Source organism: Schistocerca gregaria, chromosome 7 (genome assembly GCF_023897955.1).
Source record: "Schistocerca gregaria isolate iqSchGreg1 chromosome 7, iqSchGreg1.2, whole genome shotgun sequence".
NCBI classification, from domain to species: domain Eukaryota; kingdom Metazoa; phylum Arthropoda; class Insecta; order Orthoptera; family Acrididae; genus Schistocerca; species Schistocerca gregaria.
The window spans coordinates 44,902,881-45,191,238 of NC_064926.1; the positions used below are offsets into that span (position 1 = coordinate 44,902,881).

The 288,358-nt window shown below is 41.7% G+C and overlaps 1 protein-coding gene across 1 annotated transcript; it reads left to right on the forward strand.

The window, feature by feature from the left end:
• The first annotated feature begins 59,242 nt into the window (after nt 1-59,242).
• Nucleotides 59,243-241,467, forward strand: LOC126281798 (modular serine protease-like). The gene is made up of 10 exons (XM_049981012.1): nt 59,243-59,324; nt 62,391-62,442; nt 62,523-62,639; nt 118,699-119,075; nt 119,194-119,406; nt 144,390-144,551; nt 168,292-168,398; nt 193,606-193,779; nt 240,721-240,877; nt 240,962-241,467. Exons 1-10 carry the CDS (start codon nt 59,273-59,275, stop codon nt 241,165-241,167), a joined length of 1,617 nt encoding a protein of 538 aa, XP_049836969.1. The 5' UTR covers nt 59,243-59,272; the 3' UTR covers nt 241,168-241,467.
• The last annotated feature ends 46,891 nt before the right edge of the window (nt 241,468-288,358 follow it).

The following is a 288,358-nucleotide window of genomic DNA, read 5'->3' on the forward strand; positions in this document are numbered from 1 at the left end:
TACCATGGACACATTGTATGAGTGGGGTCTCTGAGGCCCGCTCCCGATTTTTATCTAAAGCTTGCTGTTGCTCTGTACTTTCCTTGTCAAAGTTGGTGCCACCCATAGTACCATCCACATCCAGGAGAATGGACTCCCACAGGGCTCTTGAATTGTCTCTTTTTAGTGGCCATTAATGGTCTAGCAGCAGCTGCCGGGCACTCCATCTCACGTTCCTCTGTATGCAGACGACTTCTGCATTTCGTACTGCTTCTCCATTATTGGTGTTTGAGCGTTGCCTACAAGGAGCCCTCCACAAGGCGCAGTCATGGGCTGTAGCCCACGGCTTCCAGATTTCAGCTGAAAAGTTGTGTTTTATGCACTTTTGTCATACTGTTCATCCGGATCCAGAACTTTACCTTCATGATGATCCACTCACTGTAGTGGAGGCACAGTGATTCTTAGGACCGGTTTTCGACGCTCGATTGACTTGGATTCCTCATCTTCGTCAGCTTACGCTGAAAGGCTGGCAGCACCCCAATGCACTCCATTGCCTGGTCAACACCAATTAGGGTGCAGATCACTCTACGCTGCTGCGGCTCTACAGAGCTCTTGTCCAATCCCGAACTGACTATGGGAGTGTGGGTTTCGACTAGCGACAGGAGCTTTCAGTGCGATTTAGGCGACCAGTGTACTGGCAGAGGCTGGGTTCCCTCCATTGCAGATCAGACGTTCACAGCTGCTCGCCAGTTACGCAGCACACATTCGTAGTTCTCCTGAGCATCCAAATTATAGTATCCTTTTCCCACCCACAGCAGTCCATCTCCCACATCGGCAGCTCAGGTTGGGGCTAATGATTGCGGTTCACGTGTGGTCGCTTCTATCGGAACTTCAGTCCTTCCCTTTACCCACTCTACTTGAGATCTGTTCACATATGCCTCCATTGTGTATGCCTCAGCCGCAACTTCATCTGGACCTTTCACATGGCCCTAAGGACTCCATTAACCCTGCGGCTCTCCACTGCCACTTCCTCTCGATTCTTTTCGTGTTCTGGGGCTCTGAAGTGGTTTACCCTGATGGAGCCATGGCTGATGGTTGTGGTGGCTTCGCCTACGTTCACGGTGGCCATATTGAACAGCATTCCTTACCCGATGGCTGCAGTGTATTCACTGCAGAGCTAGTGATCGTTTCTCATGCACTTCAGTATCTCCTTTCATGCCCTGGGGAGTCTATTCTTTTATGTACTGACTCCTTGAGCAGCCTGAAAACTATCGACGAGTGCTACCCTCGTCGTCCTTTGGTAGCGTCCATCCAGGAGTCCATCTATGCCCTGGAACGGCCCAGTCGTTCAGTGGTGTTCGTCTGGACCCCAGGTCACGTCGGAATCCCAGGAAATGAACTTGCTGACAGGCTGGCCAAACAGGCTACACGGAAACCATTTCTGGAGATAGGCATCCCCGCAACTGACCTGCATTCATTATTACGCCACAAGGTTTTTCAGCTTTGGGAGACGGAATGGCAAAATCTTAGTACGCACAACAGAATGCGAGCCATTAAGGGGACCACAAATTTTTGGAAGTCCTCAATGAGGGCCTCTCACAGGAACTCCGTGGTTATTTGCTGGCTCTGCGTTGGGCATGCATGGGCTACCTCCTGTGCCATGAAGACCCACCTCAGTGTCGGTGGAGCACCTGGTTGACAGTGGCCCATATTCTTCTGTTCTTCTGATCTGTCCTTCTTTGCCTGCCCTGCAACATCATCTCCGGTTTCTGGACTCGTTATCATTGATTTTAGCACACAACACCTTGTTTTATAATTCGATCTGAGTTTTGACGCATGTCCTTTATCCCTCTGTGTTCTCCACCCTAGTGCATTTAGGGTGGATGTTTTAATGTGTTGAAGGGTGGCTGGCTTTTCCTTTTTATTTTAGTGGTTGGCCAGCCACTGTAATCTGCTTCCTTGTTTTACTCTTCCGTTTCTTGCATCTCTCTATTTTCTGGTCCTCTTTTGTTCCTTTAAGTGTTAGTTGCCTTTTCTTCGTTCTTGTGGTCTTTCCTTACTTCCTGTTTTGTGTTATATGTCTCGTCTGCTTTATTCTCACACTCGTGGCATTGTTCTATTAGGAACAAGGGACCGATGACCTCGTAGTTTGGTCCCTTTCCCACTCTTTTAAACGAACCAACCAACTAACCCACCACCTGGTTATGCTGCCCTGCCCAGTACAGTTCTGAAACATTTTAGACATGATGTCTCTTGACAGGTAATTGAAACCGTGTGGTCAGGGAAGGCAGGATTTGGTTAAGACAGTGGACAGGGCTGTAATCGGTTACTGTTGCTTCCCTTTTACAATTAACCACATTTATTTTAAAATGGTAATTCCAGACTCAGCAATAAGTAACGATATCACATGTTATTAATGAAGCAATAACCAACCTTGTAATTAATAGTGCTTTCAGTGCGTTACAATTTACCAAAAGAGCATAAAATACAGACACAGCAAATAATGGTTTAGAAACAAGCCAATGTGATCCCAATTAGTATTTTAAGGCAAGTAATCAGTCACAGCTGAAGGCCTTATAATGCCAAGAAGGGCCATTATAAAAAAAATTAACAAACATACTGTAAAACAGCAATGCAGTAGCAAGATTAATTTAAAAAGACAGGCAAGTGATCACTAAATGGGTGAGACAAAATGATGGTAAACTTGGTAGCACAATCATTTAAGGGGACCACACCCTGGCTGTCTAACTCATGTTAATTTAGGTAAAAAACTATTTGATGCAGGACCTTAATATTTTTTCTGTATGTTACATGATGCTAATAGTAAACTGTACTGAAATCTACTTTATCGATTTTATAGTTTTTAAGAAATACTTCTTAAAATTTATTAACAAAAAATATTAAGGTTTTTCTGCAGAAAATATTTTTTTGTGGGGGAATATTAATGAATGTTGTACATGAGGTGGCTTTTTATGCCATGCAGAGTCTCTGAAAATTTCATTCATTTATCTATGATAGTTTCTGATATAATGGGGCATGGGGCATATGTACTGAAAATTTTAGTTTGCGGAAAATTGACTTTAAAGAAAAATTTTTTGAAATTTGTTACTTACAGTTAATTAAAACTGTTCTGCATATGATGGCCCTACTTTGGCCTCTAGCAGGTCTTCCAGCTTCCTTTACACCTTCCTGGATGTTTGTCTTGCTTTCGTGGCCATATTAGATGCAGACCTGTCTGCATCGGCTATCCTCATTTTACCGTAATGTTAAGCCAAGTGATCATATTTTCACCAGAATTAATTCGCAGCTTTTTCAGTGCCCAACAGTTTCCAATATTACCACAGTTGTATGTAATAACAGCACCATGAACTCCTAGTTTCACTGTGTGCATGCCTAGAAATACAGTTTTAGAAAGGCAGTTCCAAATTATGCCATTTAAACATTTATTTGGATTCTGTGTCTGCCCATGCCGACATTTCCGTAGGAGGTCAGGATGAGCCAAGTCTATGATAATAGGTTTAATTGCTGTAACAGCAGCAGCAGGAATAGAATGCTGGCGAGAATAAGATTCTCCAGTTGCCTGAGCCCTATTGTGTGTGCACCACGAATTTTCTCCTGATGGACACAATCCATGACATTGCTTATCAGTAGAGGCTTATGGAAGAATATGGCCCAAACATCTCTCTTCATTGCCTCCAGATTTTCTTTGTCTCCTAACTGCCTGCCTATACTATACCTGTAATTTTTTTCCTCTCATATCAACAGCTACTTTTCTCAGCCTTGTTCCCAAATGTTTTTGAACATGGCCTATATGTTCCATTTTGCTAATAATGGCATCTCCATATGGCTTAGATTTCGCCACATTGCTGTATGCCTTACTGTCACCATCGCCCAAATATTTGGTGTACCGTACGCCTCTTGTTTGTACGGAGTGATGAAATATTTGCTGTTCTCCATGAACTTCCATACCACCACTTGTTCCTCTAAAATTAGCCACACAGTTGTGTTCTTTATGTTCATTGACTTTATTACATTTGCAATATTTAGACATTATCTCCACATCTAACACTTCACTGGTGTCTACACTCATGGCACTCACTACTCAGTTCAGAGAAGTATGCCCTCTTTTGTGCCAACTTCCATCAAGTGCCACTGCAATATCTGAACATACATCATTGTCTTCCAATGCTTCCCCAGCAGCCAATTTCATGCTTTCCTCACTGACCTCACATACAGCATTCTCCCCCCCTGCGGGTTCGGGGGTACGAATAGGCCCGCGGTATTCCTGCCTGTCGTAAGAGGCGACTAAAAGGAGTCTTCAAAGTTTCGGCCTTATGTGATGGTCCCCACTTGGGTTTGACCTGCCATTTTCAAAATTTCCGTTGTTAGTGCGTGCCATTTGGGGAAGGACGCCTTACGTGGTGTTTTTCTATTGGTCCGTCGTGCACCTCCATCTTGCATGCTATCTATTGTCGTGTAGAGGGATTTACACCCCATGTCTTCTGGGTTGCCTCCTCGTCTTGTGCGCAATCCCCTTCTTAGCGCCCACGGCAACTGTGGACCCTTTCAACACCTAAAATCCAGCACGGTAGCCAGTCCGTTGTGGTGGGGTCGTCATGTACCCTCTTGGTGGTAGCCCCCTGACCACGAAGGGATCGCACTACAGATGCCAGACCTGTTTCCTCCCCATGCATGCCAAGGAGTATGTGCCCATCTTGTCTGGGGCACGGGGACTCCGGGCAATGGGATATCGGCCAGGTACCCGTTGCTTTGGCTGGGTGGCGCCCTTGGGGAGAGCCCTCGTTCGGAGTAGGTGGCATCTGGGCGGATTTGGCGCAATGAAGCGCAATAAATCTCACCAAGGTGGTGGTCGCACTGCCACCAGCGTCTCTAAGCGAGGCAAAATTGAATTCGATGCTGCACAATATGATCCTCAGTCGTTCCCCTCGTTGGCTGCGCCATGGGAGGGACGCAGATCTAGTGCCAAGCAGGAGCCTTATGTACCACAATACCTTGTCTGCAGCAGGACTGATGGTGACTCCTTTCTTTCGACAAAGCCTATGTTTTTTGTGGAACACCTGGAGGATAAGTTTGGGGAAGTGGCGGGTTTGTCTAAAATGAGGAATGGGTCCATCCTCCTCAAGACGTCCTCCCCAGCCCAGTCACGGGCGTTGCTCTTGTGTGATAAGCTGGGAGACGTCCCTGTTACCATCACTCCCCACAGTAGCTTAAATATGGTCCAGGGGATTATTTACCATCGCGACCTCTTGTTACAGTCCGATGACGAGCTGAGAGCTGACTTGGAACGACGTGGTGTGCATTTTGTCCGTCGTGTGCACAGAGGACCCAAGACCAACAGGGTGGCCACCGGTGCCTTTATCTTGGCCTTCGAGGGTGCTGTATTGCCTGAGAAGGTCAAGGTAATGGTTTACCGTTGTGACGTCAAGCCATACGTCCCTCCGCCGATGCGGTGCTTCCAGTGCTGGAAGTTTGGGCATATGTCCTCCCGTTGCCCATCCAGCGCCACATGTCGAGATTGCGGACGCCCCTCTCATCCCGATTCTCCATGTGCGCCTCCACCTGTCTGTGTCAACTGTGGGGAACACCATTCTCCATGCTCGCCGGACTGCCCCGTTCTTCATAAGGAGCGGAAGATTATGGAATTTAAGACCCTGGACCGGCTTACTTATCGCGAGGCAAAACTGAAATTTGAAAGGTTGCATCCTGTCCCTCTTCAAACTTCTTATGCTGCAGCTACGTTATCGTCGCCCTCGCGGGCGGCAGTTGTCGCCTCCTCTGTGCCGCCTTCAGTTGGCCCTCGGGGCCGTCCATCTCTGTCTGCCTCCCTCGTGTCTACATCTACATCTACATGACTACTCTGCAATTCACATTTAAGTGCTGGGCAGAGGGTTCATCGAACCACAATCATACTATCTCTCTACTATTCCACTCCCGAACAGCGAGCGGGAAAAACGAACACCTAAACCTTTCTGTTCGAGCTCTGATTTCTCTTATTTTATTTTGATGATCATTCCTACCTATGTAGGTTGGGCTCAACAAAATATTTTCGCATTCGGAAGAGAAAGTTGGTGACTGAAATTTCGTAAAAAGCTCTCGCCGCGATGAAAAACGTCAATGCTGTAATGACTTCCATCCCAACTCGTGTATCATATCTGCCACACTCTCTCCCCTATAACGCGATAATACAAAACGAGCTGCCCTTCTTTGCACCCTCTCGATGTCCTCCGTCAATCCCACCTGGTAAGGATCCCACACCGCGCAGCAATATTCTAACAGAGGACGAACGAGTGTAGTGTAAGCTGTCTCTTTAGTGGACTTGTTGCATCTTCTAAGTGTCCTGCCAATGAAACGCAACCTTTGGCTCGCCTTCCCGACAATATTATCTATGTGGTCCTTCCAACTGAAGTTGTTCGTAATTTTAACACCCAGGTACTTCGTTGAATTGACAGCCTTGAGAATTGTACTATTTATCGAGTAATCGAATTCCAACGGATTTCTTTTCGAACTCATGTGGATCATCTCACACTTTTCGTTATTTAGCGTCAACTGCCACCTGCCACACCATACAGCAATCGTTTCTAAATCGCTTTGCAGCTGATACTGGTCTTCGGATGACCTTACTAGACGGTAAATTACAGCATCATCTGCGAACAACCTAAGAGAACTGCTCAGATTGTCACCCAGGTCATTTATATAGATCAGGAACAGTAGAGGTCCCAGGACGCTTCCCTGGGGAACACCTGGTATCACTTCAGTTTTACTCGATGATTTGCCGTCTATTACTACGAACTGCGACCTTCCTGACAGGAAATCACGAATCCAGTCGCACAACTGAGACGATACCCCATAGCTCCGCAGCTTGATTAGAAGTCGCTTGTGAGGAACGGTGTCAAAAGCTTTCCGGAAATCTAGAAATACGGAATCAACTTGAGATCCCCTGTCGATAGCGGCCATTACTTCGTGCGAATAAAGAGCTAGCTGCGTTGCACAAGAGCGATGTTTTCTGAAGCCATGCTGATTACGTGTCAATAGATCGTTCCCTTCGAGGTGATTCATAATGTTTGAATACAGTATATGCTCCAAAACCCTACTGCAACCCGACGACAATGATATAGGTCTGTAGTTAAATGGATTACTCCTACTACCCTTCTTGAACACTGGTGCGACCTGCGCAATTTTCCAATCTGTAGGTACAGATCTATCGGTGAGCGAGCGGTTGTATATGAGTGCTAAGCAGGGAGTTATAGTATCAGCGTAATCTGAAAGGAACCTAATCGGTATACAATCTGGACCTGAAGACTTGCCCGTATCAAGCGATTTGAGTTGCTTCGCAACCCCTAAGGTATCTACTTCTAAGAAACTCATGCTAGCAGATGTTCGTGTTTCAAATTCTGGAATATTCCATTCGTCTTCCCTGGTGAAGGAATTTCGGAAAACTGCGTTCAATAACGCCGCTTTAGCGGCACAGTCGTCGATAACAGTACCATCGGCACTGCGCAGCGAAGGTATTGACTGCGTCTTGCCGCTTGTGTACTTTACATACGACCAGAATTTCTTCGGATTTTCTACCAAATTTCGAGACAATGTTTCGTTGTGGAACCTATTAAAGGCATCTCGCATCGAAGTACGTGCCAAATTTCGCGCGTCTGTAAATTTTAGCCCATCTTCAGGATTTCGCGTTCTTCTGAACTTCGCATGCTTTTTCCGTTGCCTCTGCAACAGCGTTCGGACCTTTTTTGTGTACCACGGGGGATCCGTTCCATCTCTTACCAATTTATGAGGTATGAATATCTCAATTGCTGTTGCTACTATATCTTTGAATTTGAGCCACATCTCGTCTACATTCGCATAGTCAGTTCGGAAGGAATGGAAATTGTCTTTTAGGAAGGCTTCTAGTGGCACTTTATCCGCTTTTTTAAATAAAATTATTTTGCGTTTGTTTGTGATGGATTTGGAAGAAATGGTATTGAGCCTAGCTACAATGACCTTGTGATCACTAATCCCGGTATCAGTCATGATGCTCTCTATCAGCTCTGGATTGTTTGTGGCCAAGAGGTCAAGTGTGTTTTCGCAACCATCCACAATTCGCGTGGGTTCGTGGACTAACTGCTCTAAATAATTTTCGGAGAATGCATTTAGGACAATCTCGGAAGACGTTTTCTGCCTACCACCGGTTTTGAACAAGTATTTTTGCCAACATACCGAGGGTAGGTTGAAGTCCCCACCAACTATAACCGTATGAGTGGGGTATTTATTTGTTACGAGACCCAAACTTTCTCTGAACTGTTCCGCAATTGTATCATCGGAGTCTGGGGGTCGGTAGAAGGAGCCAATTATTAACTTAATTCGGCTGTTAAGTATAACCTCCACCCACACCAATTCGCACGGAGTATCTACTTCGACTTCACTACAAGATAAACCACTACTGACAGACACCAACACTCCACCACCAATTCTGCCTAATCTATCTTTCCTGAACACCGTCTGAGACTTCGTAAAAATTTCTGCAGAACTTATTTCAGGCTTTAGCCAGCTTTCTGTACCTATAACGATATCAGCTTCTGTGCTTTCTATTAGCGCTTGAAGCTCAGGGACTTTTCCAGCGCAACTACAACAGTTTACAACTATAATTCCGACTGGGGGCAAGCCTTCCTCTGTTGCCCCCTTAGCAGTTGGGGGCAAACCCCCTTCTGTCACTCCCCCCGCACATGCTTCAGGAGTGACATCTGCTCCAAAACCAGGGAGCTCGATCCCTCCCCCTCCCCCTCCCCTTTCTCTGCCGGCGTCGTCTCCGCCGGCGTCGTTCTGCCGGCTCCTCTCTCGCGGAAGGGGTCCCTCGGGGCCCTCCCTTCTTCCGTTTCTTCTGCTACCCCGCCGGATGTCAGCCAGTGGCTGAAGGTTCATCCACCTGCTGGTCGTAGGGCTTCTGCGTCGTCGTCAGCCTCCGATGCTCCTTCAGAGAAACTCTCCCAGCCCTCTAAGCCAAAGGACAGACGCGAGAAGAAGGACCAGAACGTGTCCAAGAAGAAGGACGCTCCGGCAGTTTCAGTACCGCCTGCTGTCAATAGCTCTGGCTCTGGGGATGCGGTGGAGATCCTCGCCTCTGCCGCGGATCTCGCCCTCACGGAACCCTCGGGGACCTCTCCTATGGACACAGCTGACTCTCGCTCAGTGGCGGCCGTTGACTCTGCGGCGACGTCTGCCTCTTAGTCGCCTTCACGCCCTCCCAGTCCCTTCCTGCTTCCATTCTCCAGTGGAATTGCGGCGGTTATTTCCGCCACCTGCCTGAGCTCCGGATGCTTCTGAGTGTTTCCCCTGTTCTGTGCATTACTCTACAGGAAACTTGGTTTCCAGCAATGCTGACCCCTGCCCTTCGCGGTTATCGGGGATACTATAAGAACCGCGCTGACTGTCAACGAGCTTCAGGTGGAGTTTGCCTCTTTGTTCACCACTCTGTCTGTAGCTCACCAGTACCCCTTCTGACGCCTTTAGAGGCAGTCGCTGTCAGGATTGAGCTCTCGCCAGCTATTACTGTTTGCTCTGTTTACGTTCCTCCGTATGGGCAACTCCCCCGACATGTCTTGGCTGCGCTGCTGGCTCAACTCCCGCCGCCATTGCTGCTTCTGGGCGATTTCAATGCCCACATCCCTCTATGGGGTGGGACTGTCTCCGATGACCGCGGTCGCGCTGTGGAGCATGTCTTGGCTCAGCTCGACCTTAGCCTCTTGAACACTGGTGCTCCCACGCATTTCAGTGTGGCCCATGGCTCGTTCTCGGCCATCGATCTCTCTCTTTGCAGCCCCGGACTTGTCCCATCCCTTCACTGGAGAGTGCATCCTGATCTGTGTGGTAGTGACCATTTTCCCATCTATTTGTCACTGCCCCAGTGTCATTCTTCTGGGCGCCTGCCCCGCTGGGCTCTCAACAGGGCTGACTGGCCGGCTTTTACTTCCGCTGCCACCATTGCTTCTCTCCCACAGGGTGACATTGACGAGGTGGTCCGTGTCTTGACCTCGTCAATTATTTCTGCGGCCGAGACTGCCATCCCTCGCTCTTCTGGACTCCCTCGGAGGAAGTCTGTCCCCTGGTGGTCGCCGGAGATTGCTGAGGCTATTCGCGACCGTAGGCGGGCTCTCCAGCGTCATAAGCGGCACCCGTCTCTGGAGACCCTCATCGCCTTTAAGAAGCTCCGTGCCTTGGCCCGTCGTCTTATTGCACGGCGTAAGCAGGAATGCTGGGAGAGGTACATTTCATCCTTGGGCTCCCGTGTCTCCCCGTCGCTCGTGTGGTCCCGCATCCGGCGGATTTATGGATACCAGACCCCTATGGGTGTCCCTGGAATCTCCCTGGACGGCGCTGTCTGCACGGACGCTGCCACCATTGCTGACCACCTTGCCATGCACTTTGCTACGAGCTCTGCGACTGCAACTTACCCTCCTGCCTTTCGCTCTCTAAAGGAGCGCGCCGAGCGGACGCCGTTATCGTTCCACACACGTCGTTCTGAAAAATACAATGCTCCTTTCAGCGAGAGGGAATTCCTCGCTGCCCTCGCCAATTGCCCTGATACAGCGCCAGGACCGGACTGCATCCACGCGCAGATGCTGAAGCATCTCTCCAGGGACTGCCAGAGACACATCCTTACCATCTTTAACCGCATTTGGAGCGAGGGCGTGTTCCCGTCGCAATGGCGAGAGGGTGTTATCGTTCCCATCTTGAAGCCCAGTGCGGACCCTCTGGCGGTGGACGGCTATCGTCCCATTACACTAACCAACGTTTTGTGCAAATTGCTCGAACGTATGGTGGGGCGGCGTTTGTGTTGGGTCCTTGAGTCGCGCGGTCTCCTCGCTCCATCCCAGGGTGGCTTCCGTCAGGGCCGGTCTGCTGCGGACAATTTGGTGCGGCTGGAATCTGCTATCCGTACGGCCTTTTCCCGCCGTCAGCATCTCGTTGCTGTATTTTTTGATCTGCAGAAGGCATATGACACAACATGGAGGCATCACATCCTTGCTACGTTGCGCGAGTGGGGTCTTCGTGGTCAGCTCCCAGCTTTTCTTCAAAACTTTTTATTGCGCCGCTCTTTCCGGGTGCAAGTCTGTGCCGCCTCTAGTTCATCTTATATACAGGAAAATGGGGTCCCGCAGGGCTCGGTGTTGAGCGTTTCCTTATTTCTAGTGGCCATTAATGGTCTGGCTGCAGCCGTGGGGTCGTCGGTGTCTCCTTCTTTGTATGCCGACGACTTCTGCATCTCATTTAGCTCAACGACTACGGGAGTCGCCGAACGCAGTTCGCAAGGCGGCATCATGGGCTCTGACTCATGGATTTCAGTTCTCTGCGGCCAAGACTCGAGTTATGCACTTCTACAGGCGTCGGACGGTCCACCCTCATCCGGAACTTTACCTCGACGGTCACCTACTTGAAGTGGTGGACACTATCCGCTTCTTAGGACTCGTCTTTGATGCCCGGCTCACGTGGGTTCCTCATATTACTCAGCTGAAGCAAAAGTGCTGGCAGCACCTCAACGCCCTCCGCTGCCTGAGCCATGCGTCTTGGGGTGCAGATCGCAGCACGCTGTTGCGATTGTACAGAGCCCTTGTGCAGTCCAGGCTTGATTATGGAAGCCTGGCCTATGGGTCTGCATCGCCCTCAGTGTTGACGTTGTTGGACCCCATACACCACTGTGGGGTTCGGCTTGCAACTGGCGCTTTCCGTACGAGCCCCGTGGATAGTCTGCTGGCGGAGGCCGGGGTTCCCCCGCTGCGGATTCGCCGCCACCGACTGCTCGCCGACTATGCTGTCCACGTGCATTGCTCACCGGGCCATCCCAATCATCGCCTGCTTTTCCCTGCCAGGGTTCTCCCTCTGCCCGACCGGCGACCTAGGTCTGGGCTTTCCATTGCTGTCCGCGTCCAGTCCCTGCTGTCTGAACTGGGGTCGTTCCCTCTTCTGCCGCCCTTCCGGGCCTGTACACCCATGCCTCCCTGGTGTATGACCCGTCCGTCCGTCCGCCTGGACTTGGCACGGGAACCCAAGGACTCGGTTCCGCATGTGGCCCTCCGTCACCGTTTTCTTGCACTCGTCGCCTCATTTTCAGGCTGTGAGCCTGTCTACACTGATGGTTCCCTGGTGGATGGTCGTCCTGCCTACGCTTTTGCTCACGCTGCCCATGTTGAACAGCGCTCCTTGCCGGCTGGCTGCAGTATTTTTACTGCAGAGCTGGTGGCCATATTGCGCGCTCTTGAGCATATGCGTTCCTGCTCAGGTACGTCCATCGTCATCTGCAGTGACTCCCTGAGCAGCCTCCAGGCTATAGACCGCTGCTATACCTCTTCTCCTCTGGTATCCTTTATTCAGGAGTCTGTTTTTGCCATTACCCGCTCTGGTCGTTCGGTGGTCTTTGTTTGGACGCCAGGTCACGTTGGCATCCCGGGGAATGAACGTGTCGACAGGCTGGCCAAAGGGGCGGTCGACGCCCCCACTTTGGCGATCGGCCTCCCGGCTCGTGATTTGCAGCTGGCGTTGCGCCGTAAGGTGCTTCAGATGTGGCCTGACGAGTGGCGTAGCCTGACTTCTCCGAATAATCTGCGGGCTGTTAAGGAGACGACCAATGTGTGGCAGTCCTCCCTGCGGGCTTCTCGCAGGGACTCTGTCATCCTGTGTCGGCTCCGCATCGGCCATACCTACCTGACGCACGGACATCTTTTGCGTCAGGAGGATCCCCCCCTGTGTCAGTGTGGGTCCCGGTTGACGGTCGCCCATATTTTGTTGGAGTGTCCCCGCCTGCGCACCCTCCGGCAGACTTTTAATCTCCCGGGCACGTTGCCTTTGGTTTTATTCGACGATGCCTCCATGGCTGACGACGTTTTAAATTTTATCCGTGGTAGTCCTTTTTATGGTTCCATTTAGGGGGGACCTGTCCCTTTCCCTTTCTGTGTATCTTGTCCTCGAGTGTCCCATTGGTCGCAGATTTTAATGTGTGTATTCGGGTGGTTGACTCTCTCCCAATTTTTGTTCCCATGGTCAGTCAACCAGTCTCCGGCCCTCTTTTCTTCCGTTTCTTTCTGTCCAGTGTTCGTCTGTACTCTTCTTGTCTCTAGTGTTCGCTGCCACATTGGTGTTCTTTCAGTGACTGGGGAGAGGGGCGTCTCCTCCCCCCTTGGGGTTTTACCTGTTCCGTAAATTTTGTTTCGCCGGTTTTTTGGAATGGGGGACTGATGACCTTAGCTGTTTAGTCCCCCTTAAACATCCCAACAACAACAACAGCATTCTCTAATATTGCAGTCAGTTTTTCAAACTTATTCGTGGTTGATGTAAGTTAATTACTGAACAGAATGTTCTCCCTGGAGCCTTGCCCTTGCCAGTGGATTGTAAGGCATAAACTGGTATTAATTTCACAAGGGCCACTTGCATCTGGTTTTGAAGAACTCATAAGTGAAATCACAGCTGAGCATTTAGTGCAAATTAAATCCAAAGCCATTGCTATGTGTTTTGTCCCATTGGAACTCTCACAAATTTTCACACTATGTGAGTCACCACACTGTCTACATTGTAGTTTCGGGCCGAGACCCATTTTCAAACCTTCGTCTCATAGTCAAAAATGGTGTTTCCCAAGACATAACGAGCAGTTACAGCGGATACAGTTGCTGACCCACAGCTATTCCAACATGCTGGAAGTTCGTAAAGCGTTACTTTGGTTTTTGTATACGGGGACGAATAGCAAAGGAAATCGACTGGGTTGTTTTCAAAGAAACCATCCTAATATTGGCCTTAAATGAAATAGGGAAATCACGCTAAATCTAAACCTGGATGGCCGGATGGAGGTTTGAAGTGACGTCCTCCTGAATTCGAGTCCAGTGTGCCGCCATGCCACCTCGCTCGGTTATGAAGTCGAGGATGCATGATAGTGAAATTGATTTGAATCTTAAACTTTCGCGTGGTGTAGTAGTTGTGTCAATTTGAGGTGGGCTATGCTCTGTCCATCATAAGAATAAACCTGATGCAAATGAACACAAACGCTATGCTTCATTAACAGCCGTAGTATACGCACACTGGTATTGTTACGCTGTTGGAAGTAGGTCCTACTCTTATGTATTAGATACCTCATTAATAAGTTACGGCAAATGAAAATTTAAACTATTCTAATGTATTAAGAGGCATGAACGTTTTTCTTAATCATGCTTCAGCTACGTAGTTTTTATTTCAAAAATTATATCGTTGTGCTCTGATTGTCGCACTGTTAATACGCTCTGTGAAAATGGCTGCCGCTGCTTCCTGCTCCGTAGTGAAACAACCGCGTGGAAAACAGTTAAAAAGTGGTGACAAACAGGTAGTTCTTAATGTTTTTCAATAATCTGCTTTGAAGTTTTCCTAGGAACTGTATGTTCTAAAATCAAGCAGTTTTTAAAATGGAATGTGAAGCTAAATGCCGACAAAAAAAATAAGAAAACACAACCTGAGTATTTAACGATGAACTTGAGGGGGTGTCATGTGGCGTTCATCAAGACCAAATGCCGAGAAAGAAAACGTATCGGTAGTGTTGTGGAATGTTAACGTGTTGCTGGTCGTGGATTGATAGTTCGAATCTCGCTTTCGTCTTTTTTTTCAGTTTGTAATACCTACATATCTTACATGTAAAATTCATCAGCGTACCGCTGTGATACGAACCGATCAGATCTGATCTTGAGCCAAGTTACACGATTTGTCGCGAGGAACAATAAGTTATTTAAGCTGCCAGACATGGTGAAACTAATGCACGAAGCTTTGTCACACATCACTGCCGAACGCTAGTGGGATACAGAACAGCACATCAGAAGAGGAGAAAATGTGGCGGTTGATGGCTTCGTTTATTCTGTTACTAATCGACTAAGCTATCAGATGACAGTTCCACTACTAAAACGTATTCTCGGTTTTGGATATGAAAGGAGTTCAGAGATTACCAGACGACTCACTGTAAACCTTCAATGGTTTCAGTATTCAACTATAGAGTGAAATCCCTGCAATACTCTCTTGCGTCGCTCATAGCTCGCTCAGTAATATTACCCTGTATTTAAGTTAGGAATTGTCATCTCTCTTGTTTTTAATTACAATACTACGTTAGCCAAGAACGAGAGTAGGCGTATCTTATGCTTTCCGTCCGGTGCCATAAGGCATGTGGTATTGAGTTTTGCCCAATATTTCTTCATTCTGTTTAAATATTATATGACATTCGAAGGTCTCGAATGAAAAACATCCCAAAGTTGCACTAAATTATGTTTATTTTAAGCCTTGACCATGGTTTCTGCTATAATTGTATAGCCTTCTTCAGGAGTCATACACACTAATAAATGAAAAATGTCTCAGCCCAGTGGTTACGTCAAGACCAATAAAGTAACTTTAACAGACATAAGCCTGTTTCGATCATAAGTAAAATTACATATGGCACCGTATGTCCTCTACCACTACCACTGTTATACAGTCTTGACGCAGCCACTGGGCTGAGACATTTTTCTTTTATTAGTGTGTATGATTTCTGAAGAAGGCTATGTTATTATAGTAGAAACCGTGGTCAAGGCTTAAAATAAACATAACTTAGAGCAACTGTGGGCTGTTTTTCATCCGAGACAATTTCGTAACGGTTGCTGTTGTCGCTGTCGTGATGAAAATAATGACATTTGAAAGTGTATTTTTTGTCTGCTCGTCCCTTTTTACGTCGTGACTGCAACTATTCACATCGCTGCAAGTTAGCTGAACCAGCTGGCTGCCAAATGCTGTCCAAGTTTAATGAGGCGTTACCGCTCAGTTGATGTGCGCGTAACAGTGTTACATGTACTCTTATTATCGTACTTGACTGTACTCGAAACAGCTAGGTTTCTGCTCCACGTGAAACGAAATGCAGCGAGATTCCAGAAAACGCAGGAGAATACACGGCGTAATTTTTACATCAGGTTTATTCTTATTATGAACATAATATAGTAACAGAGGGGAGATGTTGGTCCACATCGACAGGGCACGCTTGTTTTCGCGCCCGTACTGGTTTGCGACAGTACTGTTGTTTTTTTGTTCCATATCAAGTACCGTTTAAAACCTCTTGCGTTTAAGTGCTAGACGGAAATGCCTCTGGAAAAAACGAATGCACAGTTTTACTGCCCGTCACATACCTGTACCAGAGAACTAAGCATACTGTCCTACACACTGCAACATACGCGAAGTTCAAGTGTTTTAACGCTAAAATCACTGACATATGGTGGAAACAGCTCTCTGGAGTCTTTGTTCAGACTCGGCCAAAAGACCTGGACGCTGAATAGAGGTTATAGTGTCACTGTTCCATTTATTTTATGCCTCGCACGACGACGAAAACCTAATCACTTGAATTGTGAACAACACCGGCCAGCGAGTAGAAATTCAAAGGGAGATAATAGACTGTGACGACGCACACTATACTGTGTGGCAATCAGGCTTGTCACACACTAATCAGCGTCATTCAAGAACACCTGCAAGGCAAGAAACGGACAGAATTACTCTGGAAACTCCACTGGAGATGACGAAGCTGATGAAGTAGTCTTCCGTGTAGCTACAGGGAAGTCGTCAGGGCCTGATAGCCTCGGAGCATAATTCTACCAGTGCTGTTGTGACATTCGTGGAGACTCCCTTGAAGCTGTTGCTAATGATATGTGGGGTGGCGCAACGGCACCCAACGCTCTGAAAGATGAGGTAGCAGTTCTTTCGAAAACTGGCAGGAGCATGCGTGGGTGCCTACCACGCTGCATAACGCAGATTTCAAAATAATTACGCGTATTCGTGTGGAATTACTCTTAGATAGTTACTAACATTCCACCGTTCTCGTAGAAGCATCCTTTCTGCAGCGTGTGGACTATCATTCAGTCAACAAAGGAAATTTATGGAAAAAAGTTCGTATAGTCGCGAATTTTTTTATAGTTGTTGGAGGGGTGGGGGAATGTCTTGAACAACATACTAAAAATCCTGACCGGTGGGACGGGAGCTTGTGGGTGCTAGGGTGCGCGTAAAGGTATTTTTTTAAGGTTTTTGTCCAATATCTCATAAACAGCGGCTTCTAGCAAATATGTTTCACCATACAGAAATAAACTAAATTAAATTTACTTCAAAATGGTCGTATTCACTTTTTCTTTATGACCAACAGTTTCTGTGTTGCAGGTGATGGCACTATCGCAAATTATTAAAAATAGTACTACAAATAACCTTACATGTCGGGCAACCTCAGCTAAAAACTTTTACATACCACAGTGTAACAGACACTCACTGCTGTAAAAGTTGCCGTTGGACAGATGGAGCGACACTAGCGCTCCAAGCGGCAGGTAGGGTGAACGTCAGACGCGTCGTAAGCATAATGTTTGTTTGGATCCACTTCCTACGTAATTTCCGAATTATTCGAGTTAGTTTCTTGCCTCCAAGAGTTTTTGTAGTATCAGAAGGCATATATGTTTCTAAAAATGATTCTAAATTAAGCGCAAGTATGGACAAAAACCATGAATAGAGTGGCAAGCTACAACACATTCGTGAAGAAACACTTGTGACATTGGACAGAATTGCAGCTTCCACGATGATATCAAAAGAATATAAACACACAGATTCACATGTAAGAAGCACAGACATGTACCTCTACATGCAAAAGCGATGGACAGCTCGTTTATCGTTGTCTAGGCCTACTGTGTTTGTCATTGTTGCCTGTTGCCACAAGTACGACTTTCATCTTTATAATATTCTAAGTGCGACAAGCAACTGACAAATAGTGGGAGAAATATGCTGCAAAAAATTATAATGAAATGATTACATTTCACGAGAAACGAAATATTTGAATAATTTTCAAACAATCTGTCTGTAGGCACTTCTTGTCCCATAATAGTTTCGGTCGAAGTCTAGTGATCTGCACATTCTGACGCTTCACACGCTTTTGTAAGACACGAACAGCTGCACTTAATCTAACCACATCATCGTCGAAGCAGGACTGTGTTAATGATTCTCACGAACCTGGCACTAATACATGGAGAGTTGAACTGGCTCCTTCTGTGTCATAGGACTGTTTTACTGTCGAATCTTTGTGGTAGTCTCCTCTTCATCGTCAGTTGAGGTGGCTTATTTGGAATGTCAAACAGTGTGGGTACTGCATTCCACACGAGTTTGTTATTGTCTGCGTTCATGAAATGTAGTGAACAAAACCTAATATTATTGCACAGGTAAACCGGGTCTTTCTTAATAAGATCTTCTCGTTTGCTATTCACTAGCCATTTTTTGCTCCTAAAACGAAACATTCATCATTTATACACATACAGTTTGCAAGTGAATCCTGACGATACAGTTTAGTAACATGATGGTATATACCTCTCAGGATCCTTGGGATGTGGTGTCACCGCCAGACACCACACTTGCTAGGTGGTAGCCTTTAAATCGGCCGCGGTCCGGTAGTATACGTCGGACCCGCGTATCGACACTATCAGTGATTGCAGACCGAGCGCCGCCACGCGACAGGTCTAAAGAGACTTCGTAGAACTCGCCCCAGTTGTACAGCCGACTTTGCTAGCGATGGTTCACTGACTTCTACTCTCTCATTTGCCGAGACGATAGTTAGCATAGCCTTCAGCTACGTTACTTGCTGCGACCTAGCAAGGCGCCATTATCAGTTACTATTGATACTGTGAATCATGTAATGTCAAGAGCGACGTTCGTCATTAATGGATTAAATTTAAGTATTCCACCAGCTACGTCCGTTTTTCTCAATTCTAATTCCCTTGTCATGTTCCAGACCTCACGCCAGCTTGCGTGAGCTAAAACGCGTGCATTTCGGCCTCCTTTAGTATCACGGTGTTGGCTCTCCTGCCAACCACATTGGCGACAAGAGTAAAAGTGTTCTTATCTAAATTGCCCTGATTTACTCGTGTAATGGCTTCGCCACAATCTCCAGATTTACTGTCCGAATTTTATAGCTTACAGAATCAGCAGACGCAGGCCTTACTGGATGCCCTTGGACAGCTCGTCCAGGGTCAACGTGCGATGCAAAACAATGCGACAGCCACTTCACCGCTAACGCAGCCACAACACGCTGTTGCACCCACTTTTCGACCGTGTGATACTGCACTGGAAAGCTGGACGGAGTGGTCACGCCAATTTGGATTCCATCTCGCCGCCTACAGAATTCAAGGTAACGAGCGGCAGCCTTTTTTGTTATCGTCGGTCGGCGTGACTACGTACCGTGTGATCGTCAAATTATTTCCCCGACGCGACGTAGCAACTCTGTTCTACGAAGAAATTTTTTCTGCATTAGATGCATATTTCAAAGAATCAGTCAATGTAGTTGCCAAACGGTATACCTTCCTTCGCACAAAACGTACCGCAGGTCAAACTATTCGGGAGTGGGTTGCAACCTTGCAAGGCCTTACGAGGGATTGTGCTTTTGAGTGTCAATGTGGACTCCCTTATTCAGATACTATGGTACGTGATGCAATTGCACAGAACGTTTCTGATGTTCGCATAAGGGAACAGATTTTGAAATTAGTAAATCGCTCCCTTCAACAAGTGATGGACATATTGGATCGGCAGGACACACTTGACTTTGCTCAGGAATCATTTGAAACTTCGCCAGCAGTGTGTCAGGTTAACCGGCCCGCCGGGCGAGCTGCACGGAGCAGTAAACAGCCCTCGCACCCGGCCGCGCCGCTGCCGCCAGGCTCTCAGCCACGTGTGCCGCGCAGGCAAGCAAATTGAGTTCTCAAATCATGCCCACAGTGTGCTACTAAACATTCGCGTGAGAATTGCCTGTCACGCCAAGGTATTTGCTTTTATTGTAATAAACAAGGACATGTTCATAGTGTTTGCCAGAAAAAGCTCAGATCGGAAGCTCAAAACCGTTCCAGGCCATTTGCTTCGCTCCGGAATCAGAATCGAACCAAGGATACTCAGGCTCGCGAAACTTCGCCCATGGAAATTCATGTAGTTCATTCCACTCCGCCCAGTGCCACTCTCTCTAACAGTGACTGTGTTCGTCCCAAAAATAGTGTGCGTCGACATCGCCGGAACTCCTGTCAAGTCGCAAGTGATTATGTACCAGTGTCAGTTCACGTTGCACGAGACAGTCGCTCTTGTCGTCAGCAGGACAATAAACTTTTTGTGGACTTGGACATTAATGGCAAAGTGATACCATTCCAGCTCAATACCGGAGCTGCAGTTTCACTGATCAACCAAGACACAAACTGCTGGGCACACCTCCGTTGCGTGCCGCAAATGTTAAATCAAGTAGTTACTCAGGACAAAAGATCCCTGTGTTAGGACAGTGCAGCCTTCTTGCAACATACAAAGGACAAACAAAACTTGTGTCATTTTACGTCCTTCGTTCTTCTTCTGCAGTGAACTTGTTTGGTTTCGATTTATTTCAGTTGTTTAACTTGTCTATAGTAAATCAGGTCCTATCAGTGAACCAGACTGTGCCTTCAGATAGTGTTTCTCGTCTATGTGACGAATTTGCAGACATTTTTGCACCGGGCCTCGGTTGCGCTAAGAACTATAAAGGACATTTGGAACTGAAAGTAAACGCGCAACCGAAATTTTTCAGAGCGTGCAATGTTCCCCACGCATTGCGTGATGAGGTCGCAAAAACATTACACGATTTGGAATCACAAGGTGTAATCGAACGTGTGCAGGCTTCTCTCTGGGCATCACCCTTAGTAATTTTGCCAAAACCTTCCGGAAAGTTGAGACTTTGTGTGGAGTTCAAGGTAACAGTGAATCCACAACTAGTGATTGCAACTTTTACTTTACCCCGCCTGGAAGGTCTTTTTGACAAACTGTGACCGGGTAAATATTTTTCAAAGTTGGACTTCGCAGATGCGTACTTGCAAATACAGGTGGACGAAGAATCCCAGCGCGTTTTGGTGGTTAACACGCATCTTGGGTTGTATCGATTCAAACGACTGCCATTCGGGTGTGCATCCACCCCTGCGTTGTTTCAGCAATATCTACAAACTGTTTGTGTGTCGGTCCCTACTGCAGCAAATTATCTGGACGATATTATGATCTCTGGAAAGACGGAAGAAGAACATTTGGCCAATCTCAGATCATTATTTCAGGTCTTGCCACAAAGTGGTCTTCGCTTGCGGAAGGACAAATGTGTGTTTCTTGCTCGGGACTTACCATACTTAGGACATATACTCAATGCCCAAGGCATACACCCCAGTCCCACACACCTTCGTGCCATACAAGACTTGCCGTCGCCGCAGAATTTGAAGCAGCTCCAGAGTGTGCTGGGAAAAATAACTTACTACCATCACTATATTCCGCATGCCTCTTCCATTTCAGCTCCGCTTCATCGCTTACGCCGTAAGGGTGTTCCGTTCGTCTGCACGACGGAATGCGAACGCGCCTTTCGCCAGTTGAAATTGGCATTGCTTTCCAATACTTGCCTTACGTCATTCGATCCCCAGAAGCCCCTTTTGTTGATGGTGGATGCATCGGATTTCGGGATCGATGCTGTGCTTGCGCACAAACATGGCTCGCACGATCGCCCTATTGCCTTTGCGTACAAATTGCTCTCGTCTGCGCAAAGAAATTATTCACAGATCGAGAAAGAAGCATTGGCTCTCGTATTTAGTGTTACAAAGTTTCATGATTTCTTGTGTGGTCGTCACTTCACCATAATTACGGACCACAAACCTTTGACATCGCTTTTTCAACCGACCAAGCCTGTACCTCCACGTACAGGGCAGAAATTCATTCGCTGGTCTATTTTCCTTTCACAGTATCGCTAAGATATCTTGTATCGGTCCACTGCTAATCACGGAAACGCCAATGCGTTGTCCCGCTTACCTGTTGCTGAGGATAGGGCATTCGACTCCTCCAAACTTGCTTGCATGTTCATTGATGCGGAAACCGATGACGTGGTCGAATCGTTTCCGACTGATTTTCGTCGTGTAGCTACAGCCACAGTTGCCGACCCAGTCCTTGCTCCCGTTCTGCGTTTTGTTGCTACGCAATGGCCCTTGTCAAAGTCACGGATCGGGGACCCGTTGGTTCGGCGCTTTTTTGCTCACAAGGAGAGCCTTTTTGTACGACGTGGTGTTTTGCTGTTGCGTTCTGATAATGATCAGTCCAGGGTCGTGGTACCACGTTCGTTATAGTCCTCTGTCTTACAGCTTCTCCACCAAGGACATTGGAGTATAGTGAGAACGAAACAACTTGCTCGTCAGCACAGTACTTGGTTCAGAATCGATGCCGCGATTACGAATATGTGCTCTTCTTGCATGGTGTGTGCTGAACAACAATCAGCACCACTGCGGAAATTCTTTGCATGGCCGAAAGCCACTTCCCCTTGGCAACGCTTACACCTCGATTTTTCTGGTCCATTCTGGAATGCTCGATGGTTGGTTGTGGTTGATACATTCAGTAATTTTCCTTTTGTTGTCTGGATGTCTTCGACGACGTCATCTGCCACCATCCAAGCGTTATTCGCTAGGTTTTGCATTGAAGGTCTTCCACAGAGTACTGGCCGGCCGCGGTGGTCTCGCGGTTCTAGGCACGCAGTCCGGAACCGCGCGACTGCTACGGTCGCAGGTTCGAATCCTGCCTCGGGCATGGATGTGTGTGATGTCCTTAGGTTAGTTTGGTTTAAGTAGTTCTAAGTTCTAGGGGACTGATGACCACAGCAGTTGAGTCCCATAGTGCTCAGAGCCATTTGAACCACAGACTATTGTTTCCGAAAATGGCCCACAATTCATGTCCTCAGAATTTCAGTCATTCTGCAAGGCCAATGGTATTCAACATCTGACTTCCGCGCCGTTTTCGCCGCAGTCAAACGGTGCCGCTGAACGATTGGTCAGGACTTTCAAGTCACTCATGTTGAAGTTGAAAGAGTCGCATTCTCGGGAGGACGCGTTATTGCTCTTTTTGTCCTCGTATCGTTCTCAGCCCCGAGATGGTCGCTCGCCGGCTGAGTTGCTCCATGGTCGCCTTGATGTCTTTGCTACTTCCGCCGCATCAGGTTCCGGTGCAGCGGCACTCACCTGCTTTTGTTCCAGGCAACGTTGTCTACTATCGCCACTACCGAGGTTCACGGCGTTGGCTCGAAGGGCACATTCTTTGCTGCCTCCACAGCGCTATGTATCTGGTTTTGGGGGCCTCTGGTGAGGTGCGTCGGCATCTCAATCAGCTGCGCCTCTGTTGTCGCACGGGATCTGCCGCTCGCCGTCTGCTTTCAGCGACGGTGCCGTCCGGTCAGCGCCCCGGGGACCCATCTACTGGCTCGCCTCAGCCCCAGGTGTTACCGACGCTGCCTTCCATTTTGCCCCATGGCGACGCGCCGCCGCCGCCGCCGGCGCCGCCTGTTCTCCCGCCGGCGACGCCCGCAGTGGACGCGTCGCTGCAACCGCCGGGCGCCTCCCTGGGTCACGCGCCGCCGATCACTTCCCGTGACCAGTTGTCTTCCGACATGGAACTCTTGCCCGCTCCGGACCATATGTCGTCTTCGCCCGTCGGGTGCCCCGGCCCGATGGAGGTCGACCCTTCGGCCCCTCCTGTCTCTCTACGGGCGCATACACCGCATGTTGGCGTGCACGCCTGAGCACGTTTTGAGGCGTTTCCTAGCTCCCCGCGGTCCGAATGGCAGGGTGCGGGTGGCACAGCCTCGCCTGCTGTTAGGCTCCCCACCTCGTCGCATACGTTAACATGCGGTCCTCCCCACGGCGGGCGGAAGCCTTATGCCACAACCGTACGCCGATTTGCGGGGGAGGAATGTGGTGTCACCTCGAGACACCACACTTGCTAGGTGGTAGCTTTTAAATCGGCCGCGGTCCGTTAGTATACGTCGGAACCGCGTGTCGTCACTATCAGTCATTGCAGACCGAGCGCCGCCACACGGCAGGTCTAGAGAGACTTCCTAGCACTCGCCCCAGTTGTACAGCCGACTTTGCTAACGATGGTTCACTGACTTCTACGCTCTCATTTGCCGAGACGATAGTTAGCATAGCCTTCAGCTACGTTATTTGCTACGACCTAGCAAGGCGCCATTATCAGTTACTATTGATACTGTGAATCATGTAATGTCAAGAGCGACGTTCGTCATTAATGGATTAAACGTAAGTATTCCACCAGCTATGTCCGTTTTCCTCAATTCTAATTCCCTTGTCATGTTCCAGACCTCACGCCAGCCTGCGTGAGCTAAAACGCGTGCATTTCGGGCTCCTTTAGTAACACGGTGTTGGCTCTCCTGCCAACCACAGCATAGGAAACCTAAAAAAAGACAGCTGTGGTGTCGTCTTCCTATTGCTTCACGAGGGACATTCGCTAACGATATAGTGCACAGGATTGATGACGGCGATATGCATGTGGGCAGCATTTGGTTTACTAACGAAGCTTATTTTTACCTGGACGGCTTCGTCAATAAACAGAACTGGCGCATATGGGGAACCGAAAAGCCCCATGTTGCAGTCCCATCGTCCCTGCATCCTCAAAAAGTACTGGTCTGGGCCGCCATTTCTTCCAAAGGAATCATTGGCCCATTTTTCAGATCCGAAACGATTACTGCATCACGCTATCTGGACATTCTTCGTGAATTTGTGGCGGTACAAACTGCCTTAGACGACACGCGAACACCTCGTGGTTTATGCAAGATGGTGCCCGGCCACGTCGCACGGCCGACGTCTTTAATTTCCTGAATGAATATTTCGATGATCGTGTGATTGCTTTGGGCTATCCGAAACATACAGGAGGCGGCGTGGATTGGCCTCCCTATTCGTCAGACATGAACCCCTGTGACTTCTTTCTGTGGGGACACTTGAAAGACAAGGTGTACCGCCAGAATCCAGAAACAATTGAACAGAAGAAGCAGTACATCTCATCTGCATGTGAAGGCATTCCGCCAGACACGTTGTCAAAGGTTTCGGGTAATTTCATTCAGAGACTACGCCATATTATTGCTACGCATGGTGGAAATGTGGAAAATATCGTACTATAGAGTTTCCCAGACCTCAGCGCCATCTGTTGTTGATAATTGTAACTACTGTAATTTCGAAAGTTTGTCTGCCTGAAAATGTACTGTTGTTCCAAACAACAAACGGTGTATTTTTATCGCTGCTCGTTTAGTTTGTATTGCCGTTTCAAATATACCGGTCATTTTTGAAACACCCTGTATATCTTCATATCGTATCTGCATATAGAATAAAACTACATAAATGAAAGGACTAGTAGTCAACATATCCTATCCAACAAAATACACTCCTGGAAATGGAAAAAATAACACATTGACACCGGTGTGTCAGACCCACCATACTTGCTCCGGACACTGCGGGGCTGTACAAGCAATGATCACACGCACGGAACAGCGGACACACCAGGAACCGCGGTGTTGGCCATCGGATGGCGCTAGCTGCGCAGCATTTGTGCACCGCCGCCGTCAGTGTCAGCCAGTTTGCCGTGGCATACGGAGCTCCATCGCAGTCTTTAACACTGGTGGCATGCCGCGACAGCGTGGACGTGAACCGTATGTGCAGTTGACGGACGTTGAGCGAGGGCGTATAGTGGGCATGCGGGAGGCCGGGTGGACGTACTGCCGAATTGCTCAACACGTGGGGCGTGAGGTCTCCACAGTACATCGATGTTGTCGCCAGTGGTCGGCGGAAGGTGCACGTGCCCGTCGACCTGGGACCGGACCGCAGCGACGCACGGATGCACGCCAAGACCGTAGGATCCTATGCAGTGCCATAGGGGACCGCACCGCCACTTCCCAGCAAATTAGGGACACTGTTGCTCCTGGGGTATCGGCGAGGACCATTCGCAACCGTCTCCATGAAGCTGGGCTACGGTCCCGCACACCGTTAGGCCGTCATCCGCTCACGCCCCAACATCGTGCAGCCCGCCTCCAGTGGTGTCGCGACAGGCGTGAATGGAGGGACGAATGGAGACGTGTCGTCTTCAGCGATGAGAGTCGCTTCTGCCTTGGTGCCAATGATGGTCGTATGCGTGTTTGGTGCCGTGAAGGTGAGCTCCACAATCAGGACTGCATACGACCGAGGCACACAGGGCCAACACCCGGCATCATGGTGTGGGGAGCGATCTCCTACACTGGCCGTACACCTCTGGTGATCGTCGAGGGGACACTGAATAGTGCACGGTACATCCAAACCGTCATCGAACCCATCGTTCTACCATTCCTAGACCGGCAAGGGAACTTGCTGTTCCAACAGGACAATGCACGTCCGAATGTATCCCATGCCACCCAACGTGCTCTAGAAGGTGTAAGTCAACTACCCTGGCCAGCAAGATCTCCGGATCTGTCCCCCATTGAGCATGTTTGGGACTGGATGATGCGTCGTCTCACGCGGTCTGCACGTCCAGCACGAACGCTGGTCCAACTGAGGCGCCAGGTGGAAATGGCATGGCAAGCCGGTCCACAGGACTACATCCAGCATCTCTACGATCGTCTCCATGGGAGAATAGCAGCCTGCATTGCTGCGAAAGGTGGATATACACTGTACTAGTGCCGACATTGTGCATGCTCTGTTGCCTGTGTCTATGTGCCTGTGGTTCTGTCAGTGTGATCATGTGATGCATCTGACGCCAGGAATGTGTCAATAAAGTTTCCCCTTCCTGGGACAATGAATTCACGGTGTTCTTATTTCAATTTCTAGGAGTGTAGATAGTAAAACGATGTACTTACAAAGCCAATATTTCATGTGTCACGAATTCCAAGGTGCAAGTGCGCGTAAAAACATGTCAGTCCTCGCTAAAGCTTTCGATGAAACAGCAGATGGGCATCCTATCTGAATCATACTTGTCCAAAACGCAGTCAAAAGACGATCCTGGACAGTACATGACAATCCATGCATGACGGGATATAAACTTTGAGCACAAAACATTGCAGAATGGACGTTACGTCAGCGCGCAGTGTCGGTAGAGTATAAAAGAGAAGATACAACTTTGTCATATGATGACACGTTTGGAGACCGTGGCTGTTATTTGAGGACAAATGTTGGTGGTGTTGAGACAGTAACCAGCCGCAGATTTATTTTCAGTTCCATCATTCAAAGTGTACCGTTACCAGTTTCGAATCGTTACGATTAATCTTCAGACGGTTTACGTGCTTTCATGACATGTGGTGCGTTTCTTTGCAGATTAACTGTCGTGAAATGTCGGTTTGGAATGTTTGTTTCCATAACACTCGTCCAACAGATGTGAATACATTCCCACTGTATTCTTATCGTTGAACACGTAAATTTTTCTCACTGAACACTTTAGATTTGTCACAGAATAGATTTCTAACACGCACCACATGTTTTGATACAAACAAAGAGCTTACAAAAAAAAATTTAAAAAATCGCACCACATGTTGTAATGAAAGCATGAAAATCGTTTGAAGATCAATCGTAACGATTCGAAACCGGTAACGGTACATTTTGATTGAAGAAACTGAAAATAAATTTGGTTGCTGTCTCAACGCCTGGAGCGGTGGCCGAGCGGTTCTAGGCGCTTCAGTCCGAAACCGCGCGACTGCTACGGTTATAGTTTGGAATCCTGCCTCGGGCATGGATGTGTGTGATGTCCTTAGGTTAGTTAGGTTTAAATAGTTCTAAGCTCCAGGGGACTGATGATCTCAGATGCTCAGAGCCATTTTGCTGTCTCAACACCATCAACACTTGTCTTAAAAGAGAAGAAACCTACCATCGTGAAAATCCGCAGGAGAAATAAAGAGTTAAAGGACACACAAGCGTTGGAAGTCGTCAACATACTAAAATATACTGGTACGTGTCAAATTGAACTGCACGTTACTGCGCTATCTACACACTGAATACTGTGAAGCCAAGCGACATGTAGCTGTAGAACCCAAATTAAAAGAACACGCAGTTTGGACCTTGAGACTCGCAGTAACAAAATGGACCTCAGTGTTAAATAACAATCCAGTACAAGAGACAGAAATAAGAAATATAAAAGATATAAAAACCAAATATCTAAAATGGTGCGAAGTAATAGATATTTGGTTTTTATATTCCTTATATACTTTAATATATTTTTTTATATTTTTATTGGTTTAATATATTTTTCCATCAATAACTAGAACTTCAGTCAAGTTCTGTTATTTTGTTGTGGATGGAACCAGGTAGTTTAGTTTGCTTAGCTTAAAGTAATTTTAATTGTATCTTACTTCTCTTAAGTGCAGTGGTTAATTTTTCTGTCTCTTGTACTGGGCTGTTATCTAACACTGAGATCCATTTTGTTACTGAGATTCCCAACGTCTAACCGGCGTGTCCTTTTAATTCGGTTTCTACCGCTGGATTTCGCGATCTTCAACTCGCAACGGGGTGGCGCGCAGGTACTTGTCTTCACAGTACTCAGCGCGTGGCTAGCGCTGTAACGTGGAGTTCAGTTTGCCACATGCCAGTATATTTTAGTACACTACTGGCCATTAAAATTGCGACACCACGAAGATGACGTGCTACAGACGCTAAATTTAACAGACAGGAAGATGATTCTGCGATATGCAAATGATTAGCTTTTCAGAGCATTCACTCAAGGTTGGCGCCGGTTGCGGCACCTACAACGTGCTGACATGAAGAAAGTATCCAACCGATTTCTCATACACATACAGCAATTCATCGGCGTTGTCGGTGAAACGTTGTTGTGATGCCTCGTGTAAGGAGGAGAAATGCGTACCATCACGTTTCCGACTTTGATAAAGGTAGCCTATCGCGATTGCGGTTTATCGTATCGCGACATTGCTGCTCGCGTTGGTCGAGATCCAATGACTGTTAGCAGAATATGGAATCGGTGGGTTCAGGAGGGTAATTCGGAACGCCGTGCTGGATCCCATCAGCCTCTTATCACTAGCAGTTGAGATGACAGACATGACTGCGGTTACCCTTGACGCTGCATCACAGACAGGAGCGACTGCGATGGTGTACTCGACGACGAACCTGGGTGCACCAATGGCAAAACGTCATTTTTTCGGATGAATCCTGGTTCTGTTTACAGCAGGATGATGGTCGCATCCGCGTTTGGCGACATCCCGGTGAACGCACATTGGAAGTGTGTATTCGTCATCGCCATTCTGGAGCATCACCCGGCGTGATGGTATGGGGTGCCATTGGTTACACGTCTCGGTCACCACTGACGGCACTTTGAACAGTGGACGTTACATTTCAGATGTGTTACGACCTGTGGCTCTATCCTCCATTCGATCCCTACATTTCTGCAGGATAATGCACGACCGCATGTTGGAGGTCTTGTACGGGCCTTTCTGGATACAGAAAATGTTCGACTGTTGCCCTGGCCAGCACATTCTCCAGATCTCTCACCAATTGAAAAGTCTGGTCAATGGTGGCCGAGCATCTGGCTCGTCACAATACGCCAGTCCCAACTTTTGATGAACTGTGGTATGGTGTTGAAGTTGCATAGGCAGCTGTACCTGTACACGCCATCCAAGCTCTGTTTGACTCAATGTCCAGGCGTATCAAGGCCGCTATTACGGCCAGAGGTGGTTGTTCTGGGTGCTGATTTCTCAGGATCTATGCACCCAAATTGCGTGAAAATGTAATCACATGTCATTTCTGGTATAATATATTTGTCCAATGAATACCCGTTTATCCTCTGCATTTCTTCTTGGTGTAGCAATTTTAAAGGCCCGTAGTGTACATTTCTGACTCCCACGGATTATGTGTCTTTTAATTTTTTGTATCTCCCGTGGATTTTGATGATGGTATGCACCGCGAGCTGTGGTTTAATTTAAACTACGTTCATTCTGACATGTTTTGTGCTCATAGGTTTTATTTTATCATATGTAAATTTTCATGTGCTGTCCGGGCTCGTCTTTTGACTGTTTTTTGGAGATGTCTTATTGATCATGCATGGTTCAGTTCCGGTTGCCATCTGTCATTTCATCCAAGGTTTTACCAAGGAATGACATGTTTTTACGTGCACTTGTACCTTGGAATTCGTGAATTATTAGTTTTGTGAGTACATTGGTTCACTGCCTACTTTGCTCTGTAGGTTATATTGACTACTAGTGCTTTTAATTGTGTGGTTTTATTCTATATGTAGATATGACCTGAAGATATACCTCATGGATATGAAACCGATCGTGTTACAGTGAAAACACAATAAACAGCTATTGCGAATTCCGGCTTTCCCTCAATTTTAATATAGGCTATTTTACCATCTCTGATATTAAATTGTTTGACTTGTTCCTCACATTATATTAAAAATAGTGCTTTAATGATATAAAATTCATGTTTATTATTAAATGAAGTGAGTTAAGAACAACCATTAAATGTGAGTGCAACATCTAACTGCAGTAGAACCGTATTAAGAAATAAATTGTGGTCAGTTGTTATAACAGAGTGGAAAGCAGGGGCGGTGGGTTAGAAGTGTGAGGGTAGGTAAGTCGCTAGATTGCGATCGTGCACTTCCCTTTTTCATATGACTAGAAAATTAAGAGTGAGCAGGCACTTCTCCATTCACTTTGCCACACTACGTCACCAAAACCAGTTGAAAGGTATTTCGTAAAGTTATACTAACGCTTTCACAGCTTGCATTATAAATCCCTGGTGATTCATGATACAGACACGTCCGGGGTGTTTATATTTGACATAGTGTGTTAATACAGATAGGAATTGGTAATAATGTAAATGCAAGAAACACATCTGAGCAGAATCTACGTAAATCTCTGCAACCTTCTTTACAATGATAGAGGAAAATTGATTCTTTGTCATGCTGTACGGTAGCTGTAGTGTTCTTCACGGGAAGGCAACTTTCGCCACCATGACTTGTCCACATTTTCAGTTTGCAGTTAAGACTGTAACTCCCCAGGATTTTGGATGGTTGATTTGGGGGGAGGAGACCAAACAGCGAGGTCATCGGTCCCATCGGATTAGGGAGGGATGGGGAAGGAAATCAGCCGTGCCCTTTCCAAGGAACCATCTCGGCATTTGCCTGAAGCGATTTAGGGAAATCACTGAAAACCTAAATCAGGATGGCCGGACACGCGCTTGAACCGTCGTCCTCCCGAATACGAGTCCAGTGTGCTAACCACTGCGCCACCTCGGTCGGTCCCAGCATCTTCTGCCCATCTCTGTCATGTAAGTAAAGAAAATGACTTCACTGAGCTCGTGCTTGTGTAGTGGTGTTCTTTCCAGTTTATTAACTCAATATTTGTTTGCCGTTGTTAAACGATCTGTTATGCAAAAAAACTCTGCAGTGGGAGCTGTCACCTGTGTATCACATTGTAGAGGCTGCATCAGCTGCAAAATGCTGTCAGTATGTATCGATAGTGTCGATTTCGTTGTCCGTTATCCAGTTGAGTCTCTTTCCCTCCAACACTACATGAGTCACTGACAACGTCACACTTGCAGATTGTTCTCAGAAATGTTTTTACATCTAGGTTCACTTAACAACTGCAAATAAGTACTCACTTAAAAACTAGAGTTATCCACTATATAAACACAAGCTCAATGAAGCCATTTTTGCCAACTCACATGAGAGAACTGGATGAACTGGGGAAGAATTATGGCCTGCCTGCAAAATGCAAAGCGAGCAGCACTCGTGATGAGAGAAGTCGCCCTTCCCGGAAGAATACTACAGCTGCCGTATAGAATGACTAATAATCAATTTTCCCACCAGCCGAGTACAACAGTGTGAAGAGATTTACGTGGATTCTGTCCATACGCTTTTCTTCCGTCAGTACAAGGTGATTCTAAAGTCACTATACATTTCAGTGATATAGTAACGGAGTATTTGTTTCTTGCAGATACTACGACAGAATGGTAACCAAAGAAGAACGAATCACTGTTGTTTCTGCTCGTCTTCGTGGAATGACGTATGAACAGGTGCGGACAGACTTTGCCTGTCGATTCCGGAAAATAGGCCCCAACAGGCTTGCTATCAAGACCCTAGTCAATAAATTCCAGCGTACTTGTAGTGTTGTAGATGAAGAACGTCCAGAGAGGCCGGCCATAACGCCAGACGCTGTGCAAAGTGTGCAGGATGCGACCACAGGTAGTCCTTCCGCATCTACCAGGAGACTTAGTAGGGAGCTTGGCATTCCTCAAACCACTGTATGGAGAGTTCTCCGTTACAAGATGCACAAACGTGCGTACCATATCCAGGTCGTACATAAGCTTGAAGCGGAGGACTACGCAGCCAGACAAGCTATGTGTCTTGACCTGCTACAAGCTGTGGAAAGTGATAATTTGATGCAAAATGCCTTGTTCAGTGATGAAGCTACATTTCATACATGTGGACATGTGAACAGACACAACTGAAGGATCTGGGCAGACGAACAACCAAGAGTGCTGCAGGATTGGGAATGGGACACAGCAAAAGGGAACGTGTGGTTGGGGATAACGAGGTCAGCAGGGTGCGGGCCCTTCTTCTTCGCAGAACAAACCGTTGCTGGAACCACATACTTAGATATGTTGGAACAGTTTTTTGAGCCCCAGTTGATACAGGTATCTGATGGGATTATGGATACTGTTGTTTTTCAACAGGATGGTGCACTACCCCATTTTGCCCTCGTTTTTCGGGATTATCTCAATCGAGAATTTCGCGGCAGTTGTGCCTCTCCAGGGATGTGGGCACCCCGCTCTCCTGACATGACACCCTTAGACTTTTTGCATGGGGGTTTATCAAGTCTAAGGCATACCAGGTGAAGATCCGCAGTACTGAACACTTAACAAAGCGGATTCGAGCCGCAGCTGCTGAGATTACACCAAATATGCTTGGGCAGGTTTTTCGGTCTACAGTGGAGCGCTGGGGGGGGGGGGGGGGGGGTGCATAGACATGCAAGGTGGCCCCATTGAAATGTACTGAAATTATGTCCTATTGTAACATGAGTTGCAGTGCCATTACATATTGGTTAATAAAATTTGTTTAAGTACAAAATGTGTAGTGACTTTAGAACCACCCTGTATTATTATTATTATTATTATTATTATGAGGAGCGACCAAAAAATTTCCTTTCGAGGGAACTACTAAAGCGTATATGTAATGTAGCGCAACTCCGATGAGGGTATATTAGCACCCACATGTAGGGAAGGTAATTAGTGTAGCATAGAGCGTGCGGTAAATGCGGAAACGTGCTATGGCGACGTCATTACCGAACGCGTCCAAACAGAACAAACGTGTTGTTATTCTTTTATTGTCTCCCGAAGGACAAACACAGGTAGACATCCATCGGAGAATGAATTTATGGAGGTGCATGTCTTTCGAAAACCATCATTGTAGAGCAGAAACGCGACAAGGAATGCTACTGCTTCATGATAACGGACTTCTCCATATCGCGAAGGTCGTAACGCGAACTCAAGAGGGAGACATTAGAGTACCCGCACTACAGTCCTGATCTTCCCTAGTGCGATTATCACGTCTTCCGTCCCTTAAAAAAGACTTTGAAGGGTCAACGACTACTGACAAACGAGGATGTGTAACAGACAGTTAAGTCGTGTAGAGACGGAGACATTACTTGCTTCGTGACTGGCGTAGGGAGTAAACTGCTTCGCGTGAACGCTTACGTTGCGTGCCATCTGGTGGCATGGCATCACATTGCGAGTACATGGCATGCAACCGATTCAAGCTATATTCCACGCCATATGGCTGCCCTTTGAGTGCATACATCTTTGTGTTTCTGCTACCAGTAATGCACTGTGTGATAATGGAGTGGTCTAAGGAAGCTACAGGAATTCTTATTGAGGCCTACTGAGACTAAACATGTCTTTATCACACAAAATCATTCACATACTATAAGAAACACGCCAGGAAATACTCACTAGACAAAATAGTTGATTTTCGTCTCATGCTGAAATCATAGCGAAGATGGAAAGTTCACGCACGACATTTGTGTCGGAACTAAATAAAATAAAGGCTTTGCCAGAGTGGTATGGGATCTGCTCATGTGTATGAAGCCACGGTGTGGTATTTTAAGAAATTTATGTTTTTGCGAGACCACGTTCAGGCAAGGAAAGGGAATTGCAAGGCACTACGTTATGACACTAATGTCGAAGTAACTAATTTTTTACCCTTCAATTTTCTCTGTAGTTAGTACAGTAAGTGGAAAAAACTATACTGGTAATTGGTTTGCCTTAGCAAACTTTACACACTACATTATACAGACAAACAGGCTATGTGTATGAACAACTCATTTGTCTGTTGCGTGCAGTAAATAATTCGAAGAATGTGGGTTTGCACCCTACTAGTATCGTAATTTTTGTCCTTTGTAACTTAAAATTAAATTCCTTGTGAAGCCGAGTTCCTGACCCATGATCTTGCACAGTGTCTCATATGGACCATAAATATACAATGGTATAGGCAACAAATATCCAATCACAAAAAGCATAAAGTACAGACTGCAGCTGCGTGCAAATGTTATCATTATATTTCAGGACGACTATCTTGTCAGTGAGACCCCAAAGTCTCCTAATGACGTTTGTGAGGATTTTTGAATTATAGAATAATGTGAAGTTGCACAGGATGGCCAGCCATTTGACACAGCCTCACCGTCATCATACAGCAGCCCACGTGGATGTGGTATGATCAAGGGGACATTCCTCACGCAGCAGGATACGGTGTTCCAAGAAACGACTATCTTCAACCTGATGTTTCAAAGGGTTGATTGCCTCAGTGCTCAAGGCGATTAGTGGCGTGCCGATACTTGACTGTTGGGCCTTCGAACGAAAACTTTTTGATCGCCCCTTTTAGAAACTCACACTTATATTCCATGCAGTGTTAACGCAATTTATGGAAAATAAAGATTCCGTGCGTGTTTGCACGGTGCGCCGCCAGTGATTTCATAAGGCGAGCTGCAGAAGGATGGGATAACTTCGTGAAGCACACTGCAGTTGCTGTTTGTAACGTAGTGAGGTAGAGAGGATGGGGAGTTGCCAATTCGCTCTTCGTTTCTTAGACCTATGAAGGACAGAAGTGCATGACCACAATTCGGCGGCTTACTTCCCCCACCTAATCTTCAGACCTGCTTTTCCACCCTGTAACAACCCCAAGAAGGCAGTTTATTCCGTAATATGATTCTAATCCAGTTAGATGTGGTATATACAGTACTGGCCATTAAAATTGATGCACTAAGAAGATGACGTACTACAGACGCGAAATTTAACCGACGGGAAGAAGATACTATGATATGCAAATGATTAGCTTTTCAGAGCTTTCACACAAGGTTCGCGCCGGCGGCGACACCTATAACGTGCTAACACGAGGAAAGTTTCCAACCGATTTCTCATACACAAACAGCAGTTGACTGGCGTTGTCTGGTGAAACGTTGCTATGATGCCTCGTGTAAGGAGGAGAAATGCATAACATCACGTTTCCGACTTTGATAAAGGTCGGATTGTAGCCTATCACGATTGCGGTTTATCGTATCGCGACATTGCTGCTCGCGTTGGTCGAGATCCAAAGACTGTTAGCAGAATGTGGAATCGGTGGGTTCAGGAGGGTAAAACAGAACGCTGTGCTGGATCCCAACGGCCTCGTATCGCTAGCAGTCGAGATGACAGACATCTTATCCGCATGGCTGTAACGGATCGTGCAGCCACGTCTCTATCCCTGAGTCAACAGATGGGGACGTTTGCAAGATAACAACCATCTGCACGAACAGTTCGACGACGTTTGCAGCAGCGTGGTCTATCAGCTCGGAGACTATGGCTGCGGTTACCCTTGACGCTGCATCACAGACAGGAGCGCCTGCGATGGTGTACTCAACGACGAACCTGGGTGCACGAATGTCAAAACGTCATTTTCTCGGATGAATCCAGGTTCTGTTTACAGCATCATGATGGTCTCATCCGTGTTTGGCGACATCGCAGTGAACGCACATTGGAAGCATGTATTCGTCATCGCCATACTGTTGTATCACGCGGCGTGATGGTATGGGATGCCATTGGTTACACGTCTCGGTTACCTCTTGTTCGAATTGGCGGCACTTTGAACAGTGGACGTTACATTTCAGATGTGTTACGACCCGTGGCTCTACCCTTAATTCGATCCCTGCGAAACCCTACATTTCAGCAGGATAATGCACGATCGCATTGTGCAGGTCCTGTGCGGGCCTTTCTGGATACAGAATATGTTCGACTGCTGCCCGGCCAGCACATTCTCCAGATCTCTCACCAATTGAAAACGTCTGGTCAATGGTGGCCAAGCAACTGGCTCATCACAATACGCCAGTCACAACTCTGGATGAACTGTGGTATCGCATTGAAGCTGCACGGGAAGCTGTACCTGCACACACCATCCAAGCTCTGTTTGACTCAATGCCCAGGCGTATGAAGGCCGTTATTACGGCCAGAGGTGGTTGTTCTGGGTACTGATTTCTCAGGATCGATGCATCCAAATTGCGTGAAAATTTAATCACATGTCAGTTCTAGTCTAATATATTTGTCCAGTGAATACCCGTTTATCATCAGCATTTCTTCTTGGTGCAGAAATTTTAATGGCCAGTAGTGTCCATTTAATGTTTATTCTTAAACTATATCATTTCACAGTAGACATCAATTTTCTAATACTACAACTAACTACACTCTGTCCGAACAGACTATGAGGGCCCAACGGTACCGACTGGCCGCCTTGTCATTCTCAGTCCACATGCGTCACTGGATGCGGATATGGAGGGACATGAGGTCAGCACTCCGCTCTTCCGGCAGTAAGTAAATTTACGAGACCGGAGCCGCTACTTGTCAATGATGTAGCTCCTCAATGTGACTCACAAGGGCTCGGTTCACCCCACTTGCCAACACCTCTGGGCAGTCCCATCCAAGTGCTAGCCCGGCCCGACAGCGCTTAACGTGCACCCCACTTGCCAACACCTCTGGGCAGACCCATCCAAGTGCTAGCCCAGCCCGACAGCGCTTAACGTGTACCCCACTTGCCAACAGCTCTGGGCAGACCCATCCAAGTGCTAGCCCGGCCCGACAGCGCTTAACGTGCACCCCACTTGCCAACACCTCTGGACAGACCCATCCAAGTGCTAGCCAGGCCCGACAGCGCTTAACGTGCACCCCACTTGCCAACACCTCTGGGCAGACCCATCCAAGTGCTAGCCAGGCCCGACAGCGCTTAACGTGCACCCCACTTGCCAACACCTCTGGACAGACCCATCCAAGTGCTAGCCAGGCCCGACAGCGCTTAACATGCACCCCACTTGCCAACACCTCTGGGCAGACCCATCCAAGTGCTAGCCAGGCCCGACAGCGCTTAACGTGCACCCCACTTGCCAACACCTCTGGGCAGACCCATCCAAGTGCTAGCCAGGCCCGACAGCGCTTAACGTGCACCCCACTTGCCAACACCTCTGGGCAGACCCATCCAAGTGCTAGCCAGGCCCGACAGCGCTTAACGTGCACCCCACTTGCCAACACCTCTGGACAGACCCCTCCAAGTGCTAGCCCAGCCCGACAGCGCTTAACGTGTACCCCACTTGCCAACAGCTCTGGGCAGACCCATCCAAGTGCTAGCCCGGCCCGACAGCGCTTAACATGCACTCCACTTGCCAACACCTCTGGGCAGACCCATCCAAGTGCTAGCCAGACCCGACAGCGCTTAACATGCACCCCACTTGCCAACACCTCTGGGCAGACCCATTCAAGTGCTAGCCCGGCCCAACAGCGCTTAACGTGCACCCCACTTGCCAACACCTCTGGGCAGACCCATCCAAGTTCTAGCCAGGCCCGACAGCGCTTAACGTGCACCCCACTTGCCAACACCTCTGGGCAGTCCCATCCAAGTGCTAGCACGGCCCGACAGCGCTTAACGTGCACCCCACTTGCCAACACCTCTGGGCAGACCCATCCAAGTGCTAGCCCGGCCCGACAGCGCTTAACATGCACTCCACTTGCCAACACCTCTGGGCAGACCCATCCAAGTTCTAGCCAGGCCCGACAGCGCTTAACATGCACCCCACTTGCCAACACCTCTGGGCAGACCCATTCAAGTGCTAGCCCGGCCCGACAGCGCTTAACGTGCACCCCACTTGCCAACACCTCTGGGCAGACCCATCCAAGTGCTAGCCCGGCCCGACAGCGCTTAACATGCACTCCACTTGCCAACACCTCTGGGCAGACCCATCCAAGTTCTAGCCAGGCCCGACAGCGCTTAACATGCACCCCACTTGCCAACACCTCTGGGCAGACCCATCCAAGTTCTAGCCAGGCCCGACAGTGCTTAACGTGCACCCCACTTGCCAACACCTCTGGGCAGTCCCATCCAAGTGCTAGCCTGGCCCGACAGCGCTTAACGTGCACCCCACTTGCCAACACCTCTGGGCAGTCCCATCCAAGTGCTAGCCTGGCCCGACAGCGCTTTACGTGCACCCCACTTGCCAACACCTCTGGGCAGACCCATCCAAGTGCTAGCCCGGCCCGACAGCGCTTAACATGCACTCCACTTGCCAACACCTCTGGGCAGACCCATCCAAGTTCTAGCCAGGCCCGACAGCGCTTAACGTGCACCCCACTTGCCAACACCTCTGGGCAGACCCATCCAAGTTCTAGCCAGGCCCGACAGCGCTTAACATGCACCCCACTTGCCAACACCTCTGGGCAGACCCATTCAAGTGCTAGCCCGGCCCGACAGCGCTTAACGTGCACCCCACTTGCCAACACCTCTGGGCAGACCCATCCAAGTGCTAGCCCGGCCCGACAGCGCTTAACATGCACTCCACTTGCCAACACCTCTGGGCAGACCCATCCAAGTTCTAGCCAGGCCCGACAGCGCTTAACATGCACCCCACTTGCCAACACCTCTGGGCAGACCCATCCAAGTTCTAGCCAGGCCCGACAGTGCTTAACGTGCACCCCACTTGCCAACACCTCTGGGCAGTCCCATCCAAGTGCTAGCCCGGCCCGACAGCGCTTAACGTGCACCCCACTTGCCAACACCTCTGGGCAGTCCCATCCAAGTGCTAGCCCGGCCCGACAGCGCTTTACGTGCACCCCACTTGCCAACACCTCTGGGCAGACCCATCCAAGTGCTAGTCTGGCCTGACAGCGCTTAACGTCGGCGATCTGATGGGAACCGGTGTCACCACTGCGGCAAGGCTGTTGGCTAAACTACTAAAACAGTATTTTTCAATAATGTGCGGTTTTTAAAATCCCCTGCAACACGGATATCTTTAGCTCTATAAAAACCTAAGTGGCTTTACACGCTCTCCGACGCCCTCCCCCCCCTCTCCCAAACACCCCGACACCCTCATGTAAACAACACGCAGCAGGTGGGTATTTTTAGTATTTCGTCGTAATACTGCCGCCTACAACTGTGCAAAAATGTTGCGACTGCACGATTATCTTCTCCAATTAGAACTCTTACTCAGTTATTTGCTTGTTCTACAGATCATTTGATGTGGGACGAGTTAGTTTACAGGATATGTATACGTGATTACACTGAGGTGACGAAAGTCATGGGATAGCGACATGTACGTATACAGATGGCGGTAGTATCGCTTACACAAGGTATAAAAGGTCATTGCACTGGTGGAGCTGTCACTTGTACTCAGGTGATTCGTGTGATAAGTATCAGACGTGATTAAGCGCTCACGAAATGAATTAACGAACTTTGGACACAGAATGGTAGCTAGATCCACACATAGGACATTTCATATCGGAAATAGTTATGAATTCAGTATTCCGAGTTCCACGCCGTCAAGAGCGGGCCGATAATACCTAATTACAGGCATTACCTCCCACCAGCGACAACGCACTGGCCGACAGCCTTCACTTAACGACTGAAAGCAGCGGCGTTTGCGAAGAGTTGTCAGTGCTAATAAACAAGCAACACTGCACGAAATAACTGCAGAAACCGAATGTGGCGTAGACTCCAAGAAGCCATGTACCCAAGTCCTGTGCAAACTGGTGGTGGAGGCATAATGGTGTAGTCTATGTTTACATGGAATGAACTGGGTCCTCTGGTCGAACAGAATCGATAATTGACTTGAAATGGTTATATCGGCTACTTGAAGACCATTTGCAGCCATTCATGGATTTCATGCTTCATCGAAGGTCACGAGCTCGGCCAGAGAGAGTCTATGCTTAGCTTTATGTAGACATCTGTGCAATGGCACTGCAGTGCTGAGAGAAAGGATGTGTCTTCAGAAGCGCGTCCCATTGTTCAATGCAGATTGCAGCGAGCTATCACTGATGCCTGTGCATTGCCGATGTGCGTTGCCGATTCTGCAACTGATATACGACGACGATATTGAGAAACTATCTTGCTCACTACATGTGTATGCATAGCATCTAATTGGGCACATCACGTAGTAAGAGGTAAATTAATGTCTGAGCACTGCTGTACCAGTTCCTCAGCAATGTGAGTTTTGCTTATTTCTATAGGTATTGTTATTAGAAAAGCACTGATCACTTTTCTAATATTTTATAATAACGCAATATTTCTAAACAATGCAAATTTTACAAATAAAAATTTCTCGTTCTTTAAAAAAGGTTTACGTAAAACCGAAATTTTTTAGCATTGCTGCTGTGGGTAATTGATACACTACTGGTCATTATAATTGCTGCTACACCAAGAATAAATGCAGATGATAAACGGGTATTAACTGGACAAATATATTATACTAGAATTGACGTGTGATTACATTTACACGCAGTTTAGGTGCATAGATCCTGAGAAATCAGTACCCAGAACAACCACCTCTGGCCTTAATAACGACCTTGATACGCCTGGGCATTTAGTCAAACAGAGCTTGGATGGCGTGTACAGGTACAGCTGCCCATGCACCTTCAACACCATACCACAGTTCATCATGAGTAGTGACTGGCGTATTGTGACAAGCCAGTTGCTCGGCCACCATTGACCAGACTTTTGCAATTGATGAGAGATCTGGAGAATGTTCTGGCCAGGGCAACAGTCGAACATTTTCTGTATCCAAAAAGGCTCGTGCAGGACCTGCAACATATGGTCGTGCATTATCCTGCAGAAATGTAGGGATCGAATGGAGGATAGAGCCACAGGTCGTAACACATCTGAAATGTAACGTCCACTGTTCAAAGTGCCGTCAATGCGAACAAGAGGTGACCGAGACGTGTAACCAATGGCACCCCATACCATCACGCCGGGTGATACAACAGTATGCCGATGACGAATACACGCTTCCAATGTGCGTTCACCGCGATGTCGCCAAACACGGATGTGACCATCACGATGCTGTAAACAGAACCTGGATTCATCCGAAAAAATGACGTTTTGCCATTGGTGCACCCAGGTTCGTCGTTGAGTACACCATCGCAGGCGCTCCTGTCTGCGATGCAGCGTCAAAGGTAATCGCAGCCATGGTCTCCGAGCTGATAGTCCATGCAGCTGCAAACGTCGTCGAACTGTTCGTGTAGATGGTTGTTGTCTTTCAAGGATCGAGACGTGGCTGCACGATCCGTTACAGCCATGCGGGTAAGATGCCTGTCATCTCGCCTGCTAGTGATATGAGGCCGCGCTGGGATCCAGCACGGCGTTCCGTATTACCCTCCTGAACCCACCTAGCGATTCCACATTCTGCTAACAGTCATTGGATCTCGACCAACGCGAGCAGCAATGTCGCGATACGATACACCGCAATCGCGATAGGCTACAATCCTTACAGACAATATTAATAGTAATCTCAGACTGACCACAGACGATGCAGTTATCTATAATGAAATACTATCTGAAAGAAGCTGCATAAATATTCAGTCACATTTTCATAAGGTTTCAAAGTAGTGCAGAGATTGGCAACTTGCTTTAAATGTTCAGAAATGTAAAACTGTGCACTTTACAAAAAGAAAAAATCGTAGTAACCAATGACTGTAATATCAATGAGTCACAGTTGTAAACGGCCAACTCATACAAGGCACAGCTTACAAATCACTCATGTGACCCATCCTAGAATATCGCTCAAGTGTGTGGGACCTGTACCAAACAGACTAATGGGGATATATTGAATGTATACAGAGAGGGGCAGCACGCATAATCACAGGTTTGTTTGATCCATGAGAAAGTTTTGCAGAGGTGCTGAAGAAACTGAACTGGATGACGAAGATAGAGCGTAGACTATCACACGCAAGCCTGCTTACAAAATTTCAAGAACCAGCTTTAAATGATGACTCTAGGAATGTATAACAGCTCCCTAATATTCACTAACCTAGGGATTGTAAGGATCATATTAGATTAGTTACAGCACACACAGTCATTTAAGCAATTATTCTTCACACACTGCATACACGAATGGAAAAGAAAAGGCCCTAATAACTGATACAATTGGATGAAACCTCTGCCATAGAGTTCAGTGGTTCATTGAGTATTGATATAGATGTAGATGTAGGCAGAGAATGAATTGTTTCCAGTTAGCTCTTTCGGTGGCAGTTGCAACAGGAGCAGCAGGGATGGGTTGTAATTGTTTAAACATAATGTAAAGACGTTGCACATTAAGAGTGTCGAAATACGTGGATAACAGATGAATTAATAAAGTTAAAACTATTGGATTCTAATGTAAAACATTCTGCCCCCACTGACCGGGACAAGTGACTGGACGTAAAAGCAAGTGTCACGTCAGGTCATGGCTGCGCTCCTTCGCTCCGAAACATTCTACTCATGAACGAGCACAGAAAGACACAATGGTATGAACCAGTATTTCAATTGCTTTTCTCCCTATGATTGTCTCATATTCTGCCTCACTCTGTCCCCCTGTAGACGCTTTGTATCCGGGTCACATATGTGAGATTACCACACAGTCACTACCCTCTGCAAGGAAAATTATGCCTCAATCTATTGCCTGCTGTTACTGAAAACAACAAGCAAAAGTGTCAATGGTCCACACATTAGTAATGAATGTAGTCAGAATCAGAGTCGATTAGTGACTCTGAAGTCCTTACGTATCAATATGCACCACGGTAGTGGCTGCAAGCAGATACATGCAGCTCTTCTAGGGTTGCTAGATTTGGGGGGGGGGGGAATGGAGCATTTTTGGAGTTACACGGTTTTTTTGAGGAAAAAACTGGAGTATTTTCGAATTTTCTAGATTTTTTGAGAGATAAAAATGACTATGTACTAAATCTTTCCACATATTACAATTATTTACAAATGCAAAAACGATTTATACAAAGTGATCTACCTTTTACTAATTTTTGTAAATGTTTCCCCATCTTTCAATAATTCAAGATCTTGTTTTACATATTCAAAAATTTCTTTACTTGATTGATTAAAATTTACCTTAATTTGGAGTTCCACCTTGATCAGTTCTGTGCTACATCCAAGTCTTGTCTCATTCCATTTGATATTCATTAATGAGAATACTCTCTCTACGAAAGCATTAGGTTCTGCAATACTGAACGAAAATCCCACTATCTTATAAACATTTGGCACTTTATGCTCCGGTACAGCTGAAAAGAAATATAACAACTTTGATACATTACTGTTGTCCTTGCTCACACTTTCAAGTAAGTTAGTCCTGAATTCAGAGAATTCTTCATTCAAGCTAATTAGTAGGGAAACATGGGTGCAGAAGTATTTTGTTTGTCCAGGTTGCCTATATCAGGGACAAGCATACATTGAGGGGCAAATCTATTGATCACTTTTATTGACAGGCCCTTAGCCTATGGTTCTGCAAAGTGAATTATGAGCCCCTGGGGATAATTCGTGCTCCTGGGAAACCCTACCACCCCCAGTTCCCCTTCCCCTCCTCCTCCTCCCACCCCTCTGGAAATCTCCAACCCTCCCCTGTCCCCCTCAGTGATTCATTGATACAAGTACACTTTCAGACCTGAGTTATTCGAAGAGCCCCTCCCCCTCTATCAATTTGATTGTCCTACTAATTAAATAGTCAATTAAGTAATCCTCTTCCCCCTCTGAGAAACCACCTAGAACTCCTCTCCCCTGCGGCCATCTGGAAATTGACAGCTCTGTGCTGGAGAGAAGAATTTCATGACAAGAAATTCAATTACACAGCAGGGGCTATATTGTTTATTTATGAAATTCAATTTGCAGGGGTTGTATCTCTCTTGCTCGATCAAAATCAATAAACGTTACTTTGACGCTAAGAATTTTGTACATGCTCATTAATTTTTTTCGGTCAAGTATCCTGTGTATGTAGTTTCTTTGAAAACAAATTCCAATATTTACATACTACATAGTTGTAGATGATTTTGATGACCAAAATCGATGAAACGTTAACCCTTTTCTTTTCGCTAAGAATTTCGTTTTGTTTGAGTACATGTCCAGTGGATAACTGACGACCTGCCTGCTGAAAGCCAGCAACAGCAACAACAGCATTATAAGTAGTATATACAATTTTATTCTTCTTCATGGTACAGTGTACATGTAATATGTTGCTTTTGACAAAAAAATTCATCATATACATCAAATATGTCACGTATTCCTTGTTGTAGATGCTTTCTTGGCAGAATAATATGAATTGGGAGGGGTATGCATCAAGGATAAGCTGCAGTCACCATAGATCTCCTGTGAGTGTATGTATTTCTTCTTGTAGTTTTATTACATGTGTATCACTTTATTATCAGATTATTATGTTGCACATTACGTAGGGGAGCTGGGCAGATGGCTGAATACCTCAGTGAGTGGAGGAAATTGGAGAATACCTTCGTTGTTACGAGGAGACAAAGGAGATGCCAAAGAGCCAGACTGAAATAGGTAATACGTACTCATTGTGCTTACTAATAATCTGTGTTCTTTCTTTACTTACAGCAGCAGACGAGTCTGGAACGCTGTACTTAACTTTTTTTCGTTACTCTTTCTCTCTTCTATGCACAGTATTGTGTGGTGCGCATACTGGGGAGAGCGAAGCCTGCTTCGCCAAAGTGGTGTCCGGTAAGTCTCACCTCACCTCACCCATAAGGACGCCTCTGGTCGCTGCGTGGGAAGCCGCTGGCGCACTGCAGCCGCCGTCACTGTCGCCCCCACTGCCACCCCAACACCGCTCTGGCGTCCACAGGCCACCCTCCCTCTGGCAAGCTGGTCTGGGCTGCGGCAGCAGCAGCTGCAGCCTGCTGCTCGCACTGGCACAATACCGTAGTCTCACCCACTCATCCTCCTCTTCCTCCACCACCCCGTCATCACTATCACCAGAGCGTATGTCCACCATGGTGCATTTCCCTCAATGCCCCAATGCAATCACCTTCGCCAATGAGGTGGAGAGAGTCTATTAGTAATAGAGATGATTCTGTGGCCAGTGGCAGTTCCCTCTTCCGTCCTTTCAGTGAAGGATGTCAGATCAGTGACACCACATTCCAGTTAGTATACTTGGTGATTGTGGATACCTTTGAGGAGCGAATCTCGTTCACGAGAATCGAGAACCTGGCAGGAGGGTACCTCAACCCTGTTGAGTTTCTAAGTGCATGCCTTCCTGTCATGGAAATGGAGTTCCTCGAGGGCGCCAATGATCCGCAGTCTCCCGCCATTAAATGTGGTCACCCGCTCTGCCATCACACCCCTCTCCCCGCCGATCCCTCTCCAGTTACCTCTGGCAGAGGCAAGTCTTCATTATGTTTTTGGGGGGAAAACGGCGTTATAATGTGGCCCACATCAATTACCGAGTCCACCTCGAAAGGTATACTGCCTTGGTTTTCCGAGACGGAAGTTATGGGGTGAGCTAATTCACTGTGCTGAATACTACATCTGGACATCCACACATGTCTACAATCCAGTAAATGGAGGGTCTAGCAGTATAGAGCTTCCTAAGGATATAGCAGCCAAGCGGGCGTGACTGAATGTGTAAAATGAAAAGGGACAGGCTTGTTTTGCATGGTCAATCCTGGCTTGCGAAAGAAATATTAAACAGAGTCCAAAGCGCAAGTCTCGATACGGTAGATATCTTGACTTTCATAAGTGTTATAAATTTGATGGTATCAAGTTCCCTGTTAAATTCCAGAACATACCTAAATTTTAGGTGCAGAATACTGGAATATCGGTTCATTCCTATGGCCTGAAAAAGCAAAACAAGTCAGATGAGCAGAACAAGCATATAGTCGCAGGCCCCTCCTTTCCTCAAAATTTGACAGTGAGTGTAAGATGCATGTAGACATGCTCTTATTCTGTGATGAGAAAAATAAGGAGACAGGCAAGTATCATTACTAGTATGTTTGGATTATAAGACATGTGCCGATTTCTGTTCTCTCAAGTGTGTAAGTACAAGTGTAGAAAGCACATTTATTTAAAGTACCTCACTTATTTTTCCTCAGACAAGCTATTAGCAAAGCATTTAGTAGATTGGCCTTCCAAGCACCCAGTATATGTTGTTATGCCTACTGAGAAAAACAAATTCATAAAGTTTAAAAATGTCCAAAATCTGCAGCAATACCCATTTGTGGCATACATGAACTTTGAATGCCTCGTCGCTCCTGTGACCCGCTGTGAAGGTGACCCTATGGCCTCACACAGTACCTTTACAGAAAAACACGTACCAAATGCAGCAGTGTACCAAACTGTATCGTCCTATGATTCGAGTCTTAACCGCTACAAATCTTATGTCTGGAATAATTCCACAGTTTAGTTGCTCACTGAGCAACTGGCTAATTTTGGCTGGGAGAAAGATCAAGTCAGTGTCCTGTCTCAGAGTGTTGAGAAATACATGACATTCTCCAAACGCATGACGCCAAGAATGACGCTCCACTTCCTTGACGCGAGACTTTTTAAGCAATCACCACTCCAGAAACTTGTTGAAACTCGACCTCGGAAGGACATGCATATAACTCGAGCTACATTTCCTAAGGAGGTAAAGTTTCAACTTGTGACTAGGAAGAGGGTTTTCCCATATGAGTATCTGGATAGTGTGGCAAAAGTCAACCAGGCTACACGACATAACTACATTCTCCAGCAACCTTACAGGTGATGCCATAATGCATGCAGAGTAGGAGCATGCTTTAATGTCAGTCTCTCCACTTTAGGAGAGTACTCATGGTTTTATATGGACACAGATGGGCGCTTGCTTGTGGATGTTTTCGAGAAATTCCAGAGTATACGCATGACCACATATACTCTGGATCTCACCTTTTATCACACAGCACCTGGGCTGTCTTGAGATGCAGTGCTCAAGACAACGAAGTGCAGCATTCAGTTATTGGCTGCTGCTGACATGCTTTTTTTATGAAGACTGGTTCAAGGCGTTACATTGATTCACGTTACATCATGTAACTGGATGTAAATAAAGTATATGGGAACGCCATGCAACTATAACTGTCGATTGGTGAGTTTCAATGGTTGCCCGAAGGTATGGAAAGATCTTGGGGGGTATGGCAGCTGATTCTGATGTAGGATATGTAGTGGAGGTAGAGCTCACAAGCCCTATTAGTTTGTATGGTACACATGCTGATTTGCCATTATGTCCAGAGCAACTAGTTCCGTGAGAAGGCGCCACCCTAGAACTGATGACAGTGCCCTGGTGTAATCAATTCACACTAATAAAATACACTCACACCACTGTTTCCCTACAACTGAATTCAGAGAATTCTTCATACAAGCTATCAATACAAATGTGATCTCTCAGGAAATTCATTCTCCAAGGAAAAGCCGGCTAAGTTTGCATATCGATTATTGGCGGTAGTATCATATCTTTTTTTTCCAGATACTGAACTAAAATACAGTAAAAGCTATTGACATCATCTGAAACTTTGTTTGTAACTAAGGGGGTAAGCCACCCAATAGTTGCTTTGCCTTGCAGCCATAAACAAACATCTTTCTGCCTCTGTTTACGCTTTTCCGTAGAAGACTCATATGTTTAAAGGTCTCCAAGAAAGTCAAATCACAACCTTCTAATGTTCTGTTAATTCTATCCAACATATTTCCAACTTCGCTCCCGAAATACACGTATATTTGCGGCATGACTTCTTGTACAGGGTTTTCATTAAGAAAAGTTGACCTCAGTAATTTTGGAGATTCATAGGTACTCTGGAAATAGCTGTAGTCAAAGAAGCCCATCTTGTGAGAACATGTCTCAGTATCTCTAACCATTTCAGTTCCATGAACAGGATAAGAGAACTCAGTTCCCCTCTTCTTTTTGTAGAAACCATTTAATGTTTACACATATTTAGATCTATGCTTTCCACATCGATGTGTTTGTTGTTGTAGTCTTCAGTCCAGAGACTGGTTTGACGCAGCTCTCCATGCTACTCTATACTGTGCAAGCTTCCTCATCTCCCACTACTTACTCCAACCTACACCCTTCTGAATCTGCTTAGTGTATTCATCTCTTGGTCTCTCTCTACGATTTTTACCCTCCACGCTGCCCTCCAATGCTAAATTTGTGATCCCTTGATGCCTCAGAACATGTCCCCCAACCGGTCCCTTCTTCTTGTCAACTTGTGCCACAAACTCCTCACCAATTCTATTCAATACCTCTTCATTAGTTATATGATCTACACATTTAATCTTTAGCATTCTTCTGTAGCACTACATTTCGAAAGCTTCTATTCTCTTCTTGTCTAAACTATTTATCGTCCACATTTCACTTCCATACATGGCTACACTCCATACAAATACTTTCAGAAATGACTTCCTGACACTTAAATCTATACTCGATGTTAACAAATTTCTCTTCTTCAGAAACACTTTCCTTGCCATTGCCAGTCTACATTTTATATCCTCTCTACTTCGACCATCATCAGTTATTTTGATCCCCAAATAGCAAAACTCCTTTACTACTTTAAGTGTCTCATTTTCTAATCTAATTCCCTCAGCATCACTCGATTTAATTCGACTACATTACATTATCCTCGTTTTCCTGTTCTTGATGTTCATCTTATACCCTCCTTTCAAGATAATGTCCATTCCGTTCCACTGCTCTTCCAAGTCCTTTGCTGTCTCTGACAGAATTACAATGTCATCGGCAAACCTCAAAGTTTTTATTTCTTCCCCATGGGTTTTAATACCTACTCCGAATTTTTCTTTTGTTTCCTTCACTGCTTGCTCAATATACAGATAGAATAACATTGGGGATAGGCTACGGCCCAGTCTCATTCAATTCCCAACCACTGCTTCACTTCCATGCCCCTCAACTCTTATAACTGCCATCTGGTTTCTATACAAATTGTAAATAGTCTTTCGCTCCCTGTATTTTACCCCTGCCACCTTTAGAATTTGGAAGATAGAATTCCAGTCAACATTGTCAAAAGCTTTCTCTAAGACCACAAATGCTAGGAATGTATGTTTGCCTTTGCTTAATCTATTTTCTAAGATAAGTGGTAGGTTCAGTATTGCCTCACGTGTTCCAACATTTCTGCGGAATCCAAACTGATCTTCGCTGAGGTCGGCTTCTACCAGTTTTCCATCCGTCTGTAAAGAATTCGCATTAGTATTTTGCAGTTGTGACTTATTAAAGTGATACACAACACAGCCAGCGCCGGCCTCTGCCCTGCTTCTACCTTGGCTGCCTGAATTGTGCAGTGCTCCATTGGATTTTGTGTTTCACATATGCCGTGCCGTCTCTGTGGTTCCTCTGCCGCGTGCAGTGTCTGGCGCAGCTTAACTTAGCATCGCACTCCGTCGGCGATCGTTTCAGCCGCACGTCCTGCCCTCTGGGCAGTTGATGCGAGCAACAGGACAGAGAGCCTCCTAGCGGAGAACATTAGAACTCCTTGCAACAACCTGCTCGCAAGAGAGCGGACGATTTGTCTCGGAGCGGATGACTGGTAGCCGGTGACCCCTCCCCCACCATGGGAACTTGCCCGCTCAACGCTCGTCCCACCGTTCTCGACTCTAGCCAGAGCGTTGAGCAAAGCAACTCAGGTGTCACTCTGGTCTCTGCGGTCTCAGCTCACGCAGTAATACAGCTCGCGGCTAGACCTGCTTTGAGTCAGCCCCTCTGCATCGGAGTTCGTCTCTACTGGATATTGTTCTTCGTAGTAATACCGCTATGTATATTACATTATTATGTTATGTGTACATCATTTGTTTTTATTTTATTTTTATTTGTTTAAACTGATCAGATTAGGTTCCTGACGACTCCTCTTACTATAGGATTTTTATTATGGACACTCGCATTTTCGCTTTAATTACGAGCGAACCGATAAACGTATCGCAAAACGTGACACACCAATATTTTCCTTGTTTTATTCTGCATAAGGCTATATGCAGCACTTTAGTCTTACAGTCAAATTCATATTTTTTTCTTATTCTGGTACGGATTTTGCTATTTTAGGCGTCTTCGGAAGGAAACGTTCACTTTAAAAATATATGGCTTGCGATGTATTTGTACGAGGTTAATGAAATTTTAATACATTATAGCCAAATATATTGTTAATGTAAATCTCAAGTTACAACATTTTCCGATCACCCAAAAAACCACGATAGTGCAAAATAAATCAATAATCAAAAGCTTTGTCATATCGTGGAAATTTCAATAAACAATACAAAATTCTTACTCATTATCTGTGTTGCTTCAAAATAGCATCAAATAAGACCAAAATACAGGTATAGTACTGGAATAAACCAAGTTTAAAGGGCAATGTGCCTTCCGTTTATTTTCTATTGTGAATGAGTGGTGAGTCATAAAAGAGAGCTAGTTCATTTCAGGGAGTGAACAGTTCTGACCCGATCTCTGAAAAGAACAGTTTTGCCCATCTCTAGTTAAAGGTGGTGAGATGAGACCTACTGGAATGCGTGAATGCATAATATAGATTAAGAACTATGATATAATTTTATTTCACTCTTGGCACTAACAAGGCTTCACAAAAGCACATTGTACATTGAGGTAAAATGAGATGAACATTAATAAACAATTTCACAACATTATATAACAATTAGGTGATAATTATGAGTCCATAAAATTACGCAGCTACATGATATATTATTACTATTATTTTGACGATCTTTAAGGCACTTTAGTTAACTGTATTGTTAGCTGACTGGAATATAGTCCTCTCTCATTGTCAAATGTTTGGTGACGTTGAAGCGTTTTTCGTTCCTGGTTTGCCATTAGAGGTTCAGCTTAGGCCACGACACAACCACATATCATTCAACTATGGCGCCATCTAACCTAATTGCATACAGCTATGAAATTTTTAGTGGTATTTTGTAGTCTAGTCTATGTTACGTCTCCAAATATCAGGTAAACTCTCAGCCTCAGAGACAGCGTTCTTATTTAAGTTGCTGTATAATTTTTCTCTAGTCATACGGCTGGACATGTGTTTTTTCGGTTAAAAATTGACGCAATTTCCGGTACGTGTTGGTCTCTTTGCAACACTTTCCACAGTTAGCCGGTTTTTTATGCCAGTTTTTATCAACTTTAGGCTCGATTCACATGGTGGGCAACGTCACGTCAACTTCAACATGGGTCACGTGACGTCAAAATATTCGTCCATTGCTTTCAAATTGCGAGGTTCACACGGTGGACAATGTCACGTCAACGGCAGTTTGCCTGTCTGCCGGTATACTTCGGAAGAATAGTCTGACGCTGACGGTGTTGGTCACGTGGTTGGCGAACTGCTTACGATTGGCTGCTACTTTTCTCTCTGTTCTGCGGCTGCTCACATGATACAAGTTTGATTCTGCTAGCAGTGTTCTCCACATCGAAAATATCTACTGAGTTTTTAGTTATAAAATGTTTTTATATAAACATGAACGACGAGAAGTTAATCGAACTTGTTCGCCAAAATGTGGAGTTGTATGACATGAGCTGCAAAAAATACAGCGACACTTTGTTTAAAGAAGTAATATGGAAGAAAATTGGATTGGTTATCGGTCGCCCAGGTAAATAAGTGTATGAATATTGTAGGCCTACTGCAGATTATATTTATTTTGTATGTAATGTATTTAGATGTATAACATCGCACCTGCATCTATTTATGTATGTATGTACTCACGATTAGGAGGTGAAAACGCTTAGCAGAGGTTAGAGCCTTCCTGCTTTCCAATTTCACAATTATTCGCGAGTCGTGAAAGTTTATTTCGACCATGTTTATATGTAATACTGAGTACACCACATAGCCATTTTGGCTAGTGATTTACTTATGTATAGTATTTATTTACATACTTACTAGTACTGAGTCTCACTCAACATTTCGTATGGATACAGCTTATTTAAGTACAACTGCAATAAAAAGTTCGATGTTCCACATTCATATACAGTGTGCAGTTGGTTCTCTGCAGTGCCAAAGTTTATGCAGGACGAACTGTAGTAGATTTACATCTATATAACAAGGGGCCATAAATTGTGAATGTTTAGCCTATAGATCAATTTGTTGATAGTGTGCAGTATTACATTAAATATACTGTTCTATAAAATACGTAAAGGTACAGAACAGGAACGCTCAAAGGAATTGGTAAAGGTGAAGCCTCAGACTCACCTCAAACAAACCATTAGTTTTTCTCTTGGAGAAATTGCACGGCGCTTATTTGTGTCTGCTTTCTTGATGCTGCTGCTTATCAGAGACAGCAAATTAAAAAATTGCTGTCTCGACATTTGTAAATATTTATAAAAGGAAGTCTCTTCTTCCAGCTCCCTATACAATGTGTGATATTAGCCTTCACATATTCTCTTCAAAATCATTTTCTTCACCCACGTTCGATTTGATTACCTTGCCAATTTCACTCTTTTTTCTCATCATCTAAAGCAATTGCAATCGTAGCAAGTTCATCAAGACTAAATATAATGTCCGTCATCCTCTCTTGTGAACACTTCTGCTAGTTTCCAATAACGCGCCAAAACGTGGTTGAAGTTTTGCCGTCGCTTGGCGTTCCGTCCAGTGTAAATGCAAGTGGATTTTTGACGGTGTGTGACGTCACTGACGTTAACGTGACGTTGCCCAACGTGTGAATCGAGCGTTAATCTTAGTGAAAACTCGCTCACAGTCAGCATTTGCTTGAGGTAGGGACAAAACGAACCAGCTCAGAAAAATCTTCAGTTTTCAGTAAAAGATCCCAAGACATATCTGGCTCACTGATTTCATTCAATCCTTCAGGATACTGAGCATGTGCGTTTTGCAACCGTCTCGATTGATCGTCTATTATCTGTTTCTTATGTGATCGTCTGGTGCAATTATAAGCGGAACCACTTAAATAAGAAGCATTGGTGTTGGGCAACAGCTCCTGAAATTGTGAGACAACGCTGATTCTGGTTTGAAAACTTGTAGCTCTGACAAGACAGGGTACTCCATGTTGTATCTTTTTTTTTAATTCTGTAGCATCAACTGTGTAGAAATTTTTGCAACATGAGAAGAATTGTTCAATATCTGCAGGATGCCTGACCACATCTGGATGTTTTAAGAGCTCGTACACTTTGATAAAAAGATATAGTTCAGTGTTATGGAGTTGATGTTGCTGACTTTCAGGGTCTATTTCACCTAGGTTTGGCCTCATGACATATTCGCGTTGTAAATAATGCAATAGGATTTCCTGGTAGAGTTCATATATTTTCTCATGTAGATTGTGAATAACTACTTTCTCTCTTTGAAATTCCAGACTGAATTTATTAAATAAAGGGAGGACTAATAAAGGAAACAAAAATAAAGTTTGTAGAATGGATTGCTGAGTTTTACAGAAATAAATACTGCCCGATTTCGCACATCGGCTTTGGCTTTATGTGCACGATTTGTCATGAAACCGATAAAAAATAAACATAGGGCTTCCCACTGTTGTAACATTCTTTGAGCCACAGTTGACAATGAAAGGCGTCTAGTCTGAGATGGCTTAAGAATTTTGAGAGGCTCCACATCAACAAATGACTGGGAGTTACGAAAATCAAATTGACGTTTATCACTGTTTAAAAAAGTTATAAATATTACGAGCTGGTTGCTCTATACTTTCACGTAACTGTTTACATGCGTCGCTGACACACATTTCACTACTGTGATTCCCTTAAAATCACGTTGTAATCTAGTTTTTACAGAGCTGCTTTCACCCGTCATGGCGTTACATCCATCTGAGCCAAAGCCTATAACATTTTTGAGTGGGACATTATAGCTGATAAATGAATCGACAAGAGATCTGTATAAAATGTCGGCGCTGGCTGTGGGAACATCATCAGCATCGGTTCTATCCTTAAAAACTTTGTGCAACTTCCAAAATGTGCTACATATTTTTTCAGCTTCTTCATCAAAATAGGCAAGCAGTTTGACCGTTAAATGTCGATTGTCTCGTCAGTCATGAACGATTTTTTTTGCTCTTGGGCTAATTCTATATTACGACCTTCTCTAAGAAAGTTCTTTGCTCCTGCTGTTCGTTTGAGCTCTATGTCCTTAATCAATTTAGAATCCATCACAACTTATTTTTATCAAACTGATCAAAAACCGAAAATGCGATGTTTTACTATGCAAAAAAAATCCAAGTTTAATCTCTGCACGTGCTTTTTCTTTATTTTGTGGAGTTAAAATTTTTTTCGTACCAATCGATGTTAATGACTGCGTTTTTACACTAAAACCAGTTTTATTATTTATATGTTTTTTGGTAGTGGCGTGAGTTTTCAACTTAGATATTTCAGCTGCCATCGATGTTCCCGAGCAAAATGCACACTTAGCTTTAGTTGAATAATTGGTGTATGGCAAAAGCCATTCATTCAAAGCCGGATCCTTTAACCACTGATGTCTAAAATTTTGTGAGCGGTGCTGCGATGAAGTGTTATCTTCCATTTTTCTTGTCCAGTCGCCTTTTTTGGGTATTTTACTTGGTGAAGTAAGAGTACACATACGATCACTCTCTTCCTCACAATCACTCATAAATATAGGTAAATAAGTAACAGAAACAACTATACAAGGAACACAATGCTACACGTATGGAACAGAGAAAATTAGATACTCCATACGGCGAGGCGGGCTATTGTCAGTGCCGGAAACACATCTGCGCTGAACTACTGATGCACTGTGAGCTCAGAGCGCTGTAACGATCGCCTGAGTTCGTTAAAGAGCGTTGCGTATGTGTTCAAGTTCAAATGTGTGGCTACTTCATTATGAAATACCTATTGAAGTAATTGAAATAATACCGCACCACGCATTGTTAGACTGCATATTTTGGCAGCACGATTTCAGTTCGGTAATTGTCGGTAAGCGTCGGAAGAAGGGGCCATCTGTTCTTGGCTGCGTAGTACTTTCGCTTTTGTGATAGACAGAGATGACAAATAGGAAGAACGGAATTTGTTCGCCGCGGACTCCCGGCTCACTAACCATAGAGAGCTTTTTCTTTTAAATGATGACATGTTTATTTAGGGATAGCTTAGACTAGACTTTCAGTATACGATTACAAGTGTTAACGTCAATTTTAGTGTGACTGAAGGCCACTGAAACGAAAGTTAATATCAATGAGAAAAAAAATTATTTAATTTCCATTAGACTTTCTCGTGCTCATTGTCACGTACTCAAGTATGCAAAATTCGAAACTTAGTTTAAATGAATTCCAGAGATAGACTTTATCAACTAATTATTTTTTTATGAAATGAAATAAACATTGACTAATGTCATTATTACAATAAAACATTTAATTTCTTTAATAATAGGAAAGTCATAGCCACTATGCGTTTACATAAAAATTTTCAAAATTTAAATTGTAACTAAAAAGTACAAAAATCTACCGATAGAAGTGCTAATTTTAGATAACATTGAGCTATATTTAGGAAATGACTGAGTCTAATATATTACCATGGAGAATAGATCATTCTCCTTGAGTATTTCATTTAACAGTTCTTGAATTGCTGAGTGACAACCTGTTGTGGATATGTCATTTCCAAGCAAATTAGAACTTATAACACGTGTGGGTATGGGTCACTATTCCTTGTAAAGTGTTTCTAGTTTTCTGGGGTGTAGGGGAAGTGCGGCAAGGGGGAACGAAAGCAAAAGCCAAACAGCGGAATGGCTTCTTCGCAGTATTGCTAGCGGACACGCAGCCCTCGCTTATTGTGGTATAAACAGCACGAAAGTAAACACATTTACTGAAAGAGCGTAGTTGTGCAAGTTTATATTAAATTATAGTACATTTTTATGTCAATGAATATGAAATATAGAAAGAAGTAAATCATGATGTGACACAGTTATTCAGTGAGTGAGACATGAATTACATTTAAAACCGTGTAAAAATTTATTTTAATACTCAGAACGGATATAATCATTAACAAGTCACTCGCAGGCACTGTATTCTTATGGACTCAAGATTTCAGTGTCATCATCATCATCATCATCATCACTATCATCATCATTAACACCATCGTGTCTACTGCTCACTGAATTTCTGTCCATTGTAATGCCGCACATTTCAAATCGCATTCGTTGGCAGAAGTGCGTAAAACTACGGAAGGTTCCGGACTCTGCCGACGAGCTCCGAGGCAAACTGAGGGAGGTAATGGAACTAGGAAAACTTTAAAAGATAAATTGAAATGAAAAAAAAAAAAAAAATCCGCGAACATACCCAATGCGTCTACTTTTCATGTAACACACACAATGTAGCCAAAGTGTAAAGACCCATTTACTCTATAAATTGTTGCCCACAATAAAAGAAATCATGTTATAAAATTTCCTATGTGGGAATCTCGGACATAGCTGTATGAGCTTAACCATGCCCTCGTACCTCGTACAGCAGACCACAAATCTCGTATTTGTACGAGGAACCACGTATGTTTAGCAACCATGTCCCAGATATGACTTTTTGATTAGTATGAACTATACTTCGTTTATCATAATAATAAACATGATGTAAAGAAACACAAATGCGACGATTAGTGAGCAGCCTTAGAGCAAGTATGCTGGTGTTGCTGCGCTCTTGGAAGTAGACCCTACTAATGTAGTAGATACCTTCACTATGTTACTGCAAATTAAGATATTCTAACGCATTAAGAGCCATCAACAACGTTCGTAATCGTAGTTTAGCTGGGTAGTTCTCATTTCAAAAATCATGTGCAGTCGCAATCTCTGGAACCTCTAGTAGTGAAGTGGTTGTCGCACTGTTAGTATATGCTGCCAATGTGGCTTACTGCTCCGTAGCGCATTCCAACCGTAGAGCATCTTTAAAAATGGAGAGAAACGGGATGTTCTTAATGTTTTCACAGATTTACATAGAAAACTGGCTTTGAAATTTTGCGAAGATCTTTATTATATAAAGTATTTCTAGTCGAGGTTCTTAATTCGTAGCATTGGTGAATAATAACTGGGTATTCTGTGCATCGCTGTTTGGAATACAGTCTGGTGTTTTATTTTTTTCGGATTTTTTGTTCTATTCAAATACCTACGTCATTTTAATATATCTAATCATCATCTTTCTGTTTTTGCTTGTACTTGTTTCTGATGGTATATCACATGTGACATTCCAGATTTTATTGTAAATATAAATTGTTAGTGATATTTTATAAAAGATTGTTGATAAGGATAGCTTAAATTAAGAATATATTACCAACTAAATTTTTGGAACAAGAATGAAAAATAAAGTACTCATTCTTTGGACTATGTCGACTGCCTTATACCAAAAATGGGTTTCATATGATCCAGAGTGATAAACATCGTAGTAACTTGGAATTTAATAATTTTCACGGCGTCGAGCACACCGTACAAATGCTGCATTTTTACAGTAGCTGCCGTACCACTGCGATGTGAACCCAACAGAATTGATATGGACTCTTAGTTATGCGATTTGTCACCAGAAATAAGACAGTTGTCAAACTTACTAGAACTAATGCAGGAAGCTTCGCACATATTAGTCGCTAAGGTTAGCGGCATACAGAACGGCACGTCATAAAGGAAGAGGAGAAAATGCAGAGCATGTATGGGTTCGTGGAATCTGTTAGTCGCCTCGTTATCAACGTAGCAGATGACAGTCCCAAAACTGAAATAGATTCCTCGGAGTCGGTTATGGAAGAACTTCAGAGATTAACAGATGACTGACTGCCCTCTAAGAAACATATTGCTGAAGTCCTGACGCATATTTTTTTTTTTTTCATTGTTTGCAAATTGTCCGCAGCTCGTGGTCGTGCGGTAGCGTTCTCGCTTTCCGCGCCCGGGTTCGATTCCCGGCGGGGTCAGGGATTTTCTCTGCCTCGTGATGACTGTGTTGTGTGATGTCCTTAGGTTAGTTAGGTTTAAGTAGTTCTAAGTTCTAGGGGACTGATGACCATAGATGTTTAGTCCCATAGTGCTCAGAGCCATTTGAACCATTTTTGTTTGCAAATTAAATGACTATATTGTTTCTTCACTAGTCTCTGATTACGTCTCAACTGCAACTACTTACATTCCTGTAGGTTAATATTGGACCGGACAGTTGCAGGGCCGTTGCTAGGAGTTTGGGCGCCCTAGGCGAGAAATGAAAAATGACGCCCTCTCTTATTTGCTACCATCGGTCTGCCCGACATCCACCTCCGTCCCCCCCCCCCCCCCCAAACCCCGCCCCACCACCAAACCCCGCCCCCCACCACCAACACAACAGTGCAGATCTTGTTACAGGAGGCCTATGGAGAGTCTGTTCTTCCCTACAGCACAGCTCGAAGGTGGTTTAAAATGTTTAAAGAGGGGAGACAATCAATTTCAAAGGTATGTGGACCCAGTGCTCTAGTTACTCCTCTTATGGAAGGATACATCAACACTGCTGCTGTGATTGTGTGAAAGGATCGACGAATTACCTTAAGATCGCTTTCTGAAATACTAAACATTTCTTTGGATGTCGCCTACACGTTGGTGTCAGAAAAATTACATACGACACGTGTCTGTGCGCGATGGTTCCATGACTTGAATCCCGAACAAAAGGACACCCGCGCGCAGGTCTGCATGCAGTTAAAGTTGGTATTAGGGGAAGATCCGAAGTTTCTTTCAAATTTAGTTACTGCTGATGAAACGTGGCCGCATCATTTTGATCCTGAGAGCAAACAGCAAAGCTCAGTGCAGAAATCTCCTTAATCACCAACCCCCAAAAAAGCGAAAGTGGTTGCTTCTGCTGGGAAAGTTATGGTCGTCTTATTCTTTGATATTCATAGAATGGTTTATCAGCATGTTGTACCTGCACACACAGCAGTACCTGGACAAGCCGACAGGGATGTCCTAAAAAAATTGCCACCCACAGGGGCATTATAACAATCATTTTTCTCGCGCTCCGTACGTGAATGGAAGGGGAAAAATCCCTAATAACCGATATAGTGGGACTACCCTATGCCATTCACATCACAGTATTTCGCAGAGCATAGCTGCAGTTGTGGGTACAGGGTGTGGCAGAAACAGTTGTCTGTTTTAAATTGCGCGCTATTGTTGAACCCGATGAAGGTGGTCCTCAGTTCTCCGGAAAACCCAGTTGTCGACATATCTCCGTGTTCTCATTTCTCTGGCATTCCCTGTCACTAACGGTATTGTCTCCCCAGCGAAGCTTTCGGTTCGCTGTGCAGGATCTGCGTGCTGTCCGACAGTGCACGATGGGCCTCCGTCGAGGGCAGTTGGTGGTTGTATCGCTGCTTCTCAGTGCATGTAAGTTACTGCTTGTAAACATTGCATACGTTACAGCCTTCAATGATATTGATCTTAATGTAAATTGTATCCGTGTACAGACTCAGTTCTTGCAGTATGCCTTCAAGGACATTACAGCAACATTTCGAATTATCGGTACAATTTGTTCAGATGATGTATGCAGTTTGTATTGAGACGTGTCCTACAGCAGTCGGCCTGCCAACTACAGACCTTTACCTCGTTCGTAGACACTGGGTGTTACTGCATTTGCCGTTAGCTTAAACCTTTGTATTTTGTAAATACTGTTCAATGAAACGGTAACTTGTAAATACTGTTTCATGAAACTGTAACCGTCTCCGGTACAGAAAAAGCGCCATTTTTGTTTGTATCAATTATACGCGTCTCACTTTTGGTATTCACGCTATTAAGACAGTATTGCGCGGTTAGTGAGGGGCCATTGACGTCTTAATGTTCCTCAACGATAATACAGTAATCGTGATGCATTTCCAGGACGCGAAACAAATCTGTTCTGCAGTCAATGCCGCTTCGAGGACTGTCGCACAATTCTTGTACTGTAGTTTCAAATTCCAAAGTTAAATTTCAGATACCAACACCTTAATAAATGGGGACGAAATGTGCAATGGAAGGCAAAACCCTCAGTGCATTACATCACCCACACTCACCTTTTAGAAATAATCCATTAAGACGTCAGATGTTCCAAGCCCGTGGAACGTCAAAGTTTCAGGATGACAACTCAACTCTGCATCTATAAAATGCAAAATACATTAAGCTGTGTGGTACGGACAGGAGTGGCATTTACGGTTTGTGTAGTGAGGTTTCTTCCTCGTTCAATTCACGGGTGCACTTTAGATAGAATGGATCTTTGCAAACTATTGTTAGTTTACGGTCATCTAGATTTGCGAAATCTAGAGCTGACACGTATAATTTTCTCGATTCCGTTCTGATACTGTCTCTTGTAGTTTTCGAAGTAAAGTGTAACGAGGTGTTTTCTTGTCTCAGTTGAGATGCTTATGCATTTCTACATCACACTCAGGCGTGACAAAAAAATAAAATCTGCAATTTCATGCTCACCCGTTAACACGACCTGATACAGACACTGTACTCTCCAAAATTATTAATTAATCCCATTGTCAACGTATAACCATTGAAACGGCGCTGCACCAACGAATAGTTAAACAAAGAGAAAAACATCCAAACCTAGGGCGCAAATAAGAACATACACTACCAGAAAATCTTTTTTCAACGAAAATCCTTACATGTAGGAAAATTAACTACAGTAACTGATATCGAGGCAAGAAGGTTTTTTGAAGTTATTTGATAGCAAAGACACAAATAAAAAATCAGGGTATTGCCTTCTAAACACTGTTTTTCTATTTCTATGTAGTCTGTGTGTTTCTTTTCTCAAGGTTTGGCAGACATTTTTCTATTATTTTAATACCATGCTGTGTGTAGAAAACAGTATTAGGTTTCGCTTCTGTCATTAATTAAATGAACAAGTTAAAGTTGTAATTTCTTAGCGCTGGCAGATTCTGACTTTTTGTTAGATGGATGACCCATCATAGCCTCACTTGTACCGTTCAGTAACGAGCAGTGTGGCGAGAAATGAACATTCTGTCAACTTTCTGTGAGACTCAAATTCAGACTCGTACAATGTCTTTCCATCGAATTGCAGTACCCCTGTATCCCTCCGTGCTTCTGATGAATCGCAATGAATCGACCTACATAACTCTTAATGTAAACTTCCTCATAGATGACTGCAGTTAATTTGCAACCTTCTTGGAGATACAGTAAGAACAATTTTTCTTTAGCCAGCATGTAGGCCTAGTGGTGTTTAACATAAAACTAGTCGAAAGCCTATATACATTTAATTCACCTGATAACATATATCTATAGCTGTTATATCATGTATGCAGAGCATGAATTGTTTTTCAGATTAATGGTATTTTAAAATTCTGTATAGAGAAGGTTTTTCCTTTGTTTTTCCCCCTGCCCATGTGGTTCATCTGGCTTGAACTCAGTTTATAACTTAACATATTTCAGTAGTGAATAGTCTACCACTGAAATTGCCAACATTGTCCCAGAAGCAACCACAGAAGATACTACACAGTTTGTCACATGGGTGACAACTTAAATTGCACACTTCAGGAATCAACATGTTCTGATGTGTGTCTGTGTGTTGAATTTCTAGTTGCTGTGGTGAATGGCAACTTGCTCTGAATGTAGAAAAATGCAAGTTGATGCAGATCGCTAGGAAAAGGAGTCCTACAATTTTAGAATACAGCATTAGTAGTGTGTGACTTGAGACAGTCACATCAATTAAATATTTATGTGTAACTGTGAAAAGCAATGTGAAATGGAATGACACCATAAGGATGGACGTAGGAAAAGCTGATGGTAGACTTCAGTTTATTTGGAGATTCCTAGTAAAATGTAATTCCTCCATGAAGGAGACTGAGTGTAGAACACTAGTGGAACTCATTCTTGAGGAATGCACTAGTTTTCAGGACCTGCACGAAGTTGGATTAAAGGAAAACTTCAAAGCAATTCATTCCCAAATGGTGCTGCCAGTTTTGTTACCAGTAAGTTGGATGAACTCGTGAATGTTACTGTAATGCTTTGTGAACTTAAATGGGCATCCCTGGAAGGAAGGAAACTTTCTTTTTGAAAAACCGTTGAGAAAGTTTAGAGAACCAGAAATTGCAGTTGATTGGAGAAAGATTCTGCTGTCACCAATGTAAATTTTGCATAAAAGACATCAAGACAAGTCATGTGGAGGTAATTTTCGCCTTGCTCCATTTGTAAGTAGAACAGGAAGGGGAGTCAGTAATGGTGGTAAATGGTACCCTCTGGCATGCACTGTATTTTGACTTGTGGAATATATACATAGATGTAGGTTTACCTTTGTTACCAGTGGAACAACCTATAAATTTTCCCACTGACACAATCTGAAACACGCAGATTGCACTTATGTGTTTGTAAAATCTTTATTCTATGTACATTTGGCATCTGGTGACTTCACAATATTTTGACTTCCAATATTTCTGAAAATGTTTATTTCTGTTATAGTTTCTTCTATAGCAGAAAATTCCGTGTCCAGAGTAAAAAGACAGGACTGTGGGTAAGTGATTCTCATTTTCTGGTGTCTTTAATTGCAGATCAATCAATATCATGATTCTCTTTAACAAAAACAAATTACAGACCACAATACTTCCGGTGCCAGAATGGAAAATGCATAAGAAACTTCAAGGTTTGTGATGGAACTGCCGACTGTTCAGATAAATCTGATGAAAGTAAAGTGACTTGCAAATCAAGACTGTGAGTATCTTGCAATTTATTATGTTTTCACATTTTATTGAAAGTTATCATTCACCAAAGAAGCTAATGCTTTGGACTAGTCAGCTACTACATATATGTGCTGTATGCATCAAATGGTACACACAGAGATAGGCACATGGTTTAACCTTATTGAAGATTTAATTTCTAAAGTTCATAGTAAAAAAGGATAAATGATTGACCACTTCCTTTATTTTCTCTTCGTCATCCTTACTACACTATTATCTGGTTACCTGATTGTTATTCTTGATACCCTCCTATGCACTAATGTGCCCTTCATCCATGTCACTATAAACAATACCTCTCCCAGTGTCCTTCTGGCTGCAAACACACCACCTCATTCTTTGTATAGGTAACGGTCCACATAGTTCCCCACTCCTGTTTCGAGGGGACATTATTCAAACTGGTGACATATCTGTAGGCATCTGCATGGCACCCTCACAAGCCAATCTGTTTTGTCACATATATGAATCCTCCTTAGCTGCTCAGAAATCAAAATTAATTGTATAGGCCACATTAATTGGTGATATCATCATCATCATCATCATCTGAATGCAGGATCATTGTATTCTATTCTCATTCCTTTTACCTGTAACATCCTTGGTCTGGCATGTTTTGTCTGGTCCTCTTCAGCTCAGCTAACCACCTCATTTGACATTGAGCTCAACCTCTCCATTGGCCCCATAAAAGCCACTGTCCATATAAAATCTACCAACCACCAATGATACCTCCTTTCCTCACCAAACACTCACTGCCATACAGTAGAACCACAGGTGGAGAAAACATGTAGAACAGAGAAATCTATTACACATTATGTTGATACTCTACCTAAGTCCTTCACTGGCAGGTGCTGTCCACTAAATCTTCTCAACCATCAGATCTACATTATAGTCCCAAAGCCCGTAATAGATTAAATTGGATTACATTAAATTAGGTATACTTTTTGTAATCTAGATCCCTAGTGTGGAGATACTCTCTAGGATGCAGAACCTACTGCAAAACAAGGTTACATAATACATATTTGAAAAAAAGAGATATGCTAATTTTCCTTCTGCAAATACTTGATATTATTAATTGATTCTACTTCAAAGTTTGTCTTGGAGGCACATTCTATCAGAAATGTTACATATTTTTTGTATTTCTGGATTTAGATTACTGTATGCTTTGTATGCGTTAAACAAAGCAGGTTTCATTAGAAACAAAACTATTTTCTTTGTCCATCTATTGGTTTTCCACATTATCTCCCAGTACAAAAGATATTGATCATAACTTGATTGTACATCACAATACATTTTTGATTCTGTATGGTTTTCCTTGTAGAGCTTTTTCCTGGAGCAACCATGGATGCATTGTGAATTGTTATCTTTCTCACCTCCCTTTTGTCTTTCCATACCTGCAGCAAAATGTCACCTTCTCTTTGAAATGTAGTGTCACCTTTCTTTAGAGGTTTACTTTATGTCTGTAGACATTGAGGGAGGCAGATCTCTACTTGTTTGTATTGTACCACAAATTTTATTTTCCTTTATAAAAGTGTTTTGGCAATTGCTGTATTGTTATAGTAATTGTCTTGATAAACGTGGTGCCACATGCCAAGGTGAGGTGAAAGAACAGAGAGAATAGTGTCTTCAAACTTTTCTCCTTCCCCAGTGCATATTTCTAGTTGTTGTTGTTGTTGTTGTTGTTGTTGTTGTTGTTGTCTTCAGTCCTGAGACTGGTTTGATGCAGCTCTCCATGCTACTCTATCCTGTGCAAGCTGCTTCATCTCCCAGTACCTACTGCAACCTACATCCTTCTGAATCTGCTTAGTGTACTCATCTCTCGGTCTCCCTCTACGATTTTTACCCTCCACGCTGCCCTCCAATGCTAAATTGGTGATCCCTTGATGCCTCAAAACATGTCCTACCAACCGATCCCTTCTTCTAGTCAAGTTGTGCCACAAACTTCTCTTCTCCCCAATCCTATTCAATACCTCCTCGTTAGTTATGTGATCTACCCATCTAATCTTCAGCATTCTTCTGTAGCACCACATTTCGAAAGCTTCTGTTCTCTTCTTATCCAAACTACTTACCGTCCAAGTTTCACTACCATACATGGCTACACTCCAAACAAATACTTTCAGAAACGACTTCCTGATACATAAATCTATATTCGATGTTAACAAATTTCTCTTCTTCAGAAACGCTTTCCTTGCCATTGCCAGTCTACATTTTATATCCTCTCTACTTCGACCATCATCAGTTATTTTACTTCCTAAATAGCAAAACTCCTTTACTACTTTAAGTGTCTCATTTCCTAATCTAATTCCCTCAGCATCACCCGATTTCATTTGACTACACTCCATTATCCTCGTTTTGCTTTTGTTAATGTTCATCTTATATCCTCCTTTCAAGACACTGTCCATTCCGTTCAACTGCTCTTCCAAGTCCTTTGCCGTCTCTGACAGAATTACAATGTCATCGGCGAACCTCAAAGTTTTTACTTCGTCTCCATGAATTTTAATACCTACTCCAAATTTTTCTTTTGTTTCCTTTACTGCTTGCTCAATATACAGATTGAATAACATCGGGGAGAGGCTACAACCCTGTCTCACTCCTTTCCCAACCGCTGCTTCCCTTTCATGCCCCTCGACTCTTATGACTGCCATCTGGTTTCTGTACAAATTATAAATAGCCTTTCGCTCCCTGTATTTTACCCCTGCCACCTTTAGAATTTGAAAGAGAGTATTCCAGTCAAATTGTCAAAAGCTTTCTCTAAGTCTACAAATGCTAGAAACGTAGGTTTGCCTTTTCTTAATCTTTCTTCTAAGATAAGTCGTAAGGTCAGTATTGCCTCACGTGTTCCAACATTTCGACGGAATCCAAACTGATCCTCCCCGAGGTCTGCATCTACCAGTTTTTCCATTCGTCTGTAAAGAATTCGCGTTAGTATTTTGCAGCCGTGGCTTATTAAACTGATAGTTCGGTAATTTTCACATCTGTCAGCACCTGCTTTCTTTGGGATTGGAATTATTATATTCTTCCTGAAGTCTGAGGGTATTTCGCCTGTCTCATACATCTTGCTTACCATCTGGTAGAGTTTTCTCAGGACTGGTTGTCCCAAGGCCGTCAGTAGTTCTAATGGAATGTTGTCTACTCCGGGGGCCTTGTTTCGACTTAGGTCTTTCAGTGCTCTGTCAAACTCTTCACGCAGTATCGTATCTCCCATTTCGTCTTCATCTACATCCTCTTCCATTTCCATAATATTGTCCTCAAGTACATCGCCCTTGTATAAACCTTCTATATACTCCTTCCACCTTTCTGCCTTCCCTTCTTTGCTTAAAACTGGGCTGCCATCTGAGCTCTTGATATTCATACACTTGGTTCTCTTCTCTCCAAAGGTCTCTTTAATTTTCCTGTAGGCAGTATCTATCTTACCCCTAGTGAGATAAGCTTCTACATCCTTACATTTGTCCTCTAGCCATCCCTGTTTAGCCATTTTGCACTTCCTGTCGATCTCATTTTTGAGACGTTTGTATTCCTTTTTGCCTGCTTCATTTACTGCATTTTTATATTTTCTCCTTTCATCAATTAAATTCAATATTTCTTCTGTTACCCAAGGATTTCTAGCAGCCCTCGTCTTTGTACCTACTGTATCCTCTGCTGCCTTCACTACTATATCCCTCAGAGCTACCCATTCTTCTTCTACTGTATTTCTTTCCCCTATTCCTGTCAATTGTTCCCTTATGCTCTCCCTGAAACTCTGTACAATCTCAGGTTCTTTCAGTTTATCCAGGTCCCATCTCCTTAATTTCCCACATTTTTGCAGTTTCTTCAGTTTTAATCTACAGGTCATAACCAATAGATTGTGGTCAGAGTCCACATCTGCCCCTGGAAATGTCTTACAACTTAAAACCTGGTTCCTAAATCTCTGTCTTACCATTATATAATCTATCTGATATCTTTTAGTATCTCCAGGGTTCTTCCACGTATACAACCTTCTTTCATGATTCTTAAACCAAGTGTTAGCTATGATTAAGTTGTGCTCTGTGCAAAATTCTACTAGGCGGCTTCCTCTTTCATTTCTTAGCCCCAATCCATATTCACCTACTATGTTTCCTTCTCTCCCTTTTCCTACACTCGAATTCCAGTCACCCATTACTATTAAATTTTCGTCTCCCTTCACTATCTGAATAATTTCTTTTATTTCATCGTACATTTCTTCAATTTCTTCATCATCTGCAGAGCTAGTTGGCATATAAACTTGTACTACTGTAGTAGGTGTGGGCTTCGTATCTATCTTGGCCACAATAATGCGTTCACTATGCTGTTTGTAGTAGCTTACCCGCATTCCTATTTTCCTATTCATTATTAAACCTACTCCTGCATTACCCCTATTTGATTTTGTGTTTATAACCCTGTAGTCACCTGACCAGAAGTCTTGTTCCTCCTGCCACCGAACTTCACTAATTCCCACTATATCTAACTTTAACCTATACATTTCCCTTTTTAAATTTTCTAACCTACCTGCCCGATTAAGGGATCTGACATTCCACGCTCCGATCCGTAGAACGCCAGTTTTCTTTCTCCTGATAACGACATCCTCCTGAGTAGTCCCCGCCCGGAGATCCGAATGGGGGACTATTTTACCTCCGGAATATTTTACCCAAGAGGATGCCATCATCATTTAATCATACAGTAAAGCTGCATGTCCTCGGGAAAAATTACGGCTGTAGTTTCCCCTTGCTTTCAGCCGTTCGCAGTACCAGCACAGCAAGGCCGTTTTGGTTAATGTTGCAAGGCCAGATCAGTCAATCATCCAGACTGTTGCCCCTGCAACTACTGAAAAGGCTGCTGCCCCTCTTCAGGAACCACACGTTTGTCTGGCCTCTCAACAGATACCCCTCCGTTGTGGTTGCACCTACGGTACGGCCATCTGTATCGCTGAGGCACGCAAGCCTCCCCACCACCGGCAAGGTCCATGGTTCATGGGGGGGCATATTTTTAGATTGTAGATATATACACTTATACTTTTTCAAACCCATACAAACAAGCAAACCATACCTGGAAACAAAGCTGTCTTCTCAATGGTATCATTGCTTCATCAAGAGAAATCCCCTGTTTGGGTTTTGTATATGGTCTGAAATTTATCTAGGTGGTACTTTAGTACAGGTTCAGTTTTGCGAAATCTGTTTTCCCGATTACTCTGTAAGGAATTGTCACTGAAATGCCACAATTTCCATATCTGTTCAAATCAATTTGTGCTCATTAGCTTGCCAAACATTTATGTCTCTGTTAGAGGATCTGTTGTCAAATAATCTTTCAAATAATCTTTTTTTTATTTACTCCATCAAGACAATAATGCCCAGATATTTTTCAGTGCCAACAGCAGTGATATTCAAAAAATTGGGAGACTTGGAAGATGCTTTATAATGGTTTATCTTTAGTTTGTAACAAAAGTTCAATTGTGTTGACATCTGATCAAACAATTCATTCTCTAGAAATAATTCCACAGTGCTTATAATGCTATTGACCTCACTGGGAAGGGTTTTACTCCCGTAATTCCTCTAAATACTTCTAAAATAATGATCTTGTCCTTCTTCAGCCAACTTTCACTGTCAGAAGCTCCATCATCTAAATCATTCATAATTATCTCACTGTGGTTTACTACAGCCGTATTATTTTCTTCTTCACTTCCCCTACCACTGTCAGTAATATCATATGTCTGAATCATTTGAGACATCAAAACAATTGTTTGCTAACAGTTCAACGAGAATCTCACTTTTTGTCAACTGTTTTTATGCCATATCACACAAGGCAACAACTGCAGTACTGAATATTTTGCAGTACTAATTGTGGTTGGTAAAATGAAAGATAAAAATAAGTTCATAATGTTGTTCAATGCACTGTATGTATAACCATTTGTTAGACTGAAGTAGTTATTGGCATGAGCAACAGGTATTAGAAAATGCACGCAGAACAAAAAACGTAAATTTACATGATCCGCCCACAATAGTTGGATGTGGAAGCATGGAAATCTACAGGAGCCACATGCAGTGTGTTAACAAACTCCAAGTTTGGTAACAACAGCCTTCACCTGAAAGATAAATGTCATTGCCATTCCTATTATGGCCAGCAATAGTGTTTTACATCAATTGGCCCTGCTCCCAGTCCTTTTCTGAGTGGGGACTGCTGTAGTAGCACTTAAACCTGCATAAACCCACTTTCATTGCAGTTCTCGGGAGCAAGTGTAAACCTTGTTGCCTCTGCTAAGACATGCCTTTTTGTGGCCATCTTCTACTGTGATGCCTTAAAGTATTCAGCCGGAGGATGGAGTTACCAGTTAATGCTCCGAAGTGAAACTTACGCCCTGGGACAGCTTCCCAGACTGTCCGCAATTTGCAGGGCTCAAGTGATACTCTTCCCCCTGTGGATACGGGGTTTAGAATAGGCCTGAGGTTTCACTGCCTGTCATAAGAGGGGACTAAAAGGAGTCTCACACTTTTCAGTTTTATGGTTTCAGTTGGCACTTTCCAAATTCTACAGAAGTGCAAACCATATGGGGAAGGATGCCTAACGTGGTGCATGAGTTACTCATAGTGCCCTCCTGAACTTCTCGTCGTGGCACCTGCAATTCAACTATTTGGGTGAGAACACTTTCTGAGGTATGTCATCGTCTTCCGTTGTCTCTTGTCCTCTTTCGTCCCCATTACATTATTGGATTTCCCTGCACCCAGTATCCAGCACGGTAGCCAGCCCTTTGTGGTGGGGCTGTCATGTACCCATTTGGTGGTAGCCACCTGACAACACAGGGATCACACTGTCGATTCCTGAACTGTAAACTCCCTACATATGCCAAGAAGTAGAAGCCTGTCTCCAGGGGCATCAGGACTCCCGCAATGGCCATCGTGCCAGTTTGCCTTTGCTGTGGCTGGGTGGTGCCTGTGGGGGGAGACCCTGATTGGAGTGGGTGGCATCAGGGAGGATGACCCAAAATGAAGCAGACTAAGTGATCTCTTGATGATAGCTGTACGACACCAACAGTCCCTAAGAAGGGCAAGATAGAGTACAATGCTGACAGATATGTCTCTAAATGTTTCCCTCTCTCACTACACCATGGGGGAACGTAGCACTACAGAAAGAAGAGAGCCATATTCACCTCAGTATTTAGTCTGTAACACAATGGATGGGAACTCATTTCTACCTATGAAGCCTCAATTTTTTGTTGAACATCTTGAGGATAAGTTTGGGGAACTGACAGCACTGTCCAAGATGAGAAGTGGTGTAGTCTTGATTCAGACAGCATCCCCAGCCCAATCCCAGGTGTTACTTACTCGTGACCAGCTGGGTGATATTCCTGTTTCCACCACTCCCCATAAAAGCCTCAACATGGTCCAGGGAATGATTTTCCATCGTGACCTCCTCTTGTAGTCTTAAGACGATCTCTGCACCAATCTAGAACAGTGGGATGTTCATTTCATCCGGTACGTTTACAGGGGACCCAAAGACAACAGTGTTGCTACTGGTGCCTTCATCTTGGCCTTTAAGGTTGATTCATAGCCTGAAAAGGTCAAGGTGATGGTTTACCACAGTGATGTTAAACCATATGTCCCTCCCCGTGTGGTGCTTTAAGTGCTGGAAATTTCGGCACTATATCTTCCTGCTGCACTTCCAATGCCACATGTCGAGACTGCAGACATCCAATGCATCCAGACACTCCCTGTGCGCCTCCTCCCACTTGTATCAAATGCGGAGAGCAGCACTCCCCCTGCTCGCCAGACTGCACAACACTCCACAAGGAGCAAAAAATCATGGAGTAAAAGACCCTGGACCAGTTAACTTACCAAGAGATTAAACCTAAACTTGAATGATTACACCCCATTCGGTTGACATCCACATACGCTGCAGCTACATTGCCATTGCCATCACAAGTACCAGTTGTGCCATGAGCAGTGGGCTCTCTGGGCCTCCAGAATACATCTGTCCCCTTCGTGGGAAAATCTCTTTCCATTGCTCCCAAAGTACTTACTTCAGGAGCAAGTGCCCCCCCCCCCCCCCCCCCCCCCCCCACAGGGGTCATCGGTCCCCACCCCCCAGCTGGAGGAGCAGCAGCCTCCTCCAGTTCCTCTCATGTGGAAGGGTTCCCCTGGGACGCTCTCTCCCAAGGTCTCCACTAATGCCACAGCGGACACTTGCCAGTGGTTAAAGGAGCCAAAAACTGCTAGACGAAGAGCTTCACGGTCTTCCTCTGTGCCTGAAGCTACTTCAGAGAAGTCCTCCCAGCAAGCCCCTAAAGAGAAGTGAGAGGGCAAGCAAACAAAGAAGTCTGCTAAGAGAAAGGACCCCTCCGGTGGTCCCAACACCACCATTCCCTACCAGTTCTGCACCTGTGGATGAAGTGGAGATCTCAGCCTCCCCTGAGGACCTGGATCTCACTGATTTCTCATCCACAGTAAGAGTGGATACAAATACTCAGTTGGTGGTAGCAGGTGACCTGAGGCATAACCAGCCTCATGATAACGTCATCCTCCAGTGGAATTGCTGTGGTTTTTTTCACCACCAGGCTGAGGTATGGCAACTGTTAAGCTTTACACCTGCTTTCTGCATTGCCCTCCAGGAAACCTGGTTCCCAGCAATGCAGACGTCTGTCCTTCATGGCTATAGGGAATATTACAAGAACCATAGTGACTATAATCGAGTGTCAGGTGGAGTTTGCGTTTATGTCCTAAACTCAGTATGCAGTGAGCCTGTGCCCCTTCAAACCCCTCTTGAAGCTGAGGCTGTCAGAATAAGGACGACGCAGGAAATAACTGTCTGCTATGTATATCTTCCTCCAGATGGTGCAGTATCCCTGAATGTGTTAGGTGTACTGATTGATCAACTCCCTAAACCTTTCTACTTTTGGAAGATTTTAACGCCCATAACCCCTTGTGAGGTGGCACGGTGCTAACTGGCCGAGGCAGAGATGTTGAAAATTTACTGTCACAACTTGACCTCTGCCTCTTAAATACAGGGCCCCCCAAACATTTCATTGTGGCACATGGCACATATTCGGCCATTGATCTCTTGGTTTGTAATCCTGGCCTTCTCCCATCTATCCACTGGAGAGCACGTGACAATCTGTGTGGTAGTGACCACTTCCCCATCTTTCTGTCACTGCTCCGGTGTCAGGCCCATGGCTGCCTGCCCAAACGGGCTTTAAACGAGGCAGACTGGGATGTTTTCACCTCTGCTGTCACAGTTGAACCTCCCCCACATGGAAACATTGACGTGGTGGTTGAGCTGGTAACTACAATGATCATTTATGTGGCAGAAAATGCGATCCCTCGTTCTTTAGGGTGCCCCCCAGTGAAAGACAGTCCCTTGGTGGTCACCAGAAGTTGCTGAGGCAATTAAGGAGGTCAGCAAGCTCTAAAGCGGCATAAGCAGCACACTTCCCTGGACCACGTCATAGCCTTTAAATGGCTCCTTGCCCATGTTCACCAGCTTGTCAAAAGAAGGAAACAGGAGTGTTGGTCGAGGTACATCTCTACCATTGGATGCCATACTTCACCTTCCCAAGTCTGGGCAAAGATCGAATGAGTTTTTGCGTACCGGACCTCAACAGGTGTCCCCAGTGTTAGCATAAATGACATGCTATCTACCGATGCAAATGCGATTGCCGAGCACTTTGCTAACACTATGCTCGAGCCTCTGCGTCGGAGAATTACCCCCCAGCCTGTCGCACTCTCCAACAGTGGATGGAAGGGAAAGTCCTCTCATTTACTACATGCCACAGTGAACCCTATAACACCCCATTTATAGAGTGGGAGCTCGTCAGTGCCCATGCACATTGCCCCGACACAGCTCCTGGACCAGATCAGATCCACAGTCAGATGAGTAAACATCTCTTGTCTGACTACAAGCGACATCTACTCGTGTAATGGTGTCTTTCCAACACACTGACAGGAGAGCATCATCATACCAGTGCTCACACCCGGCAAAAACCTGCTTGATGTGGATAGTTATCAGCCCATCAGCCTCACCAACGTTCTTTGTAAGCTGTTGAAACATAAGGTGTGTTGGCTGTTGGGTTGGGTCCTGCAGTCACGTGGTCTACTGGCTCTGTACGAGGGCGATTTCAGCCTGGGTCGCTCTACAACTGATAATCTTGCGTCCCTCGAGTCTGCCATCTGAACAGCCTTTTCCAGATGCCAAAACCTTGTTGCAGTCTCCTTTTGATTTACGAAAAGCGTATGACACCACCTGGATTCATCATATCCTTGCCACATTATACAAGAGGGGTTTCCGAGGCCCGCTTCTGATTTGTATCCAGAATTTTATGTCACTTTGTACTTGCTTAAGTTGTTGCCTCCCATGCTTCCCCCCATATCCAGGAGAATGGGGTCCCGCAGGGCTCTGTATTGAGTGTGTCTCAATTTTTAGTGGCCATTAATGGTCTAGCAGCAGCTGTAGGGCTGTCTGTCTCACCGTCTCCGTATGCAGATGACTTCTGCATTTCGTACTGCTCCACCAGAACTTATTTTGCTGATCAGTGCCTACAGGGAGCCATCCACAAAGTGCAGTCATGGGCTCTATCCCATGGCTTCCAGTTTTCGGCCACAAAGTCATGTGTCATGTACTTCTATCGGCATTCTACTGTTCACCCGGAACCAGAACTTTACCTTACTGATGATCACCTCACTGTAATGGAGACATATTGATTTTTAGGACTGGTTTTCAACACCCAATTGACTTGGCTTCCTCACCTTTGTAAGCTTAAGTGGAAGTGCTGGCAGCACCTCAATGTCCTCCACTTCCTGAGCAACACCAACTGGGGCGCAGATCACTCTACGCTGCAGTATCTCTACAGAGCCCTTGTTCAATCCTGCCTTAACTGTGGGAGTATGGTTTATGGCTTGGTGGCGCCCTCTGCATTGTGTTTACTCAACCCAGTGGACCACTGTGGAGTTTGACTAGTGATGGGAGCTTTTATGACGAGTCCGGTGATGAGTGTCCTGGTGGAGGCTGGAGTCCCTCCTTTGCAGGTCAGGTATCACAACTGCTCACCAGTTATGTTGCACGCATTTGTAGTTCTCCTGCACATCCGAATTACTGTCTCCTTTTCCCACCCAAGGCAGTTCATCTCCCACATTAGTGGCCCAGGTCAGGGCTTACAATTGAAGTTTGCGTCCGATCCCTTCGATCCCTTCTATCTGAACTGTAGTCCTTGCCTTTACCACCTATACTCCAGGTCCATTCGCGTACACCTCCATGGACCTTTCACATGGCCAAAGGACTTGGTTCACCCTGTGGCTCTCCGCTGTCAGTTCCAATCGATTCTTGACATGTACCAAGGCCAAGTTTGATGGCCGATGGTCATGTCGGCTTCGCATATGTCCAGGGGGGATACCGTATTTACTCGAATCTAACCTGCACCTGAAATATGAGACTCAAAATCAAGGGTAAAAAAAAAAAAAACAACTTCCCGAATCTAAGTCGCATCTGAAATTTGAGACTTGAAATTCAAGGAGAGAGAAAAGTTTTAGGCCGCACCTCCAATTCGAAACAAAGTTGGTCCATTGTAATATGAGACACAATTTAGGTCGAATGAATGACTATACAGCTACAGTAGTTTGGTTCGAGTTGTAAGTTTAGCAGTTAAGCTTTACCATGTAGCCATTGCTATGCGGCAGGTGCTCTGTCCGTATTTATACGGGTACCCTTCCTTTTTCACGCGCTTTGTCTGGTTTGAATTGGTTGCTTATTTTTCTTCGATCTGATAAATGCCATTCTCTTTGTTACAGCCGTTTACGTCACTCTAAGCTGAAAATGCATTACTGTACTGTGTTGTGCATTGTTTGCCGCATTCTGATAATGAGTGTTTACGGCCTGTCGCCGCTCGCGGCATGGCTTGCTTTTGTGCCTGCTTCAGCCGCTTACAATTAAACAAAACAAAGAGAGAGGAATCGGGGTGGAGAAAATAGGTCATCTTCCACTTTTTTTTTTTTTTTTACTGACTCAGAGGTTTTGGCGCCAGTATTTATCTTTGTGCCTGCAAAGCATTCCTGTGTAGCGCTACATATATTCGATGTCAGAAGTTAGTTGTGGCAGCACCTACCAGCATTTTTCAGAACTTCCACTTACTTTGCACTTGATTCTAAGCTGCAGGCAGTTTTTTGGATTACAAAAACCGGAAAAAAAGTGTGGCTTAGATTCCAGTAAATATGGTATATTGAACAGTATTCCTTGCCCAATGGCTGCAGTGTTTTCACTGCAGAGCTAGTGGCTTTAACTCGTGGTCTTGAGTATGTCCATTCATGCCCTGTGGAGTCGGTTCTTCTGTGTACTGACTCCTTGAGTAGCTTACAAGCTATCAACCAGAGCTACCCTTGTCATCCTGTGGTAGTGACCATCCAGGAGTCAATCTATGCCCTGGAATGAGCCAGTCAATCTGTGGTGTTTGTGTGGAGCCCACGACACATTGGAATTCCAGGGAATAAGCTTCCTGACAGGCTGGCCAAACAGGCATCACAGAAACCACGTCTGGAGATCGGCATCCCTGTAACTCACCTGCAGTCATTATTACACCGCAAGGTTTTTCAGCTTTGGATAACAGAATGGTATAGTCTCTGTACGCACAATGAACTATGTGCCCTTAATGGGACTACAAATGTGAGGAAGACCTCCTTGCTGGCCGGTCTCTTACAGGGACTCTGTGGTTCTCTGCCAGTTCCCCGTTGGCCATATGTGGCTAACACATGGCTACCTCCTCTGTCGCGAGGGCCCACCTTGGTGTTACTGTGGCTCACATGTGACTGTTGTCCACATATTGCTGGACTGCCCACTTTTAGCTACTTTGTGGCAGACTTTTAACCTTCCCAGCACCTTACCTTCAGTGCTGGGCTACAATGCCTCAACAGCAGATTTAGTTTAACGCTTTTTTTGTGAGGGGGTTTTATTGTAGCATCTAAGAGCGGGAATTTAGCCTTCTCTCTGAGGTTGCCACCCTCCCTCCATTTTAACTCTGTCACACTTTCTTTGCATTTTTTTGTCTTGGTGTTCATCTTTTCCTTACATCTGTTCATCTTACCTTGTCTTTTTGGGGTGGACAATTTAATGTGTTGCAGAGTGGCTGGCTCATCCTCTTTTATTACTGTGATCAGCCAGCCCAGAAAATATGCTCTATGGTTTTAATACCTCCTTCTACTGTTCCTTGTGGTGTATATTTTCCCCATTTTTTGTTCGTTCCATTTGTTTTCTTTTTAGGTGTGGTGTTGGGTGTTTTTGTACCTTGAGCCTTTGTTTGCTTCTGGAAAAAGGGACTGATGACCCTTCATACACCAAACCAACCAACCAACCAACCTACCTCTGGTAATACTACACTCCTGGAAATTGAAATAAGAACACCGTGAATTCATTGTCCCAGGAAGGGGAAACTTCATTGACATATTCCTGGGGTCAGATACATCACATGATCACACTGACAGAGACACAGGCAACAGAGCATGCACAATGTCGGCACTAGTACAGTGTATATCCACCTTTCGCAGCAATGCAGGCTGCTATTCTCCCATGGAGACGATCGTAGAGATGCTGGATGTAGTCCTGTGGAACAGCTTGCCATGCCATTTCCACCTGGCGCCTCAGTTGGACCAGCGTTCGTGCTAGACGTGCAGACCGCGTGAGACGACGCTTCATCCAGTCCCAAACATGCTCAATGGGGGACAGATCCAGAGATCTTGCTGGCCAGGGTAGTTGACTTACACCTTCTAGAGCACGTTGGGTGGCACGGGATACATGCGGACGTGCTTTGTCCTGTTGGAACAGCAAGTTCCCTTGCCGGTCTAGGAATGGTAGAACGATGGGTCGATGACGGTTTGGATGTACCGTGCACTATTCAGTGTCCCCTCGATGATCACCAGAGGTGTACGGCCAGTGTAGGGGATCGCTCCCCACACCATGATGTCGGGTGTTGGCCCTGTGTGCCTCGGTTGTATGCAGTCCTGATTGTGGCGCTCACCTGCACGGTGCCAAACACGCATACGACCATCATTGGCACCAAGGCAGAAGCGACTCTCATCGCTGAAGATGACACGTCTCCATTCGTCCCTCCATTCACGCCTGTCGCGACACCACTGGAGGCGGGCTGCACGATGTTGGGGCGTGAGCGGAAGATGGCCTAACGGTGTGCGGGACCGTAGCCCAGCTTCATGGAGACAGTTGTGAATGGTCCTCGCCGATACCCCAGGAGCAACAGTGTCCCTAATTTGCTGGGAAGTGGCGGTGCGGTCCCCTACGGCACTGCGTAGGATTCTACGGTCTTGGCGTGCATCCGTGCGTCGCTGCGGTCCGGTCCCAGGTCGACGGGCACGTGCACCTTCCGCCGACCACTGGCGACTACATCGATGTACGGTGGAGACCTCACGTCCCACGTGTTGAGCAATTCGGCGGTACGTCCACCCGGCCTCCCGCATGCCCACTATACGCCCTCACTCAAAGTCCGTCAACTGCACATACGGTTCACGTCCACGCTGTCGCGGCATACTACCAGTGTTAAAGACTGCGATGGAGCTCCGTATGCCACGGCAAACTGGCTGACACTGACGGCGGCGGTGCACAAATGCTGCGCAGCTAGCGCCATTCGACGGCCAACACCGCGGTTCCTGGTGTGTCCGCTGTGCCGTGCGTGTGATCATTGCTTGTACAGCCCTCTCGCAGTGTCCGGAGCAAGTATGGTGGGTCTGACACACCGGTGTCAATGTGTTCTTTTTTCCATTTCCAGGAGTGTATTTAGCTGTGTTAACCTAAACGCTGTCTCTACTCCCTGCTCTCTGCTTTGTGTCTGTGATTTCCTATCTTGGAGTTCATTTTATGTCTCCCAGCAGCCTTAAGCATAACATCGTACAAGCCACTATGTCATCAGTATATGATTATTTACATTTTGGACTTTATATGTTGTTGAACTTTTACACTGAGATGTGAGCTGGATGACATCTGAGTGCATCAGCCTGCTCACTTATTATCTATAACTGTTTGTCCAGCTGCAAATTACAAAATGTTTCAAGCAAATGTTCTTTAGCTGTCAGGGGGCTATCGATCAGCATGACTGCCTTCATTGTAGCTTTGTTTTTTACTAAGATGTGAACAGCGGTATGGCTTTTTAAAATGGCACTCTGTATTTTTTATTTGGTAAGTCATTTCCTCTCCTAAAGTCCTATTAAAAAATGTAGCACAGTGTACCATTCACTGAACACAATGTTATTAATTATGCAACACAACAGTGACTTAAAGCACGGAATCTTAAACTCGTTCACTAGCTGGAGTTGTCAGAAAACAAATGAAAACCAAGTAAACACATAACAAAAAATTGACTTTTACTCTCCTGAACCAATGCCCAGGAGTAGAACATTCAAAGGTTCTCAAAGTGGTGACCCTGAACACCAATACACTGGTGCACTCGTTGAATGAAAGAATTATTTACTGCTTCCAGTGTTGCCTGCTGAAGAGAATTACAAGCAAGCACGAAACGTTCCTGCATGTCCTCTGGAGTGGGAATATCGCGATAGACAATATCTGTAATGCATTCCCAAACAAAAAAGTCCAGAGGATTTAAATCAGGAGACCTACAGGCCAAGTAACTGTTCCTCCTCGACCAATCCATCTGGCAGGATACCTTCGGTTCAGAACACTATGTGCACACAAGGCATTATCTGCTGGACATCCATCATACTGATACCACATATGCATTCTGGTTCTTAGCGGCACTTCACCTAGAGGAGGAGGAAGAATTCATCTGAGGAAGTTGACATACACTGAGCTGTTTAGACCACCATTGATAAAGTAAGGGCCATTAATTGTATTGCCAAGCATCCCACACCAGACGTTAACTCTCCTTGATGCTGATTGATGTTCTACCTGCCTAAGCCATTGTGGGTTGTTGCTGGACCAATAATGCATGTTCCTTATATTTACCTGCCCTTCATTTGAGAAGGAACACTCATCGGCAAATAGAACAGAGGAGAAGTAGTTCAGGTTGGCAAGGATATGCTGTTGTGCCCACTGACAGAACAGAACACGATCCTTGAAATCATTCTCATTCAGTTCTAAAAGTAGGTGTACATGGTAAGAATGGAACTTGGTGACATGTAAGAATATGATGTACAATGGTTTTAGGAATGCCAATCTCATGTTCAAGCTGTCGTGTGCTCACATGTGGATTCATAGCAACGGAAATGAGGACAGTAACTTTGGCAGCTTTGTCTGTGCGAGTGTTACGACAATTGCGTTGTCGTGGGTTGAAACTTCACGTTTCCGGAAGCATCGCAACAAGATGAGAAAACATCTGTCAGGGAGGTGGGTTCTTGACAGGATACCGCTCTGTGTAAAGTTCCGCTGCCTGTGTAGCATTTTGCCTACCTTCAACAACAACAATAAAAGAAACGTTATGTCGATACAGTTTATAGGAAGGACAGCCTTTACTGTATGCCTACTCTACACAACAGTATTTAAAAAGAACTAAACTAATGTACTAAGTGTACCCGAACATAAGAAAACAGTACTGCAATTACTGTTCTGCTAACTTACATTCCCTATAGATGAGTAGCATTTCTACCTTCTCGTCGCTGGTGTACATACTACTCGCACAACTCTTCAACTGAGGATGGTTGACAGAATGACAGGTGTGCATTCTATGTATGTTTACATTTGTCCTCTGTCAGCATCAGCACGTAGATGTGTTTCATTACCCTGAGTACCTGCATGAAGTACTGGGAATATCAGTGTCAATGTTGTGTTATGTGATTAATAACATTGTGTTTCAGTGAATGGTACACAGTGATACACTTTTGAATAGGTCTTTAGGAGAGGAAATGAAGTACTGAATAAAAAATACAGGGTGCCATTTAAAAAAGTATTACCGATGTTCATACCTTTGTAAAAAAACATAGCTACAATGAAGGCAATCATGCTGATTGATGTCCCCCTGATGGCTAAAGAACATTTGCTTGAAACAATTTGTAATTCACATCTGGACACACAGTTATTTAGGATGGGACACTCTATATATAGATACACATAAGAATAAATAGTGAAACCAGTAGTTAGATTTTACTTTTAATGGTATAGGGGACAAATTCAATAGTGGTGTGATCTTATTTCAGTTAACAATTTTGTTTAACTGTGTGTTAGATAACTAAACATATAATAGTCAGATGATCTACTTGGTTGATAAAATGTATGCCTACATGGTGATTTTCCAATTTTCATGTAAACTTCTCAGAACTGTACATTTCCTAATTTCCTTGAGTTCTTTCTTATGGCAGTAGAAGAATAACAACAGATGTGGGAATTAAAGAAGATTAAAAGTTGGCACAAAGTGGCCCCCGGACCCAAATGCTAGAAATTTATATTATTTAAATTTTACCAAGTGGCTGCATTTTTTGTCTGTTACCTTTCAGCTGATGCAACAAAGATTGGCTGGTTCATGCCAGAATAGGCATAAACATCATCAGCAAAACCACCTTGCCAATGAGATCATGTCGAAGGATAACCTGATAACACTGGTTTTTGGAACTGCTACCGAAAATCATTTTTCATCTGTTCTGAGCCAGCACCTAGATTAGATACTAATTGGCTTCATTTCTTTGTCTTTGAATTTTCCTTATCCTCATATGGATGTGTGAGCTACTGAGTTTATCTGCTCTCATCCACCTGGCAGTCTTCACAAAATAACCCCCCCCCCCCCCACCCTTCCCCATGAGCAATTAAGCAAGCCAATACAGTTTCTTTTCCTAAACTTCAGTATACATATTAGTACAAGCATCCTGTCTAGATGCCTGAAGGGTTGTAAAAGTTCAAGAAATGAAAGTATTTTTAGATGGATGAAAAGTTGTGGACTTAGATTTTTCAGTAAAGTAAATTGATTATGAAGAGAAAGAAATTGGAGCCTTTGAATGAGATAGGTTCCATTGGAAAGAAGCAATTATAATCTCATGACATTTGTGCAATCTACAATCAGTTACCGATTTCTGTTAAAAGAAAATCTTTTATGTGAAACTAAATGGATCATGTGGATCATCATAGCTTAAATAAGGAATACGTTTTAATGGAATTATCATATTTCATATTTATTCATCAACCATTGATCATGTACACAATATAGGTCTTGATATATGCATTAATAAGATTTTAATGTAAAAATGCTTCCAAAACAGAAGTTGATAATAATAAGAGATGGAAATTTGCTACTTACCATATAGCAGAGATGCTGGGTCGCAGATAGGCACAACAAAAAGATTGTCACAAGTAAATAAAGTTTTAAACAGGTAAGGCCTTCATCAAAAATAGACAAAAACACGCACACGCACACACACACACACACACACACACACACACACACACACACACACACACACACACACACACACACACACATATGCAACTTTTGCAAATGACTGCAGTCTCAGGCAACTGAAAACGACAGTGCGAGCAGCAGCACAAGTGCATGATGGGAGTGGCGACTGGATGGGGATAAGGAGGCTGAGATGGGGAGGGGGAGGGACACTAGGGCAGAGATGACAGACAGTGAAGTGCTGCAGGTTAGACCAGAGGCAGGGGAGAGGGGGAGGGGGCGGGGGTAGCGGGAAAGGAGAGAATTAAAGCACTGGGTGGGGTGGTGGAATGAGGGTTGTGTAGTGCTGGAATGGGAACAAGGAAGGGGCTGTATGGGTGAGGACAGTGACTACTGAAGGCTGAGGGTTGCAAGAACATAGGATGTAGGGAAAGTTCCCACCTGCACAATTGAGAAAAACTGATGGTGAGAAGGATCCATATGGTGCAGGCTGTGAAGCAGTTGTTGACGTGAAAGGTGTTATGTTTCGTTGCATGCTCACCAACAGGGTGGTCTATTGTTTCTTGGTCAGAGTTTATCAGTAGCCATTCATGTGGACAAACAGCATGTTCGTTGTCATGCCCACATAGAATGCAGCACAGTGTTTGTAGCGTAGCTTGTAGCTCACACTACTGGTTTCACAGGTAGCCCTGCCTTTGATATGATAGGTGGTGATTGTCACCGGACTGGAGTAGGTGGTGGTGGTGGGAGGATGTATGGGACAGGTATTGCATTTAGATATATTGCAGGGTTATGAGTCATGAGGTAAGAGGTTGGGAGCAGGGTTTGTGTAGGGATGGAGGAGTATATTGTGTAGGTTTTGTGGAGGGCAGAATACCACTGTGGGAGAGGTGGGAAGGATAGTGGGGAGGACATTTCTCATTCAGGCCATGACAAGAGGTAGTGAAAACCCTGGTGCAGAATGTAGTTCAATTGCTCCAGTCATGGATGTTACTGAGTTACGGGGAGAATGCTCGTCTGTGCATGGACTGTGGGACTTTTGGAGGTGGTGGGAGACTCGAAAGATAAGGCGCAGGAGATTTGTTTTTGTACAAGATTGGGACGATAATTGCCTGTGAAGGCTTCAATGAGACCCTCGGTATACTTTGAGAAGGACTACTTGTCACTGCAGATGTGAGGATCATGGGTGGCTAGGTTGTATGGAAGCGACTTCTTGGTATGGAACAGGTGGCAGCTGTTGAAATGGAGGTACTGCTGGTAGTTAGATCTGATGTGGACAGAGGTACGGATGTAGCCATTATCGTTCCAATCTTGTATAAAAACAAATCTCTTTCCAGTGTCCTACCACCTCACAATGTCCCACAGTCCACATACAGAGGAGCATTCTCCTAGTAACTCAGTAACACCCACAACTGGAGCAATTGAATTACATTCTCTGCCAGGGTTTTGACTACCTCTCGTCATGCCCTGAAATGAGAAATGTCCTTCCCACTATTCTTCCCACCCCTCCCACAGTGGTACTCCACCATCCACTGAACATACAAAATATACTTGTCCATCCCTACACAACTCCTGCTCCCAACCCCGTACCTCATGATTCATACTCCTGTAATAGATCTGGAGGCAAAACCTGTCCTATACATCCTCCCACCACCACCTACTCCAGTCCATTCACAAACATCACCTACCCCATGAAAGGCAGGGCTACCTGTGAAACCAGTCATGTGATCTACAAACTAACATGCAACCACTGCGTTGCATTCTATGTGGTCATGGCAGACACCATGCTGTCTGTCCAAATGAATGGCCACCAACAAACTATGTCCAAGAAACAAGTGGACCACCCCATTGCTGAGCACGCTGCCAAACATGACATCCTTCATTTCAATGACTGCTTCACAGCCTGTGCCATATGGATCCTTCCTACCAACACCAGCTTTTCTGAGTTGTGCAGGTGGGAACTTTCCCTGTAATACATCTTGTGTTCCCATAACCCTCCTAGCCTCAACTTTCAGTAGTCACTGTCCTCACCCATCCAGCCCCTTCCCTGTTCCCGTTCCAACACTACACAGCCCTTATTCCACCATTGCACCTAGTTTTTTTACTTCTCTCCTTTACCACCACCTCGCCCCACTTCCCACCTCTCCCTTGCCCCCGGTCTAACTTGCAGCACTTCACTGTCTGCCACCCCTACCCTACTATTCCTCTCCCTCCCTGCCACAGCCTCCTCCTTATCCCCACCCAGTCACCACTCCCATATTGCATTGGTGCTGTTGCACACAGTGTGGTTTCAGTTGCGTGAGACTGCAGTCCTGCGTGCGTGAGTGCGTGCGTGCGTGCGTGTGCGTGTGTGTGTGTGTGTGTGTGTGTGTGTGTGTGTGTGTGATCTATGTTTGACAAATGCCTTACTGTCTGAAAGCCTTATTTATTTGTGACAGTATTTTTATTGTACCTATGTGCAACTCGGCATCTCCACTATATTGTGAGTACCAATTTTACTTTTCATAAGATAGTTATATTCCATCCTGGATTTTCTGCTGTTTGATAAAACAAAAGTTGTTTTGCCCAGATTGCAGCTGATACATATCTTGATTACTAGTTTCACCAAAGCTATATTGCCATCTTCAGATCCGAAAGAGTTACAAATATGTTGTAACATTTATAATTATCATACAATTAAAAAAAGCATTAATTCAGTTTTACATACAATAAGATGTGTGAATTATAAAGCCACTAAATTCAGTACATTGCCATCGGGGCACTGAAATGTGGAGGGAAATTATGAAATTAAAAATATTACATAAAAGAAAACACTGAAAAATTTCTATGGTGACTCCAACATCATGGACTAAAATAATCACAGAAAAGACACCCACATGCAACACTAAGCACTTGGAAATGAAAGCCATAATTGTATCTGTAAGGCATGAGGTGTTAAATACACCAAATAGAGCACATAGAATAGAATAGAATCTTTATTTCACATGACATGTCATATACAATCATTTGATTGAAACATTGGTGACTCATCAATGAATAATTCTATGCCTACCACCTAAGTATACCTTAAAACAAGATACATTAAAATAAAGCATATGGATGCTCTCAGAAGCACATTACAACATAAAAAGATAATGGCATGTTGGATTTGTTCCTGTTTATTAAAATTTTCCAGAATGGTTTAAAATCTTTCTCTTCAAGTATTTTTCATTTTTGTTTCTGTAGTATATGTATGTATAACCATACATACAGAACATAATGTAGAAAAAAACAGAAAAACAAAACCAATGTAATATCTCCTACTTGTCTTCCTCATTTATAAAATCATCCACACTGTAGTAACATTTGCTTTTTAAATATTTTTCTGTGCGGGTTCTAGCTTGCAGTTCCTGAAAACTTTGAATGCAGTATACTGCTAAGCTTCAAAGCTGTGTAATATGGAGTATTTTCAAATAATGTTAGTCTATGGCAATATGTAATCTTGTTTGTGCCTTTTATGTAAGCATGTGTAAACAAAATTCCCTGATAAAGGTGTGGGTTTTTTAGCTGAAAGAGCAGTTTCATATAGAAACATAGAAGGAATTGTCAGTAAGTCAATGCTTGCAAATAAAGTTTTGCATGATTGTCTATTGTGTGTTCCCGTCATAGCTCTGATAATTTTTTCTGTAGCTAGAACACTCTGAGGAAGCTAGCTTTTCCAACTCCCCAAAAAGTTGTCATATCTTACAGCTGATGTAAAATACGCATGATACACAGTTGTCCTAACAGCTAAGTCAGTTACTTTACATAGTACCCTCATTGTGAAAACAAAACTATTTAACTGCTTCGGTAAGCAATGCACATGATCAGTCCATGACAAGTTTTCATTTATGGTCACTTCAAGAAATTTAACAGATTCTCTGGTGATCAGTTCACCACTTTGACAACTTAACTGTTATATATTCAACAGTTTGTTTGGTCCTGAAGTGTACAATTTGTGTTTTTGTTAGGTTTAGCATCATAGTGTTATTATTTATCACATTTCTAGTTCTTAGAGAGTTTGTTTAGTTTTATGTGCTAACTCTTCAGTGTTTTTTAAAGCAGACTACTTCTGTTAAGTCATCTACATACAGAATTGTATCTGAAGTTACCTTACCTGGCGTGTCTTTTATATAATATAATCATAGAAATAGTAGAGGGCCTAGTATGAACCCCTGGGGTACACCTGATTGTATTTTTTCCAACTAGAGTAAATTTTCTTGCCCTTATGTTGTGTAACTACCCTCTGTTTCACATTTTTGAGATAAGACGTGAACAGACTTAGATTTTTTGTGGTAGCCATGAGAAGCTAATTTGAGGAGCAGCTGCTTATAGTTTACCGTATCAAATGCCTTACTGAGGTCACAGAAGATATTAGACACACTCTCCTTGTTATCGAGGAATTTGCTTATTTTAGTGATCAGTCGGGTTGGGTTGTTTGGGGGTAGAGACCAAACAGCAAGGTTATCGGTCTCATCAGATTAAGGAAGGATGGGCAAGGAGGTCAGCCATGCCCTTTCAAAGGAACAATCCCAGTATTAGTGTGGAGAGATTTCTGGAAATCATGGAAAACCTAAATCAGGATGGCCGGACGCGGGATTAAAATGTTGTCCTCCTGAATGCGAGGCCAGTGTGTTAACCACTATGCCACCTTGCTTGGTAGTGATTAGTTCATTAATAACATGCCCAGTGCTTTGGCCCATCTTAAATCCATACTGATTGTGAAGAATAATGTTATGTTTTTTGTTATATTTTTCTGGTTGCTTACACATTACTCATGCAAATATTTTAGAAATAATTGCTAGTATAGATACTAGGCAAAAATTTCCTATCTCCTCTTGTGTGTCCTTTTTATGGTTAGGTCAAACTTCCACATACTTCAGCATGCCTAGAAAGTAGCTCTCATCAAACGATTTATTTATTATGCGACATAGTTGGGGTGCAATATTACCACATTCTGCCTTTATTATTTTTGTTGGAACTTCATACGAGCCTATATATTTGAGATAACTTTCAGTTATCCATGACCTTTTTTTACAGTTGTCAGATGCTGTTTTGAAGGGGACACATTCATTGAAAACACTCATGAATTCTGATACTAAAGTATTGTAGTTGGTGTTTACTGAGTACCGCTCGTTTAATTTATGCTTGAGAAAAATGTATTCATATTTTGTTGGCTGAAGTCCCTGACTTGTTTCACTGTTACAATTATGTCTAAGTTTGGCAATGAGATAAAAGGGGCTGAATGGTCCGATATACCTAATTCCAACACGAATATTTCTATTGCGTCCTAGTTGATACTGCTCATTCTATTATCTATACATGTTGGAGAAGATGCTGTTATTCTAGTGTACTCACTAAAGTTTAATGTTACAACATTTGTAGAGGTTGTTCAGAGAAATGGCAAACCTGTCATCATCTCTTTCATTTATATTGAAGTCAGCACAAATTATATACTTTTTATGTAACTTTTCTGCCTGCAACCTACACAGCAATGTTTCAGATTTGCGCAGAAATGTACATGTAGCTGAATAATCAGGGATATGACATATTTTAATAATTAATACGCTGTATTCCAAAAGTTCGATGCAGCAGCTTTCAAAAAATGGCGCCTAACTTCAAAGCTCAGTGATTCTTGTGCTAGAATGCACAATCTCGCAAAACTGTTTTTTCTACAAAAACTCGCTGCTAAATTGTAACCTGAAAGTGAGTTTATCAAGTTTATATTTTCACTTTTAAGTCAGTGTTCATTTAAGCATATAACTTCCACAGAACTTGTGTTCTGAAGAAGCACTTCTAGCTCATACAGTTTGTTCATCATTCCTACTGATAGACTGCCTATATTAAGATGAAATTTTATCAACTAAATCAAACAGGGAATCATTTAATTGGTCATTGAATGTCGCAGTTGCATTGGTCTTTAATTCTAAATTGCATTCTGTTATTTTGTTTCTCATGGACCAAATTCCTCGGGAATTGGTCCACGCTGTTAGTTTCCTTGTGAAGGATAGCGCAGCACAATAATGGGACTTATTATTACTTTCTTTAACAAGAGAGATCTCTTCAAGAGCACTGCTTATGTTAGAATCTAGCAACCTTTTACCGTCTTTTTTTAGATACCTGCCATGGTATGTGAAACAGTTTCTTTCATAGTTATTGATGTCTATATCACCTTAACATTCACAAAATTGGCACAGAAGAGTTTCAGCTTCAAATTAGTAAGTCTAATTTCTTTGTTAACACACAACCAATCTGGTAAGTCATACCTTTGTGTTAATGTTGTTATGATGACATTGGCGAAATGCAGGAACCACAGTGCTTTAAACAGCTTGATAATAAAGGCACTAGCTTCATTCCTGTAGACTTTATAGTGCCCCCTTTGAGCATAGCACAGTCCATATTTGTGAAATCAGAACATTCTTCGTTAACATTCACCATTACACTATCGAAATTTGCTCCAGGTTTTGTGATGCCAGAAACTTGAACACAAGTCATTCACATTGTTTATCAATAATTCTGCAATGTTTCATACATGACTATTGTCAAATACACTATGTGATCAGAAGTATCCGGACATCCCCAGAAACATATGTTTTTCATATTAGGTGCATTGTGCTGCCAGGTACTCCAAATCGGTGACCTCACAGAGATCGTGAGAGAACAGAATGGGGCATTCCGCAGAACTCACAGACTTTGGACATGGTCAGGTGATTGGGTGCCACTTGTCATTCATCTGTACACAAGATTTCCACACTCCTAAACATCCCCTATTTCCTATGTGATAGTGAAGTGGAAACGAGAAGGGACACAGAAAGCTCAAAAGCATACAGGCTGACCTCGTCTGTTGATTGACAGAGACCGCTGACACTTGAAGAGGGCTCTAATGTGTAACAGGCAGACATCTATGTATACCATCACACAGGAATTCCAAACTGCATCAGGATCCACTGCAAATACTATGACAGTTAGGTGGGAGGTGAGAAAACTTGGATTTCATGGTCAAAAGGCTGCTCGTAAGCCACACATCACACCGGTAAATGCCAAATGATGCCTTTTTTGGTGAAGGAGCATAAACATTGGATGACTGAGCAGAGGAAAAATGATGTGGGGAGTGATGAATCACAGTACACAATGTGGCAATCCGATAGCAGGGTTTGGGTATGGCAAATGTCGGGGGAATGTTATCTGCCAGCATCTGTAGTGCCAACAGTAAAATTCAGAGGCGGTGGTGTTATGGTGCGTTTGTGTTTTTTATGGAGGGGGCTTGCAACCCTTGTTGTTTTGTGTGGCACTATCACAGCAGAGGCCTACATTGATGTTTTAAGCACATTCTTGCTTCCCACTGTTGAAGAGAAATTTGGGGATGCCAATTCCATATTTAAACATGATCAGTACAGCACTCAATGAAGAATGGGCTGCACAAAATTCTAAAAGTTTGCAATGAAAAATAGGGATCACTATGGTTTTGTGTTTGGTGCATATTTAATAATATGTTGCTGAATATGAAATTTAGGTAACATATTGAATTCTTCCTTTGTGTTGGGTGGAGATCTATCACCAATTTTGAGGGAACTGATCTGCTATAGCACACTCATTTGTGACTGCATGCACTAGCGATAAAGCCAGAATGAAATATCCACAACATTCCTGATTTTTCATAAATAGCTTGAGATGTAATAATGACATTTTGGAAAATGATTGCTGCCATATTATCGTTATACAAAAATTCATTATTTTCCATGCTACACCCATAACTACAGACTTTTTCGATGAAAGAATGTAATTTTTGAGGGCTGACCTTAATATTTCTCACTTAACAGACGTAAACCACTGTTTCAGAATTCTCTCGCAATTGTTTCTCCACAACATGTTAGTGAGGTGACATTTTGTAAACTCCGTATTTTGGCAAAAGAAAAAAAAATTTAACCTGGTAACAAGAGAAACATAGGTTTTACTGAAAACTTGCCTCTCGTAATGCTTGTTTGTAAGTTACAAATTATTAAAAGGCCAGGTAAAAATAAATTGCTACTTTTTTTGCATTTTCAATGAATTCTTTTTAGATACTAACCCAAGGAGAGGTGCCAGTAGATCTTTTTGAATGATCACCATCCAAGTGTGGGTGTGGAGAGACTCCACTTAATATTTACAAAGAATATGAGCATAGGCTTAAGCTTACAACAGTACTTCATCTTCAGTGCTCATGTGTCTGCGGCCCCTGCCACTACTGCTCTTCCCATGCATGCTGTGCCAATTGCGCAACCACATACCACATTATTCTGTATGCATATAATATTTAGTGATTTCTTTAGGTTTTGTTTGTTCATTGGCACACCATTTTCTTTGGTACTATTCCTTTATTTCGCTCAGCTGAGTGGGACTATATACTGTGAAACTTGTAGTTCCTGTGCACGTCTTATACTTACAAATTCATTTCTGCCATTGCAATCTGAATAGAATTTTCTGGCATGGTCAACTGCATACCCCTGCTATTATTTTGTTTTATGGTTTCTGAGTCTCTGTTTGCTATTCTAGAGTTCACGTTACACTGTCAGGCTAAGTTTCCAGGTTCTTTAAAAACATATCCTGGATCTCGCTTTATCACGTGTCACTGAATACTCTTGAAGATTATGTTGACAACACATCATCAGTCACATGCTTCCAATTTCTCTATGATGACCTCTACACAGTGTCTTATGCATCCTTGGTGTTCGCGGGAGGGTGAGGGAACTATTTCTCTGCTCCCGAACAACATGACTACATGATAACTGTTTTCCTGACATGTTTGTTCATAGTGAAATTCCTTGCATGATGGCCGCCTCTCTTATGTCTGAAATAGTGATCTTTCAGTTGACTGGATTCACTGAACTCTTCTTTAAAAGGGTGATGGATGCTTCTTCTGGTAATGCTACACCAATTGCTTCAGCTAAAATTAAATCTTCTGCTCTTACTCTCACAATGGTTATAATCCTATCATCTTAGATTCCCAGTATGAAAAATGCTCACGCCAGCTTCCCCTGGCTATCCAGAATGTCTGATTTATTTCCACACCCTGGAAAGATTCTTGAAATAGGTTCTATGTTGTGTCATTGTGACTCATCTATGGAACTGCCAGATTCTACCGCTCTAATCAAACCCTTAGGTTCAAGAACTTGTCACAATGGAAGTGACAAATGTAGATACATGTTGACAGATATATGATGGAAACCAATAACCATAGTGCAGAGGTATGTACAGGTAAGATTTTTCTAAGTTCTTCTTAGTGTAGAAGCTTAACTGCTCACTTACATAGTATCTAATGTAGACTTGTTCAGCCAAGGCTGGTGGAGCTCTGCCTTGCTTAACATCTGCGGGCCTCAGTATACAGCATTTGTGGCTGTTTGCTTAGATGCGAGATGTGACTGTCTCACTTTTTACCTTGAATTCTCAATAAGTGAATTTGAAATCAACAGTTCCTTGGTGCGTTTGACCTCTTAATGGATGACAAAAGTTGCTTACACTGTACGACTGTAAGCTAGAAGGCTTACAACTCATTTTTCTGGCACTCCTTCATGACTATCATGCCTCCAATACCAGCAGAAGATTTGCTCTCTAATCTTAGACACTAATTTTACACTACTTTCTTATACAGATCACACTGAGGTGTACATATACATACAAAAATACGTGGGTTTCATTTTTTTCTTTGCTGATAAATATACATACATAGATTTTTCCATTGGTCCAAGTAATACATCCTTGTAACACAGATATTTAGAATAAACATGAGGGTGATTTGAAAAGTTCTTGCAATGGAATAGAAAAAAAAAGTACTTACATTGCTGATGGATGTTCCAGTGCCTTTATCCCATGTCAAAAATGAGTTCCATCCAGGCCTGCAAAATAGTTGTCAACTTTGTCTACCAATTCTTTGTTTGAAGTGAATCTTCATCCACCAAGAAAAATTTTCAGTTTTGGAAAGAGATGGAAGTCTGACTGAGCCATATCAGGAGAATAAGGCAGGTGTGGCAAAAATTCGTACCTTAGTTCATGTAATTATGTCATGGTGATGGCACATGTTTGTAGGAGCTCATTGTCATGATGGAAGATGACTTCCTTCCTCGTTAAATGTGACCTTTTTTCACAGATCTTTTGTTGCAATTTGTCTAGGAGGTTAACATAGTATTCTCCAGTAACACTGTGCAACAATGAAAATGAAAATGTAAATCAAATGAAAATAACCAATTCCTATCAGTTCCAATGTGTTGATCATGAATATCACAAAGGCAGTTCAAAATTAGCTCTAGTTTTCATTTTACACTGTTTTATTATGTTGAGATAATTGTATGCAGATTTTTATGTTAAGTTTAAAATCAAATATTATAATGGTTTGTCAAACTCATAATAACTAGTAACAATGGATTATATTATTGTCCCTGATCTTACTTGTGTGCAATATTTTGGATATAAACATTTTGATACCAATTTTAGTGATCTTTTTGTCTCCCTGCTCTTCAATTTCAGTGACTTTATTAATGCATGCAATAAATTTTGCTCATTTGTTTCCGGATTAATTACCAGTCATTCATGTTGACTGCTATGTGCCCTTTAAGCCTGACACTTCGTTAATTTGCAGTTGCCCTTTTTCTGTACTGAAGTGAAAAAAATGCCACAAGTTTGTGTTAACAGTGCTGACACATTTTGCTATGTGTGTGGAGAAGTGACATATGCTTCACAAAACAGCAAATAATTATCAGTGCCCTAGTATGTCAACCCATGTTGTTCAAGCTCTAGTCAGAGTTCATTCATTGAGTCTTGACTGAACTGTCACAGGAGCCCAGACAACAGGGGTTGACAAACTAGGCATTGATAAAGGCTAGTTACTAGCTGCAATCTGGATTTTCTTTAATAAAGCCAGAAAGGAAATGACCGATTGCTGCTCCCCACCATGTACAAAGTCAAGTCAGTCATTAAGTGTGTTCCAAATCCTTAACAGAAGGTAATTAGATGAAATAATAATCTTACTTGCCAGAGCCAGCTCTACCATGTAGGTGAATTACTCAGCAACATACGGTGCACTAATTTTTGGGTGGAAATTCAGAGTGATTTCGTCAATATATTACCACATTTGAGAAGAGGTATAGCCAAGTGAAAACGGTCATCTTCTGAATTAATTCTGAATTTATCTCTGAACAAAATATATAATTGTATGTACTGTACATATGGACATTTAACATTTGTAATCCTTTATATAAATTTGTGACCAGTTAATTTATATATTTTCTTTTGTGCTTCACATAATTCTGGTACAAAGCAGACTTACAAAGTATTTCCATTCATGTAATATTATCTTCATTTTTTCTTGATATTTTACTTTTGCACTTCCAGAATGGCACTGAAATTTATTAGTGCATAACACAAAACATAAGTCAAGTAATTATTCACATAAAATTTGTTATGCTGACTCTTAGAATATGAATGTGTATTTTGTTAGTGAGATGGGAACTTGCCCTTCAGTATATCCTCTCTTCTCGATATCCGCCAGGCTTCAACCTCCGCTAATTTCAAGTTGCCGCCGCTCATACCTCACCTCCCCCCTTGCGGGTTCGAGGGTTAGAATAGGCCCGCGGTATTCCTGCCTGTCATAATAGGCAACTAAAAGGAGTCCCTCCCCCTCAAGGGGATAGTTAGCGCCTGCGTCACGAGACGGATGGTTTCACGACCTATATTTGCGTTCATTTTGGTTTCTTACTTCTGGTTTTTTCCTTCCTTTGGTTGGTTCCTTACTTTGTTCTTCTCCATCTCACTGTCTTACTTACTCTTCTCCTTGCCTTCTTCTCCTTGCCTCCTTCTCCTTCTCTGGTCTCCGCTTCGGCGTTTGAGACAGTCTGTCCTTTCTTTCCCTCTCTCCTTTCTTTTTCCTCTTCTTCCTTCCTCCCTGTGCGTGCCTGATGGCTGACCCACGCGTTCGCACCCATAGCCGGTGACGAGGTAATGCGTAATTCCCCGCTCTGGGTCAACAAGTAAGGCATGCACGTACCCCCTGGTAAAGGCCAGGCCCAGGGAGGGGTGATTGCCTGAACTGACACCTTCCGACCATGCCGATTGGTCCCTCCGTCCGTTTCTCGGCAGGTGTGACCTGAGGTGTGAACAATCACCTAAGGCGGGAGTGCCCTCTGAGAGGGTCCCCACAAGGAAGGAGCGCGCCATCGGAGACGCTGGCAATCATGGGGGATTCCTCCGCAATGGATTTCTCTTCTTCTTCTTCTTCTTCTTCTTCTTCTTCTCTCTCGACTTCTGCCCACAAACTGAAACTTGACCAGCCACCAGTGACAAAAGTACTACCGCCTGCCCCACAGTTCCTCATAGTTTCTCGATCTGAGGACGGAAGGGATATTTCCTCTGTCAACCCTTTCGTTATCCAGAAGGGCGTAGATGCCATAGCCGGGTCTGTCAAGTCTTGTACCAGGTTGTTTTTGGTTCCTTGTTACTAGAAACTGAGAGCGCCTTTCAGGCACAAAACTGCTTAGGGCCACACTACTGTACATGTTCCCTGTCCGGGTGGAGGCTCACCGCACTTTGAATTAGTCTCGTGGTGTGGTATATACTAGATCACTCAACGGATTGACTGACGAGGAAAATCAGTCTTTCCTCGCTGAGCAGGGTGTGACGGCTGTCCATAGGGTCATGGAAAAGGTCAACAATGACCTTGTACCACCCCGGACACTTTTCTTGACCTTTGCATCAAAGCAGGCTACGAGGTTATTTCTGTTCGCCCCTATGTCCCAACACCTACGCGCTGCTACCAGTGTCAGCGTTTTAATCACACTCGCCAGTCTTGTTCCAATGCGGCTACATGTGTGACTTGTGGCAGGGATGCCCATGAGGGTGACTGTCCACCTCCGTCTCCTCGTTGTGTGAACTGTCACGGTGACCATGCAGCGTCCTCCCGTGACCATCCCATCTACAAGGAAGAACGCTGTATCCAAGAAATTCGGGTCAAAGAGAGAGTCTCCAGCTCAGCTGCTCGCAAGCTATTTGCTAGTAGGAACCCACGTTGCTCCCAGCGGGGAAGTACAGTACTGTCCTCACCTCTCCTTGGACTACCAGGGAGATGGCGACGCAGACATGCGATCTAACCTTCAGCACTACGGTCGTCTGTTTGGCCTGTGCTAAGATCGCCCGGTCGATGTCTCCTCTTCCTCCCGTCGCCCCTCCGACATAAGCACCTTTATCAGCTTCTGCCAGGACGAAGACCCAGAAGTCAGATGCACGGGCTTTCAAGAAGGAACCGTCTCGTGCAGACCTTCTACGTACCTCGAACCCTCAGCCATCGACCAATCCTTCCACAAAACGACCTTCCAAGAAGGCTCATAGGAAGCACAGTTCTCCTTCCCCACCACGGTGCATTTCTCCTCCTGCGCCACCCAGTGGTTGCCGCCCCAGGCCGTCATCTGTTTCGCCTGGCCGCACCACTGGTAGCCGAACATCTGGGCGTTCACCAGCGGAGGAAGCTCCCCCTCCCGGCCATCTTAACAAGATGACTGATGAACCTAGAGAACAAATGGACGATGACTGTGTGCCTCCTGCTAGTGGCGGCAGTGCTCGCTCGAAGCCGGGCCCTCGAAATTACCCCTCCTTCCATCTTCTTCTCACGATGGCACTTATTCACTGGAACATTCGCAGCATTCGCTCCAACTGAGAGGACTTGACGTTGCTGCTCCGCTTGCACCGTCCGCTCGTCGTAGCCCTCCAGGAAACGAAGCTACGCCCGTGCGATCAAATTGCCTTGGCACACTACACCTCTGAGCGTTTTGACTTACCCCTGTGGCAGGTATTCCGGCTCATGGAGGGGTTATGTTGCTGGTCCGGGATGATATCTACTATGATCCCATCACACTGCACACCGGCCTGCAGGCAGTTGCCGTCCGCATGACTCTCCCCACTTTTACATTTTCCATTTGTACCATTTACACTCCATCGTCGTCTGCTGTTACCAGGGCAGACATGCTGCAAATTATTGCTCAGCTACCTGCACCATTTTTGTTAACTGGAGACTTAAATGCCCACCATCCCTTTTGGGGCTCTCCAGCACCCTGTCCGAGGGGCTCCCTGTTAGCAGACGTTTTCAACCATCTCAATCTTGTCTGCCTCAATACTGGCGCCCCTACTTTCCTTACAGACACCTCTCAAACCTATTCCCATTTAGACCTCTCTGTATGTACTACCCAACTTGCACGCCGGTTTGAGTGGTATGCACTTTCTGATACATATTCGAGCGACCACTTCCCGTTTGTTATCTATCTCCTGCATCATACCCCCTCTCTGTGCTCAACTAGTTGGAACATCTCCAAAGCGGACTGGGGGCTCTTCTTTCCAGGGCTTCGTTTCAGGATCAACCCTTCACAAGCTGCGATAGTCAGGCCGCACACACCTCACGGAAGTCATTCTCACTGCTGCTGAATATTCCATCCCTCACACTACTTCTTCTCCACGCCGCTTACCGGTCCCCTGGTGGACCGCAGCATGTAGAGACGCCTTACGTGCTTGTCGACGAGCTTTACGCACCTTTAAACGCCACCCTACAGTGGCGAATTGTATAAATTATAAACGATTACGTGCGCAGTGTCGTCGTATTTTTAAAGAAAGCAAGAAAGCCAGCTGGGCTGCTTTCACAAGCACCTTCAACAGTTTTACTCCTTCTGTTGTCTGGGGTAGCCTGCGCCGGCTATCTGGCACTAAGGTCTACTCACCAGTTTCTGGCTTGACGGTCGCGAATGACATCCTTGTGGCCCCTGAGGATGTCTCCAATGCCTTCGGCTGCCTTTTCGCAGAGGTTTCCAGCTCCGCTCATTACCACCCTGCCTTCCTCCACCGAAAACAGGCAGAGGAGGCTAGGCCACCTAAGTTCCGCTCCTCGAATCGTGAAATTATAATGCCCCATTCACCATGCGGGAACTCGAAAATGCACTTGCCCGGTCACGGTCCTCCGCTCCGGAGCCTGATTCTATTCATATTCAGATGCTGAAGAACCTTTCTCCTGCGGGTAAAGGTTTCCTTCTTCGTACTTACAATCGCATCTGGATTGAGGGACATGTTCCCGCATGCTGGCGCGAGTCTATTGTTGTACCGATTCCTAAGCCAGGAAGCCTTCCAGTTATCGACCCATCTTGCTTACCAGCTGCATCTGTAAGGTGATGGAGTGAATGGTTAACTCTCGTTTGGTTTGGCTTCTCAAATCTCGACGCCTACTTACCAATGTACAATGTGGATTTCGTAGGCGCCGCTCTGCTGTTGACCATCTGGTTACCTTGTCGACCTTCATTATGAATAACTTCTTGCGGAAGCGCCCGACCGCGGCTGTGTTCTTTGATTTGGAGAAAGCTTACGACACCTGTTGGAGGGTGGGCATTCTCCACACCATGCATACATGGGGCTTTGGCGCTCGTCTCCCTCTTTTTATTCATTCCTTTTTAATGGATCGACAGTTCAGGGTACGTGTGGGTTCTGTCCTGTCAGACACCTTTCGCCAGGAGAATGGGGTGCCACAGGGCTCCGTTTTGAGCGTCGCTGTCTTCGCCATAGCGATCAATCCAATAATGGATTGCCTCCCAGATCAGGCTCCCTTTTCGTGGACGGTTTTACCATCTATTGCAGCGTTCAGCGTACATATTTCCTGGAGCACTGTCTTCAGCGTTCTCTTGACCGTCTTTACTCCTGGAGTGTCGCCAATGGCTTCCATTTTTCTGCCAAGAAAATGGTCTGTATTAACTTCTGGCACTACAAAGATTTTCTCCCATCGTCCTTACAACTCAGCCCCGTTGCTCTCCCATTCGTGGAGACAACAAAATTTTTAGGTCTTACATTTGACAGGAAACTTAGTTGGTCTCCACATGTGTCATATTTGGCTGCCTGTTGTACCCGTTCTCTAAATGTCCTCCATGTTCTCAGTGGCACGTCGTGGGGAGTGGATCGAACCATCCTACTTCGCCTATATCGGTCAATTGTCCGCTCCAAGCTGGATTATGGGTGCTTTGTATACTCCTCTGCACGGCTGTCCATCTTACGCCGCCTCAACTCCATACAGCATCGGGGTTTACAGCTTGCGATCGGAGCGTTTTATACTAGTCCCGTCGAGAGCCTTCATGCTGAAGCCGGTGAATTGCCACTCACCTACCGGCACGATATACTGCTTTTCGTTACGCTTGTACGCTACTGTCAATGCCCGACCACCCATCGTATCGTTCCTTTTTTGACGACTCTCTCGACCGTCAATACGGGTTGTATGTCTCTGCCCTGCTACCCTCTGGAGTTCGCTTTCGTCGTTTCCTTCAACACCTTGATTTTTCACTCCCTGCAACCTTTAGAGTGGGCGAGAGCCACACGCCACCTTGGCTCCAGGCTCAGGTTTGCATTCACCTTGACCTCCGCTCGCTCCCAAAGGAGGTTACCTCCGGTTCAGTATACCACTCCCGTTTTGTCGAACTTCATTCGAAGTTCATTAATATGACCTTCATTTATACAGATGGCTCTAAGACCAATGACGGGGTCGGGTGTTCTTTTATTGTCGGGGCACAAAGTTTCAAATACCGGCTACATGGCTATTGTTCGGTCTTCACAGCTGAGCTCTTTGCCCTCTACCAGGCTGTTCTTTACGTCTGCCGCCACCGACATTCTGCTTATGTCATCTGCTCCGATTCTCTGAGCGCCATCCAGAGCCTCAGTGATCCGTATCCGGTTCACCCTTTCGTGCACCGGATCCAACGCTCTCTTCAGCAGCTTGTGGACGACGGGTCTCCAGTTAGCTTTGTGGGTTCCTGGCCATGTCGGTATCCCAGGGAACGAATCTGCAGATGCCGCGGCCAAGGCTGCGGTTCTCCAGCCTCGGACGGCTTCTTGTTGTGTCCCTTCATCAGATTGTAGCAGGGTCATTTGTCGGCGCATTTTATCGCTGTGGCACGCCGATTGTGCTGCACTTCCGGACAACAAGCTTCGGGCCTTGAAACCTCTTCCCACGGCTTGGACGTCCTCTTCACGTCCTTCTCGGCGGGAGGAGGTCGTTTTGGCCAGCCTACGAATTGGACACTGCCGGTTCAGCCATCGCCATCTGCTGACGACTGCGCCGGCGCCGTTCTGTCCATGTGGGCAATTGCTGACGGTCCGGCACATTTTAACGTCCTGTCCGGATTTTACTACACTGCGTCTTGATCTTGGCCTGCCATGTACTCTGGATGCCATTTTAGCGGATGACCCAGGAGCTGCTGCTCGCGTTCTTCGTTTTATCAACTTGACACACCTGTCTAAGGACGTTTGATTATGCTGTATTTTTTTAATCCTATGCCTGTAAATACGTCTTTTATAGTGTTGCCCCTTTTTGTTGCTGTTTTAACCTTGTGCCTCGCGGTACATTCCTAAATTAGTCAGGGCACTAATGACCATTGTAGTTGTGCACCCTAAAACCACAAAAAAAAAAAAGAAAGAAAAAATCATACCTCACCTGTCTACCTACAACTTCTTTGCTTCTGTACTTCTGCCTTGACTGACATCTCTGCCCAAACTCTGTCTTTACAAATGTCTGCTTGTGTCTGTGTATGTGCGGATGGACGTGTGTGTGTGAGCGTATACCTATCCTTTTTTCCCCCTAAGGTAAGTCTTTCCGCTCCTGGGATTGGAATGACTCCTTACCCTCTCCCTTAAAACCCACATCCTTTCATCTTTCCCTCTCCTTCCCTCTTTCCTGACGAAGCAACCGCCGGTTGTGAAAGCTCAAATTTTGTCTGTATGTGTTTGTTTGTGTGTCTATCAACCTGCCAGTGCTTTTGTTTGGTAAGTCACATCATCTTTGTGTTTAGATATATTGTTAGTGAGTTATTTATACAAAAATGTAGATTATGTGTAAAAAAACCTAGAGCCATGCAATTTACACACTTTCACTTCAAATTTGTTTCCCCACTGGGCAAAGAGTGACACTGAACAACAATCTACAAACGGAATCTGCTTCACATCCCAGAACACTGATGCCATGACCTTTCCCGCTGAAGGAATTATCTTTGCTTTCTTTGGTGGCAGAGAATCAGCATGTTTCCACTGTTTTGGCTGGTCTTTTGTCTCTGGGGTACAGCAGTGCACCCAAGTTTCATCTGTGGTCACAAACCAGTGCAAAAAAATCTTGTTCATTTCTCCAAAAATGGGCCAAACATTGTTCCAATACATCCCTTCTCATGTGTTTTTGATCCAGCATCAAGAGTCGTGGCACCCATCTTGCAGATAATTTTTTCATTTCTAATTCTTCAGTTAAAATGTGATATACCTTTTCAAATGATATCTCTCAAGGTTGAGCAATTTTTCCCAATGAAATTAAAATTCATTTGTCTACTTGGCAACAGTTGAATATGAAGGCGCAGAGTCCCCCAGTGTATTTTGGAAATCAACAGGAATGTCCTTTGGTTTCATATCTTTCTCTGCGAAGCACTTAACCAGTGCTTGAATCTCTTTCTTTTTTTCCTCAAGTCAGTATGCTGCAACAGCAACAGAGCAACATCACCACCACAGCTCTCTTCCAAGAGCACTGACATGGCATATGTTTACAGGCAACAGTCCGATGAACATCACATATCACGTGAAAAACTCGTTGCGTTAGCGCTGACCACTCATGGTGATTCCGAGAACTTTCCAAGCCACCCGTGTAATCACATCTTACATCTGTGGTCCTTTTATATCTGGTGACAAAACATTAAGGTTAATAGATCATTGAAAAGCCAGCCTTCTGTACTCTCTTTGTTTAAACACTACTGAGATTAATTGCCTAAAGAAAGATTTTATACAATAAATTCAGAATACATATTCTCCACCTTCCAATATTTTCCACCTTTCCAACTAGTTGAAGTACTCTTCCACATAACTTACCTAGTTGATATGTGTGTTTGTTTACATGTAGAGGAACATCTCCCTAACAAGCACATTAACCAGTTTTTCTAAAGTCCTTAGAAGGTATGGGTGCAGAATGTATATTTAGCCTTGGTACGATCAGTTATTCCTGGCTTTGGAATGTAAACGACCCTGACTGGCCTCCAAACATTAGGAACGATACCTCCTGCTAGGATGACTCTAAACAGCTACATAGGAATCTAATTAAATCCTCTCCAGCTTTTTGCAGAGAGCTGGAAAGATAGCATGTGGCACTGGGGACTTGAATGATTCCTACCATCTACCAGATTTTTTGAAATCAACAGTTTTTTTGGCAGATTCATTGTTTTCCCTTTGATTACATGTAAACTAGTGTCTCTCAGGGACTGAATCTTTGCCTCTCTAGAGTGCACTGATGGAAGTGAGTCTTGAGAAGCATATCCAGAATCTCTGTCCTCCTATAACCATAATCCTCCTTTCATAGAGTAGCTCCTTGATTAGTTGGTATTGTAGTGAGAATTTTATAAACTCTATCAGGAGTGGGTGTACCTTTCTCACAGGATACCTTCAGGAAGATAGCTTCACTTGCTGGATCACAAGGTTGTGTTAGACAATGGCCTGTTGTCCTTCCTTCTGTGCAGTGTTGAACAGTCTTCTTACCTGCTTCCTTGGCATTTCCAGATTGTTGTTCCACTGAGATACGTATCTGCTTGTGCACTGCTTGGTGACTGGGCAGTTTGCTAAATATAAGGTTGTTGTTCCACTAAGATACGTATCTGGTTGTGCACTGCTTGGTGATTGGGCAGTTTGCTAAATATAAGGTTGTAATGGCAGATGTCACTGTATCTGCCATTTCCTCAGAATCTACTGGGTTCATTATCAGAGTTCAGGTTTTATATAAGTGTTAAGCTTCGGTATTTCATATGAATCCTTGACTGTTTTTCTAGGATTCCTATAGCCCGTAGTTTGTTTAACACACGATTCAAGCTTGAGACTTAATATACATGTATTCAGATAAGGATGGTTCCATCGGTCCATGCTACTGTTAGACATAACTGCCTGTTGGACCCAAAAGTTACATTAATTACTTCTTCTCTTCTATTCCCAAAGGAAGGTTTCCTACCCATTATTCAAGATATTCTAGAAGAAATATAAGTAGATGCTCATTTATGCTGTCGGCGTCACTTTCCCCACACCAGGTTGTAGGCATTGGCAACACAGCCAACCAGCAGTTTTTCACTCTGCTGTGAGCAGCTATTTACCAATCTCCTCTTTTTTCTGGAAATTAGTCATACTGTCGTTATAAGGAAGATAAGCTGAGGCCAGTAAAATTTCCCTCCTGCTTCCTTCCTCACCTGCTTCATCCTGATGGTCACTATGCTCATGAAACAGAAGTGCATTGTTCGGAAGAATTAAATTACATTCATAACATAAATGCATGTTCTGAAGTTCTGTAGATTTCTAGCATAAATCAACTTACCTCCGGTTCCTCTGAGGCTATTTATATAGATATGGTTCCTGGATGAGAGCCACATCTACTTCCTGTCATCCCAGATGACTAAGGGTAACAGTTGTCCCTTTACCTGCAACACTTGTGTTCTGCAACTTGCCACCATGGTTGCTTCAGATGTTTCTGATTGCCTTGACGGCAACCTTTGAGAACCCCAAGTTCACTTTCAGGTCCAGCTCTTGCATTGCGATCAGACTTGCACCACAGGGGTTTGGCCATCTGGTATAATGTTTTGGTTGATTACCCTACAATACTCAGTCACGATGTTCTGGTTCTGTTATAGCTGCAAGTGTCCAGTGAGTGGTGCACAGCAGAGAATGGAAACGTGAAGCTGCCAGGTGGGGAAGCCGTTGGAGGTATTGCTAACAACGAACAGACAGGACAGATGACAAGTAGGGGATGATAGTCACTATGATCGACCAGGACACAACATGAGGCAAACAAGCAAGAACAGAGGTGATAAACACGTTGAGACAACAACAATGCAGAAATATGCCAAACAATGACAGTATGTACCAACACATGGGACTGGGATGCAGTACAGCCAAGATACACACACAAACTACGGCGAGTACCAGACTGCCAGGGTAGTGCCACACAGCCACCTAATTACATGACTGCAGGAAACGTGATTGGTCATGGACTTCACATGGTATGGAGAGTGGTGAACTCATACAGTGAGGCTCGTGGCACAGGCGCGCACTGTAGCACAGAGACTTCCAATTGGTATTCGGGTTCATACTCTCTGTCAAGCATTCAACATCCATGCATTCAGACACCAGAGGTTCTGTGCCCTTATTTTACCGAACAGTCTTTGGAGGAGTATTTGGTATCCAAATTGACGACTTTGTGGTCTTTAAGAGCTTGGCTGCTATCTTGACCAGCAGCTTCACCTCCTCCCACAGACTTTACTTGGGGCTATCTCCTTAAACCACTCCACTGTTCTTATCCCCTCACAAAGATAAGTGCACCTTTTCCAGATAGACTCTCCTGAATTTGGGTCCTGGACTTACACCTCCCACCCTCCACCACAATCATTTCAGAGAGCCACATGAATAAGCTCCATCTGCTGTGAAGTGATGTTGACCAGCAGATGTCCCTGATTGATAACTGCCATCCTGAAAACCAAGACTCCAGTACCATAGGTTTGTTTCCCTATTTTCTGCCTTGGCTTTTTCTGGATCCATTTATCCTTAGAAGTGGAACATTGATTTCCTCCCTTGTTCTCTGGGGCCTAATTATCCTCTTCACTCTGAGAGTCATTTTTTTGGAAGTATTAATTTCAAGATCTTGCAATTCCTCCATTCATATCTAGGAATCCATTTATTACTTTCCTTTCCTTTTCTTTTTGTCCTTTGAGAAGTTTCCTCCTCTCAGGCTCCAGACAAGGATTCATTCTTTACTTTAGTCCACCTTCTCTGAAACTGTTTTCACTTCTTGGACTGGTCTATTGACTGATCCTATTGTGGAAACATTTTCATCATTTCTAGCCTCATTGTTTGGGTGTTTAAGGTTTCAAGTCTGACAGTTAGTTATTTTTATTTTATTCCAGTATTCTCCATTTTGGTTCCATGAGAATTGTGGATCTTTTTGGTTGATGCCATAGAACCCCACGAGGTGCAAGGCTATTTACTCAGGGAGTTCGCCTGGCATCCCTGAGACTCTGCAAATGACATATCTTTCCATATGGCAAGCATCCCTCTGCATGGATTGTATCACACCTTTGGTTTGGTATCTGGGCAATTGTGGAAGGATGTGGAAGTCGATATGGGAAAGATGGGGCAGTGTAGGACACTTTTCATCTGGTAGATCCTCTGAGGCTTGTCTGGCATGGGAGCCCGAGCTAGCAGATGTATTATGGCTAGCATACTCCCCATGAACCATGGACCTTGCAGTTGGTGGGGAGGCTTGCATGCCTCAACAATACAGATAGCCGTACTGTAGGTGAATCACAATGGAGGGGTATCTGTTGAGAGGCCAGGCAAATGTGTGGTTCCTAAATAGGGGCAGCAGCCTTTTCAGCAGTTGCAGGGACAACGGTCTGGATGATTGACTGATATGGCCTTGTAACAGTAACCAAAACGGCTTTGCAGTGCTGGTACTGCAAACGGCTGAAAACAAGGTGAAACTATAGCTGTAATTTTTCCCGAGAGCATGTAGCTTTACAGTATGTGGGTACAACATTCCGGAGTTACAATAGTTCCCAATTCGGATCTCTGGGTGGGGACTACTCAGGAGGACATTGTTATCAGGAGAAAGAAAACTGGCATTCTACGGATCGGAGAGTGGAATGTCAGATCCTTTAATCAGGCAGGTAGGTTGGAAAATTTAAAAAGGGAAATGTATAGGTTAAAGTTAGATAAAGTGGGAGTTAGTGAAGTTTGGTGGCAGGAGGAGCAAGACTTCTGGTCAGGTGTATACAGGGTTATGCAGACAAAATCAAATAAGGGTAAAGCAGGAGAAAGTTTAATAATGAATAAAAAAAAAATAGGAATGCGGGTAAGCTACTACAAACAGCATAGTGAATACATTATTGTGGCCAAGATAGATATGAAGCCCGCACCTACCACAGTAGTACAAGTTTATATGCAACTAGCTCTGCAGATGATGTATGATGAGATAAAAGAAATTATCCAGATAGAGAAGGGAGACAACAGTTTAATAGTCATGGGTGACTGGAATTCAATAGCAGGAAAAGGAAGAGAAGGAAATGTAGTAGGAGAATATGGGGTGGGGGTAAGGAATAAAAGAGGAAGTCGCCCGGTAGAATTTTGCACAGAGCATAACTTAATCATAGCTAATACTTGGTTCAAGAATCATGAAAGAAGGTTGTATACATGGAAGAGACCTGGAGATACTGGAAGGTTTCAGATAAATTATGTAATGGTAAGACAGAAATTTAGGAACTAGGTTTTAAATTGTAAGACATTTCCAGGGGCAGATGTGGACTCTGACCACAATCTATTGTTTATGAACTGTAGATTAAAACTGAAGAAACTGCAAAAAGGTGGGAATTTAAGGAGATGGGACCTGGATAAACTGACAGAACCAGAGGTTGTACAGAGTTCCAGGGATAGCATAAGGGAACAATTGACAGGAATGGGGGAAAGAAATACAGTAGAAGGAGAATGGGTACCTTTGAGAGATGAAATAGTGAAAGCAGCAGATGATCAAGTAGGTAAAAAGACAAGGGTTAGTAGAATCCCTTGGGTAACAGAAGAAATATTGAATTTAATTGATGAAAGGAAAAAATAGAAAAATGTAGTAAATGAATCGGGCAAAAAGGAATAAAAAAGTCTCTAAATTAAGTTCGACAGGAAGGGCAAAATGGCTAAGCAGGGATGGCAAGAGGACAAATGTAAGGATGTAGAGGCATATATCACTAGGGGTAAGATAGATACTGCCTCCAGGAAAATTAGAGACTTTTGGAGAAAAGGGAACCATTTGTATGAATATGAAGAGCTCACACGGAAACCCAGGTGTAAACAAAGAAAGGAAAGCAGAAAGGTGGAAGGAGTATATAGAGGATCTGTACAAGGGCGATGTACTTGAGGACAATATTATGGAAATGGAAGAGGATGTAAATGAAGATGAAATGGGAGATATCATACTGTGTGAACAGTTTGACAAAGTACTGAAAGACACTGAAAGACACAAGGCCTCAGGAGTAGACAAAATTCCATTAGAACTACTGACAGCCTTGGGATAGCAAGCCCTGACAAAACTCTACCATCTGGTGAGCAAGATGTGTGAGACAAGCAAAATACCCTCAGACTTCAAGAAGAATATAATAATTCCAATCCCAAAGAAAGCAAGCGTTGACAGATGTGAAAATTACCAAACTATCAGTTTAACAAGTCATGGCTGCAAAATACTGACACAAATTCTTTACAGACAAATCAAAAACTGGTAGAAGCGGACCTCAGGGAAGATCAGTTTGAATTCCATAGAAATATTCGAACACGTGAGGCAATACTGACCATATGACTTATTTTAGAAGATATATTAAGGAGGGGCAAACCTGTGTTTCTAGCATTTGTAGACTTAGAGAAAGCTTTTCACAATGTTGACTGGAATACTCTCTTTCAAACTCGGAAGGTGGCAGGGGTAAAATACAGGGAGTGAAAGGCTATATACAATTTGTACAGAAACCAGATGGCAGTTATAAGAGTTGAGGGGCATGGAAGTGAAGCAGTGGTTGGGAATTGAGTGAGACAGGGCTGTAGCCTATCCCCAATGTTATTCTATTTTATATTGAGCAAGCAGTAAAGGAAACAAAAGAAAAATTCGGAGTAGGTATTAAAATCCCTGGAGAAGAAATAAAAACTTTGAGGTTTGCTGATGACATTGTAATTCTGTCAAAGACAGCAAAGGACCTGGAAGAGCAGTTGAACGGAATGGACAGTATCTTGAAAGGAGGATGTAAGATGAACATCAACAAAAGCAAAATGAGGATAATGGAATGTAGTCAAATTAAATTGGGTGATGCTGAGAGAACTAGATTAGGAAAGGAGACACTTGAAGTAGTAAATGAGTTTTGCTATTTGGGGAGCAAAAAACTGATGACGGTCAAAGTAGAGAGAATATAAAATGTAAACTGGCAATGGCAAGGAAAGGGTTTCTGAAGAAGAGAAATTTGTTAATATCAAGTATAGATTTAAATGTCAGGAAGATGTTTCTGAAAGTATTTGTATGGAGTGTAGCCACATAAGGAAGTGGAATGTGGATGATAAATAGTTTAGACAAGAAGAGAATAGAAGCTTTCAAAATGTGGTGCTACAGAAAAATGCTGAAGATTAGATAGGTGGATCACATAACTAATGAGGAGGTATTGAACAGAATTGGAGAGAAGAGAAATTTGTGGCACAACTTGACTAGAAGAAGGGATTGGTTGGTAGGACATGTTCTTGAGGCATCAAGGGATCACCAATTTAGTATTGAAGGCAGCACGGAGGGTAAAAATCGGAGAGGGAGACCGAGAAATGAATTCTCTAAGCAGATTCAGAAGGATGTAGGTTTCAGTATGTACTGGGAGATGAAGAAGCTTGCACAGACAGAGTAGCATGAAGAGCTGCATCAAACCAGTCTCTGGACTGAAGACCACAACAACAACAAGAGTGCTCAGCTTCACACAAAAATGCAAGCCTCTCAGACTATATGGTTTGTACTTCAACAAGGTGGTATTCCTTGGAGAGGACATCAGTGATAAGTAATTTCTGCATAGAGTTCCAGGTCCCAGACTTACTCTTTCAATAATGATTATATCTCCAATGATATACCAACTTCACAGGTATTTGTCTTTTCTTTTTTTAATGTAGTTGTGCCCAAATTGATAAATTTCAAACCTGTTTCTTGACTGGTTTTATGATTGCTTCATTGTCTTCCTCTGGGTAAGATCATTATCTTGTAAAAATAAACCTGGAATGTTCAAAATCATAATAGTTCAATAGATGACTATAACTACTAAACAATAAAAGTCCATTCATTTTGGCTTCTGCATTTTGAAACAGTCAAATCGGTAGTTCACAATCATTCAGCTTCAACAGTAATGTAATTTTCATCTGCTCATTGAGCTACAAAATTCCAACTACTGCATATGACTACAAGATCATGACTGCCTCTTGCAACCAACTCCTTAAGACCTACTCTTTGAACAAAACTTCCCATCAAGTGTGTAGAAGAACAGAACTATTGCAACTGTAGACAAAGAATCTAATCATTTAGATCACTGGTAATCAAGTTATTGAAATTGACTTTACAAGCAAATTTACATGAACATTACATAATTTAGTGAAAATTGTTTAAAGAAGTTTATAAAATTTACCTAGTTATGTTTGTCATTTATTAACTTTAAAACTATTGTATTAATGTCAAATGAAGGCAACAATCCATGAAGTATATAACTTACACAGAAAGTGACGAGTGTAAAAGTTATTGACATAGGTGTTTTGAGTTGGGTTGTTTGGAGGAAGAGACCAAACAGCGAGGTCATTGGTCTCATTGGATTAGGGAAGGACGGGGAAGGAAGTCGGCCATGCCCTTTCAAAGGAACCATCCCGGCATTTGCCTGGAGCGATTTAGGGAAATCACAGAAAACCTAAATCAGGATGGCCGGACGCAGAATTGAACCATCGTCCTCCGAAATGCGAATCCAGTGAGCTAACCACTGCACCACTTCGCTTGGTTGTAAAGTTCTTATTTCTTAGAAATGATCTAATCCATACAGTGGTATCAAATGATTCCTAATTTGCTTTAGGCTTGATTACATCATACAATGTCTTCTTAAAACATTCCATGAGACCAGTCATCTGTGGGTGATAGGCAGTAGGCACCCTGTGGATGATATTGCATTATGAAGTAACTTCTAATACCAATCTTGACAGAAGAATTTTTCTGTAATGAGAGATAAATACTCACAATGCACCATGCTGCAGAGTTGTCCTATAAAAGGGACCTGGTCATTTCTGGTGCTTAAGCTGTCAGTACACCTGTGGAGCCAGTGTAGTGAGTAAGGTAGCCCATGTACACCACTATCCATTTGTTCTCAGTTGTCTCTCCAACAGGTCATTTCCAGTTTGGTAAAATGGGGCAATTGCTGGTGGAATAGCTATCAGGTATCCTAGGGATACTTGTGACACATGCTTCGATCACTGACATTTCTTATAGTGGCTTACATAATGTCTTGACAGATCAGCTGACACCTGGCCAATGATACCCAGTTTTGAATCTATCAAGGGTCGTTACAAATCCCAGGTGACCTAATGTTGGAAAATCATGAAAATGCTTTAGTGTGGCTGCCTGCAGATGAGCTGGTATGATAAGGAACCATTTCCAACCTGTTGGATCATAATTGAATGTATACAATGTTTCCTTTATTAATCTGAATTCTTGTTTGACAGCTTCCTCCTTTTCTAAAGCCTCCATGGCCTTCAGTAATGCAGGATCTTCCTTTCGTTCTGCTGCAATATTCATTAATGTCGCACTAAGTATCACTACAGAAATGTTTCGAATCCTTTCTTGAAGTAAAGGAATACCATACCAGAGTAGGTGTTAGTATCTATGACACTGAATCTCATGGATGGACAGAGTAACCTAAGTTTTACAAGATATTTGATAGCAGAATCCATTTCGTTTCCTACAGATTCAAAATGGTGGTAACACAACAGCATAAAAGGTGTTCCATACTTCAACAGCAAACTGACACCAGCAACATACTCCTATAATTATGTGCATCTTATAAATGTGCTGCATAATTTTCCAGTCACTTGGAAAGCTTGGTGACCTTCAATAAACCACCACTAGAAGTAAGGCAAATTCTTTCACATGAAGTGTATAAAATTGTAGATGTATGTATGAGTCCACTTGTCTTTTGCTTAGACAGTTTCATTAAATGGAGGAACTGTATTATTGTATTCTGGCATGAAACAATTTCACAGGATGTAATTCTGTATTTCTGACTTGTTTCTTGCAGTACTTCCCTAAGTCCCAAAGGTAACTGCACCACTATCATTGCTTCTTTTCCCCCAAAATTTGCCAGGAATGGTGAATTTGAAAAGGGAAATAGAAAGATTAATTAGATGTAGTGGGAATTAGTGAAGTTTGGTGGCAGGAGAAACAGGACTTCTGGTCAGGTGAATACAGGGTTATAAATACAAAATCAGAGGAGTAAGGCAGGAGTAGGTTTAATAATGAGTAAGAAAATAGGGATATGGGTAAGGTACTATGAACAGCATAGCAACATATTATCATAACCAAGATAGACATGAAGTCCAAATCTATAACAGTAATAAAAGTTTATATGTCAACTAGCTTGGCAGATGATGAAGAGATTGAAGAAATGTGTCATTAGATAAAAGAAATTATTCAGACAGTTAAGGGAATTGAAAATTTAACAGTAATGGGAACTGTAATTCGATAATAAGAAAAAGAAAAGAAGGGAAAACAGTAGATGACTATGGACTGGGGAAAAAGGAATGAAAGAAGAAACTGCCTGGTATACATTTTTTTACTGAGCATAGTCTGTCACTAACAATTGGCTCAAGAAGCTGTATATGCAGAAGAGCCATTGGACATAACAGGTTTCAAAATGATTATATAATAGTAAGGCAGATTTTGCAACCAGATATTAAATTGTAAGGCATTTATAGGTGCAGTTGTGGACTCTGCCCACAGTGTATTGTTTATGAACTGTAGATTAAACCTGAATAAACTGAAAAAGCTATAGGAAATTGAGGAGATGGGACCTGGATAAATTGGAAAAAACCAGATACCGTTAAGATATTCAGAGGGAGCATTTGGTAATGTTGCCTGAAATGGAAAATGGTTACAACAAGGCAATAGATGATCATATAGGTGAAGAGACAAGACTTTGTAGAAGTCATTGGATATCACAGGGAATATACAATTGATGAAAGCAGAAAATGTAAAAATGGAGTAGATGAAAGGGAATACAAACATTTAAAAAGTGAGACTGGCAGGCAGTGCAAAATGGCTAAGCAGGAATGGGTACAGGAAAAATGTAAGGATTTAGAAGAATATATCATTAGGGTAAGATAGATACAGCCTACAGAAAAAGTAAATAGGCCTTTAGAGTAAAGATAAGCAGCTGTATAGATACCAAGAGCTCAAATGGAAAACCAGTCCCATGCAAAGAAGGAAAAGCTGAAATATGGGAGTATATAGAAGGTTTATACAAGGGATATGAACTTGAAGTCAATATTACAGAAATGGAAGAGGACATAAATGATGATGAGAGGGCTGATAGTATATTGTGAGAAGAATTTGGCAGAGCACTGAAAGTCAAAACAAGACCCCTGGAGTAGAAGACATACCATCTGAACTACCAACAGCCTATGAGTGTTACCCATGACAAAACTGTTCCATCTGGTGTGACACACATGAGGCAGATCAAATATCCTCAGACTTCAAGAAGAATATAATTCTAATTCCAAAGAAAGGAGTTGGCATCTGGTGTGAATATTAATGAAGTATCAATTTAATAAGTTTTAGTCTTAAGATGCTAACATGAATTATATACAAATGAATGGAAAATCTGGTAGAAGTCAACCCCAGGGAAGATCAAGTGGGATTCCAGAGAATTGTAGGAACATGTGAGGCAATACTGATCCTTGATTTATCTTAGAATATAGGTTTATGAATCAATGGGCATGAAAGGGAAACAGTGGTCAAGAAGGGAGTGAGACAGGGTTATAGCCTATTCCCAAAGTTATTCAATCTGCACACTGGGCAATCAGTAAAGGAAACCAAAGAAAAATTTGCATTAGGAATTAAGTTCAGAGAGAATAAACAAAAACTTTAAGGTTGGCCTATGAGATTGTGATTCTGAGAGACAGCAAACAACTCGCAAGAGCAGTTAAATGGAATGTACAGTGGCTTGAAAGGAGGTTATAAGATTAACATCAACAGAGCAAAACAGTGATACTGGAATGCAGTCAAATTAAATCAGGTGATGCTGAGGGAATAAGATTAGAAAATGAGACACTTAAAGTAACAGATGAGTTTTGTTACTTGGCCAGCAAAATGTTGTAATTAAGTACAACATGACCAGTCGATTTATCACAACTTTATTACATGGAAGAAGTAACAACTTGAACACAGCATTTAAGCAACATTCACCAGGAGACAGTTACATACACAAAGAGCGTAGCAATACACATAGAGAACTGAGGCAGATCGTAACATGGCTAACCTTAAATAAACGGGTCCCCTAGGCAGGCTCAGACAGTAATATCTATCTCTCTCTCTCTCTCTCTCTCTCTCTCTCTCTCTCTCTCTCTCTCTCTCTCTCCTCATGCATACTCTGTAAGGTGGCCTCTGCAGATGACATAGCACTGCCACACACATGGTCTGTTGAAACTGCACACACACACACACACACACACACACACACACACACACACACACACACACACACACACACACACCACTACATTCCTCCTCTCTTGGGGGAGATCATTGGGCTAAGGTAGCATACTGCAATGGAAGTGTATGCCATATGGAAACAATGGTGATGGTGGGGCTCTTTCCATGTCGACCTCAGGCATCGGCTCTGGTGATGGTGCTGATGATTCTGATAATGGGCGACAGAATACCTGATGATGGCGTCTGGAGCAATAGAGGAACTGCTGGTTCAGCCACCGAGGATGGATAGTGTCACCAACGTTTTTGTGTGTGATGCACCCAAATGCTCGGCATGTAATAAACTGAGAACCTCTGAACGAAACATTTAAGTGATCACTACATGAGTGACCATGTAATCTGTGTCTAAAAGCAGAACACTTTTCATAACAGAAAATTGATGTCAAAACATGTAATAATGATGGAGGGGGTCGAACGCACCAGAAGATGGTGAATCCCTCCAAGCATATTGTATGCATGTTATGACCATCTGCAAAATGGGATCCAGAGCTACAGCCTTCACAATCTGTGAGCTAATTACAGGAAAACCATCAACCATCTGCTGTGTGGTGACATCAATGTGCAAACAAAGCAATTCCTCCTCATCAAATCCTAGGTCCGGACCTGCCAGCAGGTGGGAGAAAGCATCGGCATCTGTATGTTGATTTGTAAGGCAGAAATGAATCTCATAGTTGTAACACTAAATGAAAAGGGCTCAACATGCGATATGGCGCTTTATCCAGTAATGATGCAGAGAGACTGCATAAGAAAACCAATAGTTTATGATCGGTGACCAAGTGGAATTTGGTACTATAGAAATGTATACATGGAATTTCTGCACAGAACATGCAATGGCCGAAGCTTCTTTTTCTATTTGAGAGTACCTAGTTCGAGCAGAAGTCAACATTTTTGAGGCTTAAGCAATAGGCTGCTCGGAGCTGCGTACAACGAACACTCTGAAGCATCTGTTGCAAGGATGATGTGGAGGCCTGGTTGGTACTGGCCAATGACCAGTGAAACTGTGTTCCTTTGTGCAGCAATGCGCGTAATGGCTGTGTGAGTGCTGCTGTCCCAGGCAAAAATTTATGGTAGGCGACCTTCCCTAGAAAAACCTGAAATTTTTTGATTGAGGTAGGGTTTGGTAGCAGCACAAAATCAGAAACATATTGATGCAGGAGTTGAGACCCTCTTGAGACACTTCAAACGCAAGATAAGTGTTAGAAGGTTGAAAAGACTGACATTTTTCTAAATTACACTTCAACACTACTGCTTGGAGGACAGAAAAAAGTATGGAGATTTTGTAAACTAATACTGTAATTTTTTCCAAAGAAATGTTGAAAAATAGCAGGGGCACTGGCGACTCCAAAAGACACATGGAAGTATTGGTACACTCGAGAAGGGGCATTGACAACTAACATATGTTGTAGCTCTGCACCTAAGGGAGTAGCAGTTAGACATCTGAATTTTTGAGAAATATTGACCATTTGATAACTTCACAAAGAGTTTGTCTGGGTGCAGTATCGCATATGTATTCACTATAGATACTACATTCACAGAAAACCCAACGGTTTCTTTACTACAGTTAAGGTGGTGGTAGACCAGTCATTTGATGCTATAGGGTAAACAATGCCAGATTCTGTGAATTGATCTCATTTATGTTTGATTTGTTCCCTGAGTGCCACTGGAACTGGATGGGGCTGGAAAAAATGAGGCTGAGCTGAAGGTTTCATCGTTATATGTGCTTGAAAATTGTTGGCACAAACCCAATCCAGGAGAGAACAAAGAGGAAAACACATTGCATCTAACTGTGTATCAGCACTTGTTCACGCATTAAATTCACTTCATTCAAAATGATAAAACCAAACAACTTAAGAGCATCTAATTGAGAGAAATTTCCTGCGTATGTGTTATCTAAGACAAAAACATAAGTGACTGGACTATGGGCTTGTAGGTCACTCTGGCAGAGAACTGGCCAAGAATAGTAATACTCTATTTACTGTAATTTACTAACTTTTGTGATACAGGGGGAAGCAGTGGGGAGCCCAAGTACATGTAACTTTAGACTTCAACGAGGTTACCACACTGCCTGTATCCACTTGCATGTGCAGAACCTTGCAAAAAATCAAACCATTAATGAAAAACTTATTTGGCTCAACAAAAGTAGCCAATTCAACGTTTACAACCGTATCTGCATCAGCATTGTTGTGCTGAATTTTTGCATTACAAACAGAAGCAGTGTGACCTTTTTTGTTGCAATTATGGCAAATAGCCCTGTGTGGGTACTCATGGTTAATGAAACAATAAGGAGAAAATGGGAGCCCATAATGTGTATGTTGCTGTTTACTGGCCTTTTTGTTTTGTTGGTGTTGCTACAGTTGGAAGCGAGGCCAACCACCTTGGTACTGTAACTGCATGGACAGCCATGACCATGTCTTCTTCCTGTGGCTATCTGAAGCTTGTTGTGGAGGAGAGTGTTGGATTGCTGATACCTCACATCACGACTCAGTTTGGTTACATGCAGCCCGCAACACCTGGAATGCCTGCGCAATAGGTAAAACCCAGAGAGGGATGGATTTTCACATTGGAGGGCATGCTCTGGCATCTCATGATCCAGAGTTAAATGAATGATAGCATCTCTCAACATCTAATCAGCATAGGGCTCTTTATGCATGATGCTGACTTAATCCCTGGAGTTCAGCTGTCATGCTGGATAGGATTGATGTGGGTGCTTCCTACAGTGGTAAAACTCAACCAGGTATGCACTAACATGAGTGTGCTTACAGTAGTATTTTGAAGTAAGTTCACACATTTGGTCAAAAATTAAAGAAGATGGATCCTGCAAAGGGCCAAGTTGATATAGGACTTCATACATTCTTCGTGATATCCATGAAAGGAACAAGGCATGACATAAAAAGTGTCAGTAATTGCAAAAGTTTGAAAGTGATGTAACAGACATTTCCCGTGTATGTACCATTCCTCAACAGACTATTTGTATGTATAAAAGGAGGCAGATAAACCAGGGGGCTGTGGAGGGCAAAGCAGCAGGCGAGACAGAGTGAGGAGCATGCTGACCAGACGAAACAGAAGACAGTGATTGAATTAGCAGAGTTTGATTGTCCAGCACATTTGACTGGTGGTACAACAAGATGCTGAATGATTCTTGCTGTTTGACTAGCCGATGTAAAAGGCCCTTCGTAGCACCATTGGCCATCATGAGAATAAAGGGAGTAGAAATTTGCACTGAGAACAGGATCACACTCATTACCAGTCATGTTGTAATTAGGTATAAGTACAGAATGACCAATAGACTGAACATAACTTTATTCCATGGAAGCATTAACAACTTGAACACAGTATTTAAGTAACATTCAGCAGGGACCAGTCATGTACACAACAAGCTACAGCACTACATGTAGAAAACTTTGGCTGAGTGTAGCTTGGCTAGTCTTAAATAGATTATAGCCCATGGCAGAGTGACAGTGATGTCACACATGTGTAGCCCTCCCCCTCCCTCCCTCCCTCCATCTCACACACGTATGTACACATGTCACTGCACAAAGAATATAGATTGAAGTGTTAATAAGTCTTTTCTGAAGGTATTTGTCTGGTGTGTAACCATGTATGGAAGTGAAACTTGGATGATAAACAGTTTAGACAAGAAGAGAACAGAAGCTTTTGAAATCCAGCGCCACAGGACGATGCTGAAGATTATATGGCTAGATCCTGTAATTGATGAGAAGGCAAGAAACAGAACAGGGAAGAAAATAAATTTGTGGCACAACCTGACTAGAAGAAATGATCAGTTGATAGGACATATTCTGAGACCTCAAAGGATCACTGGTGTGTGGGGTGTAAAAATCATAGAGGGAGATAGAGATGAATACAATAAGCAGATTCAGAAGGATGTAGGTTGCAGTAGTTTTTTGGAGATCAAGAGGCTTGTGCAGGATAGAGTAGATCTGTATCAAACTAGTCTTCAGACTGAAAGCTACAAGTGATCTCACTGCTAACATATGCAGGAGGCTTTTTCATGCTCATTATTGCTGTAGGTCCTCTATTGTTACTTGCCAATGGTCATTCATTGCAGTGCAGTAATACAGGACCCATTTATCTGGAAGCATCTACATCTACACGATTACTCTGCATTTCACAGTTAAGTGCCTGGCACAGGGTTCATCATATCACCTTCAAGCTATTTCTCTACAATTCCACTCATGAAGAGCACAATAGAAAAACAAGCGCTTTCATATTTCTTTGTGACCTCTGATTTCTCTTGTTTTGTCATGATGATATTTTCTCCATAAGTAGGTGGTCACAATAGAATATTTTTTCACTTGGAAGAGAAAGCTGCTGATTAAAATTTCATAAGATTGCTGCTGCAGTGAAAAATGCCTTTGTCTTAATGATTTCCACCCCATTTCTTGTATCATGTCCGTGGCACTCTCTCTCCTATTTCACAATAATACAAAATGAGCTGCTCTTCTTTGCACTTTTTTGATGTCCTCGATCAGTCTCATTTGATGCGGATCCCACACCGCACAGTAATACTCCAGAAGAGAGCAGCAAGTGTGGTGTGACAAGTCTCTTCAGTATACCTGTTGGATTTTCTAAGTTTTCTGCCATAAATTTCAATCTTTGTTTTGCTTTCCCTGCAACATCGTCTGTATGATAATTCCAAGATAAGTTATTTGCAGTTTTCATAAGCATTCATATTTCTTGTAAACACAGGGTTTCTATGGCCCGAGACAACTGGGAGATCTGGGAAAAACTTGGGAATTTTTTATCCAGGAGAAAACTGGGAAAACCTGGGAATTTTTTTGAATTCCGGGAGTTTGTCATTTTTTTTAGTTTTCTGTTAAATTTTTGTGATTTTGACTGGTAAGAACCAATACTCCAACAAAGGATATTACTGTATCCCGCTCCTGCAGAATAATAAGAATAATACTGCAGCAACAACATATGAACGAGAGGGGGGAGGACCTTAAATTGCAAAGGTAATGCACCATATACAACAGTAAAACATAGTGCTCATACAAGTGTCTGCCAACAGTAAAGTGTGTCAAAAGCTTTAGCAAGACTGTGCAATGCTTCGTAACAACAAATTGCCTCCAATGAGTGTGACATGACAGTTGCTTACATTAGCTTTACATTAAATGAAAACAAAACAGATTTCTGTGGCCGGGAGCTATCAAATGAATTAAAATACGTTCACATAATTACGGAAGGCTAAAATATGATGTTAGTTTCAGGTTTTATTTCCACCTTTCTGACAGTCAAGCATTAATTGCCTTGCAGAACAATGAAGTTATTTTTGTTGGTTCGCTGAAGAGATTTGGCTTTTATTAATCTTTAGTGCTGAGGCAGTCAATTTATTTGAAATGAAGTGTTTAGTTTCACACCGTTGGCTAGTTTCAACTGCTCGCTGCATTTCAAGTGCATGTTTTCCATCTTCTAGCTTGCATGGCATTATGCCACAATAAAGAACCAACCATGAGATAATCCAGTACTGGTACTCAAGAAAATTTACTTCCGAATCTGGACATATGAATGTGCACTTTAAGCTGAATTATGCATTTTAGTATGGTTCACAAAATTCTGGTGCTCTTGAAGTATCCCCTGGTGTTTTGTTTCTTTTGTGACATTGCGCAAGATCTTTTAATGTTTTACGTGTATGAACATATGGGCTTCCAGCGTCATTGTAGCTGCACCAGAGCAGTGGTGCCTGTTATCTGGCACTCTTTGGCAACTGCTTAAATGAATCAATTTCTATTAGGTCATGGGAAAATATTGCGAATGGTGGTTTGAAAAGTGTTACGTTCAAAGTAAATTTCCTTTTACACAAGATGAACTATGTGGGAGAATGTACGATGAATTTCTTACATGGCAGAGCATTTGACTCTCAATTAAAAATCAATTCTGTGAGGATGACCATCTAGAAGAATTTTGAGCCCAGATCAGACATTTATGTCGTTATTAAAAAATTTTACTAGCACATTTGTGTGATATATCTTGAAGTGTGACACACGCAAAAAAGATCAACAATATATGTGGAAGCTTAGCTTCTCTTGTAGCTTATTAAATTAGAGACCATGATTAAATGTGAAAGCTTTGCTTTTTTTTTGTGACGACACTATGCATATTAATTTAAACCATTAACTTTTCTTATTTTGTGTTCATGCTACTCAAGAGTGATATTGCTATTGGCTGACTACATCATGTGTCCTATGCTGTCATCAGCTGGTGAGATCACGTGACATGAGCTATGACTGGCTTACAAAAGCATGTCGCAATCTCGATTTCGGTGCTTTGGAAAGTAACATGCGGTGTTTGGTGGAATTCGAATTTATACCTTTGAAACATAAAAATGTGCAGTTTACATGTTGCTGCACATCAAAGATCTTTCCAAAATGTGTTGTTTCCCCCTGAGTTTCATTTTTGAAAGTGCCAGGAAATTCTACGTCGAAGTATAAAACCATAAACATACAAAGGCTTGATAAGTTTTACAGTGCTGAGGAAAAGTATACTGTCACTTAACACAGGAAAAGTGTATTTTCACTCGGGAGAAAGTGTAATTTCAACCGGGAAATCTGGGAATGTTTTTTCCTTGTCCATGTATACATCTTGAAAAAATGTTCCCATGTTTGATCTCCACTGGATTTGCTGAAAAAATGATAATGGTATCTCCTCTCTGCAGATAGAACGTATGCATCTGCCAATGTCAGTCTCAAACTGTACATGTTCCTTCAGAATTGATTTCTCCTCCCGTCCCAATACCTAATATCATTTGTTCAGTGCTTCTGGTATTGATCAATTGCACTGCCATGTTGAAATGGATGACACTTGTCTTCCTGCTGTACAAAATGACAAAAATATGTATAAGGGCTAACCGCAACAGTTATCAGTGTTGGAGATCATATTTGTCAAAATAAGAATAAAAATGTGATGAGAGAGAAGTGAAATATAAGAATACAATACTTGTATTGGAATTATTTCTTTTATTTGATTTTGAAAGCCAAAATCTGTGATACACATATGGTTGACTGCCATCAGTGTGACTGTTTAAATATAGTATTATATTCTCATTTTTAAAGCTGGGTGTTCATTTTTTATATTTTTGCCACAAGAATGGAAAAAAGTGCAGCACAAAACCCAAATAATTTCATATAAATGTGCAGCACTTCAAATATAGATTTTAACATTTTATTAGATGTGTTGTGTACTTTAATGTTAATGCTAGTTATACAATTTTATTTTTTCATTACTGTCTAGTATTATATACTGTCTAGCAATTCAAATTATTTCATTGATTACATGGATGTAGACAGTCATCAGACTGTGCTGTTCTTGTGCACAGAGGGATATTGGTGGCAGTTGTAGGTATTAAGGGAATCTTCATCCATCTTTCAGTTGCTCTAGTGCCCTCTTCCAGTGTGCATATGGTGCCTGTGTTGATGGGAATGCGGCTTGTGATGGTACCATCCAGTGTGAAGGTGATGGCTCAGATGAAGCTCCTGAGCTGTGTGGAACATCTCCAGCACCCATGTGCACACTTCCACTCAAGCACAAAAATGGTGGCTATAAAGTGCTTGGCTGTGACTCCCAATTTTGTGGTTTTGGACCAGGAGCACAAGTCCCTTCTGGCACACAGTTGCAGTTCTTCTGTGATGAAGGATATCACATCAGTGGGCCCAATGATTCCTATTGCCTCGATGAGGCATTTACTCCACCTCCACCAGTTTGTGAGAAGAGCAGGTTGTTTTCTGCCTCCAGCACATTACATTATGGTACTGTATAACAAATCATTTAAGTTGTATAATAGTTTATCTAGCTTTTTAGATAACTTTAATTTACTATAAACTGTGTGATACTTCAATCTAATACAAATTTCAATTACTGTTACAGCTCAGTGTCCTCCTCTGGTATATGATTTGCTTGATATCAAGTGCTACTCAAGCTTTGGGCAGAAGATTGCATGCAATAAACCAATGTCTGTGGGCAGCAAAGCAAATCTAGCATGTAAATCAAATTATGTTAAGACCAAGGAGTTTAACTATACTGCTCTCATGTGCACCGACAGTGGTACATGGGATAACCAACCATTCACTTGTGTCCCAGGTCAGAGTGATTTCTCATTGTAACCATAAGTGGAATAAAAATTTAAAAAAACAGTGTGGCAATCAGACATGTAATTTGTAGTAATGTTACAAAGTGAAGGACAATAAGAATCAATATTACTTCCAGATGATTAATTTTGTGCACTGTCAACAAGTAATTTCAGAAAGCATTAATATTTTATCAATATTTTTCCTCTGACTTCATTGAACTTAGACTGGGAAGGAAGTTTGTGACTGTGGTGTTATTTTCCCACATTAATTTGGCATCGCCTTCCAGTTGAAGCTTTCCTTGACCCCTATGTCGCCTATGTCTCCTCAGTTACTAACATTCACATTCTTAACAGTCTTCCATGTGGAGCAGTTTATTAAATTTCTTTTCACATTTCCAAGCTACAATAAGCTCCTCACATATGTGCTGCAGGTGATCTATTGTTGCCAGTAAATTAAGTATTTTTTACCGTTCAGGAAAGCAGTTCAGTAAAATTTCATAGTTGTGTGTCTTGTTATGGAGCTTGGATTTCTTCATCCAGCTATACTACCCAATCAAAAGTATCCACACACCTATTAATTTACGTTCATGTGGGATGCAGCCATCCTTCACCTTCGGCAGCTTGAACTCTGCTGGGGAATGCTTTCAGTGAGGTGTCTCAACATCTGTGAAGAAATAACAGCTCATTCTTCCTGAAGATAATACTGTTAAGGACTAAAGAACAGATAGTTTAGAGAATTGTGCTAAAGAATGAGGCAGCCAAAAATCTATGCCACCTGGAGTTTGTGACTGTAAATCAAAAATGTTGTTCACACGATTCCTAGATGTAAAAGTACTAACTCCAACATCGGGTGAAATGCTCAGATAGTTATTGTCGAAACGAACAAAAACAAGAAAAGGAAAATTTAGGTATTAAGTACACAAGGACTAAAAGAGCTATATTGTGTACTGATTGAAATATAAATTAGTGTTGCAACAGATATTAATGTTCATGATGAATATGCGTAAAATACTGCGTATTAGATCTAAGGGGAGGGATATGTAGTGCTTTGAGAATTTTTGGATACTTGGCCCTGGAGCAGTCAGCCTTCAAAGTAATCCCAAATGCAACTTCCTGGTTAATTAAAACTGTGTTCTGAACTGAGACTCTTACTCGGTGACCTTTCCCTTTGCCGAGCAAGTGCTTTACCAACTGAGCTACGTTCTACCTTCCAAACTTCAAAGAAGCACTTAACTGTAAAAGACAAAGGTCCCAAGTCGGTGTCTCGGTCTGGCACACAGTGCTTTTCCAGTAGGAAGTTTCATTTCATGAGACACTTCACTGAAGAGTGAAAATTCCATTCTCATTGGATGTATTCCATTGGGCTCGTGTCAGGTTCCTGGACAAGACAGTCTATTCCAAGAATATTATGGTCTGCAAACTGTTGCCTCACAGATGCTGCTTTTATGACAGGGTGCACTGTTGTGCTGATACATGCAATCATTGTTTCTGAGCTATTCCTGTACTTTATAGTACACAATACTGCCAAATGTGTTCAAAGCTTTTCACATTTAGTGTTTTCCTAAGATCAATAAGGTAAACAACACCTTTACAGTGAAAAATATCCCTGTACCATAACACTTCCTCCTGTGTACTTCATTGTTGGCACTACATGATTACAGGTAACATTTTTCTATCATTCATCAAACTCAAATGCTTCCATCGAACTTCCATGCTGGAGGCCTATAGCCTGATTCATCATCCCAAATCACTAGTTTCCTGTCATCCACTGTGTAGTGGCATTGCTCTTTACACAACTGAAGTTTTGTTTAGCATTGTATACGGGAAGGTGTGGCTCCTGAGGAGATGCAGAACAATGTTACCCTGTTCCTTTTAGCTCCCTACAGTTATTGTGCTAGCTGGACTGTTGGTAGCACTTTGAAACTCGTGAGTGACTTCTACCACTGAGTTCATGTAAGATTTTACAGTTACCCTCCACAATGCTCTATGCTCGCCGACTATCAGTACATGAGGTGTTCCTGGTCTTGGTTTAGCTATGGTTATTCCTTCGAATTTCTATTTAACTGTCACATGATATCACCAACAGTTCACTTCGGCAGTTTTAGAGGAGCTGAAATGCCCTTGACAGATTTGTTACTTGAGTGAAATCTAATGGCTAGTTCATGTTCAATCCAGTGGGCTCTCCTGACCAATGCATCTTCCTGTTTCTGATTCTCAGCAACACAATACTCCCCACCTCCTTTTGTACTGATGGGTTTGCCTCTCGTGACGACGAGTAGCCAATACCACATTACACAGGGATTTCAGGATACTTCTGATCAGATAGAGATGTGTAGTATGCTTTCACACAGTTGTAACACGGCCTTCAACAACCATATCCATGCTAAACTAGTCAAAGAATTGTGATGAAGAATGCACACATTGTGTTGATAAAGCTCGTATGAAGCCCATGAACTCTGTAAGACATCCGTAGTGTCCAAGTGAACACTTGTGCTATAGCATGGAAATGATGGCTACAAGTGCTTGGTTGTGTTCCTGAAGCCTGTAACCTCGGCCCAGGATCACAAATAAGCACCTCTTGGTAAATGGTTGAGTTATTCTGTGGTGAAGAGAGAGTGGAACAAATAGCCAGTGCTAAACCTTTGGAGAACTAGAGTCACAACACCTCCAGTTGTTCTCTTATTGCTCACAATATCAGTATGAAGTAATCTAATGCTTTTTTGGATGACAAGAGACAGTGCTGTGTTGGTTGCATGACTCACATGTCTCTTCCAGTTGACTCATATGTTGTGCGTGCAGCCGATCCTCTTCTTTGGGCCATGAGCTATGTCGCTCTCACCATGTAATTCTTCTCTGAAGACTGTATCAGGCTAAAGAAAATATTATTAACCAACTCCCTATTCTTGAAATAAATCGTGTACTCGTAAAATCTTTTCAGTTCAACAACAATATATTTTCAACTCTCGTCCCCAAAGTAAGTTATTCTGTACGAGCTCCAGCAAGCCAACTGGTTCCAAGATAAATGTCGGAATTGACAAAACACCCGTACAATTACATATGTGCATGAATCGTGCAGATCCAAGACATGAAGTAAGAGTCTCTATACAATACACGCTTCATCTGTCTCTGTAACAATCCTCAGGACACCACAAACCACGGAACATTATAAAAACACTCTTAGAATTTTTGATATAAATTCAAAAGTGCCGCTGGTAACCACTTGTCGGGGCCACTTGTCTGACGCAGCTCCTGGCTTCTCATGACAGCTGTCCCTCCTGCACACACAGATATGTGTGGCACAGTAAAAAGGCTCTCTCAACCTCGTCATTAAAATATTGGGTGTTTGAACAGTGGAGAGCCAAGTGTTTCTAGAGTTTACCCAAAAATTCTCAAAGCACTATATATCCCTCCCCTTTGCTCGAACACGCAATATTTTATGCATATTCATCATGTACATTAATATCTGTCACAACACTAATTTATATTTCAACCAGTACACAGTATATCTCTTTTAGTCCTTGTGTACTTAATACCTAGATTTTCCTTTTCTTGTTTTTGTTCGTTTTGACAACAACTATCTGAGCATTTCACCCGATGTTGGAGTTAGTACTTTTACATCTAGGAATCATGTGGACAACATTCTTGATTTCCAATCACAAACTCCAGGTGGCATAGACTTTTGACTGCCTCATTCTTTAGCACAATTCTCTAAATTATCTATTCTTTAGTACTTAACAGTCTTATTTCCTACAGTAACTTGTTGTCTGGAAGAAACTCTGGAGAATAAAAATGAATGCGTTCTTTCTGACACTTGTAACTCCTAATAATGCTGTTGATGTAAAGAATCCAAACTTACCAGAATAATCTCTATAAAATTGTGTGACATCTGTCACAATACTATCCTTACCTATAGGCACAGTACCTATACTTTACCTCCAGGTTGCTCCTATGGATGCACTACCTCCTTCCATTTTTGTAGGTACACCCCTTTCTTATTCCTCTATTCTATGGTACAGGTCAATCCCCTTCTTGGTGCTCCTGCGCACACCGTATAGGTCAGCCTCTCTTCGGTCTACCTATCTGCCCTTTTCTTCATTCAATAAAAGCTGGGTGCGTGCCCCTTATCCTTTGTGAATAGGCCTTAGGGTTCATTGCCCTAGTATACATCTTTATGTATACTGTCGCTAAATATTATCTGGCAAAATTCAATTCTACTTCACACTTCACTCTTACCTCTGGGTACCTTATTTGATCCCCTAGAGTCCTCCACTATTTTTCAACTTCTACGCTTTCAGCAGGCCTCATATTTATATATAATTCAATATATCATACCATTCTTTATTCTATACTTGTCCCACTATCCTACAAATCATAAGAACAAATATTCAACTGATATTTCTAAATAATTATCACCAAAAGTTACTCCCTCGGTTATGCTCATTAGTTCTTCCTTAGCTTCTACTACCTTCATTTCTCACACTTCCTTGGGTGATACAGAACCGTCTCTGTTCTTTTATCTATGTATGAATATATATGAAGCAACAAAAGAAAAAAAAAGACGATGCAGAACCGTCATATAACAACCATTAACCATTAACCATACAATATGTGCATCTACCCAGATGTACATATGTCTTTATTGCCCTCCATCCCTTGGCAGTTCTGACATTGCTTAAGGTTTTTAGCCCATAATTTTCACATTTTTTGTGTAAGTGTAATCTTGTGTGTATGTCAGTGTGTGTTCGGGCAGTCTGATTCTTTGGTCTAATTACTTGAAATAAGTTGAAGGTTACAGAAAACCACAGAGAATGAGGAGAACTTCAGCGATATAAGTGTATGCATAGGGAAAGAGGATAAGGTAGACCGGTACTCAGATGAGAAGTAAGAAAGGAAAAAATAGATTGTTGCTATGATCAAAGGGGAAAAAGAAGATAGCCCCCAAGACAGGAAAACACTTCCCACCCCCCTTCCCCAGTATCCCTACTTGACTGGTACTTGAGTGAGAAGCCGGAGGACGTGTGATGTTAAACGTCTCCTGCAGAATGTACATTCTCACCTTCATCTTTGAAGCCTCCAAAGAAAAATCTTAGCAACACCTATGGAACGGTAGATGGTGAAGAATCAGTCACATTTGTTTGTGAGGGTCATGTGAAAGGTGTGGTGGGTGTGTAGTGTTTGTCATGTCTTTACCTACACTACCCACACCTTTCAAGATCGATGCAAACCCTCCCATCTACATCACATCTCTTAAAGAAATAAATGTTCTATAAAAATAGAAAATTATACACTACAATAAGATAGTTATTGCATTAGTCACCTCATATTATACTATTCTTAAATATAATATTCTATTCTGTTCATTCCATCTTAAAGTCACTCTGTTTACATAGTACCATCATATTATACCTTCTACCAGAATATTATTCTGTTCGCATCATTTTATGTTTAGAGATCTCTGTTTATTCATGATTCTCTTAAATTAGTCACAATCTTGTAGTCGTATTAAGTCACTTAAATAATAACATGATAGGATAGTTTAAGGGTTATGAATAGATTACAGAATAGTTGAAGATTTGAAGGGATTTCAGTGTAGGAAAATTAATGTGGAAGTAACACCGAAAACAACTCGGGAAGAGATGGTCGTCACTCCGCACGTTAACCCAGAATGTTAACGTCCCTGGGGGATTGATGTGACTCTGCCCGGATCCCATGGATCTGATACTAACCTCACTTGAGCAAGCAGAAACCAGTACTTCTAATTAAATTTTGAGTGAAAGTCACCCCACAGAAAAACAATCACCACTTTACTAGGTAACACAACATCAGGTAAAGTTATTCTGTTTTCAACTTTGTCATGGACAAGTTTGAATTTCTCACACAAGTCATCTATAACCTTGTTAGTATTACTATCATTGGAAAAGCAACAGTTGCAATGTTTCCGGAGAATATGTGCTTGGTAATTTCTTGATCTATAGTTAGCTCAAATAGTTCTGCCAGACTACTTATATTTATAATGTCAAAGTTGACTATTTTTTTCTTTGAAATTTTGTTCTACATTATTTATTCACATGTTGACACCTGCAGTTTACGATTGGACAGTAGGGATCAGCTTATCCTGTCTTTCCATGCTGTATTTTAAGGTATGCAACCTTTGCTTTACTGCATTGAATGTAACATTGCGTACATTTTGAAAGGATCCAAATTTTTTGACACGTCTCGTTTCTACATTATACATTTATCTTCAATCTCAGATCCTAATTTATAAGTTAAATATTGAAATTGCTCACCCTGTCTGTGGTTAAACTTAGTAAATAGTTGTTCAATGTGAGTATTCAAAGAACTGGTGAGTTCACTCTTTAAATCTAATTTCAGATTTTCTACCTCATTATTTAAAGAGTAAAATTTAGTCTTTAACAAAACTATGTTGGCTGCTTGATTGTTCAAGATTTTGCTGTGGTTACTTACAATTTCACTCTGAGGATCTAACAGGGCGTTCAATTGTGTGTTTACTGAACCTAACTTAAGAATTTGATCACTTAGTTCTTTTCTTAAACAAGCATTTTGAGTAATTAAATCTGCTCTTTCAGCATCTAACTTAGCATTTAGTTATTTTCTTAAAGATGCATTTTGATCATTTAGTTCACTGGGCTTTAAGTAAAGTCATTACCTCAGACCAGTCTGGCGCCTCCTTACTCACTGTCATAGCCACGGCTGGTTGAGAAGTCCCCTGGTTTTTTTTTTTTTTTTTTTTTTTTTTTTTTTTTTTTTTTTTTTTTTTTTAAAGAAAGCTATCTATATCCCTATTGACTTTGACCTAGTGATCATCTAACACAACTTCACCTCTAAATGTACTAGTTACAGTACTACAGCCTTCGAATGGTTTCCGGTTTCCTGTTCGTCCCTCAACCCCTCCCCCCCTACTCAAACAATTATTGTTCTTTGCTCACCTGGTGAGCAGATGTAGAATAGCACAGGGGCCGGCAGTGTCGAATGTTGGTTGCAGTGTCGGCACTGGCAAGCGGATGCGAAGTCAGCAATGGTGAATGGCAGCCGTTGCAGTCAGCAATGGTGGCAGGTCACTGCGTCGGCATCAGCGGCTGGTTACTGCGTTGACGTTGGTGGTTGGTTACTGCATGGGGATTGCTTCCTCCCCACACCCAAATCTAGTTAATTGAAAAGTTGAGATCTTCCCTCCATTCTTTTGATGTTATTACCTTCTCTCATCTTATATTGTGGTGCATTCGCAACTTTCTTCCTTTGGTTCAGCAATTACTTGGAACAGTTTTTCAGTCTTGTTATGCCTAGTTGCTATGGAACTCAAATATCTTCTTCCCACTTCTGGCTTACAATTGCCCTTCTTCTTCAAGTCCTGTCATGGTCGCCATGTTCTAATGCTTTCTTGGTTGACGAGACAGTGCTGTGTTGGTTTGCATGACTCACACGCCCCTTCCAGTTGACTCGTATGTTGTGCATGCAGCTGATCCTCTTCCTTGGGTCATGAGCTATGTCGCTCTCACCATGTAATTCTTCTCTGAAGACTGTTTCTACATGTACATCTACATGACTACTCTGCAATTCACATTTAAGTGCTTGGCAGAGGGTTCATCGAACCACAATCATACTATCTCTCTACCATTCCACTCCCTAACAGCACGCAGGAAAAACGAACACCTAAACCTTTCTGTTCGAGCTTTGATTTCTCGTATTTTATTTTGATGATCATTCCTATCTATGTAGGTTGGGGTCAACAAAATATTTTCACATTCGGAAGAGGAAGTTGGTGACTGAAATTTCGTAAAAAGATCTCGCCGCAACCTAAAACGCCTTTGCTGTAATGACTTCCATCCCAATTCGCGTATCATATCTGCCACACTCTCTCCCCTATTACGTGATAATACAAAACGAGCTGCCATTTTTTGCACCCTTTCGATGTCCTCCGTCATTCCCACCTAGTAAGGATCCCACACCGTGCAGCAATATCGGGCTAAAGGGAATAATATTAACCAACTCTCTATTCTTGAGATAAATCATGAACTCATAGAATCTTTTCAGTTCAACAATAATATATTTTCTACTCTCATTCCCAAAGTAATAATTATTCTGTACAAGCTCCAGCAAGCCAACTGATTCCAAGATAAATGTCGGAATTGACAAAACACCCGTACAATTACATATGTGCATGAATCGTGCAGATCCAAGACATGAAGTAAGAGTCTCTATACAATACACGCTTCATCTGTCTCTGTAACAATCCTCAGGACACCACAAACCACGGAACATTATAAAAACACTCTTAGAATTTTTGATATAAATTCGAAAGTGCCGCTGGTAACCACTTGTCGGGGCCACTTGTCCGACGCAACTCCTAGCTTCTCGTGACAGCTGTCCCTCTTGCACACACAGATATGTGTGGCACAGTAAAAAGGCTCTCTCGCCTTCTTCATTAAAATATCTGGTGTTCAAGACAGTGGAGAGCCAAGTGTTTCTAGAATTTACCCCGAAATTCTCGAAGCACTACAGTATTAATAACCACTTCCTTTTATAGACATGGGGCAGCAAAGGATGTTCTTATTTAGGCACTGTTAGGTAATTTTTCTTTCTTTCTTCCTTTCTCATTTTTTTTCTTTGGTATTGCAGTCTGCCTGAAAGTTTGCAAATACCTGCTATCTGCACTTACCCAATAATATTAATGCTTCCAGTATAAATGAATTAATGGAAGCTTGTGAGAGTGGGGGACACAGTTTGTCTGCTTCTTTTACTGGGTTTTCTGTGACTTGAGATGACATACGAGAGCTATCTTCATTATTACACAATTGTTTTAATGTTTAAAAAACTGAATCTCAAATGGATCTTTCTTTTTGTTTTATTCATTTTACTGCTTCCATTCCAGTTACTTTGTTTCAGCTATCATTAAATGGATGATGTATGGATAATTTATTGCTGTTCTATCTCCATTACATGTTCATCATTCATGGTGGAAAAACAGTCCTTCTCTCACATACTAATGAGCTCATTTCTGCAAGGTACTTTCCTCTAATCATCATTAATGAGAAAAGAGAAAACAGAAATTTGTAGGCGAGAATCAACTAGAGAACACACACAGATGAATATACCACTGATAAACTACATAGAAGGACCAAAAAAGGATACAGAGTCACCAGCAGAGCAAACAAGAGAGGTAGAAGAGAAGAGAAGAGAAAAGGGGAAAGATGAAAGTGGTTCTGAGAGAAAATATAGATCGTAATGCATAAAGGGAATGTGTAAGATGAAAAACAAATGTTGTTTGGTGACTAAGATTCATATTGCACAGGATATTACAGCATTATGAGGTGAGATGGAAGAAGTGTTTAGAACAAAAGTGGCACCAAGTGGTTGAATATTCTGAAATTGTTTTGTAGATAAAGCTCATTGCAGACTCTTTGCCCATACCAGAACTGAGAGAATAACAAGAGCTAGAAGTGAGGAAGTAATGACAAGCCATCAATGTAGAACGGGTTGCGCTTATTTAGAGATTCATTTTTGAAATAGTCGCTTCTGCAAAATAATATCTTTATATACATCGCACCGGTAAATGCCAAGAAGTGCCTCACTTGGTGTAAGGAGTGTTGTATGGAGTAATGAATCATGGTACAAAATGTGGTGATTTGATGGCAGGGTGTGGGTATGGCAAATGCCCGGCGAACGTAGTCTGCCAGTGTGTGTAGTGCCAACAGTAAAATTTGTAGGCGTGGTGCTATGGTGTGGTCGTGTTTTTCATGGAGGAGGCTTGCACCCATTGTTGTTTTGCATGTCACTATTACAGCACAGGCCTACATTGATGTTTTAAGCACCTTCTTGCTTCCCACTGTTGAAGAGCAATTCGGGATGCTGATTGCACCTTTAAACACTATGGAGCACCTGTTCATAGTGCATGGCCTGTGGCGGAGTGGTTATACAACAACAACATCCCTGTAAAGGACTGTCTTGCACAGAGAGCTGACCTGAATCCTATAGAACACCTGTGGGATGCATTGGAATGCCAACTTCATTCTAGTCCTCACTGACCGACATCAATACCTCTCCTCAGTGCAGCGCTTCATGAAGAATGGGCTGCCATTCCTCAAGAAACCTTCCAGCACCTGATTGAACGTATACCTGTGAGAGTGGAAGCTGTCATCAAGACTAAGGGTGGGACAACACCATACTGAATTCCAGCATTACTGATGGAGGAGGGCACTATGAACTTGTAAGTCATTTTCAGCCAGGTGTCCGGATGCTTTTGATCACGTAGTGTAAGTGGGTTTTGCAAGAGTTATGGTTTTCTAGTGTTGGATCTTAGTATCTATTGACAAGCATTTTTATTATACTTTGACCAGGGTAGAAACTGATAATTTCTCAAAGATATTTAAATTGTAGAACTATGATATTCTTAATTGTATATGAAAATTTTACATATGCAAAGGTTTTATGTTCATGTTCTCAGTGTTCTCAAAGGAATCTTGTAATCCTATTTTTTGGGGATTTTTTGGATGCTAATGAGCTGTGCATGAAAATCTTCTATGCCAAAAGCTAAGACACCTAAATCATCCACAAACCCCAGGCAGTTCATTATTATTATTTAGTGTTTCGATCCAGTTTTTTAGGTGGGTTTTCTGTCTGCCAAATTGTCATGTTGTGCTCGAGGGCTACATCAAAACGAAGGGAGGATACTTAATCACGTTGTCAGAAACCAGTTTTTATTGTGAAAGCTTTTGAAATTTCTTCCTTGAAATGTGTGTTGGTTAAATTGACAAGATGATTTTTATTTATTTTAGATGAAGACCTTGTGATCTGGGGATTTTTAGAACTGAATCTATGAATACTATCACGTGCATTACCAGGGTGTATACGACCCGGGACAACAGAGTTTTGGGAAAAACCCGGGAATTTTTTCATCTGGGAGAAAACAGGGGAATCCTGGAAATTTTTTAGAATTCCGGGAATTTTTCAATGTTGTAGTTTTCAGTTAAATTTTTGTAATTTTGACTAGTAAGAATTCATACTCTAACAAAGGATATTACTGTATCCTGCTACTGCAGAATAATAGGTCAACAATAAAACATGAATGATAAGAAAAAGGAAAATAAAACATAAATTGCGAAGTAGATGTGCCATATACAACAGTGCTCATACAAGCTTTTGCCAACAGCAAAATGTCAAAGGCTTTAGGAAGACTGTGGAATGCTTCATAACAACAAATCGCCTCCAGTGAGCGTGACGTCACAACTGTTAACATTAGATTCGTTTTAGCAGTTACGAGCGGGCTCTTGCGCATGCACAGTTGAGTGGCGTGTGAGTGGTACCTTCTCCCATTTCTAGCTACATAAAAGTTGTGTTATGAAAATGACCACTTGTGACAAAACAGTCTTGTTTATTTGGTGTGTGTTGCAATTTCTGCAGTGTTAGAAAGACCTGTTTTGTTTCACCTAGCAGACAGTGACAAAATAGACATAATACAAATACTACCTGAGACTGGTGTGGTTTCTTGATATGATTAACAGCTGACACAGTATTAGGCAACGATATTTCGATTTTTCATGTAGCAAAATATTTGACGAATTTTGATGAGGTAACTGATCTATCAAAGGAAAGCATGCTATGTAAAGCTGTAGCAGGATTAGAGAGAAAACAATGCTAGGAGCTAAGGATTGAAGAATTGTGTACTGTATTGCTTTTCTCTTGCCTTTACTGGTTTTATGTATTCTATATTTGATTTTATTTCACCCAAAACATAAAGTTATTAGCTAACAGGCAATAGAGAGTGCAAATTTTCTGAAGAGTTCTTGCTCTCCCGATTACAAATAATCCCATCCAATATTAATTGCAAGATTTTTTAAAACAGGGGCAGGATGTCAAACTGGCCGACTGTAAGCAGGAGAGGCACCACAGGACATTTTTAATTTCCACTGACCTGAATATACACTCCTGGAAATTGAAATAACACCGTGAATTCATTGTCCCAGGAAGGGGAAACTTTATTGACACATTCCTGGGGTCAGATACATCACATGATCACACTGACAGAACCACAGGCACATAGACACAGGCAGCAGAGCATGCACAATGTCGGCACTAGTACAGTGTATATCCACCTTTCGCAGCAATGCAGGCTGCTATTCTCCCATGGAGACGATCGTAGAGATGCTGGATGTAGTCCTGTGGAACGGCTTGCCATGCCATTTCCACCTGGCGCCTCAGTTGAACCAGCGTTCGTGCTGGACGTGCAGACCGCGTGAGACGACGCTTCATCCAGTCCCAAACATGCTCAATGGGGGACAGATCCGGAGATCTTGCTGGCCAGGGTAGTTGACTTACACCTTCTAGAGCATGTTGGGTGGCACGGGATACATGCAGACGTGCATTGTCCTGTTGGAACAGCAAGTTCCCTTGCCGGTCTAGGAATGGTAGAACGATGGGTTCGATGACGGTTTGGATGTACCGTGCACTATTCAGTGTCCCCTCGACGATCACCAGAGGTGTACGGCCAGTGTAGGAGATCGCTCCCCACACCATGATGCCGGGTGTTGGCCCTGTGTGCCTCGGTCGTATGCAGTCCTGATTGTGGCGCTCACCTGCACGGCGCCAAACACGCATACGACCATCGTTGGCACCAAGGCAGAAGCGACTCTCATTGCTGAAGACGAAACATCTCCATTCGTCCCTCCATTCACGCCTGTCGCGACACCACTGGAGGCGGGCTGCACGATGTTGGGGTGTGAGCGGAAGACGGCCTAACGGTGTGCGCGACCGTAGCCCAGCTTCATGGAGACGGTTGCGAATGGTCCTCGCCGATACCCCAGGAGCAACAGTGTCCCTAATTTGCTGGGAAGTGGCGGTGCGGTCCCCTATGGCACTGTGTAGGATCCTACGGTCTTGGCGTGCATCCGTGCGTCGCTGCGGTCCGGTCCCAGGTCGACGGGCACGTGCACCTTCCGCCGACCACTGGCGACAACATCGATGTACTGTGGAGACCTCACGCCCCACGTGTTGAGCAATTTGGCAGTACGTCCACCCAGCCTCCCGCATGCCCACTATATGCCCTCGCTGAAAGTCCGTCAACTGCACATACGGTTCACGTCCACGCTGTCGCAGCATGCTACCCGTGTTAAAGACTGCGATGGAGCTCCGTATGCCACGGCAAACTGGCTGACACTGACGGCGGCGGTGCACAAATGTTGTGCAGCTAGCGCCATTCGACGGCCAACACCGCGGTTCCTGGTGTGTCCGCTGTGCCGTGCGTGTGAGCATTGCTTGTACAGCCCTCTCGCAGTGTCTGGAGCAAGTATGGTGGGTCTGACACACCAGTGTCAATGTGTTCTTTTTTCCATTTCAGAGAGTGTAGTTTGATGGCATCCAGTACAAAATATACACGTTTAAATTCCAATGAGCGAAATACAGTGAAGTGCGATAAAAGAATGCTGTGTGAAGAGGGGTGGCACTACACTCTGGCACACTTAAGACCAAATAACATGTCTTACATTTCCTCGAACATATACATTTTATATATCAGACTCTTCAGAAAGCTGTGTGTTACAAAATGAACATATTTTTTAAATTTTTGATGTCATATCTCGAATGCTCGAGGGAGGTGTGTGTGTGTGTGTGTGTGTGTGTGTGTGTGTGTGTGTGTGTGTGTGTGTGTGTGTGTGTCACTATCTTATTATTGGCCTGGTTAAGAAGTATCGTAGATCCGAGGCTGATGCGCAGAGCAGTCTAAGTTATAGTTAGCAAGTGTGTAGTCTCCACGTGACCCGTCTTTACATTTAGCGATTTTGCTGTTTCCTCTTCGTTTACTGCTCTCACCTCAAATGGATTTCTGTGGCTGGAAGCTATCAAGTGAATTAAAATACATTCACATAATTACAGAAGGCTAATATACGTTATTAGTTTCAGATTTTATTTTATTTCCCTTTTCTGACAGCCATGCATTAATTGCCTTGTAGAGCAATGAAGTTATTTTTGTCGGTTTACTGAAGAAATTTGGTTTTTATCAGTCTTTTACAGTGAGGCAGTCAGTGTGTTTGAAACAAAGTGTTTCATTCCACACTATTTGCTAATTTCAACTGCTCTCTGCATTTCAGGTGCATGTTTTCATCTTCTAGCACGTTTGGCATTGTGCCATAAGAAAGAATCAAAAATGAGTTATTACAGTACTGGTACGCCAAGAAAATTTACATCCCAAAACCCACACCGAAAAGCTTAATATTAGGTCGAGGCGTACTTAATTGGGAATCTGGATATACAAATGTGCTCTTTAAGTATACACTTTAAATGTGCCATTTCAGTGTGGTTCACAAAATTCCGATGCTCTTGGAGTATCCTCTGATGTGTTGTTTCTTTTATGACATAATGTAAGACCTTTTAATGTTTTACATGTACGTACATACAGTATTCAGGTGTCATAGCAGCTGCCAAAGCGCGATGGCACCTGTTATTGGGCGTTCTCTGAGGACTACTGAAATGAACCTATTTCTAACAGGTCGCGGGAAAATATTGCGAATGGTGGTTTGAAAAGTGTTACTTTCAAAGTAAATTTCCTTTTACGCTAACTGAACTACATGCAAGAATGTACAATGAATTTTGTAAATCAGAGCATTTGATGACGAGCCATATAGAAGTATTTCAAGCCCAGAAGATCAGACATTCATGCTGCTGTTATGGGCAAATTGATGTAGTGCTACAGGAAGCTTGCTCTCCTCTGTGGTAGCTAATTTATTTATGGAAAACTGAGGACAAGTCACTTGACTCGTCTAAAAATTTTACTGGATTTGTGTGATATATCCTGAAGTGTAACACGTGCAAAAAATATAAACATTATATGTGAAAGCTTAGCTTCTCTTGAAGCTTAATAATGTTAGAGACCAATATTATATGTGAAAGCTTTTCTTTTCTTGTAGCAACACTACGCATATTAATTTAAAACATTAACTTTTCCTGAGCTATGACTGGCTTACAAAAGAGCGTCGCAATCTCGATTATAGTGGTTCAGAAAGTAACATGCGGTGTTTGGTGGAATTCGAATTTATACTTTCGTAATTCGAATATATGCAGTGTACATGTTGCTGCACATCAAAAATCTTTCCAAAAGGAGTGTCCATCCCTGACTTTCATTTTCTAAAGTGCCAGGAAATCCTACACCTGTGTATAAAAACATAACCCTTCAAAGGATCGTAAGTTTTACAGTTCCGAGTGAAAATATACTGTCACTTAATAACACGGAAAAATTGTGTCTTCATCCGGGAGAAAGTGTATTTTAACCAGGAGATCCGGAATTATTTTTTTTTTTTTTCCTTGTCCGTGTATACGCCTTGTTTACTGTAATCTATAAATGAAATAAAGAGCTGGTTTTCTTGTGGTTCTAATGTTAAATTACTCGTTTCTGGCAGAGAATTTGGTCTTGGCAGCTTCTGTATGGGCAAAATCCACCTTGGTATTTTCAAAGATATGGTTGCCAAGTGTTTTTAATCTTGGTGTAAATTATATATGAATAAATTTTATATGTGCAGTCCAGGGTTGGCCCCACCTTCTTTTTTAAATAATGGGTGGAAAATTCCTTTGGTCCAGTGCTCTGTAGTTTAACTGTTGATGAACATGTATGATTGCAGGTTTCCTCTCCCTCCCTCCTCAGCTTTTTAGTTTTCTTCACTGGTTAGGTTTTCACTGCATGAATTGTAACTTTTTAGTTAGCTGATTGTGAGAAATTCCTTATTAGATTATCAGAGGATCTATTAGATAATTTGCTCCACATTCTGGCCTGTTTCGGCCAGTCACATCAATCAGTGTCGTCATGTGCCATTGGCATCGTGCAGATACGATGTGGAGGGCATGGGGTCATCACTCCTCACTCTCTGTTGTTGTCGGATTTCTTTACCCTTAAACTGCTACTAGTCCCTCAACTGGCATCTTGAGGTTGAGTGCACCATGCTTAAGTCCTCCGATTGAGCAAAAATCCCAGGCAGTACGGAGAATCGAATCCAGCCAGATACGCTGTCCATGTAGTTACAGTATTGGGCAATCCATTGGATCAATGGTCATTAAAATTGATTTGTTTTTACTTACTTGAAATGTTTCCAATGGGTCATCACAATTTACAAGTTTGCTGACTGTCTCTACAAGGATCTCTGCATTTTGTTCATTAATGTGTGCTAACTTTCTTAATTTCTTTCTTAGAATCAATGTCAGGAGTTCATATTTCATAAGATATCTTCTGAAAGTTTTGTTGTAATCTTGCAATTACTTTTTTTCAAAAAATTTTTCCCGTCATTTCTAGGGTATTTTTAAGATGTTTGCATCTTGTTTGTCTGGTGACTTGACATGTGGAATTTCTTTGTTGTTTTAGTTTTAAATTTGATTTTCTGACTTTTTGGCTTGATGCTTGACCCAAGGTTATCTTCTCTCTACTGCCTATTTGCATTCTTAATTCCACCAATTTTGTTTCTTCCTGAGATTTTTTGGAGTCATTCATTTATCAGTTTAATTCGATGGTCAATTGTGGTAATGATTTGGTGTTGGTAGACTCTTCCCCATGTTTCCTGCAGTACTCTGTATTTTATATAAATTTGGTTTGTTGAATTTTCTCCTATTTTTATTCAGAGATTTCTTTCTTAGCCTAAAGATTAACTTTATTTTGATCTCTACAAGATAGAGGTCAGTCCCTGTGTCAAAAGTCGTTGAGACTTTTAAATGATAGATTCTGTGGTGATGCAATTTATCCGTGCAGACAGGGTCCAGCTACCATTTGTCTTTTTCTGAAGTCAGGATGTTCCCAAGTTTTTAACTTAGGAATAGGTTTCCTTTTACAGCGTGTTGATTTTGAGTAAATTTGTGGTTTCTGCAAATTTGTCAACCTTTGAGCATTTTTGTCTGGCCATTTTTCAGTGACCTCTCGGTATCTTCTCTGTTGTCCTTGTTGTGCATTTAAATAACCAAGGAGAATATTAATGTTAATGTTTGATGGAGAAATTTTGATTAATGTTTGATTCAGGAGATCACAGTATTTTTGTCTCTTTTTTTCTATCCTTCAGGGTTCTATTTCTCTGATTAATGGGAGTGTGTTTATAGACAGTTGTGCGTGTGTGTTATACACAGATTCACAAAGTTAAGATTGTAAGTTTGGATGAATAAAATTTAAATTCTATAGTTGAGTCAAGGATTTTGAGGTTTATTAGAAATCCACTTCCCCTTAGGATTCCATGGTGTTTTGATTGCTGTTTCTAATTTTTGGAAGGTCCATGATTGTAGAATAAAATAGAATTTTTTTTTCATCTTCCAGTATTTTTTGTACATTTGGTATTGTCAAAGATTACAGTGGTGACAAGTTTTATACCATAATCAGTTACATACAAAGAAAATAACACAGAAAATAACTAGTTTTTTAAAGAACTAAAAGATTTTCTTCATCACTCAGGAAAACATATATTATAATGATTAGTTTCTAAGAACTCTTCAACTGAATGGAATTCATTATATTTCAGCTAAGTTTGTAATTTGCCCTTAAATTTACTTAGTAGTGCTGTACGACGTAAGTATGGTAGCTTATTGAAAACTTTTACACTCAACTACTTCTAGTTGTTGTGGACTATAGCAATCAGATTTTCTCTGGTGTAATCAAACGTGTGTGTGTGTGTGTGTGTGTGTGTGTGTGTGTGTGTGTGTGTGTACACAGGCTAGGTAATGTCATTATGCCAAGACATTTCAAATAATTTCTGCGGGACTCTGTGGGTGGTAATCATACTAAACATGTTATTGTCTTCTTCTGCCATCTGAAAATCCTGGGGAATTGCACCAGAGCAATAATCCATACTGCATATGAGAGTGGAAAAAAGCAAAATATGACTGGGGCAACAAATGTTTGCTCACACTGTTTATTAACTTATACAATAAAAATGTACACAAACTAGTTTGCTGCACAGATAATTTGTGTTTTCTTCCCAAGAATGTTTTTGGTCTATGGGCAGTTAAAGTTGTTCTTCTGTTTTATTTTCATTTTTTTAGTTTCCTTTAGATTAAACATTATTTTATATGTTTTCAGTTTGGTTTATGTTGAGGTGATTGGCATGACAGTTGCAATTAGTCATTTCCATCATTTCTCTGTCATTAACTAGGACATTTTATAAATTCTTACCCATCATTATTAATAGCATGTAATCAGCATGTACTACTTTGTTACATGGTTTATAATTAGAAAAGCCATTAATGTAGACAATAAACAGGAAAGGCCCAAAAACAGAGCCTTGGGTTGTTCCTTTTTTTTATAGGGAATTATTGACAAAATTATTTAATTTGGGTAAATCACTCACTTTATTCAAAGTTAATTGAAGTAATAGGTTACAGCATGTTATGCAAATAAGCAGAGATCAGCAATACTCCCAAAAAAGAATTTTTAATTGGATAGATAAAAAATCTACTCACAAAGTGACTGCAGGCTTTTGTAGCCAGTGATTCCAGACTGCAGCCTTTCCTTCTCATCCTGTACGATAATTCTCCTCTAATCTGCAGTTCTGGGTGACTTTCTAGAAATCTACTCCTTTTCCTAGATCTCTCCAGTCCTTTTCCTCCACCCTTCTTCCTTCCCCTCCAACCCTCCTGCCTGAAGAAGAAGCCACTGCCTCCAAAAGCTTGCCTATCACAACAGTCTTTTATGTGTTTGTTCTGCTGTATCTTGGTGAGTAGATTTTTTATTTCTCCAATTAAAAATTCTTTTTTGGGAGTCTTGCTGATCTCTGATTATTTGCATAACGTGCTGTAAAATATTATTTCAATTAACTTTGAATAAACTGAGTGATTTACCCCATAATATCTTAATGTTTTGCTGATTATGTCATGCAACACTGAGTCAAATGTTTTACTTAAATCATAAAGTGTTCCAGACATAGATGGCCTTTTATTTAGCCTTCATAAACATTATTCACCAAAGCTTCAACTACTGAATCCGAGCTGAAAGTTTTGTTGCTTTCAAAACGGCTGTATATCTGTTTATGCACACAGTTTTCCTATTGTCTTGGATATGATTGGTAATATTTAAATGGGTGTGTAATTATTTGCGAGGCTTTTTTCACATTTTTATACGAAGGTAATGTAACTGTGAGCTTAAGACATTCTGGGAAAATTCCTTCACCTAGTACTCTGTTAGACAGTGAAAGAAGTGGCATTTTGGTTTTCTTTGCTATACACATTATGATGAAATTACTAAGTCCATAGTAGTATTTTGTTTTGGAATTACTTAGTCTGTGAATTGATTTATGAATGTCACTTAAAGTGGTTAGCAACCATGTAAATTTCTCATTTTTCTGCAATTAATACAGAATTATTGAGTAGAGTGGTAGTGCTGGCAATATTTACAAAATATTCATTGAGTGTTATCACAGTGAATAGGGATACTGTTTTCTTTATCGATATTATTGATTTACTTGCTTGTACATTTATGTTTCGATTTTAAAATTTACTCAGCATTTTTGTTTTTAATCTGTCGAGTTTTATCATATTTACATAATTTTACTAGTACCAATAGCTTTTATGAGACTTATTTTAGAATTAATACTATCATCCTGAGTTTATTGTGCAGTGTACCAAACATTGCTGTGATGCTACGTGTATGGGATATCAATAAGATAACATCTTTTTTACTGTGCACTTAATCAAGCATTTGTCAATACATTTGCTATTTATTAGAACAGATTTATCCATTTCCTTTAATCGGTCTATCATATTCAAAATATCCACGGGTGTACTGCCGGTCTATAGTGTCCAACGGGCACAATATTTCGGCGATCAAACATGTCGCCATCATCAGGTGAACTGATCGCCGAAATATTGTGCCCCTTGGACACTATAGACCGGCAGTACACCCGTGGATATTTTGACTATCAAATACGCCAGGAGAAACTCAAGAATCAGGTCTATCATATTGTTTATTTTGGCTTCTGCCAGTTGTCTACATGTCACTTCTCTTACTCCAGTATTGAGAGCTGAATTTTTAATTTGAAGCCATAGCCCTCCACGATCTGACATTCTTAATTCTATAAGATCACATTCAAGAGTGTGTCTGTATATGTTACTAGTTATGTTATCAAGACAAAAATTCAATCTGGTGGGTTTTAAATTGAGACATTAATAGTTCAGTGAGTTCAAAGAATTAATCATATCAGTTACATTTTTTCTCTTTGTCCTTATATCTATGTTTATATCACCTACAATTATTATTTTATGCTGTTTATATTTGGGCAGCTGCATTATTAAAGTGCTAATTTTTTCTATAAATGTATTTCATTGTCACTTGGAGTTTGATAAAGTGAAAGAATTACAATTTTCTGTGTGTATAATTATACCAGTTACTTCAAATATGCCTTCAAGGTATATTCAGCTAGGATCTATGACTGAATAATGTAAATCAAAATTGCTTTTAATGTAGATAGAGGCCTTGCCATGTGACATACTTTTCCTGCAGTAGCTTGTCATACCAAATATGCAAGTGGAACACACAAGCCTGTTTCAGACTTTTTCACACAATTTTCATTGATATACGAAACACAACAGCTAATTTTATCAAACCTGTATTGCAGTGCATTGATATTTTACTCCTAAGAGATTGTACATTTATATGAAGAAGGAGAATACTGTTATAAGTACAGAAAGGTATTTTGATTTCACTGGGCCTTGCATGTTCATTTATTTTCATTGGGTGATCTAAAGTGGCACAATTATCTGAATGAATTAGTCTAGTTTCCTCTTAGCATGGTTTATATCCATCCTTCCTTTGTAATGTTGTTTTCCTTAAAAAAATCAGGTACATGAACATGTATGGAAAGACTGTCTTTTAAAGCAAGACTCTTGTCTTTGTGAATTTCGTTTATAATCTTGTTTATCTCTTGACACAGAAATTTCTTCCCATGGTAATTCAGATGCTCACCATGTTCAGTGTGTAGTGTTTTCTCCAGATGACAAATATCTGTTACATTTAATTTTGTGTAAGTAAAGGATAGTTGTATGATTTTAACATTAGTTTTATGTCTCTCTTTATTAACACATGAATAAAAGATCAGGTCACATCCATGACGTATCGTCACACCACTGTTTTTCATTTCGTTTGAGTAAAAAAAGAGGGAGAGAAATATGTTCTTTAAACTTGTTATACACTTTTGGCTCCATTATGTTCTAAATTGTTTGCTTCAGTCAGACAAATAACAAAATCACAGTCATCCAATATATTCGTAGCCGGCCGCGGTAGTCTAGCGGTTCTAGGCGCTCAGTCTGGAACCGCGCGACTGCTACGGTCGCAGGTTAGAATCCTGCCTCAGGCATGGATGTGTGTGATGTCCTTAGGTTAGTTAGGTTTAACTAGTTCTAAGTTCTAAGGGACTGATGACCATAGATGTTAAGTCCCATAGTGCTCAGAGCCAGCCAATATATTTGTATGTTCAGAGATTTCTCCAATAACTTTTTTGGTCTCACACTGGGTCTCTAGATGCCAGTTACATGAAAGTCCATATTCACATTGTGTGAAATGTTAGCTAGAGTTCTTCCATGGCTGTCCAATACAAATAGCACATTGCACTTCTCTGTCTGCTATTTATCATTGCTTCTGACTTTACTTTCACAACTTTCCACTTTGTAACCTACATTCTGGCTGGAACGTAACTTTCAGTGTTCCCGAAATTACTACTGCTTACTGATAACACTCTAAACATGTTTGTGTGCACAAGATTAGTTTTATGTAATGAATTTTGTTGAGAATGTGACATTTTTTTAGACAATTTCTTGAGAAATAGGAAGAGTGTTTGAGTTGTTTACACACTTTTGTCTGTTGTTTTCACTGAGAAGAGTCATTAAATTACTTATGCAATTTTGGCTGTTTTTTACACTGGGAAGGAGGTTTAAATTGTTTACACACATATGGTAGTTTTTCTCTAGTAGAACTCTGTAACCTTTTGTGCACATGAGTTTCATATCATTTTTTGTTTTTGATATCAATTTTGTACCTGGTAATCTGATTCGAATACTGATGGAACCCAATGTTTTTAACTCATGGTTTTAGATTCTAAGGTTAGTGTTTTCTCATCTCAGAATATCAACAGCGCGCTAAAGGCTTTGTAAACATTCATTTAACTTCTCGATTTTACCTTTACGTTTATGACAATCACGGTTTTTTACAATGCAACTGTAACTTTGTTATATTAATAGTACTTGCGTTTACACTTGCTACTATCTTAGCCTGATTCTATTTTGTGTTTGTTCACTGTGCCAGCAATGATCTTTAATTTTCCAGTTTGATCCAAAGAGTAAATGCTGTTCATCGAGAAGATGGAGATCTTTCTAAGTTAAATTATTAAAGATTTTATGTGTGTGTGTGTGTGTGTGTGTGTGTCTTCTGAATGACAGCCCACTAAATCTGAATGCGGTCTTTCCTACAATCTATATTTGCAGTCAGTGGAATTCTTCTTCAAAACATTTTTTGTGGTTGAATCTCTAAGTTGTCATATAGAGATGAGGATAAATCCTTAGATTAAAATTTATTCAAGAAGGTAATGAGGGGGAAAGTTTGATGCCAGGAAGTTGTAAAGAAGTCTAGAAACTGAAAGACACCTCCAGACCTAATATCATTGAGATATAAAAAGTTTGTCAAATGACATCAAGAGAGGAGATGGTGTGGGGTGGGAAAGGAAAAGGGGGGGGGGGGGGGATAGAAATAACACATTCGGGTCGGGGCCCCACAGTTGCCATCCGCATATTCCAAAGAATAGAATGCCCTGGGGTTTTATTATAAAACTAGCTTTTATTCACTTATGAAATATCACTTTCAAAGGAGAAAGGGAAGATTCTGGTGTACCACTTTATTATTGTTTTTATGTGGACAGTTTTAGTATTTTTTGGTTAGAGTGATTGATACCTAATGAAATAAATGAGGTTGGTGGGAAAATGTAGATAAATGCCAGACTAAAAATCCGGAGTTTTGGGTTCATTCCCCAGTCACTTATTCAGCTGCTAGCAATCTTAGTTCATGTGGAGAATGCCAAGTTGCATTGTGATTTGAAGTCCACATTAAACTGTAGGGTCATCTTTAATTAGCTGGGTAGTCAGTTCAAAAGCAGGTGAAAGGTGAAAGAATACAACCTCCAAGAGAACTGTGTCTAATAAAGCGCCATTTTGCTCAAACCAACTTCTTTGTGGAGGATAGTTTTACCTTCATCCTGCAGAAACAAAACTTTAAAAAGTATTTTAAAATATTAAAGACTAAGACTTGCAAGGTAGTTGGGAATATATGTATTCCTGATGTTATATACCTCTGCCTTTCTAAAGAAAATTGAATTAACAATACAAATAAATTTTGTATGAATTGGGTTATGTGGTCATAATATTCCTATAAAAGGATTCTGTGAGCCACATCGACAAATGAGTGACACCGGCGTAGCCATGCCCAGAAACATTTTGTTATGTCGGCACAGTGGACCTCCTATTTATGGCCAAGCACAGAACAGCTAAGTCTAATCTGCAATAATCACCTAGTGTGGCAGCATCATCTTCTGATAGGCCAGCTGTGTGATCACTGTATTAGGCAGAACACAATGTGAAAATTGTTGTTAAATTTACACTGAGTGAGAGGCTTGTCATTTGTCAGTGTCAAGTGATGTGTTAATTTTCATAGTGTTATATATACTCATGACATTCCTGTGGAAAAGTTAAGTAATTCTTCCTATCTATGACATAGTGAAATATTATATTGTGTGTTGTAGTATCCACTCAGTCTGCTCCAAGAGAAAACCAAAGAACACAACATTGCACTGAAGAGTGTATTTTCATCCAGCACAATGGAATGTTTTCAATTTCCAATCTTCTTGCACAAGATAGATAAAATACACAGTAGTATCACATCTTTCAGAACAAATCCTCCATATCTTTAGGAGGACATGTGGATAGGATGGGGAAGATTAAAAAGTAAGAGCAGGAAATAAAGACTAGAGGATAAGAAGTATCCACCTGTTTTGAGAATGAGGGTAGATCTTCATCTCAATCTGCCCTCAAAAACAGGTGGGTCCTTCTCGTCCTAGAGTCTGAGTGATCTACCTTTTCTTCCCTAAACAATCCCTCTCCCCTCCCCACACAAGGAACTGTTAGGTCTGAAAACCAGGATAGTGTTGGATATTTTTCTCATCAGAAGCTGCTATTGTCCTGCTTTGAGGACGAGGAAGGTGAACAGCAGCATAGAATTGAATTATTACAGTGAATACATGAGACAGTTCAGGATATAATAAAATGAGCTAAAAAAGGAGAATACAGAAAAATCACCACAACTAACAGTAATGTAATGGGATAGTGTAGAAAGGCAATAGAAGTGATAGATATACTGACCCTTGTGGTGAAATTAAATGACAACAGATATTGTAAATACAGCAGAAACTGTCTTACTTTTGATGGGGAGCTCAATTAACTTTCAGTACATTTACATCTTCTCCCATCTGAATTGAGTTCAAGAATATTAAAAACAATTATTAAATATTAGTCTAGAAAAATAATGCAGTGAGCAGTAATAGAAATAGTTACAAAATCGACCTCTGAGCTATGCAATAAGATGTATATTGATGAAAAGTCAATGTAGTCTTTCGTAGTCTTTCATTGTATAATAGCAGAAACTTGCTGCTCAACCTATGATGACATAAAGTAAATGGCCATACTAAACAGATGGGGGGGGGGGGGGGGAGTTAATTAGTCTCTTATCATGAACTGCTTTACCAGATCAGGAGAGTACTATAAAATATCGTATGCCATGCACTTCAAAGTGATTTGCTGACTGCAAATGTAGATATAAAATTATACTTCCCTTAGATTTGCATTAATATACATTCAGTGTTTGAGTATGTCCTTGTCTTTGACATTGATGCTACCAGTATAAACCTGATAGGTTAATCTTTCTCACCATACATGTAAAGACTAAAATAATAGAGAAGGTAAAATGAAATGTGTAATTATAAAAATGTTGCAGAATGTGGAAAATCAGTTCCAAAGCACCGAACGTATGTTATCAATGGAGAGCCTGTATCAGCTGTGGAATTTCCGTGGCATGTTGGAATATATATTTATGAAAATGGTAAATTTGACCAGTTGTGTGGTGGAACCATTATAAAAAGAAAATTGGTTTTAACTGGTGAGTCATTTACAACTTCAGTGTTTGTTGCACTATACATTGTTTCAATGTGTGTTTTGGTTAATGTATTCTTGATGGCATTATGTAGTATCGGCCAAGCTTCTTTAACGACAGTAACAATCTCTAATTTGTTCACTCACTCTTTACTCCTCTGAACATTGTAGGTTTGTAAATCTTGACTGTTTCTTACACCTTGCTGTTCATTTGCCTCTCATCTTGTTGTGGTGCCCCTCTCTTGATCCAGTGAACTTACCTGCCCTTACTGACATATCTTTACAAACTCCCAATCCAAGCAAACGTAGAAAGAGTACAAACAATGGCAAGAGCAAAGATAACCAGACACCATATAGTTGAAGAGCTGAGCAGAAGACGGCCACATACAGTGTCTTTAAAATACTTTGCTGCATTTTCTCACAGCTGAGCTACAAGTTCCAAATACTGTTTATGCACCACGGTTTTCTCCACCGCCGGAAAAAAAATTGCAACGCCAAGGAAAAGTTGTCCAACATAAACAAAAGTTAGTAGGTAGTTTCTACATCTGTTTGTTCACATAAGAGTGGCGCTAGCAGCACCACTGTGGGAATGTAGATCAGGTTTGCTTTAAATAAGAGTTCTAACAGTCGCGAACATTAGTTACCTTTGAGCTTCAACATCATTACTTGATTTAGTCAAGAATGCCTATAAGGCAATGAAGATGCCATTATCAACATCTTACTGCATTTGAATGAGGTCATGTAATAGGGATATGAGAAGCTGGACGTTCCTTGTGGATATTGCAGAAAGACTTGGCAAGAATGTAGCCACTGTTCATTAGGCCTACTGCTTGCAGCATTGGTCACAACAATGTACAGTCGAAAGAAAACCAGCCTCTGGACAGTCACATGGCACTACTGAAATGGAAAGGGTGTATACAACCCGAGACAACTGGGAGATCCAGGAAAAACCTGGGAATTTTTTCATCCAGGAGAAAAGCGGGAAAAACCCGGGAATTTTTTAAAAGTCCGGGAATTTTTTGTTGTTTTACTTTTCAGTTAAATTTTTGTAATTTTGACTGGTAAGAATCGATACTCTAACAAAGGATATTACTGTATCATGCTACTGCAGAATAATACTGCCACAATGAAATGGGAATAAGAGAAAATTTGAAAATAAAACATAAATTGCAAAGGAAATGTGCCATATACATCCACAAAACACACATTGGTCTATAGATTATTCATATGATTTTGAAACACATCCTTTTTGGTTTTTGAACACACTCTGTCTACATCTACATCTACATGACTACTCTGCAATTCACATTTAAGTGCTTGGCAGAGGGTTCATCGAACCACAATCATACTATCTCTCTACTATTCCACTCCCGAACAGCGAGCGGGAAAAACGAACACCTAAACCTTTCTGTTCGAGCTCTGATTTCTCTTATTTTATTTTGATGATCATTCCTACCTATGTAGGTTGGGCTCAACAAAATATTTTCGCATTCGGAAGAGAAAGTTGGTGAGTGAAATTTCGTAAAAAGGTCTCGCCGCGACGAAAAACGTCTATGCTGTAATGACTTCCATCCCAACTCGTGTATCATATCTGCCACACTCTCTCCCCTATAACGCGATAATACAAAACGAGCTGCCCTTCTTTGCACCCTCTCGATGTCCTCCGTCAATCCCACCTGGTAAGGATCCCACACCGCGCAGCAATATTCTAACAGAGGACGAACGAGTGTAGTGTAAGCTGTCTCTTTAGTGGACTTGTTGCATCTTCTAAGTGTCCTGCCAATGAAACGCAACCTTTGGCTCGCCTTCCCGACAATATTATCTATGTGGTCCTTCCAACTGAAGTTGTTTGTAATTTTAACACCCAGGTACTTAGTTGAATTGACAGCCTTGAGAATTGTACTATTTATCGAGTAATCGAATTCCAACGGATTTCTTTTGGAACTCATGTGGATCATCTCACACTTTTCGTTATTTAGCGTCAACTGCCACCTGACACACCATACAGCAATCTTTTCTAAATCGCTTTGCAGCTGATACTGGTCTTCGGATGACCTTACTAGACGGTAAATTACAGCATCATCTGCGAACAACCTAAGAGAACTGCTCAGATTGTCACCCAGGTCATTTATATAGATCAGGAACAGTAGAGGTCCCAGGACGCTTCCCTGGGGAACACCTGATATCACTTCAGTTTTACTCGATGATTTGCTGTCTATTACTACGAACTGTCAGTTGATTTCTGAATGAATCATAAGTTTATTTTGAATGCGTGCATAGTATACGTGATGTCTATTAGGGGAATCCTCATCGCATCTAGAAATAGACTTTCCTGCAGGTAAAAGGGGACCGGGCTATACGAGCTGAGGGGAGTAAAGCCGAACGAGTGAACGCCAATTGCTGTCTAATTATGTTGTTGATTGGGTTTGTGAATGATCAGCATTGTTATAATTACTAGGGAAATCCAGAGTGTCAGACTACCAGAGTGGAAATAAACTACTAACAGGAATAACAGGTATGAAAGATTACATATTATCTTCTTGGTGTATCCAAGAAAATGAAGTTTTATCAGAAAATCTTTGGCCAGATTGCTACACTAGTAAGAGCCAATTGTACAGTCCCCGTCTAGCAGCCGCTTAAGTTCTGTTCTGGAAGTAGCATGGAAAATGGTTTGTATGATCATAACAACGCGTAACTGGAGATTAATCAGGGATATGTAAACCAGTGCTTCTGACAGGATTACTGAAGTTAACCGGCGAATAAGTTTTCACAAAGGCAGGAATAGTTCCAGAATTAGTCATGACAAGATTGTTTGTTAGAATGAGGAAGGAGAAGAAATGGTGACATCACATAAATCATGGAAGAATATGGCGGTTCCAAATATATATAAAAATCTCATACTACGACTTTTTGATCTCATGCTCGAGAAACTCGAGCATATGAATGAAATGTGAAACTATTTTCTAACATAAAGCTTTTTGCTTGTAGTAGGGGCCTAATAGGCATTTAATGTCTGTCTTCATGAATTATATTCTGTCGTGTTATAAAAATGATCATTTGTGCCAAAACACTCTCATTTATTTGGTGTGTGTTACAAATTCTGCAGTATTAGAAAGGCCTGTTTTGTTTTATCTAGCAGAAAGTGACAAAATAGACGTGATCATGTCTGCCTGTGTCTGTATATGTGCAGGTGTGTGTGTGTGTGTGTGTGTGTGTGTGTGTGTGTGTGTGTGTGTGTGTGTGTGTGTGCGTGTGTGTGCGTGTGCGTGCGTGTGCGTGCACACGCGAGTGTATACCTGTCTGTTTTTCCCCCTAAGGTAAGTCTTTCCGCTCCCAGGATTGGAATGACTCTTTACCCTCTCCCTTGAAACACATATCCTTTGTCTTCCCCTCTTCTTCCCTCTTTCCTGATGAAGCAACTGTGGGTTGTGAAAGCTTGAAATTTGTGTGTGTGTTTATGTGTTTTTTATTGTGTCTGTCTACCAGCGCTTTCTCATTTGGTAAGTCACAGCATCTTTGTTTTTTAATATATAAAAGTTAAACACACTTATGTATGCAATAAGAATCCTCTCACAAAATACAAGCCATGTGTCAGTGATCACAATGTACCATGGCAGTATTGAGTCACTGCTGATGTACGGCATTATCTTTTGGGGGAACTGCAAAGGTACAAACAAAACATTTAGGCTACAGAAAAACATTGTTAGTATAATAAACCATGCTAAATACAGAGACTCCAGTAGACCAATTTTTAAAAATCTCAATATACTGCCTCTTCCTTGTTTATGTATGTATGAAATACTAAATTCCACAAAATGAAATGTTTTAAAAGATGGAAATATCTTCAAGTATAACTGTGATATCCACCCTCATGATAACAGGCAGAAGCATTATTTGCATTACAATACAGTAAGTACAAACATTTGTAACAGATGATTGTACCATACTGGTATAATGCTGAACAATCACATGCCATCCTACTTGAAATTTTGTCATTAATATTCATCATGTATTGAATAATTTTTAATTATTTATCTTTTCAAAATAACAATGTGTATGATGTTGTATAAACTGTACCAACCTGTCTTGTCCTACATTGTTTCTGAAAAACATGTACCTAAACACGATTTACAGGACCAGTAAAGAAATACAAATACAAATAGAAGATCATTATGTTCAGCGTATAGCTCTGGCACATAGTACTGCATCTGTAGCAGCAATTTCAGCAGCAGCAGCTGGCACCACAGTGACACAATGAACTGTTGCTAATCTATTACTTCAAGGACACATCAGAGCCGGATACCGTTTTGTGTGCATTCCACTGACCCCAAACCACAGCCATTTGCAAACGTCAGTGGTTTGAAGCAGGAGATCAAAGGAGGGCAAGGTGGAGGTCTGTTCAGTTTTCTGACGAAAGCTGGCTCTGCATTGGAGCCAGTGATGGCCGTGTAATGGTTAGGAGGAGGCCAGTTGAGGGCCTGCAACCAATTCATTTGCATGGTACACACACTGGATCCACACCTCGAGCTATGGTCTCGAGTGTGATTTCATGTGACTTAAGGAGCACACTTGTGGTTATCTCACACAACCTGACTGCATAATTACATGTCAGTCTGGTGATTTGACCTGTCATGCTGTCATTCATGAACAACTTTGAAAAGGGTGTTTCAGTATGATAACACTTACCCACATACTACTGTTGTACTTTAACATGCTCTTCAGTGTGTCGTCATGTGCCTTAGCCTGCTTGATTGCCAGGTCTGTCTCCAGTCGAGCACATAAGGGGCATTGGATGACAACTCCAGTGTCATCCATAAACACCATTAACCCTTTATTGACTGTCTGTGGGGTTGAGTTCCATGACTGTTGCACTTTGTCAGACATCTAGCACCTGTACAACACATTTGTGTGCTTACACTCAACATTCTAGTGGTTACACTGTTTATTACTGTACTATCATTTCACATTTGCAATGGCTTATCTTGTGCTTCCATTAATCAGTGAACCTGCAACATTAATCACTGAAATGTATTACCAATACAAATGTACTCCCAAAATTTTGTTACTCTATATTAATTATTTTGTGGTGTTACTATTTTTTCTGGCAGTTTTTTGTGATACATTCATCAGTGTTAGTTTGTGTCTTTTGAAAGCATCATATAAAGAAGTGTTTGGCTCCTTTTTGATTGCTTTGGATATACAGAACTCTATGCAGTTGACTCATACTTTCAAAAAATATTGTCTAGATATTGAACAATGATTGAATATTGAACTGCAAGGAATATTCCCTGTCAGGAGACAGGGAACATCTCAACAGCATAATCAAAATAGATAGTAGTCCAAAAGATTTATTTACAAATTGTGATACACACATGTCCACAAATCAATCATGACACAGAACAACCTGAAGTCTTGTTCCAACCAAAGATAAATCTCCCTTCACTCGCCAGCGATGCATGTTGTTATCGATATCTCCACGTAGCAATTTCCCCCCTCCCCTCATGGATTGCAGAGTGCTGGAGGCAAAACGGGTGCTAAATTTTTGTTAGAGTGCACCACGGTGCACAGGTGTGTGAGACCAACCGTGTCGTGGCTAGCTGCACTGCAGGGCACATCTGGAATGTTTCTTGGCTTCTTGTTGTATGTGGTGCTGCTGCTGTAGAATTGGTAGGGAAGTAGATGCTGCTGGAAACAGCTGACATTCTTGTACCTGAACATAGGTGGCACTTCTGAGGGTGCGGAGGGGCAATCTCTGCAGTAGAGTCCCTCTCATCATGGGGCAGCGGTGTATGCAGTGGTCATGAGAGGACCCTGAGTCACATGCCAGTGAGAACTCTATTGTTGAAAGATGAGATGATATTGAAGCCTAGTCACTGGGGAGGGAGTACATGTGGTCGAAGCATCAAATGCATGTGACCTTACATGTTGTTACTGCCAGCAGTGAGGCAGAGATAATTATGGATGAGCTCAATGGTGATGGTGTCTGTGGTGACGTTACTGAGATTAAGCCAAATGGTGATGGGATGCAATGTATTTGGGATTACTATCATGTATCAGGTAGTGATCGATAGTCTTCATCGTTGTTCGTGCAATGGTGATTGATATTTTCATTGAAATTGTGAGCTGGTTTCAAGCAGTTAATTGAAATCTGGTTGGTTGAGACTAATCAGAATGTCAATCACATTTGTGTCCTTTTAAGGATTACATTAAAGGAACCTTTGTATGGGGGCTATAATGCTGGCCTGACAGCATTGTTGTGCAGCATGACATGTTCACAATTTATGTATGAAGACCCTCCGTGTCAAGCGGCAGACAGTGGGAGAGGGTGTGTTGGCACCTGTGTATGTCTTATGAGATCTTTCACTCACCTAACTAGGACACACAGACTTGTCTGTTCCTGGTCTTGTGTGGTCAGGACGAAGTCAGCAGTGACAATTATTCACCTTACAGTATCTCGGCAAGGAATGCCTGCAAGTCTTCCTTGAAGGCTGCTCAGACGCATAGTAGTACCTGAGGAAGTGCTTCAGTCCATGATCTGGCTTAACACATAAGGGCTGCTTTGAGCATCAGATGGCATCACCCAGCTGATTCATTGCTCTCAGGGTGATACCCTGTAGTGCGGTTACACCTCATTGTGCATAGGTTACACAGCTCGGTGAAGAGTGCCTCTTTGAACGGGGAGTCTGTCTGTGGTAGTCATATCTTGTGTGCCAAACTGTGCAATCCAATCTGCACAAAGATGTGGACAGTAGACTCCACCATGATGTCTTTGAGTGGTACCACTTTGACCCAAATGAGGCTGTTTCTGTTATTGACAAAGAGATATTTGAAGCTTTCTGACACTGAGAGTGGGCTATGATATCACCATGCACATGACAGAAGCAATCTCTTGGAATTCAAATTGGGATAACTGTGATGGCATGCATTTTCAGAAATAACTATGTTGCCACAGGATGCAATCCTGTGCCCAGATGCAGCAGTACTGCTTGATTTTGGACCACATAAAGTGTTAAATTACAAGATACATTTTAGGTCTGACACTGGGGAGGGAGAGGCTGTGCAGATGCTTGTAGATTTCTTGTTGCATTGTTAGGGGTACAAACAGCTGAATCCTATTAAGGAGTATGTTGCAGAACATTGGTGTGCCAGTCTCTAGGATGGTCTGTTGTTAGATATGTAGGCCCGTAGTGTCACTACATATCAGTTCTTCAATGCTCGCATTGTTGTTTTGATTGATGCCTCGTTTTTCTTAGTCAAAGTGGAGGGAGATGGTATTTACTCATGATAAGTAGTCTGCACTGAGATTGTCTGCTGCACATAGGTGATGTATATCCATCGTGTACTAAGTGAATAAGGTCCAAGTGTCACTCATAATAGCGGTTGACATCCTTTGTTGGGTGCCATATGGTGTTAAGTGATTTATGGTCTACAAACATTATAATGTGACTGCCTTCAGTACCTTCACTGGAAGTATTTCATGACTTCATAAAAAGTGAGGAGTTCTAGATCAAAATCTAACCATTTTATTTGAAAAGGTTTAATTTTTCACAACAAGAAATTGAGGGTTTATGCCTCTCCAGTCAGTACAGTGCCAGTGGCAGTGTCACTTACATCTCTGGTGACAGCTGAGCATTTGGAATACGGTGTGCTAGTTCCATAGTATGTGCAAGGCAGTCTTCTGTGAGTTCGAATGCTTCCTTCATTTCAGTGGTTCACTGAATCTTTCTTCATCCAAGTTTGTTAGAATCTGGCAGCATGTCAGTTAGAGATGCTTGTAACACTGCTGCTTGGAGCTTGAAGCAGATGTTACTGGTAAAAGTTCAAAATTCCAAGAAAGCAGTGGCATTAGTGATGATTGTGAGGGAGTGAAGGTAGTCTTATGGTGTTGACTCTGCCTTGCATTTGTTTGATACCGACAATGCTAACTGTATGACTGAGTCAGGTAACTTGTGTTTTCTGTAAGTGTATTTGGCATCTTTGATCACCACAGTGCTACCACTAACTTATTCAAGGTGCTGGTTGTAGTTTCTGGGTGTAGTCTGGAAGATTAGGACATTGTTGTGCTGTGTTTTATCCCTCATGACATGAAAAGCTGTTAAAGAGTCCAAATGGCACGATAATTGCAGTACTCTAAATGCCGTCTTTAAGCATGGAAGTTTGTAGATAAACCATTTTAAAGTTGGTTACACTGGAAATGCCTCCCAGGAGGCTCACAACTATTTGAGTACATGCTTGGCTACCACCAGATCCCAGTCTTTGCAGCATTACTTCATTTCCGACACTGCAGCTATCCCTTTCCCTCTCTGCCTCGCCATCTGATGGTTTTCTTGGTTCATATCCTTCTTGGATCTGGTTTATGATTGGGACTCAAGTTTTCATTCCTGGCATTTTCTTCAATGTTTCATTAACATGCTGCCTGTGGCTCATGTAGATTTTTCGTTTTTTGATGTCCAACTGTTGTGGAAGGATCACATAGATTTACATTTTTCATTTTGCATGCATTTTCTGAGACCTGTTGCTCATGTCAGTAACTATTTAAATTTAAGAAAAGATTATATATTGATTGGAGGGTTCAGTACAGTGAAAAACAGTATGAACTTATTTTTATCTTTTGTTTTAATGCCAACAGTCATTACCACGGAACAGTCAGTACTGTAGTTGTTGCCTTTTGTGTTATGGCATGAAAATGGTTGATGGAAAGTGAGATTGTTGCTGAATTGTTTGCATATAATTGTTTGATGTTCCAAGTGATTCAGATGATATTACTGATAGTTGGCCTGGAAGAGAAGAAGAAGAAAATAGCACAGCTATAATCAACCAAATTGAGATAACTGTGAAAGTTTTACATGATGGAGCTTCTGACTGTGATAGATGGTTGTAGGAGGACAAGATTATTATTTTTAGAAACATTTAGAGGAATCCCAGGTGTAACAGCCCTTTTCAGTGTGAGCTTTATAAATACTGTGTAATTACTTCTGGGGAGTGAATCATTCAGTCAGATGTCAACACAATTGAAGTTGTATTAAGAACAAAACAAAACCATTTTAAAGAATCTCTCAAGTCTCCCAAATGTACAAATATCACTGCTGTTGAACTGAAAAAAATGCTGGGAATGATTATCTTGGTGGGGCAAATAAAAAAGAATTATTTGAAGGACTATTGGTCAACAGATCCTCTAATAGAGACACCAATTTTTGGCAAGCTAACGAGCAAAAATCAATTTGAGCAGATATGGGAATTGTGGCATATCGGTGAAAATTCCTTACAAAGCAGACAGAAAAACACTCTACAAAACTGAATCTGTGCTACAGTACTTCCTAGATAAACTTAAGACCATATATAAACCTGAACAGGAGCTTTCTCTTGATGAAGCAGTGATACACGGAACTCCTGAAACTATAGGCTTTTTTGCTATTTGAAGAACACCACAGCCCATTATATTTTCAAGAGCAGAAAGAAGGCCCAATTACCAGCCAATAGTGGGGTGCAGAAAATTACTTATTCTGATTGTGGTAAGTTTTATATTGGTTAATCAGGCAGAAACATGGCAAATAGGCTGGCCAAACATGAACACAGCTGGAGGATGCAGAATTAAGATGCCACAGTTGCTAAGCATGTACTGACTGAAGGCCACAACTACCAGCCACAGTCCCATGTTGTTCACTTGGTAAACAAAGGCCAAAATCTCAATCTGTTAGAAGCCCTTGAAATTAACAAACATCTAGCCCACAGTTCGAATTTAATCTTAAATGGCCAAACATGTCTTGATATTGCCCCCTCTTCACAACTTCACATAATCCTCTGTCTTCCATCACTTTCCACACTGTCTGTTCCTTCATATTCCTCTATTTTCCCGTATGTATTCATTTCTTTTTATTTTATTGTAACTGCCTATGTACTCCTTATATTTCATCATAACAATTGTTAAACATTTCTTTTAATTGGCTTCTGTATCACTTTCTGTGTTTGATACCTCTTGAAGTAGTTTTGTCAAGGTTCTATTTTTTTATTATTTCATTTTATTGGCTTTGTTAATTAATGTCAACTGGTATATAGGCACAGTTTTCGAGTTAGGGTTTGTTTTCCTGTTTCTCCCTTTATCGTTATTGTTCTACTTTTTACCTTTTAAATTTCGTTACAACCACACTGTCAGAGATGACATTTATTGTGTATTTGCACCTCGGTCTAGATAAGTAACATCTTTTCCAATGTTTTTACAAATGTTGAAACTCCTTTGGTGACAAATTAGTTTGTCTGATAACGGCCTTATACACCAAAGACAGGTTGACCATATACATTAATGCTGTAGAACAGAAGCAATATAGTGCTTCTCATTTATTACAATTTGACCTTTCTTTCCATCACTTTTATGGACATTATCATAATGCTGTTAATCAGCACTATCCCATAGAATCAGGATCCTTCACTGGTTTGAGCACAGCGATCATTCTGCCTTTCTTTAGGGATCCAATGTTGTAATGTTCAAACAAAATTTCATTATAAATACAGAGTGGACATTGTTGTCTTTCAAGAGGCAGAAATGATAGCATGTCCCTTGGGAAGTATTTTTCCCCATTGAGAAAACTCTCTATAGCTCAACAATTGAAAATGTTCAACTCTTAGGTAGCAATTTGTAATGGTGACGTATCAAGGGTTTGTAGAAGCTGTTTGCCTTCTTCCACTCATTGGACATTGTAATGTTCTTAGTAATACAGTTTCAGAGGTTTTGCAATGTGTCCTCTTATTATTTTTCAAAATCACTCTTGGTTTCTGCTTGTATTTTTTGCAGGCCGATGTAGCTCTGTTGGGTAATGTGTGTCTATTTCCTCAGTTCATCCTTATGTTTGTTGATGGCTCCCTGACACACGGCATCCACTACACAGGGCTTGTTTGTTTGTAGTTAAAAATGCTTTCTGTTGAGGAATTGCCTCTACAGAAGCCACAGTAATGTGGTGTGTTTGTTTGGATAAGTGGGAACCTGATGGACAAGTGTGTCTTATTGTGAGAGGCTCTCTTTTAAATCTGTCAACATATTTATTACTGTGAACTTTCCCGATTTCCAATCTCTGTCCAGGGTAAATCCAGCATGGTAGGGGATCAGAACACAGAGGATCTACTTTCACATCCCAGTTGAGAATCCAATTTTACATCCCATTTGGTTAGTAGTGCCACATGAGGCAGAGCAAAGCTGAGGACTATTGCTAATATTGCCTGTAACAATGGGGTTATTCTTGTCACAGATCTGTTATTCAGCAGCACTATGTTTTCACCTTGGAGGATTATCATTAATAACTCGCTATTGCAATCATTGTACTCACATCCCAGTGATGTGTGACAGGTGCTAAAATTCTGAGCCACAAGCAGTGATCAAAAAATTCCCAGCCACAGGCAGTGGTCAACTCTGAAGTCTTCCGTGTTCTGCTTCAAACTTTTCAGTAACTTCTTGTGTATAATAATTCCCAAGTGCCTAAAATGCTGTGCCCATAAGTAGCTATTGGCTAATTATAGGTACTGCAAGGAAATGATAGTCTTATGAATGTTGATGTCTTTATTTTTTATAAAAATATGTAAATGTTCATGAATGAAGCACACTGTTTTATGAACATAGGTACAAAGGAGTTGTAGGATATTGATCTCTGGAAATAAATGTTTAGTGATGGAGGAAAGAGGCACCCATCTAATTATCTTGACTAGTCTCCTGTGCAAAATAAATATCTGTCTGTGTGAGATACCCCCAAATGGAATGCCGTATGTGAGTACTGATTTTACAAATGCAAAGTAAGCATATTCTGGTGTTTTTATGTCACTGACGGTATTCAGGACATTCAGTGCATAGCACAAACTGCTAGTCTATTTACTAATATTTTTTAAATGTGTATCCCACCATAGTGCCAACCTTCTTCATCTTGAGGAATTTAGTAGTTACCTATTTGTTTATCTGGATATATTCAACTCCAGATATTCGAAAACAAAGATAAAAAATATCTTACGAGCCACTCCTCTTGCAATTTATCACAGTATTTGGACAAAGGAATGTAAATCCTACAAAAGAGAGAAACTAAAATCTGAATCTTATATAAGGAGTAGTTTTAGCAAAGAAAATTTAGATTTGTTTTGTGATAAGTTAAGTGTTAAAAGCTGGCCTTTAGACCACTGTGATTCAAGCAACAAAAATTTTGATAAATTTCTAAATTGTTTTCTGTGAAATTTTTGCCCTAAAATCATATCAAAAGAGTCAGTAATAAACACAATTTGATTACACCAGGCATAAAAATTTCAATTGCCAGGAAAAGACAGCTGCACAGCGAGATCAAAGTAAATAGAAACCCTAATTTTGTAATTTACATTACGCACTATAAGACTATATTAAGAGAAGTGAGACAGTCAGAAAAAAAGGGTCAATGTTAAAAGTCAAGAAATTTCTCAAATTAGGTTTCAGGGTGATATTATTTTAAATTATGTTCAAATGTCGAGCTGCTTCAATGATTTCCTTGTCAGTATGGCAAAATCTGACTTAAACATGACAGCCAACCAAGACAATATGATTCTCAGATAGAGATGACATACAAGACATTTGTTTTAAAAAATTCAGGCAAATCACTCAGAAAGATGTAGAAGGCACAATATTATCATTAAAAAACAAAAATTCAGCTGAATGGGATGGAATTCCTTTCATGGTAATCAAGGCAGTATGCCATATTATTTCATACCCACGGACTTAACACACATTTTTCTTTTTTTTATGGCTTAAATATGCAGAGATTAAGCCATTATTTAAAAAAGGATCACCAGAAGATATGGGAAACTACTGGCCTATCTGTCTCCTTCCTGTTTTTTCTAAAATATTTGAAAAATGTATGGCAAAACAGCTAGAAAATTTCCTTACAGTAAATGACATTTGTAAAAATCAGTTTGATTTTCAAAGAGGAAAAAGCACCATAAATACCATCAGAGAATTTACAGAAAAAATAAATGCATCACTAGATCAAGGTAAAAAAAGCCTCAGGACTATTCTGTTATCTAACAAAAGCCTTTGAGTTGGTGTACCTCTCATTATTACTTCACAAACTATGGGATCAAAGATACTGCATTACAGTGGTTCAACTCTTGTCTGACAGAGAGGAAACAAAGAGTTATTTTAATGTCAAACTTGGTTAACTACCACTCCGAATAGAAAAGTTTCCTAAGGAGTTGCCACTCCGAATAGAAAACAGTTTCCTAAGGAGTTGCACAGGGTTGAATACTGGGTCCTTACCTGTTCTTGTTGTATATGAATGATTTACCATTAAATGTTGATGCTCATTCAGTCTTGTTCACAGATGACACCTCAGTCCTGATAGAAAATGATACAAGAGAAAAGAGTCCAGATAGTATAGAAAATGCTCTGGGGAAACTGGAATCCTGGTTGGACTAAAGCTCAGTGTCACTAAGACTCAGATAATACAATTTGTCTCCAAATTGTCAGCAATATGTCCTGTTCAAATAGCCCATAATAATCAACTGATAACAGAAGTGAGCTATGTGAAATTCTTGGACCTAAACCTTGATAAACGTTTAAAATGGAGGACACATATAGATTCCCTGGTAAAAAATTAAATTCTCTAGCTTTTGCAATCATCATTTTATCTGGTGCCACTCACATGGACACAAGAAAGACAGTCTGCCACAGTTATTTTTAATATGTTATTCAGTATGGGATAATTTTCTGGGGAAACTCTAGGAGCAGTACAGGGATACCAATTCTTCAGAAGAAAATCATTAGAAACATGTGTGCTGCCCACAAAAATGAGTCATGTTGTCCATTGTCCAAGAAATTAAAAGTACTAACAATTACTTCAGTGTACATTTTTGAAATTTTGATTTTTGTATATAATAATCAACATAATCTTGAAAAGTTCCATTTTAAGCATAGCTATGGTACTTGTCATGAGGAAACCTTCAAATTTCCCTTGCATCATGTAAATCTTTATGCTGAGACACCACTGTACACGGGATTAAAAATAATTAACAAATGAAAAGGAAGAAACATATTAGCAATGGACCTTGGTGGTACTGAAAAGTTTACTTCAAAATATTTTAATAGAGAAATGTTACTACACCATTGAAGAATTCATTGAAGACAGTCTGACACTTTGAACAATACAAATCTGTAGCTAAGGTTGCAATGTTGTCTGTGTACAACAAAGGAAATTGGTAAACTGTTGATTTATAGTAAATATTGTAGTGTTGTACTTATTGGTATTATTCTTAAAATAGTGTAAAAAGAATTTCTGTAAATCATTTTACATTATATTTTTGCTAAGCGTGATGTGTTTCCTGAATCAGAGATCATATGACCTGTAAAATGTATGTAATGAGACTAATATATCACATTTACATTTACATTACTCATAATACACACACATCTGGACTTTTTCAGTACATAGACAGCTGACAGTATTCTGGGCAAAGTGTTGTAAATGTTTTGTTTGAAGTAATAGATAAAATCAACTGCTAAGTACTATTAGGAACAGCAGTGGTTCTTTGCAAAAATAGCCATTTTTCTCCCAATATACATATTCTGTTAGAAGGTTATCTAGAAGTTATTTCCATAATTATCAATGTGAGTAAACTAGCATTGTCAAATGTAGTTTGTATACTTTAAAGACATACCCAGCAGTGTCTGTTTCTGTATACTGATGTATAACCAAATTCATTTCATATCTCTCAAGGCTCTTCTCCAGGATGAGTTTTATGGAATTTGCCTCAAGAAATGGAAAACTTGTTCATCAGTGAAGTTTATTTTCTTGTTTCTTTACTTCCATCTGAATCATCTCTGGTATGTTAAAGCATTAATAGTCATTTTATTTGTTCCAAATATGCAAAAGCACTATGATTTGAAATACTAGATCCAGATATCATGTTAGAACCCTATGGTATGTTGGGTCCAGAAAAATTTCTCCAAAGATGCATATTCCACTCATAACATCAACATTTGTGTCTCTCCTAATTTTGATATGTTCAAAGCCAATAGTACATACAAGAAGAAAACTCTGGTCAGAATATTTTTCAGTCTAGAGTTTGCGCTATGGCCATTGTCTCTGCTATAAATATTGATTCATTCTGAAGCAGGGGATATGACCGATCTGCCTGAAGGTCAGGACAAAAGAAGGAATTTGTCAGCATGCAGTTTTTCACTTAATTTTGCGTGCTAAGTGAATATTTTAATTGCATCTGGCCACCGAATTTGCACTGTTGTTAGGAGCATGGTGTTAATGTTTCACATTGGAGGAGCAGATGTAGATTGTGTGGACTGAGTAACCAAAATAAAGAAATTTCAAAGTACTGATTAGTCCAGTTGATTGAATGCTGGGGTCATTCCTATTTAGTGGATATTATTCAAAATTGCCCATTTTATTTCACTACAGAAATGCAAATGATCTATAAAGCACCTGTCAGGTACTCTATTTCTAGACATTTGGGAGCTCTAGAGTTATCAACCATGAACTAGCACTGAACATGGAGAGTTATTTCTAGTGCATCAAACAGATTATCATTGTTTGGTGTGGGCTGCTTCACTTTGATCAGCATTTAAATCCAGAGATACTGTATTTTGTCCAATTTTGTGAATGCTAAATTTGTTGTGTCTGTGGTATAAGATAAATATCATGAGAGGAAAGGATGTGTTTTCTACTAATATGGGCCACCACCAGCAAACGCTTATTGCATGTGCAGGCTCAGAAAATGTCTGATGTGAGCATAGCACAAGTCACAGATTAGTCCCAAAAATTGTGCTGTTGAGATTACTGACATTGTATGGTCTCCCAGCATCATTTTTGGAACAAGATGCTACATGCATTGTGAAGTAAGCTCCACTGTTTCCACTTGTATTCTTAATATAATTTGTATCATCCTGTCATAAAGTATTATGACAGCAAAATCTAAGTCATGGCAGGTTTTCTGGAGACACACAGCCTTTAATTAGAGGCATGTAGTTACTGCATATTATAAATGTTTAACAATTGGTGGGGGGGAAGTTTGTTTCACAAGAGATGTGCTATATTGGGCTGAGGATCGAGCCTTGCAGGGGACATTTTAATATTGTATATAGCCCACCATCCCATTATCGGACCAAAAGTATGCCCATTAAGTGTGGATCAGCCTGTAGATACGAATGAAGAAGATGTTTGGAATTTTCAGAGTAATAAGCTTATCTATCAGTAGAAGGATTTGCATGATACCATATGTTTGAGATATTAAAGAAGATTGCAGTAAGGAAACTGCCCTGGACAGATGCAACCAAGATGTCAAGTAGTGCAGAAACATCCAAATTGTCATATCAACCTCTCAAAATTATTGGTATTCTGTTAAAAGGCAAAAATAATTATGAAGATGAACTGACAAGATCCTGAGAGGGCTGTAAAGCCTGTGGGGAAGTTCCTGCTATAATGTACTGTAAGACTCAAACAACTTGGCCACAATGAAGCAAAGTATATTCTTTTTCCACATACAAGTGAACAATAGTTAAGAATGGATACAAACACAGAAACAATCCAGGTACTGGTACAAGCAGTTGCTGGCAAAAAGTACAATCAGAATATGAGGGGGAATGACAGTCGCATTGTGCTTATAAAGAGAGATGCTGCAGTAGCCAGTTTGGAGGATGTCATGCCATCCCATGCCATGTACACAAATCTTATGGTCCTCCACAAGTGGCCTCTGGTGATCGGCCTGCGCAGACACAACTACCATTGACAGAATATTTGAAGTGAAGCATGCTGGCGGCCTAGTACCATGACACGTATTAAAGTATTATGAACAAGGTTGTAGCACCTGCTATATGTTGTTCAGTGCAACTGATCTGGCTCAATTGTTATGAGACATCTGGAAAGTTAATGTCTACATTTATGGGCTGGATTGGTGTTGTGTTCATAGTGAAAAACGTTCCATTGATTGCTAGTATTTTAGTTTCATGGATGCATAGGGCAATGTCACCCATCCTGTCAGTTGGGTGTTTTCAAAATATATTGTATGTGGATAATATAACATGGTAGTTGGTGATTACAGAGAAATAGTTTCAGCCCATGTTTGAAGAAGGAATGTTGTGCATTGTGTGAAGCATGTTCTCCATCAGATCTCACTGCTTGTGAATTACATTGGATAATTTAAATCTCATTTCTCACCTTGAAGGTGTGAATGATTATTTCAATGAATGAATGAATGACATTTCGATCCTGTTTTTCTAAATACTGAAGCAAGATGCATATATGTGAATGTAGACTTACCCATCATTTACTGTTCATGAAATCTTATCAGGTTTCCATCTGGGTGGGTGCACCGAAATAGCACAGTTCTTCAGAGAGTCACTCTAGTCATCTTCTGATGAAATGTTTAGATTGTATGGGCACCCCTTATACACATATCAGAAAAAGTTTTGCATCACCCCAGTTCCCAGAACTCCTCAATATAAACGTTGACTGTGGATATTGTATCACAGACACAGTCCCTTTGACTGTTCAGAGATGTCACTAAACCTATCCAAAGATGTAGACAACCATGCATGAGCATCGCCTGTTAGACGGAGGGGTTCCGACAGCCGATCAGTTCCAGTCGTTCCACCGGGAAGGACATACACGGCTTGTGTTGTCTGTAGTTCAACCATGCCTAGACGGTCGATACCATGGTTCGATCATCTCCACATTGTTACTTTGTTCCAGGAAGGGATCTCTAACAAGGGAAGTGTCCAGGCATCTCGGAGTGAACCAAAGTGATGTTGTTTGGACATTGAGGACATAAAAGAACGACAGGAATTGTCGATGACACCTGGCTCAGGCCACCAAAGAGCTACTACTGCAGTGGATAACTGCTGCCTACAGATTATGACTCAGAGGAACCCTGACAACACCACCACCATGTTGTGTAATGCTTTTTGTGCAACCACAGGACGTCGTGTTAAGACTCAAACTGTGCGCAACAGGCTGCATGTTGCGCAACTTCACTTTCGACGTCCATGGCGAGGTCCATCTTTGCAACCACAACACCATGCAGCGAGGTACAGATGGGCCCAACAACATGCCAAATGGACCGCTCAGGATTGGCCTCATGTTCTCTTCACCGATCAGTGTCGCATATGCCTTCAACCAGACATTTGTCGGAGACATGTTTGGAAGCAGCCCAGTCAGGTTGACCACCTTAGACACACTGTCCAGTGAGTGCAGCAAGGTGGTTTCCCGCTGTTTTGGGGTGGCATTGTGTGGGGCCAATGTATGCTGCCTGTGATCATGGAAAACACTGTAACGGCTGTGTGGTATGTGAATGCCATCCTCCAACTGATAGTGCCACCATAATGACAGCATATTGGTGAGGCATTCTTCTTCATGTACGACAATTTACACCCTCATCATGCACATCTTGTGAATGACTTCCTTCAGGATAAAGACATCGCTCGACTACAGTGGCCAGCATGTTCTTCAGGCATGAACCCTATTGAACAAGCCTGGGATAGATTGAAAAGGGCCGTTTATGGATGATGTGACCCACCAACCACTCTGAGGGATCTATGCCGAATTGCCATTGAGGAGTGGGACAATCTGGACCAAGAGTGCCTTCATGAACTTGTGTATAGTGCATAGTATACAGGCATGCATCAATGCAAGAGGACATTCTACTGGGTATTAGAGGTACCTGTATGTGCAGCAATCTGGACCACCATCTCCGAAGGTCTCACTGCATGTTGGTGCAATGTGCGGTTTTCATGAGAAATAAAAAGAGCAGAAATGATTATATTGATCTCTATTCCAATTTTCTGTACAGGTTCCGGAACTCAGGACCGAGGTGATTGCAAAACGTTTTAGGTGTGTGTATATACCTGAGCAGCAGCTGTCCCTTCTTACCCATCCCCAGTTACAGAGTTGGGCAACCCATAGTGGGGGTTGCAAAATGCTATTAGGCTTTTGGTGCATTCAGCCTTCCCCCCAGATATGTGAAGTGTCAATCCACATGCAGATTGGATTTCTGCCTAGTATTAACGGAGTGAAAGCTGCTAACTCTTGGGAATAGGCTAATATTGCTAACAACAAATGACATTAAAGAAAATATATACTGTGAGGGCAATGTCAGAATTCCCAGACTATTGAATAGGGGGTCAACAAGAGGTTCTCGAACTTACACCACATATAGCTCGAACAGCCCATTTTTGAGCCAAAAATACCCTTTTTGAATCTGAAGAATTACCCCAAAAAATAATACCATATGGCATAAGTGTATGAAAATATGCGAAGTAGACTACTTTTCCTGTTAAAGTGTCACTTATTTCAGATACTGTTCTAATGGTAAATAAAGCAGCATTTAGTTTCTGAACAAGATCCTGGACATGGGCTTTCCATAACAGCTTACTATCTATCCGAACGCCTAGAAACTTGAACTGTTCCCTCTCGCTTATAATATGCCCATTCTGTCTGGTCAAAATATCGGTTCTTGTTGAATTGTGAGTTAGAAACTGAAAAAACTGAGTCTTACTGTGATTTAGCATGAAACTATTTTCCTCAAGCCATGAACTGCATTATTTGATACTGTTTCAGTATTACACACAAGATCCTTCACTACCAAGCTGGTGTCATCAGCAAACAGAAATCACCTGTATTACTAGAAGGCATATCATTTATATAAATAAGAAACAGCAGTGGCCTCAGCACTGACCCTTGGGGAATGCCCCACTTAACAGTGCCCCATTGGGACTGAACATCACTACCACTCTCAATATTGCGGAGAATTACCTTCTGCTTTCTGTTCTTAAAGTAAGAGGCGAACCAATTGTAAGCTACTCCCTTTACTCCATAATGGTCCAACTTCTGCAGTAATATTTTGTGGTCAACACAGTCAAAAGCCTTCGTTAAATCAAAGAAAACACCTAGCATTTGCAACCTTTTATTTAATCTGTCCAAAACCTCACAGAGAAAAGAGAATATAGCATTTTCAGTTGTTAAACCATTTCTAAAACCAAACTGAACATTTGACAGCAAATTATGTGAATTTAAATGCTCCAGTAACCTTGTATATACAACCTTCTCGATAACTTTAGCAAACACCTATAGCATAGAAGTAGGTCTAAAATTGTCAACATTATCAATGTTCTTTGGAAAATTGCCTCCAAAATTCAGTTAATATAAAAATGTCCAATGTTTTATTTAAAATTGCTGGCAGTATTAAAAATGGCCATATATTCAATGGCACAGGAAACCTATCTGTATCTGGCAACATTGCAGTCAGCTGGCAGTAGCAGTGCACTACTGATAGTAGCAGTGAACTGCTGGCGGTAGCAGTGCACTGATACGATGAATATAAGTTGCAGGGATTCACAAGGTTGCTAACACCTTCTCCCTCCTGTCTCGTCATCACAAACCAAGAACACTGTCTAGCATATGATGCACCATTGCAGTGAACATGAATTGAAAGCGATTTGTTTTATCAGTAACAGTAAAATATTTTTCTTAGTAGCTAGTTTCTTCACGGAAAAAATAAAAGGTATTCATACGATGCCGGCTAAAAAATGGAAACTAATAGCATATGCAGAAGAATGTGGAAACAGAGCAGCTGATTAGCATTTCAGGCTTCCACTAATGGAAAAAAACCCTTCACAATTTCCAGGCTAGTAAACAAGAAATGAATAAAAAAAGAAATTAGGAACATTAAATGTGCAAATAGAGTACTAAATGCAAAATGACCAAAACTAGAAGATGATGTTTTGAAATGGATTCAAGGACATTGTCTAAGTGGCATTGGAATTGATACAAAAATGATTAAAGTGCACTCTCATAAGCTAGCACTGCAGTGGAACTTAATAGACTTCAAGGGTGGAGTGGGTTTGTGAAGCATCATTGACTTAGCATGCAGATGAAAATGAAAATATATCTAAAAATGCCACAAGAGTATGAAGACAGACTATTACCTTTCCATCTCTTTATTACTCAACATTGAAAGAAAACCAGTGTGGAAGTAAGCCATATAGTGAATATGGATGAAACTCCTCTGACATTTGATTTACCGAGTAACAGAACTGATGCCAAGAAAAGTGTTAGAACTATAAAAACAAGTAGACATGAAAAAATAGACTACACTGTTGTCCTTTCATGTTGTGTTGATAGTATTAAACTTAATCCAATGAACGTTTTCAAGCACAAAACAATGCCAAAGCCTTCTGAAATACCGCCATGTGGTGGTATTCACATACATAACAAGGATTGGATAGGTGAAGCTGGTATGAAATTATGGAGTGGGAGAGAAGGAAAGGTGTTTTATTGAAAGAGTTCTCTGCTTGTGCTAGATCAATTTAGAAGTCACTTGAAAAATTCTGTGAAGGAGAAACTGAGACAGGGAAATGCAGAGCTTGAAGTTATTCTGGGAGGACTTATTCGCATTTGAAACATCTTGATGTCCCAATAAATAAAACCTTTAAAGTGTGTATGAGAGAAGAAAGGAACAAATGGATGACAAATGAAACCCAACACGAACTCCTGCTGAAAGCAACTTTAAAATGACCTACAGTCAAACAAGTGTTATCATTGGATAAAACAGTCATGGTCTAGAGAGAGAGAGAGAGAGACAAGACATTATTGTTAAATCTTTAAAGAAGTGCAGCATAAGTAACATTCTTGATGGAAGTGAATACCACCTTATATCTTAGGAGGAGGAAGGGGAAGAAGGAGGAGGAGGAGGAGGAGGAGGAGGAGGAGGAGGAAAGATAAAGTTTTGTGAGGATTTTAAATGTCATTTAAGTTTTAAAAATTAAGAATTGTTTTTAGTCTGGCTTTGCAATGTAATAATGAAAACGGTAAAAACATTATTTTTTTAAAAATTGCTTATAAATGAAAGTGTATCTTATAGTCTGTAGCATTTTATCAGTATACGGTAGGCCATGAATGCACCCAGTAGTTGATGCTTTGAGTGTCTGGGCAAGACTGAAAGCACCGAGACTTGAATGGCAGCCCATGCCCACTGGCACAGGTCGCTGAACGCCACCTGTGCCTGCACACTCACCACACCGCACCAGAAGATGAGTGACACTCTCCAAAATGTTGTGGAATTTCAACAGTGTCATCTGGGTCAAAGCTTGAGAAGACATTGTCAAGAATGCATATATCATCAAGTAGATCTTGGATGTTACACTATGCTAAAGTATTGTTTCTTGTGTGCCCTGAACTTGACTGACGAGTGGAGACACTACTGAGATGAATCGAGAATCGTGGAGAAGTTTAATGTTAAAATTTACAGAGCTTACTTTCCAAGATTAATTGGGCAACATAGTATTAAACTTAATCCAATGAACGTTTTCAAGCACAAAACAATGCCAAAGCCTTCTGAAATACCACCATGTGGTGGTATTCACATACCTTCCACTTATGTTTCGAAAAATGATGACAATGAGAAAATCAGAAAAATTATATGTCATACAGAGCCTTATTGACAACCGTTTTTCCCATGTGCCCTTTTTTTGTTCTTCTGTAATGACTTCAGCTATTCACATAAATAATTATTACACAGTGTCATTTTCATTGCAGCTGCTATGCAACTAGCACCACAACAAAACTGAGATGACCAAACTAACCTGTGACCTCTGCATTGTTTGCAAAAGAGCTATGTTTTGTTTCAGACAATTCCTGAATTGGACCAGAAACAGTGAACTATGCAGTGTCACATTTACTCTAAAATTAACCTTCATTTGTTACAATAAAACTTGGTCTTTGTGGTCTTTACACTTAATAATAATAATAATAATAATAATAATAATAATAATAATAATAGGCAATATTGCTGCAAAATTGTGTGGTTAGATTTCCTTCAGTTGCAATGAATAACACATGATTTATCACTTCCAGTTTTATACAGGACTGCATTGCTCGTAGCAATGCCACAAAACTCTCTCTGTTTTCCCTTTTCTTGTGATGTAAGTTCTGGTTAAACTTTCAAATTTCAGCAAATTTTTATTTAGTGCAGATGCTTTAACCTTTTCAAAGAGACATCTATTAATTTTATGATTTTTGCAGTAATGTTCATGTATTTTGTGTAAATGTTTATTGCAGGAATATTAATGTAATTAGATTATTCAGTTTATTTAAAGAAACCACCACACATTAGTAAATGTTCAAATCTTGAAGTTTTGTTCAAAAAGTTACCATGCGAATAAAAACAAATCCATAGATTATGATGCTGTTCCATGTTGATTTGTATAAGTAGATTCACATAGATATACAATAACTTTTTCAGCAAAATATTGTCTTTAACACATAATAATGTTAACCTTTCAAGAACTGATACAGAAGTGAACATTTTATTTATAACATTAATTCTTTTCATTACATCAGTATTCATAGAGATCTCAACAGTGTAATCCTGAATCTCTCCCAGGTGCTGGCCATTGGTTGACTATCTGTAATGATTACCCTGATGCACACCACATCTGTACATGACTACTGGATTGCACTGCCAGGAACTTATGTGCCCCATATGTAACAAACACAAAATACACTACTTTAATAAATCAAACAATATTTACACATCATACATTCAAATAACTAATTGTTGCCTACCTGATGTTGCTCATGTGGGGAAAGATGGTGTTGTTTCAGTTAATAAATTTGAAGCACTTGAAGCCTACTACAAATTTTTGATGTTAGAGTATCCCATGAAATCACATAACTAAATACATTTTGTTATAGAATTTATCTTGTATTAGGATTGTGGAGAATGCTACACGGTTACTGCTTTTACAGCTGCTCATTGTTTTACACAATCAACTAATCCTAAAGATTACATGATCGGAGCAGGCAAATACCACAGAGGCTGGGATATAAAGGATCCAATGGAGCAACGACTTGAAGTGAGTAAAAGTTCATTACATATTTTTCTTCATTTTAGATAGTATAATTTTAAGTGGAGGTGTCACAGGATTCTTACTTTGAGTGATGTTAGATGGAATGGATTTCTGAGAAGAGTACACACAAAAAAAATTCCTGGACAGCATATTGTTTAATTTTTAAATCTGAGGAGTAGATGGATAAATGTATATGCCTTGAAGAGCCTGCGTAAAGGAGACACAGGCAGAATAGATCAGTGTTTCACTACAAATACAGTCACTTTGGTTTGTGGAAATTTTTGTTCTGTGGAAGAGTGTGAGCTGCTGCTAAAGGGATGTAGCTGCAATGTGAGTTTATTTTTTATGAAAAACTGTAATTTCAGATAATAAGGAAGCTTACCAAACAAAACATCAGTCTACCTCAAAAGGGAACACACGCGTTGCTTTCAAGCACTCTGGTTGATGCAGAATTGGAACCAGGCAGTCGTGTGACTGCTGTCGTTAGTCATGAGAGTGAAGTGGCATGTGTTTGTGTGTGGATGGGGGGGGGGGGGTGGCATGCACATTCACATTAGCTTTGTGTATGGAACTGGTGCAGTAAGAATGTATCAACATGGAGACATCACTGAATGCCGGAAGGGAGCTGTCATGTTTAGACATCCCTGTGGCCATACCATGGAACAAGTTGCCCAATTTTTTTAGTGTATGAACACTGACTTTCCAAAGTGTCATATACCACTCAGATTCATGTCACCATGGTGCAAGAACAGTGATTATTAAAAGATGGTAACTGACTTGAGATATGGGAGGCTAGTGGACACCTTGTCAGTGACAGTTTCACACCTTACGGTAATTGCTGCTGCCATTCTGGCTGTAGTTTGATCTTTGATATTTGGGGGGGGGGGGGGGGGGGGGGTGTTTTGTATACTATGACTTGGGCCCACTGATTCAGATTACCTTAAACAGGAGATTGAATTGTTATTGTACGATTGTCAGTGACCAAGCCTTGCTGTTTCTTCTACATCTTCATGATGAATATGCTGTGGTCAACTCTGTCTTCCAAATTGACAACAGCCGTGGTAACATGGCTGCTCATGTATGTTCCTTGCTGTTGAAACATGTCTCTTGTCTGATGAATACTGATTGCAAACTGACTAGCCCACTAAATTGTATGACAATATTACTGTAGATGGTGTCTGGGACTACTTGGAACAGTGGGTGGACTGTAGCAACCAACATCAACACTATTTGTTAGCTCTAAAATTCCTAATCACCAAAGTGAATTAAGATGGTTCCATAGGATAGACTAACATGGAGAGCAGCATGAAACCTGTCATTTGACTGAAGGCGGCAGTGGTGGCAGCAGCAGCAGCAGCAGCAGGAGGAGGAGGAACAACAACAACATAGCTGTAGGTTGTATTCCATGATGTTAGTATGAGGTCTCTCGCGGGCAACTCTTTGACTAGTTTGTTTATAAAATAGCGAATTTTTATAATGTTCCCAGCTATATTTTATTTCAAAGAAATATACTGGGTGCTTGGCAAATGACCTTGCAAGCTAACATCAGATTTGAAACTTAAATATCAGTTCACTTTGTCCTTGGTTTCTTTGGGACTTTATTCTCTGACCTCACATTCCACTTGTGTATCTTTGCCCCTGTATACATTTCTGTCTTCAATTTCTATTGGATCAATTTTTGCTGCTTCTAGGTCCAGTTTGACTTGTGTGATCCATGGTATTTTTGATATGACACCTTGTATGTATGTTAGAATTCTCTTGCAATGGAAAATCCAAGTTGGAATGTAAGAATATTATGGGAATATGCTCTTAATATTTTTAGAATTTTCTGTGTGAGTGGTTTTGGTGATAACCATCTGCTGCTATGTTGGGCAGATTCTCTATAGGTTTCCTAGAGTCTTGTCAACTTTGGGCTGAGAATTTTCCTCATGATTTTCCTTTCTCCCTTCACTATAATTTCCATGTCACTTTGTATGGAGTGTGAGTGTCTCACTGGCATACAGAATTTCAGGCTTGATTAATGTGTCTGACTTTTGTGTGAAGGGACATGCATCTTTTTGTTATATATGTGCTGAACGCTCTCTTCATTTTTTGTGATTGAGTCTTCTGTGTGATGTTTTCTCCTCCTGTAGGTTAAAGGATTTCACGTAGATACTTGAAGTGTGCATCTCTGTTTATTTTGCCACATTTTGTGTCTAATTTCTTATGTTTAATTTTGAGCAGGAAAATTCAGACTATTTGAAAGAGATTTGCAGCCCAACTTGTTCCATGCATTCCTTTAGTACATCTATTTGTTTGGTTGCTGTTGCTTCATTGTGTGATGGTATGGCCAGGTCATCTGCGAAAGCTAGGTTTGATATTTCTATTTTGTCTCGGCATCTTCCTAGTGATGTAGGTTTCCAGTGTGCTCGAGTTTTCAGCTCTTTTTCCCGTTCCATCATTACTTTGTCCAGAAAGAAGTTGAATAATAGTGGTGATAATCCGTCACCTTGACACACTCATGAAGGGGTCAGAGATTTCACCCATGAATTTAACCTTCAATGTTGCGTCAGCTAATGTCTGTCTGATTAATCGTAGTGTTTTAGGGTTGAGTCCCTGTTCTTCTAAGATGTTGAATAAGGATTGTCGGTCAAGAGAATCATACACTTTCTTGGAATCTATGATGATGCAAATGATTGGTGCATTCCTGATGGCCTTGTTTTTTAGAAGTTTCCAGTTGAGGATTTGTTCTGTGCATGAACAACTGGGGCAAAAGCCTACCTGGTATTCACTAATTTTGTGTTATAACTTTTACTATATTCTCTGGAGAAAGAGTGCTGAGAAAATTTTGTAGGTGACTTGTAGCAGGGAGGTTCCTCTGCAGTTCACATTCGTCTTATCTCCTTTCTTGTGCAGTGGATGGATAAGTGTACATTTCCAGTTGTCACAATTTTTTTCTGTTTGCCAGATGGTAGAGATTATTCGCGTAAGCTTCTATAGTGACTTGGGCCCAAGGTTCTTTAGTAATTATGCAATGATGCCGTAATAATCATCCAATTTTACAAAATCATAACTACTATGTTATTTGAGATATGTGCATGAACAATGTACTGTTGGAAAAAGCAAACTGTTGGGTTTTTACATGATTTCTGCTAGGTAGCAGCAGTGTGCACCCACGTCAGTTCTAGTAAAAATGGTGTCATGGTAACAGAAAGAGTTCTTTGTTCTATGTTTTGCACAGAGCAGGTCAGTAATAACTTTTCAGCATGACTTTCATATTAGGTATGGTGCGGAGCCTCCTAAAGCACAGTTCTGAGAAATAGTTTGTTCAGATGTCGAATGCATTAACCTTAGTTTCACAAGGAGTCTGCAGATATCAGTTTGCCGTGCAGCTCGACATGCCCCTGATGTCCGTCTGGCATGTGTTGCAGCAACATTTACCCGTGAAACCATACAAAATTCAACTGCTGCAAGCCCTTTGTGAAGGTGACAAACAACATGTGGAATTCTGTACTTTTATTCTTGGCAAGATGGAGGATGACAGTTTTCTTCCATGCTTAGTGTTTAGTGATGAGGCAACATTCCACTTAAATGGAAAGGTGAACCATCATAATGTGAGGATATGGGGTACAGAACAACCACATGAAGTTGTACAACATGAGGGGTGCTATCAAAAATTTAATGTGTTTGTGCAGCTTCACGAGAAGAGGTGTATGGTCCAGGTATCTTTGCCAAGAACAGGAAGTGCACATTTGATATGCTTGAGAACTTTCTTTTCCTACACTTGGAGACTTGTTCAACTTGTTTCATTTACCAACAGGATGGGGCACTGATGCTCTGGCATCTGGAAGTGTTGGAATTTTTAAATCGAAGGATTACTGAATGGTGGATCGGTGATACTGGACCAAATGATTCAGCCTTACATTACTGGCCCCAAAGGTCACTGGACATGACTGTATTTGATTATTTCTTGTGGGGGTTTATAAAAGACTGCTTATGTGTCTCCATTGCCAACAATGACAAATGAACTGAGGCTTTGCATAACAGCAACTGTGGAAGCTGTAACCCAAGATATGCTTGTTGCAGTGTGGGAACAATTTGAATACCACGTTGACATATGCCATGCATCTCAAGGGAGGCATATTGAACATCTATGAGAAGTTATGAAAAAAAAAAACTTTTTAAGTTACCCGTTCATGAAAAAACAAAATTCATTATATATATTTATTTGTTTCACAAATATGGATGTGTCAAAGTGGATGATTTTTTGATGTACCCTGTATTTTTGTGTTTTTTTCATAAAGATTATGAGCAGCATAAATATCCATAAATATAAAATCAGTGTTACTTAAATAGTATACTGATACTGTAAGAATTCAATTTTAGCAGAGAGAGAGAGAGAGAGAGAGAGAGAGAGAGAGAGAGAGAGAGAGAGAACTGTTGAAGTACTGCACAAGTGTAAAACTTATTCCCTGTAAATAGTCTCAGACATCATCCAACAAAAAGTCCAAAACAATTTGCTTCAGCTTTAATTAACAGTAATAATACAGCCTAACTGGCTCTTCTTCGTCATAAGAACAAATATATTCTCATCGAGTGACTGCAGGAAAAAAACCACATTGAATCTAAGTTGTGTTTGTGAAGTTCCATTTGCCAGTCTGTATTAAATACACACTCATTATTTGCAATGATATTGACAAGATGCTTCATATCAATCCAAAGGATAGTTGGAACACATGTGAAGGAAATCCTACATAGTTTGTGTGCTACAGATCAAAATCTTCACATTCAGGTTCCAGCTGATGCACACACTGAGGTGCTGATTTTGATTGAGAACTTATTTTTGTCAACCATTAACAAACCACTGGTGTAATTGGGAATAAATGTACCAGATTTATATACAAATGACATTTTTGTTCATGATTTGCAATGACAAACACACTTGGATTTTGACGAATAGCATACATTTGTTCAAACAAATCTTCCAAAATTGGTTCCAGAACAAGGGAAGTCATATGACAGAATTATGCATGCAATTAAGACAAAAGTTGCAGATTGTATTTCCTAGATGCGCCTGGAGCCATTGGCAGAACTTCTCACCAATTCACTTAGTATTTAGGCAATCGTACGATCATGAAAACAATATTACACTCTTCTGGATGCTGCTGAAACAGCAGTATTCAGCATTCACTGTTGGTATCTCAGTGATTTGCATATTCACCAACAGCCAATACTGAAGCTGGAATGTTCGGGGATCGCCGCTTACATGTGTGTGTTATGTAGTGGGCTGGCTTTGTCAGACCCATGCACTGTATTCAGATGTAGGCTATGGTCACGATTTGGTAACAGGAATTCATAAAGTACCTGCTTGCTATAAATCTATTTTTTTCAGCACAAATTAGAAACAGAACAACTTACAGAAAAACATATGCTGGTAAGGTCTGTCAGCTGATCGATTGATGATTGTGGTAAACTGTGTTTACACAATAGTTTCACTCACACTGTTTACGAGCGCATACAGTCTTCAGTGACAAGTGTTATGATGATAGCTTGGCTGTGGAAGAAGAACGGGCATGCATTTGGAATGAAGCAAACTTTCTTTGTAACAGTAAGGTGCTGTATACTTCACAGACAAAACACACAAATACAGGGTATATCCAAAAGAATAAGCCACTTCGGCTTGTCTATATTTGTGAAACAAACAAACAAACATATATAACGAGTTCTGTTTTTTTGAAAATGAATGTGAACGAAGGGTGCCATATATATTGGTGTGTGTTCACATTAAGCTCATCACATATGGTCCACAGGTAACAGATACAGAATACAAAAAAATGTGTGTGTGCTATATCGAATCTCACCCCACACTGCTTTATGTCCACTGCACCTGTGCATGCAAACCATTGCTAGAATTTTGGCCTAATGGAAAATTAGCTAATTGGTGGATGCTAGGTACACACACTTTGTGCCATTCAGGTATTGCTCCAGTAAGGCTGCCACACAGATCAACATTGGACAGTGAATCTTTGGAGCCAGACACCTGCGGCTGGATTATGTGACAGCCATTTGGGTTTTGCACACTTTATAGTGACTTCAATACGAGCATGATGGCTGCAGGCCGGTCAGCAACAATTGGGCAGTGGCACATGATGTGCACATGTGGGGCCAACGAGGTGCAGAGTGGATGGTGCCACACACATGGCTAGTGACAGCAGTGGCAGGCAGCACTGGCTGTGAACTGTCTGTAGTAATATGTGGCTAGCCCCAGGGCTGTGAGTTGCATGGAAAGATGTCATTATTAAGGCTCTTAGAGAGCATGTATGTGACATTTGGTCTTCAGAATACTGCCCAGACCTGGCAGCATTTCTTGGATGATGTTTTGCAAGGCTTACCATTGTGTGTCACCTATCTCAATGGCATCCTGAACTTCTCAAAATTGTCAGAGCTCCACTGTTGCCATCTAATTAATTGTCATCTTTAAGCACTTGAGTGAGGCAGACATTGTTATTAACTACCATAAGTGCATATTCAGAGCCCCAGAAATACTTTCTTGGTCATTTAATGATGCCAAGCTGATCCAAGTCACCACCTGATGATATGTGCAATCTTGAACATGGCATGCCCTCAGACATATAAAAAAATATTCCACTACCTCAGCATGCTGGATATTTATTGGTGCTCTCTCCCTCACAGTGGTGCTCTGACAGAACTGCTCACAGCAGCTCCATTAACCAAACCACAAAAGGGAAGACTCCAATGCAACGGATGGATACAATAGAAAAAAAAAGCCTTTGCTGAAACCAAACACAACCTTGCAGTGTTCACTCACCCAGTGTAATACAATGAACTGATAATGGTTGTGGATGCCAGCCAGACCACCATAGGTGCCATGCTACAGCAATGCATCGGCAGTAGCTGGTAGCCCCTTGGCTTCCTGTCTTGGAAGTTATCAATGTTACGACATGCTTAAAGTGCCTATGAGTTCCTTCATTATTTACCCTGACCACAAGCCCATCACTCTCACATTTTGGGTCAACAACACCAAATGTTCACTGTGACAAATCCAGCAGTGCAGTATGTGCTGCAGTTCTCCATGGCCATTTGTCATATTTTTGGAATAAGCAATATTGTTGCCAACTGCTTGTCACTTGCTTGTCATCCTTTCTCTCCTTCTGCAAACTTTGAAGACATTGCCCAAGGACAGGAGAGTGATGAACAATTGAAGAACCTCTACCACAACACCTCCAGTGGCCTTCAACTTGAACTGGTGCCCACTGCTGGCAATACTTGGTGTGACATTTCAATGGACACACATTGTCCATTCCATCTGGAGAAATTTTGACACAGTGCTTTTGACCAAATCTGTAGACTGTCACGTCCTGGCATCAGCACTAGTGTGTTGCTCATGGCCACATGTATTGTCTGGCCAGGGTTCTGGGAACACCGCCATCAGTGGGCACACACCTGCACTGCGTGCCAACATACCAAGTTGGGAGGTGCACTCAACATCATATGATGGTTTGCACATGTCCAAATGTCCATCATGGATCCACTTACTCTGTGCCATGGTAAGTGCTACCTGCTGACAATAGTGGACCATTACACTCGTTGGATGGAGGCAATGCCTATAGTGGATATCACTGCTGAGATAGTCACCACCACCCTTGCTGACACCTGAGTGGCGCACTTTAGATGCCCCAATAATAGTGGAGCCACCAGTTACACAGGAACGTGTGGGTATCACCACTTACTTGTTAGTTTTACAGTGGACAGACTTTACTGCCACAACCACTCACTTTGTTCAAGGACATAGTATGTGGTGGTGATGTGGATACAGGAGTTTATAAAGTTAGTGCTTGATATAAACGTAAGTATTCAACAAAAATGAGGAAAAGAAATACGCTTGTAAGATCTGTCACCTGGCAATTGCAGTAAACTATGTTCACACAACAGTTCCACTTGAACACTGTCCTGGAGAATATACACTCCTCAGTGTCAAATGTGTTCGCCAATTGCATGGCTACAAGAGGACAATGTTCATGTATTCAGAATGAAGTGAACTTTCTTGATAATCATGGGTGCTGTATACTTTGCAGACATGATGAAGCAAAACTGGTAACAAATGTTGGGTGCCAGTCAAATTTCCACATGTCCGTGTGTGTCATAGTGACTGAGGATCTTGGCTTGACCACCAGATTGTGAGGATAGTAAAAACCTCTACAAAAAAAACTTCAATCTCAAGTTGTGCTGTGCACTGATGACATACATGGCGATTGTAGTGGAACAGTTGTCAGCAGGCAACCTCTGGGTAAACTGCCAAGCCTCAAATATATAAGGTTTACTCAGGCATGTGGAGCTCTGTCTAGGTGAACTTTTATTTCCCTAGCTGCTAGTGGGACTGAGATGAAACCCTTGAAATTCACTCCTCCACCTTCCAGCGGAAATGGTGGGCTGCCGGTAGGTACCAACATAAAGTCAAACAAGAGGACTCGTGTAGCCAGTCGTCGTGATTTTTGGATTATACAGAGTTTTTCAGTCTCTAATAACAGTACACGTACTGGTGGCCAGAGTGTATTTCTTATAGTTAAATGGAAAGAGGGAAACTTTGGGAAAGTTTCACCTTTTTACTTACAAAGAGAGTTAGAGGGCATTGCTGGAACTATAAAATCTGTCAAGTGCTTGCAAAATGGGACCCTTTTGGTAGGAGCTTCTAATTCCCAACAATTGCAGAACATCCAGAAAGTTCAGTGTCTCGGGCAGTATTCAGTAGATAGTGAACTGCACAGTTCCTTGAAATACACAAAGGTATTGTGACTTGCAGGGATCTGGTTAACATATACCGAGAAGAACTGCATTTTTGATGTTCAAAACATAACTAAAAGGGTGGTTGTTATAGTGAAATCAGACTTATTTATAGTGACTTTCAGCAGCATGAATCTTCCAGAGTACATGTTAAGACCAGTTTCCTTCACCTCAGCATGTAGTATTATTTTCCCAACCCCTTGTGCTGTTTCACAAGCTGTCACTTCGGGGGCGAACCACCTTAGGTTGTAAGGGAGAAGCCATTTTTGGCAAATGTGGTAAGGCTGCCTATGAAGGAGTTCAGTGCTCATCTCTTCCAAAGTGAAACTGCTCTGGGACTTGCCCTGTCTGGAATAGGGACTGCAGGGTCTTCCTTGAAGAAAGGAAAATACAGGAGATCAAAACAGCTAAGAGTATGTTGTATGATGAGGCCAAAAAGATCTAAAAGGCCATGCAGCCCCCATAGTTTGCTACCCCCTTTGCATCTCTTCTTAAACAGCCAGTTCAAAAGACTGCTACTGCTACAGAAATGGAGGTTGCTAGTGTTAGCACTAGTACATGCGCTTGTCAATGCGCTCATGCTGCTGTAGTTACTTTGAAGCCTGTACCTCCTCCCAGAACATCTGCCAAGGCTGTGACTGCTCCCTGCTGCTCCACAGTATCAGACTGGTCCACTGTCCAGTGATTCTTCTACCACCTCTGTGACTGTGGCTCGAAATCCTTCCCAGGCAAAAGAGAAAAAGTCTAAGACAGACTCATCTGCCAATGGAGGTGGGAAGTAAGCAGTCGGACAATGTTGATATTCCTCTCCAGGACATCTCCGACAGCTCATTTACAGTGGTTAGTTAGTTAGTTATATTACTTGTTCCATGGATCATGAACACGATTCTTTCGTAATGATGTGGAACGTGTCAAAGTACACAAGATTCATTTATCCCAAATAATCATTGTTAGTCTTATATACGGTACAATTGTTAATGCTTACTCTATTTCTTTGGCCTATGTCTAAAAATTCATCTATGGAGTAGAAGGAATTCCCTTAACTTACTTTTGAATGCCGATTGGTTGTCTGTCAGACTTTTGATATTGTTTGGCAATTGACCAAGAATCTTTATGGCAGTATAATTCACCCCCTTTTGTGCCAATGTCAAATTCAATGAACGGTAGTGAAGGTCGCCCTGTCTCCTAGTATTGTAGCTGTGGACTGTGCTAATAATTCTGAAGTGATCTGGGTTACTAACAACAAATTTCATTAGGCTGTATATATATTGTGAAGCTACTGGCAATATCCCTAATTCTTTAAATAATTGTCTACAAGATGATCTTGGATGAGCCCCAGACATTATTCTGATAGCACGTTTTTGTGCAATAAATACCTTCTTTCTTAGTGATGAATTGCCCCAACAGATCTTTCCGTAAGAAAGCAACGAATGAAAATATGCATGGTAAACTAACTTACTGATGTGCTTGTCTCCAAAATTTGCAATGACACTAATAGCATAGGTAACTGTGCTCAATCGTTTCAGTAGATTGTCAATGTGTGTCTTCCAGTTAAATTCTGATCAATACAGACACCCAGAAATTTTGAACAATCTGCTTTAGCTAAAGATTTTCCCCCACACTCTATATTTATTTCCGGTGTTATGCCTTTCCCTGTACTGAACGGTATGTACAGTGATTTTTCAAAGTTCAATGAAAGTCCATTTGCGGAAAACCACCTAATAACTCTTTGAAAAATATTATTTGCATTTTCCTCAGCTGATTCTTGCTTTTTAGTCTTGATTACAATACTTGTGTCATCTGCAAAGAGAATCAAGTTTGCATCTTCATGAATATAATTAGGCAAGTCATTAACATACACTCCTGGAAATTGAAATAAGAACACCGTGAATTCATTGTCCCAGGAAGGGGAAACTTTATTGACACATTCCTGGGGTCAGATACATCACATGATCACACTGACAGAACCACAGGCACATAGACACAGGCAACAGAGCATGCACAATGTCGGCACTAGCACAGTGTATATCCACCTTTCGCACCAATGCAGGCTGCTATTCTCCCATGGAAACGATCGTAGAGATGCTGGATGTAGTCCTGTGGAACGGCTTGCCATGCCATTTCCACTTGGCGCCTCAGTTGGACCAGCGTTCGTGCTGGACGTGCAGACCGCGTGAGACGACGCTTCATCCAGTCCCAAACATGCTCAATGGGGGACAGATCCGGAGATCTTGCTGGCCAGTGTAGTTGGCTTACACCTTATAGAGCACATTGGGTGGCACGGGATACATGTGGACGTGCATTGTCCTGTTGGAACAGCAAGTTCCCTTGCCGGTCTAGGAATGGTAGAACGATGGGTTCGATGACGGTTTGGATGTACCGTGCACTATTCAGTGTCTCCTCGACGATCACCAGAGGTGTACGGCCAGTGTAGGAGATCGCTCCCCACACCATGATGCCGGGTGTTGGCCCTGTGTGCCTCGGTCGTATGCAGTCCTGATTGTGGCGCTCACCTGCACGGCACCAAACACGCATACAACCGTCATTGGCACCAAGGCAGAAGCGACTCTCATCGCTGAAGACTACACGTCTCCATTTGTCCCTCCATTCACGCCTGTCGCGACACCACTGGAGGCAGGCTGCACGATGTTGGGGCGTGAGCGGAAGACGGCCTAACGGTGTGCGGGACCGTAGCCCAGCTTCATCGAGATGGTTGCAATGTATTGTGGAGACCTCACGCCCCAAGTGTTGAGCAATTCTGCGGTACGTCCACACGGCCTCCCGCATGCCCACTATATGCCCTCGCTCAAAGTCCGTCAACTGCACATATGGTTCACGTCCACGCTGTCGCGGCATGCTACCAGTGTTAAAGACTGCGATGGAGCTCCGTATGCCACGGCAAACTGGCTGACACTGACGGCGGCGGTGCACAAATGCTGCACAGCTAGCGCCATTCGACGGCCAACACCGCAGTTCCTGGTTTGTCCGCTGTGACATGCGTGTGATCATTACTTGTACAGCCCTCTCGCTGTGTCCGGAGCAAGTATGGTGGGTCTGACACACCGGTGTCAATGTGCTCTTTTTTCCATTTCCAGGAGTGTATATTAAAAACAATAAAGGCCCCAAGACAGAACCCTGTGGTACCCCATTCTTGATACATCCCTAGTCTGAATAATCTGATGTCCTTTGTGTACTATGTGGGTTTACTGTTTCAACCTTCTGCATTCTACCAGTTAAATATGAAGTGAACCATCTGTGTACTGAACCATTCATTCCATAGTACTTCAGCTTATCTAAGAGGATTTCATGATCCACACAATCAAAAGCCTTAGAGAGCTCACAGAAAATCCCAATTAGTGATGTTCTACTATCCAGAGCATTTAAAATTTGATCAGTGAAAGCGTGTATAGCACTATCTGTTGAAACACCTTTCTGAAAACCGAACTGAAATTTTGTTAAAACGTTATTCCCACTAATGTGTAAAGTTACTCTTGAGTACATTACTTTTTCAAACACTTTTGAGAAGTATGTCAGAAGTGAAATAGGATGATAAATTGTTGACGTCTGTCTTGTCACCTTTTTTTATACAAGGGTTTAACTATGGCATATTTCAATCTGTCAGGAAATATTCCCTGATTCAATGAGCTATTACATATGTGGCTAAGAACTCGACTTATCAGGTGTGGACAAGATTTTAGTATTCTATTGGAGATACCATCAGTTCCATGTGAGTTTTTATTCTTAAGTGAATTTATTATTTTCTTAATTTCAGATGGTGAGGTGGGTAGGATTTCAATTTCATTTGTTTGCACCGGGAATGCCTCTTTCATATAGAGTTCTGCCCTACCTGGTGAGCAGCTGGTGCCTATATTTTCCACTACATTTATAAAATGATTATTAAAAATATTTTCTACCTGTGATTTTTCATTTATAAGCTTTTCGTTGTGCTTAACAGTAGTACTGTTGTCCTGTGACCTTGGTTGCCCTGTTTCCCTTTTAACTATATTCCATATTGTTTTAACTTTGTCATCAGAGGTGCTAATCTCAGACTTGATACACATACTTCACGATTTTTTTTATAACTTTCCTTAATATATTACAATATTTCTTATAATGGTTGAGCTTTTCTTCATCTCGACTTATTCTAGTGTCTTGGTATAGTTCCCATTTCCGGCTACAAGAAATTTTAATCCCTTTAGTCAGCCATGGTTTTATATGAAGTTTATTTGAATTATGATTCTCTAATTTCTTAGGAAAACTGTTTTCAAATATACCCACAAGTTTATCATGGATTAAGTTAAATTTAACATTTGCATCGGGTTCCCGATAAACATCCTCCCAGTCTACCCTTTTCAAGCTTTCCTTAAATTGTTGAATTGTTGTATGGTTAATTGGGCATATTGTTTGTTTGTTTTTTTCACATTACTGTATGGAGCAAAGTCATGAATTGAAAGTAGCTGTCCATCGTGATCAGAAAGCCCATTCTTAATAGAATAGTTGCTTACTTCTTTTAATTTATCTTGGTCTATGAAAATGTTATCTATCGGGGTGCTACTGTCTTGTACAATACGAGTAGGAAAATCAATGACTGATGTCAGATTGTAAGAGCAAAGTAATAGTTCAAGGTTGTTCTTCTTGCTTGAGTGTTTAAGAAAATCTACGTTAAAATCTCCACAAATGATAATGTGTTTTCCCTTTTCTGATAGATAACGCAGCAAGAGATCTAGGTTTTTAAGAAACATTTGAAAATTTCCAATTGGGGACCTATACACAGTCACAATTATGAATTTACCACCGTCCAATTTAAGCTCACAAGCGCAAACTTCAATGTGCTGTTCTACACAGAATTTTGCGGTTTCTATGTTTTTAAAACTATGTTCCCCCATTAACATAAATGGCAGCTCCTCCTTTCTCCATATTGTCTCTACAAAAATAAGTTGCTAGTTTATACCCATTAATATTTACATTTTCCATTTGTGTAGTTATATGATGTTCAGACAGGCACAGTACATCAACTTCTGTTGTATTTTTAATATTCTCAAAACAAATTATTAGTTTGTCTATTTTGTTCCTTAATCCCCTGATATTTTGGTGAAATATATTAACACAACTGTTTCCTCTACCTTTATTCGAACCATTTATTTTTTTACCTTTAAGAGCTGCCTGTCTGGACATCTTGTTCAACCTAAAAAAGGTGCCCGTATGCCCTTTCGCGTCGCAGGGGTTTTGCCTTGAGTGCTAGTGGCCCCCTTTAGACGACCTACAATTAAATCAGCTAATCTATCCTTCCCTAGACTATTTAGGTGCAGGCCATGTCGAGTGTATCCCCATCTCCCAATGCTACCAACAGGCACTATATAAATGTGTGTTTTTGCACCATCCAGCAGCTGCTCGCTCAACTCTCTGTTAACTCGCCACACAGAAGGATTAACCGAGGGCCGATCGTAACGCTGCAATACCTCAACAAAACCCACATTCGTACATCCTGTTGCAGCTCCTATTTTATCCATGTCACTCTTAATATCATAATTCCTATCCTTAGCCAGGCTGTTTCCTGCCCCACCTATTACTGTCACCTCATCATTCTTGTCAAAGTCCCTACAGAGTGGTCCTATGTCTTCTATCACCTGGCTAAGCCTAGCACTTGGCTTAAACAAACTCGTGACCTGGTAATCTGCTCCTAATTTCTCCTGCACTAGTTGGCCTACACCCCTCCCATGACTGCTACCTAGCAGCAAGACTTTTCTTTTCCTATTACTAGATTTTCCCGACCTAATGCTGTTACCAATTTTAGTAGTCTGCTGCACCCTACTTTCAACTACTCCTGTTTTTGGCTTCTCCCTTCCTACTTCAGGTAACAAGGAGAATTTATTCATAACTGGAACATCGACAACATCTACATGGCTGGTCCCTTTTCGCGATTTCCTTGTTACCAATTCCCATTTCCCGCAGTCTTTTTCCTCCTTTAACTTAGCTAATTCAGTTTTTACCGAATCTAGTTCAGCCTGAAGGGCACACATCTTTTCCTCCTGTTGTATGAATCTTTTTTCTATACTACAGAACCTACAGTTCCATGGGAGAGCCAAAAGCATAATCTCGTCAAATTTCCTGCTACATGAGCCCCAATGAAAAACACCCCCACATCCCCCACATACCACACCCGGTTCTATCTTCCTACGGCAGCTTCCACACTTAGTACTCATGGCAATGTACAGTAATAAAATTTAAGCAACGATCTTTTAATACAACAAACTATATTCTTAAATCAGTAAGATAATGAACCTACAATGGATGTAATCTAACGAGCTACGTGAATTTAAACAATCGTTACCTGAAAGTAAACAAACGCCAAATGGAAAGTCTATGAACAAATAAGTTTGAATAATCTATAATCCGATGATAAAAGGTCTTTAATTATTGACCAAAGAAGTATTTAAGATTATAGGCGCAAAGTTAAGTAATAATAAGAGGTCTACACACGCACGAAATTTACGCCTACAAATGTAAACAAACACTGACGAAAACCGGCCATTTAGTAAAACCTTCTTTACGAGTAAAATACGCTAATATTCGCGAAACCTTCAATACAGAGTCTAACACAGACTTTAATTTAACCATCTAAACTATAATTTACACTAAGTTTAATATTATTCTATTACTGAACACTTAACTTTTGCCAGAGCTCCGAAAGCGCGCGCACCACTTGCTGCAGGGCTGCCACCACAATGACCATGATGTTGGCCTGGGGAATAAATATCACTCCAACACTGAGCCTCAACCCATTACGCGGTCACCTCCGTGGCAGAAAGAGAGGGTGAAAGTGCAACCCCCATGATAAATGGCTCCCATATTACAGTGGTAATTGAATAGGTTCAGGACACTTGTCAAAGAACTGAAACTCCTATTACAGGAATGCCCCTGTGCTTGTGTTTGCAGGAATTGCCCCTGGGCTACAGGGCAATGCACACTTTCCCCAACTGGGGAAAGGGCCAAGCGAGGGGTCACTTTGTTTGTCGATAATGCCTACTAGTTCTCTGCTCTCCCCCTAGCTGCTGACCTGCAAGCAATTGCAATTGAAGTTCATGTGTATCAGTGGATCGCTATTTGCTCATTGTATTTACCTCTACACGATGTGATTGACTCTGAGGCTCTGACCAATCTTATAGAAGAACTTCCCCAGTAAGGTCTCATACTGGAAGACAACAGTGCCCATAATGTATTATGGGGCTGAAGCTATACTTGCCCTAGGGGTTGGGTTTTAGAAAATCTCATGATGCCTCAGGAGCTGTACATCCTCAATTTGGGCAGTCCCACTCATTTCTCAGTTGCTACTGGAGCTTCCTCAGCTTAACCTCTCTCTCTACTCTCCTGCCCTTACAGCTAAGTGGAAAGCAACTACTGACCTTAATTCCAGGGATCACTTCCCATTGTGCATCCACCTCCTGGATGGAGCAGTACTTGAACAGAAGCCACCAGAATGGATGGTCAGATGCCTGTGTTTGAACACTGCAACAGCACCCAAAAATGAGTTGTTGGACTGATGAATGCCGATCAGCAGTCTGAGACAGGCTCGTGGCTTTTTTGGCAGTAAGTGCTCCACAAGAGCAGCCAACCTCTCAGCATTTCTGGTCGCAAGAGCCAAGGCTTGACACATAATTAAGGTGAGCTACAAAAGTTCATGGCAAGCATTTATGGACACTCTCAACTGTTCCACAATAGTACAGGAACCCTCTGGAGGATTTGCAGTTAATAGTTGTTTACCAACAGCAGCAGTATGAAACAGAGTTGTCTTCAAACAACACCCAGAACATCACTCAGAGGATGACAGAGCATTTTGGAAAGGATAACCCCAATGCCAGTCAGGATCTTGTACTTCACTACTACTATGTGACCTTAGAGAGGAGCAAGTTGGACCTCAGATCCAACAATACTGAGTATTACCCCCCCCCCCCCCCCCCCCCCCCTATTGTGCATGTGGGAGCTGGAACTGGCACTGTCTGAGACTCATAATACTGCGCCCACTTGTGACCAAATCCAGCACTACATGCTTTGACATGTACCTACAGCATCAAAGGAAATCCTTCTCAACTGTTTTAATTTGATATAGCAGACAGATCACTTTCCCAATTCTTGGAGAGGCAATTTTGATCCCTCAAACCAGGAAAGGATCTCACATGTCCCAGTAATTACAGGAGCATTGTCTTAACAAAATGTGTGGGAAAGACCTTAGAGCAGATGGTTAAACATTGTCTGGTCTGGTTCTTAGATACCAAACAACTTCTGAGCTGCTTTTGGTATGAGTTCCTGAGATTTCGGTCCACTGTCGACAACCTGACCTTGCTAGCGGTAGCTGTTCAGCAGGCCTTCCTATTTAAACATCACTGTTTCAGTATTTTCTTTGACATCAGTAAGGCATACAACACTACATAGAGGCATAGTATTCTCGTGCAGCTCCATCAGTGGAGCTCTTGTGGCCATCTCCCCATCTTCATAGAGTCTTTCCTAGGTAAGCAGACTTTTGGGTCACTTGTTGGTGCCATGGTATTCAATCATTCTGAGCGGGAGAATGATATCCCTCAAGACAGTTTTTTTAAGTGTTACCCCCTTTGCCATAGTCATAAACATTATTGTGTCTATGGTACGGAGTCCTGTACAGTGCTCCTTATGTGTTCACGATTTTGATGTCCCTCCTCCAGTGTTGAAACAGTGATTCACCAAGAGCAACTTACAATGTAGATATTAGAGAATGGGCTGCAGAGATGGGTTTTCAGTTTTCCACAGGTAAGAGGTAAGTGTGCGTGTGCGCATGTGTGTTCATTTTAACTATTCTCATTATATTTTTAATCTACCTGACTTGGATATGACGGACACTGTTCTACTTTTTAATGACTCACTGAGTTTTTTTGGCCTTGTTTTTTACTCCAAATTGTCATGCTTGTCACACCTGAGAGACGTGAAAACAAAAACCCTCAAGGCACTAAATATCACGAAGTGCCTTAGCCACTGGCCTTTGGGAACAGACAGGACATGTCTTCTCCAGTTTTAAAGGGCTTTCAGGTGTTTGCGGATGGACTATGGGTGCACAGTGCATGCTTTCTTATCTGAAGATCACTGAAGCTATCCACCATGAGGGGACTAGGCTGGCCATGAGTGCTCATAGGACCAACTCCATACCCAGTCTCTGTGTAGTGGATGGATCAAATCAGAACTCTTTTCCCTGATCATGCCCTCAAGGTCTGATTGCCTCATGGCTTACTGTCTTTGATGTGGAATTTTATGTGCTCTTGTGGGCACTTTAGCAGAAGAGATGTGATTAGAATAGTAATTCATTCTCTGTTCTGATTCTCAGAATGTTCTTCACTCTGAACACTTCCACCCAGCAGATAAGGTAGTCCAAAATATCCAGGATGCCCTCCTCCATTTACAATAGCTGGAGAAGATGGTGTCTTTCTGCTGGGTGCCAGGGCACATGGGTGTTGCAGGAAATGAAACGACAAATTTAGCAGCTAAGGAGGTGTGTTGCAATGCTCTGTTAATTTGATGTGCCATCCCCATGCATGCTATCACCTTGCTGTTGGGATATAGTGTCTTGTGTCAATGGGAGGATGAGTTTATGGAAGCGACAGACAATAAGCTCTGTTTAGTAAAGCCCACAATGTGGCTGTGGCATACTTCCTTCCAGCCACATCAACGGGACAAGGTCCTCCTCACTCCACAGCCATATGATGCATGTCTTCTTACTCCAGTGAGAGGACCCTCCAAAGCGTAGTGTTTGTGGGTTGCAGATCAGTATACCACATTTTGTTAAACTGTATTTTATTTTCTGACCACCGGCCAGCAGCAGATTTGCTGAAGGTGTGCCCTCCATTTAAAGCAACATTCAAACAAATGTGGTGAGGGTTTTAAGGTTTCATGATTTAGCCAACATGTTTCTGAAAGCTTTTGAAAGTTGTTTTTAACGTGTGAACCAGGTTGAATTGCTCACCCATGTTTTGTGTAAGTGGTCAGCGAATCACATTACCTTGCACTTTTCTTTTAGCTCCTCTATCATTTTATTTCTGTTTTAATCCCAAGTATAGCATCTTTCACCCTTTCTCCATTAACATAAGATGTGTACAAGAGTAATTGTCTGGTCAATGTGATGGAGGTGGGAACAAGTGCAAGAGTGTCATTTTACAGGTTTCCTGCCCATTGTGTGATAATATTTTTGTAATTTTATCCTCATTAGATTCTTTTAATGTGCATAAGAGTGCCAGTGACCTCTTCATTGAGCACCTGTATGTTCCAAAAACACATACACTCTCACTCTGACCTAATGGTAAATCTGCTTGACAGTGGATGCTGAACATTTTGATTTTGATAAACAGTTGTTGGATACTGGGAAAAGAAAAATGACAATTGATGAATGTACATAATGTATCACATTGCCAACATACTTTTGTAAAATCACAGCAACCACAGATGAACTGCTTCACAAAATTTTCTTAAGTATCACACAGGATTACAATAATCCTCAGTGGCTAAGTCCGATAAACAGTGTCAGTGACATCACTTTCAGTATGCAACATGAAATACCATGTGAAGTGACATCTATCAGTCTATTGATACTGAAATGACTTGAGATGAAGTTGTCAGTTACCCAACTGAATTACTGAATTCACTTGATTTGCAAGGCATCCACCACACATCTTAATATAAAAAATTGACATAGTTCTCATTCTTCCCCAAAGCATAAATCCACCATGACTTTGCAATGGTACCGTGCTTTTAGTGAAAAATATATTACGAACTATATCATTGAAGCTAAAACTTTAAATGGAAAATTTATAGGAGAAAATGTACTGTTGCCACATATCTCAATAGTTTAGACAGATATACCATTCAAATCAAATGTTTGCTGTTTCATATGTGACTCAGATTTACAATATCCTTTGACAAATAACAGGGCCAATCATAAAAAGTGTGTGAACTACATCTGGAAAATCCGTACTTAGCTCACAAACAGCTATGTATAGCTTTCTCACACATCAGGAAACATGATCTATTTTTGTATGCACAAGACATAAGAACAAAAAGTATTTTGGAAAGCTGCCAACTTTACAGATTGTAACTGTGAAGGATTATCACTTTAATTATAGAGTTATGGGACATTATTTTTTAAAAAAATGGAGAAATAGAAATTTGAAGGAAAAAATTGAAAAAAGGTACTGTTTACATTTTGCTAATCTTGTGCTACTGAATTCTTTTTATAGATTGCAATTATTTCCTTCATGAGTGTGGAGTAAACCAGTCTGAGATTAATTTTGTCACCACGGCTTATTGAAGGCACACTGAGTTTAAAGCATGTTCTGCAAACTTGTTTGTGGCTGGTACTAGAAAACTGATGTTTGCAACATGTTGTCAACAGCTTACTAAAAGAAAGAAAGTGTTCTGTGGCAGCGTCAGTGCAGATTAAAGGATCATCGTTCCTGGCCAGCTACCACTAAATGGCACGATGCAGTGCTAGTGTTTGTTTTTAATGTATCTGCAATATTGCATGTTGTCTTTAATGTGTTCTTTTGAAAAAATAGGGTGTACAGAAAGCAAAAGTTATGAATTTGTCACTTTTTGTGAGGCAGAGGAGTGTGTCTGGAATTTTTGGACTCGTAGTTAACGAAATGCTAAACACAACATGCTTTGCTGCTTTGCACCAAAAGCAGGTGACGCAGAAAAAAATAAACCTCAGGATTTGTTGTCTGATTTTTGTAAAAAATTGTTGTCAGTGAGTTACATGCACTGCTGCCATATGAAAGTGAGGTGGGAAAAAAGAGAGGAACTTTCAATGAGACAGAAACGAATGTATGTAGGAGGCAGCAGTCAGAAGTGGGTGTGGCAGGAGGTCATCAACTGCAGATTCTGTCACATTCATTGGAAGAGTGAGGAACATGGAGGCTGAAGTAGTCTGTTTACTGAACATTCTAAATTGGATTAATTTTAATATGAAAATGAAAATAAGTATATGATCAGTTGAATATGTCTTCTTATTTGGGGTTTGTAAATATTTGAAATAATGCATTTTAAAATCTTCTAGCTTGAGAGCTATGGGGGTGTGTACCACCTTCCGTATTTACTATGTGGTTACTGACAGCTTCTTCTCAAGGTTAAACACACACACTTTCTTCTTCTTCTTCCTCATGTGTTCTTTAATGAATTTCAAATTGCTGTACAATTCTAAAATTGTTAGATGAACTTGAAATAACCTTACATCGAACTCAAGTTATGTGAAATATCTGAATATGCTACAGCATACATAAATGTCTAATGTTGGAACATATGTCAGTATGTTCCATAAGTTACAGTGGAAAAAGGTGCTAGTTTAATGTGCTATTCTTACAGAAATCCATTTTTTATTGTGTTGTAAGCAACCAACATATGATAAAGTACAAGACAGAACTGCTGGCCAGTACTTACCTCGAAGGAGTTGAAATGTGTAGTGCTACAGACAGACAAATACAAAAGTAAAAGGGACACATTAGTTTGATTTTGAAACTAATAGGTCCTACATTGGGTGGGAGAGAGATATATATTTCAAAGGTTAAAAGGAAGTTGTATGACTCAGACTCTACAATGAGAAGGAGCCACTTGTAGTGTGGCTGAGCACAGACGAAGGTGAAAGAGGTGGTGTTGAAGAGAGCGCGTCCAAGGTGGTGTATCGGTAATCATGGCCTGCAGCAGTTCAGAGTAATACAGGAGGAGGAAGAACAAAATGTAGATTAGATAGAAGAGAAAGAGGAGTTTTTCTGTCTTGATTTTTAATTGCATTATTCTCCCTTCCTCTTAATCTACCTTTTCTTAACACTATTCCCTTATCGTTTCAGGACTGAAGCTCACACAGTGCTAATCTAGTCATCGTCTCTTATTGACTCTGACCAACACCTCCTCTTTTATTTTGTCTAACCTCATCCTCAGTACAGTTGAGGAACTGTTAATTCTGAAAACTAGGCAGTACGTCACTTTTACTATTATATCTGTCTATCAGCCATAAAGTCCAGTAGAATTAGCATTCAAATTGGAAACAATTGCTACAAAAGGTTTTATTGTTTTAATGGCTTCGTTTGTGCCCCAGTATGACTATCCTAGGTTTCCGCCTTGGCAGAGTTGTGGAAAAGTGGTGCGGGGCAAAAATGAACCCGGAAAAGGGGTATTTTTTTTGGTTTTGTGATAACATCTTGTAAATGACTCACAATATCAAAAACATAGTGGAACTAAAAATTGTAGGGCATGAAATTTGGCATTGAATGAGACCATCTGCATATTTCTTGGACCACCCGTTTCCATACTAGTGCTCGTCAAAATTCGACCAATTTTACATGTTAATGAAAAATTTTCATTTTAACCTCTGTTTCTTGGTAATATTGTTAAAACTAACACACCTATCAATAATGTCATTTATAAAAAAGATATGGAGGGATAAATTCTGCATTCAATGAAATTAAAAGTGAATTTATAGGACCACCCATTTTTGTACAGCTCCTCATTAATGTTGGACCATTTCTCATCATCAATGAAGACAATTTCAAATGTAGTTCTTCAGTAATTCTTATGTGTGCTCTTTTCAGTACAGAATTATAGCAACCCATTGTCTTGCACTTATTTAATATAGTAATAGAATACAATTTTAAAATTTTGTAAAATTTGAAAAATAATATCAAAACAGTTTTTCATATATGGAGGGTTAAGAACTAAGTCCTTGTATCTGACAGATGTCAGAAAAAGCTCTAGCTCAAAAAAAACTGTAAGTGAAAAAAATATATGTTATAATAAAATGATGCATGAAAGACAATGCACAACCTGAGAGTAATAAATTATTATGCTCTAAATAAGAAAATTAAAGCAATCAAAATTTTTATTAAAAATTTGTTTTTTTAGCTCCCCTGTAAAATTTCTTTCGTCAGATTTGTGGTCTCCGTTCTTAACCCTCGACGTAATATAGTGATACCCATTCAACTGAAATGGAGGAGGCAGGAAGAGGGAGACACTCCTTGAAATTAAGTAGTGGTTATTATATTTCATAATTACAAAATTTTACCTAAATGTATGAGATAAAAAGGGTGAAAGTAGATATATACACAAATTTCACCTACATCGACGTTTGACTGTCATTGCTCCACTCGGCTCCTCCAAGTCTGTACTTTCAGAGTCTGACACCCCATCACTCAGCTCTTCAAAGTCAGTAATTTTTGTCACCTCATATATACAGTCCAGGTCTTTGTCAACATCTGGTTCATCAGTTTCATCTGGTTGGAGGGAATTGGTGCATGAGTTCACCTTGCTGTTAACACAAATTAATGAGCACTTAATACCAGGCTTCCAATACCCACAACTACCTGCGCAGTCCTTGTTGCATTTGCTGGAAATTGTTGAGAGAAGAGACTGTGGAGGTGGTTCTTTGGAGGTAGGAACGGGGCCAAGACCAAACTCTGGGGCCATCCCCAGAGAAGCGGATCCATCTGGTGTCCTATGCACATTTGTACTCATAAGTAGGTCCTCAAGCAATGCCGGTGAGCTGCTTCGAATGTTGGTGGTAGGGATGCTAGGATGAATCTGAATTTCGCAATCACTTTGGAAAACAGGTCGAATCACAATTTGTCTAAAGTCTCTCTTGCCATACCTCCATAGCGGGTCGTTAAAAATCAGAGGGCAGCTTCGACAATAGCTTCAGCTTGAGTGTCATGCTTTAAGAAAGGTTTGATATCTTCCAGAAGATATTTATATTTCACCAGTAGATTGACCACCTGCTTCTTGCCCTGACCGAAGAGTGCTGAAGTTGTGCCACATCCACTTATGGCATGGAGAAATATGAATGGCCTTCTGATGTTGTTTGCCAGTCTGAAACTGCTGGAACCAAATACTTTTGATGAGGTCTTTCACCTTCCAGGTTTCAAGAAATATATATTTGCTGAAGGTGTGGCTAGGGCACTGAGCATGACAATAAGGTCGTACCCTCACCAACAGCCACAGCCTTCTCACGTTCCTGTGATATCTCAAGTGCAGTGGCAACAACTAGGTGGTCTGCGTCTTGATTAGCTTGCTTTACTGAGAAGCTTGAAATAGGCGTCATGCACGTTGGTGTCGTGGCATGCTGCACGTCGCACTTTGCTGTCATGTGAAACACCAGCACTTATCATCACGTGGCATGTCATTCTCTATGGCTAAATAACAGCATCGTTTGGCATGCATCCACCCCAGAAGAAAGGTGGGAACTGGTGAGACCCGGCCAGAAAAAACTTTTACCTGGGCCACACCTGTCCTTTTGTCCACAGGTGGTGCCAGTCGCAACTAGAGAGCAATGAACTGTGTCGCCTAGTGCGCGGACGAAGGATGCTGCCACCTGGTAACTGCCCACTCACATTATGGACAATATTCTAGTGAAGCAAAAGCTGCTCTTCGAAATGGTGCATTTTAAATTAAAAACAGAGGTTACCTATATAAATATAGTTACCTCCAAATTTGGTCAGATGTAGGGTTCTGAGTTTTTGAAGGTAACTTTCGGGACGATTACCTTATGAATTACAAAAGATACACTTTTGTCATTATTACACTGGCTTGCCAGGCAGAACAATAAAGTACAAAAAGGCTTTGCCGTTTAATAAGGGACTGTTGAAGCTGACCTTAAATTTCTTGTCACAGAATTTACCCCAACTTTGAATAGGATTTTAATTTTTTTCAATCTTTACTCATGATAATGTTATTTTTGATTTCTCTGCATAAAACTGATCTAGAGACCTAAGTTTGTGAATGTGAAATACCTTACATGCGTAGCAATGAAAGTACAAACTTAGCCGTACAGAAATGGGTGGTCCATTTCACTTGTGGTCGCATCAAATGCAGAATTTATTCCTCTATACCATTTATATGAACCACTTTCTTGATAGATGGGTTAGTTTCAACGATATTACCAAAAAGCAGAGGTTAAAATGAAAATTTTTCATGAACATGTAAAATTGGTCCAAATTTGAAGAGCACTAGTATGGAAATAGGTGGTCCAAAAAATATGCGGATGGTCTCATTCAATGTAGAATTTCATGCCCTACAATTTTTAATTCCACTATGTTTTTGATATTGTCAGTTATTTACCAGATATAATCACATAACTGAAAAAATACCCCGTTTTTTTTTTTTGCCCCCCACCAGTTTTCCACAACTCCGCCGAGGGGGAAAACCTAGGATAGTCATATTGGGCCACAAATGAAGCCAATAAAACAATAAAACATTTTGTAGCAATTATTTCCGATTTATCTAATTTTTAGGTTTAACCCTACTGGACTAATACTATACATCTCATATCATGGAAGGTAAGTACTGGCTTTCGATTCTGTACCCGAATTTATTAATTTCCTTGGCTGAATTATCCTTTGACCCAGTTAAGTAATAATATATGATCAATTTTCAGGTAGAGTCAATTGAGATAAAAGGTACATACAAAGGAAGTTCAGGAAATTATGCAGCTGATATTGCTATAATAGTCTTAAAAACTGAAATAACAATCTCAGATTTTGTAAGACCAGCTTGTGTAGATCTGGAAAGTAAATATGACAAACAGCTAATCAATGGAAATACTGGCTCTGTGAGTATATTTTCCTATCATTTACAGTCTTTATTTGTCTCACATTTTATTTCTTTTCTGTTTATCTAAAAATATTTCTTTTAGAATACCACACTTAGAACTGTAGAATGACTAAAGTTTAAACTAAAAGTGTCTTCAGGCATACTCCCAAATTGATTAAACATGTGTATCCACAGCATACTCTTTCCCAGAAATTCACAAATTTTTTTGTTTTGTTGATAATGTGCTAAACATTCTAAAACTATTTATTTATTTATTTATTTATTTTGTGCTGTCACTGTGTGTTTTGCCTTCATTTGTGTATTCAGGTCACTGCATCTGTATGCATTTTCCTAATTTAACAGTGACACTGTAAATAAATTTCTTTAAAATGGGTCTCATACATTTGAATATTTGGGGCAGGAGAGAAGTATGTAGTTACAAAGTGCTGAAAAAAATTCCACTAGAAATAATGATGACATACACAAAATAAGATGAGAATGAAAATCACACGATTTATTTTGTAGATTCTGCAGTTCATAAATCGGTTCGTCAGAAGAGACAGGGAATATGAAGTAGGAACAAAGGGTGAGAATTGAAAATATTCTACATATCCTGGATAGAGACACACAAAACATGGGAAAAAATGTGTGAATGATTGAAACAGGTTACTTCCTGCAGGCGTTCTGCACTTTCATCATTAATAGAAACTTTACTTTGTGCAGTACATATAACTGTACCTCTTCTTCTACTTACTTCCTTCCTTCCTTCCTTCCTTCCTTCCTTCCTTCCTTCCTCCCTCTTGCTGTTGATTGTGAACAACCAATTTATTATCTCAGAACTGTAGTCAGTAGTGGCTGGTATGTCTGCAACGCCTAGTCCAGTTGCATCCTTGAGCCATCAACACGTGGGGTGTGAATGTGTTCATGGATGGGTCGCTGGCCAAGATTCGTGACATCACAATGTAGGATTTCACATCCTACAGTGTTCCACAGTGTGAAAGACAGAATAAGAAAAGCCATACTTGTGCTTTGTGGAGAGGAGCATGGACAGTAAGATGCAAGATTGCATTGTACTTCACAAGCACAACACCACCAGCAAACACCATATTGACCATTACTGTATTGAGTCATTTTCAGCTGAAGCCCATACCTAATGTGTTTCATATCATAACTTCGGTCCTCTGAAGATATGATTTGTCAGAGTACTGGTTATAAGAATTACTAATAAAAAAAACTTAATAAAGTTTCATACAATGAATATAAAGGCACACACTGTAATTGTACTTTTACTAAATTAAATATGAACGAAACAAACAACTTGTATGTGGTATCTGATCCTGAAAACCTGTAGAGTGAATTACAACATTTTAAGACAGTGTTCCAACAAAAATGGTTATTCTGAGAGACAGATACGCAATGCATTCAGGCCCAGGTGAGTTCAATCTATGGAACAGAATGAAGATACGAAGACACTCACCACTTTGGTCTTTTTGCCGTATTTTGGTGCCATGTTGTCAAGAATCAGAAGAGTCCTCGGGAGACATGGAATTAAGTGTGTTTTTCAACCATCTGCAAAACTGAGAAACCTGTTGGGTTCAATTAAGGATGACCTTGGACTGAGGAAATGTGGTGTGTGCTAGATTCCTTGTCAGTGTGGGACAGCAGTATATAGTCCAGACATGTCGCACAGTACAAGAACGCTGTGATGAACATCAGCATCATACATGCCTTTGTCAACCGGAAAAGTTGGCAATTGCAGAACACTACCTGAATACAGGACATACTATGATTTATGAAAAGACAGAAGTCTTATCCCCGGCATCATCTTTCTGGGACTGTGTCATTAAGGAAGCAATACGTATTAGTACAGCTGATAGTCTCATCAACAAGGATACGGGATTTCAGCTGAGCACAGCCTGGAACCCTGCATTGGCTGCTATTAAATCATGACGTGAAAATCAATGTTTTTCGCTAACAGGTCTGTCATAACACTGACCTAGTATGGCTGTTGGTGAGTAACATCTGGCCACACTTGACAAACGCAGCATTCAGCGCACGTGTGGGAGAGCCGCTCTGTGGTTTTCGGCAGTGGAAGTTTGGATATGGCAAAACACTGCTCAAGCGCGATTTCTGCGGCTGCGCATTCTTTGCACACGTGTTCTATAAACAGGGCATCAGTGTGCGGATACTGTCAGTCGTACCTAGCCACGAGCAAGGCTGAACCACCTGCAGATGTCGGACAGTTGCTTTGAGGAAATATTGTGGAATTTGCACAATGCAATCTGGCGGTAAACCCAGGAAGACTATTTACAACACATCTGCCGGGAAAGCTTGAAGAGTCCCACCTGCATTACATTTAGAAAAGAAAAATGTATCAAAACACTGATTATTTAAATAAAAAGGGTTCTAGCCTTGCCCTGTTATTTGCAAGCTAGTTTGATTTCATCACACTGCAGTTTCAACTTCAAGTCTGATTCAATAACGAGGACACCAAGATAACTAAAATGATCCTGTTCTTGCCATAGCCTTATATGGTTGTTTATGTAACATACAGTATAAAATGACCTTTCTGCTGAGCAATTGGAAGCAGGAGTATTCAGGTATATTTGAAGAGCCATGTTCAAAATTGGGGAAACATCCTCTAAGTTTCTACCTTTTAACATCATGCACAGTTCTGGAAGAGAATATGACTCGTTTTCATTCTATACATCAACTTGGATGATGCTTCCTGGATTTCAAATGGACTCAGCTGTGTCAGTCTGACTGACACATAAATAGTTTACTTAAGCCCTTATAAAAATTAATCTTTCTTATTCAGTTCTTCAATAAATTTATCCAAAATCAAAAGGAAAAAAATCTGCATCACATCCAATTCATTAGTTTCTTTAAGATGTGACTCGGATTCATCAAAGAATTTTTGTTTTTCATCTTGCTTTTCTATTACTGGGCTTAAGTTTGTTTAATTTTAGCAATATGACAGAGATTAAAATTTGTTCTAACCTAGAGTATTGAAAACTTCATATCTTATTCCAAAACAGATTCAAATTTTTTCTCACCTAGATTACTGAAAACTCCAAATCTCATTCACTTCCAAGAAACCAAGGAACTGAACAACTTGAGAACAGTGGCAACATCTATGTCTATTGCTTGTTATTGCTTGCTTACGACACAGAATTTGTCAAGTGAATCCCAAATTGCAGTCATAAAAGATGCCTCAAAACTACACAATTTCTTCATTAGACCTCTAGCTTCAGGTTACAGCAAAGACTTTTCACTCCTCCTCCACCTCCTCTTCCTCCTCCACCTCCTCTTCCTCCTCCACCTCCTCTTCCTCCTCCACCTCCTCTTCCTCCTCCACCTCCTCTTCCTCCTCCACCTCCTCTTCCTCCTCCACCTCCTCTTCCTCCTCCACCTCCTCTTCCTCCTCCACCTCCTCTTCCTCCTCCACCTCCTCTTCCTCCTCCACCTCCTCTTCCTCCTCCACCTCCTCTTCCTCCTCCACCTCCTCTTCCTCCTCCACCTCCTCTTCCTCCTCCACCTCCTCTTCCTCCTCCACCTCCTCTTCCTCCTCCACCTCCTCTTCCTCCTCCACCTCCTCTTCCTCCTCCACCTACTCTTCCTCCTCCACCTACTCTTCCTCCTCCACCTACTCTTCCTCCTCCACCTACTACTAAACTGCAAGGCCTTCTGCTGATCATCTTTTTCCAATTTATTTGCAAATTTGACAGCTGTTTTGTTTCCCACCTTCCACATATCTTGTTTATACACAATTCTTTCATATTTTCTTCATTTGTTTTTCACTAAACTGCTCTTATCCACTTTTAGTGCCACCTCCTACGTTACTTGCCAAGCAAAGTAGTTTCATTTTCTTCTATGACTATCTCTTTCTGTTTGCTCAGTTTTTAAAATTTTGCAATCATTTTTTCTTTCCCAATCATACTTTTCTGGTGAGAAATTCTTGCCCACTATTAACCATTGCCTGTTCTCCAAATTTTCATACGAATTTTTCTGATTTCTTCAAATTTTTTCTTTGCGTTTCTTCAGTTTTTCTACCTTTTTTCATCCTCTGCCTCTCTTTTTGCCATTTCCTCCATTCCTAACACTCAAAACTGTCCTCTCTTGCCATGATGCACCCCATCATACATTACATCCATTCTTTTCAGAAACATGCTTTTGCACTGTCAAAATTAAGGCCACACATTCTGTTCCTGGAAAGCTGCTTGTCACTTGGAGTTACTCCCAAAGTGCTAACGTTGAAAGTCCCTGTTTCTGGATGTAATTCTACTCTACACCAGGCTCTTTTACAGTTTCAAATACAGCAATCTCTTGCTCTTACCTGACTAATCTGTGACCTACATTCCTCATCTGCCCATTTCCACACCACCAGACTTCTGTCCTCCTACAAAATCTGCAGTTATCTGCCTCTCACCTTGATGGTATCATCCACCAAACCAACTTCAGACTGCAACAACATGCCAGACATTACCTCAGAAGACTACCCCACCTTCTCTTAAACTGTCTCAACAGTGGTATTTCCATTCCTGTTCCTCTGCAGCTCCCCAAACAGCCACACTATCGACCACCATTCCTCTCATACAAACCAAGCTTGGCCAGCCTTCTTAACATCCCAGTTTTCACCACTGCCTCCCAGACCAATAATTACTAATAATCACAAGAACCAGTCATGACAGTACAGCATACACAGCCTCATGCTAAAGCACTCTTCTTTCCTGAATTACCTGTAATATCCAAAGCTCACACTTTCAGCTCTAAACTGGAATTTAATTATGTTGCAATGATGAAGGACCTACTTTTCATGACATGTAATATCAACTGTAAATATCACTTTGCAACACAATTGAAGAACTCTTCTAACAGGTTTTCTGACATTGAACCCTGCTTTGAAAAGTTCAGAGCACGATCCCAGCTTTATCCACCTTCATTACCTCAAAATCAACCTTATAAGCAATCCAAGAATTCCTCACATCTAACATTCCTTCACAACTCTTCCTCAGGTCCCTACAACATGACACTAACATGTCATCTGCAGAACTCCAGGCCCTAAGTACCCTAAAAGCTGATGACTCCATCATTATCCTCCCAGCAGACAAAGGATCTACCACTATGGTGCTTGACTGACAGGGGTATGTCAGTGAAGGTCTACACCAGCTGTCTGACACCTCTCCATACAGCGTCTGCCATCAAGATGCCATCTCTGTGATTCAAACTGACCTGCAGTCCCTCCTAAAAATATGAGGCCCCTTATGAGGACTTACACCTCAATCCATAGAAATTCTCACCCCACCCAAACCACGCACCCCCACCTTCTTCCTAAGATCCACAAACCCAATCATACTGGCCACCCTATAATTGCTGGCTTCAAAGGACCCACTGAATGTATATCTGCCTTAGTTCATTAACATTTGGAACCCATAGAACAAAGACTTCCCTCCTATATTAAAGATATCAACCATTTCCTAGATCATCTGATATCAGTACCCATTCCACTACTGCCACACACCTTGCTTGTCACCATTGATGCCATCCCCCTCTATACCAACATCCCCCATGTACATGGTCTGTCTGCTGCTGAACATTTCTGAAGTCAGCACCATCTGATTCCAAACCTGTGACATCCTTCCTGCTCACTGTAATCAGCATTATACTTACCAATAGTTACTTCATCTTTGAGTGGCAGACATGCAAACAGGTCAGGGAACCAGGATGGCTCCTTCCTGTGCCAACCTTTTCATGGATTGCTTGGAGGGGGCTTTCCTGGAATCCATAAGTTCAACCCCTTGTTTGGCTTAGATATATTGATGACATTTTTGCCATATGGACTCATGGTGAGGCTGACCTATTAAAATTCCTGGCATCTCTAAATACCTTTTCTGAATTAAATTTCACATGGTCCTATTTTGAATTCCATGCTGCTTTCCTCAATGTAGATCTCATTCTCACCGTAGGCTAGCTGCACACTTCTGTACATGCTAATCCTGCTAGCAGACAATAGTACTTACATTTTGACAGTTGCCATCCTTACCATGTCAAATGTTCCCTTGGCTTTTGAGGCAGACGTATTTGTTCATGTGCAGACTCTTTACAGCAATACACCACCATTCCCACCTCAGCCTTCACTGGGTGTAATTACCCCAACAGCCTAGTTCGAAAGCAGATTTCCTGGGCCATCACATCCAATCCTCAGTATTATACTGCTCCTGGATGTATTAATTAGCTACTTTGACTAACCCATGACTGCCTAAAATCATGCCCTGAAAGGAGATTCATTCTGTTTAAGATTTTGCCCACTACACCTTGAATAGCTTTTTGTCACAATCCGAATTTGTACAACATCCTTTTCAGACCCTATGTTCCTTCTACACCCATCTCCCTATGCTATGACTCGTACCCCTGTGACTGTCCCCACTGCACGACTTGCCCTATACAGCCTCCTACCACCATGAAACTGGCAAAACATATAGTATCAAAGGGAGAGAGACCTGTGAAATGACGCGTCATATACCAGCTGTTATGTAAACACTGTTTGGTCTTTTACATTTGTGTGACTACCAGCTTTTATCGGTCAGGATGAATGGGCATAGGCAGATGATGTTTACTGGCAACACACAACATTCTGTTGCAAGCATGCTGTACAACATGACAGTCATGACCTGTTTCACCACATGTGCCAACTGGATTCTTCCACCAGATATCAGTTTCTCAGACCACCACAGGTGGCAAGTAGCACTAAAACATATTCTTGGTTCTTGCCACCCACCTGGCCTTAATTTATGTTAAATCCTCCCATCTCAGCATTTCTTCACTGTAACTACTCCTTTCTTCACTCCATTTCAGTTTTCTACATCATTCACTTTCTGACCTGACTATTTTTTGCTGCATCCCCTCCCAGCTATGTTACATACAATGCAGTTAGCTTATCACTCTTATCAAGTTGTACATGATGTTTTAGTAGTAATCTCTGTATTGCATATTACCTTCTCTTTGACATTTAAGCTCTCAAGTTATCTAGTCTCATCTGGTGCAGTCCTGCAGACTTTCCTTGTCAAGTCGTCCTGTAAGTCTCCCCTGTAATGTAGTATGTCTCTTTAGTGGGTTTGTTGCATCCTCTAAGTGTTCTGCCAACAAACAGCTGTCTTTGTTGTACCTTCCCCACAATATTATCTATGTGGTCTTCCCAATTTAAGTTGCTTGTAATTGTAATTCCTAGGTATTTAGTCAAATTGACAGCCCCTAGATTTGTACGATTTATTGGATTTCTTTTAGTATCCATGTGGATGACCTTGCACTTTTCTATGTTTAGTTTTAATTGCCACTTTTAACACCATACAGAAATTCACTCTAGATCATTTTGTAATTGGAATCAATCATCTGATGATTTTACTAGATGGTAAAACAATCTAGGGGGGCTGCTCAGATTATCACCTATATCATTTATGTAAATAAGGAACAGCAGAGGGCCTGTGACACTACCTTGTGGAATGCCAGATATCACTTCTGTTCTACTCGATGATTTTACTGTCTATCATTATGAATTGTGACGTCTCTGAGAGGAAATCAAGAATCCAGTCACACAACTGAGATGATAGTCCATATGCACACATTTTAATTAATAGTCACTTGTGAGGAACAATGTGGAATCGATCTGAGATCGCTTGTTGACAGCACTCATAACTTCATGGGAATAAAGAGCTACCTGTGTTGCACAAGAACGATATTTTCTCTGAATCCGTGTTGGTTATGTATCAATAAGTCATTTTCTTCAAGGTGATTCATAATGTTAGAGTTCAGTATATGCTCCAAAATACTAATGCAAATTGAGGTCAGTGATATGGGTCTGTAAATCAATGGTTTACTCCTATTTCTTTTCTTGAATATTAGTGTGACCTTCACTACTTTCCAGTCTTTAGGAACAGACCTTTCGTCAAGTGAGCGGTTGTATATGATTGCTAAGAAAGGTGCTATTGTGTCTGCGTACTCTGTAAGGGACCTAATTAGTATACCATCTGGACTGGAAGACTTGCCTTTCTTAAGTGATTTGATTTGTTTCGCAACGCCTAAGATATCTACTTTTATGTCACTCATGCTAACAGTTGTTCTGGTTTTGAATTCTGGAATATTTACTTCGTCTTCTTTCATGAAGAAATTATGGTAAACTGTATTTAGGAACTCCTCTTTAGTGCCACCATCATTGGTAACATTTCCATGGCTATCGCTCAGTGACGGTATTGACTTTTTTGCCGCTGGTTTACTTTACATATGATCAGAATCTCTTTGGGTTTTCTATCATATTTTGAGACAATGTTTCATTGTGGAAACTATTAAAAGCATCTCGCATTGATGTCCACGCTAAATTTCTACCTTCCGTGAAATTTAGCCAGTCTTTGGGATTTTGTGTTCTTCTAAATTTGGCATGCTTTTTTTCCATTGCTTCTGCTACAGTGTTCTGACGTGTTTTGTGTACAATGGTGGATCAGTCCCGTCTCTTATTAACTTATGCATTATGAATATATCTATTGCTTTCGATACTCTATCTTTGAATTTGAGTCATATCTTTTCTACACTTACATAATTAGCTTGGAAGGAATGGAGACACTCTTAGGAAGGCATAAAGCGAATTTTTATCTGCTGTTCTAAAAAGATATATTTTACATTTATTTATAGTGGTTTTGGTTGATATAGTTTTGAGCCTTGCTACAGTGACCTTGTGTTCACTAATCCCTGTATCTATCATGATGCTCTCTATTAGATCAGGATTATTTGTGGCTAAGAGGTCATGTGTGTTTTCACAACCATTTACATTTCGTGTGGGCTCATGAACTAATTGTTCAAAATAATTCTCAGAGAAAGCATTTACTAGAATTTTGTAAGATGTTATCTGTCTACCACTGGCTTTGATCATGTATTTTCGCCAACAGATTGAGGGTAGATTGAAGTCTCCACCAATTATATCTGTATGACTGGTGTACTTATTTGTAATGAGATGCAAGTTTTCTTTGAACTGTTCAGCTATTATATCATCTGAGTCGGGTGGTCGGTAGAAAGAGCAAATTATTATTATTTTGGTACGGCTGTTGAGTATAACCTCTACCCACAGTAATTTACAGGAACTATCTATTTCAACTTCACTAAAAGATAAACCATTACCAACAGACACAAACACACCACCACCTAATTTATTTAATCTATCCTTTCTGAACACGGTTTGCGCTTCCGTAAAAAGATTTTGGCAGAATTTATCTCCGGCTTTAGCCAGCTTTCTGTTCGTATTACGATTTCAGCTTCAGTGCTTTCTATCAGTGTTTGAAGCTCTGGTACTTTTCCAACACACCTATAACCATTTATGACTACAATACCGACTGTTGCTTGGTCAATTCTCATCATTTTTCTGCCCTCTACCATTTGAGACTGGAGCCATTTTTGATCTTTCCCAAGACAGTCTAATGTAAAAAACCACCCAATCCACGCCACACACTCCCTGCACCTGTGTAGTGGCCTCCTGGGTGTGGTATGTACCTGACCTATTTAGCGGAACCTGAAACCCCACCACCCTATGGCGCAAGTCAAGGAATCTGCAGCCTACACAGTTGCAGAACTGTCTGAGCCTCTGATTCAGACCCTCCACTCAGCTCTGTACCAAAGGTCCGCAATTAGTCCTTTTGACGATGTTGATGGTGAGCTCTGCCTTTATCTCACTAGCAAGACTGGCAGTCTTCACCAACTCAGATAGCCACCGGAAACCAGAGAGAATCTCTCCCAATCCATAGTAACACATGTCATTAGTGCTGACATGAGCCACCACCTGCAGTTGGCTGCATCCTGTACCTTTCATGGCATCCAGAAGGACCCTTCCATATCTTGGATGACTCCCCCCCCCCCTCCTTCCCCCACTCCCAGTATGCACACGGAGTGCACATTGGCTTTCTTCCTGTCCTTAGCTGCCGTATCCCTAAGGGGCTCCATCACCCGCCTAACATTGGAGCTCCCAGTCACAAGCAATGTCACCCTCTGCGCTTGTCTGGACCTCTCAGGAAGACCGGTCACTGCTGCAACAGACGAGGCTGCCCTTGCTGGCTCAGAAGTACTTTCAGCAGTGGGCAGTACCTCAAACCTCTTACGGAGGCATAAGGATACATCCTTGCAGTCAGCACCAGCTTTCGCTTTTTGCCCAGGGATTCATGACTCCACCACGGTTTGCCAATCACTGTCAGGCAAGTGTCGACCAGCAGGGATATCCGAATCCGACGGCGCAGTGGCATCAGAGATCCCAGGTGATGCTACATGATCCAGAGGTGCTTAAGCATTCGCCTCGAATTTCCCAATGTCACTGTGGCCCAGGGAAACAGCCTAGAGCCTGTTGACCATGTCCAACACAGCTTCCAGCTATTTACGGATGGTGGCCAATTCCCCCTGAATCTGTACATAACAGGCACCATCCCTATCCACCCCTAACCATTCTTTTCCTCTCTTTTATCTCGCAAGCCATTCAAAACAAACAGATGAGTGATGACTATGTGAATTTACAGTATACAGGTACTAAAATGCGATGCTATAACTCTCAAACACTATAATAAGAAATTTGTGAATTAAACTATGCAAGTACCCAAAAACATGCAAAGAAATTAAGAATTAAGCTATAAAACAAATAAGTGAGCTAAGAGTACGACTTGCTGCTGGCTGCTGCATATTCATCAGCGGAAGGGAGCTCATTCAGCTGTCTGAGTTGTCTTTATTGAAAAATATGCTTCAATGATTCAATCTACCAGACTCTGACCACCATGTCCTGGATTGGATATAGATTCAACAAATTGCTCTCCGCCTAATTCTATTTCATCAGGGCTTGAGTCAATGGTGACACACTAGTATTTAGCTGCAATAATTTCTGCTCCTGTTTCTTCAACAAGTCTTTTCCCCCAGATTCTGATTACTTCTTCATGTGTAGCAAAAGGGAGATATGACACTTTTCCCTTGGTGTAATCCTTATATTTGGACATGTGGTCAGCAAGAAATGGATCAAATTCAGCAACAAGTTCCATTTGCAGAATTGTTAACATTATGACACTCCTTCAAGTACCACAGAAAGATAGTCCTTCAAAAAAAAAAAAAAAAAAAAAACTACTTCACAACAGCAATCTCTCTTTGCAGCACATTATACCAGTATTGCTCTTGATTTTCAAGTTGTGTAAAGTGTAAAATGATTTCTATCTATTCTGGTCAGAGTTGAGCTTCTGTTTATAGAACTAAGATCAGAATCTCATTGCCTTGAACTGGAATGATCATATAGGTAATTTTCAGTGAACAGCAAACCAAAGACTGCAATTTATTGACAGAACACTGAGAAAATGTAACAGGTCTACTGAAGATACTGTTTACACCATGCTCGTCTGCCCTCTCCGAGGGTATTGTTGTGTTATGTGGGATCCACACCAAATGAGACTAACAGCGGACATCATAGAAGTTCAAAGAAGAACAGCTCATTTTGTATCATCAAAAAATAGGAGAGTTGCTACTCATCATGTAGCGGAGATGCTGAGTCACAATAGCCACAATAAAAAGATTCACACATTTAAAGCTTTTGGTCATTAAGGGCTTTGTCAGTAGTACACACACACACACACACACACACACACACACACACACACACACACACACACTCTGCAGTCTCAGGGGGCTGAGACCACACTGTGAACAGCAGCAGCAGTGCATGATGGGAATTGGGGTGGGGGTCAGGACGAGGCTGGGGTAGGGAGGGGGAGGGATAGTGTGGTGGGAGTGGTGAACAGTCAAGCATTGCAATTTAGATGGAGGGCAGGAGAGAAGGTGCAGAGGGGAGAGGGGGTAAGTAACAGAGAGGAAAGAAATTAAAAGACTGGGTGTGGTAAGAAAATGAAAGATGTGTAGTGCCGGAATGGGAACAGGGAGGGGGCTGGATGGGTGAGGACAGTGACTAACAAAGTTTGAGGTCAGGAGGGTTACGGGAACATAGGATGTATTGCAGGGAAAGTTCCCCACCTGCACAATCCAGAAAAGCTGGTGTTGGTGGGAAGGATCCATATGGCACAGACTGTGAAGCAGTCATTAAGATGAGGGATACCATGTTTGGCAGCGTATTCAGCAACAGGGTGGTCCACTTGTTTCTTTGCCACAGTTTGTCGGTGGCCGTTTATGTGGACACACAGCTTGTTGGTTGTCATGCCTACATAGAATGCAGCACAGAGGTTGCAGCTTAGCTTGTAAATCACATGACTGATTTCACAGGTAGCCCAGCCTTTGATGGGATAGATGATGTTAATGACCGGACTGGAGTAGGTGGTGGTAGGCGGATGTATGTGACAGGTCTTGCATCTAGGACTATTACAGGGGTATGAGCCATAAGGTAATGGATTGGGGGTTGTGTAAGGATAGACGAGTATACTGTGTAGGTTCAGTGGACGGCAGTATCCCATGGTAGGAGGGGTGGGAAGGATAGTGGGCAGGACATGACGAGACGTAATCAAAACCCTGGTGGAGAAAGTAATTCAATTGCTCCAGTCCTGGATAGTACTGGATTACGATGGGAATGCTCCTTTATGGCCGGACTGTGGGACTTTGGGAGGTGGTGGGAGTCTGGAAAGTTAAGGCACGGAAGATTTGTTTTTGTAAAAGGATGGGAGGATAATTACAGTCAGTGAAGGCTTCACTGAGACCCTCAGTATATGTAGAGAGGGACTGCTCGTCACTGCAGATGCGATGACCGAGGGTGGCTAGGCTGTACGGAAGGGACTCCTTGGTATGGAATGGGTGGCAGCTGTCGATGTGGTGGTGCTGCTGGTGGTTAGTAGGTTTGATATGGATGGAGGTACTGATGTAGCCATCTCTGAGGTGAAGGTCAGCATCTAGGAAGGTGGCCTGTTGGATTGAGTAGGACCAAACGAAGCAAATGGGGGAGAAGTTGTTGAGGTTCTGGAGGAATGTGAATAAAGTGTCTTCACCTTCAATCGAGATAGTAAAGATGTCATCAGTGAATATGAAGCAGGTGAGGAGTTTAGGATTCTGGGTTTTTAGGAAGGATTCCTCTACATGGCCCATGAATAGGTTAGCATAGGATGGTGCCATGCAGGTGCCCATAGCGATACCGTGGGTTTGTTTGTGGGTAATGCCTTCAAAGGAGAAGTAATTGTGGGTGGGGATATAGTTGGTTATGGAGACTAGGAAGGAGGTTGTTGGTTTGGAGTCCATAGGGCATCTGGAAAGGTAGTGTTCGACAACAGTAAGGCCATGGGCATTTGGAATGTTAGTGTACAGGGAGGTGCCATCAATAGTGACGATCAGTGTAAAGGGACAGGAACTGTGGAGAGTCAGTCGAGGAAATGCTTGGTATATTTTATATAGGAGGATAGGTTCTGGGTAACAGGTTGAAGGTGTTGGTCTACGAGAGCAGGCGTTCTCTCAGTGGGGGAACAGTAACTACAGTCCTACTCACTTGCAGTTGGATGGAGAGCTCTCCATCCTACTCACTTCCTACTCCCGCCTCAGAGTACTACTGTACACCACTTCCTTTCCTCTAGGAGCCTTAGTCCCACAGAAATGTCAGTCCTTTCCAAAGGCTTCACCTTTTGCCCCACTCCCAAATTCAACCATGCTGGACTAGTTAAAGACCTTCTCTCCTTCTCTCGGTCTTTACAGTGAAAACACTTTTTCGCTTCCAACCCAACCAATCAGACTCAACCAAAGACCAATATTGAACCTTGCCTCACTCAGTTCACTCCTCCATCCAAACGTGATCCAACCACTGTCTCTAAACCAATCCCTGTTAACTTTCCATAATTTCTTAACCTTGAACCTGCCTCAACATCATTCCCCAACCCCTCAACATGCAAACTAACCTTAACATCCGCAGAAAGAACCGCAGTCCACCATCTAAAACCTGACCCCAACCTTGTAATACTATCTGCAGAAAAGGCTCCACCACTGTTGTTTTGAACTGCAAGGATTATGTGGCAGAAGGACTCCATCAGCTGTCAGATACTTCCACCTACAAACCATGCTACAGTGATCTCATTCCAGTAATCCAGTAGGATCTCCAGTCACTACTCAAATCCTTAGGCCCATCTCAGAACCTCTCCCCAGTCATCTCTCCACTTACCTGTACCACTCCCGACTTTCAACTTCTACATGCTTCCTAAAGTCCGTAAACCAAACCACCCAGGATGCCCCATTGTGGCCGATTATTGTGCCCCCACTGAGAGAATGTCTGCTTTCGTAGACCAACACCTTCAACCTATTACCCGGAACCTATCCTCCTATATAAAAGATACCAATCATTTCCTTGACTGACTCTCCACAGTTCCTGTCCCTTTACTACACGGTGCCTTGCTCATCACTATTGATGCCACCTCCCTGTACACTAACATTCCTAATGCCCATGGTCTTACTGTTGTCGAACACTACCTTTCCAGATGCCCTATGGATTCCAAACCAACAATCTCCTTCCTAGTCTCAATGACCAACTATATCCTTACCCACAATTACTTCTCCTTTGAAGGCATTACCTACAAACGAACCTGGGATACGGCTATGGGCACCTGCATGGCACTGTCCTATACTAACCTATTCATGGGTCATCTAGAGGAAGCCTTCCTAAAAACCTAGAATCCTAAACCCTTCACCTGCTTCATATTCACTGATGACATCTTTACTATCTCGATTGAAGGTGAGGACACCTTATTCACATTCCTCCAGAACCTCACCAACTCCTCCTCCATTTGCTTCATCTGGTCCTACTCAATCTAACAAGCCACCTTCCTAGATGTTGACCTTTACCTCTGAGATGGCTACATCAGTACCTCCATCCATATCAAACCTACTAACCACCGGCAATACCTCTACTTAGACAGCTGCCACCCATTCCATACCAGGAAGTCCCTTCCATACAGACTAACCACCCATTGTTGTTACATTTCCAGTGACGAGCAATCCCTCTCTAAATATACTGAGGGTCTCAGTGAAGCCTTCACTGACTGTAATTATCCTCCCATCCTTGTACAAAAACAAATCTTCCGTGCCTTAACTTTCCAGTCTCCCACCACCTCCCAAAGTCCCATAGTCCGGCCACAAAGGAGCACTCCCCTCGTAACTCAGTACCATTTGGGACTGGAGCAACTGAACTACATTCTCCGCCAGGGTTTCGAATACCTCTTGTCATGTCCTGCCCACTGTCCTTCCCACCCCTCCTACATGGGATTCTGCCATCCACTGGACCTATACACAACCGCCAATCCATTACCTCATACGCCTGTAGTAGACCCAGATGCAAGACCTGTCCCGTACATCCTCCTACCACCACCTACTTCAGTCCGATCACTAACATCATCTGTCCCATCGATCGCTGGGCTACCTATGAAACCAGTCATGTGATTTACAAGCTAAGCTGCAACCTCTGTGCTGCATTCTATGTAGGCATGGCAACCAACAAGCTGTCTGTTCACATGAACGGCCACCGACAAACAATGATGAAGAAACAAAGTGGACCACCCTGTTGCTGAACACGCTGCCAAACATGATATCCCTCAACTTAATGACTGCTTCACAGTCTGTTCCATAAGAATCCTTCCCACCAACACCAGCTTTTCTGAATTGCGCAGGGGGAGACTTTCCCTGCATTACATCCTACGTTCCCGTAACCCTCCTGGCCTCAACCTTCGTTAGTCACTGTCCTCACCCATCCAGCTCCTCCTTGTTCTCATTCCAGCACTACACATCCATAATTTCATCGCCACACCCACTCTTTTAATTTCTTTCATTTCTCTTCTTTCCGCTACTTACCCCCTCCTGCCTCTGCACCTTCTCTCATGCCCTCCGTCTAAACTGCAACGCTTGACTGTTCGCCACTCCCACCACACTATCCCTCTCCCTCCCTGCCCCAGCCTCCTCCTTACCCCCACCCAGTCGCCACTCCCATCATGCACTAGTGCTGCTGTTTGCAGTGTGGTCTCGGCTATCTGAGACTGCAGATTTGTGTGCCAGTTGCGTGTGTGTGTGTGTGTGTGTGTGTGTGTGTGTGTGTGTGTGTGTGTGTGTGTGTGTGTGTGTCTACTGCTGAGAAAGCCCTTAATGGCCGAAAGTTTTAATTGTGTGAATCTTTTTGTTGTGCCTATCGTGACTCAGCATCTTCGCTATATGGTGAGTAGCAACTATCCTTCTCTGGTATTGTTACATTCCATCCTGGATTTTCCATTGTTTGAAAAATGAGAGTGAGTGGCATGGATATGAATATGGGTGGGAATCATTAAAACAAAAGCATTTTTCATTGCTGCGGGATCCTTTCATGAAATTTCAATCATCAACTTTCTACTTAGATTGCAAAAAAAAAAAAAAAAAAAGTTCTGTAGGGGAACCCTTACACAGGGAGAAACAATCATCACGACAAAACAAGAGAATTCAGAGCTGACAGAGAAAGATTTAAGTGCTTGTTTTTTCTGCGCACTGTTACAGAGTGGAACAGTAGAGATGCAGTTGATGGGGGTTCAATGTACCCTCTGCCATGCACTTAATTGTGAACTGCAGAGTAATAATCTAGATGTAGATGTTTTCATGAGCTGCGATTTTCTCTGGATGCTTTCAGTCTGAGAAACCATGAAGCCCTGCCAATTGTGATGTTTCCCAAACAGTCTACATGGTGCACTGAATAATGTTACCTGGCTTTCTGTACTAAATAACCTCTATCAATAACTTTATTGTTTGCCAGCTTTGTCTTAATAAAATCACTAGTACAGTGTCTTGTGGCACCTGCTTTAAACTGGTGTTTTGACATTGAAAAATAACTTTCTTTATTTTGTTTCATCACATTCAATGCGATGTAGTGCCAGGCATTTTTCCTAAAAGAAAGGATCAGCACTGAGTGTGAAATGTTCTTAGACAACAATGGGCATTCCAGGTTCACTTTCATTTTCTGGAAGTGTTTTTTCTTCATCTGTTGGTTTATTTGGTGCATGTATTCCTTTCTGGTCTTCTCCAACTTCACTTAAGGAGAGCATTTCTTCACTACCTGAACAGTTTGAGGGTTTTATGAGAACATCAGTGCATGGAACACTAGTCAGTGCTGCTTCTTCCTTGTTTTTGCCAGAGACAGATACTGATCCCCTTAGCCAGTCTCTTCCAGTCATTCTCTTCAGCAATTATCAAAATACCTCTGAGCAGCATCCATTATTGACAGAACAGGAATAACACTAGAAGTCACTTACCATTTTATGTAACAAATTAAAGCAAACTGTGTTCAGTCATCCATATGAAAATCATGCAGAGTGCATCTGCTGCTTTCTATTATAGGTGCATGCATAATTTTTTTTAAAAAATAATAAAGATTCAGTGATAAGTTGATTCATCATTTGACTCTCAGAAGTTTAAAAAATGGTTATAAATCATTCCCAGAAAGTTTAAAAAATGTATTGTGTTCTTTATGAACATGAAAAATGTGTGCATGAATATCTTTTGTTAGGAGTGTATTTACAAACTTAATGAAACCACATTGGTGTAGATGTGGCTCAACACCATCTTAACCACATTGTAAATTATAGATCGGAAATGGAACATATAAGAGCACTTTTTTGTAAGTTACAAAAAGAACTAATTAGCATCACTGCTGGTATATCGAACTCTTCTTTTACCTTTGCTAATAGTATAAAAAATAAACAACACCATGTAACATTTCTGCATTATTGTCAACTTATATTCCCCAGTGAACGGAAGATCCAAACTTAAGGAATGTGTGTGTGACAGGGAAACAAATCTGCACTGCTAGTGTGAATCAGTTAATTTTCCCCTGTGAGTGGAAATTTTGAATATTAGGAACTAGTTTGATGCCCATGATGTTTATATAATTTTTCATAAATATTGCACAGTTTACCCACCCCTAAACTCAGTCCTGCAGACATGTACTGTGTGCTGCATCACAGACAGCTTCAACTTTGAAGGCAGAGTGTAACACAGCAGAGGAGAAATGGAGAGTGATTCTCTATACATGACAGTGACCGTGATTGTTCCAGTACGGTGTTGCACTCTTTATTTTGCATTCCCTTGTCAGTCAGACCCCAAAATTACAGCAGTGACAGATGTCTGGTTGAGAAAATTCATCTAAGACAAGTGAACCAAAGTGTGGTTTCAGTTGCCTGAGACTGCATACGTGTGTGCAAGTTGCATTTGCGTGAGTGTGTGTGCGCCCATGTGTGTATGTGTATGTGTGTCTGTTGTTGACAAAGGCCTTAATGGCTGAAAGCTATAATTGTGTGAATCTTTTTGTTGTGCCTATCGTGACTCAGCATCTCCACTATATGGTGAGTAACAACTTTCTTCCTCTAATGTTGTTACATTCCATCCTGGATTTTCCATTGTTTGACAAGTGAACCAGTAGGCATACTCTAGTTTTTCTTTTGTTTGGATTATGCCATATATGTCTTTTAACATCATTGCTGAATTTGGACAGTGATATTGATGTGAACCAACCAGTGTAGGCTATCCAGAGTCGTGTGGTATCACTAATGCAGTATGGGCAGTGTGGACAAAAAGTCTATTGGTAAGACCCTCTGATGGTGGGGGTAGCAACAAAGGTACATACATATTCTTCACCCATGTGTGTTGATGTATCCAAAGTTTACTGGTTGATAATGTTGCTATTCACACACAGTGATAAGCTTGGCATCAGTGATTTCTCTTGGTTTGATATTCGTGGTTTGTTTTTTTTCACTGCTTATTAATCTTGGTTTCACATTTGAATTCCTTTGTTTGTCCATTTGAATTTATGTGCAGTTATCCATTTTCCACTTGCTCTTTTTGGCTGGTTACTGTTTTCCAGAGAAACCATGTGGTAGCACTCCCTCACTTCTGTAGTGCATTATAAAAGTGGCAGCAAGGCTCACTCTTGTGTGTGAAATAGCTGATGTCTGTGGATCAGCAGTTTTTTGGAGCTTTGGCAGCATAAAATAATGTTGCAAGAGCAATAGCAGGAACAGATGTGGTTGCAGTTACTGCTACAGCTTAAGCTGACCTGTGGAACTGACCTGAAATGTAGGGGTAGCAGACAACCTGCAGGTTGAGCAACTGTGTTGCAACCTAGGCCCCTGCCCCTGCATAGGTTTATGTTGTATTGAATGAAACATATCAGATCATGTAGTTCAGAGGACTGTGTCACTTGGCAGTACTGATTGTCTTTACAAAACAGTTCAGAAGTTTCTCTGCGGAAGGATCCTGAAACATTTCAGTTTGATAAAGTGCGCAGTCTGCAGGGTTAGCATTTCTACAGTCCAACTCATAGTGTGGCAGCACTATTGATATTTAGCTCATACAGGAAGTGAGGGATCAGTTTTATGCATTCTAGATGCTGGATTTGCCACGCCTCACATGTAAATGGAAATATGAATATATAAATTTTAGTTTCTCAGATGCTAATTCTTTAATCAGAGATGTAGCTGCCAAATTAGCACTGGACAAGGAGGTCCAAACTAGAGCTTTGGAATCATCTGTTGCCAAGTTAAGCACAGTTGCAAATATTACCAAAGCATTTTAGGTGTCAGCAGCAGGTCAAAATGCATTTTCCAGTAGTAAGTAAATAACTCATCTCTTACACTCATGGTGCCAAGTTAGTCTCCAAGATGATAGTCAAGGTAAAAGTCCTGCACAATAAAATATTTCTTTCTCCAAAGGAGATTTCAGTGCACTTAGTAAATAGGCACAATGTAGCTGGGTGTCTCAATGTTGATCGTTTTCCTTAGCATATTAAGAAACACGCGATCTAGTGTGTGGATTTTCCCCCATTGGTGCTAAGTTTTGTCCAGACTTTTGGATGCACTAAGAGCAGCATCAGTACCTGACTCATGGTATGTCTGACAGAACTGAGGGTCCTTGGTAGGAATGTGCCAGGGTAGGAAAGCAGCACTGTGGACTGAAGCACAGTAGTTAATCAGTACTCTGTGGGCAGTAGAAGTGTTGGTATTTACTCCAACCCCAATTTTACCAGAACCTGGGAAAGCACCTAGTAACCTCCTGAGAGAACTGGATGTTAATGGTATTACAACTCAATTCCAGGTAGATACATGGGCAGTAGTTCCTCTAATTAACCACCCAGTGCAGGTTATTTCATGTACCCAACAATGGATGGCTTTGGCATGGTAAATTATGGTATGGGAAAAATACAGCTGTAAATATTTTTTGTTTGAATGTTTCTGCCACAAAAGTGCCATTCCAGGACTGAGCCATTATTAGAGAATTATAAGTGGTTGTTCTGATCAACATTGAGCAAGGCCAAAGATTTTGCAGTCCATATTTCACTCAAGCAGCCCACTGTGTGTAAGTTTTGTCATTCATGGTTAGTTCCATTTACACTGAGTGTTGTGATAAAGGCCAAGTTAAAGAGGTTAATTGTTCATTTCTTAGCTAATCAATGGGTGATTACCATGGTTGTCATAGAGACAGCAAATGGGTGCCCCAGAGTTCAGTGATTTTAAGGCAATAGTAAATGCATGAAGCGAGATCACATGTACCCAATAACTTAGCCAGACGAAGTTTTAGCAAAGTTAGCAGGGTGTCAGAATTTTCAAACATTGAGTCTGAGGACACATACTTGGAGTTCTCTAGATCCAGGCATGCTGAAAAACCTGTAATAAATATGCTTTTGGAATGCATGAATACGAGAAGTTGCCTTCTGGGATGTGTCAACACCAGGAATATCAAAGATACATAGCACAACTAATCTGTGGTATTCCAAAGTGTGTAAACTATTTAGATGACATTTGGATGATGTGTGCTATAAGGGAAGGATGGATGCAAAACTAACAAACACTATTTCAGCAGCTGCTGGAGAATGGGGTCTATTGTAACCTGGATAAATGTAAGTTATTTACACTGTCCCTACAGTATTTGGACCATTTGTTCAGCATAAACGGGATCGTGCCAACAACACAGCATGTTGGTGCAATTGAGAAGATGCTGTCTCTGAAAATCTGAGGAATTGCAGTCTTTTCTGGTGGAAGTGCACTATTATGCCAAGTGCATTCCCCATGTGGCTCAACTCTCACATCCATTCAGCCATTTGAGGAAAATCAGCATTCTCTTCATTTGGTCTCCAGAGTATCACAAAACATTCTTGAAATTACTTGTAATAACACCCCAGAGGGCGGACCTGTGCTGGGTGACAGTCCTCTCGTGCAGGCTCCTAACCTGTGGAGCCCAAATGGGATGGTACGAGATCAGGGCCCTGCTCTCACATAAGAAAACCAATTGCACATAGCAACCAGCAGCTTTTGCATCTAATACACTGTAGCAAGTTCAGCAAAATTATTCACAAATTGATAAGGAGGCACTAGCCGTTGTATACAGTGTTACAAAATTTCGTGCTTTCCTGCTTGGGAAAAAGATCCAGTTACTTATGGAACACAAACCCCTCTTTCTCATTTTAGTCCACGTTCTCGCCTTCCAGACAAAACATGACACCATTTGCAATGTTGGGCTCTGTTCCTAAGCAAGTACCACTTTGACATTCATTTTAGGCCCACTACATGGCTTGCAAATGCTAAAACATTATTACACTTCCCCATTATTCCCATTGTTGAATTTGACCTTGTGTAGTCAGTGTGTTTTACCCTAGATAAGTCTCTACCAAGTGTCTTGCAAGATTTTCTGTTCATCATTCATGAAAGACAGCAGCTACTAGCCAGAACCCCCTCTTTTGTAGAGTCATGTGATGGTATACAGTGGTTGGTGAGTGTCTCCCAAAAAATTCAGATCCAGTGTTGTGAAAATAATTTGATGTGGAACATAGGCTTAATGGTGTTAAGGGACTATGATACCTACAGATGACGCTGAATGCCATATCGTCAACCCACCTCTGTTTCACAGTCACATACTCCAGATGCTACTACATATATCCGCTGGGGGATGCCTTGGATGTAAACTTTAGCTACGTACAATGTTTATTGATCAGCGACAGATGGCATGATGGAACACGCAGTGCATATATGTCAGACTTGTGCTCGCAACCACACCTCCCCAGCAAAAAGTCTTTCCCTGTGATCCTAATCTGAGGAACCTTAGCAGAGAGTGCACATTGACTTTACCAGCTCTTTTCAGGCAGCAATCTGGTGGTTAATGTACTCCTCGAGTTTCCTTTTGTGGTGAAAGTCTTTTAGACTGCACACACTACGATGAGTGCTAATTACTATTTTTGCGATAGAGGGAGCCTCTCATACCTTAGTATCAGACAACAGATGTCAGAGTTCATTTCACCACACCGGACCAGTGGCCCTTTCCTCCTGACATCAAACTTGGAACTCAAGCAGATGTTCAGAACCTTAAAGGCACAGGTGAGGAGGGCACTGGAGTCATTGCCTCCTGATGAGGCCATATCATCATTCTCTTTCACCAACTGGTTCACTGTAATGAACAAACAGAACCCGGCTGAGGTACAGCATGGGTATAGGCTGTGTATGCTTATCAATCTGCTGTGTCCTGCCTCCTGGACCCCAAGCCAAAATTACATACACTGCCACCAGCAGGGTCCCACTTTGTAGGCTTGCATATTCAATCATAAGCGGGATTGGGCACCGGGTGTCATTGTAAGGAACAAGGGGCACCAGCCATCTTTGTCGCAACTGGGCAGGAACACCTGATCAGCCATTAGAAACAGTTGTGGCCGTTACATACAAAGGACCCATGCCCACACTTCAAGCCAATGCACGGGAATTCCAAACACACCATTGTTGGTGACTATGCTTTCAAGCCAACCCTGCTGGCTGCTGGTGATCCTAACATGACACACTGAAAATGACCGTGGCGTCCATGCCACCATTACCATCTACGGTAGCAGCTGACAACTGAGCCAGTGCCAGATTGGCAATTTGTGGAGGTAGTCCGTTCCTTCAGTACTGGAGTTGGTGATAGATTCAGTGTCTCAGTGACAGCTGCATGCACAAGTGGACATGGCAGCAAAAGAACAAGGCAGCACATGGATGAAAACCACGGAAATTTAGTTGCCATTAGATACTTGTGGGACCACCCATGCAGTGCTCTCCATTGCTACAGAGACTGAGATACAGCTCTGGTCATTTCAGAGCAGACATATGTTGTGAAGATTGGAGGGATTTACTATTGTCACAGTATTCAGATGTAGATATTGCGAGGAACCCACTGGTGTTGGCCATACAGAATGGCCACACCGCATGCAGTGTGGAAACCGCATCTGTCGACAACAAGGAAAGTGTGACTACTTCCCTCAGCCAGTTGTTTTGATGTATCTAAAGCTTTCCTGTTATCAACATAAGTATTCACACTCAGTGAGATGCTTGTTCTTCATTATTCTTCTCAGGCTTCTGTTCAGATTTTGTTCATACACTGGTGATGATTTTTGGCTTCATGTTTGAATTCTTCTCAGTTTGTCATTTGGGATGTGTGTACAGTTAGATGTACTCCCCAGAGAAACTGCCTAGTAGTGCCACCCAGCCTGGGTAGAGAATTTCAAAAACATCCTATTAATGACAGACAAGCTATATGATCATGTAATTTCAGACTTCAGCAGAGCAGTGCAGTCAGTCCCACAGACTGATAATGAGAAAAGACAGGGAATTGATTTTTAATATGGACAATCATGCGAGAGTGGTGCATATGGACTTCTGCAAACACGTCCCATCCTATTCTGACATTCAAGGTCAGAAGATATTTATTGTATATGGTGGGCACCATTGCACCTGCAGTTAGTGGTGAAGTGGGCCACCTGTAAGCTTATTGTGTATCCACCAAGGCTGGGCAAAGCATGGAACACATGAGGCATTAGTAAGTGACCATCAGTAACGAGGTACCCGGAGAATAACAAAAGCTGTGGAGTAAAAGGAAATAAAGCACTGCAACTCTGGAAGGTGATGGTTATATCTGCTACAATTCCATTGAATAAGTGTGGAATGGCGATCCAAATGGGAAGCAAATTGACCAAAGCCGACAATGCCACTGGATCACTACCACCAAAAAGGAGGGGAAACATCCAGAAACAAGACGTCAGACTCAGATTTCAAGCGGGAAGTCATCACCAGAGTTCAAAGGTCATGGAACATATCAATACATTAAATTACAACACAAAAATAAAGGCTTGTCTGACATTTGGCATTACTCCCAAAGGCCTCACACTTAAAGTTCCCATCTCTGGCTGCAATCCTTCTTTCCATCAGTCCTTATACCAGTTCCAAACAGCACAATCCATAGCCCTCACCCGCCTAATCCTTCACCTATACATCGACTCGGCCAATGAACACACCCGTCAACTCCTATCCCAAATCAAAGTCCTCAATCTTTCCTCTCCCACATCCACACCGGCTGTACATAGCATCCTCCTACAGGCCAACCGCAAATTAGAACAACATGCCACCCTCCACCTCAAAAAACTATCCAATCTCCTGGTTTCCCACCTCCGGAAAGGCAACTCACTCACCCTCCACAACCTTTCCAACAAACCTCAACCTCCTCTCATTGCACACAGACCCAGTCTCTCCCATCTACTCAATCTCCCACTTCCAGCTCCACTCCCCCCAACACCTCAAAATTCTAGTCAACACAATCTGGAACCACAACACCCCAATTCAGTAGTTAACCTTTCCTCCAAACCCCTCTCCCAATCCGAAACCTCTGTCCTATCCAAAGGCCTCACCTTCAGCCCCACTCCCAGGTTCAACCAAACTGCCCTTGTCAAAGATTTACTGTCCTACACTCGTAGTCTCTGCTGGAAATATCACTTTGCCACGAAGAAAAACAATCCTGATCCCACTCCTAATGATCCAACTCCCCAAGACACTATCCAAATTGAACCCTGCCTGCAACAGTTCCGTCCTCCATCACAGCGGGACCCACCTCCTCTTCCTCAAAATCACCCTCTCCAAACCTTCCAGGAATTTCTCACTTCCAGCCTTGCCTCTCAATCATTCTTGAAAAACCTTAATCCTACTCCCAACATCACCACAGCCGAAGCCCAGGCTATCCGTAATCTGAAAGCTGACCGATCCATCATCATTCTTCCGGCTGACAAGGGTTCCACGACCGTCGTACTTGATCGTCGGGAGTATGTGGCTGAGGGACTGCGTCAGCTTTCAGACAACTCTACATACAAAGTTTGCCAAGGTAATCCCATTCCTTATGTCCAGGCGGAGCTTCAAGGAATCCTCAGAACCTTAGGCCCCCTACAAAACCTTTCACCTGACTCCATCAAACTCCTCACCCCACCGACACCTCGCACTCCTACCTTCTACCTACTTCCTAAAATTCACAAACCCAAACATCCTGGCCGCCCCATTGTAGCTGGTTACCAAGCCCCCACAGAACGTATCTCTGCCTACATAGATCAACACCTTCAACCCATTACATGCAGTCTCCCATCCTTCATCAAAGACACCAACCACTTTCTCGAACGCCTGGAATCCGTACCCAGTCTGTTACCCCCGGAAACCATCCTTGTAACCATTGATGCCACTTCCCTATACACGAATATCCCGCACGTCCAGGGCCTCGCTGCAATGGAGCACTTCCTTTCACGCCGATCACCTGCCACCCTACCTAAAACCTCTTTCCTCGTCACCTTAGCCAGCTTCATCCTGACCCACAACTTCTTCACTTTTGAAGACCAGACATACCAACAATTAAAGGGAACAGCCATGGGTACCAGGATGGCCCCCTCGTATGCCAACCTATTTATGGGTTGCTTAGAGGAAGCCTTCTTGGTTACCCAAGCCTGCCAACCCAAAGTTTGGTACAGATTTATTGATGACATCTTCATGATCTGGACTCATAGTGAAGAACAACTCCAGAATTTCCTCTCCAACCTCAACTCTTTTGGTTCCATCAGATTCACCTGGTCCTACTCCAAATCCCATGCCACTTTCCTAGACGTTGACCTCCATCTGTCCAATGGCCAGCTGCACACATCCGTCCACATCAAACCCACCAACAAGCAACAGTACCTCCATTATGACAGCTGCCACCCATTCCATATCAAACGGTCCCTTCCCTACAGCCTAGGCCTTCGTGGCAAACGAATCTGCTCCAGTCCTGAATCCCTCGACCATTACACCAACAACCTGAAAACAGCTTTTGCATCCCACAACTACCCTCCCAACCTGGTACAGAAGCAGATAACCAGAGCCACTTCCTCATCCCCTCAAACCCAGAACCTCTCACAGAAGAACCCCAAAACTGCCCCACTTGTGACAGAATACTTCCCGGGACTGGATCAGACCTTGAATGTGGCTCTCCAGCAGGGATACGACTTCCTAAAATCCTGCCCCGAAATGAGATCAATCCTTCATGAAATCCTCCCCACTCCACCAAGAGTGTCTTTCCGCCGTCCACCTAACCTTCGTAACCTCTTGGTTCATCCCTATGAAATCCCCAAACCACCTTCCCTACCCTCTGGCTCCTACCCTTGCAACCGCCCCCGGTGTAAAACCTGTCCTATGCACCCTCAGACCACCACCTACTCCAGTCCTGTAACCCGGAAGGTGTACACGATCAAAGGGAGAGCCACGTGTGAAAGCACCCATGTGATTTACCAACTGACCTGCCTGCACTGTGACGCTTTCTATGTGGGAATGACCAGCAACAAACTGTCCATTCGCATGAATGGACACAGGCAGACAGTGTTTGTTGGTAATGAGGATCACCCTGTGGCTAAACATGCCTTGATGCACGGCCAGCACATCTTGGCACAGTGTTACACCGTCCGAGTTATCTGGATACTTCCCACCAACACCAACCTATCCGAACTCCGGAGATGGGAACTCGCCCTTCAGTATATCCTCTCTTCTCCATATCCGCCAGGCCTCAACCTCCGCTAATTTCAAGTTGCCGCCGCTCATACCTCACCTGTCTTTCAACAACTTCTTTGCCTCTGTACTTCCACCTCGACTGACATCTCTGTCCTTACTCTTTGTCTTTAAATATGTCTGCTTGTGTCTGTGTATGTGCGGATGGATATGTGTGTGTGTGCGAGTGTACACCTGTCCTTTTTTTCCCCTAAGGGAAGTCTTTCCGCTCCTGGGATTGGAATGACTCCTTACCCTCTCCCTTAAAACCCACATCCTTTCGTCTTTCCCTCTCCTTCCTGAAGAAGCAACCATCGGTTGTGAAAGCTAGCAATTCTGTGTGTGTGTTTGTGTGTTTTGTTCATGTGCCTGTCTGCCGGCGCTTTCCCGCTTGGTAAGTCTTGGAATCTTTGTTTTTAATATATATATATATATATATATATATATATATATATATATGTGTGTGTGTGTGTGTGTGTGTGTGTGTGTGTGTGCGTGTGCGGGGGGGGGGGGGGGGGGGGGGGGGGGGGGCGGGGGCACGCGCGAGTGTATACCTGTCCTTTTTTCCCCTTAAAGTAAGTCTTTCCGCTCCCGGGATTGGAATGACTCCTTATCCTCTCCCTTAAAACCCACATCCTTTCATCTTTCCCTCACTCCCTCTTTCCTGATGAAACAACCATTGGTTGCGAAAGCTTGAATTTTGTGTGTGTATTTCGGTTTGTTTGTGTGTCTATCAACATGCCAATGTTTTCGTTTGGTAAGTTAATATCTAAAAACAAAGATGATATGACTTACCAAACGAAAGCACTGGCAGGTCAATAGACACACAAACAAACACAAATATACACACAAAATTCAAGCTTTTGCAACCAATGGATGCTTCTTCAGGAAACAGGGAAGGAGAGGGAAAGACGAAAGGATGTGGGTTTTAAGGGAGAGGGTAAGGAGTCATTCCAATGCCGGGAGCAGAAAGACTTACCTTAGGGGGAAAAAAGGATGGGTATACACTCAGGTGTCTTTCCGCTGTCCACCTAACCTTCGTAACCTCTTAGTTCATCCCTATGAAATTCCCAAACCACCTTCCCTACCCTCTGGCTCCTACCCATGTAACCGCCCCCGGTGTAAAACTTGTCCCATGCACCCTCCCACCACCACCTACTCCAGTCCTGTAACCCGGAAGGTGTACACGATCAAAGGCAGACCACATGTGAAAGCACCCACATGATTTACCAACTGACCTGCCTACACTGTGAAGCTTTCTATGTGGGAATGACCAGCAACAAACTGTCCATTCGCATGAATGGACACAGGCAGATAGTGTTTGTTGGTAATGAGGATCACCCTGTGGCTAAACATGCCTTGGTGCATGGCCAGCACATCTTGGCACAGTGTTACACCGTCACAGTTATCTGGATACTTCCCACTAACAGCAACCTGTCAGAACTCCAGAGATGGGAACTTGCCCTTCAGTATATCCTCTCTTCTTGATATCCGCCAGGCCTCAGCCTCCGCTAATTTCAAGTTGCCGCCGCTCATACCTCACCTGTCTTTCAACAACATCTTTGCCTCTGTACTTCTGCCTCAACTGACATCTCTGCCCAAACTCTTTGCCTTTACAAATGTCTGCTTGTGCCTGTGTATGTGCGGATGGATATATGTGTGTGTGTGTGTGTGTGTGTGTGTGTGTGTGTGTGTGTGTGTGTGTGTGCGAGTGTATACCTGTCCTTTTTTCCCCTTAAGGTAAGTCTTTCCGCTCCCGGGAATAGAATGACTCCTTACCCTCTCCCTTAAACCCACATTCTTTCGTCTTTCCCTCTCCTTTCCTCTGTCCTGAAGAAGCAACCGTTGGTTGCGAAAGCTTGAATTTTGTGTGGATGTTTGTGTATATATTGTACTAGAACTCACATGTGATTACATTTTCACACAATTTGTGTGCATAGATCCTGAGAAATCAGTACCCTGAACAACCACCTCTGGCCGTAATAATGGCCTTGATATGCCTGGGCACTGAGTCAAACAGAGCTTGGATGGTGTGTGCAGGAATAGCTGCCCATACTGCTTCAGCATGATACCACAGTTCATCAAGAGTAGTGACTGGCGTATTGTGATGAGCCAGTTGCTCAGCCACTATTGCCAAGACATTTTCAGTTGGTGAGAGATCTGGAGAATGTGCTGGCCAGGGCAACAGTCGAACATTTTCTGTATCCAGAAAGGCACGTACAGGACTTGCAACATGCGGTCGTGCATTATCCTGCTGAAATGTAAGGTTTCGCAGGGATTGAATGAAAGGTAGAGCCACAGGTTGTAACACATCTGAAATGTAACATCCACTGTTCAAAGTGCCATCAATGCAAACAAGAGGTGACTGAGACGTGTAACCAATGGCACCCCATACTAGCATGCCAGTATGGTGATGATGAATATATGCTTCCAGTGTGCGTTCACCGCAATGCCGCCAAACATGGATGTGACCATCATGATTCTGTAAACGGAACCAGGATTCAACCGAAAAAATGACATTTTGCCATTCGTGAACCCAGGTTTATTGTAGAGTACACCATCGCAGGCGCTCCTGTCTGTGATGCAACGTCAAGGGTAGCTGCAGCCATGGTCTCAGAGCTGATAGTCCATGCTGCTGCAAACGTCGTCGAACTGTTCATGCAGATGGTTGTTGTCTTGCAAACGTCCCCATCTGTTGACTCAGGGATCGAGACATGGCACGATCCATTACAGCGATGTGGATAAGATGCCTGTCATCTCGACTGCTAGGCGAGGCCGTTGGGATCCAGCACTGCGTTCCGTATTACCCTCCTGAACCCACCGTTTCCATATTGTGCTAACAGCCATGTGATCTCGACCAAAGCGAGCAGCAACGTCTTGATACGATAAACCGCTATCGCGATAGGCTACAGTCTGACCTTTATCAAAGTCGGAAACATGATGGTATGCATTTCTCCTCCTTACATGAGGCATCACGGCGATCTTTCACCAGGCAATGCTGGTCGACTGCTGTTTGTGTATGAGAAATCGGTTAAAATTTTGGGAAGTTTGTGTACTTGTCATATAAATCAAACAGCTAATGTGAATTTTAGTGCTATGCTGCATAGTTTAATCAGTGGCTTTCAGTTATCAGACACCATGTGACTAGAATATCCAAACAGACACACTTATTTGCATATCACAGCTAATGCAGTGAGGTTTTTCTGCTGTAAGTGCATGTCACATCATCTTGCAAATGAAATAAAAGTGACAAAACTTTGTCCTTTTCTAATCATACCACATTCCATCTCAGCATTGCCCATACACCACTAAATTTGATTCTTGATTTCCAATAAGCATTTGACTGAGTACACACCTACACTTATTGTCAAAAATACAATCACAAGGGATATCAAGTGAAATTTATAACTGGGCTGAGGACATTTTGGTAAGGACACAGATGTTATCTTGGTGTTCATGTTGTATATTAATCACATTGCAGACAAGATTAATAGTAAATTAGGCATTTTGTAGGTGATGCATTTATCTATAATGAAGTACTGTCTGACAGAAATTGCATAAATTTTCAGTCAGATCTTGATAAGACTTCAACACTGTGCAGAGGTTGCCAGGTTGCACTAAATGTTTATAAATGTAAAATTTTGCACTTCACAAAATGAGAAAAAAAAAAGAATTAGTATCCTGTGAATATCAATGAATCACTGTCGGAATTGGTGGACCCATACACATACCCATGTGTAGCACTTTATAGGGAATGAAACAGAGTGACCATAGGTTCAGTCGAGGGTAAAGGAGGTGGTAGGCTGTGGTTTAATGGTAGAATATTGGGGAACTGCAGTCAGTCTACAAAAGAGATTGCTTAAAAGTCACTCATGTGACCTATCCTAAAATATTGCTGAAATGTGTCACAGGTTTGTTTAATCCATGGGAGAGTGTTACAGAGATATTCAAGGAACTGAACTGGCAGACTCTTGAAGACAGACTTAAACTGTCCCAAGAAAATCTATTAACAAAGTTTCAAGAACCGGCTTTAAATGATTACTCCCAGGATATACTACAGTCCCCTATTTATTGCTCACATAGGAGTTGTGAGGATTAGATCAGAATAACTACTGCAGATGTAGATGTAAAATCCATTGAGTTAGAGGCTTATGGCAACTTGATTGCACTTTACTACATGGTTCAGAATTAGGGTACTACATAACAGACCTAAAGTAGATTGACACAGTGGAGACTGTGCCAGAGAGCCACTGTTGGATGTTGAAAGCTAACCCCATTTTGATCAACTGTGTGAATGAATATGCAAAAGAAAGTCTGCCTGACAAAAGCTAATGCAAGAATATTACTTCCTGGCAATATGACTGGAATGAGGTAGGTATGCTAACATCAGATAACATTGTCACAGTAAAACGTGTTAAGACAAAATTCTTAACTTCAAAAAGTAGTATCAGCACCAAGGATAGAAATGATATATGGCAACAATTAACAATAACATATTCAAGTGCTCAAAACTGGGTGCAGGCATCTTGTAGAAAGTGTTCAAAGGAATCGAGGGGTTGTGACACAAAAGAGCATAAAATGGGCTATTGCAGCATATTTTATCTCCTTTTATTCTACAGAAAGTGTGGCACCCACACTTACTGCAGAATGGTTAAACAACATTGGATTTTTGTCTCTGAATAGCAAAGACTGGAACAGGAACCTGCAAGCTCCAGTTACTATGGATGAGCTTTATGGAAAGCACCAAAAAACAAATCAGCTGGTCATGTTATTTTGTTGGTGGACTTTTATAGCAAATTTTGACATGTACTAGGGAACACACTAGAAAAAAAATTTGCATTGAAGTCCAGCAAGGAAGAATTCCCCGTTTTCAAGAAGGGACGTCAAACAGATGTGCAGAACTATAGACCTATATCTCTGACGTCGATCAGTTGTAGAATTTTGGAACACGTATTATGTTCGAGTATAATGTCTTTTCTGGAGACTAGAAATCTACTCTGTAGGAATCAGGATGGGTTTCGAAAAAGACGGTCGTGTGAAACCCAGCTCTCGCTATTCGTCCACGAGACTCAGAGGGCCTTAGACACGGGTTCACAGGTAGATGCCGTGTTTCTTGACTTCCGCAAGGCGTTTGACACAGTTCCCCACAGTCGTTTAATGAACAAAGTAAGAGCATACGGACTATCAGATCAATTGTGTGATTGGATTGAGGAGTTCCTAGATAACAGAACACAGCATGTCATTCTCAATGGAGAGAAGTCTTCCGAAGTAAGAGTGATTTCAGGTGTGCCCCAGGGGAGTGTCATAGGACCGTTGCTATTCACAATATACATAAATGACCTGGTGGATGACATCGGAAGTTCACTGAGGCTTTTTGCAGATGATGCTGTGGTGTATCGAGAGGTTGCAACAATGGAAAATTGTACTGAAATGCAGGAGGATCTGCAGCGAATTGACGCATGGTGCACGGAATGGCAATTGAATCTCAATGTAGACAAGTGTAATGTGATGCGAATACATAGAAAGATAGGTCCCTTATCATTTAGCTACAAAATAGGTCAGCAACTGGAAGTAGTTAATTCCATAAATTATCTGGGAGTACTCATTAGGAGTGATTTAAAATGGAATGATCATATAAAGTTGATCGTCGGTAAAGCAGATGCCAGACTGAGATTCATTGGAAGAATCTTAAGGAAATGCAATCCGACAACAAAGGAAGTAGGTTACAGTACGCTTGTTCGCCCAATGCTTGAATACTGCTCAGCAGTGTGGGATCCGCACCAGGTAGGGTTGATAGAAGAGATAGAGAAGATCCAACGGAGAGCAGCGCGCTTCGTTACAGGATCATTTAGTAATTGCGAAAGCGTTACGGAGATGATAGATAAACTCCAGTGGAAGACTCTGCAGGAGAGACGCTCAGTAGCTCGGTACGGGCTTTTGTTAAAGTTTCGAGAACATACCTTCACCGAAGAGTCAAGCAGTATATTGCTCCCTCCTACGTATATCTCGCGAAGAGACCATGAGGATAAAATCAGAGAGATTAGAGCCCACACAGAAGCATACCGACAATCCTTCTTTCCACGTACAATACGAGACTGGAATAGAAGGGAGAACCGATAGAGGTACTCAGGGTACCCTCCGACACACACCGTCAGGTGGCTTGTGGAGTATGGATGTAGATGTAGATGTATATGTTGTAAAGGTACTAATCTCAAAGAAAAACGAAGTCATTGCAACTGTTTATTACAAAATTACCATGAGGACCATTAACAGATGACTAAAAACAGCATTGGCAAGAGTCTTGGGACACTATCAAAACCTTTCAGCTCCAGAATACAGAGTGGTTCACACATTGGTAGACAATTGTGACCTTGTCGATCTTACTTGGGAAGTGCAGTCAATTTTATGTATTGTATTTCTTGATTTCCAAAAAAGAGCACATGAGAATAAATTCAAGTACTTTTAAAGAGTCAAGAATAAAATGTGATTTGATAGGAAATTACTAAAAATTACCAGTGTATGATTACTGGTAACTTTTCGCAGCATTTACAGTCACAGATAGTACGGCATCAGGGTTGTCCTTGGTTTGCATCTCTCTATGCAGTAGCAATGTAATCTTTTATCTGAAGATCAAAGATCACATCGATGGGGAACATGCAAGCAAGATATTTGAGAAATGGTTGAGGAGCATTACAGAGAATGTCTTCCAAATGTTTTGGCCCTTAGTTTTATAAGGATATTGATTTATATCAATCTAGAATGCAAAATTAACAAATATGTCTGAATATAGTTCATAGAAAAAAATTACATGGAGGAGGACACATGGAAGGAATTGTGAGCAAGAGTCCATCAACATTTAATCCATACTGCTCCTAAACATCCTGTGACAATAAAATATCTTCACACACATTCGTTTCACATTTGGAGAAATGTTCAGGCAAGATTTTAACCCACAAATGATTGATATGTTGCTAGCTTTCATCACTGAAACCTACCCAACTCTTGGTAAGAAACATAAAATCAAACTGGCCACCTCAGGCTTATGCTAAGTGTATACTGTTGGAGTGAACATTGCACACATACATCAATGCAAGAAAGTTATTAACATTTGGAGTTGAGTGAGGAAAAAAATCTCTATCATAGTGACAATTGCCATAAATATGTATGTTAACTAAGTTTGGCTACCAGATTTGAAATTTTTTCTCGGTGCTAAACACTATGCCTCTGCCTGGCATGTCAGCCACTGGATATTTTTTCTTTCCAAACACAAAAGACCTGACACAAAACGTGTTCATGAAGTAAAACAACACATTTTTCAGAAAAGAAAGTTGGTTTTATTCCAATAGAGCATATTATTTCTCATTCTTTTGGCCACAAAACCCTATTTTCCAACATTCTCTGTTCCATACAGTGGCCTTTGCCACCTTAGTGGGAAGGCCTGTACCATCCTACTGGTCAATGTGAGAGCCAATTTCTTTCTGCATCAATAACCTCTCTGTCTTCCATGTACTGCTTCTCGTGGAGTGCATCCTTCTTTGGGCCAAACAGATGGAAGTTAGAAGATGGAAGATCCGAGCTGAAGGGGGGGGGGGGGGGGGGGGATGCAGAGGAAGAGTCCAGTGAAGTTTTGTGAGCTTCTTTCAGGTGCTCAGATTGTTATGAGGCCCTGAATTGTCATGGAGAAAAGAAATTTGTTTGCATGTGTGGCAATGAACATTTTAAAGTTGTTTCTTCAATTTTTTTAGGGTAACAGATACACTTCAGAGTTGATCGTTTCACCGTCTGGCAGGATATCAAACATAATAACCCCTTTATCACCCCAGAAGACCATCATCTTGATTTTATGAGCTAAGGGTGCAGCTTTGAACTTCTCCTTCAGAGGAGAGGTGATGTGGTGCCACACCATTAATTGCCATTTTGTTTCTGGCATGAAGTGATGAACCCATGTTTCATCACCTGTAATGATATTAACAGAATCTTCCGTTGGTTCTTGGTAGAACAACGTTATATTACCTGTGAAGGTATTTGGCAAACAATTTTCATGATCAGTCTCATAAAGTACAAGCATTTCTGCACAGATGGTCCTTCATTCCCCTTAATGGTCATCTGCTAAGTGGTGATGAATGCAGCTGGCACACACCTTTGAGTACCCCAGCTGATGAATGAGTGTGTCAGCAGTACCAACAGAGAAGTCCAGTTGAGCAGTGAGGTGTTTGAATGTGATCCATTGATCACTCGAATGACTGTGTCTGCATGTTCCAACATTCAGAAGTAGCACCTGTGTGTGGCTGCCTGGCATGTGAGATATTGGACAGGTTTGCGTGACTTTGTTCTGATGACAGATGCCTCGCCCGATGTGTCACCTCACTTTTGTTCACTGCCAGGTCTCTGTAGACATTCTGCAAGTGCCTGAAATTATCTGTGGTGCTCTGGTTCTCTGCCGAAAGAAACAGTGACTGCTTGGAATGCGCTTGCATTTCAGAAGCCATTTTGAAGGCTACATATAGCCACCTATCAGGTCTTTATGAAACTGTAGGTGCTGAAGCAGGAATATTCCAAGGTGCCCCACAGCAAATCCTGTATTTTTCAACCAAAACTGGCACAGGAAAAAATTTGTTTCATTACGTGTTGAACGCCCCTCATACATAAATTTCATTGAGTACTTGTCATTGCAACACTGGAGTCTCAGATCTTGTCCATGAACCAGATGTGGAGGGATTCTGCACAGTTATGTGCATGTAATTCTCAAGAAAGTTTAAGAAAGGAAAATGATGATAAAGAATATGCATTGAAGTCAGTGTTATTATATCAAGCATAAAAGAAAAAAAATGTTGTGTTTTGCATCAGTTGCCTGTTTTTGTGGTTGTTGCAATTATGTTGACTAGTTTCACTAATTTGTAACTAAAACAATTTCAAACAATCTTTTAACATAGGATAAAGAAAATGTTTTGGAAGAAGAACTAAAAACAACTTACTGGGTTGTTACAGTTAAACTGATGGTGTTCAGAGTGCTGCAGTCTAGGCTGTATACATAGGACACTGAAACATCACTGGTACATACATGTGGATGCTCTGTGGAATATGCTGAAAAAAGTAACTGCTTGAGTTTGGAAGTAAAAATGTGATTTTGTGAGCAGTCAGAATGTGATTTGGGTGCAGGGAAAGGGGAGGGATGATCAAACACATGATAACAGTGGCTCTGTCATGTTGATTAGGAGATGGTCACAAGTTACAGCATGTGTTCTGCATGGTCTCCTAATTAGCAACATGCCGCATCCATAAAATGGCATGGTTGACACTCGATTGTAGCATATCCATTGTAATCAGAGCAGTATGTCATCATTTCTGTCCTTCAGATGATGAAGACTCTGATTATATCCCTGATACATGATCTTTCATACATCCCCACAACCAGAACTCACATGAATTTAGGTTGGGGATGTGGAAGGTTACCCATGTTGAAACTGCCCACAGATGATGCTGTCATTAACAGAGGTTTCTTGAAGCAAATCTTACACCTGGGAATCAACATGTGGTGCCACCCCACCTTGTTTGAAAATAGTGGCTGGGACATAGTTGCTTTTTTGTAAAGCTACAATCATGTGTTGTACAAAGCGGTCATTATAATTTGCAAACGTCATTGTACCCTAACAGACCCATGAGGTGTCTTCTCCGTGAGGAAAAACAGTCTGTGAATGAAGTAGCTTGTGACTCCACATCACAGTCATATAATCTGAGTGCAGTGAATGTTCCTGCACAACATCTGTCAAAGTAGAAATCCATATGAGACAGTTCTTTGCATTCATGGCACAGTGCAGAGAGAAATGTGCCTCATTCACATGAAGAATGTTCCCTGGCCACATGTCATCCATATCTACGCATGCCAATAAATGAAGGGCAAAGTCACGGCATTCTAGTCCATCTCGGGACCTCATCAGTGCACATTTTGAATCTTGCACAGATACCAGTGTAAAATGCACCACAAAAACATTTGAACTACTAAGCAGGGCAGTGACAATTCCTGTGACACAGCTCAAGTACTGCCTGCAGAATTTGGGGCATATGCTGCACAGTTGGCTATAGCTGCAGCAACTTCAACAACTACTGACATGGGAATGGGCTGCCCCACTCTCACTGCTGCACCATCTGATGCACTTGTTTCTTCAAATTTCTTGATCATGTTCCTTAGCCCATTTATTGCCCTGGGACCTCTTTGCAGCTTGTTCTATGGACAATATTCCTGTTACACAGTGCTGCTATAGCTGTCATTCTGATAAAACATCTTTACCAGCTGTGCAATATCTTTCTTAACAATAGGCATGTGGGATACTTAAGTCTTCTTAACACTTTACAAAAGAACGCAACATGTGTCACCAAGCAACAAACAACATACTGACATTAAAACAGGAAACATTTAACATTCTGACAACTTACAGTGTTATGTTTTCACCTGGTGGCAGAAAATGGAAATATTTTTTCAGTATACTCCACGAACACACTGATTAATGAACATATCTGACATTTCAGTATCCTGCAACATTCAGAAACCATAAATGTAACTATACCCACCCAGTCTGTTGTTTATAAAAAAAAAAAAGAAAAAAAATGTGTATCCAAACTGTACACTGCTATAGTCAGCATTTTGACTAATTCTGTTGTTGTTGATAAATGTAAATAATTTGAAGAATATATTGACAATGGTTAAGCTACACAACAACATTTGTAAAGTTATGTAATTCATTGTGTTTAAGTTCAGTAAAAGAAAACTAGGGTAAGTAACGGTGGAATAACTATAATATGGGAAGTCTTGATGTCTACTCTCCACATAGATGAGGTGTTGAGCAGCAGACACACATTGAAAGGAGACTGTTATTCTGTTAAATATTATAATCTATCATACAGATTCTTTCTTCAGATGGATGTGCTTGCATGACCACTTTCACCACACACATGACCACTGTCAAATCAGATAGTGGTGAGCAGCGATGTCACCTGAGCTTTATAGTGGGGAGACAGAAGAGGCGTCAAGTGGAGAGGAGAAGGAAACCAGGGTAGGGATGTGGCAGGAACAGGATGGTAAGCTGTTATTAGATGTAGAACCTGGAAGCTGTGGTTGGGGCTGAAGGGGGGGAGGGGGGAGAGAAACAAGAAACAGAGAAGGGCTCACTGGTAGCATAGTGAGTGTGCCTTTGGGTGTAGTGTAGTGTAGTGAGAAGAAGAAAGGGATTGACACAGGTGGGAACAGGGACTAGAAAAGATTGATACTAGTTGAGCTACAGGAATAAAGAATATATTGTACTGAGAGTTCCCACCTGCACAGTACAGAAAATCTCACCTTGGTGGGAAGAAACTACATAGCCCATTCACATTAATGTGACCACTTGTCCAAAGACTGAATAACAACCTATTACAGCAAAGATTAGTTTTTTCAAAAGTACGAACAGGGCCATGCTGACGACAATGCTGTGGCCATATGCAATAGATTTCTTGGTTGAGAATCGATGCCACAAGCAGTCCAGTTGAGGCAGTCCCACAGATTCTCAATTAGGTTTAAATCTGGGGAGTTAGATGGTAAGGGGAGTATGTTACACTCATTACTCATCCTTGTGCGCTTTGAACCATGCATGTACACTGTGAGCTATGCGGCACATAGCATTGTCTTGCTGGTAGGAGCCATTGTGCTGAGGAAAAACAAACTGCCTGTAGGGACAGGCATGGTCCCTAAGGATAGAAACATACTTCAGTTGATTCATTGCAGCTTCCTGAATGATGAAGTGGTCCAGGAAATGCCACAAAAATATTCTCCAGACCACACCACTCCCACAATTGTTGAGAGTGTTTTGAGGTTTCATGCTGTACACTCCAACTCTCCGATGCAGCAGAAAATGTGATTCATATGAAAACTTCACCTGTTGCCACTCAGTGGACAGCTAGTTGCAGTACTAGCATGGAAATTTCAGCCTTCATTGTCGATGAACAGCAGTCAGCATAGGTGCATGAGCCAGGTGCCTGTCACAGAGGCCTAAACGCAACATTTGCTGAATGGTGGTTGAGGAGTTGCTGAGCTCTCAGTTGCTTAAGGGGGGTAGGATGTCAAACGGGCCGACCTGGAGCATGAGAGGCACCACAGGACATTTTAATTTCCACTGTTTATACTTTCACAAGTTGTTGTTCTTGTTGTGGTCTTCAGTCCTGAGACTATCCTGTGCAAGCTTCTTCATCTCCCAGTACCTACTGCAACCTACATCCTTCTGAATCTGTTTAGTGTATTCATCTCTTTGTCTCCCTCTACGATTTTTACCCTCTACGCTTCCGTCCAATACTAAATTGGTGATCCCTTGATGCCTCAGAACGTGTCCAACCAACTGATCCCTTCTCCTAGTCAAGTTGTGCCACAAACTTCTCATCTCTCCAATTCTATTCAATACCTCCTCATTAGTTATATGATCTACCACATTTCGAAAGCTTCTATTCCCTTCTTGTCCAAACTATTTATCGACCATGTTTCACTTCCATACATAGCTACGCTCCATACAAATACTTTCAGAAATGACTTCCTGACACTTAAATCTATACATATCACACATATACTTGATGTTAACTAATTTCTCTTCTTCATAAACGCTTTCCTTGCCATTGCCAGTCTACATTTTATATCCTCTCTACTTCGACCATCATCAGTTATTTTTCCCCCCAAATAGCAAAACTCCTTTACTACTTTAAGTGTCTCATTTCCTAATCTAATTCCCTCAGCATCACCCGACTTAATTTGACTACATTCCATTATCCTCGTTTTGCTTTTGTTGATGTTCATCTTATATCCTTTCAAGACACTATCCATTCCGTTCAACTGCTCTTCCAAGTCCTTTGCTGTCTCTGACAGAATTAGAATGTCATTGGCGAACCTCAAAGTTTTTATTTCTTCTCCGTGGATTTTAATACCTACTTCAAATTTTTCTTTTGTTTCCTTCACTGCTTGCTCAATGTAATGATTGAATACCGTATTTACTCGAATCTAAGCTGCACCTGAAAAATGAGACTAGAAATCAAGGAAAAAAATTTTCCGGAATCTAAGCCACATCTGAAATTTGAGACTCGAAACAAAGTTGGTCCATTGTAATATGAGACACAATTTAGGTCGAATAAATGATGATACAGCTACAGTAGTTTGCTCTGAGTCATAAGCTTAGCAGTTAAGCTTTACCAGGTAGCCATTGCTATGCGTAAGGCGCTCCATCCGTATTTATACAGGTACCCTTCCTTTTTCGCGTGCTTCGTCTGGTTTGAATTGATTGATTATTGTTCTTTGACTGATAAGCGCCGTTCTCTTTGTTATAGGTGTTTACGTCACTCTAAGATGAAAATGCATTGTTTGTCGCATTCTGATAATGAGACAATGAGTGTTTACGGCCTGTCGCCGCTCGCGGAATGGCTTGCTTTTGTGCGCACTACCGCTGCTTACAATTAAAAAAAAAAAGTGTGTGTGTGTGTGAGAGAGAGAGAGAGAGAGAGAGAGAGAGAGAGAGAGAGAGAGAGAGAGAGGAATCGTCTCATTAGCGAAACAATGGCAAGAGACTTACACTGCTGCTTTCTTTGATAATAATCATCAAATAATAGGCTGCATATGATAGAAGCTGTTCTGAATGAGAGTTTAGCGAAAATTTTTCTCCGTTAGAAAATCTTTGCAGACGCCTCTTTAGTGTATTATATTCTGCACAGAAATTAGTCATCTTAGATTTAAAAATCTAGTCAATTGCCGTGCTTCAATTCTGACTGTACCACTATTAGACATAAGAATAATATGAATATAAACATGACATGATATGTATATTCTTCCGCGTTTGCTGTTGTCTCACTCTAGTTTAGTAGTTTATTAGGCAGACAGGATTTAAATGAGATAGCAGCAAATACGAAGGAACACATGGCAAAATGTTTATATTCATATTATTCTTATGGTGAAGAGAATACTGCGTGTGATTCACAATTCATAAAAGTTCCTATTAGCAACCGTCTCTTCTCACAGGTAAGAAAAAATTCAGAACGTAGAGTTGGCCATATTGATGAACATCAAAAAACAGTCTTGCAAGTCAGATTTTCGCAGTACATTGAAATGCTGCTACATTCAAAGATGAACAATACAGAATTTGTATTTCCTTCGTTGGATAATATATGAAAATGCAGTGGTCGGAACTCGGAGCGGAGAAAAAAGCTCGTCTTCCACCTTTTTTTAAAATTTTTTTTTACTGATGCAGAGATTTTGGCGCCAGTATTTATCTTTGCACCTGCAAAGCATGCCTGTGTAGCGCTACATACACTCCTGGAAATTGAAATAAGAACACCATGAATTCATTGTCCCAGGAAGGGGACACTGTATTGACACATTCCTGGGGTCAGATACATCACATGATCACACTGACAGAACCACAGGCACATAGACACAGGCAACAGAGCATGCACAATGTCGGCACTAGTACAGTGTATATCCACCTTTCACAGCAATGCAGGCTGCTATTCTCCCATGGAGACGATCGTAGAGATGCTGGATGTAGTCCTACGGAACGGCTTGCCATGCCATTTCCACCTGGCGCCTCAGTTGGACCAGCGTTCGTGCTGGACGTGCAGACCGCGTGAGACGACGCTTCATCCAGTCCCAAACATGCTCAATGGGGGACCTTTCCGGAGATCTTGCTGGCCAGGGTAGTTGACTTAAACCTTCTAGAGCACGTTGGGTGGCACAGGATACATGCGGACGTGCATTGTCCTGTTGGAACAGCAAGTTCCCTTGCCGGTCTAGGAATGGTAGAACGATGGGTTCGATGACGGTTTGGATGTACCGTGCACTATTCAGTGTCCCCTCGACGATCACCAGAGGTGTACGGCCAGTGTAAGAGATCGTTCCCCACACCATGATGCCGGGTGCTGGCCCTGTGTGCCTCGGTCGTATGCAGTCCTGATTGTGGCGCTCACCTGCACGGCGCCAAACACGCATACGGCCATCATTGGCACCAAGGCAGAAGCGACTCTCATCGCTGAAGACGACACGTCTCCATTCGTCCCTCCATTCACGCCTGTCGCGACACCACTGGAGGTGGGCTGCACGATGTTGGGGCGTGAGCGGAAGACGGCCTAACGGTGTGCGGGACCGCAGCCCAGCTTCATGGAGACGGTTGCGAATGGTCCTCGCCGATACCCCAGGAGCAACAGTGTCCCTAATTTGCTGGGAAGTGGCGGTGCGGTCCCCTACGGCACTGTGTAGGATCCTACGGTCTTGGCGTGCGTCCGTGCATCGCTGCGGTCCGGTCCCAGTTCGATGGGCACGTGCACCTTCCGCCGACCACTGGCGAGAACATCGATGTACTGTTGAGACCTCACGCCCCACGTGTTGAGCAATTCGGCGGTACGTCCACCCGGCCTCCCGCATGCCCACTATACGCCCTCGCTCAAAGTCCGTCAACTGCACATACGGTTCACGTCCACGCTGTCGTTGCATGCTACCAGTTTTAAAGACTGCGATGGAGCTCCGTATGCCATGGCAAACTGGCTGACACTGACGGCGGCGGTGAACAAATGCTGTGCAGCTACCGCCATGCGACGGCCAACACCGCGGTTCCTGGTGTGTCCGCTGTGCCGTGCGTGTGATCATTGCTTGTACAGCCCTCTCGCAGTGTCCGGAGCGAGTATGGTGGGTCTGACACACCGGTGTCAATGTGTTCTTTTTTCCATTTCCGCACCTACCAACATTTTTCAGAAATTTTGGTCACTTTGCACTTGTTTCCAAGCCGCAGGCGGTTTTTTGGATAACAAAAATTGGAAAAAAAAGTGCGGCTTACTTTCGAGTAAATACGGTAACATCGGGGAGAGCCTACAACCCTGTCTCACTCCCATCCCAACCACTGCTTCCCCTTCATGTCCCTTGACTCTCGTAACTGCCATCTGGCTTCTGCACAAATTGTAAATAGTCTTTCGCTCCCTGTATTTTACCCCTTCCACCTTCTAAATTTGAAAGAGAGTATTCTAGTCAACATTGTCAAAAGCTTTCTCTAAGTCTACACATGCTAGAAATGTAGGTTTGCCCTTCCTTAATCTAGCTTCTAAGATAGGTCGTAGGGTCAGTATTGCCTCACATGTTCCAATATTTCAACGGAATCCAAACTGATCTTTCCCAAGGTCAGGTTCTACCAGTTTTTCCATTCGTCTGTAAAGAATTCGTGTTAGTATTTTGCACCGTGACTTATTAAACTGCTTATTCAGTAATTTTCACATCTGTCAACACCTGCTTTTCTTTGGGATTGGAATTATTATATTCTTCTTGACGTCTGAGAGTATTTTGCCTGTCTCGTACATCTTGCTCACCAGATGGTAGAGTTTTGTTAGGACTGTCTCTCCCAAGGCCATTAGTAGTTCTAATGGAATGTTGTCTGCTCCCGGGGCCTTTTACAAGTAAATTCATAAAACTGTCAGCATGACCAGGAAGGATTCAGGATTCACACTCGTAGCAGCAGAAGCTCAAAAACATAAGAAAATAATTTTTTTTAGATATGAAATTTCATATTTTGAAGGTGGAAGGGGTAAAATACAGGGAGCAAAAGACTATTTACAATTTGTGCAGAAGCCAGATGGCAGTTACGAGAGTCGAGGGACATGATGGTCGAAGTAGAGAGGATATAAAATGTAGACTGGCAATGGCAAGGAAAGCGTTTCTGAAGAAGAGAAATTTGTTAACATCGAATATAGATTTATGTATCAGGAAGTCGTTTCTGAAAGTATTTGTTTGGAGTGTAGCCATGTATGGAAGTGAAACATGGACGATAACTAGTTTGGACAAGAAGAGAATAGAAGCTTTCGAAATGTGGTGCTACAGAAGAATACTGAAGATAAGGTGGATAGATCACGTAACTAATGAGGAGGTATTGAATAGGATTGGGGAGAAGAGAAGTTTGTGGCACATCTTGACTAGAAGAAGGGATCGGTTGGTAGGACATGTTTTGAGGCATCAAGGGATCACAAATTTAGCATTGGAAGGCAGCGTGGAGGGTAAAAACCGTAGAGGGAGACCGAGAGATGAGTACACTAAGCAGATTCAGAAGGATGTAGGTTGCAGTAGGTACTGGGAGATGAAGCAGCTTGCACAGGATAGAGTAGCATGGAGAGCTGTATCAAACCAGTCTCAGGACTGAAGACAACAACAACAACAAATGAAATTTCATAATTTTTCCACTTACTATTGGCTGCATTTGTTGCTATAGGTACACTTTTCTTCATAAGTGAGAGAGACTGTTCAATGAATTTTGCACAGCATACAAACCATACTTACAGGTGTCTGAAACTCTAGAATCTATTTAATTTATGAAAAAATGAATGAGTTGTTACGTTTTAAATTTTATGTTTAGAAAAAAATCAAATTTTTTGGTTAATTATCTCAATTTTTACCACAGTTTTAATAGATTTGGAAAATTCTAGAGTTTTGTCCACCTGTAAGAATGGTTTGTATGCTGTGCAAAATTCATCAAAGAATCTCTCTTACTTGTGAAGAAAAATGTACCTATAGCAAAAATGCAGCCAACAGTAAGTGAAGAAATGATGAAATTTCATATCTAAAAAAAATTTTATTATGTTATGTTTTTGCACTTCCACTGCTATGAGTGTGAATCCTGAATCCTTCCTGGTTATGCTGACAAAGTTTTTAAATTTATTTGTAAAAGTATAGACAGTAGAAAATAAAATTTCCTGTGGTGCCTCTCCTGTTCCAAGTCAGCCCATTTGACACCCTACTCCCCTTAACAGTTGCATGTCTATTCACCAATACATACATTTCCACAGCATCATTCACCCCTATCATCTGTGGCTTTTGGTGGACCACTGTTGCCTCTGTGTCCATTGTGGGTAATGCCATTTTGCCATGCATGGTATGTTTTAACCGTGGCATCACATGAATGGTTTATAAACTTACCACTTTGGAAATGCTTCTACCCTTGGCCGCAAAAGCCAATGATAATGCTGTTTTGGATGTCAGATAAATTGCTCAGTTTCCACATTATGATGATGACTGCACTGTTTTCCATGTCCTCATGACACATTTTATGCATCCTCCCCTGCTAGTGCTGCCACCTGCCATTTGTGAATGGTTACTGCACACTGACATTGAACGTAGGCAGTGGTCACATTAATGCGGGCGGACCCAGTAGATGGCACAGTCTGTGAAACAGTGATAGTCAAGCCACTAAGTTGGGAAATGTATTCAGAAAATGGGTGTTCCAGCTGTTACCATTCAGACAAGTAGCTTGTGAGCAGTCATGCCGATCTAGACTGGTGCACTGTGGTTACAGATAATGTTTATCTAATTAGGGGTAGGGATAGGAGATGTCTGTGAAAAGACTGGAATAGGTGGTAGTGGAAGAATGTATGGGACAGGTCTTAAATCTGTCTGTTACAGGGGAATGAGACATGGAGCAAGGGGTCGGAAACAGAGATGGAATAGGAATGAACAAAGATATTGGTTAGTGTGGGTAAAGAGCAGAATGCAACTGTGGGACAAGTTGGATGGATAGCGGAGAGGATATTTTTCACTTCAGGACATGGCCCTACATTGACAGACCTGTGCCAGACAAGACATCCGCATTTGTGTGTGCTCATAAAAAATAAGATATTTAGATCATAATAACGTTATTCCAGTTCTAATTACTCATTACATGTGTGTATTAGTGCATTTTTAAGCTCACGATTAAATGTATCACTTTTCTTTACACATTAGTCCAGAAAATGCAAAAAGAAGGTCAGGTAGTAGTCATATATTTATGTTTTGCACAGTTAAGTTAAAGAATAACATTCAGTTGTTCAGTTTTTCATGCAACAATTTAATTTGAAAGTGTCCATTAATTATTAAGCTCATATTTCAGGAAAGTACCTGAAATCTTAAGTTGTTTGATTGAGAAACCTTCACGCTAGTCATTTGTCTACATACGGTTGGTGTACAGTAAAGTTTTATTCTGCTGAGATGACATTAATTAACAGATACTGCAGTTGAGTGAGTGATAAGCTCTTATTGCAAGTGGAAATAAATAAATTTGTACATTGTATCATACACCTGAAGCCCTAAGCTGTAGGCCTAAATTTTGTTGTTGATTGAGCAGTCTGCTGCTGGCGGAAATGAGTTTCATGCAGTCCTGAAGGTACTATAGCAGATGGGATGTATCTGTGCTGAGAAATTCCTCATTTGCTCCAAATTCTGAAGTGTTCTTAAAAGTGATTCAACGAAGGTCCTGGCAGGTGTATATGTCCAGGACTCCCTTCTCCATGTACAAAGGCTAGGGAAGGAGTTGGCATTCCACTGCCTATCATGCCAGAAGGGAATTAAGGGGAATGAATTTATGGATGTGGCTCAGTTCCCTGTACCCTTGTTTGTAAATTCTTGCTGATGAGGTCCATCATCCTGTTACATACAGAGTTTTAATCTGTTTCACAAAGTTGCAAATTTTACATTTTTTGTGACTGGATGCACGCGAGCGTTCTCTCTCTCTCTCTCTCTCTCTCTCTCTCTCTCTCTCTCTCTCTCTCTCTCTCTCTCTCTCTCTCTCTCTCTCTGTCACACACACACACACAGACACACACACACACACACAGAGAGAGAGAGAGAGAGAGAGAGAGAGAGAGAGAGAGAGAGAGAGACCTTTTTGGTTTTGGTTTTATGTAGTTAGATCATGAATGCCAGACTGATTCATATGAAATGGGCATATAACCCCTTTTCTGACAGTTCAAATTTCAATCTAGGCTCTGGTTCAGCCTCTAAAGATGCCATAATTGATGAGATTTTAAACCTTAATATTTCTTCGCTGCTTCAGAATGGTGGGTGTGCAGTATTTTACTTTATAGAGCAACTGGACATCATCTCAAGAGTCATAAGCATTGCCTTCCAGGTATGTGACAACTAGGTGTCTGCTGAACAGTCAAGCTTAATATGTTTCAAGATGTTCTCTTTCCTTTTGTTAGAGTAAATTTATTGGCTGAAATATTCATGAATATCTTTAAGTTTCCATCTGAAGCTTGGCTTCACTATCTTTATTTCTTTCATCCATTTTTCTAAGTGATTCTTGGAAGATCAATACAAATATAATATAATGTGTCTCATCTGTCATTTTAAGATTGCTCACTGGGGTTACGTTGACAGGCCAAGCCCAAATGATGAAATCCTTACATCCATATTGCCAGTATTCGAGTCTATGCAGTGTAACGAAGTACTTCCTGTCACTTTTAAACCTTTTCTTACTTCTGACAGATTCTGTGCAGGATATGCAAATGGTGAGTGTTTTAAAATGGTTATTCATATGCATTTAAAAGAAATTATCAATATGCCCTTGCCACTGAAAAAAAATTTCTTTTAAGGTTTTGCTGTTTGCTTGGATGATGATGGAGGTGGCTTTTTGTTGGAGCAGGAAGCAACAGCCACAACTAAACAATGGTTTATTCAGGGAGTATATAGTCTGGGTGTTCCACCATCAGTAGGAACCTTGTGTCCAAGTTACCCTGTTCTTTTCACTAAAGTGAATGATCATCTGAACTGGCTCAAGACATACTATGACAAATACTAAAAAGAAAGTGGCATTGAAGCACATGTGCCATAATTATATGTGAAAGAACTTTTAATATTCTGGATTCCACTTAATATAAATATGCTTATGGTTTGAGTTTGATCAGGGGTAGCTGTTATACTATAGTAAAGTTTGTTACTGAAAATGTAAATGTATTTTTCCAGAAGGAATTGTCAGAGTTTATTTGAAGTTAAAAAAGAAATCCTAAAACTGTGACTACTGAACATAACTTACTTTACATACATAATAAATGGGAGTCATCCAAAATAAAATTACTTCTTGAGGTGTCAAGCCACTGCAGTTGGAATACTTTATGTCCATATTTAAAGAAAAGCAAGGAGGAGACATGTAAAGGTGGTAGAAGTAATACAGAAGTAGTAGTTTCTTCTGTCTTTAAACATTGTAAATGTCACTTGGATGTAACATCTACAGCCAATAGTTTTAGCAGTATGAATTTCACATACTTCAACATTTATGAAACAGGTTAATTCAAATAAGAATGTACCAGACATATGAAACTGTTATTTGGAGAAGGATACATGATATAAAGTGACAACACGGTTCTGATATGATATAATAGATCTGCTACTTAATTATTACCAGGAGATAAATTAGAACATTCAAAACCTGCTAAATAATAATCATATGATTGTCACTGTCTCTGAAGCTTGTGCATTGCAGAGACACAGTTTCAACCCACCTGGGTATTACAGCAAAATAGCTAGTTACTTCAGTTTGTACTATGACTCTGAGTAAGTAATATGCAAATCAACAATGATCAGTTGCTACTATCATAAAGAAGACACATTAAGTTGCAAGCAGGCACAATTAAGACACTTCTCAGTTGTGACTCTTGTTCCAATTTAAATATTTACGAGCCAGTTCCATTCCCTCCATTCGTTTCTTTTGCTCATATTTTTATTTTTTATGCAGTCTTTTGTGAAATATGCTGTAATGTTACTACTTAAATATTTAATCCTCTTTGTTAACAGTGCTAATACTCCACACATTATTTTTTGGCACATTACTATGACACTAAAAGTACAAATTTACCTGCCCAGAAGGCCGAAACCATTGAAGCACTCGCTTCTGGGATGTGGAACATGCCAGTCCCAAATCAAAGTCAACTCGTGGATTAACAATGGAGGCCATTGTACCGACCAGCCTGGATGTGGCTATTGGGTGGTTTTCCACATCCTCATGGGTAAATCAGGCTGATTCCCACATCCCGCCTCAATTACATGACACACAAACATTTAGAGAAACCTTGTCCCATTTGAACAGGCAAAGTACACTGGTTGCTGACTGAATGCTATAATTGGTATTTGTAGGCAGTTGATCGAGATGGGGATATTTTTGTTGCAGATGTGGTTTGAGGAGGGTATGTCACTCAGTGTGTCACAGCAGAGTTTTTAAAGGATATTATAACATATTACCTGCTATTTACCTTAGAGCACTTCAGGAAGATGCTGTTTCTGAAGATCTGAAGTCAGCATTATGTACTTCATATTATTCTATAATATTGTGGAATAGGATGTTGCAACAAAAATGCTATACATTCTTAATTTTTAAAAAACAATGTCTTTCCTTCCCATCCCATCTGGTAATTCTTCCCTACCTGGAGTTCTGGGTGACTTTGCCATAACTCCAATCTCCTACACCTCACCAGGCTTTTTCATTCATCCCTCTTCATCCCTCTTCTTTCCCCTTCATCTCTTCTTTCCTCTTCATCTCTTCTTCAAAGAGCAGCCACTGCCCCCAAAAGGTTGCAGATTTCCTTAAATTTTATGTGGTTTTCTCCTGCTGCCGCTTGTTGAGAAGATCCATCCAATTATATTAACATTAAAACTGATTGGCATGAACCAATTAACATGGGGTTCATAATTAATAATAATATCATGATATTTACCTATCTTTGAAACACTGTTGCTAAGTGCCACTATGAACTAAGTTTTCAGGTTTCTGATTATGTGCACCATTTCTACTTCCTAGTGTGTTTCCTGTTGTACAGGATCTGCTGTTTACGTGATTTGCCAGATTTCATTCTTATTTCAACTTTGTGGCCAGACGCTCCTCATGTGATGACATTCATCAGATTACATAAGGGAGGGAAGTCATGTGCCCCATCTGTCTGGTTTACATGTATCTCTACTATCTATAAATTAAAGCCCACTTTCATTTTAACACGTATATTATAAGGGCCAGCCAAAATGTCCCCATTCAAAGGTCATACAACTTAGAACTGGTATGCCAATCAAGCAAAATTGCCATGACCACTGAGGCAGTAATCCCACTGATGCACCAGGATGAAGATACCCATTTGGTAAAATGCCATGTCCGTTGCATGTAGAAGACCATAACAGTTTGAAGCGTTCTCTGGCGTTCAGCCAAATAAGATAGTCAAATGCCAGTGATATTTTAGAGAATAACCATTCCAACATCATCAGGTAGTGCTGATGCAATGACTGCGCTCTGCTGCTTGTATTTATTCATGAGTCCAGGTGTGATTCCACACACTGACAGCGTGTTCAGTGGTGGAGGAAGTGGAAGCTGTGGCAGGGATTGGTGGGAGGCGCAGTGTCTCTTCAGTGGCCATGGTAGAATGAGCCTTGTGTTTGCTTGAACCTTTGCTCCTTGATAGAGCTTAGTATTGGTTTCCAGGTCTTACAGAGTTGGTAACCAGTGTCCCTGTTGTCGAGGTTGTCTGTTACACAAATTTCTATGACCTCTTTGAAGATAGAATTCCAGTAGTTATTTGTGGAGGCCAGTACATCAGTCTCATCATAATTCACTGTGTGGCCAGTGTTTATGCCGTGTTCTGCTAGGGCAAATTGGTTTGGTTGCCCTAGGCAGTTGTACCATTGGTATTCTTTGCATCAACCTTCCGCCATACGGACTGTTTAGCTAATATAATATTTCCTACTGAGGCAGACATCTTAGCTGGTGTTAATCTTGTGTTGCTTCAGTAGTCTCCCTATTTTTGATGACACATTGCCTGCAAAAGATAGAAACATCAGGGCTTTTTTCCTCTTCTTCCATTTGTTCATCATCTTGGCCCCTACTGCACTCTTGTTGTCAGAAGGCCCTTTGGATTTGGCAGTTTCCGTACCCATTCTTGTGAAACACAGTCTCCGGGTGTCTGAGTGCCATTAATATATTCTGTTCGTCAGAGGTTGTATGTGCTCTGTATACCGACGTGTTTGCACTCCATTTAGCTGATACAGATGGTGGCAGCTGTAAGCATGAAAGTAAAGTCAGTGTGAGTGGCCTTGCAGTATGTGCTGTAACGTAGAAAGCCATCTGGCCTGGACTGCATCAGGACATTAAGAAAGGGTAGTTGTCCAACTTTCTCAATTTCCATAGTGAACTGTATGTTATTATGAAGGGAATTTAAATGTTGTTTAAATATTTGCAATTGATCCTTTCCATGTGGTCAGATTACAAATGTATTGTCCACATATTGGAAGAAACATACAGGGTTCAGTTTGGCAGATTCCAGGGCTACTTCTACGAAGCTCTCCACGAATAGATTGGCTACCACTGAAGAGAGAGGGTTCCCCATGGCCATTCAGTCAGTCTGCTCATAGTACTGACTGTTGAAGACGGAGTACGTTGATGTTAACACGTGCCTGAAAAGTTGTCAGTTCCGCCCCACTGATTAAGCTGATAGAACCTTCCAGGGGGACTTGTGTAAATAGTGGCATGACATCACAGATGACCATGATGTCAGGCTCTTGTGAAGTTAGCTCCTTCAGATGGCCAATGAAGTCCATCGAATTCCGGATGTGGTCCACATATTTGCCCACAAAGGGTCATAGCAGATCCGCCAGATGCTCTGCCAGCGGGGATACATTGGTGCCTCTATGTTGCCAACTGTCAGTTGTATTCCATCTTTGTGCATCTTTGGAAGGCCATATATCCTCAGTGCTACAGCCAAGCACTGGCAAAGTGTCTTGATGTCCATATCCTCGAGCTTGTCATTTTTTCAGCAAGTTGCAGGTGCTTTGTTGTATCTTTTTAGTCAGTTCTGTTTTAATATTCTGATATGCTGGATTATCTAGTAATTGCAGCACCTTCTGTTCATAATCATGTGTCTCAAGAGGGAAATTAGTGTTCTCTTGTTGGCAGGGAGAACAACTATCTCTGTATTTTCTCTGGGGTTGTGTAGTGCTGTTCTTTCCGCTCTGGAGATATTGCTTCTGGCCAGTGTCCCCCTAGAAAGATCCTTGCACATTGCCCTTCTGATTTCATCAGCCTTGTTGTCTGGTTGCCCTCAAAATGCCTGGTCTACTGATGTTATTATTTCAGTGAATGGGAGAGTTGCAGGTGCTGGTACAAAGTTGAGGCCCTTTTGAATTACAGCTATAGCTGTGTCATCAAGTGGTTTCCCTATAAGAACGATCATGGTACATCATATGGTCTTTCTTCTCATGGTTTGCCAGGTAGCTGTGCAGACTTAGTGACCTGCTTGGGCCTAGGTGACACCATCCACAAATTCCCAGGTGTATTCTTGGAGTGCGAAGGATAATCTTGGGCGAAGGTCAGCAGCTCCTTGGCGTTCTTGTTGAGTTGTTGTAAAGTGTAGCAAATCCTTTCCCTGACCAGAGCTAGGCTGGCTCTTCACTTGCTACAATTCACTGAAGGTGTGCATATGTGATGGTCGGATTTGGCGAAAGTAGGTATGGTCCCTGTATCTTAACAAGAGGGCTAGAGCATTTCACAGATATCCTTTCTGGTTTTGAATTTGATCCATTTTCTTCACCAGATAGGACACATCCACCCCAAAGAGGACGGTAATATGTGATCCGAGGCTTTCCTGGCATATATGCTGTTTGAAGGATTCTCGGGTGCCAGCCAGATACGATCGTTGAATGCCCATGATATTTTGGCAAATAACCATTCCACCATCACCATGTGCTGCTGATGCAGTGATCTGTCCATTGTATGCTGCTAGTATTTATTCCTTGTGGGTGCAGGTTATAGTGCTTCGAGAATTTCAAGATAAATTCTAGAAACACTTGTCTCTCCACCGTCTCGAACATTGGATATTTTATTGACAAGGGTGGGAGAGCCTTTTTGCTGCACCACACATGTTTGTGTGTGGAGGAAGGATAACTGTCACGAGGAGCCAGGGGGTGTGCCAAACGAGCGGCCCTGACAAGTGGTTACAAGCAGCACCTTGGAATTTATATCAAAAAGTCAGTGTGTTTGGATAATGTTACATAGTGTGTGGTGTCATGAGGATTGTTACAGAGACAGATGAAGTGTGTGTTATATAGAGACTTTTACTTAATGTCTTGGCTCTGCATGAGGCAGAACATATGTAACTGTATGAATGTTTAGTAGATTTTGACATTTATCTTGGATCCAATTTGCTTGCTGGAGTTTGTACAGAATAATTGTTACTTTGGAATGGGAGTCGAAAATATATTGTTGAACTGACAAGAGCCTATGAGGACATAATTTATTTTAAGAATATAGAGCTGGTTAATAATATACCCCTTAACCTGATACATTTTCAGAGATGAATTAAATGGTGAGAGGAACGTAGCTGATAACCCAAAGAAGAGGATTGGCTGCATGCTCAGTGTGCAAGTCAACTAGAAGAGATGTGTGAGTCGTGCAACCCAACACTGCACTCTCTCTTGTTGTCCAAGAAAGTGTTAGAATGTGGCGACCATGACAGGACCCGAAGAAAGCGGGAATTTTACGACTGAATTCGAGATAAGAAGATACTCAGTTGCTATAGACTCTGAGAGTAACAAGACAAGAAAACTGTTACGCAGAATTGAATTCTGCCTAAAAGAAAAAAAGGGGGGCAATGCAGAACAGTCATATATCAACTATACAGTATGTGCATCTACCCAGATGTACATAGGTCTTTATTCCCCTACATCTCTTGGTGGTTCTGAAATCACGTTAGGTATCTAAACTGTAATTTTCCTGTTTGTGTCCAAGTTTAATTTTGTGTGTATGTCGAGGTGTGTTTGTGCAGCCTGATTGTTTGTCCTACTTATTTGAAATAAGTTGAAGGTTGTGGGAAACCTCAGAGAATGAGGACGACTTCAACGATAGAAGTGTATGCATATGGAAAGAGGGAAAGGTAGACCGGTACTTAGATGAGAAGTAAGAAAGGAAAAAATAGAAATGGTTGCTAAGATTAAAGAAGTGAAAGACGATAGCCCCAATGACAGGAAACCCTTCCCACCTCCCTTCCCCAGGATCCCTACTTTGCCAGCACTTGAGAGAGAAGCCAGGGGAGGTATGATGTTAAATGTCCCCTACAGAACGGACATTCTCCCCTTCACCTTTGAAGTCCCCAAAGAAAGATCTTAGCAACTCCTATGAAAAGGCAAATAGTGAAAAATAAATTAAACTTACCTGCGACAGTTGTCTGAAAGGTGTGTGTGTGTGTGTGTGTGTGTGTGTGTGTGTGTGTGTGTTTTAGTCATGTTTGTACCTTCACTACCCACCCTTTCCAAAAGTGACTCAGACCCTCCCATTTACCTTACATCTCACAAAAGGTATAAAATTATTCTATAAAAATAGAAAATTATACACTACAATAACATAATTGTTTAGACATTCAGTTTATACTATTTTACATTCACACACAAATTACTTTGATCACTTTTTGACATCTAGATATTACTTTGCTTGAATAGTACCATGATATTACCTTTATACTAGTACCATTTTCTATTTGTTTCATTCTATGTTTAGAGATCACTGTTCATATTCAGTCACTTAAATACTAACATGATCGGTTAGTTTAAGAGGTTATGAATAGATTACAGAATAGTTGAAGATTTGGAGCGAATTCAGTGTAAGAAAACTAATGTGGAAGTAACATCGAAAACAAGTCAGAAACCAACAGTTGCCACTCCCCTCATTAACACAGAATGTTAACGTCCCTGGGGAACATAAGTGACTACGCCTGGATCCCATGGATCTGATATTAACCTCACTCATTGGCTTACGGATCAATACTTCTTGTTAAATTTTATGTGAAAATCTCCCCACAACAAAACTGTCACCACTTTACTACATAACACAGTGTTATGTAAAATTATTCTGTTTTCAATTTTGTCATGACCAAGTTTGAATTTATCGCACAAGTCATCTATGACCTTGTTAGTATTATTAAGTTTGGAGAAAGCAACAGTCACAACATTTCCGGAGATTATACTTTCGGTAGTTTCCCAATCTATAATTGGCTCAAATGGTTCCGCCAGGCTACTTACATTTATGGTGTCAGAGACTGCTAGCTTATCTATAAAATTTCTCTCCACGCCATTCACTCGAGTGTTGACACCTGCAGTTTACAATTGGACAATAGGGATCACCTTATTCTGCCTGTCGTTTAAGGTATGTAGTCTTTGTTTCACTGCATTGAATGTAACATTTCACACACTCTGAAATGACCCTAATTTTTCATTAAATCCAAACTCTACACTCCTGGAAATGGAAAAAAGAACACATTGACACCGGTGTGTCAGACCCACCATACTTGCTCCGGACACTGCGAGAGGGCTGTACAAGCAATGGTCACACGCACGGCACAGTGGACACACCAGGAACCGCGGTGTTGCCCATCGAATGGCGCTAGCTGCGCAGCATTTGTTCACCGCCGCCGTCAGTGTCAGCCAGTTTGCCGTGGCATACGGAGCTCCATCGCAGTCTTTAACACTGGTAGCATGCTGCGACAGCGTGGACGTGAACCGTATGTGCAGTTGACGGACTTTGAGCGAGGGCGTATAGTGGGCATGCGGGAGGCCGGGTGGACGTACCGCCGAATTGCTCAACACGTGGGGCGTGAGGTCTCAACAGTACATCGATATTGTCGCCAATGGTCGGCGGAAGGTGCACGTGCCCGTCGACCTGGGACCGGACCGCAGCGACGCACAGATGCACGCCAAGACCGTAGGATCCTACGCAGTGCTGTAGGGAACCGCACCGCCACTTCCCAGCAAATTAGGGACACTGTTGCTCCTGGGGTATCGGCGAGGACCATTCGCAACCGTCTCCATGAAGCTGGGCTACGGTCCCGCACACCGCTAGGCCGTCTTCCGCTCACGCCCCAACATCGTGCATCCCGCCTCCAGTGGTGTCGCGACAGGCGTGAATGGAGGGACGAATGGAGACGTTTCGTCTTCAGCAATGAGAGTCGCTTCTGCCTTGGTGCCAATGATGGTCGTATGTGTGTTTGGCGCCGTGCAGGTGAGCGCCACAATCAGGACTGCATACGACCGAGGCACACAGGGCCAACACCCGGCATCATGGTGTGGGGAGCGATCTCCTACACTGGCCGTACACCTCTGGTGATTGTCGAGGGGACACTGAATAGTGCACGGTAATCCAAACCGTCATCGAACCCATCGTTCTACCATTCCTAGACCGGCAAGGGAACTTGCTGTTCCAACAGGACAATGCACGTCTGCATGTATCCTGTGCCACCCAACGTGCTCTAGAAGGTGTAAGTCAACTACCCTGGCCAGCAAGATCTCCGGATCTGTCCCCTATTGAGCATGTTTGGGACTGGATGAAGCATCGTCTCACGCGGTCTGCACGTCCAGCACGAACGCTGGTCCAACTGAGGCGCCAGGTGGAAATGGCATGGCAAGCCGTTCCGTAGGACTACATCCAGCATCTCTACGATCGTCTCCATGGGAGAATAGCAGCCTGCATTGCTGCGAAAGGTGGATATACTCTGTACTAGTGCCGACATTGTGCATGCTCTGTTGCCTGTGTCTATATGCCTGTGGTTCTGTCAGTGTGATCATGTGATGTATCTGACTCCAGGAATATGTCAATAAAGTTTCCCCTTCCTGGGACAATGAATTCACGGTGTTCTTATTTCAATTTCCAGGAGTGTATATTGTTACACTTATCTTCAATATCATATTCCAATTTCTAGGTCAACTTCTGAAATTGATCATCCTGCTATTGGTTAAAATCTGTAAACATCTGATTCATTTGGACAATTAAAGAATTGCTTGATTCATTCTTTAAATCTAATCATAATTTTTTCACACCATCATTTAATATATCCGACAATGAGGACATGAAAAAGTTTATGGTTAATCGGTTCAAGCTTCAAAATTAAGAGTTCTTTGCAGCTGGAATAAAAATGTTTGTAGCCTGTTGGAAGAAGTGCATAAAATGTTCAAGGGGATTGCGTTGAAAAAAATTGTTTTGTAAAAATAAACACTTTTTCCTCCAGACAAATTTGTGTCTTTAATTATTGAATAACCCTCCTATTATGGTAGGATGCGTGACGTAATAAAATAAAAGTGATGTTGTTATTCAATGGAAAAGTTGGCATTCCAGGTTTCGTTTACTGTGTTATCAATCACAATTGGCATAAGAATCATGGATTGACCATTGACATAAGATATTGCATTATGGAATGTGAATAGTCTTTACTTGCAGTTTCGCGTGGCTTGAGGTAGTCACAGCTAGCGTGCTATTGATTGAGAAATTGAATTATCGTCTTTCTAATTACTTCATGATCGTAAATACGATCATACCTGATTGTGAAGTTATTGTTATGACAAAACAATTTCCTAAGGGACCAGAAAGTTCTTAAAGACGGAAAAACAACTGTAACATCACACAAAACGGAAATTCAATATTAAAGCTGATGCAAGAAGATGATAAATTTCTTTTTAATATAACACGCACATTGGACTGCTGAACTTGGTGTCTGTAATTTTATTAAAATGCATAATTAAAATAATACTGAGGAGATGGTAGGAATGAGCACTGTTAAATGATTCAGTATTCCCAGAACAAATATTTATTATAACTAAACATATCATACTTTATGCTTAGTACAACAATGTCGGTAGATTTTTATGACCGTTTCATGTCCATTGAGCGCTCTTTTATACAGCCATTGTCCTCTTGAGTGGCCTGTGTGTCATCGCTTTAAGTTATAACAGTTCTTCTTTTTACACTTCACTCAAACTTAGACGGAACACGTTATTATACATTTAGCAAAAATTAGATCAGACCGCCACAAATCTGCGTCAATCTCACTTAAGAAAAACAGTACAAGCACAGTCTAACATAACAGTTGCGACACTCACTACTGTAAAAGTTGTTACCGTTTGACAGATAGAGCGACACTAGCGCTCCAAGCGGCGAGTAAGCGGAACGTCAGACGCGTCGTAAGCATAATGTTTGTTTTGCGTCCATTTCCTACGTAATGTACGAAATGATGGACTTATTTTCTTGCCTCCAAGGGTTTGTGTAGTATGGGAAGGCATATATGTTTCTAAAAATGATTCTAAAATAAGCGTAAATGTGGACAAAAACTAGGAATCGAGTAGCAAGCTACAACACATTCGTGAAGAAACACTTGTGGCATTGGATAGAACTGCAGCTTACCACATTGATATCAATAGAATATAAACACACAGATTCACACGTAAGAAGCACAGACACATACCTCTACATGCAAAAGCTATCGGCAGCTCATTTATCATTCTGTAGGCCTACTGTGTTTGTCACTGTCGCCTGTTGCCACAACTACGACCTTCATCTTTATATTGTTCTAAGTGGGACAAGGAACTGCCAAATAGTGGGGGATATATGTGGAAAACATTATAATGAGCTGATTACATTTCACACAAAACAAATACCTGGATAATTTTCAAACAATTTGTAAGTAAAAAGGTGCTAACAAAATAATGTCATCACAGGAAGGAAGCAAGGAAAATTAAGTGACAAATAACAGACGTGAATGAAATACATACCAAAGAAATCTGCAGCTCAAATGGGCCAACTTCTTCAATTTCTTATTTGCTTTCTTGTTGTTAGAAACTATATCTTGATTCCAATAAACATCGGGATCCTACAGTCTTCAACATTCGTTTGTTCTTGGTCACTTGATCCTTCTGATACAGTTTTTGCCAATGTCTTGAAAATATTTTGTGGTACTTCAGCTTGTTACAGATAATGCTGTGAACTCTACCAGTACTAACTTGAAACTTATCAACTATCATTTCCACAGTCACATGGCGGTCGGCACAAATAATGTCATCAATTCGACTTTCAAGTGAGGGAGTTGAAACTGCAACTGTTCAGCCAGAACGGTGTTCGTCAGCCACTGAGATGCGACCATTTTTGAACTGCTCTACCCACTTGTAAAAAATTTGCACTACATATAGGTATAAAGTATACAAGGACCAAATGAGATATATTGTATATTGATTGATATATAAATTAGTGTTGTGATAGATATTAATGTTCATTATGAATATGTGTGATATATCGCATGTTGAGCTAAGGGCAGGGACATGTAGTGCTTTGAGAATTTCAGGGTAATTTCTAGAAACACTTGGCTCTCCACTGTCTCAAACACCCAATATTTTAATGACAAGGGTGAGAGAGCCTTTTTACTGCACCACACATATCTGTGAGTGCAGGAAGGACAGCTGTCACGAGGAGCCAGGATCTGTGTCAGACAAGTGGCCCCAACAAGTGGTTACAAGCAGTGCTCCAGAAGTTATATCAAAAAGTCAAAGAGTGTTTGGATAATGTTCCTTGGTATATAGTGTCAAGAGGATTGTTGCAGAGACAGATGAAGCGTGCCTTGTATAGAGACTCTCACTTTATGTAACTGTGTGAATGTTTAGTGGAGTCTGAGATTTGTCTTGGAACCAGTTGGCTTACTGGAGTTTGGACAGAATAATTGTTACTTTGGGACAAGAGTTGAAAATATATTGTTGCTGAACTGACAAGAGCCTACAAGTACATAATTTATTTCAAGAAAATAGAGCTTGTTAATAATATTCCCGTTAACTTGATTCAGTCTTCGGAGATGAATTAAATGGTGAGAGTAATGTAGCTGATAATCCAAAGAAGAGGATCGGCTGCATGCACAATTAGTCCAGTGAAACTGCCGGGAAAAATGCCTGTACCTTGCAAAAGGTGGGGTAGGAGATTTTATTTTTTTAACTTGTTCATATTGTTGGAAAGGTTACAAAAGCAAGTTTTGCCAACAAAATTTCTCTTGGGAAAACTTTCTGCAGTCAAGAAACTTCGAAACTTTCGGACTTTTTTGGTTTATTAAAAAATATCTCAGTTTCTTTTGCTCCTATCGCTTTAATGTCTATTTTCTTTTTTAAAGAGCACAAAATTCTCTACAAATTTGATTCTTACCATTTTCTTCTACTCCCAGTATCTAAGGCGCTACAGCGCATCAAAAAATACCAATTTTTCAAATTTCGAGCAAAGTGGCAAATTACCTAATTTCTGAACACTGTTATTTCAGTTTCTATTTGTGTAGTATAAACATATTACTCATCATGTTATTCATTGGAATTTACTATCTCACTTTGCTGCAGGACCAGGACAAACAGCATCATATTCAGTAACTATGAACACATGCACATCGGATTGCGTGAAGTTTAATTATGTTACAACATGTAATACGATTGCATGCAGCTGCCGTACATTTTCTACAGTTGATTGACGTTAATGATCAGTTATAAGATAAAGTATGTAGGAATTGTTCTTTAGCGGACACAAGCGTATTTATTCTTTGGCGGGCGGAAGGCGATTATCTCCGCTGATTATACACAGCGCACTGACAGCTATTAGCACACAACAATATGGGTCCACAGTTTGGAGTCGTTTCCATTCAGTATATGTTGTGGTGCTGAAAATGAGTATGTCTGACATGAATTTGTGTCTCATTTGTGAAAAAACTGTGGTGAGTGGTGGACGCAATGTGAAAAAGAAGCCGGCCGGTGTAGCCGTGCGGTTCTAGGTGCTTCAGTCTGGAACCGCGTGACCGCTACGGTCGCAGGTTCAAATCCTGCCTCGGGCATGGATGTGTGTGATGTCCTTATGTTAGTTAGGTTTAGGTCGTTCTAAGTTCTAGGGGACTGATGACCACAGATGTTATGTCCCATAGTGCTCAGAGCCATTTGAACCATTTGTGAAAAAGAAAGGACTGAGCACACTTATCGATTGTAGTGCTAAACGCAGGGAGTCTGCCTACACCGGTTTTTTGAAAACGCTCAGTGGAGTGATGTTGCATGAACATGCTACTAGAAGTACATTAATGAGAGAATGATAACAGCTAGCCTTCGACATTCTCAGGAACCAACAAGCGTGCTACGTCTGTCGCTGGAAAAAAGTCAGTTCAATTTCAAAGAGAAATACTTCTTATTTGCAAAAGGGAATTCTGATGACTTTTTAACCAAGCAGTTATGATTGCCATATGCCAAACGAAATTTTGTTTACCAAGTAATGAAATTGGAAGTGCAATCGACAGTATTATAACAGGCTAAACGACGTGGTGATGAATTTGGTCAAGTGATAGAGCGGATTCAAAATGTAAATGATTAGGTTGCTGCAGATGGGTGATACCACAGATTTTGCTACAGAAAGTTCTTTCACCCTGTTTCAGCTACTGGACAGAATCGAGGTTACCGACCTGCAACACAAGTAGATGAAGGCATTGAGGCTATATTTACCTACCTGGAAAACAATATGGAAGAATGTCAGTTTTCTATGGACGATCTGTTAGAGAAAATAGCCACATCACCTTGTCCTGATATTCGAACTGTCAAGGCTCGCCTTTTCCATAAATATGGTGACGATGTGGTGATAGCTGAAACAGATTCAAATCCAGGCACAAGAAGATGCTGATGTTATGATTGTAACATCTGCCATTTCAAGAACCAACGATTTTGGAAGTGTTGTCATTGTAGGAGAAGATGTTGACCTGCTTTTGCTCATGACCGGTTTGGGGCTAGGCATAGAAAATTTATTTTTCTTTTAGCCAGGAAGAGGAAATGCAGAAGACAAATGGTTTTCCACTGTATCTTACAAGTTTGACAGTTAATATATTCTGTTCACTCACGCCTTTAGCAGATGTAATGCAACATCCGCTTTTTTTGGGCAAGGAAAAATCAAGTGCTGCAATATTGTTGCGAAAAATGAACACCTAACCTCAACGCTTTTGCACGTTCAATAAACCACATGCTACCCATGAAGAAATAATAACAGCAGGAGAACTGGTTACCATCGCATTGTATAGTGGAGGTGTCAGCAGCTCCCACACACTAGACCATTTGCGGTACCAGCTATTCGCCAAGTCTGCCACAAAAAGCAAACTGGATCTTGCACGGTTGCCACCTACACAAGATGCTGCACAACATCATTCGTTGCGGACTTATCAACAAGTACAAAGTTGGATGGGAAGCTGGAAACCTCCTGAGAAATGGGTCTGGAATCACAGTGACCACGGTCCAATACCCATTATAATGAGCCAAGATCCAGCACCTGAAGCACTTCTTCACATTGTTTCATGCTCATGCAAGCTGAACTGTGGCAGAGCGTGCTCCTGCAGAAAAGCGGGTTTGAAATGTTCTTCAATTTGCAAAAAATGTATTGGGGTGAACTGTGAAAACGTGCCAAAATTTTTATATGAAAACAGTGAAGAAGATGTTATGGAGGATGTTGAGGAAACCGCTGACGAAATCAAAGAACTTGCTAAGGCTGACTCGCTGTTTAAAGAAGAGGTCAATCTGGGATCAACTCTATGTACAGACCCTGAATCCGTAACTCAAGGCATTTCTGGTGACACTGAGGAACCTTGCCCATCAAAACGTTGGAAGTGATGCTCATACCTGTCTCAAGTGCGCTAAAGTGCTATATTACAAGTATTACACACCCAGAACTGTCAACATTTTTTAGTAACTGACAAAGCTTTTTAATTGTAATAAAGCTACTTATTTTTAATGTCAACTGTATGGCCTTTATACACAAGAATAATTACCGACCTAATTAGGTTGTCTGTTGCACTAATAATAGTTCAGTTTCCTGAGACAATTTATTTTGTGTGTGTCTGTGTGTGTGTTAATGATGTATTTTTATATGTATAGTTTTACAAATACGAGGGCTGAGGTGGCCCATAGTGAACTTCAGGTAGTGATGTAAGAATCACAATAGTTGGGTGCCCAGCAATCAAATTGAATACCTGAAAGTGAGGTGGTAAATTCCAACATATAGCATGGTGTATAATGTATTTATACTACACAAATAGAAACTGAAATAACAGTGTTCAAAAATAAGGTATCTTGCCGCTATGCTCAAAATTTGAAAAATTGGTATTTTTTGACGCACTGTAGCGCCTTAGATGCTGGGAGTAGAAAAAAATGGTAATAATAAAATTTGTAGAGAATTTTGTGCTCTTTAAAAACGAAGATAGACGTTAAAGCGTTAGGAGCAAATGAAACTGAGATATTTTGAAAAAAACTGAAAAACGTCAGAAATTTTCGAAGTTTTTTGACTGCAGAAAGTTTTCCCAAGAGAAATTTTGTTGGCAAAACATGGTTTTGTAACCTTTCCAACAATATGAATGAGTTAAAAAAGTAAAATCTCCTACCCCACCTTTTGCAAGGTATATCTGCAATTTGTCTGGACTAAATGTGTAAGTCAGCTGGAAGAGATGTACGAGTCGTGCAGCCCAACACTGCACTGTCTCTTGTCCAAGAAAGCGTTAAAATGTGGCGACCATTACAAGACCCGAAGAAAGTGGGAATTTTACTATAGAATTCGAGATAAGAAGATACGGAGTTGCCATAGCAACTGAGAGTAACAAGACAAGGAAACTGTTACACAGAATTGGATTCTTCATAAAAGAAAAAAGGGTGCAAAAGTTAACAAGCACCGAACAAAGGAAGACCCAGAGAATAGTCCAACTAAGATGATTTGGTGTGAGGAAGTATGCAAGTCTCACATACGCGTCGAACAGAAGATGAAGGAAAATTTAAGTCACAATTAAAAAAGTTTATGATAAATAAATGTTTTTATAGTGTAGAGGAATATGCTGAATCCTTAAATCACTAACTGATAGTAGTATTGTCAATATCATGTGGTTCTCATTGTCAGTTCTATGTCTCATTTATACTCTTTTAACTCTAAATTATGTTTAATATGTGTTTTCCAAAATGTACTAAACATATATAAATCCATCACATACGGTACATGTTAAAACTCCAGGAAAGTTACGGTATTTTTTCTTTTCTGTGGTCTCTGAAACAATTTTTGGGTGAAACTAATGAAATTGTTTGTTGGTACTTGGTTGAACGAATGTACAAACAAATGAAATGCTCATTCTTTTGTTCTATAATATTTTATTTTGTGTTACTGTAGGCATTTTAGAGCGTTTCCTCCCACTTCTGACACTCTCGTTGTTTTCCTGGCGTGTTAGTGACTCTTGAATTCTGAATGTGGTCGATAACGCTATGCAGTGTCTTAATTTTTACGAAGAGTTTATTACTTTAGGTTACAATTGGCAGCAAAGCCAGTAAGGCGGAGTGAATTAATCTACCTAAATATGAAACCAGTCTTATACATGTTAATGTAATACAGAATGTACGAGGCATGTTTTTTAAGTAAGTACCATTTTGAAATTAAAAAAAAAGACGTGCTAAGATATCTCAATAATTTTATTTTTACATGGAAGCCTGTACCTTAATCTACGCACTGACGCCATTACAGTCTGATTCTTCCTTGTTTACGTTGTGTACTGAGTGTTCAATATGCCTCTGATAATCGTGAGTCCCGCCGACTGTGAAGTACGAGATTTCTTTGTGCTAAAGGCCTAAAAGCGATCGATATTCATCGTGAGATCTGTGCAGTTTACGGAGAAAACATTATGAGTGATGGAATGGTAAGAAAATGTGTGAGAGCGTTTAAAGACGGCAGCACAAATGTGCATGATGAACAACGGAGTGGGCGTCCTTCGGTCGTTATGAAAGTTAGGTGCAGGAAGTGGACAATAAGGTGAGAGAAAACAGACACTTTAAGATTTCTTCCTTGCGAGATGACTTTCCTAATGTTTCTCGTAGTATTTTGTATGGTATTGTGACGAGCACTTGAATTACCGAAAATTGTGCGCACGTTGGGTATCGAGGATGTTGACGGATCTGCACAAAATCAAACGTTTAGACAGTGCATTGACTTTCCTTGAGTGGTACCACAATGACGGTGATGATTTCTTAAGCCATATTGTTATGGGTGATGAAACATGGGTGGCCTACGTCACACCAGAATCAAAGCAACAGTCCATAGAAGTTGAGCAAGGGCATCGTTTGGCTGCAAGACAATGCCCGACCGCATGTGGCGAATCAGACTAAAGATCTCATCGCATCTTTTCGATGGGAAACTCTAGATCATCCTCCGTACAGCCCCGATCATGCGGCCAGTGACTACCATCTGTTCCTGCACTTGAAGAAACATCTGGGCAGTCAGCGTCTTCAAGACGATGACAAAGTCAAAACAGTAGTGATTCAGTGGTTAACAAGTCAGGCGGCAGATTTCTATGAGGAGGGTATTCAAAAACAGGTACAACGTATTGACAAGTGCCTCAATATTGACGAAAATTATGCAGAAAAGTAGATTAAGGCACAGGCTTTCTTGTAAAAATAAAATTATTGAGATATCTTAGCACGTCTTTTTTAAATTTTAAAACGGTACTTACTTAGAAAAAACACGCCGCGTACTTACATTACTGTTTTAACATTAGTAAATAGTATAGCCAATTAGTTGGAAAACGAGGATTCGCTTTTGGCTGAGGTTGCCTCTATATATGGTTGGATTTAACAATGATAGTATCGGTGACATACTGGAGATGAAAAGCAACCATGGAAAAAGTACGACACAATGTTTCTCTGTTGTTAATTGCTACTGTGCTACAGCACATTGTAAATATCGTAAGAAAATTATGGCATTTATCTTCGAATGAAGGCCATAAATCGCAGTACAATACGACATTTCTCCTCGATTGGGGGCCGGAAATCGCACTAAAAGTATGTCAATTCTTTTCCAACGCGTGTTGGTATGTAAATAAAACGGAGGAGAACTCGCTTTGTATATCCGTTCTGATATTAATTTCGTAGGCCAGTAACATCAAAAACTGGTTTGTGTCAGAGAGTGTAATATGAGAAAGTAGCAAGTCATGTATCAATGACACAACGAATGAAATTTACAAAACATATTTAGCTGTACGGAGCGGGGGCATTGAATTTATCCTACAGGGCGGCAAAATTCGTCAAGACAACTGAGCTTATGTCCGAAACTTTTTATGATAGATTAGAAATCAGAAAGTTAGAAATCATGATTACATTACAGACAAAATTGAATGAAGTCAGTTTACCACAAGAATCAAATGCGTACTGGTACAAAATTACGTCGTCCTTCCTTAAAAGGAGATAAAGATGCCTACATTATTTTGAGAATTAACTGTGCTGCTATTGCTTAAAAGTCCTTCGTTCGCTCAGTTACTTACTCGCTATAAATGACGTTTTCCAAGTTGTTGTTGTTGTTGTTGTTGTTGTTGTTGTTGTCGTCGTCGTCGTTGTTGTCTTCAGTCCTGAGACTGGTTTGATGCAGCTCTCCATGCTACTCTAACCTGCGCAAGCTTCTTCACCACCCAGTATTTACTGCAACCTACATCCATCTGAATCTGCTTAGTGTATTCATCTCTTGGTCTCCCTCTACGATTTTTACCCTCCACGCTGCCCTCCAGTGCTAAATGTGTGATCCCTTGATGACTCAGAACATGTCCTACTAACCGGTCCCTTCTTCTAGTCAAGTTGTGCCACAAACTCCTCTTCTCCCCAGTTCTATTTAATACCTCCTCATTAGTTATGTGATCTACCCATCTAATCTTCAGCATTCTTCTGTAGCATCACATTTCGAAAGCTTCTATTCTCTTCTTGTCCAAACTATTTATCGTCCATGTTTCACTTCCATACATGGCTACACTCCATACAAATACTTTCAGAAACGGCTTCCTGACACTTAAATCTATACTCGATGTTAACAAATTTCTCTTCTTCAGAAACGCTTTCCTTGCCATTGCCAGTCTACATTTTATATCCTCTCTACTTCGACCATTATCAGTTATTTTGCTCTCCAAATAGCAAAACTCCTTTACTACCATAAGTGTCTCATTTCCTAATCTAATTCCCTCAGCATCACCCGACTTAATTCGACTATGTTCCATTATCCTTGTTTTGCTTTTATTGATGTTCATCTTATATCTTCCTTTGAAGACACTGTCCAAGTGGCGTTACTAATAAAAATATTAGCCTAACTGGTCGCTGCACAAATGTTATAAACTTCAGCGGAAATTTAATTTTTAATGTCAAAGGTGAATTGCAGCCATTTTGGGAGAACATAGAGTTCGATTGAGGGTTTAAAGTTCTATACACTGCTGTGAGCAATTAACGTGCTAAAACAGCGACTATAAAACAGAGAATATTTAGTATTAGAAATTAATGCAATTAAAACAGAAAATCGTACTCATGATATGGACGCTTTTTTCTCCGCCTATATTTTATAAAACTAAAAATAATGTGCGCTGATATCACTCTGAAGTTGCAGAAACCATCAACGGACAATGTGCGGCTTTCTGTATCACGCTAACAATTCGGAATAAATGAATGGAGGTCGCAGGTTCGAATCCTGTCTCGGGCATGGATGTGTGTGATATCTTTAGGTTAGTTAGGTTTAACTAGTTCTAAGTTCTAGGGGACTAACGACCTCAGAAGTTGAGTCCCATAGTGCTCAGAGCCATTTGAACCAATAAATGAATGGAGAACGGAGTTTCATCAGTCAAATGCACCTGCCGGGATGCCGGCTATGCTAGCTCCTACTTAGTACGAGTAATATCCCCATTGGGAATGCAGTGTTGCCAATATAGCGACTTTGTCGCTTGAAATGGCGACTTTTGCCTTCGTCTTAGCGACAAAAATTATTTAGCGACTTATCTGGCGACTTTTGGAGTACTTACGACTTTTGAAATACAAAACTAAGATTTTAACTACAGAATGGGTACTACACTGACTTTGTTCTAGATGTACTAAGTTAAATTAAGTTCTTAGCAGATCATGTAGCATTGTTCAGCATTTAGTAAACCTGAAAGTGGGAATTGCCTGCAGAGTAAGAAAACCTTGACTATAGAACAATTCATTATTCATTACCCACTAGCCTGTTATCGTCGATAGCGTATCGATCTATAATTTTTCAACTTTTGAACTCCCTTTATTTTTCGAATTGACAAAAAAATACCTAATATTAAGTATAATAAATACATTTCTGTCCAGCAACCTCTAATTTTTCGAAATCTTAACTCACAGTCAAATGATTACCACGTGCACAGTGGTAACGCAAGAACAATTCGGTGGGGGTGTCTCAGACATTATTACATCTTAAACAATGGACAAAAGGACTGATATCGAGTTACTGAGTGAGTAGATTGTTTCATGACCTCTAGTTCTCCTGAGTTTTAATGTATTTTCAGTGATTATAAATTGGTGAAACTTATGTTGTGGTGGCTTACCACAGAAGAAGAAGCAATACGCTCAAAAATATCAGGATGCGTGGGAAGCAGAACTTGAATTCAATGGGTGGCTGAAACCAGTCGTTGGAGACTTATCCAAGGGAAGATTTCAAGTATATGCAACACTGTTTAATGCTAAATTGTGTGATATTAGAAAGCATTCGAAAACTATTAAGCATAAACAAAAAAATTATTTAAAAAAAACACAAACCACCATACCTGTGAAAATTGTTTCGAAAACTACAGTTAGAATAGCAAGCAGAGCGGAACGAGCCCTTTCTTTATTTATTGCTGAACATTGTACTATTTTAGCTGCAGATCATTTAGGAGTACTGTGCAAGACGGTGCGTTCCGGTGGTGAGGTCGCTAAAAACATGCAGTTGCATCGTACAAATTGCACTAATATTATAACTGAAGTTTTGGCTCCATGTTTTACACAACCATTGGTTGAAGATACAGGTAACCAAATATACAGTGTACTAATAGATGAATCCACAGATGTATCAATATATAAAATGCTAGGTATCGTTATACAGTACTAGAGTGTAAACAACCAAACAATTAGATCAGCGTTTCTCAAACTCGCTGTAGTAGAAACTGCAGATGCAAGAAATCTGGCTGCCATTCTTGTGAATTCTTTGCAAGATTTCAAACTTCCCATCGCTAATGTGGTAGGAATTGACACAGATAATGCTTCTGCAATGGTTGGAATAAACAATGGGCTTTTTGAACAACTCGAGAGAGAATATGGTTTGAAGCATTTGGTATTGATTCGTTGCATTTTCGCACACCTCAGTGAATATCCTACCTAGAAACATAGAGTTCTTGTATGGGAAACCTACAATTGGTTTTCCATTTCACCCAAAAGACAAGAGGAATATAAAAAGGTTTATGAGACAATAAATTGTGGAAAACAGCCACAAAAAATTTTGAAGGTCTGTGCAACACGTTGGCTTTCAATTGAACCAGCAATACGAAGAATTCTGGAGCAGTGGAAAGAAGTAAAGCTACATTTTTCACTTGTCGTGGTTCAAGACAATTGTTACATTGCCGATCTTTTGTACAAGGTGTATTGTGACGACTCAAATCATCTTTAAATGTTTTACCTTAAACATGCTTTAAAAGACGTACAAATACCAATAAAAGCTTTTATTGCAGAAGACAATGACCCCACTAAATTACTAGATACACTTGTATTTCTCATGCAGTCACTGGGACAAAACAAAGTTTTTCCAACTGTTGATTTGTTGACAACACCAGTTCCAAGCGAATGTATGTACGCAAATCCGAACCTTGGCTTTAAGTTTGAACAGAAATTATCTGAGTCAAGTTTGTCTGAAGAAAATAAAGTTTATTTGAAGAAGAGATGCATTCAGTTTAGTCTGAAACTCATAAAAGAAATTCAACAAAGACTGGCAAACAATGTTACGAACCTGAAAAAAATGTCAATGCTGAATGTTCAAGAAACACTGAAAGTGAATAAAAATAGCGGATGTAGCCAAAGAACTGGGCTTTACTGGCGATTTCATAGGCGGTATGCTGCAAGAATGGCATAATATCAACTTCATTAGGTGGAATAACACTACTAACACTGATCGATTTTGGAGTGCAGTTTTGCAGTATAAAAATGCCGCAGGGGAGAATCCTTTTTCTTTGATTTCACAGCTAGCAATGATCTGTTCTATGCCTACCGCATTCAAATACAGAAGGGGAAAGAATATTCAGTTCAATAAACATTATAAGAACTAAACAACGTAACAGATTATCATTAAATAAAATTAATGCTTTGATCATATTGAGAGACATACCGTCAGATGTATTGGAGCTTATTGGAACGAACAAAAGTTATCAAACAACATAATTAAAAAGACAATACACTCAATCAAACCATTGGCTTATATTTTTAATAAATGTGTAGAATTTGGAGGTTTTACAGGTGCACTCAAGGTATCAAAAGTTGTCCCAGTTTTTAAAAAAGGAGACAAACATCTCCCCCAAAGAAACAGACCAGTCTCCATTGTTCCAATATTCTCAAAGGTGTCCGAGGTGCTGATACACAATATCCTATGTAACAATCAGTTTGGCTTTCGAAAGGGGAAGAACAAAACAGGGGCCATCTTGGAAATCATTCACCAAACCTTAACAGCTTTTGAAAATAATAACATGGTATCACTGGTATTATGTGACCTAAGCAAAGCTTTCGATTGCATTCCTGTTGACATACTACTGGGGAAAGTAGAGTTTTATGGGGTGAGAGGGAGCACTTTATCTGTGATAAATTCTTATTTAAGTAACCGAAAACAATTCGTTTCAGTCAGAAATTTAAATTCTTCCATTATGGAAATCACCACAGGTGTACCACAAGGGTCTATCCTTGGACCCTTCTTCTTCATTGTCGCTATTAATGATTTACCTAAAAATATAGCTCACCCTGTTGTGTCTTATGCTGACGATACAACAGTACTTACCACACATCAGAACATTTCAGATGTGAATAACCTAACAAAAGAAACACTAGATAAGGCCCTGGACTGGTTTGCAGCCAATAAGCTCCTATGCAACCCTGACAAAACACAACTTTTAATGGGAACATCAAATGAAGTAGGCAATAAGTCGGTAAAACTCTTAGGTATTCACATTGACTCAAAACTATATTGGGAGGAACATGTCAATCATTTATGTGATAAAATATCTCAGGTGGCATACCTTCTCTTGAAACTAAGGGAAGTAGTGAGCTTGGAGTATCTCAGGGTGACATACTTTTGGCTATTCCAGTCACATATTTCATATGGTCTGATTTTATAGGGGCACTCCCCTCATATCAAAAACGTATAGAAATTACAAAAAAAAAGTCATACGTATAATATGTAAAAGAGGTCATAGGGAGCACTGCCGTCCTCTTTTTTCCAGACTCAGAATACTTACAATTATAAATTTATACATCTATGTGTCTGTACTCTATATTAAAAATAATATTTCAGAATTTATGAACACAACACCAGGGCTAACGGTAATATAGACATACCGCGCCACAGATTAGCGAGAACAGGAAATTCCCACAAAGTTAACCCACTCAAAATGTTCAATAAACTGCCAGTTCATGTTCAGTCTATGGATACAAATTCTTTTAAAATTAAGTGGTACAGCTGGCTGTCAGATCATCCATTCTATGACAAAGAATTCTTTGAGATGCCTGAGGAGAATATAAGCATTTAAAAGTTGTCTGTAGTTAAATATATTATTTTGTGCTGTGGTTAATTGTGTGTAATTACAAAGTTTATACTATAAACAATAAAATACCATATTATATTAGATTATAAGATAGATTGTTGCGTTAACGTTTAAAAACTATCCTTTGTAATTTGGTACACTGCCATGCTTCAAATGTATTCTATAATGTATTGACAGAAGTTTATTTTATTATTCTGTATGTACTAGTACATCTTGTATGACGAAGCCAATATCATTGTAAAATGATCTACGGTGAATAAAATTCTTGATACTCTTTTGCGATAAAACGAGTCGAACTGCAACATCATCTTTTGAGCGACGTTCAGCCCTCTAAATCAACTACAGTTCTGTCAGAGCATGAAACAGGAGAGTTATTCGATCTTCTGAGTGATGATGATGAATAGCTCACATGCTGGTATGTATATATTTTGTAACCTAATTTGAGTTCTTGCTTTCTTTTGTTACAAATATAGTTGTATATTTCGAGTATATTTTACTACTATGATTGGAACAACAGTTTATGTGTTGTGTCAATTATGATAAGTTTAATTAAACGTTAGCGTATTTTATATTTTTTGCAAGCGATGCATCATTCAATTAAGACAATATAGCAATTACGTATGAGACAGTAATCCCCCCACAGTGGCTTATTTCATCATTCACAGCACGAAATTTTCAGTACACCCCTGGTAAAATCAGTTTTAGCAACTTTCTAGCGACTTTTGATATTGAATCTAGCGACTCGGGTTTTTTAGAGTTGGCAACACTGTGGGGATGTTCCTTCGCATGGGGGAATGCCTGCCGTTGTTAAAGGTGGTTAATTCGAACAGTCAGATATACATTGCACTCTTAGGAGAGGATTAAAAAACTGTGTCATCCATATATAGAGACATGGAAACGAGTCAGATCAAAGCGATTTGACTGAATTTGGCGCCCCCCTAGGCTACCCTGCTTTTTGCTTTTCATGCATTTTCATTTACACAGGACCAATTTGGTAGGTCATGGCGATGTGCAAGTGAAAAAACGATCATATTCGTATTTCTGAACACAAGTAATCTTCGACTAAGAGAAATTGTGAGTTCCTTTGTGTTGTTAATTGCTATGTCGGTATGTTCCAGTGATGAAAACAGAGAAACCATTTGTGCTCGGTCCTGATATTTTTCCACTGCTTACTGCAGTCACAGCTTTGAAATTGGCACCTGGTTTGACAATGATGTTGAATTTGTAAGTACATCTATTACTTAATTCGACAGGTATAACTCATCCTTGACTATTCGTAAACAGGACAATTTTAGCTGTGCTTTTTAAGGGAAGTTTACTTGTTTTAAAAATACTATTGTGCACTGCTATGCTTCCTTTTCAACAAGGGCCCTCAATCATTTTTCCTATGGGAGACGGCGATGTCCCAGTTTGTTTGCTTGAGCTTGGCAGATTTTTGCTGTTCAGTCACTTTTTGTTTGTTTTCCTTTCCACAGTGCAATGCTTTCTCGTTTTAGGGCTATCTCTTTTGTACAGTCCTGTTTATCTCCACATGGTTCACCGTTAACTTCTCTATTACAGTTCTCAACTGAAAGTATTTTGCATGAATTTTTGTGCACTAAATATAAATTGTTCATATGGATCATCACTTTCTGAAAGTAGTTATTGTTTGAAATTTCAATCTACTTATCTTCAGGGTCCGCGATTTCTTGCATGGGTCTCTGCAGTTTTCATGCACCAGTTGATGCTTTCATGCTTTAAGTTGATATATTTGCAGTTGTTGCACACTGATCATGAATTGCATACTCGATAAGCATTCCCTTGGTTTCACATTTTCGACCTTACATTTTAGGCAGGCTTTCTTTTTATCATTCAAATTACCGTTAATACCGTCCCAAAGGTCAAACCAAATATATATTGAAAACAAGGAAGGAACATTGTATTTAATGTTATATTTGTAGTATTTATGAAGTTGTTTTATTTATTTATTTATAATTTGTCATAAATATTTGGACATATAATCAACCGAAGTGTTTGAAAGACAGGAAAATCCGCAAGCGATCTGTCTGCCGTGACCTCTAGCTCTATGTTTGTATCTCTAAGTGATTCTTCTGTATTACCATCAAGGGAACATGTATAGCTTAAGGAATGTTACAGGTGTGAGCAGTTGTTGAAATTGTTAAGTTTATTTCCTTGTCCCATAATAGTTTTGCTCGAAGTCTAGCGATCTGCACATTCTGACACATAACACGCTTTTGTAAGACACAAATAACTGCACTTAGGCTAACCACTTCATCATCAAGGCAGATCTGTGTTGACGATTCACAAGAATCTGGCACTGATACATGGAGAGTTGAACTGGCTGCTTCTTTGTCATAGGACTGTTTTACAACTTAAGATGGATTATCGAATCTTCATGGCAGTTTCCTTTTCATCGTCAGTTGAAGTGGCTTATTTGGGATGTCAAAGAGTGTGGGTACTGCATTCCACACGAGTTTATTATTGTCTGCATTCATGAACTGGTTTTGTTCCAAATGTAGCGAACAAAACCTAATTTTATTATACAGGTAAACTGCGTCTTTTTTCATAAGGTCTTCTCGTCTGCTATTAACAAGCCATTTTCTGCCCTAAAACGAAACATTAATCATTAATACACATATAGTTTGCAAGGGGTCGACCATGGATTATATATGTGCACTTGGTATTATTTGTCATATGAGTATCACATGTTTCTACATTTTCATTTCCTAATTCTGGAGGCACCATCAGAGGCTACAAAGTCTCAGACAACAATTTCAAAATTAATTGTGCCCAACAAACCAAACTCTTCATTAGTATCCATATTAAGAATGTGTCATGTCATCATCAGGAGATCCCTGCCACAAAGTCATGTTGACATGAACTATGGAGATTGCAGTGAGCACTGTTTGCTTCATTTAGCAAAAGGCTAACAAGTTGTCATGTTTCAGTTCCTCTTCTTTTTTGGTAGGGTTTTATTTATTTATTTTAATTTTGTAAGGGGATTTTCAATGAAAGGCCTCTTTTCTCCACAGACTGTTTTTAGAAGAATTGAAATAATACAAGTTATGAACTTTAGTCGGAATCAATCAATCAGTACCCCTCTATAAGCTCCATAACACACACAAGTTTGAAACTGCTATATGAGTCTTTGCAGCCTCTGATGATGTCTCCTGCATTCTACTCTATTCATGGATGTAACATTAGAAGAATGACTGCTTCTACATCTCTGTGCATGCCTGACATCATATGCATGATCTCTTTTGGGTTGTTACTGAACATCAATATTTTCTGCACTGAGAGACAGGTCTTGCATAGTTTTCCAATCAAACTCTAGATAGAAGTATGAAATCTTGTTTGGAGTCTTGCCTATTCATCGTTTCTGTTACACTCTCTCACCGATCAAAACTAAATCAAATGATGATATGCCAGTATAAGGAAAACCCTGTCAGGGTTGTTAAGCCACCTGGTGCAAGTCTCTCTATTTGATGCCATTTTAGCAATTTGGGTTAAATGAAGATAAAATGGAGAAGCCCTGTCACCAAACAAAGAAAATTTTTGGTCTAGGTAGGAACTGACCCTGGGGCCCCTCCAGCGAGAGGCAGCATTACTAACCAATAGACTATGAACTGCAGACCCAACAGACACCCAATCCTTTGTCAATTCATACCAGCATTCTCCTACTCATAATACACCAAAAGAGGTAACCGTACCTGACTAACTGTAGAATGTAAGTATGTTTTACAAATATTTTTAGCTTCAATGAAGAAGGCTCAGTCATAGTTTTTGTTGGTACATTGGAACAGCTATGCACTGCAGGGTAACTTGGCATCCCTTCTGCTAAGTTTTGTACACCATATACACTTTATGTTTGTACTTTAAGTAAATTTCTTATCAACATCAACTGTGCTGTAAACACATGGAAAATGTGTTGCGAAAATGTTATTGAAAAAATTTCCATGCTTATCTTTTTTTAAATCTTCACCAAAGGCAGTAGATGTGAAATTGGGTTGTATTGCTATATATGCATCTTGAACAATGGTCATTAGTTGGTTGGCGGTAAAGTGCATGTAGGGAAACTGGAAGGTTACAGGATCAAATCCTGGTCTAGACTTGTAATTTTTGAGTCTAACTTTGCCATAGTCTTCATTTCTCAGTGATGTTAAGATATGACACTATGTAAGTAATGAGAGTTCTGGCTTTCATTCTGTTGTAACTGGTTTCGTATCTGCAGATGAGATAAGGACTTCCAGTGTCAGGTTACATACTGAGGCAACTGGGTGAGTTTACTCACCAATGTCTTTCCCCGAGCCAAGCACCTGAGGCAATTGTGTGAGGTAAATTTGAAGTCATAACTCGATACCAGTCACATGGTTGCCAAGAACATGTGTTGGTAAACAGATCTGGAGGGAAACCTATATCTTTCTCAGTCAATGGGAGCAAATTAAAATGGTGGGGACTCTCTCACCTTTTATTACTAGTTCAATTGCATAGACCTCTTCATTAGAGGTCTGAGCTTCATATTCTGAGGTTCATATCGACAATAATTTTTTCCCTATCCACATTTCCATATTACTATTATAAACATGAATGTAGCTCAATCTGTTAATTTTCATGACTAAATTGCTAAACTGCTTTCAAATAAATTTTATGTGGAGATAGCTTAAACCACAAGGAAGAACATAGTCTACTTTATAAATTACATAGTACCATATATTTATCAATAGAATGTTGCATGAATTAAGGGAAAATATATATTATTTGAAAATGCTATTTAATCTAGGACTTTTGAAATTTATCATATTTGTGAAAATTGTCTTATAATTGTTATACATAATACAATTCAACAGAATGCATACAATGCTTGTACATTCATGTAACAGAGCATTAAGTAGAAGGGCAGGGGTGAGGAGGTAGGGGTAATACCACAGTTCTAAGCATAATTTTATTGTAACTGACCATGAAGTAAAATCCATCGATACACTTTAAACCAAACTTTAAAAAATGAAACAAAATAATTGATTTAAAACAATATGTCAAAAAAACTTTACAATGAAACGCTTAATTTAATTTAATGTGGTACCTTGGCCAAGAAAAACTTTACAACCTGAAATGAATGTAACACCTGTGCTCATTATTTCAAAATTACTGCAGTTCCTCATTTGTCTATCTTTGCTCAATGCAACTAGTTACAAAACAGAACACAACTATCAGAATTTGTCTCTGGAAGGGACATGAAAATAGCCATCTGAATACAATACACATGAGTAGTATGACAAGTTTTCAGACTCCCCTGCCCCACAGAGTTCACTTAGTTAAATATACGCCACAGCTGAGCCACATAGAACACGCCGGTATTCAGATCCCTGTCGGACATGTGGCTATGATACCATCACTATGTGTAATCCAAATTCCCATGTTAGTATTATAAAATGCCAAACTAACTATTTGTGTTACATTTTCATGACTAAACTGCTGAACAGATTTGAATGAAATTTGGTATCTTGGACCCTGAGGAAGAACATGGGCTTCGACAGAAAATAGGAAGTACCCCAAAGAGGGTGAAGTATAGAATAGAACATCATGTTATACACCAGTGAACATAAACAAGGTTAAAAATTACTTAATTTGTTGCATAATGTACACATTGTATAATGTGTAGCTATGTGAGTAGCATGATGCATAGCTTCACACTCCCACCCATACACCTTTCTTACTCATCTCCATGCATCGTAACAAAACTATTGATATGCAAGTGCAGTTGTGTGGAACAACTAGTAGTTCATATAGCTACAGAAAGAGGTTGCTATGCTTTGAACTACCTATTTCAACTACTGTCAGTTCAAGGTCCCTCCTTCCCTTCCTCACCCCCATGCAAGAGTCACACATGCAGATCATCATATATTGGAGACCTTTTAGGATTTTTGGCAGTGTAGTGAATAAAAGAGCAAACATTCTCACACAAAAAATTTTTACTAATTTTTAGATCTGCATTTACTCACAAAAAATAATTCCTTTTTACTATTGTTTAGTGTAATTCTAATAACATCCAGCTTAAGTTGTAGCTTATAATTTTAATCTATATTTGAATGAGCTATTTCTTCCTCCAGCCAGCAATGTCTCCTCATTTTTTTCTTATCAAGTATTTGTTTTATGGCTTTGTTCCTTCCTGTGGTTCTTCTAAGTGACAGCAGTGAGTGATTTTAATTTTGCCCTCTTGTTTCCTGTGTAACACTGTTGTTGAAACTTTCGACTTCTTCTTGTGTGTATGCTGGCAACCCTTTGGCTGCACATTCTTGTGGAATTCCCTTATTGAATTTAAGTTACAACTTTTGCAAATGAGTGTCCACTAATTGTAGGTATTGTGTCACTTTTAAATTCCACAAATGGCTGTTCCATTGATAGGTACACAGTATTCACTTTACCACATTTAGATAGATTGTAAACACTCTTTTTAAGCTGACCCCAACATTAATGGAGCTATATAAACAGATTCCCATGTTAGTATTATATTATGCGTACAGTGCCAGCGCAGAAAGATTTCTCGCCATGTCTCTGTGCCTGTTGGCAAATTTCCAGACACAGCAGCACGGTTTGCTCATATTGATACTGATGTAGTAGGTCTGCTGCCCCCTTCAGGAGGACAACATTACCTACTGACAGTAACAGACCGATTCATGCACTAGCCAGAAGCCATTCCGGCAGCTAATGTTTCTTTGAGACGCTGGCCACTCAATTTGTGTCACACTCTATCTCCCGTTTTGGTTGTCCATTTCATACGACCATGGACAGAGGACGGCAGTTTGAATCTGACCTATTTGCCCAATCAAGTAAGTTTTGTGGTGCATTGTATCACACAACAAGTTACCATCCTGCCAGTAACGGCATGATTGAACACTGGCACCGATCTCTTAAAGCTGCCGTAATGTACCATGAATCACAATGGACCTCCGCATTACAACTGCTTTTTCTCGGCCTACGCAACATGTATAAACCGTATATAGAAGCGTCACCAGTAGAGCTGGTGTATGGAGAAGTCCTACAGCTGCCCGGTGAGTTCGTGAACCCACACACTAGTTCGTTGGATGATGTTAATGCACCGGTATTGGTCGTCCACCTCAGGGAATGACTGGCGGAGATCTGACTGTGACAAGCATCACGCCACGGTACATCGACATTCGTACCGCGAGAGTTACGATCCTGTACACACCTAATGTTGCGAGTAGAGGGCGTCAAACCATCACTCACACCACCAAATACTGGTCCACATCGTGTCACCATTAGAGGTGACAAAACATTTGATATCATCATGAACGGCATGATGACTACTATTTCCACTGATAGAGTGAAATCATCGTCAATCCTACTAGACTCTTCACATTCACATCTGCAAAGTAATCAGGCGAAACTCCGCCCGCTACCCAGCAAGCTCCATCGGCACCATCACCGGCTCCAATTGAACGGCAAATGTGTTCCAGACAATGGGTACACTTCCCAGCACGCTTCAGGGACGCCACTGCCGGCATCATCTGCCGTGGCGCGCACAGCCACGGCAATACAACGGGCGGCTACCGCTGCAGAACAAGCTGCACCTGCAACGTAGTTCCGGCGTGTTCCGCCAGCCGGCACTAGAGGCGTTTCCTGCCAAACATGAAAGCAGCTGCAGAATGCGCACCCCTTTTTCCGACGCGGATGGTAATACGATGACATCACCGTCTGCCAATCAGGTATCGCCGACGGTCGCCAATCCTCACGACAGAATCCGCAGAGGAAGACTAGAGCCACCGGGTGAAATAGCCGGCAGGAAAGGAAACAGGCGTCTTCGGACCCGCTGTGGACCGCCGCCAGGAGGAAACGTCATCGCAGGCGTATCGACCAGGTGCCCGTCTTCAATACACCAGTCTTCGACCTGAAAATGGCGTCCGTCTAACTCCTCGGCATCCGCTGGAGAGCATCGAGAGAGCACTACCAAGGAATGTAAAATCAGTTTTAAAAGTCGATTTTATTAAGGTTGTACATTCGTGTTTTGATACTAAATTTTTGGGCAGGAGAAAAGCTTTTTTTATTTTCCAAAGAAGGCTATCTGTTGTAAAATTAAGCGGTGTCCTGTCTACATCTAACTAATAAAGCAAATTTTATTATCACGTGGGTGTTGCTCAGTGTATATAACATCATCCAAGGGCGGCACTGCACTTTCCCGAAGGGGCCGGTTTAGTAACATCGGGTGTCAAACGAAACAGATGTCAGTTAATCAGTTGATCGGCTGGCTCATGTGAACAGGGTTCATGCGATGACCGCCAGGAGCACTGTGAGACTTGTTCTCCTTGCTGCTGCAGGCGCACTCCATGAATTTAAAATTTGCTAGGACTTTTTAGGCTCCATGAATTTGATAATTTGCTTTGACTCTTTTTAGTATTCTTGTTACTCTTACTGTTTCTTCACTTAATTACCAAAAAAACTGGTCATATCCGTGGCACTGATAATGCTTTGTAATGTTTTTCCCACTGTTGTGACATGTTTGTTTTCTTTAGTGAATTAACTTTTATACTATTTTGACCTATGATTGTCTTAGGAAGATGTCTGAGCAATTGGTTTCTGTCATAACTAATCATGAGGCTAGTAAAAGATTTTTTTTTTAAAATTCTCTTAGTGTAAGTACGTTCAACGTTGTCCTCAAGCGAAAAACGGACTGTAATTGATTATTACCAGTCGACTGAAAATACTTATCTCTATTTTTAATTAAAATTGTTAGTCCGAGTTCTTGAGCAAAATTTCCGGATAAATAAAATACTGTGTCCATTATTTCTATTTTTGGACCTGGAAAACCTAACCATGGCCCATAAATGATAGGGGTGAACGGCAGCAGAGATGTACACTGACGAACAGACAGCTCGGCGAATGTTGCTGTGTACGGGCTCAGCACGAGGCGCCGGGTTCATGTACCGATGCTGACAGGTACTCATTGGCGACAGAGGCTGGAATTTGCACGCCAGTACTGCAACATCCACCGAGTGGCGACAGGTGGCCTTTCCAGATGAATCATGTGTTACTCTCCATCAAACAGGAGGCCACTCGCGTGTACAGCGCGAAAAGCCTGAAAGCAAACACACTGCGACAATCGTCGGAAGGGTCCGTGCCGGAAGAGGAAACGTTATGCTCTGGGGAATGATTTTGTTTTTGGCATTTACGTTATATTTACGTTATATGACAAATGACTCGAGAGATTGGCACCTATAATCACTTTAGGTCCCTCTAGTTGCCGGGTATAAGGCAAGACAATTTCAACAAAACATGACTCGGACATTATTAGGTCAAACCAGCCACTTTGATTCCTATTACAACCTGCACCAGTTATGCCCCCTTCAGTCCGAGTATAGTAGTGGTGTTTTGCCCTATAAACTGTGTATGGTGGGAGGAGTGAGCCGTTGGCAGCTGCTGCTATCATCACACTGATACTTGACTTAAAACTATCCACTATCCTTTTAGGATGCCTTGTGCCTCACTTCACTACTATTTTCACTTGTCCAGTATCGTCACAAAAGTTTGTCTCATCATAGTTTACAATGTTGGAGATCCAAAGATCACTTCAAAGTTTTTAAAATACTCAGTCACTGTTTCTCGCGTAATTGCTGCCTTTGCCCTCTTCACATTTTCACTTACTCTAACCGTTAGTCCTTTATTTATTTTCAGAAAAGATTTTACCCACTTGTGCCCATGTCGATTGTCACGGAATCTTCTTTCAATCCTCCACGCTCGATTGAGAGATACCTGTACAATGTCCCTAACATTATTATTCCTCACAGGAAACCCCCATTTCGAATAACACAATAGTTCATCAAACAGGCTTTTTTACTCACTATTCGTTAACACTTGTTGGCTTTCGATTTTGTATTTGTTCCTTTCCTTGAGTTTGTCGCGGAACTGAGTATAGCTCTGAAATTTCCGGATGCTTAATTTCCTGATTTGGCAGCTTCACAGCATTTAGAAGAAATTCTGGTTTGTAGTTAGATTCTCGTGTTGGTCCCAGGACCTTTTTGTATACTTGCACGATCGGATTTACCCTACAAAAAGGCAATTTTGCAGTTAGGCCTGCATAGTGACTAAGAAGTATTAGCAATGTATAAAAAACGAAACTATGTCACTGAAGACGTTCACATGCAGCAATAATGATATAGCTCAACAGTTACACCTCGGAAGTAACAGGCGCCAGCAGAAGCGAATGTAGACAAGATGTGGCTCAAATTCAAAGATATAGTAGCAACAGCAATTGAGATATTCATACCTCATAAATTGGTAAGATATGGAACGGATCCCCCGTGGTACACAAAAAAGGTCCGAACGCTGTTGCAGAGACAACGGAAAAAGCACGCGAAGTTCAGAAGAACGCGAAATCCCGAAGATGGGCTAAAATTTACAGACGCGCGAAATTTGGCACGTACTTCGATGCGAGATGCCTTTAATAGGTTCCACAACGAAACATTGTCTCGAAATTTGGTAGAAAATCTGAAGAAATTCTGGTCGTACGTAAAGTACACAAGCGGCAAGACGCAGTCAATACCTTCGCTGCGCAGTGCCGATGGTACTGTTATCGACGACTGTGCCGCTAAAGTGGAGTTATTGAACGCAGTTTTCCGAAATTCCTTCACCAGGGAAGACGAATGGAATATTCCAGAATTTGAAACACGAACATCTGCTAGCATGAGTTTCTTAGAAGTAGATACCTTAGGGGTTGCGAAGCAACTCAAATCGCTTGATACGGGCAAGTCTTCAGGTCCAGATTGTATATCGATTAGGTTCCTTTCAAATTACGCTGATACTACAGCTCCCTACTTAGCACTCATATACAACCGCTCTCTCACCGATAGATCTGTACCTACAGATTGGAAAACTGCGCAGGTCGCACCAGTGTTCAAGAAGGGTAGTAGGAGTAATCCATTTAACTACAGACCTATATCATTGACGTCGGTTTGCAGTAGGGTTTGGAGCATATACTGTATTCAAACATTATGAATCACCTCGAAGGGAACGATCTATTGACACGTAATCAGCATGGCTTCAGAAAACATCGCTCTTGTGCAACGCAGCTAGCTCTTTATTCGCACGAAGTAATGGCCGCTATCAACAGGTGATCTCAAGTTGATTCCGTATTTCTAGATTTCCGGAAAGCTTTTGACACCGTTCCTCACAAGCGGCTTCTAATCAAGCTGCGGAGCTATGCTGTAATTTACCGTCTAGTAAGGTCATCCGAAGACCAGTATCAGTTGCAAAGCGATTTAGAAAAGATTGCTGTATGGTGTGTCAGGTGGCAGTTGACGCTAAATAACGAAAAGTGTGAGATGATCCACATGAGTTCCAAAAGAAATCCGTTGGAATTCGATTACTCGATAAATAGTACAATTCTAAAGGCTGTCAATTCAACAAAGTACCTGGGTGTTAAAATTACGAACAACTTCAGTTGGAAGGACCACATAGATAATATTGTCGGGAAGGCGAGCCAAAGGTTGCGTTTCATTGGCAGGACACTTAGAAGATGCAACAAGTCCACTAAAGAGACAGCTTACACTACACTCGTTCGTCCTCTGTTAGAATATTGCTGTGCGGTGTGGGATCCTTACCAGGTGAGATTGACGGAGGACATCGAAAGGGTGCAAAAAAGGGCAGCTCGTTTTGTATTATCACGTTATAGGGGAGAGAGTGTGGCGGATATGGTACACGAGTTGGGATGGAAGTCATCACAGCATAGACGTTTTTCGTCGCGGCGAGACCTTTTTACGAAATTTCAGTCACCAACTTTCTCTTCCGAATGCGAAAATATTTTGTTGAGCCCAACCTACATCGGTAGGAATGATCATCAAAATAAAATAAGAGAAATCAGAGCTGGAACAGAAAGGTTTAGGCGTTCGTTTTTCCCGCTCGCTGTTCGGGAGTGGAATAGTAGAGAGATAATATGATTGTGGTTCGATGAACCCTCTGCCAAGCACTTAAATGTGAATTGCAGAGTAGTCATGTAGATGTAGAAGTTTTCGCATTGTTGTGTTCATTAGACGAGTGTAACACAAGAATCACACACTTACTGACAATGCGATTTGCCGGTTGTGCACACTCCAAGACGCCATTGTTGTTGATAGATTAGTCAAGAATTCACGACAATGGTCAGCTGCAATGTAATTGTTACAATGTTAAGCTCAGTTATCCGAACGTGGAAAAATGATCGGATTGACACCATGTGATCGGATTTTACGGTACTAGATCAGTACGTTTGCCTCGGGGATAATTCCTTAGCACAGTATGTACCGAAACATTAATAAAATCCCTCGCTTCCTTCACAAGATAATCTGCAGTACGTCCAGAAAGAGTAGGACTCTTATATCGATCCGTCGTGGTGGCATGACACCCTCTTTTACAGACGGTTATTAGGTCAGGCACTGATCGCACTGTTGCACAGTAGAACAATGAGGTGAGTGCGGGAGACTGAGACGTCGCCAAGTGGAGCTCGTCTACCAGCCATACAACGGTGTCGTAACCGAATGTCAGCGTGGGAGACTCCAAATACAAACAAGCTGGGAGCTCGTTTCATCAGAATATTCCAGAGTGTGGCCATGAACAAATGATTCAGCACATTGAGAACTGTGCAGAGAAGACATAACACTCAAGTGTAACGAGATAAACGTAGTACCGTTACCTAGAGATCTAATAAGAATGCCTCCCAGGTTGCAAACTTCGAAATAAATGAACGCCCTAAAACCTGGAAGATAAACACTAGAGCAGCCGAGAGCACTGACAGAAAATTAGAGGGAATCACATCCTCGACTGCTGTAAGCCTCCGACCTCCTCAAGCTCATTCTCAAAGTGAGGTCATCTCACCTGCATCACAGACGGCGATGGAAGACCAGCTCTATTAAGTTGCAGGATGCTCTTTTGAATTTAACAACTGTCTACAAACTCCCGTCACCTTGGGGTCCACTACTACAAGTCTGCAGCTGTCCAGTCATGGAGGGAAGTGGTGATCTACAAGCCACCCTCCTGCCGGTCACAATGGTGACTGACTTTAGATGGGGAATAAGCTGGTCTTCTCTGATCTGCCCATGTGCATGCTGTTCAACTTGTGTGCTGGGTGCCTGTGTCTACACTAGTGGGGCAGTTCTGTCACCGCCTTATCAGCTGTAAGCTGGGACCATCACTCGTGCTATCCCTTGTGTTGCTGTTGATTCTTCTGCCTTCACGCTATCTCGACAAGCTACTACAGGAGTATGCACTATTTTGGAAATCTCTTGTCGGTAGCACTCAACACTTCGTATGAGGAAAGAGCTAGTAATATTTTAGGAGAACGATATTTTCTGAATCGGTGTTGCTGTGTGTCAACAGACCATGCTCTTCGAGGTAGTTCATAATGTTGAAACACAATATATCTTCCAAAATTCTGCTGTATATTGACTTAATGTATCGGCCTGTAATTTAGTGGATTACCCCTACTACCTTTCTTGAATATTAGTGGGACCTGTGCAACTTTCCACTCTTTGGGTATGGAACTTTCGTTGAGCAAACGGTTGTATATGATATTTAAGTATGGACCTATTGTAACAGCATATTCTGACAGAAGCCTAACTGGTATACAATCTGGACCGGAAGATTTGCTTTCGTTGTTGTTGTTGTTGTTGTGGTCTTCAGTGCTGAGACTGGTTTGATGCAGCTCTCCATCCTACTCTATCCTGTGCAAGCTTCTTCATCACCCAGTACTTACTGCAACCTATGTCCTTCTGAATCTGCTTAGTGTATTCATGTCTTGGTCTACCTCTACGACTTTTACCCTCCACGCTGCCCTCTAATGCTAAATTTGTGATCCCTTCATGCCTCAGAACATGTCCTACCAACCGGTCCCTTCTTCTTATCAAGTTGTGCCACAAACTCGTCTTCTCCCGAATTCTATTCAGTACATCCTCATTACTTATGTGATCTCCTCATCTAATCTTCAGCATTCTTCTGTAGCACCACATTTCGAAACCTTCTACTCTCTTCTTGTCCTAACTATTTATCGACCATGTTTCGTTTCCATACATGGCTACGCTCAATACAAATACTTTCAGAAACGACTCTCTGACACTCAAATCAGTACTTGATGTTAACAAATTTCTCTTCTTCAGAAACGCTTTCCTTGCCATTGTCAGCCTACATTTTATATCCTCTCCACTTCGACCATCATCAGTTATTTTGCTCCCCAAATAGCAAAACTCCTTTACTACTTTAAGTGTCTCATTTCCTAATCTAATTCCCTCAGCGTCACCCGACTTAATTCGACTACATTCCATTATCCTCGTTTTGCTTTTGTTGATGTTCATCTTATATCCTCCTTTCAAGGCACTGTCCATTCCGTTCAGCTGCTCTTCCAAGTCCTTTGCTGTCTCTGACAGAATTACAATGTCATCGGCGAACCTCAAAGTTTTTATTTCTTCTCCATGGGTTTTAATACCTACTTCAAATTTTTCTTTTGTTTCCTTTACTGCTTGCTCAATATACAGATAGAATAACATCAGGGGGAGGTTACAACGCTGTCTCACTCCCTTCCCAACCACTGCTTCCCTTTCATGACCCTCGACTCTTATAACTGCCATCTGGTTTCTGTACAAATTGTAAATAGCCTTTTGCCCCCTGCCACCTTTAGAATTTGAAAGAGAGTATTCCACTCAACACTGTCAAAAGCTTTCTCTAAGTCTACAAATGCTAGAAACGTAGGTTTGCCTTTTCTTAAACTGTCTTCTAAGATAAGTGGTAAGGTCAGTATCGTCTCATGTGTTCCAATATTTCCAGGGAATCCAAACTGATCTTCCCCGAGGTCGGCTTCTAGTAGTTTTTCCATTCGTCTGTAAAGTATTCGTGTTAGTATTTTGCAGCTGTGGCTTATTAAACTGATAGTTCGGTAATTTTCAAATCTGTCAACACCTGCTTTCTTTGGGATTGGAATTATTACATTCTTCTTGAAGTCTGAGGGTATTTCGCCTGCCTCATACATCTTGGTCACCAGATGGTAGAGTTTTGTCAGGACTGGCTCTCCCAAGGTCGTCAGTAGTTCTAATAGAATCTTGTCTATTCCCGGGGCTTGTTTCAGTGCACAGTCAAACTCTTCTCACAGTCTCGTATCTCCCTTTTGATCTTCATCTACATCCTCTTCTATTTCCATAAAATTGTCCTCAAGTACATCGCCCTTGTATAGACCACCTACATACTCCTTCCACCTTTCAGCTTTCCCTTCTTTACTTACAACTGGGTTTCCATCCGAGCTCTTGATATTCATACAAGTGTTCTCTTTTCTCCAAAGGTCCCTTTAATTTCCTGTAGTCAATATCTATCTTACCCCTAGTGAGATAAGCATCTACATCCTTACATTTGTCCTCTAGCCATCCCTGCTTAGCCATTTTGCACTTCCTGTCGATCTCATTTTTGAGACGTTTGTCTTCCTTTTCGCCTGCTTCATTTACTGCATTTTATATTTTCTCCTTTCATCAATTAAATTCAATATCTCTTCTGTTACCCAAGGAACTGGCTTCCGGCGGCTATCTGACTTGGTGAAGACTGCCAGTCACGCTAGCGGGATGAAAGCAGAGCTCACCATCTGCAGCATCGTCGACAGGACTGACTGCGGACCTTTGGCACAGAGCCGAGTGGAGGGTCTTAATCAGAGGCTGAGACGGTTCTGCGACCGTGTGGGCTGCAGATTCCTCGACTTGCGCTATAGGGTGGTGGGGTTTCGATGCCCTCCGCCACACACCGTTGGGTGGCTTGCGGGGTATAAATGTAGATGTAGATGTAGATTTCTACTAGCCCTCGTCTTTTTACCTACTATATCCTTTGCTGCCTTCACTACTTCGTCACTCAGAGCTACACATTCATCTTCTACTGTATTTCCTTCCCCCATTTCTGTCAATTGTTCCGTGATGCTCTCCCTGAAACTCTGTACAACTTCTGGTTTAGTCCGTTTATCTAGGTCCCATCTCCTCAAATTCCCACGTTTTTTTTCAGTTAAGTGATGTAAATTGCTTCACTACTCTGAGGATATCAACTTCTAAGTCACTCATGTAGGCCACTGTTCTTGATTCGAATTCTGGAATATTTACTTCGTCTTCTTTCGTGAAGGCATTTCGGAAGACTGTGTTTAGTAAATCTGCTTTGGCAGCATTGTCGGCGATAGTATTTCTATTGTTATTGCACAGAGAAGGCATTGATTGTGTCTTGCCACCAGCATACTTCGCAATTGTCCAGAATGTCTTTGGATTTTCTGCCAGGTTTCGAGATAAAGTTTCGTTGTAGAAACTGCTATAAGAATCTAGTGTTGAAGTCCGCGTTACATTTCGAGCTCCTGGATATTTTGCCTTTGTTTTAATTTGGCATGCTTTTTTCGTTGCTTCTACAGCAATGTTCTACCCCTTTTTCTGTACCAAGGTGAATTATTAGCTCCATCGTTTGTCAATATATTTGGGATAAAGCTCTCAATTACTGTCGATACTGTTTCCGTGAACTTAATCCGCATTTGGTTTACACTTACATTGTTAATTTGGAACAGTGGAGGTTGTTGCTCAGGAAGGCGTCAAGTGGTTTTATCCGCTTGTTTGAATAAGTATATTTTCGTTTATTTTTGGAGGATTTGCGGGTTACAACATTCAGTCTCGCTACGACAACCCTCCGTTCACTAATTCCTGTATCCATTTTGATCTCGTAATCAGCTTAGAATTATTTGCTGCTAAAAAGTCAAGAGTGTTTTCACAACCGTTTACTATTCTCGTGGGATCATGAACTAACCGCTCGAAATAATTTTCGGAGAATGTGTTTAGAACAATTTTGGATTTAAACTTGTATTTTCTCCAACATATCGAGGGTAAATTTAAGTCACCACCAACTGTAATTTTATGAGTCGAGTACGCGTTTGAAATTATTAAACTCAAGATTTCTTTGAAGCGCTCAACAATTGCACCATGTGTGTTGGGAGGTATGTAAAAGAATCCAGTTGTTATTTGTTTCTGGTTGTCAAGAAGGACCTCTGCACTTACTAACTCACAGCAACTATCTACTTCAATTTTGGTACAACTGTGTTTAGCCTGTCCTTTCTGAACGCCGTTAGGTTCTTCGAAAAATTCGGCTACTCTTCTCTTCGCCTTTAGCCAGCTTTTAGTGCCTATAACAATTTGAGCATCAGTGCTTTCTGCTAGCGCTTGGAGCTCTATTAGCGCCTCCCAACATAGCTACGACAATTTACAACTGTTATACTGGTGGTTCCTGGACCTACATTCTTCCTGTGTTTGAACTGCACCCTTTGAGACTGAAACCCTTTTGTGTTCCCCTGAGATAATTTAACCTAAAAAACTGCCCAGTCCATACCACACAGTCCCGTGTACGTGCGTAGCCGCCTCTTGCATCTAGTGGACTCCTGAACTGTTCAGCAGAACCCGAAACCCCACCACCCTATGGCGCAAGTTGAGGAGTCTGCAGCCTACACCGTCACAGAACCGTCTGAGCATCTGGTTCAGACCCTTGACTTGGTTCTGTACCAGAGGTTTGCGATCGGTCCTGTCCACTATGCTGCAAGTGGTGAGCTCTGTTTTCATCACGCAAGCAAGAATGGCACCCTTTAACACTTCTGCTACTTCTCGAAACCAGAGACAAAGCGACATATATCATCGGTACTGATGTGAGCTGCCAACTGCAGTTGGCTGCGCCCTGTGCTTTTCATGGTATCCACAAGAACCTAATCCACATCTGGAATAACACCAGCCAGTATGCACACAGAGTGCACACTGGCTTTCTTCCCCTCCTTGGCAGCCATATCCCCAAGGGGCACCGTAATGTACCTATTATTGGAGCTATCAACTACCAATAATTCCCATCTCTGTGATTGCCTGGATCTTGCAAGGCTGAAAGGTTTACTCTGAAACAGGCCAAGTGACTGCATCTGGATCGCTGCAACCACAGACAGCTCCTGGAACCGGTTTGTGAGACTAACTGGGGGGGGGGGGGGGGGGGGGCGTATGTGCAGCACGCTGGGAAGTTGTTCACCATCTGCCACGCCTGAAGGCGACTTCTACTCGACCATAGATGAGGGACAAACCACAGTGCGAGAAGCAACTGGACTGGTTACTGGTGTGCACCAATCAGCGGACGCAGATGTGTCGAACATCCATTGGATCCCCACGGCTGGCCCTTATTAGTGATGCCCATCCACTGCAACTTCAAACCATCAAAGCCTGGAGCTGTGAGCGAAGTGTCACCAACTTGTCTTCCATCCACACACAGCAATCACAGTCCATATCCATACTAAGGACCGTGGAAAACTACACTACACAGACAAACAAGGACAATTGACACACACTACAGAACTCTGCTGTAGACATAGAGGAAACCGCAAGAACTGTGACCAATAAATTAAATTACTTAAATTACTACACAGAGATTGAAAAACCGAACTACCAAAGCACTCATGTGAGACTAAATAATTCGCTCTTGATTAGAAACATGTAATATGTCACAAAACGGTTTACTTTCCGACACAAACGAAAACGCGAGAACTGTGTCTATTAAATTAACATGCAGAAACTAAAGAAACTAAATTACCGAAGCACACAGATGAAACTATACCATCCGCTCATGGTTAGGAACTCGTAAGATGTCACAAAATCAGTTACTTCCCTGTTGCTGCCTGCGTTCCAGCGAGCTGCTGTTGCTTGACTTGCAACATACTGAGAGCATTGCATAGGTGCTATAAATTTTTCTACTGTTCAATTCTCGATTAGCACGTGGAAGAAACGAACACCTAAATATTTCCATGCCACCTCTGATTTCTCTTATCTTACCTGGAGGTCATTTCTCCCTACACAGGTGGCAGTCAGTACAATCTCTAGCATTCAGAGGAGAAAATTGGTGATTATAATTTCGTGAAAAGATCTCGCTACAATGGAAATAGCCTCTGATTCGATGTCTGAATCGAGTGTCACTGCAGAGGCTTGTGACAGTGGTATTGTTTGAGAAGTCCTTAAGCTGTTTAGATGGACCGACAGTCTCCAAGTTTGTGAGAAGATGTTTGATAAGTGTGAATTTCACTGTGGCCAGGTTGTACTTATGACACATTATTGGTGTTCTGTTTGTATCTTGATTCAGAGGTAACCGCATTCCCATGGAGAGCGAACTGCTATGATCGACAACATTTTGATGGCACGAATAACTATCGATTATTGTTGATTGTCACAGCAGGTAAGTAGCATAGGAGAGCCAGTTCTGCCACTGATAACCATCTTATCTCAAGGTCATGATCACACTTCTCCCCAGCCCCCTGCTCACGCATATCGGGAAACTGCATGAGATACCTCAAGGTCAAAATGTAACCTGATACATGTTACTTGATGCCCATGCCTCTGGGGTGCTTGTTTGTGTGCTTACATCCAAGGTCAGTACGTAACGTGATAAGTGGCCCATAGGTCTTAGGCAATTGTGTGACACAAAAAGTGGTGGAAAAATGAAGGCTCCCCATCTCCTCCCTAGACCACTTGCAGTAGCCTTATCATTTGTGTTTTGTTCATCATTGTGAAATGATCATGTTTGTTTGGAATCAGGGTATCGTATTTTTTTTATAAATGATAACAAGTATACAAAAATATATATTTCTGGTTTGTTAACATACTACCTGAAAAACATGGCATTGCCGGGTATTTATTTTGCCAGTGTTCTATCAGAACCGAAACCTTATATGTTCTCCTGCTGCAGACTTGGTGTGAGATGATTCTGGACAGGATGTGTACAGCAAGAGCAGCTGCTTCAGGTTTCTACAACACGATTTTTTCAACATCTCTGTGGGAACACCCTTTATGGCTCTATAGACAACTATTATTTTTGTCTATAGCCATTTGCATTTCACAGTTGAAAGCTGTCAAAAATGCTGCCAGGCACTAGAGATTTCCTTGAGTTAACTCGACTGTAGAAGTGTCTTAGTAGTAAAGAATAAATGTATTAAAACTTCACACGTGATGTGACATTTTTCACATACAGTATCTCAGCGTTCATGACGTCATATCTCTTGAACTACGTGCCATACAATGATACATTTGTGTAAGTACATTCAGCAGCAGACGTGGATACTGTCTGCAAAATCTGTTGCGAACAGAGTTAATAGCAACAAAGTAATAAATTTAAACGTCATACACTGTGTGACAGTTTTTTACGCTTCTCAGTGTTTCTGATGTATTTTCTGAACGACGATAAGTAGGTGGTTTTCACCCTTCAGTGATTGTTGCCAGATGGTAAGAGATATACAGGGTGTCCGAAAAGACTTTTCCTGATTACATAAATTGATAACTCAGGCTAGAAGTAAGATACAAATATGAAACTTGTGTCGAATTGTTTACAACTATCGAACTTTTTTCTCTGTTTTAGGTTCGCAGTACGTAAGTAGTGGATGAGGTGCAGTGCCCAAGAAGCCATGTTAACCAATCAGGAGAATGCACAGTGTGGCCTGTGGTACCGTGAAACACGATCACCAACCACAGTGCAGAGACACTTCCAGACAACATCTGGAAGGAATCCACCTGATGTCAAGAGCATTAAAGCCTGGTATGAGAAGTTCAAGAACACAGGATCGGTTGCTGACCTTCCGAGATCTGGTCGACCAAGAACCTCAGCAAACAGGTTGGAAGCTGTACGGCAGTCTTTTCTGCGAAGTCCGAGGAAATCGGTGCGCAGGACCTCACGTGAGTTACAGATGCCAAAAAGCTCTCTCCATGACATTTTACACAAACGTTCATTGTTTCGTGCATACAAAGTGCAAATCGTTCAGTCCTTGTTGCCCAATGACAGTACACGTCGATATGGCTTTGCGGTCGAAATGCTGTCACGTATTGAAGATGATGATGGTTATCTCAGACGAATTGCGTTTATCGATGAAGCGACCTTTTTTATCAGTGGAGTAGTGAATAGCCATAATGTGCGCATTTGGGGTTCACAAACCCCTGGCGAGGTCATGGAGTGCACCAGAGGCAGTCCAAAGGTGAATGTTTGATGAGCGCTATTGAACGATCGAATTATGGGGCCTTCTTCTTCTTCGCTGAGGCTACCATCACATCTGCAGTGTATCTGGACATGTTGCAACTGTAAGCTATTCCTCAGTTGCTTCAGTAGCACCCCGATGTCTTGTTTCAGCAAGACGGTGCACCGCCTCATTGGGGTTTGGACGTCCGTGCCTATCTCGATATGACCTTTCCAGGGCGATGGATTGGTCGTAATGGGCCAACGGTTTGGCCTCTACGCTCTCCTGACATAACCCCATTAGACTTCTTTTTATGGGGTTATGTCAAGGACGATGTCTACCGAACACGTGTACCAGATCTTGAAACACTGCGGCAACGGATAACCACAGTCGTTGAATCGATCCCTCCAGTGACGTTGTCTAATGTGTGGACGGAAATTGAATATCGCCTAGATGTGCTACGTGTGCCGAAGTGTAGGCAGCTATACTGCAACGGAAATACCGTCACAGTGAGACAACAAATTAGACATGCAAGTAACTAACCACATTTATTATTTAAAGGGTTGCCTAGATAGGATTAGCTGTACGACAGTTAGGTCTAGAATTGCAAAACAATAATGCACTGAACAACATCGGATTGTTGTCAACGAAGTTCTACAGGGCCCAAAGAAAATGACTACTAAGAAGCTACTAATCATGTGAACTTAAGTTCTCTGAACATTAACGGCAAACAGTGGCCCACTAGATGCTTAATTGTATCTGAACGTTGGAGGATACGTCGATTGTACTGGAAGACTGCTTGGCAAGCGTAGCAAACTTTCGTAATCTACGGAGCTCGCAAAAGCAAAGTAGCCAAGTGCTAGACTCGCGAAATAAGAAAAGTAATCGAGTAACTCAAATTGCACTGCGAATCCTGCAGATTGTGAGCTGCTCAGATAACCGACAGCGTTAATTGAAAAATGCGAAACTTGCAACTCGGGAACACGCGCCCCAACGAGCAGGCCAGCACCAAATGTAAAATGGCTGACATGGCGGCGGAGAATAGCTGCCACCGACGCCAGGACATGTCCAGACGCCCTCACTAAGGCAGGTCCCGAAACGGGATCCTCATCTCCTCCTAACTCTCGAAAAATTCGGTCTGGAGGGGACGATCTCCAAGCGAGAATTTCGCTTTCTTCTCCAGAATACAGTGGGACCATACACAAATTTCCCATTTTCGGCTCACTGAAAGCATTTTGGTCTGCGTAAGTTTGGTACTAACTCCTAGTCAAGTTCCACTGATCGGTCGAGTTCTCTGTACCAAAGCATTATGTCTGAAAAGATTCGCATGATTGGATAATCAGACTTCAGAGGGAAAGTAACGAGTTTCCCCACATCAGGCCAGTGTGCTTTCCTCAAACTTAGCCAAAACTGAGAAAATAAAAAGATGAACGTCGCACAGCGACATGTGACTGCAAAGTCACAAATTTTGTTATCTGTTCGAATACTCAGTTGGAATCATGCCTAAGTTCCAAGGTCTTTCTAGTAACCCCAAAAGACGGTAGCTTTTCTTTATACGAGGTTCAATACGCACAGTCTATGGTATGTATGCACGATCTCACACGCTCACGGGTGTATGGTGTATCCTGTCATCATCACTTTTGAAATGACGGCGCACAAGAGAATTTTGGTCGAACAGCCTGAACCTCTGGTACTTCACATTAAAAGTTTGTTTTTAGTTTCTTTTAGCACCGTGGAACTTTCTGTAGTCTTCCGAATGTGCTAGTGATCATATGCTGCAGCCTATGTATTCTACTTTTATGATTCGAGATGGCAATTTATCTATATTCTTGTCCGAGGAGTGCCTGATTCATATCCTGCTCTGGTTCTGTGACCGACAGTGTGTCTTAGGTACATCATTTCCCTATGTTATCAGTCGCAAACAATGAGGTGAAAATGCTTCCACTGAGTGTCACTGCGATCTTGCAATAATAGTGAATCTGTTGCCTCACGTCAGCGTCAGGAAAAATTCATGGTCAGTATAAGGAAACAATCGTTTTAAACTCCCTGCCGTCCTGCTTTTGATCGGTAGATGTCGGAAAAGTCTCTAAATTCGTGCAGTTGCCGTTTACAGGTTGTCTGTGAAACTGACTGCGAGAAAGAAAGCAAATCATCCAATTTTTACAATTTTTTAATTCTAGTTTTTAAACTTTTTTTCAATATCACTTCATATGTAGGCTATGTAATACCGAGTGTTTTTGAATACAAAAAAAAATTTAGTTTCTCCATGAGAGTTTCTGAATTATTAAATACAATGAACTCGCCACCGTAGACGAGGACGCGCACAGAGTGAAAATATCCATGTGACACTGAGTGGCAGTATCCACTACTGTGGCGTAATATTACTGTTACACCCGACCTGGTTTCCAATCGTAGACTAACAGGAATGTGACGACACCGGTGTTGCCTCTTTGACAAGACCGTTCGGAAGAAAGAAAATTTCACTCGACAATAGTGACTGCTAAGCAGTGAGCTCTCACCAATGTAGATAGTTGTAGCAATGAACCGTTTCGCCATGACACAAAATGTTTGTTGATTATAACTGCATAGGAAAA

Bases quoted from the DNA above. Each gene is read 5' to 3' on its own strand.
- LOC126281798 (XM_049981012.1), top strand. From the start codon at position 59,273: ATGGGCCTCCGTCGAGGGCAGTTGGTGGTTGTATCGCTGCTTCTCAGT. The intron at 59,325-62,390 runs GTAAGTTACTGC...TTTCTGTTATAG, and splicing joins ATCGCTGCTTCTCAGTGCAT to TTTCTTCTATAGCAGAAAAT. The intron at 193,780-240,720 runs GTGAGTATATTT...TGTCATTTTAAG, and splicing joins TCAATGGAAATACTGGCTCT to ATTGCTCACTGGGGTTACGT.